General features: G+C 44.5%; 1 protein-coding gene and 4 long non-coding RNA genes across 9 annotated transcripts; 2 read left to right on the top strand and 3 right to left on the bottom strand.

Moving 5' to 3' along the window:
* Positions 1 to 16384: 16384 nt before the first annotated feature.
* On the bottom strand, positions 16385 to 31981 carry LOC309606268. Its single transcript, XR_014231748.1, has 2 exons — positions 17717 to 31981; positions 16385 to 17394 (listed from the first exon to the last, which is right to left on the bottom strand). It is a non-coding gene; the product is annotated as an uncharacterized lncRNA (long non-coding RNA).
* Positions 31982 to 72753: 40772 nt separating this feature from the next.
* Positions 72754 to 91422, bottom strand: LOC309606259. Of its 3 annotated transcripts, none has more exons than XR_014231737.1 (3): positions 91332 to 91395; positions 76867 to 78351; positions 72754 to 76375 (listed from the first exon to the last, which is right to left on the bottom strand). It is a non-coding gene; the product is annotated as an uncharacterized lncRNA (long non-coding RNA). The 3 variants fall into 3 exon arrangements; XR_014231738.1 differs by having other exon boundaries at positions 72754 to 76979; positions 77329 to 78351; XR_014231736.1 differs by lacking the exons at positions 72754 to 76375; positions 76867 to 78351 and adding an exon at positions 88704 to 89254 and having other exon boundaries at positions 91332 to 91422.
* On the top strand, positions 91382 to 193095 carry LOC309606253. Of its 3 annotated transcripts, none has more exons than XR_014231718.1 (5): positions 91382 to 91461; positions 92159 to 94937; positions 96958 to 97113; positions 189165 to 189256; positions 191656 to 193095. It is a non-coding gene; the product is annotated as an uncharacterized lncRNA (long non-coding RNA). The 3 variants fall into 3 exon arrangements; XR_014231719.1 differs by lacking the exon at positions 91382 to 91461 and adding an exon at positions 188124 to 188347 and having other exon boundaries at positions 94616 to 94937; XR_014231720.1 differs by lacking the exons at positions 91382 to 91461; positions 189165 to 189256 and having other exon boundaries at positions 94642 to 94937.
* On the top strand, positions 177362 to 184911 carry LOC309606267. The gene is made up of 2 exons (XR_014231747.1): positions 177362 to 183153; positions 183216 to 184911. It is a non-coding gene; the product is annotated as an uncharacterized lncRNA (long non-coding RNA).
* Positions 184676 to 256959, bottom strand: BARX2 (BARX homeobox 2). Its single transcript, XM_082343120.1, has 4 exons — positions 255153 to 256959; positions 199383 to 199680; positions 194344 to 194428; positions 184676 to 185619 (listed from the first exon to the last, which is right to left on the bottom strand). Exons 1-4 carry the CDS (start codon positions 255337 to 255339, stop codon positions 185353 to 185355), a joined length of 837 nt encoding a protein of 278 aa, XP_082199246.1. The 5' UTR covers positions 255340 to 256959; the 3' UTR covers positions 184676 to 185352.
* Positions 256960 to 278719: the final 21760 nt, after the last annotated feature.

Below are 278719 nucleotides of genomic sequence, written 5' to 3'. Positions count from 1 at the left end.
ACGCAGATCCCCTTGGGACTTCATTTTTCTATTTTTAAAATGGGAAGATTAATTTTGCCCCTTACAAGACAGTGAGGATGACATAAATATTTTGCGACTCTCAGTGAGGGGATCTGACAGCATTAATAAGTTCTTTCCCTCACACACAGTCGGAGGGCTCAGGACAGAGAATGGTGACATGGAATCTTCTTTCCTTAAGGTAACAGAATCTCACCGGCCTCCTTACCTCGGTCCAGGATTTTTTTTTTTTTTTTTTTTTTTTTTTGCTCAGCTTGGCATGCTGAACTTCCCAGACCAGGGATCGAACCTGCGCCCCCTGTAGTGGAAGCACGGAGTCTTAACAACTGGACTGCCAGGGAAGTCCCAGGAGTATTAAAAATACTCCCAGGGCGGAGTTTTTAGAACCCATGTGCACATATCGGACCACCCCCCGCCCCGCCCTGTTTGTCTCCTTTTTCAGTGACTTGCAGCTCTCAGTATCAGAAAGTTCTGCACATAAGAATGAAGCATTAACTGTATGATCTCACACAGATTCTCTGAAGGTAGTTATGGGCCCCACCCACCAGCCTTATTTCCCTGAATAATCATTCAGAGCTCTTTCCTTTCATCTTAAATAAATCGGGTGCTTCTCTGAACAACTCCTGGGGATCTGCGTGCCTCCGAATGTGATAGTTGTCCTTTACCAAGCCCTGCTCTTGGCCAGCTTGGGTCCACTGCAATCACAGAATCCATTTCAACTCTATATCAAAGTTGAATTTGTTTTCTTCTCTTTGAGCTGTGTTTCTGGGAACTGCAATCCCACTCCAAGATATATACCCAGCAGAACTGCATGCGTATGTTTACCAAAAACACATGTTCTGGAATGTTCACGATGCTTTATTACTCATGTCTCCAAACTGGAAACCACCCAAATGCCCAGCAGCAGGATGGAGAATGGACAGTGGTGTATTTATTCCTTGGAAGACTGCACCACAGTGAGAATGAATTAACCTCAACTACACGGGAGAAGGGTGAATTGCACAGACTTATAGTTGAGTGAAAAAAGCCAGGCACCAAAGTGTACACATTCTGTGATGTTACTATATAAATTTCAAAAAACAGGAAAACTGATCTACTATGTTAGAAGTCAGGACAGAGGTTGCCCTGGGGTTGGTGGTACAGTAGTGACTGGAAGTGGGGTTGGGAGCTTCTGGTGGGGGTGGGGTGGGGTGGGGTTTGTAGTATTCTGTTTCTTGATTTGGGTGCTATTTTTTTTTTAATTGAAGTAGTTGACTTACAATATTGTATTAGTTTCAGGTGTACAGCAAAGTGATTTGGTTATACATACACACATATATAAATATATATTTTCATATTCTTTTCCATTATAGGTTATTACTAGATATTGAATATAGTTCCCTGTGCTACCTAGTAAATCGCTGTTGTTTATCAGTTTTACATATATTGGTGTGTATCTGTTAATCCCATACTCCTAATTTATCCCTCCCCCCTTTCCCCATTGGTAACCGTAAGTTTGTTTCTATGTCTGTGAGTCTGTTTCGGTTTTATAAATAAGTTCATTTGTATTGTTTTTTAGATTCCACATATAAGTGTTATCATACGCTATTTGTCTTTCTCTATCTGACTTATTTCACTTAGTATGATAATCTCTAGGTCCATCCATGTTGCTGCAAATGGCATTATTTCATTCTTCTTTTATGGCTGAGTAATATTCCACTGTATGTATGTACCATATCTTCTTTATCCTTTCATCTGTTGATAGACACTCAGGTGGCTTCCATGTCTTAGCTATTATAAATAGTAGCTATTATAAATAGTGCTGCTCTGAATATAGGGGTGCATATATCTTTTCGAATTAGGGTTTTCATTTTTTTCTGGATATATGTCCAGGAGTGGGATTGCTGGATCATATGGTAGCTCTATTTTTATTTTTAAGGAACTTCCATGCCGTTTTCCATAGGGGCTTGGATGCTGGTTTTACAGATGTGCTCACCTGGTGACTTCATGACTTAAACGTATGTTTCTGTATGCATGTTTTACAAAACTCGCAAAAAATACACAAGAACTATATTGCCATGTATAATTGGATTCCATCCTGGGCTATTTTGGTGACTTTGGAAACTGAGTTTGAACAGTGCTTGTGCTTAGAATAGGCCCTGACTTGCTGTGATCCAGGCCCGTGATTCTGGTCATCCTGTGAGAACAGTACAGCATTTTAAGGGAAGCTATCCCCCTGTTTTTACAGTCCTTGTGTATTTAAGGGATGGGAGCTGTAGGGACATGTCTTTTCTCCATTGTCCCGAGTCTTGGCCACACAAGACCTTCCAGAATAACTGTGCAGTTGTCATCATTGTTCGGGAGGCCGTTTTGGAACATTGGCTTAGGCTGGTGATGTGAGGGGATCCAGGAAGGGCCCAGCTGTCGGGAGGCCCAGGGACAACAGGGAGCCGAGGGCAGATAGGAAGTCATGGGGCGCTGGGCTGCACGAGCTTCCGAGCGGCCCCGGGTAGCATGGTTTCTGGCAAGTGTTCGGTCTTGGCGAGGGGAATTGGGACAGAGGGAGGAGAAAGGATGGGGAGGATTGGGTGTAGGTTGGAGGGACGCTATTATCTGAGCTGGAGGAAGAGGCAGAAGAGGAAGGTGGTTCACAGAGGAAAGGGAGGGAAGAGACAATGGTGTCGAGGGCACATATTGTTTGGAGGGTGATTTCTGTGGCCTGGAGAAGTCGTCCACGGGATGACAGAAAAGTGAGTGGAGTGCAAGGGGGCATAATGACTACCAGCTTGATGTTGAGTCAGATGACACCTGCCAGCTTTAGCAGTGTGATTGGGGTCACACTACCCCAGAGCCTCCAGCTCAGCAGAGAGGGTGGGCCGAACAGATCTCAAAGGTGTTGTGATGGAGGAGAGGGGCAGGTGAGTTTTAAAGGGACAAAGGTGAAATTCTCCTTTCTATTTACATTTTCTCTCGACTTCACAGGCCTGTGGAAACAGCATATCATGAGTTAAAAACTTCCGTTTCACTGGTTCTTGTACCGCCAGGATCTCACAGAATCTCTAGCCCCTTCAAAGTCTGCTCCAAGTGTCTGAGATCCTGTGACGTGTGATTTATGATAAGAAATATTATATATATTTGGTCTTTGTCCCCCTGCCTGGCACAGAGCTCCTAAAACTCTTGGAATTTCTTGTGACCAGAGTGATAAAGGTGTCTTCTGTTACGTTAATGAAAAGCTTTTAGGAAAGCCCCTAGGTCATCTAGGGATGGGGGCTGGTTGCCAAGGGATCAAATCACGTGGTTAGAAGGTTGGCACTTTCAGTCCCACCCCTACGTCGGGGAGGGGGGAAGGGCTGGAGGTTGAGATCAGTCCCCAGTGGCCGATGAAGTCATCCACCATGCCTCTGTAATGAAGCCTTTTTGAAAACCCCAAAAGGACGGGGTTCCAGGTGTTGGAGAGGAACACCTCTCCGCCCCCTTCCCGCATACCTTGCCCTTGCATCCATCTGGCTGTTCCTGAGTTATATCCATTTATAATAAACGATGACCTAGTGAGCAAAATGTTTCCCTGAGTTCTGCGAGCAGCTCTGTGGTATAAATACGTTCACCATAGTGGATTCCAAGCCACCAATGTGATTGTCAGCTGGCTTGCAAACTTCCTGAAAAGTGAACCATCAGTACTGCTGGTGGTTCCAGCGGGCTGCAGCGCACCCCTGCCTGTATACACCTGTGTAACCATCACCCAGGTCAAGACTTAGAACATTTCCATCCCCCCACCAGTTACCTAGTGCCCCCTTGGAGTCAATTCTCACCCCGACCCTGAGCAAACTACTATTCTGATTTCTATCACCACAGATTAGATATTCTAGAACGTCATAAAAATGCAGTATACATATTTTTTGGTCTGTCTTTTTTTTTTTTGGCTGAGATTTGAGATTCACCCATATTGTTGTGTTTATCTGGTTGTTTGTCTTTTCTATTGTGCATTTGTACTTCGTTGTATGGATAGACTACAATCTAGCCCTCTATTAATGGACATTTGGGCTGTTTCCAGTGTTGGGCTTTTCTGAGTAATCTTGAAAGTACTTGAGAGAGTATGAAAGCAGGAGGTTCTAATATTCTTGGCAAAGACTTTTCTGGTGGAAAAAAGGGATGTGTCTTGATGCTCTAGATTTTACTGGTGAAAATGAAAGAGCGGCTCTGAAAGTGGCAGACGTTCGATAAATGTTAGTGGAATCTCAGTTTGATAGAGTTCTGTTTCTAGGCCCAGTGACCAGAAATAGACTGGTTTTTGGAGAAGGGTCAGACTTAATCTGTCTAGAGAAAAGAAAATCTAGACTATTAAAAAAAAAACACCTCAGAGATCGTCTTCTCATTTGATACATCCATTTCAGAAATATTTCACAGTTCTAACAGTTAGGGGAAATTTTCTATGTTAAAATTGTATGCTATACTTTTAACACCTAATTATTACACATATTATCTGATTTACTTTATACACATTTCCTTTTTAACTTATGTACATTATCTCATTTAAATTTTGCTGTCACACTGCAAGGTAAGCCCCTCCCCCCCTTTAAAGATAAGGAAAACTGAAGCTCAGAGACATTAAGTTACTTTCCCAAGTTCACAAAGCTAATGGAAATTTGATCTCAGTTGTATGACTCCAAAATTCATGCTTTTTCACTGTAAGGTGCTGCTTTATATTCACACCTCAGGTCGGATGGGCAGCACATACTATGGAAATAATTGCTGCCCCATTTCCCTTGATTCCCATTGTTCCAGTAAGCAAACTATGTTGTATTTTCACTTTCTTTTTAGATTTCACCAGTACACGCCCAACAGGCCCAATACTGCCTCATTTAAGCCAGCAAATTCATAGTACCTGCAGAAAACTTGAGTTGGCAAGTCAGCATGCTGCCAAGTGCTCAGCAGGTGGCGCTGTTTCCTTGCTATTGCGATGACGTGCACACCCATCCTGCCACCAGGGGGTGCTGTGCTACCCGGAGAAGTGTCACTGCTGAGAGCGCGGTCCATTCTTCCTCCCTGCAGCTGGGACCAGAGCCCTGGAGCGATCTCAGTGTATTCTCTTCTCCAGCGTGGGACCCCGCAGTCCCATCTCCCCGTGTCTCCATCCAGCCAGAGCTCTTATGTTAATAGGCTTCTGGAGCAAGTTTAACCCACGAGACAGGCTTATGTTCAACTCTCCTAGAGAAGTATGAAACCGTGCAGAACTCCCTGCACCAGCCACTGGGTCCATCTCCTCTTTTCTTATCCTGTTATCTTCCAAGATATGGTTTTCTTTAAATCAATTTTTAATTGAGGTATAGTTGATTTACAATGTTAATTTCTGCTGTACAGCAAAGTGACTCAGTTATACATATACACACCTTCTTTTTTAAATAATATTCTTTTCCATTATGGTTTATCATAGGATTTTGAATATAATTCTCCGTGCTATACAGTAGGACCTTGTTGTTTATCCATTCCGTATATAATAGTTTACATCTGCTGATCCCACACTCCCACTCCATCCCTCCCCCAACTCCCTCCCCCTTGGCAACCGCCAGTCTGTTCTCTATGTCTGTGATTCTGTTTCTGTTTCACAGATAGGTTCATTCATGTCATATTTTAGATTCCACATATACATGACCTCGTATGGCATTTGTCTTTCTCTATCTGACTTACTTCACTTAGTGTGGTAATCTCTAGTTGCCAAGATATAGTTTTGATCCTACACAACCCAGGTCCAAGACAGTTTCACAACAGTATTCTATCCTGGCTTCTTAGGCTTGTATCACTGTGAAAGGTGAGAGGCATGAATGGGTGTTCTGAACAAGCAGACACAGTGATGGATAGAGGTGTCCCAGCCCCGCCTTGGCGTTTGTCCGTCAGCAGAAGCCTGCCGTTGAGACACAAACCTGGATTCTGTTAACACACTGTCACTTAAGGCAAATAGAAATTTCTGTGGCAAGTCTTTGTTTTCCAGGGTGAAAGGAGCATATCTTTTTGTCCTGTTCTTGCCCTGTTAGCACCTGGAGTTTCATCAGAGCGAGTGGGAACATGAGACCGGGGAGGCTGCATGACCTCAGTCAGAGGTGAATGCTGCAAGCCTGCCTCATCCTTCCCAAAGCCTCTTCTCCACTGGCCCTGGGCAGAGGGCAGAAGACTGCAGGCTTTGAGGCGTCTAACCCCCTCAAGTTATCCCAGCTGTGCAGTCAGCAATTTCCTGGAGTCCAGAAGTCTTTCATTTACCTGCACATGTGTTGACTTCTAGGAGTTGACTCTCTCTCAGGCAGGAGCAGGAGGGAAGAGGGAAAATCCAACATGGGAAATGGAAGGGTGTGAACCTGGTAGGAATTGGGCCAATCAGAATGTTAGAGGAGGGACTTCCCTGGTGGTCCAGTGGTTAAGACTCGGCGCTTCCACTGCAGGGGGTGCGGGTTCGATCCCTGGTTGGGGAACTAAGATCCCGCATGCCGCACTGCAAAAAAAAAAAAAGAAGAAGAGTGGATGAAATTTTGGATCGAGAGGACCCAAAGACAGTGGTGTCTTTCCTAGACCTTTGCTCTGTTTCCAGGAGTGATGTAAGAAGGCCAAGAAGGGGAAGAATGCAGTGTTCACTGAACTCACGTCTGAGACCCTTGGCTGAAAGCTTGTGGGCCCTGTGTGAGCCCCACAGCCAGCCCAGGGTATAAGTAATGGAGCGGACAGAGCCCAGGCCAAGCACACCTGAGTTTGAATCCCTGACCTGCCTTTTACGGGGCTTTGACTACAGACTGAGCTGGCTTTCTTTATGTGCAGAATATGGGTGGAATATATTTATGTATTATATAATATATAAATTATATATCGATATGAATTATAATTTATGTATAATATAAATATTATATAGATATAAATATATATTATATATTATATATAATATATATTATATAAAATATAATTATATATATTATATAATATATAATATATCTCAATATATACTATATATTATATATATGTATATAAACGTACAGGGCCTGACAGGCGTCTGACAGTACATAGTGGTGACCAGTGTATTTCTCTGCCCTCAGTCAGTACCTTTGCTCAGCCATATAGAACTAATACAGAGAAAACGTGGCCTACTGTCCAAAAGCGATCACATAAAAAAAGAAACACAAAACTTTTGGGCCAGTTAATATTTATGGTGTGAAAAGTATTGGAAATCCTTGAACTTTAGGCAAAATCAAGTGTGTGAAGCAGCCAGGACCGCAAGGCGCGCCTACTTCCCCGGGGACGGTGAGGGCACCAGCTCCCTGGATCCTTCGTGCCACACCCTGGCCAGTCCCCTGGGGCCCGTCCACCGTGACCAGGCCTCCCTCTGTGAGAGTGGAAGGTTGTTCCCTCCCTTGAAGATGTCCAGGGACTTCCCGGGCGGTCCAGAGGTTAAGACTCTGCACTTTCACTGCAGGGGGCACGGGTTCGATCCCCAGTGGGGGAACTAGGATCCCACACACCCCGCAGCACAGCCAAAAAGAAAAAAAAAAAGTCCAGATGAATTTACAGAGAAGGACTTCGAATCAGGTCCTTGGCTACTTCAGATGGACGTGCTTACAGGAGCTGAATTACTGGAATAATTCTGTAAATCCGTGACCTGCCTCCCGCCCACCTCTCCAGTCCCCGTGCTCCCCCATCTTTACCCCTGCTGCCCGCCTTGCAGTCCCCTGACCTGTGCCGGGTGGGTGCCTGCATCTCCTCCGATTTCCAGCAGCGCCTTCTCCATAGCGCCCTTCCCAAGCCCCTTTGCAGCTCTTACTGTCCCCGCCTTGAGGCCTTCAGGATCAAGTCCCTTTGTAGACATCCACCCCAGAAACCCGAGCCTTCACTTCTCCATTCGCGTCTTCTGGGCTGTCAGCTCCTTGAGGGCGTAGCCCATCCCCAACTACAGCAGACAGCCCAGGAAGAGCCCAGCCTGCTAGACGCCAGTAGGGGTTTGCTGAGTGAATGAACGAAGGAATAAAAGCACGCTTCACTTTGTATTTAGAAAGAATTTACACACAGAGATTTCCATAAAAACCAAACCAAGCCAGTGTCTCTTTGAACTGTACTGATATTTTATGCCTTGGACAGTTGGTCTGATGCTTTATCCATTGTTGATAAATCTATTCAGGGATATGTTTAAATTGCTACCAGAGCCAGAATTCACTTTTACTTCATATATTCATATATTAAAACCTTCAAATAGTCACTGCCTTCAAAGGAAAGTCTTCCCCACCTCACTGGAAGTTTCTTCTCTGGCTCCACGCGGCAGGGTCGTTTCTCGTGAGGCGGTAGCTGCCACCTTGTCTCCTGGTGGCGAGTGGCCCTGGTGGGTTGGGACGTGGCCAGCTGAGGTGGGCGGTAGGGGTGGGATGCAGGGCCATCCCACTACTCAGCGTTAGAGGGTTTGAAAGAAAGTCTGTGGCAAGGGGCAGGAGGTGGGTGAGGGATTGTTTTAAATTGGGGCTGCTTTTCTAGGGCGCTGGGGGGTCTCCTGCTGCAGCCCGGTTGGGGATTGTCCCCACCAGGTGACTCCAAGGCGCCAGCTGGGGCTCTGACCTGGAGCCACTCTCCACTGACAGGTGCCACCCTCTCCCCCGACCACCCCCCATCCATGCAGAGGCAGGAGGACCTCTGGGAGGTGGGGAGTGGGAGGCTGCCGTCCATGGGCAGAGGGAAGAGCTGCCCTCTGGGTAGACTTGTCAGGAGCTGGAAGCAGAGCTGAGTCACTGGAAAAAGGCTCCTTGCCGTTTTGCTGCTGGTTGTTACAGATTGAGTTGGGGTCAAGGTGCTGGGGTCTGGTTTCTTTTTTCTGGGAAGCGTGTACATTCTCCATTTCTCTGGCCTCATCTATTATGCTTCTCACGAGTCCGTAGGAGTTCGCTCTCCTTCTGCAGTATTGGGGTGTGTATGAGAGCGTGGGCTCTGGAACTAGGCTTCCTGCCTTCAAATCCTGGCCTTTTTTCTTAGTAGCTGGGTGCCCTTGGGCCATTCACTTAACTTCTCCGTAATGATGATGATTTATCATCTCGTCTGTAATGTGGGGTTCACCTCAAAAGGGTGTTGTGAAAATTAAGTAGATTAATATGTGTTAAGTCCATACAGCAGTGCGGGCACATCAGTAAATGATGGGTACTCAGTAAACACTGGCTGTCACTGTTATTTCCCCTTTGCTGTGGTCTCTCTGTTCAGCAGGGACTCTGACGCTGTCTCAGGCAGAGGGAGGTGCTGAGGTCAGATGTGGTCTCTGCGCTCAGGGCTTACCATGTGGAGAGGTGGAGACAAAAGCAAAATACTGAACATGATGAATTAGTTTGTGCTAAAATGTGTGCTGCTGACACACACGTGCGAGGAGTTCAGGAGAGAGTGGTGTGAGCTGAAGGCTTCGTGGAAGAAGCAGAACTGGCTCTGGGTCTAAAGAAGGGCAGAATATGGAGAACTGGTTTTATGACTTTACACGCTGCCACTCACAGCTCTCTGAATGGTCCTTGCTTCCGAGTCAGCACTGCAAAACTGCTTCACTCAGGGAAATTCCCATGATGCCACTTTACCAGGTAGCTTAGTCATGGCCTTAGGCCACTGCTGTCTTTTTTTTTTTTTTTTGGCTGCTTTGGGTCTTCATTGCTGCGCGCGGGCTTTCTCCAGTTGCGGCAAGCGGGGGCTACTCTTTGTTGTGGTGCATGGGCTTCTCATTGCAGTGTCTTCTCTTGTTGTGGAGCACGGGCTCTAGGCGCGCGGGCTCAGTAGTTGTGGCTCACGGGCTTAGCTGCTCCGCGACATGTGGGATCTTCCCGGACCAGGGCTCGAACCCGTGTCCCCTGCATTGGCAGGCGGATTCTTAACCACTGCGCCACCAGGGAAGCCCACTGCTGTCTTTTTAACTGTGGGAAAAGTGCAAAGGTTCAGGGGCTCTGCCATCCCACCGAGTCACAGCTGCAGGTGACTGACCTCCTGGTGGGTAAATCCCAGGCCTCTGAGCTGCCCTGGTTCCCTGCAGAAGCCTGCAGGGCATTATACACTACATTTAAAGGAAAATGCTGCCACTGTGTGTCCAGACTGGAGAAAGAGGATTGTCACCTCAGAGGACACTCAGCTATTGTTCCCCTGGAGCCACAGACACCCAGGCCTGAGGTTTTCATCTCCTTCTGGCTCTATCTTTAGCTTTCGGGGGGGCTCAGGTGACGCTGAGCGCTTTTGGTGGGAGTGCTGGCGAGAGCCCTGCGGTAGATCCCAAACTCAAGGCCGCGTGAGCGGTGTGTGAGGAGCTGGTGGAAGCTGCACAGGATGGGAGGTCATGCCCGGTGGTTCTGAGTCAGTAGGCCTGGGGTGATGGCCAGGAACCTGCATCTTTAACAAGCAAGCCAGTAATTCTGGTGAGGGTAGGTCATGGACCATCCTCCAGCTGCAGCCAATGGGGACTCTGTCAAAGGAAACAAAGGAAGTAAAGTAGCCAAAGGTGGACCCTGTAGCAAAAGAGTGATTCTGAACAGAGTGAAGAGCATATTCATTAAGGAAAACTGTCAGCTCACAGGCTCAAGAATGCCAGGTACAGGGGTTTCCCTGGTGGCGCAGTGGTTGAGAATCTGCCTGCTAATGCAGGGGACACGGGTTCGAGCCCTGGTCTGGGAGGATCCCATATGCCGCAAAGCGACTAGGCCCGTGAGTCACAACTACTGAGCCTGTGCGTCTGGAGCCTGTGCTCCACAACAAAAGAGACCACGATAGTGAGAGGCCCGCACACCGCGATGAAGAGTGGCCCCCACTTGCCCCAACTAGAGAAAGCCCTCGCACAGAAACGAAGACCCAACACAGCCAAAAATAAATAAATAAATAAATAAATAATTAAAAAAAAAAAAGAATGCCAGGTACAGAGGTATCCAGCTATATTTGAAGGAGACCCCCAGTCCTCTGGACTCACCAATGTGGGGATGCTGAGGTTGGGGATGATGAGGGGATGGTGGTTTGGGATCAACCCTGCTTCACCCAGAGCATCTTCACGCTGATCTACGTTTATATATGTGGCTTCCATGTCAGACTTCGTTTAGTGGGCACTGCTAAAAGAAATGAAAAAAGTCTCTAACCTGGAGACAAAGTTTCAGTCCTTGGAAACAACACAATCTCCTCAGGTAACTTTTGGAGCAGGATGCCATCAGGTCTAGCTTGTTCTATCTGCAAAAGCAAGACAACTTTGGACAGGATGCTTCTGTCTTCCCTTGTTTCCTTTCTCCCTGTAAGCCACTTGTTCTGTAATTTTTGTGTCTTCCAGATCCATTTGGGAATCATATGAAAGCTTTGGATCTTTTCTTAGAAAAATATGCACATATGCACACACCTGTAAACTCTGGCATTCAATTTTAGTGGGGTTCTTGGGCTCCATGAAGGCATCCATGAGTTTGGCGATCACTTCCCCCTCTAAACTTATTTCATTTTATTTTATATTTTTTCCAGAAGTTCCAGTGTTGTTTTTTTTTCAAGTCTTCTCAACTAGACCATAAGTCTGTTGAATGTAGGAACTGTATATCCTCTACAATGGCGTTCTCTAAAGTGGAAGAACAAGAAGATCCATTGTAGTATAAGAAGAAAATATTAGAACTTCTACTTATTTTTAATCTTTACCCCTTTCAAGTTTCTATTTTTCTGTATGTTCCGTAATGCTCATTTTATTATGAGAATAGGTCGTGTTATTTAAATAAACACATCTATATTGGGGATGCCTGTTAAAAACTTACTGGTAAGGGTACCTGATTTCAAAAGTTTGGAATATCCTGCCTAATAGAGCTTTTCTGTTTTGTTGAGGCTCGCTCTGAGCTTTCTGCTAGGCGTTGGAGATACACCAAAAATCTGTGGGATTCCTACTCTCTGGGAGCTTATGGTTTACACTTGTACACAGTAGGTGGAGCTGAGATTGTGTCTGGTTTATTTGACTCCAAGTCAGTAACTTCGTTTTTTTAAAGAAGGGTCTCTCAGTGAGTATTTAGAAAGTACCTCTCCATACCCTGTGCTCACATTGCTGAGATGCCTGGTTTCTAGGGAAGGGATCCCGTAGGGAAGCCTGAGTTGGTATGCGATGTGAGGGAGGGTGTCTGAGTTTATAATCATCTTAGGTAGAGAGGCACTATTGGTAGTAATTCTAGAAATTTTTTTTAAAGATTTTTTGATGTGGACCATTTTTAAAGTCTTTTTATTGAATTTGTTACAATACTGCTTCTGTTTTATCTTTTGGTTTTTGGCCCTGAGGCATGTGGGATTTTAGCTCCCCAACCAGGGATCGAACCCGCACCCCCTGAATTGGAAGGTGAAGTCTTAACCACTGGACTGCCAGAGAAGTCTCTATAATTCTAGAATTTTTATAGACAAAGTGCTGAGGAGTAGCAATCTTTTTGGAAAGATGAAGCTTGGGGGCTCATACAGCGATTCCATTCCCGTTACTTAGATTTTGTTAGACTGGGTCTCAGGGAGATGATGGAGATTATGGGGTGGAGATGTGTACGGCTATCCCAAGCCACTCCTCAGTGCTGCCTCTGGATGTCCTGAGAAACCGAAATAAAGACCGGGCAGAGGGCTGGAGATGAGAACTCAGCTGAGGAGTCAGCATACCAGCAGCGCTGCACGGACCCTGCAGCAGCCTGGAGGATCAAACCCAAAAAGAGAAGGTTTCTCATAGCAACCGCCAGACTGGACCCATCTCTCAACAGCTGTCAACCATTTATTAGTGGGTCTCTACTGAAGCCAAGGGAAGGCGGAGGGAGAGAAGACAAATGGAGAAAATAAAATTGTGTTAATTACCAGTCCATTTCCATGATGGAAAGGTGACCCGGTCTGCCACCTCCCTCCCCAGGGCTGGGGTTTTGTTGGGTCTGACATTTGCGGCCAGCGCTCCCAGCCGGGCATCTGTTGCCCCCATTGCCATGGAGACAGCAGCTGCAGCAGCGTCTCCTTTGAGAATGTGCCGCCTGAGATTTCAGGGACCATTCTGGAAGCAGTTGTCCCAACAGTGCCAGCTAATCCTTCTTTTCGTTTGTAATTATTTTATCGCCTTGATTCTCTGCTTTGGCATCGTTCCCAAAGCGAACTCTGCTCCCCGACACTGGGGTCCGTGGGGAGGTGTCAGCGCCCCAACCCCGTCTGGGTGGAGATGAAAGGCCCGTGGAAGCAGAGGCTACGGGGACCACTGCCGTCTTCAAACAGGCCCTGTCTCCTGTCCGCAGCCCTGGGAGGGCCCCAGGCTGATTGAAGTGGCCCGAATTATGAAGCCCAAAGCCTTTGAGGCAAGCCGCCCCATCGAGGCCAAGAATAATTGAACAAATAGTTTATCTGGCTAACCAACAGCTGTAGAGCCCGGGCGATTTGGACAGGATTAGGGGCGAGCCGTGAGAGGATACTCCCACAGGGCCCTTCAAATCCTCATCCTGAACTCTGCCAGCGAAGAACACACGTCGAGACACTGGAATTGCTTTTAAGTCCGTTTCTCTCCCTTTCCAAGTGACGCTGTTCAGTGCCTCCAAGAATTTTAAGTGACTGAGGCAACCAACTTTGGGGTCCCTGCTATTGGGTTCCTTCAATCCCCCCAAACCTTGTTTGATCCCAGACAGCTCGGACTCATGTGGAAATTCTGATCCCTCTGGGAGGGGCCTGAGGGCTGCCGCCTTCCCCTGAAGTCTGCATTGCTGGCAGCTGCTGTAATGTCTAAAGGTGGTGCCAGGGCCAAGTTCAGGTTAGGATAGAAGAGGAGTCTAGGGGGGCTGCATGGAGAGAGAGGACGCAAGGAATCCTCTTCCCTGTGCGAGAAGAAGTTGAAAAAAAAAACTTCAAACAGACAAAAGATTTAAATGTTTTTTTAAAAAAAAAAATCCAAGTACAAACAAGAACCTGGGAAAATTTCTGGGTTAAAACCTTTATAACCTCGAGGTGAGTAATATGTTTCTAACTCTGATTCAAAATCCAGAAATCACAAGACTATAGAAATCATAGAAGATTGACAAATTTAACAATGTAAAAAATTCTGCCTGGCAAAACATCACTTGTAAGTATGATAAACTAGGAAAAAGATTTGCAACTCATATCACAGAAAAAGGCTAGTCTTCCTAATGGATAAAGAATTCATAGTTACCGATCAGCAAAAGATCAGAAACCCCAAAGGAAATTGGGTGAAGGATATGAACAGATAGTTCATAGGGTGGAAAACAGAAATGACCCCTAAGTATATGAAAATGATGTTCAACCTCACTCATAATATGAACAATGCAAATTAAAACTACACAAAGAGGACACAAGGAATCCTCTTCCTTGTACAAGAAGAAGTTGAAAAAAAAAAAAGAAAGCTCCAAATGGACCAAAGATTTAAATGTTAAAAAAAAAAGAAACTCGTATAAGTACAAATGAGAACTTGGGAGAAGTTCTGCGTTAAAACCTTTATAACCTAGCAGATTGGAAAAATTCCAAAAATTTGACAATGCGCTGTGTTGGTGTATCTGAGAGGAAATAGAACTTCCTTACATTAATGCTGGCAAGTAAAATGGAGAATACTTTGGCAATATCTATCAAAATTACAGATGCATGTAACCTTTGACCCAACAATAACACTCTTGGGGATTTACCTAATAGAATATTGCATGGTGATGTGCAAAATGTATTAATTGCCACTGGTTTTCAACAGCAAAAAATTGGAAGGGAATAGTTAAAAATAAATTCATCAAGAGGGGAGCATTTAAATAACTTATGGTACCTCCCTACAATGGAATACTATGCAGCTGTAAAAAAGAATGAGGGAGCTATCCAGGAGCTGATTTCTAAGGAATGTTAAGTGAAAGAAGTCCAAATGCAGTGGGGGTACATACAATAAGCTACCTTTCCTATAAATAAGAGTGAAAATCAGAAAAACATCTGTATTTGTATTACCTTAAAGAGACTCAGGGAAGGACACACAAGATACTAGTGAAATGGTTTAGCTGTGGACAGGGAGGAGGTGATAACTGGGGTGGGCGTGCACAGACTTCACTGTGCACCTTTTTGTGTGAATTGATTTGGGACCAGTGGAATACCTATGCTGAAACAAAATAAAAACCCTGCATATAAAAGACAGAAACAGAACATAACGAAAACAGGACCCCAAACCCAGCCATGTGGCTGTCGTTCTGCTTCCTGAGTTGGGCTGGGGGGCAGCAAGAACACTCCCCCCCGCCCTTCCTCTTCACAGGTGCCGGCCCTCCTGCTGGGTGCTGGGGTGACCGGTGCCCCAGCGCAGCATGGCCGCCACACCGCCTCCCGTCCCAGTGGCCCGGAAAGGGGGCCGGAACCGGTGAACTCAAGCTCCTCATGGACGTCGGCCTCTAAGTCTGCTTGTGCGGCTTCTTCAGAGCACCCCCAATCTCTTTTTCTTCACAGGGATCTCACAAGTCCTTAAAAACAAGGCTCGGCCCACAGAGAGTCCCGTACCCTAAGGCATTTGAGAATTTGGGTCCGGATTGGAAAGCTCTTGTTTGTTTCCATTGCGTGAGAATCTCTGAAAGAGGAGCAGTCACCTGGCTGAGCTGATCAGCCTCTGCCTAGCACCGGGCTCCCCAAGGAGGCCATCCTGTGAGTCTGAGAGCCGCAGACCTGGAGGCCAGGACCCCGGGTCTGAGCAGCCTGCGCGGAGTGGGCTATGGGGCTCAGGGATCTACTTAAAAAACCTTTACATGACTCTTAGCATGTGAAACATGGGTCTATAGGTGCTTTACAAATGTAAACTCACTTATTCTTTATAATAACTCTGTAAGGAAAGTGTTTTGGGTACCCCCAATTTAAGATGAGGAAACCGAGGCACAGAGAGCTTAAGCAACTTGCCTGAAGTCACACAGCTGGCATATGGCAGAGTCAGGATTCCAACCCAGGCCGTCAGTTCTTAACCAACACACTGTGCTGACTTTTATATTTTAAATTGAGGTAAAATTCACATAATATAAAACTAACCACTTAAAATGTACAGTTCAGTGGCATTAAACACATTCACAATGCTGTACAACCACACATCTATCTAGTTCCAAAATATTTCATCTCCCCAAAAGGAAACCTTGTACCCTAGCAGTCACTCCCCATTCTACCCTCTCCCCTGCCCCTGGCAACCTCTAATTACTTCCTGACTCTTGGGTTTGCCTATTCTAGATATTTTATATAAATGGAATCATAGAGTATGTGACTTCTGTGTCTGACTATTTTACTTAGCAAAAGGTTTTCGAGGTTCATCACATTTGGAGCCTGTATGAGTATTTCACTCCTGCTTATGGCTGAAGAATGCTCCATTGTGTGGATATGCCATATTTTGTTTACCGTTCATCAAGGATAACGTTTGGGTTGTTTGCACCTTTTGGTAAGATTGAAGAGTGTAGCAGAGATTTCTTGAGTGCCTGTTTTCAGTTCTTTTGGGTATTACGCTGCCTTTTTTTTTCTTTTTTTAAATTTTTATTTATTTATTTATTTATTTATTTATTTATGGCTGTGTTGGGTCTTCGTTTCTGTGCGAGGGTTTTCTCTAGTTGTGGCAAGCGGGGGCCACTCTTCATCGCGGTGCGCAGGCCTCTCACTGTCGCGACCTCTCTTGTTGCGGAGCACAGGTTCCAGACGCACAGGCTCGGTAGTTGTGGTGCACAGGCCTAGTTGCTCCGCGGCACGTGGGATCTTCCCAGACCAGGGCTCGAACCCGTGTCCCCTGCATTGGCAGGCAGATTCTCAACCACTGCGCCACCAGGGAAGCCCTACGCTGCCTTTTTGATGGAAGTAAGGAGCAAATGCTCCTACCTTCCCGAGCCTTTGCTCTTGGGGCCTCTCACCTCCGCAGGACTCCTCATCCTCTCTCCTGGAGAAAAACAAGACAAGGATGACTGAGTAGGGAAAAGCCTGCTCTGGGGGAGGAAGGTAGGAAGGAAAAGGTGATGGTGGCGACAACATTCACCCCAAAGCCAAGGCGTTTCTCAGCTGCCATTCACGCGCCTATTGCCAGGGGGCCGAGGGGCGGAGGGATGAAGAGCTTGCTGAGGCTGAATTCTGTCGCCAGGGGCCTCCTGGGGCCCCACTGGGCCCCCTCTTGCCCTGGAGACTCGGAGGTGAGGCTGTGTTGGAAGACTGACAGTGGAGAGCTAGCCTCCAGGCCCCTCCTGCCCGTGACCCCACGCACGGTCTTGGCAGTCAGGACGTCCATTCCTTCCGTGTTCTGCGAAGTTCCACGGCTGTTCTTTCTGCACTTCCAGCGTTGTGCAGTTCCTCATGAAATTATCTTTCAGTGTTTTTCTCCCCTGCCGCTCTGGGGCTGACCCAGTCCAGGCCCTGGCTGGTCCACGTGGGCCTCATCTTCTAACCTCAAGTCCTTTGCGTCCCTTTATCACCAGGCGACCCCGAGAAGACCTGGTTGGAGTTTTTTTTTTTTTTTTTTTTAATTAATTAATTGATTTATTTATTTTTGGCTGTGTTGGGTCTTTGTTTCTGTGTGAGGGCTTTCTCTAGTTGCGGCAAGCGGGGGCCACTCTTCATCGCGGTGCGCGGGCCTCTCACTATCGCGGCCTCTCTTGTTGCGGAGCACAGGCTCCAGACGCGCAGGCTCAGTAGTTGTGGCTCACGGGCCTAGTTGCTCCGCGGCATGTGGGATCTTCCCAGACCAGGGCTCGAACCCGTGCCCCCTGCATTAGCAGGCAGATTCTCAACCGCTGCGCCACCAGGGAAGCCCGACCTGGTTGGAGTTTGATCGGATGGAGATTAAGTCAGGGGCGCTCACAGCGTTTCAGAGCCCAGGACCTCTCTGCACGCCTGACATTTAGATTTTCTCCCTTTTTTTTTCTTTGCCCCCTCCCCCCACCACGGTTTTCGTCCTCTTTCTTTTTTCTTTGAACTTCTAGAACAAAAGTCACCAACTGGTGACTTTCAGGTTGAATCTGACCTACAGACCTGTTTTTAAACATGTTTTAAAAAGTGCTCTTGGGACTTCCCTGGTGGCGCAGTGGTTAAGAATCCGTCTGCCAATGCAGGGGATATGGGTTTGAGCCCTGGTCCGGGAAGATCCCACATGCCGCGGAGCAGCTAAGCCCGTGTGCCACAACTACTGCAGCCCGCGTGCTGCAACTACTGAAGCCCACGTGCCACAACTACTGAAGCCTACGTGCCTAGAGTCCGTGCTCTGCACCAGGAGGAGCCACCGCAACGAGAAGCCCACGCACCGCAACGAAGACTAGCCCCCGCTCGCGGCAACTAGAGAAAGCCCGCGCTCAGCAAACCCAACACAGACAAAAAAAAAAAAAGTGCTCTTAAAGAATATGAGCTGCCTGTAGCACAGGAAACTACATTCAATAAACTGTGATAAACCATAATGGAAAAGAATATGAAAAAGAATGTATATATAATATATGTATAACTGAGTCACTTTGCTGTACAGCAGTAATTAACACTACATTGTGATTCAACTATACTTCAATAAAAAATAAATTAAAAAAAAGAATATGAGCTGCCATTGAAAAATTGGTGAATTTTGCGTAAAAATCAGGTTATGTAGCTTCTCCTAAAAACGTGGCCGGTCTGGCCATGCAGGGCCTGTGTTCCACCGTGGAGCAATTCACCAGAGACCTTCTCCTCACAGTGTGAGCTCGAGGCCCTGTCCTGGTCCAGGGACCTTCATTTATGTCACCTTCCTGACCCCTCATCTACATTTATATGCAGAACAGAATCACATTATGTTAAAGGTTTTGGGTAAAGAATTGCAATTTATTTTGGACAAATGCCCTTGCGTTTTGGCGACTTCCTAAACCCGGCCACGGCTGCAATCAATGATCACTGGCCTCAGAGGTTTATAGTGAGGGCTTCTCCGATGCAAGGACAGTGAACCCCAAGGAAACCCTGTGATTTCAGTCACTTCTACTTTAGTTCTGTATCTTTTGTTAACTTTGCAAGATATTCAGGGCCAAGTTGCACTGGTATGTAAAATTCTTTATAAAATCAAGCCAATTATGATTGTTTTTGGAGGGAAGACATCTTTTTTGCAGACGCTGGAATGGTCACAGAAGAGAAGGGAGCATGAAATCGTGAGTTTATTCTGTCTTGAATTTGACACCTGAAGCACCCAAGGAATTTAAAAAGAAGGAGCAGAAAGGATGGGAATGACAACATTTCAGGAAAGGATGAGGGAAGAATTTTAAAAGGAAAAATGTTTACGAATATGGGTACACGTTTGTGTTTGTGTATGTGAGTGGATGTGAAATTGAGGGCATGTGAGCTTGTGTATGAGAAAGTGATTGTACGCTCATGTGTCATAGTGAAGTCATTTCTCTTGACTTCCCCTTTTAAGAAGTTTACAGGGGCTGAGCAATTTATGAGGCACTTCTGTAACGGAGCAGGACTGTATGGGGCCCCCATGTCCTCCGCCTGCCTTTATCTGTAGAAAAACTTTAGTCAAAGAATAAATTTAGGCACTTCCCTTGTGGTCCAGTGGCTAAGACTCCCCGCCCCCCCGAGCTCCCAATAATGCAGGGGGCCTGGGTTCGATCCCTGGTCGGGGAACTAGATCCCACATGCCGCAACTAAGAGTTCACATGCTGCAAATAAAGATCCCGCATGCTGCAAGGAAGATCCCGCATGTGATAATGAAGATCCCGCATGCCGCAACTAAGACCTGGCACAGGGATTTCCCTGGTGGTCCATGGTTAAGAATCCGAGCTCCCAATGCAGGGGGCCCGGGTTCAATCCCTGGTTGGGGAACTAAGATCCCACATACTGCAACTAAGCCCGCATGCCGCAACTAGAGAAGACCGCGTGCTGCAACGAAGAGCCCGCACGCCGCAACGAAGACCCAGCACAGCCAAAATAAATTAATAAAAAAAGAATAAATTTAATCAGAGTAGTGAGAAAATGCAGAAACAAAGGAAAATAGTCAAGCAAGACAAGATAATAATAGTTTAGTTATTAAGCAAAGTCAAGGACCTTTAGTTCCTCCTCAAGGGCTATAGATAAAATTCTGAGCCGCATCCTTTGAGCTGTTTTACAGATACTAAAACCTCCACCAAGTGGAAGAAGTTAACTGCATGACGACCAGACTGTAGCCATGACATAAGCTGCCACAATTCCAAGAATTGGCCTCCAAGAAATGGGAACAAAGCGACACTGGAACTGAAGATTAACTGTACTTGAAACAATCAAGATGACGCTGATCAGACCACTGCATGACCAATTTCAAGATGACTGTCAGAGCTGACTGTGCTGTTTCTGCTTGTAGCCCCCTCCCTCCACCAGTGCACCCCTGAAATTCCCCATTAAGGGGCTGTGCTCCTCATCAGCAGTGAGGAATTTGTTCTTTGGGGCATGAGTCCACCTTCTCCCCAGGACTGCCAGCTTCCTCAATAAAGCTATCTTTCCTTTTACTCAATACTCATCTCTCAGTATTGGATTTTTTTTTTTAATATTTATTTATTTGGTTGCATCAAGTCTTAATTGTGGCAGGAGGGCTCCTTAGCTGCAGCTTGTGGGCTCCTTAGTTGTGGCATGAGAACTCTTAGTTGCGGCATGCATGTGGGATCTAGTTCCTGGACCAAACCCAGGAGCCCTGCATTGGGAATGTGGAGTCTTAACCACTGTGCCACCAGGGAAGTCCCAGTATGGGATTCTTGAGCAATGAGCAGCCAGACCTGAGTTCGGTAACACCTCCATCACTGTTGTCAACTGACTTTTGATTCTTGGCTGATGTGTCCATCCAGAGACCTCTCACCCAGTCCTTCTTCATTCTTCCTCCCTTTCCATGGTCTCTGCGGCACAGGAAAGATTTATTAATTCAAAGCATTTATTTTGATCCTATGACGTGCCTGGAATTGTTCCACATACCGGAGCTATAGGGATAAAAAAGGCAGACAAGGCCACTGCCCTCATGGAGCATTTATTCTGGTGCAGGAAGACAGACAATAAACGCCAACACTAAAAACACAAATAAGTGAGATGATTTCAAGGAGTACAAGTGCCACGCATAGATGCTGCTTTGGATGGAGGTTAGTGGAGGGTCCTGAGATAGTGGTGGTGGCCTGCACGGTGACCAGGCCACCATGCAAGGGTCTGGATGAGTAAGTGCAAAGACCTGAAGTGAGAGCAGCTTGATGTGGTCTGGAATAGGGAGCCAGGGGCTGTGCTGGAGCTCAGGCTGGGAGCCCCAGATGATGGCAGAGGCTGGCCCTGAGTCTTGTTCAGTGCATTGTTGGCTGCAGAGAATGGTTTGGATTTTATTCTAATTGCAATGGAATTAATTAAAGGAATTTTAAGTAGGGGAGTGATATAGCTTGATTTATTTACAGCTACTCGGGAGATAAGCATGAGAGAGAGAGAGAATTTTTTTTGTTCATATATATCAAAAATGCAAACTGAGAAGTTTAAAAAAGTGTTAATTAAAAACAACATCGAAAAACCCATCAAATGTTAACATAAATGACACAATTTTTATTAAAAATATTTTCAAAGCAAGAAATTTTAATGAGAAGAGTGGCATTGTTTTACATGTTTATAACTCTAATGTCTGGTTTAAAAGAAGACAGTTGAACTCTCATGTTCACTTCTGAAGAAAATGTGTTGTGATGTGTTGTTTCCATTGAAATATATTGAGAAAATCTGGCTTCACACAGATGCATAGTTGAAAAGTATTTAATAGATAATCAGGGATATTTTTCTACTCCCAAAATTGACAAGTAATTGTTTCTGAAAGGTTAGTTGCAATGTGGAATCTGAAACCACATGGGAGAATTTCATACTCTGTTAGATTAAAATCCACTGGTCAGTCATGCACTTGAGTCGATCTTCTCCCCTGTGTGATTTAGTGACATCATGCACTGGCCATTTGGAAAACAGTGACTCACTGAGTTATGCAGATCTTCCAAATGTTGACAAATTTCATTCAACAGGATAAAAAACATCACATTTGTCAATGTCACCACAGACTTCACTGGAAAAGTCTTTCAGGGTTGGGAAGCGGTCTACTTTACAGTGGCAGATACAAGTTTTCCGAAATTGTATTTTTGCTTGAAAAGTCAAGTTTTATCATTGGCAACAAATGTTGTCAACTGCTTTCACTGAAGTGACAGGTTTATTTTATTTATTTTTCAGAAGATGTCTCTAAATACCCATGTCTGAATAAGCACAGTTTGTCAGTCACTCTTTCAAGTAGCAATAGTGTTCTGTGAAAAAGGTGACTAGTGCAGCTGGCAATTCAAATGAACCACGATTGCTTATTCTTGAGACAGGTTCATGCTTCAGTACAGAACAGAAGTGCTCAGTGTACCATGTTGAAAAAGCGTGTGCTCAAGGACTGAGACTTCATAAGATTCCTATTTTTTACTGTTTCATCAAGGACATTTTTCTTTTTAATTGAGGTATAGTTGATTTAGAATATTGTGTTAGTTTCAGGTATACAGTAAAGTGATTCAGTTATACACATATATATGTATATATATGTAATTTTTTTCAGATTAATTTCCATTATAGGTTATTACAAGATATTGAATATTGTTCCCTGTGTTATATGGTAGATCCTTGTTGCTTTTCTATTTTATATATAGTAGTGTAAATCTATTAATCCTGTACTCCTGTATTCCTCCCCCTCCTCCCTTTCCCCTATAAGCTTGTTTTCTCTGTCTGTGAGTCTATTTCGTTCTGTAAATAGGTTCATTTGTATTATTTTTTAGATTCCACATGAGTGATATCATATAATATTTGTCTTTCTTTGTCTGACTTACTTCTCTTAGTATGATCATCTCTAGGTCCATCCGTGTTGCTGCAAATGGCATTATTTCATTCTTTTTTATGGCTGAGTAATATTCCATTGTATATGTATATATCATGTCTTCTTCATCCATTCATCTGTCGATGGACGTTTAGGTTGTTTCCACATCTTAGCTTATTGTAAATCGTGCTGCTATGAACATTGGGGTGCATGTATCTTTTCGAATTAGAGTTTTTGTCTTTTCCAGATATTTGTCCAGGAGTGGGATGGCAGGATCATATGGTAACTCTATTTTTATTTTTTCAAGGAACTTCCATACTGTTCTCCACAGTGGCTGTATCAACTTACATTCCCACCAGCAGTGCAGGAGGGTTCCTTTTTCCCCACACTCTCTCCAGCATTTGTTATTTGTAGACTTTTTGATGATGACTGTTCTGACTGGTGTGAGGTGATACCTCATTATAGTTTTGATTTGCATTTCTCTAATAATTAGCAATGTTGAGCATCTTTTCATGTGCCTGTTGGCCATCTATATGTCTTCTTTGGAGAAATGTCTATTCAGATCTGCTCATTTTTTGATTTGGGTTTTTTTTTTTTTTGATATTGAGTTGTATGAGCTATTTGTGTGTTTTGGAAATTAACCCCTTGTCGGCTGCATTGTTTACATATATTTTCTCCCATTCCATAGGTTGATTTTTTATTTTGTTGATGGTTTCCTTTGCTGTGCAAAAGCTTTTAAGTTTGATTAGGTCCCATTTGTTTATTTTTGCTTTCAATTCTTTTACCTTGGGAGACTGATCTAAGAAAATGTTAATACAATTTATGGCACAGAATGTTTTGCCTAAGTTCTCTTCTAGGAGTTTTATGGTGTCATGTCCCATATTTATCTTTAAACCATTTAGAGTTTATTTTTGTATATGGTGTGAGGGAGTGTTCTAACTTCATTGATTTACATGAGGCTGTCGAGTTTTCCCAACAACACTTTCTGAAGAGACTGCCTTTTCTCCATTGTATAGTTTTGCCTTCTTTGTCATGGATTAATTGACCATAGGTGTGTGGGTTTATTTCTGGACTCTCTATTCTGTTCCATTGATCTCTATGTCTGTTTTTGTGCCAATACCATGCTGTTTTGATTACTGTAGCTTTGTAGTATTATCTGAGGTCTGGGAGGGTAATGCCTCAAGGTTTGTTCTTTTATCATCAAGGACATTCTCAAGTGAAACTGACTTTTTTTTTTTCTGTGAGTGCATGGCAAGGAATGCAATGTCTACTGGTGAAGTTTGGTATCACCACCTTGATTCATCCTAAGGCACCAGCAGTTTTACCCACCAGTGCAACTGTGAACACAGTGAAAAAGTCAAATAACATCTTAATATTATTTTGAAAATAGTCTTGACCTCACAGACCCCCAGAACTGTTTGGGAGACCTCTTAGGGGTCTGTAGATCACACTTTGAAAAACACTGATATAGGTTACCGAGTGTTCAAAATATATAAGCATTTAATGTCTTGACTCACAGTAGCATTGTGATAGAAAAAGCAATCTGATAAATTTGGCATGTGCCACATATGATAAAGGGAAAGTCTTTTCTTTGTGTGGAAGTCTCTTGCCCATGAATACCATGCCTACTCTTCTCCTTGTACAGTTAACTTTTTGCTACATATTTATATATATATATACATATTTTTATTATATATATATATACACACACACACACACACACACATATATATATAAAATTCACAGCTCCCCCATTACCTTTCCCAAACCCTAATATCCTCCCTGAGTACTGACATTGAAATAGGTTCCTCTCATCTCAGACTCAGCAGACATGGGGTAGAGCTGCACCTGACTTAAGAAAAAAAAAATCTGAAAATATCACTCATTTTATCATGTAGGTCCCATAAAAAGTCTATAAGTAAATATTTCTCATTTCATATGATTACTAAATTTGACCAGAGTGCTCCAGGTGTTTTATTACATACGTGATGGAGGTCTGTTAGGAATGAAGTTTTGCAATGTGATCCCATCTTGCATAATTCTGGGAAAGAGATTCAGGGATCGAGTTCCTGTATGTTTCCCCACAAAAAGGACCTCGGCTCTCGCTTGGTACTTTAGACTCTGTGTTCTTGGCTGTAAAACAACTGTCAGTAAGGACCATAACAGTTCTTCACCCCTGTTAGAGAGCGAAGGAAAGCAGACTTGTGTCCATCCCAGGTGTTCGTCTCGGCTGATTCTTTGAATTTATAGTGGGGGGGTTTAAAATGCCAGGGGGGCTGGGAGGGACAAGGAGGGACATCAGACCAATATTTACACCATCTTTCCTCTTCAAGATCTTATGGGCCAAGTTTTTCATCTGTAAATGTGGACAGCTGGGCTAGAGGACGCCTATCAGTCCTTCCAGATTTGCACTTTGCGATTCTGGAATTGCTGACGGGGGTCCAGAAGGAAGCCCAGGTGACTTTACAAAAGTTCTCACTGTCACCTCTAGGGGGCGCGCCAGCCCTCCCTACGGGCTTGAAAAGTTAAGTAGGCAGTTCTTCAGCATTTCTCAAAGTTTCTGGGAATTTCTGAGGTCTTTGGTGGGATGGGATTTCCTGACTAGGGGAGGAATATGAAGCTGGGCCAGTGACGGGGTAAGGAAAAGTGACGACAGCAGTTACATTGCAAGGAAGTAGAACAGGTAAACTGGTCTCGAGTGATTGAACAAAATTCTGAAGTGAACCTAGAACTAAAGGCTACCGTTGGGCAGAGTTTTGGGAGGTAGCAGAGAGGTGAAGATTCATAGCTGTTCTGAAATGAGCACACCTACTGATGCAAGACCGTGCTGGGCATTGCTAAAGCGGTAAGGAGCAAACAAGCCAGACCAGGGCTGGTCCTCAGTCACTTGAAGCCGGTCATTGCAAAGTGTTAATAAGGTTGACGGCTAAGTTCAGACAGATGGTAATACACAGCAGGGGAGGTAACTGGTCTGGGGATCGGAAGATCTCCCGCAGGCAGCAGACTAGAGGATGAGCAGAGTTAGTAGGTGAAGAGGTGGGTTGAAAGCAGTGGGGAGGGAGGGAGGCAGATGAGTGCCAGGGGGTGCTGCCATGAGGGACGTAGTGTTCTAGACAGCCTGGAAGGGACGATGTGGATATGGCTCTTTCGTTGAGTAAGAGATGGACGAGGGGGTAAGAAGAGAGGCTGGAGTAGTTGGGAGGGGTCAGGTCACGTTAAGGAGACTGAACTCAACCCTGAGGACAATGGAAACCATTGGAAGGCTTTAGGGAAGGGATTCAGGGGAGATCTTTCCAGCTGGAGAGGTGAACGGATGGGAAGGGGGCAAGATTTCAGGGACGCCAGCTTGGGCGGCTATGGTCACCCAGATGAGAGGCGACGTGGACGGGAGTGAGATGGAGGGAAATGGAGGGAAGTGAGACACATCAAGAGGTAGTCACACTGGGTTTTAGCCGAAGAACTTAGCGGGATTGTTTTCAAACTTACAGGTTCATTGACAAACAAGCACAATTCGTAATGTTCTGTTCCCCTGAAGCAATACAGATAGTGCGCGGACATACTTGCTTGCAGGGGACCTCCTCCCCGCAGAATCAAAGTGCTGCCTCTGTGTGGACAGGTAACTGTAGAGACCTGCCACTCTTCCTAAGGGGTCCTCTCTGCGTCACCACTAAAGTATTGCACTTTCAGCCTCATTCAAGAAAGAGATGAAACTGGATTAATGCGACAGTGTCTGTGACCAGGGAATGGTTGCACATGACTCTCAAGTCCGTTTAAGAAGCATTTTCTCCTTCTGTGATCTGTCAGTATTTTGCAGCCCAGCTCTCTCCATCAGAGAGTAGAGGCAGAGCACGTGTGCCCTGGAGCCCTGACGTGGGAGGAGAAGAGCTCGCTCCTCTCCCAATGGGAGATGCTGTCTTTGTTGCTTCTAGCCAGAAGGGCTGAGGGGCACTCGGAGGGCTGCGGGCCAGGAGCTGTGCTGTGTGCGAGGGGCGGTGGTTGGGATTCTAATAAAGGGGTTTCCATCAGGCGCGGAACACGCTGCTTGCTGCATTTCTGCGGTGCAAGATTAGCCGGTCGGTGTTAGGAACGGCCAAGGCCTGGGCCAGAGCAAAGTTGAGTTTGCTAGAGATGTGGTCCCAGGACCCCCAGGGGAGGTGTGAGTGCACGTCCTGTAAGTCCCAGCTCCTCACAGGCACTGGCAAGTTCGCAGGGTCCCCAAGCAACCGCACAGGCTAGGATTGTACAAAGGCTGCTGTGGTCTCCCCTGTCCTTTCCTTCTTCCCACAGATCTCACTGCAATAGGTAGACAGTGATGCCGAGGGGGAACAAGTACCGCTGTGATCAGGTGCTGTTTCACCCTTAGAATCCTACACAACTTGTACGATGTACTCCTGAAGAGTTCTTACCATAATTTTCTTCACTGTGTTATTCAACAAAATATTTATTGAGTGTCTACTATGTGCCAGGCACCGTTCTAGGTTCATGGACCACATCTGTCCATAAACCAAAGCTCTCCTGCGGCCCTTTCTCTGTAGTGGGAAATAACAGGTAACACACAGTAAATGCAATCTGTTCAGGAGGATGCGGGGTTCTCTCCTGACTCAGGAGTGGCGAGGGGACCAGTGTCACCATGTTCTCAGCGCTGGTTTTGAACCTGACCTCCTGGCAGACATGCTATGTGGTTGCAGAGTGAGGAAGGTCAGTTCTGATCATGACCTGGGGAGAGAGGAAGCAGGGCCAGTGGGCAGATGAGTGATTTATGCAGTATGTGAGCAAGTGAGCGAGCTGGGAAAAGAGAAAAACATAGAACTGATTAAACGCAAGTTAGATATAGTTCCCATTTCCAATCATCTATAAAATTTTTTCCAGAAGCCCTTCAAATTTAGTCCAGACGAAGGTGGGTGGATGGCAGAGAGTTGGGGTAGTGGTCCCAGAGCAAGGAAGTGCTGCTTGGAAGGTGGGGAAAGCATCAGCTGAAGCGTGGCCTGGTTATTACAGGATTGATGTCCCTTATTTCTGCTTTCCCCATCAAAGTGTAACGAGAAGCCTGTGGTTCTTCTACCGAAGGACAGATGTGCTTTAAAAATTCTCAAATGGATAAAATAATCAGGCAAAGGGCTGAGCCTGGGCTGCCACCTCGAATGTTTCAGCCACGTGGGCTCCACTGTTTCCTTCTGACCTTAAGATGCAGGGGTTTCAGGGTTCAGTTCATCGTCAGTGAAGCGGGGCTCAGGCGCACTTACTAAACCTCGTCTGTGTTTGCTAATAATTATCACCCAGTTCATTATGGGCCCTGCAGTGCTCCCACTTCCTTTAATTAATTTGTCCTGTATTAATTATGGGGGTGTTTTATTTTATAAGGGTGATGACTAACCCAGCCGGCAGGTTCAGAACTGCCCTGTTGGTGCTTGACTGACAAGGGCTTGGTCTCCCAGTTCAGCCCAATCTGTTTGGGAGGAGGGCATCATTCTCTCCTGACATCAGGCGTGGCGAGGGGGCCAGTGCCTGCCAGGGAACTGGGCCTCCTGGGGCAGAGATCTTGTTGGAGCTGCTGACTTGGGAAGCTCAGTTCTGTTCATGACCACGTAGAGCCTGCCAAGGCAGCCAGGGAAACACACCCCACGGGCTGGGGTCCTACGGAGGAGTGGCTTCAAGGCAACGTAGTAGATGACCTTCAGACTGGAGGCCCCTCCACCAGAGGCTCCTTGAAACTCAGATACTTGAGGAGCCTGGAGCGTTCTTTTGAAATTCAGCTCCGAGCTCTTCGTGGAATGCAAGGGTTGTTTCTGCCCAGCTTCTTGAGTTCTTTAAGTTCTTTCCCAAAGCTGCTCTGAGTCTATCTTGCAGTAACTGCATTTCTTTTCTGGAGTTTCTGCATTTTTATTGCAATCTTATTCTCAACTCCTACTTGACATCCACAAAGTTTAAGATCATTGGATTCACAGTTGTGATGGGCGAGGAGGACGTTGATCTCCAGTATGGAATAGATTCCAACACACAGCCCTCTCCACCCAGACTGTTGCAGGAGCCTCCTAATGCCTCTGCCTTCTCCGTACACACTGCTCTCCCCCTCTGCAGGCCAGCCTTCCCAGGCGGATTTTTTCCGGATCTCAAGCCGAGTGTGTCCCTCCTCTCCTTAAAGTTCCCCAGTGGATTCCTGTCGCCCCCATAACAAACCTGTACGTCTTCATCTTGGAGCGCAGGGCTCTCCGTGACCTTGACCCTGCCCCTCCCCATCCCTGACTCAGCTCCTGCCACTCTCCCATGGTTATTCAGTCTTAGAGGTGAATTTTTGGAACACGTGATGATGGTTCAGCCTCCACACTTCTGTGCATCGTGTTTGCTCCCAGGACTATCCGGTCCCAAACTCGTCCTCTGCTTGAGCTCCCTGTGAACTTGATCAAACGTTCCGGCATCCGTGAAGGCGTCCCGACTCAAGCCAGGTCCAGTGCATCCCCCAGCATCTTCCAACAGTGCCCTGCATCCCAGAACCCCTCCATCCTCTTCCCACAGCGCCGTACATCCCAGAACCCGCCCGAGCAGTAGTTAGTCGCTCTCGTGACTGCTCCACGTGTTTTATGATGCCCTCCTCAGGGCCAGGGTCTGGACCTTATTTGGCTTGATAATTCCAGGCCTAGCTGAGTGCTTTGCCCGCAGTAGGAAATGAGTTTCTATTTCTTGTAGGAACGAACGAATGAAGGAATGAATAAAGCAGGAATCTCAATCCATCCTTTGTTCCAATAAAGATGTTTCTCTTTTGAGAAACATAGCAGTCTTCTCGTGTCCATATTTATGAGGGAGAGATTGCAGGGAAGGAGGGAGAAGTGAGCTCTGAAAGCAAAGTTAATTAAGAGAGTTAAGGTAGTGTGATCTGGAATCAAAGTGGTTGCACAAGAACAGCTGGTGGAAGAAGGAGATGGGGGTGGAGGAGATGAGCGTGGAGTCCTGAGGAGGTAACAGGAGATGGTGGGAGTCAGCCAACCTCCTACAATGGGGGGTCTTGTCAGAGGCAGCTAAGGTTGCCGCGTCTGAAGCAGACTCTGGGCTCTGGGACTTTGGGAGAAGATGTAGCGATGAGTGGATATGGGCAAATGGGTGACGCCATCTGGCAGGAGTACCTCCTTGGACCCAGGAAGTTCTGCATCAGGCTGGGTTTAAAGGTGCAGTTCTCTCTCTTCCAGAATGGATCTCATATCCTGTGCCAGAGCATTTCTAGAAAACCCTTTGGCCTGGGTCAGACATTTTGAGTCTGGTCCTCTGTCCATCCCTCCATCCCTCACCTGATCCTCCCTCCATCCCTCACCTGCTGGCCTCTGAGGAGCCTTAGTCTCTAGACAATCCTGTACCCCTTTCTCCCCACTGTTCCCATCTGCCTGACTTTCTCCGGGTTGCTGCCCTCAGAGAATTGATCAGGGCTCAAAACAAAGTGGGAGCAGCCAGAACTCCTGGGTCTGGTCACTAGGTCTGCCTTACCAACCCGCTGAGTTCCGCTGAGCCTTGATTTTCCCCTTCTATAATGTGGGCAGCATGCCGTTTCACCTCCCTTGAACTGCCCAGTTAATGATCACCCTGAGTTCCCAGGGAGTGCAATGCCCTGCAGTTCTCCAGGATGCAAATTTGTAATTATTATTTTTTGCCAAGCCTCTCATATCATCCCCAGTTTCATAACCTCCGTCACCCTGCCCCATCCCCTCCCTTCCTGCACGTACAGAGCCCTCCCCTCTCGCCCAGATGCACACCTGCAGGAAAAACTGGCAAGGACTCCTTTCCATCTGTCACAGCTTCAAATAGCTTGAGTGTGCTGATGACAGATAAAGTAATTGCAGAGCATATGAATGACAATATTTGATGTGTTAAAATAATTTTTTAATGCCAAGCATTTGTATAATTTATAGCTGGAATCCAAAGTTTTCTTCTTGCTTCCCACTTCTCACCTGGTCACTCCACATCGGAGTGGCAGGCACGTTGGCCCCATGGCTCTTGTGTTTGTTCAGTGTGTTACAAGGAGAAGGCAGGACGGGCTGCAGCAATCCGTACGGTTCTTACTGACTTCTGAACCCCCAGGCCTCACTCAGATCTTAGCATGTTGAGGTGCTTACGGATATTTGATAAATGCATTATTTATTTTTTTAAAGAAATTTATTTATTTATTTATTTATTTATTTATTTATTTATGGCTGTGTTGGGTCTTCGTCGCTGTGCACGGGCTTCTCATTGTGGTGGCTTCTCTTGTTGCGGAGCATGGGCTCTAGGCACGCGGGCTCAGTAGTTGTGGTTCGCGGGCTCTAGAGCGCAGGGTCAGTAGTTGTGACGCACAGGCTTAGTTGCTCCGCGGCATGTGGGATCTTCCCAGACCAGGGCTTGAACCCGTGTCCCCTGCACTGGCAGGCGGATTCTCAACCACTGCACCACCATGGAAGTCCCGATAAACGCATTATCAAATAGAAGTTGGGGAGTCATCTGACGACTGTTCAGTCAGTGCTTATATGTGCCAAACACCAGTCTAAGAAGTAGAACACAAGAGCGACAAGACAGACGAGGTCCCTGCCTCCGAGGAGTTTAGAGTTTGGTGGGGGGTCATAGCAACAATGCATGCTGAGTCTACTGTGGAGGAAAGAGGGGATCCTGGTAACTTAGGCATCAAGGTGTCATCTAGAGGTCAGGGAAGTGAGTTAACTGGAAGACCTAGAGAGGGGTTTAGGGCAGTCAAGGAGGGAGGCAAAAGAGAGTCCCAGGTAGAAAAAAGAGCCTGCGGGAAAGTGGAGAGCTGAGACAGAGAATGGTTAGTTTGAGCAGGTGGAAGCCGTTCATTAGGACTAGAATTCAGGTCAAAAGAGAGAAGTGAGGCTGTAGTGGTGGGCGGGGGAGAGACCACGAGTGACCTTATCGACTGTGTGAAAGAAACAGGGTGGGATGGAAGCATTTTAAGGGAAGTGACATGGTTAGACTTTTCTACGAGAAAGATTCCTATGCTGAGACCATCAGAGAAGGGTGGTCTGGAAGTAAAGCTGCTCTAGGAGGTGGAGGTGTCCATCACTTCAACTCTGAGAGCTCCTTCTGGCTCAGATTTAGGCTTGGGAGGTTAGGAAATACAATAAAAGCCATCAACCACTCTCTTTAAAAAAGGCTTTCGAACAACAGAGGACATTCTCAGCGAGCACACTTTGGCCCTTCCACTCCTGACTTCTGTTATTTAAATGCCTCATCGCCTACGGGTGTGTGCGAGATCTTGCTCAGATAGTGAAGAAGGACAGATGAGAAGCATTATGTGTCGTACTAGGTGCTAATTCCTCCTCTCTGCGTTGTCCCTTTGGCTTCCCTGGTCCGAGGTCCTCCAAGGCTGGGCTGGAGCCAACTTGAGAGAGCTGGGAGTGGGGTATGTGCCTCTCTTCCCAGCTCCACCATCAGTGACATCACATTTGAGTTTGAAATTGGCCAGGGGGGTAGTATTTACAGCATGGAAGGCAAGCAGATGCTGCTCTAATTCAGGGTTTCTGTTTTTCCTGGAGAATTGGTTGTCAAACATTTACGAGCACACCACTGCCTGCCACTCACGTGTGACTCTACAGGGCAGCAGCCTAACTCCCGGCTGGTGAGGGGCTTCTGCTGTAGCACTGAGGTGGCTAATTCCTTTCTTACTGAGGTTTGTGATTTCTCACCATCTCAGCCTGGCTGGTTTTGAACTTGTCTCTGAGTTTGAACTGGTTGCCCTTTCCCTACCCACCTCAGCTTGCTGATTCTAAAGGCAACACAGGTGAGGGCGCTGGAACGGGGGGAAGATGTGTCTATTCAGACTGCCTCCCTTCTGACCACCATCCAATTGTGAGCTGGCCTTCTGCACTTGCACTGGTGTGAATCCTACTCTGTGGGCCATTCTTCAGCCTGTTCACTGATTTCCCAGTCTTTCCTCTGAATTCTTCTCCATTGCCCACTGGAGATGCTCACTTATTGGACCAGAGAAATGGGGAAAGGAAACCAAATTAGTTTTGCTATGCAAAGTGCCCACCAACAGATGAAAATATGTCAACCGCACTCATCATCAAAGAATGCAAAATAAAATGGGATAACAAGAGTTCCTGGAAATGAACCTATGGAAAAGCAGAAGTACAAAAAGATGCGTGCACAAAGATTCTATTGCAGTTTTGTGGGTAGAGGTGAATAATTGGAAACGACGTAACTGTACATCAATAGGGGAATGATTAAACATATTATGGAACACCTCTGTGATGAATGCTGTAGCAGCTACTAGAGCAACGAGTTAGCTTTAAATGTCCTGCCGAGGAAAATGTCCGTGCAACATTCAAATAAGCAAAGTGCGGAACAGTTTGTATAAAGTGTTCCTGTTTGTGTGAAAGAATTCTATGTGGGGTGTGTGTGTGTAAAAGAGTAAAAGGATACATACCAAACTGTTAAGAGTGGACACTTCTGGGGATTGAGATTAAGGAGGAGTAGTGTGGTGGGAGCTATTAATTTTTTAATTGACATACAATATTATATTAGTTTCAGGCGTACGATATAATGATTCAATATTTGTGTATATTGTGAAAGGATCACCACAGTAAGTCTAGGTAACATCCGCCACCATACATAGTTACAGAATTCTTTTTCTCGTGATGGGAACTTTTAAGATCTACTCTCTTAGTGACTTTCAAATATAGGATACAGTGTTATTAACTACAGTCACCTAGCTGTACACTATGTCCCCAAGACGGGCAGCCCTGGAAGCTTGTCAGGGTGTCACAAGCCTTCGACACCAGCGACAAGGCTGACACCTGAACGAACGGGAGGGCAGTCTGGAAGCAGCAAGACCTGAGAAATCAGGATCTGTAGAGGGGCCGGCAGGAGCCAAGGGGGCAGGTCCCTGGCGGGTGTCCGTGGTGCCTGGTACCAGGACAGCTGAGCACTTACTCCCAGAGTGTTGGGCTAATTCTGGGGACAGGGGCCCGGCCTGTGAGTGAGAGTCAGGTGGTCCGGCTGCGGGGATGCAGGGCTGCGAGCCTTGGAAGGAGGCCCCCCGTGGCTGGGGCCTGGGGTGGAAGCTGCCCGCCACCTCCCGCTTCGGAGCCCGGAGCTGTGGCCCAGAGGGGCCCCTTCCTTCTGAGCCGCGTGCATGGGGCCTGTTTGCAGACAGGCTGCTGCGCGGGGCTGGCCTCCGGGCCCCGCCACCACTCCAGGAGACCCCAGGGGTCGGAGAAGGCGCGGCCTCGGGGGCTGTCCAGCCTGCCTCTTTGCTGTCTTCTCTGTTCATTGTCTCCTAATCGCAGGCCTGGAGGAGTCGGCCAGGTGGAAAGTCTATAAAACAAGCTGGCGGTTCTCCCTGGCGCCCTGACAGCCTCGGCACCGTGGGAACCCTGGCCAGGAGGCTCTAGGAGCTGACCTCCCCGCAGGCGCTCAGGGCCAGGCTGCCTGCGTGTCCTGCTCCGCAAGTTCTGGGCTCACAGGGCAGGCAGGGAGGCGTCAAGGCTGCGGTGACAGCAGCTTCTCTGGGGTGAGTCCCCTGCGGGCTTCCCTCCCTCCCCTCTGTGCAGAGCGGCAGAAGAGGGGGAGACGGCCCTGGAGTAGGAGTCAGAAGGAGATCCGAGTCCGGGCTTGGCCTGTGCTGGCCGTGTGGCCTTGGACAGGCGCTCAGCCCCTCTGAGCCTCAGTGACACACCTGCAAGATGCTAGTTGTAAGCCTGTCCACCGGGCAGGGTCGCTGGGAGGCGGGGTAGTAACGGCTGGTGTTCTCCCCGTGCTTCGGCGGTGCCAGGCGCTGGGGTCCCACCTACCAGCTCAATTTAGTTCACAGCCTGCGTCACTTCCTAACATACAATACAGTCCGCTCAATGTCAGTTTTCTGTCCCTCCCACTAGAGAGAACGTTTCACGAAGAGAACGCTTTTGGCATAATTTGTTCCCTGTGCTTAGAGCAGAGCTTGGCATGTAGGACTTGCTCACAACTGTTTGATGAATGAATGCATGGGTGGATGGGCATCTCATTTAGTCCCCATTCCGACAGCCTGAAGAGAGTATGATTAGAATCTCCATCATACAAATGGGAAACCTGAGACGCAGGGAAGAGAACTGTCTTCGTAAAGTCACGGACAAGTACGTGGTGGGGCAGTTTAACTCCGGAGCCTGGGCGATTCGGGTCTCTAAAGGAAATGACGTACATGAAAGCGCTGGGTAAACTGTAAGGCGCTGTAGAAGCGTAAGGTGTTGTGACACGTCACCTTCCATTTACTTGATGATCTAAAACTAAACGGCACCTTTGTACCGTGTCTCCCGCCTCCCCCCTCAGCCCTCACACCCCCTTGTTTGAGGTCGCATGGTCGGTTCTGACTTTCTGCTGGTCTTTATTTTGTAAATTATCCGTAGCCAATCCTTAATCCGACGCCGATTTCCCAGACCACCCAGCACATTCTCTGCCACCTCCCGCCCTGTCAGCTGGTGGGGAGCGCCCCGGAGGTCACACTGCCTTCTGTCACCAGCCAGAACCAAACTTGGTTAAGCAGTCGGGTCCGATAAGAGACAAGCTTCGTTCCAGAGCCCAGTGGATCCTCGAGGTGTGTTTGGCTAAGACGTGTTCCCAGATCTCATCTCCCTTGTTCCCGAGGACGGCTTGTCGGTCTTTCCAGCGACTTTAGGGACATCAGGCACTTATGGGCACCGTCTCCTCTGTCATGCCCTCCACTGTGTCTTGCCCTCCGGGGTCTCGCAGCCTTGCTCAGACGCCTTCCCCCTGAGTTTGCCCTGCTGCTCCGCGCTCCCTGCCTCTCGCTTCCTTTCCGAGTCACCCACCAGCACCTGCTTTTCTGCAGCTGTCAGGATGTCCCGGGTGGGAGTCACCTCAGGGGGGCTGGAGGCCGAGGGAGAGGGGAAGCCGATGAGGGACGTGGAAGAACGAACGCAGGAAGGAGGCGGGTGAGAGAGTGAGCCTTCGCCTGCCCCGAGTTCTGTGTGCGGCTTCTTTCCGGATGCTCCTTGTAAAGGCCTTTGGGAGACTGTGGCTATTCCTTGGTGCTCCTGGAACCAGGCTTCCCCTGGGGAGGGCGTGGTGTGGAAGCAGGTTCTTCGCCCTCCTGGCGGGGTGAGGGGGTTTGCCCATGTCCTCCTGGGAGCAGGTGTTCATCTGGGCCAGCCCCGGGGGGGTTCCAAGCCTTGAGGACCAAGGAGCAGGTGGTGGAAGGAAAACACGGGCTTTGGAGTCAGCCTGGCTTTGAATTCAGGCGCCGCTCTCACCCAGGGGTGACAGGTGCTCACTCCACACCTCCCAGTCTCCGCTTCCCCGTCTGTAAAACCACACTTCTCAGGGCTGTCGCGAGGGTGGCATGAGATGGCCTGTTAAGGGCCCCATGAGAAGCACGCCGGTGTAAGTTACTCTAACTGTAACGAGATGCAGGGCGCTTTATTCACCAGCCTCTCCCTTAGAAGGACAAAGTTGGGTTGTTGGCGAAATACTTTGATCTGTGCTTTGTTACAGAAGCAGGAATTTAGGGGGACCTGGGACCGGTGGAGCGGGGGTTTGTGCATCCTACTAGGTAGGTTTGGGAGGGGTGAAGGCTGCAAGGTGCCTGAAGTGACCCCACTCCATGGCCACTTCCCCCGTATTCGCTTTCTCTCAGTTCACAAGTTGCTTGTACATAAGTGCATTTTTCGTGGCAGTCGGGCTGGGCTGACATCGGGGTTGATGTGGGGCAGAGTGCAGCTAACACGCACAAATGAGGTACCAGGGGCAGGGGAATCACGAGGAGGTGAGCCCAGGAATTCACGGAAACCGTGGGGAGGATTTCGGACTTCTACAGGCCAAGGAATTGGGGTTGTGGGCCAGGGAGTTGCAGTGGATGTCCTGTAACTTCCCAGCCCAACGTCATCATCCTTATTTAGGAGCGAGAGAGAAACGGGTTCAAATTAAGTACTTTCTCAGTCAAGGTCACATAGCACCAAAGGTGACAAAACTGGTTTTAAATTCCCTGCTGCCTGCTTCCAGCCTGTGGCTGTAGCCTCTGAGCCAGACCACCTGTCCAACATGAAAGGCTGCCGTCTCAGGTAACAGACGAGGAAATTAACCTCAAGGGCTTGCCCAATCTGCCCAAGGTCAGACCTGGGCTTAATGCAGGGCTCTTACAACCGCGGAGAAGCCAGCGGGGATCAGGCCCCTGGCAGGGCCTCCAGGGCCATGGGGAGCTGTTTTCCTTTTGGACAGATTACTTCACTTATCTGGGATGATCACCCCTCCTAATCCTGTCTGCTAATTGTACTGAAGTTTCCCCTCCACGCAAGTGGATGAGGATTCATGTGACCGGACTGGGCACAGAACCCAGCAGCCCTGCTGGCACACCCTTGCTTTGACTTCACGGCTGCACCTGTTTCATTCTTGTGGCTCCCGCTTCCATGTGGTCACACTTCAAAGCATAATCTCACATATAAAGCCTAAATTTAGCTTTAATCAAATAATTGCTGGACACTAAATCATCAGATGATCATCACCAACCCCGATTATCGGTGACTAAGAACGAAAGCTCCAGGAAGAGAGTAGTCGGTTACATAATTGCATCCTCACGGAGGTTGAAGACATAATCCTGGGTGCGTACGATTGTCTTCTTATGTCACAAAGCTTAACGTTCAGAGCAGGTGCCCTCTGAGAGGCCGTGGAAACCCCACTGGCTATGCAGAGAAAGAGGGTGACCCCAGGAAGGTACTGAGGTGCTGAGTGGGGTGGGGGTTCAAAGGAAGAGAAGAGAGAGAAAGTTTAGGGTGGCAGGGATTTGGTCTTGTGGGAATAAACCATTTTAGATGACTTGGGGGATAAGTTTCCAGAGATTGGAAACTCTGCTGTAGCACCAAGCATTGAAGAGAACGGCTTACTGATTGACGAATGCCCACTTGCCACCATTAGCATCTTGGTCATTAAGACAGACATTAGCCTAGTTAAGCTTGGGTTCTGTAGAGGCAGCTGCTTACATGGTTTCCCCACTCTGATCACCAGGACAGCAACTGTTAATGATCAAGCAGTGGCCGCCAGCCTAAGAAGATGACAGCGGGACTTGTCCAGAATGGCTAAGCGCACTCTCTGTGCTGAGTGTGTGTGTGTAGGCAGTGATGCTGAAGAAAGCACACCCCCGGCCCATCTCCTTCCAACTCTGCGTTCAGTGACGTCACTTTGGTTGCTTAAATTGGCCAGGCTGGGAGTATTTACACCGTGAAATTTGACAAGCAGTTTGGGGCTTTCCCTTACACTGGAGAGCTGGTTTTAAAAAATCTACCAGCAAAACACTTGTGAGAATGGCTAAAAATCAAAAACATGGAGGGAATCCCCTGGCGGTCCAGTGGTTAGGGCTCCACGCTTTCACTGCCAGGGTCCGGGTTCAATCCCTGTTCTGAGAACTAGGATCCTGCAAGCCATGTGGTGTGGCCAATAAAACAAAACAAAACAAAACAAAACACTGACAACACCAAATGCTTGTGAGGATGTGGAGCAACAGGAACTCTCATCACGGCTGGTGGGAACGCAAGACGGTGCAGCCACTTTGGAAGACAGTGTGGCGGTTTTTTACAAAGCTAGACACGGTCTTACCATGTGATCCAGAGACTGAGTTCCTGGCTATTTACCCAAATGAGCTGAAAACGTTTGTCCACACGAAAACTGCATGTAAATGTTTATAGCAGCTTTATTCATAACTGCCGAAACTTGGAAACAACCAGGATGTCTTTCAACGGGTGAATGGGTAACAAACTGTGGAATACAGTAAGCTTCTTTGCCATTCATATGGTTGCCACATTTCACAGTTTCACTGCATAAGTAATTGGCCATAAGCAATTTTGCCGTAAAAGATAAAATCACTGGTTGACAGTTTCTGGTTTGACAGTTTGGTTACAACTGGTTGAAACGCGTTATCGACCTTTGATGACTTCGTTGGGCTGACGGATGACGGTGATTTGCCCCAAGAGTTGGTTTCTTTGTTTGAAACACACTGCACCAGAGGAGAAAGAGGCTGAGGCTCGGAGGCACAGACTTGGACCCACATTTCCCACAGAACTTTGGAACGTCTACCAGTGGACACGTATGCCGAGAGAGCACAGCAGTACAAAGCTCAGATACAAACATGCATCCTGCTATCTGGAAACTGAGTCTACGGCCATACCACCCTGAACGCGGCCGATCTCGTCTGGAAACTGATACCTCTCTTCCTGAGGACGAAATTTTAGTGAAAAAAACAACCAGTGCAACGCCGACGGGGGAGACGAATTAACAGCAAAAAAAAAAAAAAAAAAAGGTATAAAATACAGTGAATGAAAGCCTTGGAAAGTTATTTGCGAAGTGTTGCCATGAATCTACACACATTTAAAATGTATTCAAATATTTTGTACTTAGCAATAAAGTTTTTAAAATTTTGTTCTTCACGTCTCATGTTTCATTACATCCTATTTAACATCCCTCTTTTATTTTTTGTTATTTTATCTTTTACGGGAAAATCACCTTAAGGCCAATTAACTATGTAGCGAAAATGTTTGTGGCAAAAATCCTGCAAACATGTTTATGGCAAAGATGTTTACAGCACAAGAACCTGGAACCGTGGAATACAAAATTTGGAAGACATACAATGGGATATTATTCAGGGATAAAAAAGAAATGAGCTATCAAGCCATGAAAGGACACGGAGGAACTGTAAATACACATTACTAAGTCAGAGGAGCCAGTCTGAAAAGGCTATGTACTGTATGAATGCCACATGGCATTCTGGCAAAGGCAAAACTATGGAGACAGTATAAACATCAGCTGCTGGGGGCTGGGGGGAGGTGGAGAGGGATGAATAGTTGGAGCACAGGGGACTTTTAGGGCAGTGAAACTGTTCTGTATGATACAGTAATGGTGTGAAAGCGTCACTATATACTCGTCCAAACCCACAGAGCTGAACAACACAAAGAATGAACCCTCATGTAAACTATGGATGTCGGTTAATGATAACGTATCAGTATTGGTTCATCAGTCTCACACTACTGCAAGCTCATCCCACGGGGCAACGGTGGGCGGTGGGAGGGGGAGAGGGTGGATGTGGGAACTCTTTGTGCTTTCTGCTCAATTTTTCTGTAAACCTAAAACTGCTTTTAAAAAGTATCTTAATTTGAAAAATTCACCAGCATACCCCTGTGTCTATGTGGTGACTTATTGAACAAACTGTGCTGGGTGCCAGCAGAAAGCAGCTTTATTGTGTCACATGACTGCTTTTGTCTGAACCTCTTTTTCTTCTCCCTGCTGATGTCATCGGTAGATCCCAACACTTTCCTGGTCCCTCTCAACTATTAAGAAATCTTGTTTTTGAGGTATTACAATGTCAGATCCACTGACTTATTCCAGCTTCAGTCTCTGGCTTGCTCCGAGCTTGTCCCCTCCCCAGGGTGGGTCTGATTCAGGCTGGGAGACCAGAGGTGAGGAAGGGGGCAGGCGGGGGTTTCCTCGATATTTATTTCCGTCCCTTCCTCTCTTCCTTCCCAACTCACAGGCTGCTTTTGCTCTTCTGCAGACAGAGGAGGGGAAGCAGGTCTTGGTGGCCTTGGACGGGCAGAGCTCCTGGGGTTTCCTGAGGCCTCTGTGCTGGGCTCCTGGGTCCAGGGTGGCCCACCTGCGTCTGGTCCCTTGGACGCCCCTCAGCATGCGTTTCCACGGCAGAGTGTCTGTCAGGCCCCGTTGCCCTGCAGCGGTTCTGCTCCAGGCCGGTCCCCTTCCTCGGGGTCACGCTGGCTCTTCCCAGTCTGCCTGCTCCCCTTCTCTGCGGCCAGGCGGCTGGGCCGCCTCTCCCTTTACGGGCGTCTGAGGTTCCCACCTTGGGACGCTGTCATGGTTTGTGGCTGCAGGTGAGGGAGAAGCACCTCCTCCTCCATGAGTGATGCTCTCTCTGAGCAAATTCTGACTCCGACCTGTGCCCATCCATCCTCAAGCTGCAGTGAGGGTTAAGGGTCGCTGGACTGGTGTTGGCATCATGCTTAGCAAGGTCTGTACCAAAGCTCTGCTGTTTGCATCATGCGTAGCAAGGTCTGTACCAAAGCTCTGCTGTTTGCATCATGCGTAGCAAGGTCTGTACCGAAGCTCTACTGTTTGCATCATGCGTAGCAAGGTCTGTACCGAAGCTCTGCTGTTTGCATCATGCGTAGCAAGGTCTGTACCAAAGCTCTACTGTTTGCATCATGCTTAGCAAGGTCTGTACCGAAGCTCTACTGTTTGCATCATGCTTAGCAAGGTCTGTACCGAAGCTCTACTGTTTGCATCATGCGTAGCAAGGTCTGTACCGAAGCTCTACTGTTTGCATCATGCGTAGCAAGGTCTGTACCGAAGCTCTACTGTTTGCATCATGCTTAGCAAGGTCTGTACCGAAGCTCTACTGTTTGCATCATGCTTAGCAAGGTCTGTACCGAAGCTCTACTGTTTGCATCATGCGTAGCAAGGTCTGTACCAAAGCTCTACTGTTTGCATCATGCTTAGCAAGGTCTGTACCGAAGCTCTACTGTTTGCATCATGCGTAGCAAGGTCTGTACCAATGCTCTACTGTTTGCATCATGCTTAGCAAGGTCTGTACCGAAGCTCTACTGTTTGCATCATGCTTAGCAAGGTCTGTACCGAAGCTCTACTGTTTGCATCATGCGTAGCAAGGTCTGTACCAAAGCTCTACTGTTTGCATCATGCTTAGCAAGGTCTGTACCGAAGCTCTACTGTTTGCATCATGCGTAGCAAGGTCTGTACCAAAGCTCTACTGTTTGCATCATGCGTAGCAAGGTCTGTACCAAAGCTCTGCTGTTTGCATCATGCGTAGCAAGGTCTGTACCGAAGCTCTACTGTTTGCATCATGCTTAGCAAGGTCTGTACCGAAGCTCTACTGTTTGCATCATGCGTAGCAAGGTCTGTACCAAAGCTCTACTGTTTGCATCATGCGTAGCAAGGTCTGTACCAAAGCTCTACTGTTTGCATCATGCGTAGCAAGGTCTGTACCAAAGCTCTGCTGTTTGCATCATGCGTAGCAAGGTCTGTACCGAAGCTCTACTGTTTGCATCATGCTTAGCAAGGTCTGTACCGAAGCTCTACTGTTTGCATCATGCGTAGCAAGGTCTGTACCAAAGCTCTACTGTTTGCATCATGCGTAGCAAGGTCTGTACCAAAGCTCTGCTGTTTGCATCATGCGTAGCAAGGTCTGTACGAAAGCTCTGCTGCCCCTCTCTAGAATGTGGGACCTCAGACACCCTTCTCTCACAGCTCTAGGTCTCAGACAGTGAGCTGAGAAAAAACAAAAGGAAGCATAGTCCTGACATTGAGAAGTGGCCTGGCACGCAGAGCTGGGTCGTGTTACGCCCCTACCAGCCGTAGACGCCAGCGGGAGTGTCCTCCGACACCACGAGGAGCCAGGCAAGGCCAGGCCCCTTCATAACCGCGTCTGAGCACAGACAGAGCAAGTCATGGCTTCACAGAGAACGCCAGACACCCCCTCTCTTGGCCGAGAGGAACGTCTGCTTCTTCTCTCTTCCTTCCAGTGCGCGCTCCCCAGAGAGACGACTTATTGGGACACCCAGTCATAGGCTTGCCTCCACTTTCTGATTGCACCTGGTCCCTCCCACAAGGCACGAACAAAAGCCTACATCCTACAACCAGTTCTTCCTAACACCGCCTCACTGAGACACCCTGAGATTCCCTCCTGGGGCATGGCTTCTCTCCCTGCACAAGTCATGAACCCAACTCATGTGTCTGGTGGCCTTTGGCTGAAGAACTTTGACAGAAAGACAGCAAAAGTTACGTTTTAACCTCCTATTATGTATAATTCACCCTCGATACCCCTTCCACGACTTTTTTTATTCCACCCAGATTATAAACGTTTCCTTTTTTTCCCCCCTCCCTCCCTCCCTCCCTCCCTCTCTTCCTCCCTCCCTCCCTTCCTTCCTTCCTTCCTTCCTTCTTTATTTCCTTCCTCTTTTTCCCTAATCACAGAATATTGTCCACAACACCTTGTCTGAAACCCTTGGGGGCAGATGCTTTGGTGATCAGACATTTTTGGGTATTAAAGTGATACATACACTGGCTATTATGTGACCCCTCCAAGAGTTCTGGGGCAGCATCATTTCTGCAGTGAAATATAAGCTTGTACACACTACATGAGATTAAATATAGACTCCGTAAAGACTAATAATTATAGACTATAGAAAGGCTTGTGGCTGTTTAGGTTAGGTTTTTGTTGCTAAACAAATTTGCACTAACTTTATGAAAAACTTTCATTTTGAAAGCTTTTTTTCATTTCTGAACTAAAGATAAGGCCTGATGGGCTTATACAGATACATATAGACATATATACATATAGACATATATATATATATGTATGTATGTATTTGGATAAAAGTTGGAAAATACAGAAAATCACCAAAAAAATATTCACAATCTTACCATTCAGAAGTAATAACCATCCATTGTGACTTTCTGTCAAAATGGATTAAGAGTGTGTATATGTGTGTGTGTTTGTGCATCCTCTCCACTGAGAGGTCCTGAGAACAACCATCAACATTTTGTTATTTACATATATAAAAAATACACACATATTAAAAACACACAGATATGCATGTGTTTATTTCCCCCGCCAGAGAAATGGGATTATATTCGTACTATTTTTTTTACTTAAAATATGTAATGAACACTTCTCCATGACATTAAATATTCTACAATAGTCTAATGTCTATTTTAAGTTTTGTTGTATTGTTATACCATAATTTAGATTAATTACAATTTTTCATATTATAAATAACATTGTAATGAACGTACTTATCCATATATCTTTGGGTGTGTCTGTGACTTCATTCCCAGGATAAATTATTAGATGTGGAATTATTGGATCAAAGAGTGTATAAGATTTTTTTTTTTAAAGTGGCGCTTTTTACCTTTTTTAAAAAATTATTTATTTATTTATTTATTTATTTTTGGCTGTGTTGGGTCTTCGTTTCTGTGCAAGGGCTTTCTCTAGTTGCGGCAAGCTGGGGCCACTCTTCATCGCGGTGCGCGGGCCTCTCACTATCGCGGCCTCTCTTGTTGCGGAGCACAGGCTCAGTAATCGTGGCTCACGGGCCTAGTCGCTCCGTGGCACGTGGGATCTTCCCAGACCAGGGCTCGAACCCATGTCCCCGGCATTGGCAGGCAGATTCTCAACCACTGCGCCGCCAGGGAAGCCCCTGTATAAGATATTTTAAAGAGTATATTTGAAGTATATTTTTTGGTCACAAAATTTACAAAAGAAATTACTAAATGTTTTTACTGCATGCAAATGACTTTGCATAAAGTTATTATTAATTTTACTTGTTATCATTGTTTTAGAGAATTCACTTAGAATTAAAATTTGGATTCTGAATACATTCCCATTTTTAAACATTATAAAAAACTCCCGGGACTTTCCTGGTGGCGCAGTGGTTAAGAATCCTCCTGCCATGCAGGGGACATGGGTTCGAGCCCTGGTGTGTGTGTTTGTGCATCTTCTTCACTGAGAGGTCCTGGGAACAGTGACACTCCAATAGTAGGAAGCAGACTTAGTGCTCAGATCTCAGTTTCTACATATCATTCGCCACTAAGCAGAGCCAGGGCTCCTTGGAGAAATGGCTGATTCCATGAAGGGTGGCAGGAAAAGGACATCACAATCCTGGAATATTTTGTTGTGCTGGGAAGTAAGGAAGTGCTCAGAGAATGGTGGAAGCAGGTCTCAAAGACATAGAAGCCAGCCTGCAGGAGCTCCTATGACCAAATCTGGTGTAATTTGAACATGAAAATGATGTTAGTAACCATTTATATCCCATTGAATAAAATAAACTCCATGAGTCTGTACTGATGTAAATATATAAGTGAATAAATAAATGAAGAGAAGAGACAGCTTTTCCTTGCAGTGGAATGTCAACTAATATACTGAGAAGGAATGATGAAATTAGAAGATCACCATTTGGCAACCATCATAACAGTTTAACAGTTAATCATAACAGTTAATTCAGCCAAGAAACACCAATGAGTTTTAGAACTAGTGGGTGAAAGTTTGGTAGGATTGGTGTGTTTTCTTAGTCTCAAATAGTCTCATACTTACAAAGAGAAAAGGAGCAAGTTTATAGGGGAGAAACCCAGAAGATACTACTTGAATGGATGACCAAAGTTAACATCTGCTGTAATCAGGCAAACCGTGATCACTCAATGGGATACAGCATCACTTCTGTGGCATTCCTGCCCAAAACACGTCACCTGAATCAAAATGAAGAAACTTTAGACAAATCCAAATGGAGGGGCATTCTGCAAAATAATTGTCAAAGGTGCCCCAGCCACAAAAGTCAAGGACAGACTGAGGAAATAGTCCAGATTAGAGAGAACTAAAAAAGACAAGACAGCTAAAGCCGTGGGGGATCTTGGACATAATTGGGACAATTAACAACACTGGAATGGGTGTGGGGTTTCGTGATAGGATCGCATATGAGTTAATTGCCTGATTCTTAGATTGCGTTGTTATTATGTAAGAACATGTCCTTGTTTGTAGAAAATACACACTAAAATGTCTGTGCTATTCTCGGAACTGAATTGAACATTGTTGGACTCAGTTGTCTCCTGGTTCTAGTGTTGCGGGATCTCCAGCCCCCTTGGGGAGGCCTGATCCTTCCCTTCTCTATGAAAGCTTCTCTGAGGGTCCCAGGGAGCAAGCCCGGTTCTCAAGGCCTAGATGCCAAGGACTATTTGAAGGATGGTATGAAAGTGGGAAGTAAAGCAATTGAACTTTGTTCTGTGCCTGGGACTTTCCCTACTCCTGCTGGAGAGTTGAAACCAGGAAATTTCTTCATGACATCTATATCATATCAACATAGCATTAATATTAATATCTTCTGCGAAGGCTGGATTGAGTTAATTCTGGGAATTCCCCATTGCCATAGACACTATCCCCAGAAGGACTTGGCCATGAGCTAGGAGGTTATTAAAGCTATAGTCTGCACAGGTAAATATTCAGCCATCAGATCCTTGCTTCTCAAAGCTGTACAAAATCTAGCTATATCTGTTTTATATTTATAAATTTCTTCATATTGTTTTATAAAAATTAACCCAGCATCAAACTCCAGAAGCTGGAATTTGTTGAAACGCAGCAATCTTCACGTGGGTAGGGCAGGGGACAGACGCATCTCCTCCCCTGCGCTGGTCCCGCACCTGGGCTACCCTCTGCGCACATGGTGCCCTCAGAAACCTTTCTACTCGTGACCCTTCCTGTCACAGGTGAGTCGCCAGTGACCTCATTCTTCACAATCCATGCTGTCCCTTGATTTTCTTATTGGTTAACTGCAGGCCATTTGAGCTGGTCCCTAACCTGGGTGGGCCATCCCTGGACCTTATCTCTCAAATCATCTGCAGAAAATGACTATCTCCTGTCCTCTGCACCAGCCCCTCCCCGGACTACACCCACCCCTGCTTCACACTACCCTTCAGTCACATTCCTTTCCCCTCTCTAGGGCCAGTCATGAAATTCCCGCTCCAAAAAACATTTTAGGTTCCGTCATGCTTATTTGTACTCTTTCCAGCCCAATCAGTGGCAAGACCCTGTCCTTTCAGTAGAACTATTTTTTTTTTAATATTTATTTGATTGCACCGGATCTTAGTTACAGCAGGCTGGCTCCCCAGTTGCAGCTCGTGGGCTCCTTAGTTGTGGCACGCGAACTCTCGGTTGTGGCATGCATGTGGAATCTAGTTCCCTGACCAGGGATGGAACCAGGTCCCCCTGCATCGGGAGCACGGAGTCCTATCCACTGCGCCACCAGGGAAGTCCCCAGAGGAATGTTTTAATTAGATGGAACTTGGGAGATAATTTTGGTGTGACATCCAGATGCTGGAAGTGAGTTGTTATTTCATGACAGCTGGAACCAGAGCTCCCAGACTAGTGTTCATTCCATGACATCACACCATCCTCTCCTGCTCGTTTACCCTTTCCTGGGGTGTCCAGCCTCTGGTTTATCCGATAGAGAGAGACGATCGTTTTTATGCCCAACGTTACAGGGCTTGCTCTATTCAAGACTTTGTGAAATATGACAAAAACAAATGCCAGCTTGGTAAATCTCATGTCCAAAGTCCCTCTAAATAAGTAAAAAAGGATGAAGGCAGAGGGACAGACAAGGGGAGAGCAGTGTCTCAGGGCTGGGGAATAACTCTGTATTAACGGAAGAGGATCCAGAGCCAGAAGGGATGAATGGGGAGATTGTGCATCTTCCCAGCTATAAAACACTCCCAAACCCACCTCCTCAGCCCGTCTCCCCATAAAAAGTGATTTGGGGTAAGTGCTGGAAAACAGCCTGTGTGTACTTGGGGAAAGAAACTATTCATGACATAATGATTTTGGATAAAATCCCATTAAGCTGTGCCCTGTGGCTGTTTTTTCCATTAAGCCATTTAAGCCATTTCACAATCCATGATCTCCTCTTTGGGAGAAAGAGGGAAACTTGGTCATGGGGGCCTGAGTGGGGAGATGGGCAAGAACTGACTTGGTTCTGTTTCAGCATGAAGGTACCTCGAGGTTCTCCAGTAATGTGGGCTTTCCTTGAGCAAACACTAGGTGGTCCTTGGCTTGGCCCTGTGGGATTAGCAGTCTTGGGCTCTGCACAAGTCAGTTCTGGATGGAATACAAGAAAAATGTCTTATGGAAAATAGAACCTTAACAGGCTGGATAAACAATATCACAATGGTAGCTGTGGCACCAGCCACTAACAAAAGAATGACAAAACCCCACTTCACCAAGAAGGACTGTATTCCTATCATAGTTCGGTTGGCTCTGTGGTTTTGGGCGAGAGGAAAATACTTTGGATATGATGACGGTGTTTCCCGAGTAATGTGTGGTGACCTAAGGGGTGTGGGATTCAAGTGTTTTGGGCTGGGGGCCCCCTGGTGTGAGTCACAGATGCCTCTTCACGGTTGGCTCAGATAGACGAGGCCGTGAGCAGACATCACAGCGCAAGGAGACCATCCCTGACTCACAGAGGGTCCTGTGGAGAGCAGGAGAGGTGGTCGGCCTGTAGAGGACAAGACACAGGAAGCAGAGGAGGGCCGTGTCTAACAGTAGCGCATTGTGTGTCTCTAGTGCTTGACAGCTGACAAAGCACCGTGTGCATTGCCTCATCTACAGAAACCTGTGAGGTCAACAGGACTGATACTCTATCTGCAATTACAGGTGAGGAAGGCCAGGTTCACAGAAGTGAAGGAGTCTGTCCACAAGCACACAGCAAACAAGAGGCGGAGCCAGGGCTGGAACTCAGAGCTCTTGACCTGAATGCAAGTAGAGTATGCTGGCACTTGAGGGGCGTTAATGAGCTTACCTTGTAATCTTTGCCTCTACTCCCCTGCTCTAGAGCCCAGTTTTCCCTCCCTGGACTTGTTCTTTTAGGTTAAGGCATGGTCTCCAGCAAAGTCCCAGTTAGAGGCAAAGTACAGGCATGAGAGGTTACACATTTCACAAGTCTTTGGCCCTGGTGATACTTTAAAGGATGTGTCTGCCGTGCCGAGCTGGCAGGATCTCCCAGAGGCACAAACGTGTCTGTGGCCCCAGCCCCTTGATTCCTCACTGTGCTCTCTCAGAGCTGCATGGGAAAGTCTCGTGCGCTGCCCTGTTCTTCGGCCACTTTGGACTCCTTCTTTGTTATTTCACGGGTACGTCTTCCCATGCTCAGCTTCGTGCCTTTGTTCAAGTACTTCTGTCTGCCTTCCTTGCAGAGCCCTCTTTATTTGGCTTAGGATGAGAGTACTCTGTAAGCCATGAAAGGCCACCTCAACATCCCATCTTTGAACATTCTGAGCTCTTAGTGCGGTTCCCGATCAATGGTGGGTGCCTGTGCATGGAAGTTTGGGGGGCACTTGTTGGAGGCCGTTTCATGCTCTGTGGTGCAACCAGTTAGACTTCAGTAGCCAGAGGTTGTTGGTGACTGTCTTAGGGATGGGCAGATGTTCTAGGCGACAGGTAGAGTTGAATTCTGCTACTGGCGTGGAATGATTGTATCAGGCCTGCAAAGGCCATGCAAGATTTTTGAATTGTTCACTCCACTTTTCCCACAGCTGAAAGAAATGATTCTGTACTCTGGCCTGGGGTCATCTTTCTGTTTGGGAGAACGCCCAACTCATAGTGAGATGGTTGATGGAAAAGGAATTTAGACAGAGAGAATAGCTATAAGAAGATAGTATATAGAGGCAGCAGAGTGTAGTAAATGAGGTGCAGACGTTGGAATTGCTTAGAATCTGGCTTTGACACTTTCACCTGGTGACCTTTAGTGCTTTAGTTATCTTGTCTCTACAGTGAGGATAATAATTATACCAACTCCACAGAGTTGCATGAGGATGGAATCAGAGAATTCATGTAAAGTGCTTAGCAGGGACCCTGGCACAAGGTGAGTACTCAGAAGAGATGCTCTTCCGGGGGAATCCCCTGTCGAGCAGCATGGAGTCGCAGCCATGGGGTCCGGACACGGCTGCACTGAGCAGGGGGCAAGCCCACTTCAGGTGCATCAGCCCTTTGGACCTCAGTTTTCCTGCCTGTGAAACGAGCTCGTTGACCTGAGGGGATCGTTCCAGCTCTGACATTATAGCATCCTATCACCAAACTACCTTAAGAAAGCGAGGGCGGGACGGTGTACCAGCATGTTTGATTTCAGGTTGCTTGTAAGGTGGGTGCAGGATGGTGTCTCTGAACACAGTTCTAGGACAGGATATCGGAGTGAGAGGACCACACATATGATAGTAAGAAGGAATCCTACTTACTTAGTGCTCCATGGTTTGCAAACCATGGTTTGTCCACGTTCGTCATCTCATGTAATCCCTACAACAGACTTACGAGGGAGGCATTTTTTCCGGTGAGTTCCTGGGGCTGGGAGAGGTGAAGTGACCTCACTTCTAAGTAGCAGAGGGAGCGGGACTGGGACTCTGAGTGAGCCCCTGACAGTGCCCTTGACCCTGGGACCCACATGCCAGCTGCATGGCTCTTCCAAGAGGGACAATTCCAAGTGCTGACTCATGGTCAGCTTTTACTGACCTTCTTCTCGGCCACTCCAGCTGACTCCAGCTGACACCCCAGCTCTTCTCTAAGACTCTTTGCAGCCACACAAGTGCTTGATATATCTGATACAGAGCAAACAGGACTATTGCCCTACCAGGGCTTAAATCCTAATGTGAGAAAACAAAAAAAAACAAACTAGCCATCAATAGACTTTGTCATTAAGATAATCACCAAAGGGCACTGAGGGGGAAGGGCGAGTCAGGCATTGGGTGGGGGTAGTCCGACTGGTTTAATCTAGGAGAACTTCCTAGAGGAGGTGGCACAGTTGATTTATGATTTAAAAGAGGGGAAAATGTAGTAGTTGGGACTGGGGGAACCAAGCCATCTAAGGAGTCTTCTCTTCCTTCCTCGCCCTCCCCATCCTGCCACCTATAGAGCTGACAGGGCTGCTCAGTGGCAAAAGCCGGAAAGAGATCCCAGGACATTTGATGTCCCTTGTCTGAGGCCTGGAGAGAGACTGTGCTGCTTCCCCACCCCATTGTTAATCTTGCTCAACCTCTTTTGCAAAACGGGACTCTCAGCACTTAGGGAGGAGATGTGAGAAAGAGTGCCTGCAAACTCCCCAAGCTTTCTGGAAGAAAGAGGCAGTGTTCGTGGAGGCTCAAGCACTCCCATTCATGCCCTGAACCTGGGGGCTGGGCACCACGCCGATGTCACCGCCACACACCAGTGAGGCTCAGGGGGAGCAAGTTTCAGCAGGTGGCGGACGGGGGCCAAATACCTTCAGGTTACAGTGCAATAGATGATGGGAGAGCAATTAATTTCTTTACAACGGAGACATAGCTGAAAGATTACCAAGCAGTAATTATTTATTGAACTGCTGCCTCTGCATAAATAGGGGGAAAATTGCTCTGTATGGGGAAATTAATCTCTTCAATAATCTCAGCTTTTGGTTGCTCTCTGCCTTTTCTTGGAGGTCATGTAACGATCTCCAGGTCATTCAGTAAGCACGGAGTCACTGTAACAGGCTCTTTCAGGGTCGTCAGAAAAACTGTTTAGAAATCTAGGGGTTTTCACCTTTCTATCTTTCCATCTTTCCAGCCCCTGCACAGAAAGAGCAAGCTCTAGAACCCGACCTCCATCCCAGGTAGGCAGTTCTGACCCCCAAAAGAGGCAAGTTGAGACAAACACCTGCACATCACAGGTGCAACTGGGTAAACAGCAAGCCCAGGGCATGTGGGCTCAGAGCAGGGGCAGGGAGGAAGTAAGGACAAACCTGTTAGTCAGAGGCTGTCTTAGGATAACCTGTGAAGAATTTGTTTATTCACTAGTTCATTCATTCATTCATTCATTCAGTATATTTGGAGAGCCTCTGTTGTGCTCTCTATAATATTGCTACCAACGAGATGAGACCCTCTATAGCTTACACTAGGATTTCTGCACTATCCCTCTTTGTCAGAGGAGATCGCACACTGTCACTATGCTGTCTTGCAGTACAGAAGCCCCAACATAGTCAAGCCAGAACGGGCCTCCCAAGGGAGCGACATTAAGGTGACTTGGTGTCCTTTAAGGTCATGGGTTCAATTCCCCTATGGGGAGGAACTTCCTTCAGTTCTTGAACCCACCCACCCTGCAAATAACCCTCTGACTGCCAGGGGGCCTGGTTGAGACGCCTGGCACAAGCGCAGCCCTCCCAGAAAAACCTTGCCCTTCTGTTGGCGCTTGCAGGTGCCAACATCTTCCTCCAGAGGTCAAGGCCACCTTGAGGGTACACGGTGCCTGGTCCCTCCACACAGGGAGGCTGGGCGGGGAGTTCTTCCAGCTGGGCCAGTCCTGATGTCCTAGAGCTCTTAGTGGGTGATCCTGCCTGCCCTGGGGCTTCTGCCTTTAACCCCATTGTCTCCCCCAGAGTCACCGAGGAGCCCCTTTCACACAGTTTTCCCAGCATTTAGGCTGGGTCTGAAGGTGCAGAGTGAGATAGAGAATCCACAGCTGGAATAACTGATGCTGTTTGGGGCTCCGCTTCCAGCTTGCAGTTCTGTGATAAAGTCCACCTTCCTCTCAGGCAGCTGCAGGCACCTCCTTCCCGCACCCGAGGAGGAAGACATCTGAGTCCACCTTAGGTCAGGAAGGGCCGCTTGTCTGAGGCTCCTGGCCGGCCATTCCCAGGACCCGTGGCAGGTGGGAAAGAACGGAACAGGTTCCTTCCAAACCCATCTTTACACCTTGGTGAGATGGGTGAGCATGTGATTTGGGAAACACCGAAGAGCTTCAACAGAACCAAAATCTCTTCCTCACCAAGATTCAATCACACCAAAAATTCCATAGCTGGGAATTAATTGATTCAGGCCAGGAGGTGCCTTCACTTTAAGGCATCCTTTAAAAATCACTAATAATTGAGATTTCCCTGGCGGTCCAGTGGTTAGGACTCTGCGCTTCCACTGCAGGGCGCACGGGTTCCATCCCTGATCGGGGCACTAAGATTCACACAGTGTGGCACAGCCCAAAAAACCCCCACTACTAATAGCGAACCTTTCTTTGCTGTTCCGTAGTCTATAAAGTGCCCCAGCGCCCCACCAGTCCCAGATGCCCCAGCTCTCTCTTCTGCCTATAGAGAGTAACAAGAGCTATTTTCTTCATTTTTTAAAAAAATTGAGGTATAACTGGCATATAGCATTATATTAGTACCAGGTGTACAACATAATGATTCTATATTTGTATGTATTGTGAAATGATCACCACAATAAGCCTTGTTAACATTTGTCACCACATGGAGCTGTAAAGAAATCTTTTTCTTGTGATGAGGACTTTTAAGATTTACTCTCTTAGCAACTTTCAACTATGCAATACAGTATTGTTGTCTATAGTCACCACGGTGTACATTACATCCCGATGAATAAATTATTTTATACCTGGAAGTTTGTATCTTTTGACTCCCTTCATGCATTTATCCTGCCCCACTCCACCCTCCACCTCTGGCAACCACCAATCTGTTCTCTGTGTCTATGAGCCTTAGGGTTTGGTTTTGTTTGTTTGTTTAGACTCTGCATATAAGAAAGATCATATACTATTTGTCTTTCTCTGTCTGACTTATTTCAATTAATATAATGCCCTCAAGGTCTATCCATGTTGCTGCAAATGGCAAGATTTCATTATTTTTTATGGCCGAGTAATATTCCATTGTGTATAGGTACCACATCTTCTGTTTCCATTTATCTGTCGATGGACATTTAGGTTGTTTTCATAACTTGGCTATTGTGAATAATGCTGCAGTGAACATGGGGGTGCATGTATCTTTTTGAATTAGTGTTTTAGTTTTCTTCAGATAAATACTCAGAAGTGGAATTGCTGGATCATATGGTAGCTCTATTTTTAATTTTTTGAGGAACCTCCATACTGTTTTCTACAGTGGCTGCATCAATTTACATTTCTACCAATAGTGTACAAGGGTTCCCTTTGTCCACATACTCATCAACACGTTATTTCTTGTCTTTTTTTGATGATGGTCATTCTGACATGTATGAGGTGATATGTTATTGTGGTTTTGACTTGCATTTCCCTGATGATTAGTGATGTTGAGTATCTTTTCATGTACCTTTTGGCCATTTGGATATCTTCTTTAGAAAAATATCTATTCAGATCCTCTGCCCATTTAAAAAACCAGATTTTTTTTTTTTTTGCTGTTAAGTTGTATGGGTTCTTTATACATATTGGATATTAACCTCTCACCAAATATATGATTTACAAATATTTTCTCCCATTTGGTAGTTTGCCTTTTCATTCTGTTGATGGTTTCCTTTTCTATGTAGAAACTTTTAAATTTGATGTAGTCCCACTTGTTTATTTTTGCTTTTGTTGCCTTTGCTTTTGGAGTCAGATCCAGAAAGTCTTTACCAAGACCAATGTCAAGGAGCTTACAGCCTATGTATAGTTCCCGGAGTTTTATGGTGTTAGGTCTTACATTCAAGCCTTTAATCCATTTTAAGTTAATTTCTGTGTATGGTGTAAGATAGTGGTTTAGTTTCATTCTTTTGCCTGTGGCTGTCCAGTTTTCCCAACACCATTTATTGAAGAGACTGTCCTTTCCCCATTGTATATTCTTGGCTCTTTTGCCATAAATTAATTGACCATATAAGTGTGGGTATATTTCTGGGCTCTCTATTTTTTTCCATTGATCTATGTGTCTGTTTTTATGCCACTGACAAACCGTTGTGATTACTATAGCTTTGTAATATAGTTTGAAATCAGGGGGCACGAGGCCTCCACCTTTGTTCTTCTTTCTCAAGATTGCTTTGGCTATTGGGGGTCTTTTTTAGTTTTGTACAATTTTAGGATTGTTTCTTCTATTTCTTTGAAAAAATGCTATTGGAATTTTGACAGGGATTTCATTGAATCTCTAGATCGCTTTGGGTGATGTGGACATTTTGACAATATTAATTCTTCCTATCCATAAGCATGGAATATCTTTCCATTTATTTGTGTCTCTTCAATTTCTTTCATCAGTGTCTTATAGTCTTCAGTGTAGAGGTCTCTCACCACCAGGTTTCTTTTCTCTTTGCACCCCTCTGAGTTGTGGCGCCAGCTCCTGGCAGGGACTGGTTCCCCACTGGGCTGTAAGGTGTTTCCACCACCTCCTAAGCAGGGAGTTGGGAATAGACACTGCCCTCAGCTCCCACCTGGACACTGGAGGGACCAGGCTCAGGGACAAGGACACAAGCCACCTGGCAGAGGCCATTTGGCACCAGTGCTCCAAGGTATGGGCAGCTGAGCTGGGTGCTGTAAAATTTTGTACATAGTGCTAGGCCCTACCCTGCAGGAGTTTATATGTCAAAATGTCTTAGATATATTACTGTCCCTCCCTGGGCTCGTCTCCCTCTGAGTGTGGCTGCTACTTATTGTTACAATGAGATGCGATTCTCTTTATCTAGGAAAGGTGAGAACACTGGACTTTGGGGATCATAAGACTTGAACAGAGTTCCAGATCTGCCACTAAATTGGCCCTGTGGTCTTGAGCAAGTTGTCTGGGCTGGCTGAGCCTCAGTTTTCTCATCTGTGAAATAAGAAAGATAATACCACCCCACAAGATTGTCCTGAGGCTGTAATGAGAAAACGCACTGAAAACATATGAGAGCCACAAAAGGCAGTGGGTGGGTGAGATGAGATGCAGCTATTCTTAGGGAAGAGGCAAGCAGAAGAGCCAAGTGGACAGATCGTCTACACCACACCTCCCCACTCTCCTTCCCCACGTGCTCCTGGTCGGCATCTCCTACCAGTTCCCTTGACATGTGCCCTCGACATGTCCCAAACAGTCCTGTTCTCGATGCTCTGGCCTTTCCTTTACCCCTCCTCTCTCTTCAGAGCTACCTAATCTCTGCTTCAGTCCTTTAGATTCTTGCGCCTTCAATTATTTATTCTTGTAATAAATGTTTATTGAGTGCCCTGTAGAAGAACCCCTGGTGTATTAGATTAGAAAGAACAAGACTTTGCATCTTTTGCCTTCTCCCCAACTAGCCGCGACTCTAGGCAAGTCCCTTGCCTTCTCTGAGCTTCAGTTTCCTAAAATAGAAGACGGAGATGACACCTACATTACAGGGTTGTTAGGAGGATGATGGGTGATAACGTGTGTGGAAACCAAGGCCAGCTGCTCAGTAAACGTTAACTCCCTCTGCAGCCTGCTTACCGTCAATCAGATAAACGTTCCAAGTATCAAGCAGCAGTGGAATGACGAGGACCTACTAGGCTGATCCTTTAGAAATCAAAGCGAAACAAAAGCCCGTGCATTTTAACGGGATCCCGGGACCCATCGCAAATTCTGGCCTGACAACAGCTGCTTGAATATATGACTGTGCCCCCAATGTCACCTCCAAAAGAAGTAAGTGTGGGAAGCATTCCAAGTCCCATGGCAGGGCCACGGGAGCTCAGTTGCATGGGCACCTTGTTGCCCAATGAGGTGTTTTGTCCCGTGCCCACCAACACCACAGCTGTACAGTGCCAGCCCTTTCTAACTCAAAAATACAGCACCTCTTCATCCAACGGAGGTCCCGGATGGGTGGGGAATGTCTGGGCTTCAGTCATAGACATCCCTTTCTGGGGACTAAATTTAAAAAGCAGGTGTATCATTTGGTAAGTTTGATATTAAGCCTCTGGGGGGGATTTAGAAAGACGAGTAAATATCTAGCACAGGGTACTTTAAAAGGCTCATTTAATCATTCATTCAGCAAATACTGGCTGAGTTAGGCACCTCTGTAGATGCTGGGGTTCAGACCGGCTGGGACCTGGGACTTTTGCTGCAGGGTTGCAGTACTTGCACCTGGACACACCTCTCCTCTAGCAACTAAATTTGAAGAAACTCTACGGGACTAAAAATAACTGCGTGCATGCGCAGTTGGAGGCAAATTCTGGACAAAAGCTACAAAGAGACCAAAAAACCCAACTGCCACTTTTGAAGAGCCTGGAGCTAAAACAGGGTGTTGGGAGCAAATGTGGGGAACTGCGCATGCCCCCTGCACACAACACCACCAGAGGGGTTGGGCAACACACCTAAGCCACCCCTCCAGCCCGAGCCCTGGACACACCCCTACCCTCACCCCATGTAAGGAACCAGCTCGCCAACCGCCCCCCTCCCCGCTCAGGGAGCGAACAAGCAAGGGAACCTGTTGTATGATCTCACTCCCACCCTGCTGCAGCAGGGGCCCCAATAAAGCCTCGCCTGAATTTCTCGTCTGCCCTCTGATCAATTTCTATCGATTGGGGAAGGCCAAGAACCCTGGTCCGTATCAGCGTCACAGCAGTGAACAAAACAGACGGCCCCCTGCCTTGTGGAGCCGGCACGCTGGCGCCAGAGGCAGACAAGAACAGGAAACATCATAAATAAGGACAGTGAAGGGTGTGTTAGGAGTGGGAAGTATCGAGAAAGAAGAAAAAGTAGAGCTGGGTGAGGGGGATCAGAGCGCCAGAGGGGCAGGGGGGATGGGCTGAACTGTGAAACGGGGTGTTGGGAGAAGGCTCACTGAGAAGGTGAGATTCAGCCAAGACTCGAAGGAGGGGGGTGCAAGTGCTGCTGATGTTGGGGGTGCAGTGTGGAGCTCGCCCGCCGTGCTCAGGACCGCTAGGGCGGAGGGCGGAGCGAGAGGATGGAGGCGGCGGAGGGGGCCGTGGAGACCACCATGAGGACTTCGGCTTCTACTCTGGGAGAGAAGGGAGCCGCCAGCGGTTTTGAGGTGAGACAGGCTCCACCAGGAGCATTCGTTCCAGTCCTGGCTCTGCCAGGCACCCGCCATGACACTTGGAGCAAATCGGGTCACCCCCCCCACCCCACCCCGCGGGCTGCACTTGCCTCAGGAGTAAGAGGCCACGGATGAGAGGTTGGCTTGGGTTATTTCCAAGCGCCATTCTAAACCCAGTGGTGTTAGATGCGGACCAAGTCACGCAAACCCTTCAACAGTGTCTCTGCTTACCACGGAAGGGCCGTGCTCCCTGGCATTCGCTCGTTTTCCTTCCTGTTCGTTCCCAGTTTGCCCCCGAGGCACCCTCGGGTCCCCAGGCACATCTGGAAGGGAGAGCCAGTGGTGCTGGGAGAGCCGGCTGGGTTTCCTGCCCTGCCCGCCTGGAGCTGAGTACAACTCTCCCGAGGCAATTACCTTTCCTGGCTGGGACCAGCGGGAGGGCAGTTTCCCATGGCGAGGTAAGCCCGTGGCCTGCTCCCAACAACCCCTGCTGGGCTGGCGGGATTAGGAGAGGAGAGGAAACAAGTGACAGGCCTGGACAGGCCTCCCCCCGGCAGGGGAACAGGCAGTGACCGTTCCTGGGCAGTGTGGCAGGATTTGGGCGCAGCGTCAGTGATGGGCCTGCCACCAGAAGTGCATCTGTTTCACTCCGAGGGTATCAGAGACACAGGCACCTCAGCCAGGAGGGACCGTGCTTCCTCGCCTGATTGAGGGGAACAGCTGCCAAAGACTCTTTTGACGGAGGATTGTCAGAAAGGAGGACCTTCCCCTGTTTTAGCGGAGGGGCTATGAAAGGAAGAATGCGGAGCTCAGGGCCCCTCCTCCTCCTCTGTCAGCCTGCCCTGCTCTGCCTTTGCGTCCATGGCCTCCAGCCTCCAACCAGCCATCACCTCCCGGTCTCCTCCATCACCAGCCAGCAGGTTCCCATTCACCAAGCTTCCAGAGCTGGAAACTTCCCCAGCCTAGAGACTTGTTGGGAATTAAAAAATGCCATCCAGCCAAGAGCTTTCAAACGCATAGCCGTCAGTGGGCATGGCTGCTGGGCTGCATGAGAAGAGAATCAAATTACAAGAATAGGTTAACTGCTGAGATTGGACTAGTGCATCCGGGGCTTTCCACCAGCATAGGCCGGCGTCCCTGCAAGGAGTATTTTAAAAATCAGGTTATTGAAGTGTCATTTACATAGAGCAAAACGAATTTTTTTTGGTGTACAGGTCAATGAGTTTTGACAAATGTAGATAGTCATGCAACCCCTACCGTAAAAAAAGTGTAGAACATTTTCATCACTCCCCCCAGAATTCCCTCCTGCCCCTTTGTATTCAGTCCCTCCCCACCTGCAGCCTTTCCCAGGAGTATTCTTCCTGACTCATACTGAATCATATTCTCTCTTTTCTCTAGATGTCTTGATACCTGTCTCCTTTCAGTTAACATTGTTTTTGAGATTCATTCAAGTTGTTTTGTGTATCAGTAATTCCTTCTTTTTTATTGCTGTGGAGGACGATCGCTTTGTTTTTTTATTTTAATTTTTATTGTGATAATATAACAAAATTTTCCTTTCAAACAATTTTTAAGGGTACAGTTCAGTTGCATTAACTATATTCACATGTGCAACCATCACCACTATCTGTTTCTAAATATTTCTAAAACTCTTTATCATCCCAAACAGAAAGTCTGTATCCATTAAGTAATAACTCGCCCTTCCCCCTTCATAGCCCCTGGTCACCTATAATGTACTTTCTGTCTTTGTCAATTTCCCTGTTCGTCATACTCATGTAAGTGAAATCATGTAATATTTGTCCTTTTGTGTCTAACTTATTTGGCTTAGCATAATGTCTTCAGGGTTCATCCAAGTTGCAACACGTATCAGAATTTCATGCCTTTTTGTGACTGAGTAATACTCTATTGTATGGGTATACCACATTTTGCTCATCAGTTCATTAGTTAATGCACATTTGGATCATCTTCACCTTTTAGCTATTGTGAATAATCCTGCTATGAACATTGGCATACAAGTATCTGAGTCCCTCTTTTCCTTCTTTTTTTTTTTTTTTTCAATATATACCTAGGAGTGGAATTGCCAGGTCATATGGTAATTCTATGTTTTAACTTTTTGAGTAACCACCAAATTTTTTCCACAGTGGCTGCACCATTTAACATTCCCACCAGCAATGCACCATAGTTCTAATTTCTCTACATCCTTGCCAGCCCTTTTTATTTTCTGTTTTTTAAAAAGTACGGCCATCCTAGTAGATGAAGAGTGGTATCTCATTGTGGTTTTGATTGCATCCTAATGACTATAATGTTGTGCATCTTTTCATGTGTTTATTTGAAATTTGCTTATCTTCTTTGGAGAAATGTTGAAGTCTTTTGTCCATTTTTTAATTGAGTGTGTTATTTTATTGTCCAGCTGTAGGAATTCTTTATATATTCTGGATAGGAAACTCTTATCAGATATATGATTTACAAATATTCTCTCCCTTTCCGTGAGTTGTCTTTTCATGCTCTTGATAGTATCCTTTGATGCACAAAATTTTTTAAATTTTAGTGAAGTCCAAATTGTCTGTGTTGTTCATGGTGAATTATCTTTTTAATATGCTGCTGAATTTGGTTTGATAGTATTTTGTGAAAAATTTTTGCATCTATGTTGTTAGGGAATATTGGTCTGCAGTGTTCTTTTCTTGTGATACCTTTATCTGCCTTGGTAATGCTGACCTCACAGAATGAGTTAGGAAGTGTCTCTTCAATTTTTTTGGGAAGAATTTGAGAAGGATTGGTGTTAGTTCTTCTTTAAATATTTGATAGATTTCACCAGTGAAGCCATCTGGTCTAGGGCTTTTCTTTGTTTGGAGGTTTTTGATTACTGATTCAATCTTTGTACTAGTTATAGGTCTATTTAAATTTTCTTTCTCTTCATGACTCAGTCCTTGTAGTGTTTCTAGAACTTTGTCCATTTAATCTAGGTTTTCCAATTTGTTGGTGTACCACTGTTCTTAGTACTCTCATCCTTTTTGAATAAAAATATGCATACATACATACAAACGGGAGAGTTTAAAACAGTGTGTGTGTGAGTATGTGTGTATGAGTGTGTGTTTGTAATAGCCTGACTGAAAGTTTAAGGAAAGAGAGAGGAGGGTTTCACATTTTAGCAATTTAAATAATTTCACATGGAACATTTGATATCCCTGTGTTCAAATCCTCATTTTACTGACTAGCCACCAGGAAATTTCATCCAAATAAATTCCCATCTTATAAGCACGGCACTGATGCTTTCATCTTCTTGTAGTGGAATGAATGATGACCCCCAAAAGATATGTCTCAACCTCTGCGGAACCTGTGAATTTGACCTTACTTGGAAAAAAATCATGTTTAAGATGTAATTACGTTGCAGATGTAATTAAGTTAAGGATCTTGGAATGAGGTCATCCTGGGCTTAAGGTGGGCCCCAATCCCATGACAAGTGTCCCTATAAGAGACACACAGAAGGGAGATCCATAGGAAGAAGGAAGAGAAGGTCACGTGAAGACAGAGGCAGGTATCAGAGTTGCGTGGTCACAAGATGAGGAATGCCTGGAGCCACCGGAAGTCGGAAGAGACCAGGAAGGAATCTTCCTTAGAGACCTCGGAGGGGAAGTGGCTCTGCCGACCCCTTGATTTTGGACTTCTGGCCTCCAGAACTGCAAGAAAACAAATTTCTGTTGTTCTAGCCAAGAAGTTTGTGGTAATTTGTTATGGCTGTCCTAGGAGACTAATACAACCATTCTTCTTCTTTTCCTTTGTGTCTTCTCTTCTCTTTCTTAGGAGGAGCAAAAATAGTTTCCTCTTACTGTCCCAAGCACGATGGTTTTCCATTTGCTGTGATCACAGAATCTCGTCCTCCTCTACCTGTGTTTCCCAAAGTGAGTGATGTAGGTGATATAAGGACATAGCATTCAATTAAATGGAATCACAAGATGAGACGTGACACTCTGTTTATTACGAAGGCTCAATAGTCAGAGAGAAAGTCTCAGTATGGTGGGAATAGGCACGTAACATTTAACACCAATCTCCCTTTTTATCAAAGAGAAAGCAGGCTTCAGGCTCAGCTCTTTGAAAGCTGGCAAGAGTATCTTGCTAGATATTAATAACATTGTTTTGGTTTCAGTGCATTTATTTTTATGCTTGGCTATCTTCTATTTATTGTAAGCGATGCCAATTTTTCTTTTAGGCTTATAATAGCAAGTTTCTTTTTTAAACAAATAAATCTAAATTAAAGCCCGAGTTATTTTAAAGAAACATATTAAGTAAAAAACAGGGATGTTATACAGATATGGAAAAGTCTGTGAAGGTGGGAAGTACTATACTACCCCCATAATCTTATCAAAGTATTTTTTTCTAGGGAAAATTCCCTCTATACGAAGAATTCTGATGCCAGAAATGGTCCATTTCCAAACTCTTTTGATTCATCTCTTGGTTGAGTGTGTTTCATTTTTATTTACAAGAAGGGTTTATGGATATTATGTTCCCTGAGTTTTTATATGTTTGACATTGTCTGTTGCCTCTGTGTTAACAATAACTTGTTTGGTGGAAAATTCTTGGGTCCCACTTTCTTTTCTTCAGAGCCTTATGGACATTGTTTTACCACCTTCTTGCATTAAATACTGCCTGATTCTCAGCCTCCCCGCCAACCCACCCCAGACACCTGCACTGTAAGTGAATCGCTTTTGTAAGACCTTTTTCTTTTATTCTGAAGTGCGGCAAATTCATTGAAATACATCTCAGGGTTAAGCACTTGGTATCACTTTTTCCCAGAGCCCAAGGTGCCCTTTCAATTTCCTGATACAGTCCTTTCTTCCTTTTCTTTCATATTAGTAAATATTTTTTTCTGTTTCATGTGTTGTAGTATCTCCTTTGGGAACACAAGGACCCATATGTCAGATCATTTTCTATCTTCCATATCTTTATCTTCCTCCTCATCATTTCAACTTTGTCTTTTCCTATGCGTTTTCTGTGAATTACCTCAAGTTTTCCTGAATATGATGAATTTAGTATTTAGGTATGTTAATTTTGTTTCTTGCTGTTTCAAAATTATTTAACTCTGGAATTGTTATTTTGCTCCTCAATTTTTTTCCTTAGCTCTTTAATGACCATTTTTCATCTCATTTTATTGTCTCATCTGATGACTTATATTCATTTCATTGAATTCGTGTTTTTCTTATTTTTTTCCCCTAAATCCAAAACACTTGGATTTTTTCCTGTTTCTTGGCGTTGTGTTATCTTCCAGAATGGATCCTTCACTGGTGAATTTACACTATGTTTCTTCCTTTCTATTTTTGCTTTAACATCTTTGCATAGTCACCATGAATTTTATTCTTGAAAAAATATAACATAAACAGCTTTTTTTTTTTTTAGCACATTCCATTTGCCTGCATATAGTATGAGTCAGTTTTACTTGGTCTTCATCTCAATATGTCTGAGTCCTGCTGTCTTCCCTTCAATATTGTTTGTTTCTAGTCGTACAATATTTCTTGCCCTTAGCAAGTTACTTCAACTTTCTGTCTCTCAGTTTCATCAGTCTGCAGTATGAATAATAATAGTACTTAATGTACAGGTTGAGCATTAAATGAGCTATAAAGTTCCAAGTGCTTGTAACGGTGCCTGACATACACTATGAGGCTAATATCCCAAGGGAGGAAGTCTCTCATCTCCCCAACTTCTATGTGTTGGGTGCCCAGGACTCAGTCCTTAGACCTCTTCTCTATCACCACTCACTCCCTTGGTGATCTCACCCGCTGCTGGGTGTTAATATCATGCATAAGCTGATGACTTTCAAATTTCTGTTTTCACCTTGGACTTCTTTCTATGGACTTGTCTTTCTACCTCCCTGCATAATATTTCCACGTAAGCCTCTGTTAGCCATCTCAAACTTAATATGCTCAGAATCAACATTCTGATCTCCAGTCCCCCTCCTCCCTGGAACCTGCTCCTCTTGTGGTCTTCATCATCGTAGTGAATGCTGACACCACCCTTTCATTTGCTCAGGACAAAAATGTGGGGATCATCTTTTTTTTTTTTTTTTAAACTAACCATTTTATATATTTATTTTACAAAATATTTATTTATTTACTTATTTGGCTGCACCGGGTCTTAGTTGAGGAACTCGGGGTCTTCGTTGCCACGTGCAGGATATTCGTTGCCTCATGTGGGATCTTTAGTTGCGGCATGCGAACACTTAGTTGCGGCACGCATTTGGGTTCTAGTTCCCTGACCAGGAATTGAACCCAGGCCCCCTGCATTGGGAGCGCGGAGTCTCGTACCCACTGGACCACCAGGGTCATCTCTGACTCATTCCTTTATCCCTCACGTTCAACTCAGTCCTTCCAAAAAGAATCCAGAATCCGAATGCTTCTCATCACTGTCTCTACCACTGTCCTTGTCCAGACCACTGCCATCTATCACATACCTCACTGCAAATGCCCCCCCCCCCCCCCCCCCCCCGCCCAATGGAGTCTCTGCTTCTGTCCGCAGCCCCTTCATGTGTATTCTCAGTACAGCAGTAAGTGTGATCTGGTTAACACTTAAATTGAAACAATGTTGCTTCTCTCCTCAAATCCCCCCAGTGGCATTTTATGTCACTGAGAGAAAGACAATGCCAGAGACTTTACAAGATCCTACGTGACCTTCCCCTGCCCCCTCTCTGATCTTATCTCTGCCTACCCTCTCCTGCATTCTTTCCATACCAGCCCCACTGACTTTGCTGTTCCGTTCCTTCAACACATCGGATAGACTCTCATGCATCAGAAATAGATGTTGGATTTCATCAAATTCTTCTCCTGCATATATTGAGATGATCATATGGTTGTTAAATATATCCATCAATATAGTAAATTACATTGATTGATTTTTTTTTGAATTTTTGAATTTTATTTTATTTATTTTTTATACAGCAGGTTCTTATTAGTTATCTATTTTATACATATCAGTGTATACATGTCAATCCCAATTTCCAATTCATCCCACCACCACCACCACCCCCCGCCACTTTCCTCCCTTGGTATCCATACGTTTGTTCTCTACATCTGTGTCTCTATTCTGAAGTAAGTCAGAAAGAGAAAAACAAATACCGTATATTAACGCATATATGTGGAACCTAGAAAAATGGTACAGATGAACCGGTTTGCAGGGCAGACACTGATTGATTTTTGAATGTTAACCCAACTTTGCATTCCTGGGTTAAACTCCACCTAATCATTATCTATTTTATATATTGTTGGATTCTATTTGCTAAATGTTGTTGAGAATTTTTGCTCTGTAGTCTTCTATTCCTTTAATATCTTAGGTTTTGTTATCTATCAGGGTTACTTTTGTCTCCAAGAAGGAGTGGAGAAGTACTCCCTCTTCTTCAGATTTCTGGAAGAGTTTGTCTAGAATTTGTATTATTTCTTTTTAAAGAGTTTGATAGAATTCAACCAGTGAAGCCATCTGAGCCTGTAGTTTTCTTTGAGGTAACGTTTTTAATTAAAAATTCAGTTTCTCCAATAGATATATATGATTATTTAGGTTATCTGTTTCTCCTTGAGTGAGTTTTGTTTCTTTCAAGGAATTTGCCCATTTCATTTAAATTGCAAATGTATTGGCAAAAAGTTATTCATAATATTCTCTTACTACCTTTTTGAAATCTAAAGAATCTGTGGTGAAGTAACTGCTTTTATTCTGGATATTGGTAATTTGTGACTTTTTGATTTTTTTCCAACCAGTCTAGCTAGTGGTTTATCAATTTTATTGATCTTCTCAAAGAACCAACTTTTGATCTCATTGATTTTTTCGATTGTTTTCTATTTTTATTTTATTAATTTCTGCTCTGATACTATTTTTTCTTCTGCTTACTTTGGATTTCATTTGCTTTTCTTTTTCTAGTTTTGTAAGGTAGCAGCTGAGATAATTGATTAGAAACTTTTCTCTTTTCTAATATAGACATTTAGTATTATATATTTCCTTCTAAGTATTGCTTTAGCTCTATACCACTCTTTAGATACTTCTTTTTTTTTTTTTACTTTTATTCCTTTTTGCTTTATTTTACCCCATAGGTTATGCAGGAGTCCATTAGTTAGTTTCCAAATATTGGGGGATTTTCCAGAGAACTTTCTGTTATTGATTTCTAATTTAATTCCATTGTGGTCATACAACATACTTTTCATGATTTGAGCACTTCTGAATTTATTGATGGCTCAGAATATGGTATAACATGGTCTATGTTGTTGAGAAGAGTGTGTGTCTTGCTGTTGTTGGATGGTGTGCTCTACAAATGTCACTTAGGTCTAGTTAGCTGAGAGTGTTGTTCAAATCTTCTGTATTCTTACTGATTTTCTGTCTACTTGTTCTATCAATTATTGAGAGAGGGGTATTGAAATCTCCAAGAATAATCGTAGATGTGTTTATTTCTCTTGCAATTTGATCGGTTTTTTTCTTTGTGTTTGAAGTTTTGTTATTAGGGGAGTAAACATTTAGGATTTTACGTCGTCTTTATGAATTAACCCCTTTACCATTGTGAAATGACCCTCATTATCCCTGGTAATATTCTTTCCTCTAAAACCTATTTTGTCTGATATTAATATAGCCACTTCAACTTTATTTTGATTAGTATTAGTATCTTTTGTTATTCATTTCCTTTTGACTTACTTGTGCTTTTATATTTAAAGTAAGTTTTTTTGGGCAGCATATAATCAATAGTTCCTTTTTCATCCAATGTGACAATCTCTAATTGTTATAATTGACAATCTTCCAGTTGGGTTGTTTAGACTACTTACACTTAATATATTTATTGATTTGGTTGGGTTTAAATCTGTCACATTGCTATTTGTCTTTTACTTACCCATCTGTTTCTTACTTCCTTCGCCCTTTATTTTCTGTCTTCTTATGGATCATTTTTTATGATCCCATGGTATTTTCTTTGTTGGTTTATCAGCTATACTTCTTTATTGTATAATTTAATTTCCAAATTCTCAGCAACTATATATGAAAAATTCTACCTCTTTTTCATTGTTTACTCTCTCCTTTTGGGGGTCCAGCAATCAACTGGTGGATGGCAAAGAGCCCACACCTGCTTTGTCTTGGAAGTTTGTGATGGAGGCGTGAACAGCATCTCATGGGGGCGTAGAGGAGGAGATGGAGCCAGCTAACTATGCACTGTTGTCATTCCCTGCTACCGGGAATCAGACATCGCCCCAAAGGGTTTATGTTCACCCGAGGCAGTGCTCCTGGACATAATGAAAGCCAGCCAACACTTCTCATTCTGAGAATTCTTTCTGGAAACAGAAGTCATTCTAGCCACAAACACTTCTTTATCAGAAAATTAGAAACTGCTTCCTACTCTCATCCCCTAGAGCCCTCCCCTTCACCTCCTAATTTTCCACACATTCAAGATTCAAAACACTTCAAGACGAATCTAGATTATAACTCCTTTCCTGCTATTTCTGAAGCAGCTGCTGTGAGAGAAACAAGTGTCTGGTTCACAGATTTGTAAGACACAGAAAGTGAAAGAGAAACAATACCAATGATTTCTAAAAATTCTATAAGAGAGAGGGGTGAAAAAAACTCGGTATAGTCACTGAAGTTACACAATGAGTAATGAGTGTCCAATTACAGATGTTCCCCTTTATAAATAGATTTATTATTATCACCAAAAGGTATTAAATTTGATACTCTAGAGAGCAATACTGTCTAACAGAAATAAAAAGTGAGCCATATTAATAATTTTAAATTTTCTAGTAGCCTCATTAAAAAAGTAAAAAGAAACAGGAGAAATTAATTTAAAAAAATTTTTTAAATTGAAGTATAGTTGATTTATAATGCTGTGTTAGTTTCAGGTGTACAGTAAAGTGATTCAGTTATACATATTTTCTTTTTCAGATTCTTTTCCATTATAGGTTATTACAAGATATTGAATATAGTTCCCTGTGCTATACAATAGGTCCTTGTTGTTTATCTATTTTATATATAGTAGTACGTATCTGTTAATCCCAAACTCCTAATTTATCTGTCCCCCCCTTCCCCTTTGGTAACCATAAGATTGTTTATCATGTCTGTGAGTCTGTTTCTGTTTTGTAGATATGTTCATTTGTATCATTGTTTTAGATTCCATAAATAACTGACATCATATGGTATTTGTCTTTCTCTGTCTGACTTATTTCACTTAGTATGACAATCTCTAGCTCTATCCATGTTGCTGCGAATTTCATTATTTCATTCTTTTTTATGGCTGAGTAATATTCCATTGTGTGTGTGTGTGCGCACGTGTGCGCGTGTGTGTATGTACTACATATTCTTTATCCATTCATCTGCCGATGGACACTTAGGTTGCTTCTATGTCTTGGCTGTTGAAAATAGTGCTGCTATAAACATTGGGGTGCATGTATCTTTTCTAATTAGAGTTTTAATCTTTTCTGAATACATGCCCAGGAGTGGGATTGCTGTATCATACAGTAGCTCTATTTTCAGTTTTTAAAGGAACTTCCATACTGTTTTCCATAGTGGCTGCACCAATTTATATGCCAACCAACAGTGAGGAGAAATTAATTTTAATGTTAAATTTTAACCCAATATATAAAAGTATTATCACTTCAAGGTACTATTAATATAAAAATTATTAACAAGGTATTTTATATATTTTTTCATGCTAAGTCTTATATGCTTAGTGTGTATTGCATGCTTGTAGTACACTTCATTTAGGACTAGCCAGAATTCAGAGGCTCAATAGACATATGACTAGTGGCTACCTTGTTAGAGAGGGCAGCTTGAAATCTACTTGAGTATTTTGACTTCTCCAAGGGGTCTTAACTCAGGGCCTAAGGAACCTGCACTTGCTTTCCTAGGGCTTTTTTTCCCAACGAATGCGTGCACAGTTCCAGTGGGGCACGGGCAGGGAGAGTGAGAAGAAAAAAGGAGGAAGGAGATACTCAGCCCAGTCCATCCAATATCCAGTGATGTACTGGTGTCAACCTCAAACTGCCTTGGTGAGGACCTGTTGTCACAGATGTTACTGAGCCAAAATCAGCAGGAAAAGGAAGCCTACGTTGCATTGGGGCAGATGAGACCCAGCTCATCCTCCCACTCTGGTGGCCCATAGCACTTTTTTACCTGGTTCTCAGAACATGTCTAGTTCATGTTCCCTGCTATTTACCTATAACGATCCTTCAGAAAAATCAATAGCCCCATAGAAGATTAGAGCTGGGAGGGACAGTAGAGGTCCTTTGGTGCAAACTCCCCATTTTACAGTCAAGGACAGTGAGCCCTGGAATGTCAGAAACCTGCAAAGGGTCCCATAGTTGGTTAGAAGCAGAGCCTCTCTTAGTTTTGGGAAACCCAGGCTGATGTCTCATCCTCTGCACCATATAGATTCAAGAATGTGCCCAGCTGGAACAACCCACAGCTGATGCCAGAGTACCCAGGAAAAAACAAATATTGTCATTAGTGCAGGTTGGATTAATGCACCTGGACATAATAGCTGTTGAGAAACTCTCAGGATAAAAAGCAAGTGCCAGAAACATTGACATACAGGCCAGGGAAGAGGAGCAAGTGCAAGGATAAAGAGCCACTAACACCTGCCCCTCCCCGTCCCCCCCACTGACCAAAAGTCTGCACAGTTCAAATAAGAGACAAGTTATACAAAGAAAATGTACTCAAATATAAAGAAAAAAGTTTACTGAAATCAAGATCTTGAAGGAACGTCTGCACCCCCATATTCATTGCATTTATTTACAATAGCCAAGACATGGAAGCAACCTAAAAGTCCATCAGTGAAGCAGTGGATAAAGAAAATGAGGTATATACATACAATGGGATATTGTTCAGCCTAGACTGGAAAAGAAGACAGAAGACAAAAGTTGCCAATATTGGGAAAGATAGAAAGTCACTCTAGAACTTAGAGACAAAAGGATAATAAGGATAATAAAAATATTATGAATAATTTTATCAAAATAAATTTGATAACCTAAATAAAATGTACAAATTCCTTGAGACATAAATTACCAAAATTGATACAAAAAGAAATAGAAAATCTGAATTGCCCTATTATACGGTACCTATTATACTACGGTGACTATCCTATAAGTTGAATTTATAATTTAAAGTCTTCCATTAAAGAAAACTACAGGCCCAAATAGTTTTACATTTGACTTCTAACAAATGAGGAAAAAATAATATGAATTCAACAAAATTTTTCAGAAAATAGAGAAAGAAGAAACACTTTCCAACTCAATTTATGGGACCAGAATCACCCTTATACTGAAACTAGACAAAAACATTACAAGAAAAGAACACTAGAGCAATACTCCTCATGAATATAGACTCAGAAATCCTTAACAAAATATTAGCAAATGAAATCCAGAAACATATGGAAAGGAGCCTTGGTTTTTTGTTTTTTAACCTGTTAACTAAAAAGGTTAAACTAGAACTAGATAATTTCTGAAGTCCCACTCAGGTCTTAAACTTTATGGTTTTTTCATCTTCGCCTCTAGTCCAGACTCATCTCTTTTAAAGGGTTTTAGAGTTGCTAAAATTCCAGCTTCTGTTAGACCTAACTTGAAAAAAAGGCAAGTTTAAATGGCATATAAGAAGGTTTTAATAAAAAATACAAGGTGATGCCTCCTCCCTCGCCCACTGGCTTAAGTAGCAGGAATTTTAGGCCAGAAGAAGGGGAGGAAACGACACTGGGCAGAAGAGATCTGTTGGGGATGGCCCCTCACGTCACACAGCATAAGTAATTCCCTGCGCCATCTGGGGTTGCCTTGGGCTGCTGCAGTGTACGTAGTAGTCAGAATGGCCAGTGACTCCTTCAGGGCACGCTACTCAACCTCGGGTGGGGCTCGACCTGAAAGTCAAGTTTATCCTGACAAAAACAAAGGACCCCCATAGAACCTCTTCTACCATCACTTAGAAAATCAGGGGAAGGAGAAGCCATTCCTGGGGTAACAACAGATGCTAAACTTCCTGTGTTCCAGCATTGCATGTAAGTGCACGGTTCCAAAATAGGATAGCAAGAACTGGAACTATAAAAATATAATGGTTATCTCTGTGTTTATTTAAATTGAGGACTTAAAAAGTTGCAGGTAGAAAAATGATAATTGTTTGCAATTTGTCAACAACCTAATATATGAAAGGGCCAAGTCCAGTGTAGACTTGTGGAATATCATCCTAGGACACAGAATAGGATTGGCAGGAAGAGCCAGGAGGAAGAAAGAACAGGATCTTGACAAAGCTGAGAAAAACCAGGCAGAGTTTCACTAACTCCTTAACTGAGGAGGAATTGGAATTAATCATAAACCCACCTTGTATGTTGCTTCAAGTTTACTGTAGAAATAACTTTAACCATTTAAAGCATAGTATGTATAATTCATTCAGTTGTGTGGATTCAGTCTTTTTTTATCTAACCCTTTCTGTCGTGTTTATATAGCCTCAACTAAAAGAACCCCTTCAGGTATTTTGAATCTTGGTCACGTGGAACCCAAATCATTTATTGCAGTCAAGATTTTAGTGCTCTGAAAGGGTGGCACAATAGAAACACTTACAGATGGCACTGAGCAGGGCTTTCTCCTGCCTGAGTGTGCCACATGCCACACTGGTGCACTTGACGAAAGGCAGAAGGCGAAGGAGCACTGATGACTTTGGAATCAAGGTCATGAGCCTTTTTAATTTCATAATATCAGACTTGCTCCTAGCCTCCAGGGAAAGCTATACTTTGGAGGGTCTGAACAAACCACATACCTCTCTATGCCTCTGTTCATGCCGTGACCTACGCACAAGATCCTTCCTCCCTCCTTCCACCTCCCCAAATCCTAGACATCTTTCCACGCTCAGCTCAAAATATATGCTCTCTGTTATGCTCTTTGTCATGGCAACTCTCTCCCTCAGTCATGGGGGTAATTGATCATTTAGTTCTTCGGGCTCTTACAACTATTACGTTACTTTGTGGTCCTACTTGTCTTTTGGGGGGAAGGGTGTGTTATCTTTTCTTTGAGGATTTTTCTCTTCGTCTTTGATGTCCTTTAGAATCACTCCTAAATGTCTAGGTTTGCACTGGTTTTTATTTATCCTGCTTGCAACTTGGTGTATTTCTTCAACCTGGGGTCTTATGTTTCTATTCAATTCTGGAAAATTCTCAGCCATAATCTCCTCGAATATTTCGTCTCTCCCTTTATTCTCTATTTTATGCTTCTGGAATGCCTAATAGATGTATGATGCACCTACATACATCATTCTAGTCTCCATACGTCAACTGCCTTTTTGGTATTTCCACCTTTTTATTTCGCTCTTTATCCCTATTTCGCCTCCTTACCTCTATGTGTAATTTCAATGATCCTTCTTTAGTTGACTACAGATTTTAGAAATCTCTGGTACACAGAATTAGATTGACGTTAGTCCTAGGTTCATTATATACTATCATCATTTGTTAATGCGTAGTCCTTTTTTGTTTGTTTAGATATGTATCTATTCATTAATAATATAAAAAATGAAGGGACTAGATTGTTAGCAATAACTTATAAGTACCCATGTGCTTCCTCCCATCTTGTCCCAGTCCTTCCTCTCATCCAGGGTAACCACTACCCTGACGCTTGTGCTTATTGTTCCTTTACTTTAAAAATTAACCTAATGAAACTTAAAAGCTTTTGCACAGCAAAGGAAACCATAAAAGAGACGGAAAGACAACCCTCAGAATGGGAGAAAATATTTGCAAACGAAGCAACTGACAAAGGATTAATCTCCAAAATATACAAGCAGCTCATGCAGCTCAATATCAAAAAAACAAACAACCCAATCCAAAAATAGGCAGAAGACCTAACATATCTCCAAAGAAGATATACAGATTGCCAACAGACACATGAAAAGATGCTCAACGTCACTAATCATTAGAGAAATGCAAATCAAAACTACAATGAGGTATCACCTCACACCGGTCAGAATGGCCATCATCAAAAAATCTTCAAACAATAAATGCTGGAGAGGGTGTGGAGAAAAGGGAACCCTCTTGCACTGTTGGTGGGAATGTAAATTGATACAGCCACTATGGAGAACAGTATGGAGGTTCCTTAAAAAACTAAAAATAGAACTACCTTATGACCCAGCAATCCCACTACTGGGCATATACCTTGAGAAAACCATAATTCAAAAAGAGTCATGTACCACAATGTTCATTGCAGCTCTGTTTACAATAGCCAGGACACGGAAGCAACCTAAGTGTCCATCGACAGATGAATGGATAAAGAAGATGTGGTACATATATATAATGGAATATTACTCAGCCATAAGAAGAAACAAAATTGAGTTATTTGTAGTGAGATGGATGGACCTAGAGACTGTCATACAGAGTGAAGTAAGGCAGAAAGAGAAAAACAAATACTGTATGCTAACACATATATATGAAACCTAAAAAAAAAAATGGCTCTGATGAACCTAGGGGCAGGACAGGAATAAAGACACAGACGTAGAGAATGGACTTGAGGACACGGAGAGGGGGAAGGGTAAACTGGGACGAAGTGAGAGAGTGGTGTTGACATATACCCATTACTAAATGTAAAATAGCTAGCTAATGGGAAGCAGCTGCATGGCCCAGGGATATCAGCTCGGTGCTTTGCGACCACCTAGAGGGGTGGGATAAGGAGGTTGGGAGGGAGACGCAAGGTGGAGGGGATATGGGGATATACATATGTATATAGCTGATTCACTTTGTTATACAGCAGAAACTAAGACAACACTGTAAAGCAATTATACTCCAATAAAGATTTTTTTAAAAAAATGATGTTTTAAGAATATATTTGTTCCTAAAAAGCACATTATTCAGTTTTTGGTTGTTAACTTAAAAAAAAAAACTTTGTGACTTTATAAAAATGATTCTGCACTGAAATCATCTTCTAGGACATTATTATTATTTTTTTAAATAAATTTCTTTATTTTATTTATTTATTTTTGGCTGCGTTGGGTCTTCGTGGCTGCGCATGGGCTTTCTCTAGTTGTGGTGAGCGGGCTTCTCATTGTGGTGGCATCTCTTGTGGCGGAGCATGGGCTCTAGGTGTGCGGGCTTCAGTAGTTATGGCACGCTGGCTCCGTAGTGTGGCACGAGGGCTCTAGAGCGCAGGCTCAGTAGTTGTGGCGCACGGGCTTAGTTGCTCCGCGGCATGTGGGATCTTCCCGGACCAGGGCTCAAACCTGAGTCCCCTGCATTGGCAGGTGGATTCTTAACCACTGCGCCACCAGGGAAGCCCTGGACTTATTTTTTCATTCCCAGTTATGTTGTTAAGATTCCTGCATACTGCAGCACGTAGCTGTAATTCATTTGTTTTGACTGGACTATAATGTTCCATTGTGTCTTCATGTGACTATATCACAGTTTATTTATCCACTCTTGGTGTCAACAAGCATTTGGGTTGTTTCCAGGTCTTTGCTACTATGAGCAGCATTACTATAAACTTTGTTATTTATGGCTCTTGGGTTTCTCTTGGTTGTGTTCCAGGAAATGGAATTGCTGAGATACAGAGTATGGGATTGCTCAACTTTCAGAATAATGGTGCACTCTTCTCCTAGGTGATTGTACCAAACAAATCTGCTATTTATTACCTCTCTATTGTGTTTTGAATTTTCGGTGACCATATTTTTCACTTGTAAAAGTGTTATGTAGTTCTTCATCGAATTTGCTTTTACGTTTCTAAACTGTCTTCCACTGTCATTGTGGTTTCCATTCCTTCATTTATCTGTCTAATCAGCTTAAATACCCATATATTATAATCTTTTTCAAGTTGTGTAATTGTCTCCAGTTACTGATGTGCTGAGTCTGCTTGTTGCATCTGCTTTACATCCATATACACTCCCCCACCCCATGGTCGTTTGTTTCTTCATATGGTTTATAAATTCTGGTTTTGAGCTTATCTTCAGCACAACATTTTCCCTCTGGGAAGATCCTGTCTATTCTGATGTAAGTGTCTCTACAAAGTTAGTTTCCAGTTGCTTCTACTAAAGCCACATGGATTTCAATGGTTTAAGATGTGTCTTTATGTTGTGTTGATGCTTTGCTTTGGAGTTCCTGTCTGTATGTACAGGATGTACATATGTCTGTATATACATCTAGAACCCACACCCTCACAGGGCACAGGTCTGGAGTTTTACCTTCTCATAAATGACTTTTTTTTTTAAACGCCATCAAAGCCTCAAATGGATGTCAAGATTCCTTGCCACTTCCACAGGTTGATGGATGAAATTTTCCTAATTCCCTTTCCAGGGACTGGGAAACCCTTCAAGTCACTGGGCTTTATGAAGGGGATTCATTTACAGTTTCCAAATGTATGCATGCCCAAGACCAGTTACACCATGCCAGTATAAATATGAAAATCAGTCTGCAGTCCCTGGGACCCATATGCAGGCCTAATAAACTGTTTGGCCATTATGATATTAGCTCCCACTTCCCATTCTCCCTAGGTTTGAGTTCTTTCCTTCGTTTTTTTGTTTAGCTGGCGTATCTATGTGTAGATGAAATAAGGGAGAAAGCCCAAGTCAGTGCAGGCAGGCTTGCTGCTAGAAATTCTACTGAGATATATACATATCATATATATACAGATAGATAGATAAATATATATCACATATATTTATATATATAAATTTAATTTTTATTTTATTTTGGAGTATAGTTGATTTACAATGTTGTGTTCTACTGATATATTTTTACTAGAGCATTTATGTCATTCTTCCTTGAGTTTTTGTTAGTTGATTAACTCAGGTCTCTCATGCTGAGGGCAGGCTCCTTGAGGGCAAGCCCGTTTTACTCATCTTCATCTCCTGCCCACATGTGACTTTCGCAGCAACACATTAACACTTAATACACATTCAAATATAACTGTGAAATGCCGACGTAATGAATGAACACATGAGTGAATGACGTCACAGGCCAAATTCACTTTCCAATAAAACACCGTTTCTACATTTCATTCAAAGAACTCCCAAGGTATAAAAAGCCAGAGACTTGTTCAAGTTCGTAGATGATCAGTCCAGGAGCACGGCAGAGAATTTGGGAGTCCTGAGCCCTGGATAGCTGACAACCGGCCATCTCTACTCTCCAGGGAGAGCGAGAGGCCGGGACGGCTGCCGCATGGAGGCCTGCGCTGTGCGTTTTCCTGGATTTGTACACTCCCGTTTCTGTTTCAGACGGAGTGAGCCAGGGCTCGTGAAATTTCAGGAGTGAGAGCACCTCTAAGAAAGAGGCAGAACACAGTCAGCGCCGCTCCACCTGAAACACGCCTGCCGGTCCTGTCGCGACCGGGGACCTGTGACGACCCAGAGCGTACGTTCTGAGTGAGGACGCGTGTGCGCGTGCTCGGGCCACGTGCGTGTTACCCCGGTTCCCGCTCCACGCAGTCTCGGCACTTCCCAAGCGCACGGGAGCTCTTTACGTGCCCGGCTCCCCTACTAAACTAAGAGTTTCTCGAAGGTGGGTACTATGTCGTCGTCATCTTTGCACGCTCAGTGCCAACAGAGTAGATCAGATTATGAAAGATGAAGCCTGGGACAGGACCCGCCCAGACGGCCCAGCGGCTTTTCCGGGCCAGGGTCTGTGTCTCCCGGGTTAGCCCAAGTCTCTGAAGAGGCAGTGTCCCCCTTGCTCCTTGCTCAACAAGAAGGGCAGAGGTCAGACCAACCGCCTCCCTTCTTGCTTAGCTTAACTCTCTATCAGCTTCGTACTGGATCTTAAGCAGACCTATTCCCACCTGCTTATTTGAACGCGAGAACCAGCTTGCGGCTTCTTCATGAGGTGTGTAGCAATGGTGTCCCCAGATAGCTTGGGGTGATGAAAGAAATCGGCTTGGGAGACACGCCTCCCTGTTTGTCTTCTCAGCCTTGGCAGTGGAGTGGGCCCCAGTGCAGCTCTGCCCCAACCCTGGCCTCCCTGTGCCCAGGGCTACAAGGGACTCAGAGGTGCTGCTTCGGAGTGTGTGAAAAAGAGCAAAGGGAATGTGAGTCAGAGAAATAATTCCCGGACCAACCTCACCCTAGAATTGTTTCATTAAAATGGGGAGCTGGAGGGGGAGAAAGTCTTTTGCCAAAGTCTCCACTCTGTTCCAACTTGCCTTTGACGTGAGGACTCAGCAGACCCAGGGCTGACGAACCGAGAAGGGCTTGATTTACAGAGCCTTCCTCTGTCCCGGGAGGACATCAGCGTTGTAAATGGAGGCTCTAAAGTGTTTGTGAACAGTGTAAGCCGGTCCTGCGCCTCCCTCTGCCCAGGACCCCAGAGTAAATTTCCAAAAGGAGGCAGGACAGAGAAAAAGCTCCTTCTGTTCGGGTGCCATTGGGTCTGTTGGACGAAGAGCCGGACCAGTCGCTGGGTTCTTCAAGGCAGGCATCTCGAGTTTCCTGCAGCTCCTGGGGTCTTCCATCAGTCCCAGGGGGTCTTCAGGGGTCTTCCATCAGTCCCAGGGGGGCGTGCTGTTTAATGATAGGAACCTCGAGAGGCAGCTCCAGCTGTCACAGCATGGCCCTAACGGCACAAACATCTGAGTTCCTACAGACTTTTTTCAGACGGTCTGCCCAGTGATACAACCCCAGCTCGCTTCCCTGGACCACTGCAGTGTTCCACATGCTTCCCTTACAGTGGTGCCTCCAGAATTTCTATAGAAGAGGGTCTTACAGGCCCCAATATTGCAAATGGAGGCCAGGGCATTTGTCTTAAAGCTGAGCTTTCATGAACCATCAGAAAGGAAACAAACCTACAAGCATGATTAATGAAAAAATATATACTTTGTTTATATCAATGAGATACTCCCTTGGGTTTTATGGACATGAAATTTGGGATTTATTTTTTCTTTCTTATAGTCAATCAGTTATTCCAGTTGTATTTTATAGCATTTGCTTTTGCTTAGTTTCTTCCTTCTAGATTATTCTGTGACCTCATTGGCCTGAGAGCTTAAAATACATACCTTGTGATTATTTAGCTGAAATTCACTTATTTATTTGCTGAATTAATTTGTTGGGACTTCAGGTAAAGGTAGGTAGTATTGGCCCTGCAAGTGTTCCTTGGCTCCTTGGGGTCCTGGAATGAATGCAGTTGTTTAGAATTAGCCTGACTTCATCTCTAGTAGAAGCACAAAGGATCAGATTGTATCCAAAAAAGGGAGGTTTTTCAATAGTATAAGGGAGCAAGTCACCATTCCTCTCCAGATTTCAATTTTCTATAAAATGAAGAGGTTGGCTTAGATGACTAAGGTCTCCTTCTGCTAGCTCTATCTAGCTATCCACCCTTCCATCCTCAGCAGATTAGGTGATGGGGCCTATTACTCAGGTTATTTTCACCTCTCCCATCTATTGACTATAATCCTAGTGTGAGTTCTTTTGTGTCTCCCCAACCTCATGTCCTCCAATTGCAAAGCAGGGACATTTACCTTGGTCTCTTTTCTACCCACAAGCATTGGCAGGGAACCTCAGCATCTCAGGCAGGAAAGGTGATTGGCCCATCCTTCCTGAAGAATCTCCAGAGCATAGCCAAACAGGGAGGAAGACCCACACCAGCACAGGTGGACACTTCCTTCCTGGGGAGAAGGAAAACAACAGAGAAGGAGAGTAGCTCAAACACGGGGCCACCCTCAACCACCCAGACCACAGCTCTGGCAGCAGGGCTCCACCCACCCGTCCCCATGGGATCTTGGTCACTCTCACGTTTACAGTATTGGAGCAGGAAGGTCTGCCAAGATCATCTCAATAACTATAATTGTGGAAGATGATATAAGCTGTGTTCAATCTTCATTAAGTTTGAGGCCATCTTTTTCCTTCAATGGTTAATCCAAAGATTATCTGTTAAACGCACAAACTCAGAGCCAAACCAGCTGAAATAAACAGATGTGGCACCTTCTCTCTAAGAGTTTATAATCTAAACTAAAGAGCATCAGCTCGCAATGGGGAGATAAATCCTGGACAGCCTTAAAGAGCATTGAGTCCAAATTTGATATTGATTATCTGGCTTCTGACGTACCCGGGATGGGGTGAGGACGGTGGGTTTCAATCCGGGGCAGTGCTCTCAGCACTTTTTGTGTGTCGGACCCAAGGATGTGACTCACTCATCCACTTAGCAGTCATAAAAAGTACACAAACAATTCAGCTTCAGTCATAACACTCATTGTACGGACCATGTTGAACGTGCATTGCCAGGTAGTTGTGATTTTACAGGAACTTGGGCACTGGTGCCCAGTGAACAAGGAGAATATCTATCAAGCTCAATATCATCAGTGTCATTAACATAAGTGTTTTCAGTGGTCATAGGATAGATGTGCTGAACTGTGGGTTTTCAACTGGACATCACTGACATCCCCTTCTGAGGTCTTCCTGCCTCGTAGAAGAGAAGCTGATAGCTGCATTTCCCGGAACCTCTTCTCTGCCTGGTTCCAGGAGGGATCATCCAATGCAAAGCACTTACAGGAGGAAGGGGGAGGAGAAGGAGGGATCATTATTCTCCCCCAGGCAGATGGAGGCAGGTACACAGAGAAATGCAGGGTTCAAACCGCTTTCAGATAGATTTTCAGAGAATCACCTGTGTTATGCTATAGGTGGAGATAGCTGGTAGAAGCATCTCAGAGATTCATAAGTTTTGTAGTTGCCCAGGTCAGCTCTTGGGGATCACATGCTTCATTGCTGCAGGCTGAGAGCATTTACAATGACTTTTTTGATCTTTGCTTCCCCAGTGGCTGCATAAACCTTACTTTCCCGTCTTAAAACTCTTAACACTTGCAACATACACAGTGGCTTCTATTTTTCTGATAAAACCCTGACTAATAGAATAAGTAATTATTTAAAAATTTAAGGTAAAATTAGGAAAAACAGAATGCAGAATGGATGAGAGAAGTATATTGTGTTATAGGAACACCCATAAAGGGAATCTAATCCAGAATTGGGGAATGGAGGAGAGAGACTTCCTGAGAAAGTGGCCTCCAAGCTGAGACTTGAAGGATAAAACTGGGTTAGGTAGTCAAAGTGCATGGGGTGGAGGAGATGGAGGTTGTCTTCAATTTGTGCAAAGACCCCTAGGCCCGAGGGGGCCCAGAGATAGGCGCCCCATTTGTTGGGGTGATGGTAGGTGGTGATCGCTAAGAGCAGAGGAGAGATATTACAGGGTTTTTAATTGTAGAGTTTATGTCTTCAAATGATCACTCTGGTTGTGGGGCCGAGAATGGATTTCAAGAGAGCAAGATTAAATGTGGGGAGAGCAACAGCCAGCTGTTGTAAGGGTCCATACACGAGATGTCCATAGCTTGGACTTGGGTACTGGCAGTGTGGATAGAGAGACGGTGACAGATGCAAGAAATGCTTAGTAGGTGCCTGGTGGATGGGTTAGAGAATGGGAGAAGTCAAGGAGGACTCATTTTGCATCTATGGAAACTGAAGTTTAGAGGGATTACACAGCTCACCTCAGGTCACATAGCTCGGAAGCAGTGGAGTCAGGATTCAAACCTTAATTTGTCTAACTCTGGAGCCTTTGCTTAACTAAAAGCTCTATAGCATACACAGTCACAGATAGTCAAGTTTTTAAAAAGTAGTTAGAATGAGGTCCTCACGGCACACGAGATTACCATTTTACATTAAGATAACACATGGGATAATGGTCTCTTCATCTCTTATTCTATTCTACATTACTTCCTAGTTGATTTAACTCATTTTCATAAGTTTTTCCTCTATATTTAAAAATGTTGTAATTAAAGGAAAAGGAAGAGGGAAATAAGATTTCTTCTCCTCACTAAAATTTTGGTTTCAACTAAAGAAAAAGCAAAAGGCATTTCTGTTTTATTTTTTTGAGGTACATAAATCTGTAACTTCAGAAGTTCTGAGAGGCTGAAAAACATAACCAGCTGTCGTATTTTGTTTGCCAAAATGACTAAGGTAGTGTGTAAGGTTGGGAAAGCAGTAAAATAATTATCCCATACTGCTCCCAAACACCCACCTCTTCTGCTTTATGGTAGATGTACTTAACAAGCCTGAAATAGTTGGAAGCAAATACTGACTTGCCCATGATTCTGACTCCTATCTATTTGTTACTGAGTCTTGAGCCTCCATCTCTAGAACAAACCTCTGCTGAGGACACTCTCAACCGTATGACTCAGGCTCCTTAAACTTTCTGTGTTCCAGCAATCTCACTGCCCCACACTGCTTTCCTTCCTGAAACCTTCATCATCCACGTCTGCAAAACCAGACACTTAAAAAGTTATTCTAGAGTCATTTCTCCCCTATTTCTCACATCAAATCAGCCACTAAATCTGATGATGTACCTCTTAAATACCTCTTTGTTTTTTCCTTTCCTCTCTACTTTCACTATGGCTGCATTAATACAGGCTACTGTTTCCAAATTCCTGACAGATAATAATTTTTGTGAGGCAGAAACAAGAAATTGGAATTCCCAGGAATTCCCCAAATCACAATTTATTCTGTATTTTTTCCATAACACTTCACTTATGTGTTTTTAAATAATAAAGATTGGCCACAGTAATAATAGACAATGAATAGTTTTTCTGTGATAGGGTTATACTAAAAGTTTGAAAGGTTTTCTATGAAAAAAAAAGTGTAATAATAAATGCTTGGCTATTACTATTGTGAACCAAAATATTGTGACAAAATTACATGTTTCCATAACATGTAAAAATGACCTCTACCTGATATAGGCATTTGATAGTAATTAGAAGGTAAAATTAGAAGGAAACATTAACACAGAATAAATGTCAAGTAAAAATCATTTTAAAAATCCAAAGATAATATCACAAATATTTAATATTTAAAACTTACTCTTAAAATAAAATTGTAAATCACACAAGCATGAATTTTACTATCCAGTAGTGAAATCTTAGTTTTAGGACAAGCATTCCAGATGTAGAAAAATGTCTTTCATCTCGTGTTAAGGTTCGTGGAATTGGTTGGTTGAGGATGTGTTCAAAAGCATCTTCAAATTGGGCGATTAGTGAACATGTTGCTTCAGATCAGGTCATTTCCTTTTTTAGTAACAAAAATATTTTGTCTGTTTGGCCTGGTTTTTGTTTTGCTTTTCAAATAGACGTTGCTTTTTTAAATTTGAATTTTAGATCAGTTTCTGGTCTCTTATTGGACCATTACATAACAACATTAATCTGTTTTTCTCATTGTATGTCTTTCGTCAAAATATTTGCAAACTGTAACTTAGGGTGAATATTTAAACACTAGAAACACCAATGAACATTTTGTAACATTCAAATAATATAACATTCGTATCTTCTAACAAGGTTAACAGGACTTCACAGAATTATTTGCCAAAATTGCCCACTTAGAGACTTATTTTGGCCTCCAAAACTTGTTATTTCTTAGCACACCACTCATAGAATTTGTATAAAGTAAATAATGCATATAAGCCTTCCCTGGTGGGCAGTGGTTGAGAATCTGCCTGCCAATGCAGGCGACACGGGTTCGAGCCCTGGTCTGGGAGGATCCCACATGCCGCGGAGCAACTGGGCCCGTGAGCCACAATTGCTGAGCCTGCGCGTCTGGAGCCTGTGCTCCGCAACAAGAGAGGCCGCGATAGTGAGAGGCCCGCGCACCGCGATGAAGAGTGGCCCCCGCTCGCCACAACTAGAGAAAGCCCTTGCACAGAAACGAAGACCCAACACAGCCATAAAAAAAAAAAAAAAAAAAAAAGACTTTAATAATGCATGTAAACGTATTAATATTTATTTTATTTCCAAGAACGACATCATTATTAGCAGACAGAGCCATGAAAACATACTTACACCAGTGCCAATAGCCAGAAGCAACGCTGATTGCCTCTCTCTTACCTGATGCTCCTGCCCTGGTTCCCAGAAATACCAAGTTTAATATTCAACTCTGCAGCTCACTGTTCCCTGCTCTCGCTTTTGCCTTGATGTTGAGTGGATTCCTTTGAGCCAGTAATGTTCCTATGTTAATAGTTAAGCTCTAATTCTCACGGGAGAATTATACTACTTTCTCTCACTTTTCTCTGATTTCTCAACTGATTATGATTATTGTTTTTTTTTAAATTATTAATTAATTTATTTATGGCTGTGTTGGGTCTTTGTTTCTGTGCGAGGGCTTTCTCTAGTTGGCGGCAAGCGGGGGGCCACTCTTCATCGCGGTGCGCGGGCCTCTCACTATCGCGGCCTCTCGTGTTGCGGAGCACAGGCTCCAGACGCGCAGGCTCAGTAGTTGTGGCTCACGGGCCTAGTTGCTCCGCGGCACGCGGGATCTTCCCAGACCAGGGCCCGAACCCATGTCCCCTGCATTGGCAGGCAGATTCTCAACCACTGCGCCACCAGGGAAGCCCATGATTATTGTTTTTTTTAGGTTCAGGATTTAGCCCTCAACTGGAAACAGCCCAAATGCTCATCCACGGGGGAATGGATAAAAAATTGTGGTATATTCATACAATAGAATGTTAGCCGTAAAAAGGAACATGGATGAATCTCAGAATCATTGTGCTAAATGAAAGAAGCCAGGCAAAAAAGTATCTAGTGTGTGATTCCATTTATGTATAATTTCAGGAAATGCAAACAAGTTTATAGGGACAGAAAGCAGATCAGTGGTTGTCTTGGATTGAAAAATGAGGAAACTTTTGGAGGTGATGAAAGTGTTCCTATTTTTACTGTGGTGATGGTTTCATAGGGTTATACACAGGTTAAAAGTCATCAAATCATACACTCTAAATATGTGTAATTTGTGCTATGGAAAGTTATATCTTAATAAAGTTGAAAGGAGAGAAGACAGAGTGAGAGGTTGAGAGAAAGATGGGGATGGGGGAAGAAAAATGTTTTCTTTACAGAAGGATGCCAGCTGATATATAAATATATTTTATATATATATACACATATATATATAGGATGCCAGCTGATATATATATATATATATATAATACATATATATATATGTATAAAATGATGGAATTACAACATCACTATTTTGTAACTCCTCAGTGTAACCACTTACGCAAGGGAGGATTATCAATGAATGCTAAAACAATCAAGTGAAAGATATTTACTTGGTCTTAAGGAATCCCTCCATAGATAACTTTTTAGTTAGAAAGGAGAAAATGTGCCTTTACAATGGAGAAATCTGGCAATTACTAACTTAACCAAGGAGATGAGCTTGGCATTACCCACAATATACACCCATCTCCTACATGGTGTTCCTACCAGGAATGTTTAAGATGAATCTAATGATGGAAAAACAGTCAGACAAATCCAGAATGTGGAGCTTATTGCAGACAACAGGCCTGGGCTCTACAAAGGATTCAGTCAAATGGAGAACAGAAGGCATGGGGAGGGAATATCTAGGTTGATAGAAATTATGGAGATATAATGACCAGATGCCATCCATATATATATATATATAGTTTTTATTGAAATATAGTTGATTTACAATGTTGTGTTAGTTTCAGGTGTACAGCAAAGTGATTCAGTTATACGTATATATACATAATCTTTTTTAGATTCTTTTCCATTATAGGTTATTACAAGATATTGAGCATAGTTCCCTGTGTCATACAGTAGGTCCTTGTTGGTTATCTGTTTTGTATATAGTACTGTGTATATTTTAATCCCAAACTCTTAATTTATCCCCCCTTCCCCTTTGGTAACCATAAGTTTGTTTTCTATGCCTGCTAGTCTATTTCTGTTTTGTAAATAAGTTCATTTGTATCATTTTTTTAGATTCCACATATAAGCGATATCGTATGATATGTCTTTCTCTATCTGACTTCACTTAGTATGATAACCTCTAGGTCCATCCATGCTGCTGCAAATGGCATTATTTCATTCTTTTTATGGCTGAGTAATATTCCACTGTATATATGTACCACATCTTCTTTATCCATTCATCAGTCGATGGACACTTAGGTTGCTTCCATGTCCTGGCTATTGTAAATAGTGCTGCAGTGAACATTGGGGTGCGTGTATCTTTTCAAATTAGAGTTTTCTCCAGATATATGCCCAAGAGTGTGATTGCTGGATCATACAGTAACTCTATTTTTTGTTTTTAAAGGAACCTCCATACTGTTCTCCATAATGACTACACCAATTTACATTCCTACCAACAATGTAAGAGGGTTCCTTTTTCTCCACACCCTCTCCAGCATTTATTATTTGTAGACATTTTGATGATGGCCATTCTGACTGGTGTGAGGTGATACCTCATTGTAGTTTGACTTGCATTTCTCTAATAATTAGGGATGCTGAGCAGCTTTTCATGTGCCTGTTGGCCATCTGTATGTCTTCTTTGGAGAAATGCCTATTTAGATCTTCCGCTCATTTTTGGATGGGGTTGTTTGTTTCTTTGATATTGAGCTGTATGAGCTGTTGCAATATATATATTTTGAATAGTTCCTAAATCACAGGTGAAAACAGCTAGAAAACATATACTTGGCACAATCCGGAAAATTTGAATATTACAACATATTATTGAATTAATGTTGATTTTCTTAGGTGTGATAATGGTGATGTAGTTGTATAAAAAATGTTATTGTTCTTTGGGAATGTGTTGAAATATTTGGGAGTGAAGTGTCCTGATATGTGTAGCCAATTTTCAGATGATTTGTAAAAAAAATTATATATATATATATGTATATGTGGGCGGGGGAGAGAGGTGGGAGGAACAAACTTGGCAAGAATTTAACAGTTGGTGAATCTTAGTATAGGTTTAAACATTTTCAAAAGAAAAAGAAACAGGACTTCCCTGGCAGTCCAGTGGTTAAGACTGCGCTTCCAATACAGGGGGTGTGGGTTTGATCCCTGGTTGGGGAACCCACATGCTGCGTGGTGTAGCCAAAAAAGAAACAAGCAAACAAAAAAAATTAAAAAGTTCTAAAAAAAATAAGTAAATTTACTCAACAATCCCTACCGCCACCACCAAAATTTCAGCTGCATGCTATTTGAAAAGGACACAACTAAAATGCAATGACACAGGTTAGAAGTAAAGGGCTGAATAAAGATAAACCAGCCATAAACTAATTTTTAAAAGTTGCTGTGTAGCTCCTTTAATGTCACACAAAATAGATTTTCAAAATCAAAAAGTAGTATTAGTCATAAAGTTAATACAGGATAAAAGGAAAAACTATTTGCCAGGAAGATGAAACAATTGAAAACTTGTCATGTGTAACTTGCAACGCTGAAGGGAGCGCCTTTTTGCTCCTGGCTTCCGTGAGGAGAGCTGTTTCTGAAGCGTGTTCTGAACCTCTCTGTGTCCCCTGACTCGCTCGCCCGTGGGAGCAGCGTGTCTGGCTGGTACACAGACGCCGATAAACCCATGTGGAGTCCAGCTTGGCCTGCACCTTCTCCCTCATGGATGCAGCTGCCCTCAGGGAGCGTGGGTTCCACTTTTCCTCAGGGGCTCTGCTCCTCTGGGGGGAGCATTGCCCTGATCTAGAGCTGCCTGCAGCTGGGGCTGGGGCTGCCTGCCTTTTTGGGGTTCATCCACAAGCCCATCTGGTTCTCATACTAAGACGTGTTCCACCTTAGCCTCTATCAGCAACAAAGGTGATATTTCGACCTACATCTTCACTTTTTATTTCTCAGTGTATCCAGACCCAGGTAGGAAAGAGCATTTTATTTATTGGAGGCCTCTTCAGAAACCCCAATAGCATGCAATCACATAGTGTTAAAAATATGTAGAGAGAGCAAAAACGTACAGAACTATGAGGAAAAATTCAGAAATCCATAATTATGTTGGAAAATTTAGAACAGTACAGGTGATAAGTTTCATCTAAATGATAGAATAGAGAACTTTGCTCCCAACAATTAGAGAATGCACATTTTTTCAAACATTCTGGAATATTTATAAAATTTTATCATGTCCTAGGTCACAAAGCAAGTTTCAATGAAAAAAAAAACCGAATTATATAATTAGACCAGATTGTCCAAGCACAATGTAATTAAATATGAAATTAATAACTAAAAAATAGACAAACCTCACCATTCTCTTACATTTGGATAATTTAAGCACACTTCTAAATAATCCATAGTTCAAACAAGAAGTCCTAATGGGTGTTAGAAAGTATTTATAACAGCAAAAATGAAAACAATAACAGTCAAACCTGTCAGCCACAGATAAGGCAATAGCTAAAGGAAAATGTGTAATAAGAAGGAAGATTTAAAAATTAAAGAGTTAACTGGCCAGTTCAAGAAGTTAGAAAAGTAAAATAGAAGAAACCCCTCCTCCCTTCAAATCAGGAATTTTGATGGAATTTCTAAGGTGAACCTATTTATATGGAAGGGAAAAGGGCCAAGGATAGCTTTGACAATTTTAAAGAAGAGCAAGGAGGGGAAATTGACTCTTCCAAACAGAGAGGTAAAAGATAAAGCTACACATAATTGTACAGTGCCATATTGGTGCAAAAATAGATAAATAGACTAGGGGTTACCACTGGCCTGTGTGCCAAATCCAGCCCATGGCCTGTTTTGTAAATAAAGTTTTGTTGAGCACAGCCATACTCATTAGTAGCTTTTGAGCTGAGTAATTGTCACAGAGACTCTATGGCCCACAAACTATAAAATATTTGCTGAGTAATTGTGACAGAGACTCTATGGCCCACAAACTATAAAATATTTACTATCTGTCCCTTTACAGAAAATTTTGCTGATCCTTGAAAAAGACCAGTGGACCAATAGCATTTCAGATCAATTGGGAAAGAATGAAATATTCAATTAGTGGGTTTGGACTAATTGTTTATGCATATGGGAATAGATAAAAGTAGATCTCTTCTTTACACCTTACCAAAAAAAAATTCTGGAAGGATTAAAGACCTAAATGTGAAAAATTTTAGACAAAAATTCATGCAATATCATATGAACTTGGGATGGGGAAGAATCTCATGATGTATAAAAAGCTTAAACTATAAAGTAAAAGACTGATACATTTGATTACATTAAAAATTGAAACTTCTGTACAATAGAAGACTCCATAGATGGACTTAAAAGACCAGTTACTCACAGGGAGGTAAGATTTGCAATGCACATAGCAGAAAAAAAGGTGAGTATCCAGAATATATAAAGAATTTCAAATCAGTAAGAAAAAGACAAACAACCCAACAGAAAAACACACAAAGGGTATTTCTGAACAGGCAATTCACAGAAGAGGAAACCTGGGTGGGTTATAGAAAGATTTTTACTTCATTAGTAATGAGGAAAATGAAAATAACAATGAGATATAATTTCACAGGCATCAATTAAAAAAATTTAGTCTGATTACGTTAAGTGTTGATAAGAATGTGGGGAAATCAGGTTTTATTTGTTGCTGGCCGTGGCATATATTGGTTGAACCAGTTTGCAGAACAACTTAGTAATACTTGGTAAAGGTGAAGATGCACAAACCCTGTGACCCAGTAATGCCCCTTCCAGGGATCTCCTCTTGAGAGCTGCTTGCCCAGGTGCCCAAGGAGACACGTACAGCATGTAAAGTGGCTTTGTTAGGAAGAGAAAAAAATTAGAAACAATCCATTTGCCTAACATTAGGGAACTGTCCACGATTTTACCCAGGGTAAGGTCTGGAGGTTAAATTGGAGAACCAGCACTGAGGTGTTATGGGAGCCCCGGGAGAAGTCCTTATGGGACACAAATCAGGGAGTGATCAAGTGTTCCTGCTGGAGCTGGGGGTTGGTCTCATTAAAGGAGACGATAAGAGTGTGTTTTGAAGCATGAATAGGTGTTTGAAAGTTAGAAGAAAGACAAGACAAAGCAGAATAAGAAAAGGGTGGTCCAGGGGTTCCCTGGTGGCACAGTGGTTAAGAATCCACCTTCCAATGCAGGGGACACGGGTTCGAGCCCTGGTCCAGGAAGATCCCAAATGCCACGGAGCAACTAAGCCAGTGCGCCACAACTACTGAACCTGTGCTCTAGAGCCCGCAAGCCACAACTGTTGAAGCCCGTGCACCTAGAGCCTGTGCTCCACGACAAGAGAAGCCACCACAATGAGAAGCCCACGCACCACAACGAAGAGTAGCCCCTGCTCGCTGCAACTCGAGAAAGCCTGCATGCAGCAACAAAGACCCAATGCAGCCAAAAAATAACAAAACAAAACAAAACAAAACAACCCACAAAACTTCATGACACTGATTTAGCAATGATTTCATGAATGTGACACCAAAGCATGGGCAACAAAGGGAAAAAAATTGCTTAATTGAACTATATCAAAATCAAAACATTTTTTTATAAGTAAGGCAAATCATTTATTTTTAGGATGAACATTTCTCAGTTTTGGAGATTTAACTTTTCTGGTTGTAATCATTTCCCAAACTATTACTTATCAGCCATCAATATTTTAACCTTGAACATTAGGAGTCAAAGTAGTCTGTAGAATTAAAATAATCCTGAAAAATAAAATACCTAGAAAAAAATTGGGATCTCATCAGAAAAGTCATTAAGTATTGGGAAGCTGTCACGCTCGTAGTGGCAGATGTATGCTTTCCAAAATTCTGATTTTTGCTTGAAAGATCCATTTTTTTTTCACTTTGCAACAAACATTGTCAGATATTTTCCTTAAAGTGACAAGCTCACTTCATCAATTTTAAAGAACATGCCTGCCAAATACCCAAGTCTGAATAACCACAGTTTGTTTGTCAGTCATGCTTTCAAATAAAAATGGTGTTAGTGTGTGTGGGGGAAAGGCTAGTTTAGCTTGCAACTCAAGTTATCACACCAATGCTTTTCTCTGAGACAACCATCATACTTTGGTACATAGCAGAATTGCTTTATGTGTACTTTGCATGTTGACACAGAATATTAAAAAGATGCTCATTCCAGGGCTGAGATTAATAAAATTAATATTTTTACTGCTTCATCAGGGACATTAAATGAAACTGGCTTTTCTCCTTTCTGGGAGTGCATAGTGTTAAGAATACAACTACTAGTACATAGTACCATTTGGTGCCGTGGCCTTAATCTGTGCTAAGGCACCTTCTGTTTTACCCACCATCGCTTTTGCCCCATCAGTGCAAATGTCAACACAGTGAAAAGGGTAAATAATGTCTTACTATTATGATGAAAATAGTTCTGACCTTGTGGACTTCCTGAAAGTGTCTTGGGGGTCTCATACTGAGAACTGCTGGTAGAGGGGATGGAGAATATTGGGGAGGAACATGGTCAGATTTGCAACTTGGGGAGATCACTCTGCCGGCAGTGTGGAAGATGAGCTGGATGAGATAAGTGTGGAGGCAAGGAGACTATGGCAGTTTCCAGGAGAGATGATGAGGGTCCTGACTGAGGACAGAGGCTGTTGGCATATAGGGAGCATAGGAATAAGAAGAGTCACAGGTCCAGGGTGACTCTCAGCATCCATGATTGCACAGCAGGATTCGCTGAGCTGGAAAACACAGGAGAAGGAGAGAGTGGGGACACAGCAACTAGAGTCCAGCTTTGGTTAAGTGGACACTGAGGTGGTGTCCACAGAGAGTTGTCTGGAGGGAGCTGATTATACAGATACTGAGATACATGTCTGGCAACTAAAATCAGAGGAAAGGATAAAATCTTGGAGGATTAGTCCAGTGCCTACAACACAACCTACCTAAAGTCAGGCTTTAATGCATAGGTAGAGAAGGAATAATACAAAAGATAGAAGAATCACAGGAGACTGGTGTATGGAAAGCAAAAGAGTGTTTCCAGAAGGCAAAGCTCAATGACCGCAAATGCTACAGAGACCTAAGAACCAAAAGGAGTCCACCGAAACGTAAACTCTGAGAAAGCCTTTAGGCCACTGTATCTGTGGGCCGGAACAGTGCCTGGTTGGTTCAGAGTAGATACAAAACAAAGATTTGTTGACTGAATAAATGAATGACTCCATTGGATATGGCCGCTGAAGGCCAGTGATCACCTTTATCATAGTGGTTCTGCGGGTGTAGAGACACAAGCCTGGCAACTGTGGATGGAAAGTGAGTGGAAGGAGAGGGTAGTGTGCATTTTTTTTGAGGAGCTTGGTTATCAAAGGAAGTGAAGAGTTCAAGGGAGAGCTTGCACCTATCACAGGGTGAGGGAAGGCTTGTATTGAGTTAGGTCAATTTTTTTTTTTTTAAGGATGAACGAGACTTCTGAGTATGTTTTATCAGCTCTGGGGAAGGAGCCTTTAGGAAGGTATAAAGTTGGCAAGCATGATGAATTCTGATCCTTTATTCACAACTCCCTGTCTTCTGCAACCTCCTTAGTCCCCAAAGCCACAAGTGGCTTGAAGAAATAGATGTTCTCCTTGAATCAAAGCAGATTTTGGGCAAACTTTGGGCTGTGCCCATCACCCACAAGGAAGGCACTGCTGAGAAATTATGCCCTCTCCTACTATCTTCTTTTGTCCTAGCACCAGACTGTAACTGACCTCCATCCTTCGCAGTCTGGGCCTCTCGTGCGTCCCACCGAAGACGCAGACCAACATCTAGTCTGAATCCAGCCCTGAGAACTACTTTCAGCCCTTCCGGAGTGCCTTCCTCTCTCCTACCCCCAGGCTCCTCCTCCCTCTCAGCTGGCTAAGTGCTGTTCACGCTCCAGCTCTCCGTGTGGTAGCCTTCCCTCCCTGCGCCTCTATCATAACACCCATCACAGCAGATCGTGAATTCCTACTCACAACCCTCGCTTCCCCCACTAGGCTAGGAGCTTTGTGAAGGTAAGTACCACATCTTGCTCCCTGGGGGTCCTCCACACCTAACACGGAGTAAGGCTCACTAAAGGTGTGCTGTACAAGTGAATGAACACATGGGTCTGTTCCTTATCCTTTTTCATCCTGACGCTCTTCACAGAGGAGGAAGCAGACCCAGGCGAAGCAGCAGACTTAGAAACGGAACCCAAAGAGTCACTTTAGGTTATATGCAGTTCCCCTCAAGAGTCTAACGTTCTCTTGCTGCAGATTTAGGCTGTGAGCAGCCTGCAGATTTGGAGGCAGTAAAGACAACCTCATAATAACCATCTATTAAACTTCAAAGGGAGAAAAAGTTAAAACTCGAATGGATCTAATTGCTGGCTGCCATAAATTGGTTCCTGGGCATTATAACTGGTTTAATAGTTGGTCTAGATACCCTTGTGATAGGTGCCATATATAAATACAAACACACAAGAGATGCAGAGATAACCGACAGAGTCTGTGACCTAGTGAAGTCACAGCTCTGTAGCCTGAAGGGAAGAATTTTATCTGTTCGGTGTGTTTGGCATAATTATCTGTCACAAAGTAGCCAGAAATGACTCTCTTGTTTAACAATTACATTACCTAAAGCCCAGAGTCGAGAGAATTAGTATCCTGGGCTGGGTGTCAGGATGTCTGGGGGTCATACCAGGCTCTGGAGCAGCCAGCTGTGTGCCCCCAGGCCAGTCACCTGTCTCTATTACTCAATACACTTGTTATAATACTTGGGCTTATGCATTCACTTATTCCTTAATTCAATATATATTTATTAAGCACTTACCGTATTCCTGGCACAGTGCTAGGTACTGGGAGTACCGAGAGGGAATAAGACGAAGTTGCCGACCTTATTACAGTCCACCATGAGGGTGATGCAGAGAAACTGAAGCCCCGGGCATGACAATGCCTTTGAGGTATGTCCTGGTGCTGTAGGGGGACAGGGAAAGGAGTAAGTGGGACTGCTGGAGAAGATGGTGAAATCTTGAGAGGGGGAGGTCTTTGAACTGGGCTTTAAATGATTAGCAGGAGTTTGCCAGGCAGAGAAGAAAAGAAATGCCGTTCAAAATAATAGGAACATGGTATCAAAAATAAAAATGTTTCAGGAATGGTGAGTGTTAGGTGGGTGTAGTTAGACTATAAGGAACTGATCGGTGTCAGTCTTGGGCAGGCGTCTGGGTATTTTCTCGTAGGCTATAAGGCAGTAGTTCTCAAATGTGAGCGTGCACCAGCATTACCTGGAGGGCTTGTTAACACAGATTGCTGGCCCCTCCGCCAGACTGAGCAGGTCTGGGGCGGGGCCTGAGGACTGGCATCTCTAATAAGCTCTCAGGTGTGGTAGATGACCTGGGAGGGAAGATGGGTTCAAATCAGGCTGTATCTTACCCTGATGGCATGGTATTCCCCAAGTCAGTTTACCTCCCTGAGTCTCAGTCTCAGTTGCCTCCTTGGTGAAACGACACCTGCCAAGCAGCCTTTCTTCTGCCGACTGCATTAAATGAGAGAATGTGTGTGTCAGCTCTTCGGATACACCAAGTGCTATGAGAAGTGCTAAAAAAATACGTATATGTACACACACACAGATACAGACATATCTTTTAGTACCTCTTTTAGCACATTGAAAACTCCATGAGACTTAATGAATCCAAGAGGTTTGTCAAGACTGTTGGATGGGGACTTCCCTGGTGGCACAGTGGTTAAGAGTCTGCCTGCCAATGCAGGGAGACACGGGTTCAAGCCCTGGTCCAGGAAGATCCCACAGGCCGCGGAGCAACTAAGCCTGTGCACTACAACTACTGAGCCTGTGCTCTAGAGCCCAAGAGCCACAACTACTGAGCCCGCATGCCACAACTACTGAAGCCGCGCACCTAGAGCCCATGCTCCACCACAAGAGAAGCCACTGCAATGAGAAGCCTGCGCACCGCAACGAAGAGTAGCCCCCGCTCACCACAACTGGAGAAAGCCTGCGTGCAGCAACGAAGACCCAACCCAGCCAAAAATAAATAAATAAAATTAATTAATTAAAAAAAGACTGTTGGATGGTTGCTCTGTGTGTGTGTGTGAGAGAGAGAGAGAGAGAAGGGGGGAATCAGATAGAATATGTCAGAGTGGAAAAAGGAGGCTGATGTTAATTCCATTTTTACCTTCGAGTTCTGGTCTCGTTTCCGATAACATCTTAGAAGATTTCTTAATTAAAACAGATCAGCATTTAGAAATCTTCAGCTGGGAATTTCTCCTTGCTGTCAAATAAAAATCCTTTCTGGGTCCCTTAGGGACTTCCCGGGTTCTCTGGAATATTTGCACTGTTCACAAGCCTAGAAACAGGCAGTACTGATCGGGCTCAGACTGAATGCACCCGAGCCCTTTAAACAAATGAACATCTAGCCAGTCCTAGAAAACCTTTGCTTAACCTTGGTGTAATTCTCCACCTCCACGGTATTGACAGGCCAGGTTTAAAGAGCTCCTTTAACTAAATATGACTGGTTTCCCTTTCATCAGGAAGGGCCACTCGGAGGCTGTAACATGTTATTCCGGAGTGCGTTGGCAGGCACACCCTGGAACGGCAGGCTATCAGTTTACCCACAAGTGAACAATTACCAGGGTGGTGTGGTTAATCGCAGCAGCTTCACCATGGAAAAAGAAAAATAATACCCTTCCCATCTCATCCCAAGGAAAAGAAAGGAGACATCTACCGATTTGTAAGAGGATAATTTCCTAATTAACCCATGAAAGTTGTTATTTCTGGTGGGTCCTTAAATCAGGTTGAGAAGGGTGAAATCTGACCCTTTAGTGATGAAAAATGCTATTGTAGGATTAGGTTTTCACACAGTGTCTCCTACGGCTTAAGGAAGAAGTTGCTAATTTCCCCCATTAGCTGTGGAGGCAGCCGGTGTGGGCAGAGGAAGGTCCACAAGTGGAGAGGCCTGAGCTGGGGCACTTCAGGTTGGCCCCAAGGTGATTGTTTAATTACTTGGGAAAGCTTCCTCCTGAGCGTGAGGAAGCCCCAGCACATTATATGACTCATAGCATATTAACTTCTGAATGTTTTAGAAATGAAGCTTGCCTCAGTTTTCAGCTACCATTAAATTCCCCTCGAGGCATCTTGTGCAAAAAGGAGGGGTGTTCTGGCAGTGATTACCAAACCATAACCAATTCCGAGCCACACACGGGGCACTTCCAGAATGTTGCCTACTCCTCAGGAAAGAAACTAACATTTCTGGAGGACCCACCAGGTGTTCTGGAATTTTTTCTTCCACCATCTATGTCCTTGACTCTTCTCAGCAACCCTGTGAGAGTGCAACGGCTGCTATTTTAAAGCGGGGAAAGTGAAGCTCAGAGGCTAAATACCCCAGTGGAGGAGCTGTGCGCAGCCTCGCCCCATCGTACCATTTGCTTCCAGAAGGGGGAGGCCCCCCGGGGCAGCGTTCTACTGGCAGAGCTCGGCTCCTTTGCTTTCCTGTCTGCCCCTCTCTGACTGCGGGGGGCTAACAGGCCGGAGACGGGGAAACAGAGAGGTCAAGGGGAGAAGGTGGCCGAGTGGGAGCAGGGAAGGAAACCTGGCACCCCCTGGATGTGGAGAAGGGCTGGGCTGGAGGGAGAGCCAGGGCTGGTACCGGGAAGAATAGCCAAGCAGGTGAAATGCGGCTTTGTTCTCACTCTCTGCAGTTCCAGAAGGCCCTCCCGCCACCCCCGGGATCCAGCCATTAACTCAACAACTATTTATTAAGCGCCTCCTAAGTACCGGGTACCGTAATGGGCACTGGGGATACAGTAGTGAACAAACGCGAATCGCCCCTCAAGGAGCCTACATTCTAGGGGTTTCTCTCCAGGGGCTTCAAGCCGTCTTGGGCCGCTTTGAATTCCCTAGTAGGGTGCCCTTCCCGGTCCGCTTTACACGTACGCGCGCACACGCCCTGCCCCTGCCTCGCAACCCTCGCTCGTGCTCACGTGCACGCACGGCTACGCACATGCACCGACACGCACGGGCTCACACGTGCGCGCTCGCGCAGACACGCACACGCGGACGCACACGGCCTGTCGTGCCGCCCCCCCCCCCCACGCCGAGGGCGCAGCGCGGAGTTGCGGGCAGTGGACGCGCGCGTGCGCAGGAGCCGCGCATCCCGCGGCCGCCGCGGAGGGTCCCTTGCGCGGTGCGGACGCCGCCGCCGCCGCCGCCGCCGCCGCCGCCGCCGCCGCCGCCGCCGCCGCCGCCGCCGCGCGCTCCCCGGCGCGGGAGGAAGGAGGCCGGCGCGGAGCCCCGGGAACCCGAGTCCCGGCGGTGCCCTCCGGCCGCATAGCCGGGCTCCGCGCTGCGGGCAGCGTCCTCGGACACCGCGGCCACGCTCCCTTCTCAGCGATTCCGTCTGGGCGGCCGGATGGGAGGAGAGGGCAGGTGCGCTGAGCCGCGGATCTGCGCGAGGCGCGGTGGGGAAACAACTATCGAGCGCTTTGGGAACAGCCTCGGCCCTGGGTCTGTGGTGGAAACTTGGACTCGGGGCCCTGAAGGCTGGCCGAGGGCACTTTCAGGGGGTGCGGGGCGGGTGCGTTAGCTGCTGCTTCCTTCCAGCGCGTCTCAGTCCGTGGTTTGTTTCCCACCCGAGCAGCCCCCGCGGCCCCTGCTCACAAACACACTCGTTTCTTCCTCGGGCGCCTCTCTGAGCTGCGCTCCGATGCCGCCGGGCGACTCCTGACCCCGCCACCTTTGTTTCCTCGGGCCAGTCAGCACTTGTGAGAAGTTTTCCTTAGGCCATTCCCACCTCCCTGTCCTCTCGAGGAGGAGAGAGGAGAGAGTGGCAAGGCAGTAGGAGGATTCCCTTCCCTGGCCGGGACCCCTGGCTCGGTTCAGAAAGCCCCGGCTCCGAAGGGCGCCGTCAAGTTGGAGGGTATCCGTTCTGTCCCCACGCGGTCAGGGGCGATCGTGCTTCCTGGGGGGTGGGCCTGAGGCAGGCTCCTCCTGCACCCCCTTGTGGATCAAGGTCAACAGCAGGAAACTGACACAGAGCCGGGTTCTCCGTCCTTGCGTGAGCGGGGGGGACACCGCCTGAGAGTTGGGGGGAGAACTGCCCTCATTACCTGTCTCTTAGCACTTACCCCTGGGAATCACCACCTTTTACTTCTCACCCTTACTGATAGACATGTATTACCATCCCCATTTTACAGGGGAGGAGAGCGACTCTGCCAGGGGTCAAGTGACTTGCTAAATTTCGCCTGTAGCTAATGTGGGGGGGGCAAAAATAGGACAAACCAGACCACCTTCAACTAGTTTTATTACCAGTAGGAGTTCATTTTCCTGGTTCTTGCAAAGCAGTGACAGGTTTGGCAGTTAGGCTGCACTCCTGCTGCAGACATGCCTGGTTCACCTCTGTCCTATAAACAGCCCTTCTGCCTCCTAGATTTCTCTCAGTTTTCCCAACTTGGAATGCCACTCTCCCTTACACCAATGCGACTCCTACACATCCAGCAGGGCCCAGCTGACAAACCTCTTCCTGCACGAGGCTTTCCCCTCCCTCGCTAGCCTTCACCCATCTCCCTTTACTCCGTGGTCCAGTGTTTATATTCTGGGCCATAAAGTCTAACCCTTCATTATGTCACTGCTTTTTATGATTCTCTCATTGTTTCATTTTCTTCCGTCTTATTCCATCAGTCAGGTGATCTTCATAAGGGCAGGGCCCATGGCATAGGCACTTCCTTTACGTACCCCGTGGTTTCTATCACGGTGCTGGGCACAAAGTCGCACTCAGTGACTCTTGTTTGGCTAATTGAACAGACACACTCTAAACCTGGCCAAATGTGGGCCCAGGAGCTTTTGCTACGAGCCCTTGAGGAGTGGTATTAGTGGGCTTTCAGCCATTAATCCGCTAGCAGCAACTCCCCCTCACTGGGTGGCTTGCCTGCCTGGATTACCTGAGAGGGAGAGACAGAGCTTAACTGTATAGAGAATACACACTAAGACATCCAAGGACTGCTTAGACCAGGTGCTGCTTCTTTAACGTTGCCCATGGTATGCGGTGATGGAGGATACCTAAATGAAATGCAAACAGTTAGATACATAATGTGAAAGATCTGGTCTAAATTGAAATAGAACAAACAAACAAAACCAGAAGGTGAATGACTGCTTTTTTGGAGGAGTGGTTCCATGTTTCATGAGGAGGGTTTTGAAACTGTTCAAATACATGTCTGAGGCCAGGTCTTTTCCCCTCTCACCCTCTCAGTGTGTACGCGTGCTCATCCTTGCAGGTTATAACATGTTTTCACATACGTCATCTCATGTATTCCTCACAAAACTTTGAGAGAGACTAACAGTAACAACAACGTTTATAAAATACCTGTAATTATTTAATAACTACTATGTACTAGGCACCATTCTAAGGACTTAATGTATATTCAGTCATCTGTTCCTTGCCATTTTACAGATGCAGAAACTGAGGCACTGAGAGTGCCAGCAGTGGTTGGTGATGGGAATGTCCCCAAGGCAGAGGTGACTCAAGATTCTTTCATGATGAGAGCTCCATTGAAAGAAAGAAGATGCACTGAGTAAGGAAACCAACATTGAACACCTGCTCTGCCAGGTAAGACTGCTAGGAGCTTTGTGGGCACGTTCTCCCCGAATCTTCACGGTTACCTGTAAGGTTATTGTGTTTGCGTTGTGACCTTCCCCCACATTTGAAGAACCTTGGCTTCCCAAGGTCAGCTGGCTAGCGTGTGAGCCAGGTCTGGACTCACGCGCCTATGCTTTCCAGCACCGTGCTGAGTGCCCGGGGTGGCTCAGCCTTCTCTGTCTCTTTGTTTCTCCTTGAGGGGGGGGGGGGCAATGTTTATTTCGCTGGCTGGGCTGGTGAGATCCTTATCACCCTTAAAAAGCGTGTATTAAATCTCTAATTGTACATGGCACTGAGCAAGGCACTGAACTATTTTGTATACAAAAATAATTGAGTAAAGTACATAGACAGGGGCTCTGCCCTCTGGGAACAAAGGATCCCCAGCGCGTGAAGGTGGCAGGATGGCCCAAAGAGCCACGGTCCTAGAGTGCACCCTCCTTGGCAAAGGTGTGTCCTGGCTGACAGGGGGAAGTGGCACCAGGGGTGTGGGAGAGTTTTCCAAATCCATCCCCACTTCTGGGAAGGGCCTCTGAGCGGTTAGGACTTTGGGGGCAGATAGAGGTGGGTTTGAAGCCTTCTTAGTAACTGTGTAAGCTTGGACCAGTTCCGAACCCTCTCCAAGCTTCATTTCTAACCTATGGAATTGGACTGAACAGGTATCGTTCTGTTAAATGAGATGATATACTTAATGCACTTAGCACAATGCCCGATATACAGTATGCACTTAATCATCGGTAGCTATTGTCATGGCTGTTGGGTAGGTAGCTTGTTCTCAGATTGGATTTTAAGGATGAAGGAAAGGTTCGTGGTCAGGAAAGGGGGACTTCTGACTGCACAGCAGGGTGCCCCTTCGCTGCCCCAGGGCTCGGTGGCTGTCACAGGCATCACGGCCCTGTGTTTCCTACCCCCTCCTTCTCCTGAGACGGCCAGGGGGCTTGGCCTTTCTGGAGCGGCCCCTCAAATGTCTGTCTCATATTAAATGGTTGGTCTTGAGTTCTTTATTCTGGAGAGACACGAGGCTTTCCAGGGGCAAAAGACACGAAGGAGAAGGGAGATGCATTTTTTGAATAGGAATTCAACAAATGCTGACCGCCTCTGATATCTGGGGCCCCAGTCTCCCCAGACCCACAGGGGGGGCTGCTGCCCTGGCAGTACTTGCTGAGGAGTTTAGGGACAGAGCCGTAAACCACATCTGGGTGCCGAGGGGCTGCCATGGCAGATGGGCCACTCCGTGATGTTCTTTGCAGCCTTCGAGAGTCCCCAGAATGCACACCCTTTGCTCACCCGGAGCTGGGCAGGGAGTGACCAGGGGCACACGCCGCAGAAAATCCCTTTTGTTTCTTCTTAGCAGAGCCCCTGTACAGCACTGGCTTCCTGCTTAATGGCCTGTTCTGGGTGGGGAGGCGGGGGAAATGTGCAGAACTAAGGGAGAAAAAGATTAAACTCACAATAAAACCAAACCCAAGCATCACCGCCGTCCTGTCTCCTCCTCCGCAGCCCTGACCCTACTCTGGGAGCTGTCTCCCCGCCAGTTCCCCTCCCAGGCAAATAACATTTATTCCAGGAGGCCCTGACACACCGGGCCTGAGCAAGACAATGCTTGATTGTTCTTCCTTCCCCCTGCGGCAAAAGATGGGCTGGAGGAGAGCGCCGCGGAGAGGGAAAGGAGCAGCCCCGCTGCTCTCCCGCGGGACCGGCTCCGGGAGCTGTCAAAACAGGCCTAAATCAGGGCGGGGGAGGGGCGGCGGGCCGGGGATCACTGCCGCTGCTCCCGACCTGCTCGCAAAGTTTCACTCTTTTCCCCCAGTTCCTGGCAGCTGTGGCCACTTAAACGGCTTTTGCTGCCATTAAACAGGAGAGTCATTAAGTCACGGAGCTTAATGAGGCTTTCAAGGGTCCAGTAGTCATCCCTCGGTGAAAAGTGCCAATTCATCGCTTGGGAGTTAACAAACCTGGAGGTTGTGACTAAGTCAGAGGTGAGCAGCTCCAGCGCCCAGATTGACGGCTCACCCCAGCGTGACCCGGCGCTGAAAACCAGGCTTGTGTGCAGTCAGAAGGTGGGAGGTGGGCGACCACTCGCAGAGAGTTGGATTGCTGGTTTCCCCAGCTTCTCAGCTGGTGTTTGGGCCTGAAAGATCCAGAAAGCTCTCCCGTCATTACTGGTATTTATCAATCAGGGGCTTGTTGAAGCCTGAGACGGTGTGTTGTCCCAAAGTGTATCTCTCCTGAATCAGGCCGTTGGCATCAGGGACGTTAGTTCTGCTGCCCGCCCCCTTGACGTTAGGGATTTTGTCTGTTGCGCCTTTGAACAGTGCCTGGTACTACGCTTGTAGAGTATGTGTAGGAAGGAAGGAGGGCAAATGGGAACCCCAGGGCCCACCTCGTCTACCCTCCATCGGGTGGGAGCCCACTTGTCACTCAGCAGTGTCTGGAAGCGACTGCCCACAGGAACAAGGTGAGGACGGATCTGGCGTGGGGGTGGAGCCCTCCGCAGCGTGTTCAAGCTTTCCTTTATTCAGACTCACTAAATGCTCATAGTCAGGTGAGGTGGGGAGGGGAGGTGTTCCTGTCCCCATTTTGCAGATGAGGAAACTGAGGTTCAGAAAGGTAAGTGACATCTAAGCAAGTGACCCCACGACATCTGATTCCTGGTCTAGTGCTCCACGGGCTCTCTCTCTCATAGGTGGCACAGGTGACCGTTGGGCTCAAGGACTTAGCTCCTAACCTGGCCTTTGTCCCACTGCCGGTGCCCCTTCTTCACCTGTCAGGACCCGGCCAGACTGCCCCTCTCACTCAGAGGCCTGGCACTGGACGGGAATCAGAAAAAAGAGGAAAATGGCCCAAGAGCCTGCCTCCTGGCCTGTTTTCCTGAGGCTAGAAGGCTGTCAGGAGAAGGGTGGAGAGGTCTGGGGCCGAGGCCGTTCTCAGCAAGGGGGCGTTTTCCTTCCTTCAGCCCTCTTGTCCGCGTGTCACTCTCTGCTGTCGCGGGGCTGAACCGGAGGATGGGCAGCAGCTGCGCAGAAGCACGAGCGCGCAGGCTGGGGGAGCTGCAGGGGACGTTTGCCGCCGCGGGCGGGTGGCGGGGGTCTAAAGGACGAGTGGCGGCTCCCGGGACTACCTGGTTCCCTGTGACTGCATGGGGGGGACGTGCGGCCTCGCCGCCGCCCCCAGCATGGCCAGCCTTCTAGAAACACTGCTCCTTACGGGAATTGGGCTTGGCTCTGTGATCCGGGACTAGGGAGGTTAGACCCTGTCTGGGAAAGCTGGATAACTGACAGTCTGGCTTATCCCGTGTGGGATTACTCAGCCTGTAAAAGGCCTGTTTATTTGTTAAGGGAGGGGCAGATCCATAACCCATCTGTGGACACCTGGATGGCAGAGGAGAGAGAGCTGCACCTCTTTGCCCGCCCAGCACCCCGTGGTGGCTCTCCCTGCCAAGCTGCTGTGGTTGCTGGGAAGAACACCTGGTGGGGGAGTGATGGGAGAGCCTCCCGCTGGCAGCTGCCGCCTCTGCCCAGAGCCATGATCGTGGAAGGCCCAGGCAGGAAGCCTGAGAACACTGTCCCAGACACGTCTCCCTTAGCGCCCTGCCCCGGAGTGGGCCTGGCCACATTGGTGAGAGCAGGTTCACCACCTCCCAGAAGCTGGCTGTCCAAGAACCGCTCTGAGATTTCCCAGCCTTTCTTCCCATGACTGTGCTAATTTTGGCTCCAAGACCAAATGAGTGGAAGATTCAGGGGGTTTTGAGTCCTAGGTTACAGGTCCGAGCAGGGCATATGACCCCTTCGCTCCTGGTTTCTCCACACCATGTCTGTTCCGATGGCAGGAAAGCAGAGGGGAGAAGCTGGCTGACGTTTACCTTGTTTCAAGGTGCCATCAGAGAACAGGTAATTATTGTAAGAATGTCTGGCATTGGAAAGAGCACGAGGTCGATGCTGAAGATGCACAGGCCCCCGTCCTCGCTCTGGCCTGAGTCAGCTGTGTGACCTTGGGCAGCGAGTTAGTCTTTCTGAATCTATTTCCTCACCAGAAAACAAAAGAAATCCGATTGACGTCTCCCAGGGCCCCTTCCAACTCCAGCATTTTATGATTAGACAGCTACTAACCTACTTGCCCTACTAGCTACCACTAAATGTCGTTCATTTACAAAGAAATGCCACTGACGCCCCCTGGGGGGGACATGTGCTCTGAGTTGTTCTTCCTGCTCTGCTGATGGATCTGCAGCGCCCCACACCTGCCTGCCTGTCTCCTTTGTCTGCCTCAGTTCCCACGCAGGAAGGCTGGCACCATGGCCTCTGCTGTCCTCTGCGTCTCTGGGAGTGCGCCATCCAATAGCCACGCTAGCCTGGGAGGTCTGGGTCTCAGTTCCTCAGGAACTGACTTGGCTTCTCTGAGCCTCATCCACCTAATGGGACAGAGAACCCTCCCTGGGAAAGCACTTCGGGGTGCTTCAGTGGGAGAAGCAAGAGAAGTGTGAAGCGGCCTCATTGTGGAGGCTGAGGATCTAAATCCCAGAGCCTGTGGGAGCCAGTGGACCGCTACTGATGGGCCGCACGTGCAGTGGGACTTAGCTTCCCAGTTTGCGTGGAACTAAGGCCTCCTGGCAGGCGCTGTGTGGCCTGCCCACATGCACTGTGAACTGGGATCAAGACGCCCTCTTTTTGTATTAGTTCTGGGCCTGGTTTTGAAGCATCTTGCTAGGACCGTGGATGGTTCTGCAGTGCATGTCAGTGAGCGCTTTACAGCCTCTCTCATCAGGCCTTGTGGAGCTCTGCTTCCTTCGACCGACTCGGTGTGGGTGCCAGGCTGAGGCTGCTGAGTCGCACGGGCAACAGACAGGGCTCTCCTGGACCCACCTTTCCAGGGTAATGAACTCACGGGATCAATCTGAGAGCTCCTCTCTCCTCTTCGACCTCCGCCTCCTACCTTACCCGCCACCCCCAGCTTCTGGTCCTCAGGTGGGACCTGTTAAGCCGGGCAGCAATTAGCCAACTCAGACTTCAAGACTCTCCCTAGAACAAGTCGAGCAACGGCTTGATAACCCCGGGATGAAGAGGTCCCGCTTTGCAAGAGATCCTTGAAAGGACATGAATATTAATGGGGAGGGTCCTTCAGAGTCATTTAGAACTACTTGTAAGTTACTGAATCTGCCGAGTTCTCTCAGGCCTCGAGTGGTGTCCAGTTGCCACTTCCTCTGCCCAGAATCCTCTTCCATTCTCACCTGCCTGGTTAATTCTTACCTGCTCTTCAAGATTCACTCCCTCCACGGACTTCCCTGGTGGTGCAGTGGTTAAGAGTCTGCCTGCCAATGCAGGGGACAGGGATTCGAGCCCTGGTCCGGGAAGATCCCACATGCCACAGAGCAACTAAGCCCGTGCGCCGCAACTACTGAGCCTGCGCTCTAGAGCCCGCGAGCCACAACTACTGAGCCTGTGTGCCACAACTACTGAAGCCCACGCACCTAGAGCCCATGCTCTGCAACAAGAGAAGCCACCACAATGAGGAGCCTGTGCACTGCAATGAAGAGTAGCCCCCGCTCGCCGCAACTAGAGAAAGCCCACGCGCAGCAACGAAGACCTAACGCAGCCAAAATTAAAAAAAAAAAAAAAATTTAAAATAAAAGATAGTCATGGCTTCAACTGGGGCAGCAGCTATGAGATGCAGGGGGATGCTTAGAATCAGGAAATATGTTTATGGTAGAGCCAATGGGATTTCCTAAGACATGTGGGAGAAATGGAATTGTCAAGGATGGCACTAAGGTATTTGGCTAGAACAATCAAGAGAATGGAGTTGCATCAGCTGAGTTAAGATGATTATCAATGAAGTAGATTTGGCGGGAAGGGAGAATCAGAAGTTCAGTTTGGGACAAGTAAGGTTTGAAATGCCTATTTGATATCCAAATGGAGATGTAGAGTGGGCAGAAGGTGAGTCAGTCCGGCATTCAGGGAGTGGTCAGACTTGTAGATGTGAATGTGGGGCTGTTGATACTTAGACTGTATTTGAACAGGAAGGACTGGGTAAGATCGCCTAGAGAACAAAAGCATTCCAAGGACTGAAACTTGGGGGTCTCCAGCTTCTAGGGGTTGAAGGAATTAGGAAGATGCTGAGGAGACTGAAAAAAGGAAGTGAGACTGATATTCTGGAAGTGAAGTGTTTTCTTGGAGGAGAGGGTGATTGACTATCAGGTATAACTGGGAGGTCAAGGACAGGGTTGACCATTGCATCTGACAGCTCAGAGGTCACTGGTGACACGTTCAGAGCAGTTTCAGTCGTTTGAGAGAGAACTGGAGAAGAGAAAGTTCATATGAACAACTCTTGAAGAATTTTGCTGGAAAGGTGATCTGAGAGATAGGTCACTAGATGGAGGAAAATGTGGGTCAAGGTGGTTTTTTAAAAATTGCATTAACTTATTAATTAGTTAAGGAACTATGGGTCCATTGACATGGATTTTTGAGAGCTTAGCCTAGAGCCAGGAGAGGAGATTGAGAAAAGGTTGTTTTCATCTTTTCCGCATTAGCCCCTGTCATCCCAGTTCTGCCTTCTCTCTTTCACTAAATGGTGAGGGTTGTATTCATTTTTGTATCAACATCTTGTGCAGATTTCTAGTCTCTCTGATATTTAGCAGACCAAGGAGACCACCTGCCGTTTTATATTGGATGCCTATCTACCATGCCATGTCATCTCTTTTCTAGAAGACTGACATTTGGCTCTGTAAATCATTGGATGCATTGATAATGCCTGATTCATGTATTATAATGTAATTTGGTAATTATATGGTGAAATGATATATCATTTCCAGGGGTGGCATAATATGGTTCATAATCTTTCACAATAATCAATTAATAAGTATGTTGCATTAAGGAACTATTTAAATAGTCTCTAAGTGTCAGATTCTTCACCTTTCTACACAGTGACTAACATTCTTCTAAGTATGATAGAGCATGCACCAGAAGACATGACTCCTCTATGCCTGACACTGTATATAAATTAGTGAGAACCCATACAAATGTCTGATCATGTATTACAAACTTGAGATGAATTCTAGAAGAATATAATAGTAACCCACAGCACCAATACCATAAATAATAACATTAACATGGAAATGATTGACTCATGTTGGAGTTGACTGGGGATGATTCTTTTTTTTCTCATGGCAAGGCACATGGTTTCCCTTTTTTTCTCTTTTTTAACATCTTTATTGGAGTATAATTGCTTTACAATGGTGTGTTAGTTTCTGCTGTATAACAAAGTGAATCAGCTATACATATACATATATCCCCATATCTCCTCCCTCTTGTGTCCTATCTCCTCCCTCTTGCATCTATCCCTTTTTAATAACAACACACAAATAGGCCTCACTTTCCCCCTTACTTCTTGGTAGTGTAGTAAAAAAAATAATGAGCTTTGGGGTCAGTCAGATCTACATTAAAATCCTTACTTTGCTGTTTATTAACCGTGAGACTGTGAACAGGTTACTTCTGTGAGCTTTAGTTTCCTTATCTATAAAATGGGAATGGTGATACCTACCTCACATGGTTATTGTGAAGTTCAGCTTAAATGTGAGTGTCAATGTAAATTGCCTAGTGTGATATCTGGTGTAGAACAGACAATGATAGCAATTAGTGTACTTAGCAGTACTCGCAGTGGCTGTAGGGGTGGCTTGGTGCTGGTAGTGATGGGTGCAGACGCCTCCCTGGCGTGGAAGGCTTCTCTCCATGCTCTAAATCCTATCAGCAGATGGAAACGGGTTTATCCATCATCCACGGCATTAGTCCCTATCGGCTTTCATGCATTCATGTAATAATCTTTTATTGAGAACCTTGTAAGTTCCACACAACAAAATCCGTGCCCTCTTGGGGCTTATGTATCAATACTAGTGAGTTTTGGAAAAAAAGCTCTGGGTCACCCCAGATTTAATATAATTCTTTCATAGTCTCCATCTTTATTGCTTTAAATTACCACCCAGCCTCTGGCCAAACCTGCTCCAGGTGAGAATAAACTGAGGCAACTTGAGCCCTTCATATACACACACCAGCCACTAGTGACTTTTCTCTTATTGTCGGGAACTAGCTAGCTTAGAGTTTGATTCCTTCCAAGACTATTTTATTTTTTCTCTGAGCGGGAGGAATGTTCCTCTGATTAAGTCAGGTATGAAGTCAGGTCTCTCTTCCCTGTAGTTGGGATTTGGGGCAGACTGAGAATCACCGTGCCATGTTGGGCTGAAATTGTCACATGACTCAGTGCCTTACTGTCCACTTGTACAGGGAAAAAGAAAAAGGAATCCTGGGTGCTCAGCAAAGAGGAAAAAGCTAGAAGCCTCTGTGGTAGATAGTAGGAAGGAGGCCAGGCCCGAGGACAGACACAGAAAGGTGGACCCTTAGAGCCTGGGCTCCTTTTGAAGTCCCCGCGCTCCTAGAAACAGATCATGAAACTATTTAATAAAAAGTTAACTGTATAGTTGCAGGTAATCACAGCCAGGTGTTTCTTTCTTCAGGTCTCAGACCTGAGTGCGTGTCCCCTGGCTGTCAGTGTGCACGGTGACAAGATGGTGGGAACTGGTTTGACACCAACATGAACCCTTCACCGAAAACTCAACTCAACCCCAGGGATTTCTGAGCTGTCCAAGAAAGTTTGATGACTTTCCTTGCTTAATCAGGCCCTGTTAAGCTCCCTTGAGGCTAAGTAAGGAAGAAGGGGCCTTGAATTCTTTTTTTTTTAACATCTTTATTGGAGGATAATTGCTTTACAATGTTGTGTTAGTTTCTGCTGTATAACAAAGTGAATCAGCTGTACGAATACATATATCCCCATATCCCCTCCCTCTTGCGTCTCCCTCCCACCCTCCCTATCCCACCCCTCTAGGGGGTCACAAAGCACTGAGCTGATCTCCCTGTGCTATGCAGCTGCTGCCCACTAGCTATCGGTGTTACATTTGGTAGTGTATATATGTCCATGCCACTCTCTCACTTTGTCCCAGCTTACCCTTGCCCCTCCCTGTGTCCTCAGGTCCATTCTCTACGTCTGTGTCTTTATTCCTGTCCTGCCCCTAGGTTCATCAGAACCAATTTTTTTTTTAAACGAGGAAACTTTTTTTTTAATTAATTTAATTAATTTAATTTATTTGATTTTTGGCTGCATTGAGTCTTTGTTGCTGCGCGCAGGCTTTTCTCTAGTGGTGAGCAGAGGTGATTCTTCATTGCGGTGCGCGGGCTTCTCATTGCGGTGGCTTCTCTTGTTGCGGAGCACGAGCGCTAGGCACGCGGGCTTCAGTAGTTGTGTCACATGGGCTCAGTAGTTGTGGCGCATGGGCTTAGTTGCTCCGCGGCATGTGGGATCTTTCCGGACCAGGGCTCGAACCCGTGTCCCCTGCATTGGCAGGCAGATTCTTAGCCACTGAGCCACCAAGGAAGCCCCCATTTTTTTTTTTCGATTCCATATATATGTGTTAGCATATGGTATTTGTTTTTCTCTTTCTGACTTCACTCTGTATGAAAGACTCTAGGTCCATCCACCTCACTACAGATAACTCAATTTCATTTCTTTTTATGGCTGAATAATATTCCATTGTATATATGTGCCACATCTTCTTTATCCATTCATATGTTGATGGACACTTAGGTTGCTTCCATGTCTTGGCTATTGTAAATAGTGCTGCAATGAACATTGTGGTACATGACTCTTTTTGAATTATGGTTTTCTCAGGGTATATGCCAGCTTTTGCACAGCAAGGGAAACCATAAACAAGATGAAAAGACAACCCTCAGAATGGGAGAAAATATTTGCAAACAAAGCAACTGACAAAGGATTAGTCTCCAAAATATATAAGCAGCTCATGCAACTCAATATCAAAAAAAGAAACAACCCAATCCAAAAATGGGCAGAAGACCTAAATAGACGTTTCTCCAAAGAAGATATACAGATTGCCAACAAACACATGAAAGGATGCTCAACATCATTAATCATTAGAGAAATGCAAAGCAAAACTACAATGATGCATCACCTCACACCAGTCAGAATGGGCATCATCAAAAAATCTACAAACAAATACTGGAGAGGGTGTGGAGAAAAGGGAACCCTCTTTCACTGTTGGTGGGAATGTAAATTGATACAGCCACTATGTAGAACAGTATGGAGGTTCCTTAAAAAACTAAAAAAAGGGGCCATGAATTTTATGTCTTTCTGTGGGAAGGTAAATTTCCAAAAGCAACAGCCCTTCCTCCAAATAAATATGTAATCAAAGTAAGTACAGTGTTATCTGCTTTGTAAAACTAGTGTCAAAATGCCCTCCTGACTGCCTTCTTCCAACTAAAACACTGACCCTCCTTTGTAGAAATTCTGGAATCTCCATGGCCTAGCAGAGTAACAATATTCACAGTAGTTTAAATATATGTGTTAAGTCAAATTAGGTTTCACTGGTCCCCCCTCCTCATTTCCTTGTTATCTGTCATTTACTTCCAATATGCAGTGGTTGCTGCTGGACACTAGAGAAAATCTGTCCCAATGCCCATAAAATACCAGCTCCTGTTTCTCTGACTTGGTACCCACAGGGACGTCAGAACAGGAAGGTTCATCCTTAACACCAGTAATTAAGGACTTAGCGAGCTCTCTGTTTTACCACCCCTTAAGTCAGCAGTCTCCTACTCATTCATTGGCACGTGTTCTCCTGAGTGATAATTTTCACTCTTCCCACAGGTAAGTTTTTCTAGGAAAAAGTTCGACATTGGATATCACTTTAGTCAGATAAAGAATACCTCAAGCCCTTAACCCTACTCCATCCCAGTGGAAACTGCAAGTTAGCTTCTCCAGAACAGAAAAAGTCATGTATTATAATGATGCTGATTACACTCCCTTCCACCCCCGAAGAATAGCATTTCATCGTATATAGAGGCATCGTCAGGTAGTGGTTCAGATCCTGGACTCCAGAGACAGACATGGGTACGGATCCCTGCTTTGAACCAGTAACTACCCATGTGACCAAGTAGCTTGGCTTCTGTACACCTCCCTCACAGGGTGTTGTTACACTTGTGTGAATAAGACAACATATTGCAGTGTTTTGATGCTAGATAGTGCTCAGTTGTTTAAAAGAAAACTATGTTGATGGTCCTGATTACAACTGATATTAATATGAGCAGCCAACAGGGATTCACACAGCTCCACTGTAAGAATTTCTGGAAAAGAGGAAAAAAATTGGTTCCCATCACAAAAGACCACACATTATATGATTGCCTTTACCTGTTATATGAAATGTCCAGAACAGACAAATCCATAGAGACAGAAAGTAGATTAGTGGTTGCCTAGGGCTGGGTAGCGGGGTATGGGGGGACATGGGGGGATCACTGCTAATGGGTACAGGGTTTCTTTTTGGAGTGGTGAAAAGGTTCTTAGATTGATTGTGGTGATGGTTACACAACTCTGAATACACTAAAAACCACTGAATTGTAGACTTCAAATGGGTGAATTGTATGGGATGTGAGTTATGTCTCAATAAAGCTATTATAAAAAGTATATTAGCTCCCATTTATTACTCAGTTAATCTTTATAATAGCTCATGGTTTTATACAACAGTCAAGAAGGCTGAGATTAAGATGTATTAAAGCAACTTAATCTGGCCCATACAAGTAGCGTGTAATGTACCCAGGATTTCCTATTGATTGATTGACTGGATCTTAGTTTCACAGAATTGGATTAATCATAATCTTTGGTTCATGACACATTAGCCCCTTTGGTCCACTGAAGGCCATCTTTTATTTTGCTTTATTTTATGCATGTATGCCTGCTGAATAATATAATAAATACATCTGACCGCCCCCTGCCCAAAGCAAGGCTAGAATATCACCAATAATGTATAGTTGCCTTTGTGTTTTCTTCTTTCCCATCCCTGTCTCCTCCCAGAGATAAGCACTACCATGAATGCTGTGTTTACCTTTCCCCTGCCTCTTTTTTTTTTTAATTTTAAAAAAAATTTATTTTATTTTTAATTTATTTTATTTTTGGCTGCATTGGGTCTTTGTTGCTGCGTGTGGGCTTTTCTTTAGTTGCGGCGAGCGGGGACTGCTCTTCGTTGCAGTGCGCCGGCTTTTCATTGCGGTGGCTTCTCTTGTTGCAGAGGACGGGCTCTAGGCGTGCGGGCTTCAGTAGTTGTGTCACGCGGGCTCGGTAGTTGTGGCTTGTGGGCTCTAGAGCGCAAGCTCAGTAGTTGTGGCACATGGGCTTAGTTGCTCCGCAGCATGTGGGATCTTCCTGGACCAGGGCTCGAACCCGTTTCCACTGCATTGGCAGGCGGATTCTTAACCACTGCGCCACCAAGGAAGCCCTCCCCTGCCTCTTTTAGAAAGTGTTTTGTTTTTTTTTAAATGGCAATAAGTGCCTAAATGGCATATTATTTAGCTTAGCTTAGGTTTAGTTTTAATTTTGCATGGTTTTTGAACTTTATAAAAAGTCTATCAGGTTGTTCAACATAGATTCATCCATGTGGAAGAATGCCTCAGTGGCTCTTTTGTTTTCATGCCATAGAATATCACATTTTATGAATATACTATGATTTACTTATGCATTCTTCTTTCAGTGGGTATTGAGATTGTTTCCAGTGTTTTGCTATCTTGATAAGTTCAGCCGTGATTATTTTTTGTATATGTGTCTCCTTATACACGTGCTAAGTTTTCTCTTGGGTATATCCTTACAGAAATTAGGTGAATACCTAGTAGATTTGCTGGGTGTGCAGGCATTCAACCTTACAAGATAATGTTACATGGTTTTTCAGTTTCCACCAGCAATGTGTATGAGACCCTGTCAATATCCAACACTTGGTATTGTCAGACTTCTTAGATTTGTCAACCAAATGGATGTAAACCAGCATTTCATGGGGACAAAATGTTATCTGCCTCTTCCTGATTATTGGTGATGTGAACATCTCTTTATAGGTTTATTGATCATGTGTGTTTATTTAAAAAATAAATATGAAATGCAACTTTTATTTAAAACTTGAAGCCAACCCAAAATGTTGCTTCATTTTATTTCACTAACTCCTCCATGTCCACAGGCTAAATTGACTGGTTCCCTGTGTGTTTCTTGTTCTATGAAATGCTTCTTTATGATTTTATGCTGAGTTGAGGTTTTTCTTATTTGTAGGAGTACTTTATATACTTTTGAAACTAATCTTTTTTGGCTGTATATATTTCCAATATTTTCTTCAAGTTTGTATCTTGTATTTTTGCTTTCATTGGAGACTCTTTTGACAAATGAATTTTTTGTTACAATATTTATGTATCTTTTCTTGTATAATTAGCAATGTTTGTGTCTTGACTAAGAAATCTTATCCTATCCTATTCCAAGGTCATTAAGGTATTCGCTGTGTAGTTCTTCTGAAAGTTTTGAAATTTTGCCTTGACATTTGTTTTCTTAATCTATTTGGTATTGATTTTTGATGGTGTGAGGTAGAGTTCGTTTTCAATTATTTCCATGTAAAAAGCCACCTTTTTTCAATGAAGGGGATTACACCTATCCAACTTGAAAGCCCATGCTCTTAATCATTCTGCTGTTCCAAGGAGATAATGGTGTGGCATTAGACTGTTTGATAAACAAGGGCTAGGCACTTGGGAGAAAAGTGAAATAAGGCACAGTTTCTACCCTCAGTCTGTTGCTCAATATCAGGGGCTGAGGGCTAGATTTGGTCCTTCTTTTCAAATGATTTCTTCCCACTCTAAGTTTCATGATAACATATTCCAGGTCATCTTTTGGCACTGGCAGTTCCACAGAGGGGTTCCTATGGGAAGCTCTGGGTTCCACTTTTTAAAAACTAAATTTAGTGTTTTTTTAATTGAAGTATAGTTGGTATACGCTATCATATGAGTTACAGGTGTACAACATAGTGATTCACATTTTTTAAAGGTTATACTCCATTTATAGTTATTACAAAACATCAGTTATATTCTCCATGTTGTACAATATATCCTTGTAGCTTATTTTATACCTAATAGTTTGTACCTCTTAATTCCCTACCCCCAGGTTGCCTCCCCTTTCCTCTCTCCACTGGTAACCACTAGTTTGTTCTCTATATTTGTGAGTTTGCTTCTTTTTTGTTATATTCACTAGCTTGTTGTATTTTTTAGATTCCACATATAAGTGGTATCATACAGTATTTGTCTTTCTCTGACTTACTTCACTTAGCATAATGCCCTCAAGTCCATCCATGTTGCTGCAAATGCCAAAATTTCATTCTTTTTTTTATGGCTGAGTAGTATTCCCATTGTGTGTGTGTGTGTGTGTGTGTGTGTGTGTGGACTCAAGGGAATACCTATCAAAATACCAATGGCATTTTTCACAGAACTAGAACAAATAATTTTAAAATTTGTATGGAAACACAAAAGACCCTGAATAGCCGTAGGAGTCATGCTCCCTGACTTCAGACTATACTACAAAGCTATAGGAATCAAAACAGTATGGTACTGGCACAAAACAGACAGATAGATCAATGGAACAGAATAGAGAGTCCAGAAATAAACCCATGCACTATGGTCAGTTAATCTATAACAAAGGAGGCAAAAATTTACAATGGAGAAAAGATAGTCTCTTCAATAAGTGGTGTTGGGAAACTGGACAGCTGCATGTAAATTAGAATATTCTCTAACACCATCTACCAAAATAAACTCAAAATAGATAAGACCTAAATGTAAGACCAGATATCATAAAACTCCTAGAGGAAAACATAGGCAAAACCACTCTTTGACGTAAATCGTAGCAATATTTTGGGGGATCCTTGTCCTAAAGCAAAGGAAATTAAAGCAAAAATAAACAAATGGGACCTAATTAAACTTAAAAGCTTTTGATAGCAAAGGAAACCATCTACAAAAAAAAAGATGAGGGCTTCCCTGGTGGCGCAGTGGTTGAGAGTCTGCCTGCCAATGCAGGGCACACGGGTTCGAGCCCTGGTCTGGGAAGATCCCACATGCCGCGGAGCAGCTGGGCCCGTGAGCCACAATTACTGAGCCTGCGCGTCTGGAGCCTGTGCTCCGCAACAAGAGAGGCCGCGATAGTGAGAGGCCCGCGCACCGCGATGAAGAGTGGCCCCCGCTTGCCACAACTGGAGAAAGCCCTCGCACAGAAACGAAGACCCAACACAGCCAAAAATAAATAAATAAATAAACAAAGTAAACAATGCTTTAAAAAAAAAAAAAAAGATGAAATGACAACCTACTGAATGGGAGAAAATATTTATTTGCAAATGATATGACTGATAAGGGGTTAACATATATAAACAGCTCATACAACGCAACGTCAAAAAAACAAGCGACTTGATTAGAAAATGGGCAGAAGAACCGAATAGACATTTTTCCAAAGAGGAAATGCAGATGGCCAACAGGTATATGAGAAGATGCTCAACATCACTAATCATCAGAGAAATGCAAATCAAAACCACAATGAGATATCACCTCACACTGGTCAGAATGGCCATCATCAAAAAATCTACAAACAGTAAATGCTGGAGAGGGTGTGGAGAAAAGGAAACCCTTGTACACTGTTGGTGGGAATGTAAATTGGTGCAGCCACTGTGAAGAACAGTATGGAGGTTTCTCAAAAAACTAAAAATAGGTCTGCCATATAACCCAGCAATTCCACTCCTGGGTATATATCCAAAAAAAAACACTGATTCGAAAAGATACATGCACCACAATGTTCAGAGCAGCACTATTTACAATTGCCAAGATATGGGAGTAACCTAACTGTCCGTCAGCAGATGAATGGATAGAGAAGATGGATTCTACTTCTTCATCCTTGTTTCCTTCATTTCCTGGAGGTTAAAGTGACACCATGGGGAAGAGCATATGCTTAGGGCCAGACAGACCTGGTTTCAAGGTTCAGTTTTCCCACACGGTAACCCGGGGGAAGTTAAACCCTCTTGAGCCTCGGTGTCTTTGCTGTGTGTCCCCACGCGTAATGCACATCCTCTGCCGAAAGGCTTGGCTTCCTCATTCAGTCCTCAGCTAGGGGTGGGGACACAGGAACTTGTGACAGCCAGCCCCTCGGGGACCATCTGCACTGCGGAAGAGTGACAGCCCACAGAGCTGACACAAATGACAGATGTCCCCTACAACCCCCCAGGATGTTACCCCGTCTTATCTTTCTTCCCTCTACTTGGTTGGACGATCTTGTCGCTTCAGCTGGCCTGTGAGCTCCTGGTGGGCAGCCCTCAGACCTCAGCTTCTTCCAGGGTCTCACACGCAGTGACATGTACACAACAAAGCCTTCATCAGTGATCTTTGAGTGACTGAGTTAGGAGGGACAGAGACCCCGCTCTCAGGGTCTGGGACTGTAGGGCAAGCCTTTTGGTTTCCCAGTAGAAACAAAAACAAAAAACAAAAGCCAGCCATCAAAACAGAGAGGAGAGAAACCCTTTCTCCATGAGCCTCCCCAGGTGGTAAGAGCTGGCTTTGAGAAGCTTGGGTGTGACAGGTGGCCTGCCACTCTGTCCGTGGTTGGTCTCCACCACCTGGCTGGAGTGTTTATTGCTGGCACCTCTCACCCCTTGGCCGGGAGGGTTCTCTGGTTCAGCACAAGCAGCAGGAGAGAGGGAGCGACCCCATGGCACACACAGCTCCACCCCAGACTCCACAGTGCATGTTGCTCTGTGTGTAGCCTGGTAATTAATCAACAAGCAATGAGATACAGGAACATCGCTGCCTCCTGTCGCTGCCCAGGGCACTTTGCATTGTTACTGAGTACATTTTTCATCCGAGCTAAATAGAGTGCTGGGTAGGGTGCTGTTTCTTGCACTATTCACAGGCCCCTGGGATTTTTCCTTCTCCCTATGGTACTGTGAAGGGAACAGGCTGACTTCAGCGATTTCTGTGGTGAGGTCGTATGGCCCTAGGAGGGTTACCTGAGCCCGGGAGACTCAGGTAACCAAGGCCACTGGTAGGGATGGGTTTAGAGAGAAAGAGAGGCAGAAGGGGAAATTTGATTCAACTAAATCTAAGACTCATTTGAAGTGTTTTTGATAAGGTTCTAATTATGCTTCTTAATAGAGCAAATTTTTACAATGTTCCAAATGTAAATGTTGGAAAGAGGCTGCAAATGAAAACAACCAGGTGACATCTAAAGCCAAAAATAAGCCAAAAGTGATCTTAATTACTGAACTGCCTCAGGCTAAGTGGAGTTTGAATGATTGGCCTGCTAGAATCGACATCAGCCTTCCTCTCACTCACACAGAAAACTCTAGAACTTGACATTAGGGAAACTGGGCTTGCGACCCAGATGCGTCACCTGCTAGTTCCTTGGTCCTAGGCTGGCAGCGTAGCCTGTTAGTGCCTGACTGTGGGCATCTGTGAAGTGGGGCCAGTCCAGCCCGGCTCCCTGAAAGGTTTGTGTAGAGATTCGAAATGAGCTAATGTGAACGGGAGCTCCCGGAGTGTCCGTGCCTCACGGTGGATCCCAGCGGCTCCAGTGTACACCGGTGTCCATATCTTTCTCTCTAAGGCCTTTATCTTTACTCCTTCCTCAGAAGCCCTGCTCTTCATCCCTCTCTCCCGGTACTTCTTTTGGAGGTTCCTCTTCTCCCATTCAGCCCTTGATTAGGATTTCCGAAAAATATTTCATGGATCGTTAGTCCCCAGATGGCCCACCACCAGAGGGGGTTCCGAGGACAAATCAGTCTGGAAACAGTGAGCCCTGTAACCCCTTCAGAAAGTCCCGGGGCCTGAGAAGTCCTGTAGGAGGGGACCTCCTCTACCTTTGCTCCTTCCTCACTTAGCACCTCCCTCATGAATCTGACCCCAGAACCCATTTTTCACACATTGCCTATTAACCCCTCTCCCCCAAATACAGCCTGGGACCCGTCCTAGATGGTGACTGAATAGTGACGGCACCCACTGAATACTTAGGACGCGTCAGGCACGGTGGTGGTTCCCTATCAACATTTACCTCCCAAACAGCCCAGTGAGACGGGTGCATTCCAAGTAGGTGTGACTAAAACACGGGTCTGGCTGTCTCTGTGTTACAAATAAGGAAAGTGAGACTCAAGGAAGGCTAGGATTTTGCCCAGAGTCACAGAACGAGTACATGGTGGAGTGGGGCGTGACCCAGGCCTTGCCCCCAGGTCTGTCCAGCTATAAAGGCCCTGCCAGGCACTGCGCATGTGGGCCGGTGGCTGGTGGGCTTGATTTAGCACGGGGCCTTCGGACTGGAGCTTGCTGCCCTCTGAGCCCACGTGGTAGAAGGTGGAGCTGGTTGGGTGGTCAGCCAGCCCGGTAAGTGCAGCCAGCACGCCTGGGGCCCGTGAAATGGGACGGCTGCACCCTCGCAGTGCGCAGACCGGAAACCGAGGCTCAGGAGATGGAACGGTGTGGCCAGCTGGCCGCCATGCTGGAGCCCGGAGTGCTCTACCATCTGTCCTTTCCCCGGATCAACCCCCACCTCCGCGCTCCGAGCTGCCCTCCGGCATCTGCATCCGCGGTGCTCAGAGCTGCTTAGGTTGCTGGGCCGTTCTCACTAATTGGAGCCTCAGGGCGCTGTTGTGGTGCCTGCTGCTATAAACACTTTGCCAATCTGCATGCGTATGTGACATTATAAAAGTTCCCGAAAGATCTTATCCACCTTGCTGGCACCCAGCTGAAGGAAAAGCCAGGTAGAAAGACAATGTGTGTGTTATTAAAAAAAAGAGGTGTGGGGGAAGTTTCTTGTTTTTGTTCTCCGCGCAGGTGAACAGGGTGAGAAGTGGAAAACATCCAGTGCTGAGGCAGCGCCCGGAGCTTGCTTTGTTTTGTTTTGAAATTGCTTAAGAGAGATTTTCCTTGTACCTCCTAAGCTGCCTGTCACATTTGAAAAGCCGGAATGGGACTGTGAAGATTCTGTAAATGAATTCGTTTCGGAACATAGGGTTCTTTGCCCGGTGGGAACGAACTTCAGTGATCGCTGGGTCTGGCGTGTCATTTACAGGTGTGCAGACTGAGGCCCGTGACCTGGACCAGGCAGCCGTGGGCCAGCTTGACCTCCGCCCCAGGGCTCCCTCACACTCTCCAAAACACCCCAGGCCCAGCTGAACAGCGCACACTTGTTTTCAGCAGAATGAAACTCGATTCGATGCATCAAGACATGACTGAATGCTTCCCAAGCTGCAGAGCAGAGTCCTGGCGAGTCCTCCCCAGACCTCCCTGGCCTCTCCACTCAGCCCTAGCCAGTCCCGAGCGCCAGCCCCGGGCCAGGAGGGTACCTGCTCCACAGTCTTTACCCCCGGAGCTGCTTTTCAGTGTGGAAATCAAGGCCGAGAGAGATTCGTGTGTCTCGGGTCCGCAGCTGGGAAGTGAGACTGACCGCAGCCCAGGACTGGCTGCCTGAGTGCTTCAGTGTCGTTGGCTTCCTAGGTTGTGGGAAGAGTAAGAAAACATAAACACAGAACATTAGCACGGTGCCTTGCACACAGTGGGTGCTTCCAGGATGCTCGGTCCCATCCCCTGACGTCTTCTCTGAGTTCTTCACCGTCATGTAAATCCAATAGAAACAGAGTCTACAGCACACTGATTTATTAACTCCTGGTTCACCTTAATGACCTTTTCTTCAGAGAGACTTGCTAACCCAGTGAATGCACTTCCACAGCCCCCCAAACACTGATTTCCGGATGTGCTCAAACTTGCCAACACTTGAGGGGATAGAAGATGGTGGTTTACAACCAAGAAGCCGAGAAGCTGTTAAACACTTAAAATTTACAGGGAGAAATGTTCATCCTATCCCATCTCTCAGCCAGGAAAGAAGATATGCATCTTCTCTCTCCATCACAGGAAGCCTAGTTTGAGCAAACGTCTTGATATAATTGCTTGACGCTTTCCAACCAGTCTCCCTAGACATATTTTTAGAGGCCTCCTATGGAACAATTAAGCAGCACAACTCAGCATGTAAGACGGTTTGAGGGAAGAGGGTGGGGAGGGAATAAGGAACTCAAGAAACCCAGGAAGCCAAGGCCTTGGGCCGGGGAGAGGTGAGTCCATGGAGGGTTGGGGAAGTTTAGCTTGTGTCTTTCCACTGGTCCACTGTGGGCCTTTCTGCACCTCACCCCAAGCCCGGGAGCAGATTTGTCCTGCCACCCATGCTGCTAACATCACCAGAGCCAAGTGAGGATGGTGTCCGTCTATCAGGAAAGCCCGACTCCTCCCCCACTGCCACCACGCCTACCCTCCAGTTACTTCCAGGGCCGGACATCACAGCCTGGAGGAACAGTGTCCAGAGGTGGAGGGAGGACACGGGAGGCGAGGGGAGGAGTTGCAGCCATGCGACCCTAGAAAGTGGTGTCAAGGCTCCTGGAAGGAAGGAGGTGGGAGGGAACCAGTGTTTACTGAGTACATACTATGTGCCAAGAACTTGACACATAATCTTATTTAATCCCTGCAGAAATCTTGTGAGAGGTATTATTATCCTCTTTCTACCAATGAGGATACAAGAGGATCAGCAAGGTTAGGTAACTCGCCTGAGGTCACATGACAACTGAGGTGGAGCCAGAATTTGAATGCATGGCCTATGATTCCAAACCCTGTGTTCTTTGCACCAGCACTAGCGCCCTGTGAGATCAGTTCCAAAGTGCTGACTGTGTCATTTGTCCTTTGTTACCTTGTGAACTTGAGCAAGCTGCTTAACTTTTCAGCTTCCTGGTCCGCAAAATGGGCCTCCATGTAGTACCTACCTCAGGGGTATTGTAAGGATCAAGTGAGATGTGCATCTAAAGTGCTTAGAGCGATGCTCCGCATGTAAGAGTTCTCTAAACATCAGCCGCTGCCTTTACTTTTACTACAGATGCCACTGTCCCAATACCGGGGGAAAGGCACTCACCCTCTCTGTGCCTCGGTTTTCTCATCTGTGAAATGAGTGGGTTGGACTGCAGGATGCCTCATCTTTCCAGTAAAAGTGAAATAAAACTTTATTTCCAGCCACGAAATCTGATTACTCTGCTTGGCATTTAGGTTCCCCTACTGGCTAGTCCGAGTTTTCCTGCCCGACCTGAACACCCACCTGGGATCCCTTAGTTCTTACCGCCTGCCCTAAGCCTGGCACCCAGCTGGTTCTGGCCACCACCTAATTCCTTCAAGCCTCCACTCCTACTCTTTACCCTTCCTTGATTCTCCTTGCTTTCCTCTGCCAACCTGAATTCTATACTTCTTTCAAGGCCCAGGTTAAAACTCAACTCTTCCATGAAACCGTCGCTGGCAAACCCCACCCTGAGATGACTTCCCCTTCGTTTGAAATTCCCTCAGCTATTATGCCCACAGTCTGACTCACACTGATTCCAAATGGTTTATATTGTCTCATCTAAGTCTGTTTGATTTACCCGGTTCCCTAAAGGTAAACTCCCCAAGGGCAAGGCCCTTGTTTTCTACTTTGGTGTAGCCTCAGTAACACCGGCACTGTTTGGGTACCTGTTTGGTGAATTCGCGGCCCGTGTGTCGGTCATTCCCTCCTCTACCCGTGGCTGAGCGGGGGCGGGGGTTTGGGGGGACTTTCTGCAGGATGCTTAGGACGGTGAGCTTCGTGGGCGGGTTACCTCTGCCCTCAAGGAGTTTGCAGGGGAAGAGGCAGATGTCTCAGTGTTACTGGGTACAGTGCATTATGATGAATTGTATCGCAGAGGTGCAGCGGAGGGACGGCCCTCTGCCTGCAGAGGGAGGGGAGGCTTCTGAAGAAGCGGAGCTCAAGAATGAGCAAGAGCCCGCCGAGAGAGGGAGGGGAGGGCATTTCCGAGGGGATAGAGAACAGGAGGGTGTGCACCCTGGGTGGTTAAGATGGATTAAAGGGTATATTTTAGGGGGGGGGGAGCAGATCAGGGACAGCTGTAGGGACTGAAGTTGGAAATGTAGTTTTCAGTTATCCAAAGGCATATCTAGAGACTCCCGGGGGGGTCTGTATCCCCTGGGTCCAAATGAGGACCGTGTCAAAATGAGAAAATTCAGAGCTATGTAAAGAGCTTTATTTATTTATTTGGCATGAAAGTGCCCTTTTCTAAAAAAAAAGAAATCATGGTGATGCGAGTTGTTTGCTTTTCATTTCATTTCGTTTTGTTTTAGCATCTTGACAAAATAAAAGATCTGGCAGTTCTGTGCCAGAAGGGAAGTTTCCAGGTCCAGATTCGTGGAGCTGCTGCTAGAGAGTCATTGAGCTATCTGGAAATAAGGAGCAAGGACAAGGTCGATTAAACTCTTAGGAGGACGGGCCGAAGGTTTAGGACTTCTCCGTAATTGCTGCTGATGAGGATCGCAGATGCGGCGATGCCCCCAGTGGAGGCTGCAGGGAGCCGAGGGCAGAGGCGGTTTGATCTGTTTTGACGGCTTTAATCCCTGCTCTCCCTTGTGAGAGGTGTGAGCTATACGAGATGCCTCTCCGTCCTCCTCTGCTTGGTGCTCCTGCCCCCTCCCTGGGAGGGAGTAGAATGTGTCCGAGCTCTGCGTGCCGCTCAGACTTTATCGCCCATCTTCCTGCCTTTCAAAGCGAGGGCTGACAACTGTGATTTCTCATCTCCAGGTGCAAAGGAAATTGCCCCTTGTAAGTGTCTGCGCGTCTCAGCTCCCCCCCTCCCCCCAGGGCTGTTTCAGTGTCTGTCAGTTGAATTTGCACTAATGAGATTATAAAGTCGGTGTGTTGAAACGTTCACAAATTTTTGCCCAGATCAGTTTGAAATTCCGAAGGTAAGAACTTGCCTGAATCAATATAGTAGTAATTTCAAATCTTGAGCTGTCCTGTTAGGGCACTTCAGTCATTTCTTGGAAACAAGAGAGCCGTTGGGGGCCCCCCTGAAACAAAGGTATGTGAAGAGGGCTGTGGGGCGGGTGGGCTGCTCAGGTGGGAAGGGGGTTTCAAGCCCTCTGTGGCGACGTTCAGTTTGCTCAATAATTTCCTACTCTAGTTGGGATTTTACTCTACAGATGGTTTGCCCAAGGCATTGCAGCAGTTTTGGTCGAAAAAGTAAGCAATCATGACAAAAGGAACTGGGGGCGGGGGGCGCATCTCAGAGGGCAACAGGGAAGATGCAACCTGGGGAGGGTGCATCTACTAGCGGGAGATGACAGAGGGCTGTTTCTGAAATGGGTTTTCGAATCTTTGGCCCCTGGAGATATGGGCAGAGGTACTGAGTCAGTTGGGAGGCCTGGAGGCTGGCAAGGAGGGGGCAAATGAGAATTCGTTGTTGCTGAGGCTTATGGAAACAGCGGAGACCTGAATTCTTGTCTTAGGTCCACTGTGTGACTTTGGGCAAGTGGCACCACCCTCCTGGGCCTCAGTTTCCCCAGAATAAAATGAGGACAGGACACCGCTGAGGTCCCTTCCAGCTCTATCCCATTCTGAGACTCTAAGCAAAAGAGTCCTGCTTCCCCCTTTTGTTCCCTCCTGAGATGCAAGCTCCCTGAATCTGGGGCTGAAACTCTGTCCCGGGCTGAGCTTTGGGTTCCTAGGGAGCAGGGCCCTGGGGGGAGGGGAGGGGGAGGGCTTGAGCCAAGTGGAGGCAGCGGGGGACCCAGCTGCACACGCACCAATAACAGCTCAGCAGAAGACCAAGAGCAGCCCGGTGAGGGACGGCATTCTGCGCTCCAGTGCTCTGGAACAAATGGTGCCCAGAGGCAGCCCTGGGTGCTCCATACACGAGCAGGTGAAATTTGGGAAGCTAAGCTAGTTGTAGGAGAATCTTCCCTCTCGTGTACACACACACACACACACACACACACCAGCTTCGGGCACACCTCTGGGTCTTTGGTCCTGTTCTCCTGTTTATGGGCTCCTCCCATTTGCCCCTCAACCTTTTCCAGTTTTACTCACAGACAGAGGCCCTAACCCCTCATCCAGAATCCTTTTCTTGTGTTGATGGCTCTTGTGGACAAAGCAGAGACAAGTTCTAGGCCTCCCTCTGTCCTCTCCCCACTATACAGAATGACCTTGTCTAGATAAAGAGCTATTCATTGTCTCCCAGAGTAGCAAGATGCTGGGTAAAAATCAGAAGGAAATCCTGACACACGTTACAACATAGATGAACCTTGAAGACGTTATGCTAAGTGAAATAAGCCAGTTATACAAGGAAAAATATTGCTGATTCTACTTACGTGAGGTCCCCAGAGTAGTCAAATTCATAAAGACAAGAAAGTATAGGCACTTCCCTGGTGGCGCAGTGGTTAAGAATCCACCTGCCAATGCCGGGGACACGGGTTCGAGCCCTGGTCTGGGAAGATCCCACATCCCGCGGAGCAACTAAGCCCATGCGTCACAACTACTGAGCCTGTGCTCTAGAGCCCGCGAGCCACAACTGCTGAGCCCGCATGCCACAACTACTGAAGCCTGCCCGCCTAGAGCCCGTGCTCCGCAACAAGAGAAGCCACCGCAATGAGAAGCCCGCGCACCACAACGAAGAGTAGCTCCCACTCACCACAACTAGAGAAAAGCCTGCGCACAGCAACGAAGACGCAACACAGCCAAAAATTAAAAAAAAAAAAAAAAAAATAAATAATTTTAAAGAAGAGGTGGATTTGGAGGCTGAAGTAAGAGGACAGAAATAATTGGGGTTGATAGAAATGTGCAGCTGTGCTCTGATAGCTAAGGAAGGAACAGAGAACTGTGGGGAAAGAGACAGTAAATGGGAGTTAAGGATGCCTGTGTCAGTGGTGAGCACACCTCGTTGGAAGAAGCCGGTTCAAAATGTGAATGGCTCTTGTTTGCCATCCACAGCACTGGAAGTCCATGGGAACCAAGGTTCGTTGAGACCTTGGGAAGATGAAACTCTCTTATCTCTTTTACTCTCTGTCTCTGATTCCTGTTGATCTATGTCACTTCCCATCATCCTTTTCCATTGGCCCCAGAAGCTTGCCAGGGACACCCTGCTAATTAATTGCCCCTGGCCTGTAAGCACAAGTGTGCTTTTGTACAGATTTCTAGGTCTGGGGAAAAACCAGTTTTTGGCTCTCGTGGCATCCCTGCTGGTGCTGGTTCCAGAAGCCTTTCTGCCTAGGACTTTCCTGGGACATCAGATTACTGTGCCGTTATTTCATTTAGCATTTATTGGACACCTACCTCAGGGCGGAAAGTGACCTTGGAAGTCATCTAATCCAGCGCTCCTGAAATGTCCATGTGCATGTGAACCACCAGGGGATCTTGTTAAAACACAGCTTCTGATGCAGTAGGTCTTGGGTGAGGCGGGGCCTGAGGTTTTGTGACTCTGACACTTGCAGGTGAGGTCGATGCCGCTGATCCCTGAACCACACTCTAAGCAGCAAGAATCTTGTCCAGCGATGCTCAGCCCCGACTACACACTAGTATCATCTGCTGAGCTTTTGAAAAATATGGCAGCCTGGGCTTCACTCCCAGATATTATCATTTAGTTGGTCTGATACAGCCAGTCTTTGTTTAAATTGCTCCCCAGTTGATGCTGGTAACAAGTATTGAAAACTATAGCTCTGGTCGAATACCTTGATTTTACATCTCTCTTATTGAAACTATCAGAAAAAACCCCACCTTCTGTGCCCCACCTGTCCCTCCAGTTGACCTGGAATTTAATTTCCTGTTGTAAGAAAATTAGCTGTTGTAATATCATATAATAATAAAACATAACATTTATTGAGTATTACTATATGGTAGGCATCATTCTAAGTACCTTATATTTAAATCTCATAATACTCCATGAGGTACATATTATTATAATCATCCTCATCTTTTAAGTTTTATTTTACATGGGAGTATAGTTGATTTACAATGTTGTGTTAGTTTCAGGTGTACAGCTAAGTGATTCAGTTACACATATACATATATCCATTGTTTCTCAGATTCTTTTCCCCTGTAGGTTATTACAGAATATTAATTAACATTCCCTGTGCTATACAGTTGGTCTTTGTTGATTATCTATTTTATGTATAGTAGTGTATATATGTTAATCCCATACTCCTAATTTATCCCTCCCTTCCACATTTCCCCTTTGGTAACCGTAAGTTTGTTTTCAAAGTCTGTAAGTCTGTTTCTGTTGTGTAAATAAGTTCATTTGTATCATTTTTTTAGATTCCACGTATCATATGATATTTGTCATTGTCTGAATTACTTCACTTAATGTGGTAATCTCATCCATGTTGCTGCAGATGGCATGATTTCCTTCTTTTTGATGGCTGAGTAGTAGTCCACTGTGTGTATGTACCACATCTGCTTTACCTCATCTTTTTTATATTGATAGATGTGAAAACAGGTAGTCTGTTTCTTGTAATATCTTACACAGTGTGGTATCCAGTGGAGGGAGAAGAATCTTCAAACTAAAGTCTAAATAAAGCATCATGAGATGCCCCCGAACCAAGCATACTATAAGATGAAATCCACTGGTTTGGCAATTGCTATTAGTTTGGATGTTATGTATTATTATGGTTCTCCTTTGTGCCTGGACTATTCTCAAGTTAAAGAAGTCTTACTGGCCAGAGTGGGGAATAGTGGCAATTTCATATGGTTCAGCCAAAATCGATTCAGAGAATTTCAGAGTCGGAAGTTTTTTGAGACTATCAGGCCCTCTTTCAAATATCTGAATGCCCTTTATGTCACCCTGTCAATGATTGCTCAACTTCTGTTCAAGCACCTCTAGTGTCAGGGAACCCATTACCTTACAGGGCAGTCAATTCTGGTTTCAGATCATTCATATTGTTAAGGTTCTTACTTAGAGTGAGTTCAAACCATGACAGTGTGATTTCTTTTTTTTTTTTTTTTAATTAATTAGTTTATTTATTTTTGGCTGTGTTGGGTCTTCGTTTCTGTGCGAGGGCTTTCTCTAGTTGCGGCGAGCGGGGGCCACTCTTCATCACGGTGCGTGGGCCTCTCACTATCGCGGCCTCTCTTGTTGCGGAGCACAGGCTCCAGAGGCGCAGGCTCAGTAGTTGTGGCTCACGGGCCCAGTTGCTCCGCGGCACGTGGGACCTTCCCGGACCGGGGCTCGAACCCGTGTCCCCTGCATTAGCAGGCAGATTCTCAACCACTGCGCCACCAGGGAAGCCCGACAGTGTGATTTCTACCAGAGGCTCTGCTCCCTGGAGTCACACGCACTGGTTCCTCTTCCTTTTAACAGCTTTGCTTTAAGCGATTTCAAACAGTTATTACATCTTCCTATGTCTTCTTTTTCTCCAAATGAGGTATCATTTTTAAGATCCCGTGACATAACAAGCCGTTCGCCCTCCTGGTCTCTCTCCTCTGAGTGCCCATCATGTTACTGAGGACCAGTTAAAAGCCCAGTTCCCTCCGCGTGGAGTTCGATGGGCTGCCGCCTCACTTTCCTTGGACACCCACTTTCTCTTAATGATACATACCGAGGAGCATGCCAACCAAGAACACAGAGCTCGTGGTTGACCTTGGCAACCCCAGTCCAGCTTCCCTCTGGGCCTCACGACACCCTAAGGCAGAGGCGGGAACAACCAGATTTTCATTTTGTACCTCCTCCCACAGCTGGTTTTGGCTGGGATGCAGCACTGACCGAGGATATCTGAGGGGCTTCAAGACTGGCACTTTCTCTGAGTTGCCACATCGTGGGGCTCTGAGAAAGGAGCTGCACCTCTTTATTAGCAGAGCCCCCAGGAGGCCCACCAAACACCCAGGTGTTCAGATGCCTCCCTGCTGTGCCCCCTGACACTCAGGAGGCACTGTCAGCCCTCTGGACCCCCCTCCTCTTTTTCCGACAAAGCCCGTATCAGACAGATTGATCTCTCCTGCCAGCATCTCCCAGGATGCCGCCTTTCTGTCACTTGTTTGTCTTCATCAGGTTTCAAGGATCTGGGTGTTTCTGTGTGTTATCTATTTTAGACTGAAGGAAATAGGCCGATTCCCTTGGAAGCAGTTCAGCAAATAGCTGGGCTCAGAATGAGCTCCTTCCTATTTCAGAACCTTTCTACCCACTACGCTGGGACTACTGGCTGCTCTGGGGCTGCAACGAGCTGTTCTGGGCAAACCATACCACACCATACCACGCCACGCCACGCCACACATCACACCATACCATACCATACGATACCATACCATACCTCCCATACCTGACCAGAGGGGTGATGGACACTGCTCATCGTGCTTGGATGGCCATCGCTCAAGCCAGATGTGACCAATCAGCCACCCTGAGTCGCCCACAGCTCTTCATTGCTTGAAGCAAGGGAAGGGGATAACCAATAAACACGTGAAAAGATGTTCAGCATCATTAGCCAATAGGAAAATGCAAATCAAAACCACAATGAGATACCAGTTCACACCCACCAGGATGGCTAAAATAGATGATAACAAATGTTAGTTAAGATGGGGTGAAATCGGAATTTATACATTGTTGAGAATGGAAATGGTGAGTGTAAAATAGTGCAGACACTTTAGAAAACAATCAGGCAGTTCCTCAACATGTCAAACAGAGAGTTACTATATGACCCAGCATTTTCATCCTGTGTGTATACCCAGAAGAAATGAAAACATAATGCCCACAAAAACATGTACACGAACATTCATAGCAATATTATTCGTAATAGCAAAAGGTAGAAAATAACCCACATGTCCAAATGGATAAATAAAAATGTGCTGTGTTCAAGCAATAGAATATTATTCAGAAATAAAAAGGAATGAAGTATGGAAAGATATCCCATCTTCATAGATTGGAAGACTTAATACTGTTAAAATGGCAAGAATCCCCTAAGTAATATGTAAATCCAACACAATCTCTATCAAAATCCCAGCTGGAATTTTTGAAGAAATTGACAATCTGGTTCTAAAATTCGTATAGAAATGCAAGAAACCCAGGATGGTAAAAACAATATTAAACAAGAATAAAGTTGGAGGACTCTCACATCCTGATTTCAAACTTACTACAAAACTATAGTAATCAAGACAGTGTGGTCCAGGAATAAGATGTATAGGATAAAGGAATAGAACTGAGAGTCCAGAATAAACCTTTACATTTATGGTCAGTTGGATTTTAAAAAGGGTGTCAAGACAAATAGGAGAAAAAAAAATTTTTTCCACAAATTGTGTTAGATATTCACATGCAAAAAAATGAAGTCGGACCTTTACCTCTTTGTGAGCTTGGATTATTCAGTGGTTTCTTAGATATGACACCAAAAAGCACAAAAAACAAAAAATAGATAAATTGGACTTCACCAAAATTTAAAACTTTTGTGCTTCAAAGGACACCATCAAGAGAGTGAAAAGACAACACAGAATGGGAGGAAATATTTATAAATTGTATGTTTGATAAGGGACTTATATATAGAATACATAAGGAATTCACACACATCAATAACAAAAAGACAACCAAGTTTAAACAATGAACAAAGGATCTGAATAGACATTTCTCCAAGACACATATACAAGTAAGCACATGAAAATATGTTCAACATCATTAGTCACTAAGGAAATTGCAAATCAAAGCTACAGTGAGATACGACTTCACACCAACTAGGCTGGCTAAAGTTAAAAAGACAAACAATAGCCAGTATTTGAGAGGATGTGGAGAAACTGAACCCTTATACACCGCTGGTGGGAACGTAAAGGAGTGTGGCCACTTCAGAAAGCAGGCTGGCAGCCCCGCAAAATGATAAGCATAGAGCTACCACATGACCCAGCAGTTCCACTCCTGGGTATATGCCCAAGGAAACGAAAACATCTGTCTGCACCAAAACGTGGACATGAATGGTTACAGCAACATTATTCACAATAGCCAAAAGGTGGAGACAACCCAAATGTCCATCAACTTGTGAATGGATAAATGAAGTGTAGTATAACGATACAATGGAATATTATCTGGGCATAAAAAGGAATGGAGTACTGATTCATGCCTCAACATGTATGAACCTTGAAATCATTATGCTAAGTGAAAGAATCTAGTCACAAGACAACAGATTATATAATTGCATTAATGTGATGTGTCCAGAGTAGGGAGATTTATAGACTCAGAAAGTAGATTTGCATATAATAGTATTATATATAGTACATTTATATAGACAGAAAGTGGTTGCCTAGGGCTAGAGGGTATGGGAAATGATAGCTAAAGGATATGGCATTTCTTTTTGAGGTGATTGATGTGCAAATCTGTGAATATACTAAAAGCCATTGAATGTCATCCTTCAAAGGGGTGAATTGTATGGTTTGTTACTTAACTCTCAATAAAGCTGCTAAAAACAAAAAGTGTAGAAAATCATTCTGACTAAAAATGAGTAAATCATCATTAATGTAACAATTTGTTGGCTCTGCTTGCTGCTGGCTATGTGACATTGGGCTGGGTGACTTCTGTTCTCTACCTTGGTCTCCTTTTTTATGAAATGGGAGAAGCCATGTCTAATTCACGGTCCCCTTTTGCCTCTTGCCTGTCCTCATCTCTCTGCCTCTAGTTTCTCCTCCCAGTCATTCTAACTTGCACACGTCTTCACTGAAGTTTTCTTACCGCACAGGTCAGATCACACCTCTCCATGCTTCAGACCTTCAGTGGCTCCCTGCTACTGAATAAAGGACAAACACCTTCCCCTACCGTTGATCACACATGCCTTCCCTCCGCCGGGCTTCGCCATCGTCCTAGCTCCTTGGGCACTTTGCACAGAGGCCAAAGCAGGCTATTCTCCTTTCTCCAAACTGAAGGACTGCTTCCTGCCTCCACAAATTGACTCACATTGATCCTTGTGGCTGTCACAATCTACCCAACCTGCACAGTCCTGCTCAGTGCAAGCCCGGCTCTGACTCCTGTCTTGCTGGGATCTCGGGCCCAGCACTCACCTTCTCTGGTTCTGCTTTCCTTTCCTATAAAACGATGCAATTGGACTACCTGGATATTCTGAGGAATAAGAATTCCAGGTTCATAAAAAGGTGCTCAGCATCACTAATCATCAGGGAAATGCAAATCAAACCACAATGTGATATCACCGCACACCTGTCAGAACGGCTGTCATCAAAAAGACAAGAACTAACGTGTTGGCGAGGATGTGGAGAAAAGGGAGCCCTTGTGCGCTGCTGGTGGGGATGTAAATTGGTGCAGCCACTATGGAAACTAGTATGGAGAGTCCTCAAATAGTTAAAAATGGGACTACCATATGATCTAGCAACTCCACTCCCGAGTGTTTATCCAAAGAAAACAAAAACACTCAAAAACATATATGTACCGCCATGTTCATTGAAACGTTATTTACAGTAACCAAATTATGGAAACAACCTATGTGTCCGTCAGTGGATGAATAGATAAAATGTGGTGTATTCACCTAATGGAATATTATTCAGCCATAACAAAGAAGGAAATCTTGCCATTTGTGACAAAATGGTTGGGCCTTGAGGACATTATGCTGAGTGAAATAAGTCAGAGGAAGACAAATATCGTATGATCTCACTTATGTGGAATCTAAAAAACAAACAAATCCCAAAATGAGCTCACAGATACAAAGAACTGATGGCTGGTTGCCAGAGGCTGGGGTCGGATGGGTGAGCGAAATGAGTGAAGGGCGTCCAAAGGTACAATCTTCCAGTTACAAATAAATAAATCCTGTGGATATGATGTACAGCATGGTGACTATAGTTAACAACACTGTATCGTGTATTTAAAAGTTGCTAAGAGAGTAGATCTTAAAAGTTCTCATCACAAGAAAACAAATTCTAACTATGTGTGGTGACAGACGTTACCTAGACTTACTGTGGTGATTCACATTTGCAAATACCAGATCAGTATGTTGTACACCTGAAACTCGTATAATGTTATATGTCAATTATATCTCAATTTTAAAAATTAGGGGGAATTCCCTGGCTGTCCAGTGGTTAAGACTTCGCCTTCCAATGAAGGGGGTGCAGGTTCGATCCCTGGTTGGGGAGCTAAGATCCCACCTGCCTTGCGGCCAAAAAACCAAAACATAAAACACAGAAGCAGTATTGTAACAAATTCAATAAAGACTTTAAAAAATGGTTCACATTAAAAATTAGGAAAAGAAGAGAATTCCTTGGGATGTTCATAGGTTTTTTTCAAAAGAGGGTGGCATGGTCAAGTAAGTTTGGGAAACCCTAACTGCGGACCTTCTCAGAGCCTTTAATTTGCTCATGGGCATTGTGAGCTACCCAGAAGGGGATATGAGTTGCAAACTTGCCCAGGATTTAAAGCTACACACGTGCTTGAACACACACACACACACACACACACACACACACACACTCTTTAAAGGAATATCTTGCCCTACAGAATACACACAGGAAATGCTAGACTAGTTAACAGTAAGGATCCTTCTGAATCTAAAAGATAAAAACAAAAATTAATATCTAAAAATTGCTGCCTTTCTGAGACCTTTCCCACCCTTGAAGCTATCTGACCCCTCTGACTCTTTTTTTTTTTTTTTAATAAATTTTTATTTATTTATTTATTTATTTATTTATTTATTTATTTATGGCTGTGTTGGGTCTTCGTTTCTGTGCGAGGGCTTTCCCCAGTTGTGGCAAGTGGGGGCCTCTCATCATCGCGGTGCGCGGGCCTCTCACCATCGCGGCCTCTCTTGTTGTGGAGCACAGGCTCCAGACGCGCAGGCTCAGCAATTGTGGCTCACAGGCCTAGTTGCTCCGCGGCATGTGGGGTCCTCCCAGACCAGGGCTCGAACCCGTGTCCCCTGCATTGGCAGGCAGATTCTCAACCACTGCGCCACCAGGGAAGCCCCCCTCTGACTCTTAGAATAACTTATGTGTCTCTTGTGGAGCACATATCATTCTACTTTATAAAGTGAAAAAAATTCATTTTGATTTGTGTCCAGCATAGTTTAGTGAAAAAACAAACAAGCAAACAAAAAAACAGAACTTGGAGTTAAATAGAGTAGCTGGGTTCAGATCCTGGCTCTGTAACTAGCCTGCTCTAACTTTGGGAAAATCAAAATCTCAGAGCCTCAGTTTCCTCATCCTGAAAACGGGAACACTCGAACCTCATCTAGAGGATGTGAGGGGGAAACTAATAGACACCAGGCCCTGGGCATCGTCCACTCACTGGAAACTGTCATTATTATCATTATCTCTGAATGGATTCCCTCCCTGACTCACTGTAAGCTCCTTGAGGGCCTCACCATATCCCAGCCTCCTGTGTACCATCCCAGGGCCTATGTGCTTCCGAGCACAAAGTATAATTGTCATAAACATTGAATGAAGTTAATTCTGTTAAAGTTAATTAATTGTGGGCTTTTCAGGAAGAAAGTCAGCATTTCCACTTTCTGCTCAGGCCGTTGGGTTCGGGGTCCTGGCACTTTTCTGTTGAGTGACCTTCACGCAGGTTTGTGCAAGATCCACGTTTTCTTTTTACTGGGGGTTAGGATTCCTTCTAGGCCAATTCCAGGGCAGCTCAGAGAGAGGAAACTAAGAAAGAAGCAAGGCCAAGGAATTGGGGCAGCAAATTCTATGCAATTTGTATATATTTTCTTCCTTGTGAAGCCCCAGGAGTCTCCTAAGTCCCCCTGGGTGCCGTGGGTGGAACATGGGACGGCATGTGACCCTGCAGGCACCACTCACATTAGCTGCATTCGAACTCGCCGGTGTTTTCTGATGATTTCTCACGAAGGACATTAGGGCTAAATCACGTCTGGCTCTTGATCTTGAAGCATATGCAGTTTATAGGGAAGACTAGACTTCCAGGCACAAAGAGTAAGAAAATTCAGAAGCTGGCAGGCTTCCCTTGAATCCTTTGATTCAGCTAAGTTCCTTTGTTCTCTGCACCAAGCAGCCCTTACCTCCGCTGTTTTAACACTCGACTTGCCATTCTTTGTTTAATCTGTCTCCCGTGCTCGGGTGTGAACTCCACGAGGCAGGGGCTGTGTCTTCCTTCCCGCCCTGTCACCGACACCTGCCGTAGCTCTGCTCAGGTGCTCGCGCAATCCTGCACGCATTCAACAGTTGGATTGAAACTAGAGCGTGAAGTTCAACCTCTGTTAGACTCTGTGCCAGAGGTAAATTGTTAGAGAATTCAGAGAAGGGAGAGTTCCACAGAGGGGCTGAGACTCCAGAGGGTCCTGTACAATTTGGGGTGGTGTTGGGGAAGGGAGAAGGCAGGTTTGCGGAAGCAAGCGTAGATATACTGTCTGTGCTGGAACAGTCACTGCCCAGCACAGGGCCTTGTAACGCGTGCTTTCTGAGCTCAGCTTGCAGGCATTTCCTCGATGTTATTAGGAAGAGAAGGAGGGAGGAGCAGAGAAACAGCAGATGCGGGGGGGGCCCTCCGTTCAGCCTCCGCTCTTGCTGTCACACGCCGTGCCCCCAGCCCGAGGCTCCACGCTGGGATTCCAGCTCGGCGTGTGGCTCTTGCTAACAGGACCGTAACCTGTGACTGGTCTGGAACAGCAGGGGAAACCGCAGGAGACCGTCTGGCAGGCTGGGCATCTTCATCTGCTGGCAAAGGGAGGATTGATAGAGTAATTTGTCTTGTTACAGGAGAGCCCCATGGCAAGAAAATGGGAAAGCCATCAGCTTAGCTAGTGGGGGATCAGGTCCCACAGAGAAGGCTCCCATTTCTGTCGACTTCCTCCATCTGTGACTTGGCACCCCTGCCTACAGCTAAGAAGCCTGCTCACCTGTGCTTTGTGCAGAATAGCCATGGCTGCCTTGCTCCACCTAAAGCAGCCAACTGATGCAGCATCACCCTGGCAAAAGCACCCATTCTCCTTGGCTCCATCCACCGCTGGCCAGGTGTGTGAACTTGGGCAAATCACAGCCTTTAGTCCTGTGCCTGCAAGAGAGTCAGCACTCAATAAATGTGGCTATTATACTTAATAATAATAATATCATTGCAGACAACTCTAGAAAGATAGCCGAGGTTTAGGGCAGATAACTTTTGTTAAGTTTTTGTCTCTGTGTTTATCTCTCTACCCTGACACAAGCTCTCCGGGTCAGAGAAGGGACCTAGATAAAGGATGCCTCCCAGGGCTGCTCTCTTGAAACAGTTTCTCAAACTTAAGAAAAGCTTCACATACAATATGAAGAGCTTTTTTCCCTAAACCATATGAGAACACAGACCTTAGGCCCCATCACCCCCAGTTCTTTAGAATTTTCTGTAAGCAAGGGCTTTCCTCTACACAACCACCAGAGTCAGGAAATCAGCATTGCTGCATTACAGCAGAGGCCATCTGACCCTTGGGCACCATCCCAGTTTCAACAGTTGGCCCAGTAATGACCTTTATAGAGAAATGATTCAGTCTAGGATCTCACGTCGCGTTTAGTTGTCAAATCTTTTCATTCTTCTTTAATCTGGAACAGTTCCGTGGTTTTTCCTTGACTTTTATGACCTTGACATTTTTGAAGATTACAGGCCAGTTCTTTTTAGAAAACCCCTCAATTTGGGTTTGTCTGATATTTCCCCTCTTGATTGGGTTCATGCATCTTTGACAGGAATATCACAGCAGGATTTCTGGGTTTTCTTATTATATCCTAGCCAGTGATGCACAGTTTAAATATGACCCATTACGGATGGTGTGCCTTTTGATCATTTGAGTAAGGTGCTATCTGCCAGGCTTCTCCACTGTAAAATCATTCTTTTGCTCATTGTAGACAATAAGTAATTTGGGAGAAGGGGACGATTTTGAGACTACAAATATCCCATTCCTCGTCAAACTTTACATTTATTTATCTATTTATATCAGTTTGGATACAGGGTTTTCTGTTTTTTCCCACTGAATATATTTACTTATTTGGTCAGTCCCTCTGTATGTAAGCAATCTCCAGTTGCTGCCTCTTCTTCACCTTCTTATGCAGAGTTCTTTTTTAAAAAATTTTTATTGGAGTATAGTTGATTTACAGTGTTGTGTTAGTTTCAGGTGTACAGCAAAGTAAATCAGTTATACATATACATATACCCAGTCTTTTTAAGATCCTTTTCCCATATAGGTCATTACAGAGTATTGGGTAGAGTTCCCTGTGCTGTACGGTAGGTCCTTATTAGTTATCTATTTTATATACAGTAGTGTGTATGTGTCAATCCCAATACAGAGTTCTTCCCATACAGACTCTGGCATCCTGTGCTGGGTCACCCCTTCGCCACGTGGACTCCTCCTCATCCTGCTCAGGCTCTGACTCTGCTCTGGGCTCCCTCATCCCGCCCCACACCACTGCATGGACGCCTACCCTGGTCAGCCCTCCTTGATGGCTTTCGTACTGAATTGTTAAAAAAAAAGAAAAATGAAAGGAAGAGCCCTAATTCAAGAGTGAGACACACACACACCCTGCCCCAGATTTTCCACGGATCTGGTACAGAAAGCAAGCTGGTGAGGGGAATAAAAAACAGCTACTTACCAACAGGCAAAGCTGGTTAATGGTGGTAAAAGTCCAGATACGTTTACAGAAAGAAGAAGATTCTGAAATGACCCAAGGTGGGATTCTGGGGTGCTAGTAATGTCCTATAATGTAATTGCCATTGGCAGGTAAAGTTATTGAGGACATTGGATTGCCAGTGTTCTCTCTTTGAGAGAATGATGTTACAAATAATGAGGAATGATGAGTGAGTGTAGATTGTGGCAGGAAAGACTCAGGCTTTCCCACTTAGTGCGCACATGAACTTAGTGATAAAATCATGGATCAGATCTGGGGCCTGCATAGCCATTTTACAAATGAGGAAACTGAGGCCAGAGAAAGGTGATGATTATTCAACATCACACAGATGAGAGCTCAGATTTCCTGACTGCTAAATAGGACTCCTTCCGCTGCAATTTCAAAACCAGTACATTTTTTTCTTATACTTTTCTTAAATTTCTTCTCATCATACTGTTGTCCCAAGTCTTCCTTTCACAGCCCAGCCTCATTTGTAAATGAACTTTTTATTTATGCACTGTAAACATAGAGAAAAATAAACAGATCATAAGTTTCAGCTCAATGCGTTTTCACAAGGTGGACACATCAGTGTAACCAATTAAGAAATAGATCAAGAAATAGACCATTACTAGAACCCAGAAGCCCTCCCCCCAAGTCCCTCGTATCACTATCCACCTCTTCCCTAAAGAAAAATTTTCAGACATTTGCAGATTTTCCACTTATTTTTCTGTTATAGCTTTTTAACTTAATACTACTCTGGGCAGACTATTCACTGAACGTTTCAGTCCTTTGACATTTACTGACAATTCTTTATGGCTCAGAATAGGGTCTGTTTGGTAAATGTTCCATTTCCTTTGAAAAGAATGTATGTCTTGAAGTTAATGGGTTTAGAGTTCTATATATGTCAATTATATCGAGTTTATTAATCATGTTGTTCAAATATTCTCAAACCTTATTGATTATTGTGTCTGCTTGTTCTATTGATTATAGAACGAGGTGTGTTAAAGTCTCCCACTTTAAACTTTCTGTGTCCTTGTATTTAAGGTGTGTCTCTTGTAAACAGCATATGACCGTTCTGTTTTGTTTGGAATACAGCCGAACGATCTTTACCTTCTATTGATATTTGAGTGTTTAGATCATCACATTTATTATAAACAATGACTATTGCAGCTTATATGTATTATCTTACTATTTATTTTTCCATTTCTACCACCTGTTCTATGTTCCTTTTTTTCTCTCCTTTTTTTGCCTTATTTTAAGTTATTCAACTTTTGTTATGTTTTAACTGTCTAATAACTTGTTAGCTATATATTCTTTTACTATTCTTTTAGTGTTTCGCCTTGAGATTACAAGATGCATTTTGGATTTATTAGAACCTAACATAAAATAGGATTTTCACCTTCCCAAACAATGCTATAATCTTAAAATCCCTTGATTCAATTTACCCTCCTCTTACCTTTTTAAAATTATCGTCATGCATTTAAATTCTATATCTATTTTACACTTAATGAGAAATTATTGTTATTGCTTTATCATCTATATTAATTTAAATGTGCTCACATATTTATGGTTTACATTGTTCTTAATTCCTTCCTTCATTTTTCCGTTTCTGCCTGGGAGCATTTTTCCTTCTGCCTTAAGGACTGTTTTTAGAATTTCTTTCAGTGAAACTCTTCCAGCTACAAATTTTCTGAGTTTTTGCTTGTAAATGTTATTTTGCCTTCATTTTTGAAGATTATTTTAACTGTGTAAATAATTTCTGGTTGACAGGATTTTTTGTTTTTTGTTTTCTTTTGGTACTTTAAAGGTGTCCTCTGGATTTTTTTCTTTCAGTAACTCTGTTTTGTTTTTTTTCCTTTCATTGCTTTAAAGATGTCTTCAGCAGTTTCATTTTCTTCTGGCTGCTATTGTATGAGCTGAGTCAGCTGTCAGTCTTAGTTTTGCTCTTTTCTTGAAGGGGATGTGTTTTTATTTTCCTCTGGGTGTTTTTAATATTTTCTCTTTATCTTTGGTTTTTAATAATTTTACTTTGATGTGCCTAAATGTGGTTTTCTTTGTATTTATCCCTCTACTGGTTTCTTTTTCTTATTTAGTCTATCTTATATGTTTTGATGTTTTTAAAAAATTCTTGGTCATTATCTCAAAATATTTTTCTGTGCATTTTGTCTTTCCTCCCCCTCAGAGACTCCAGTTATTTATATTTAAAATTTTCATCATGTTTTGTACGTCTGTTATGTTATTTTCTGTACTTTTCCCTCTTTTAAAATATCTGTGCATAAGTCTGTTGTCTGTCTCTAGCTGGGTCTGTCTTCAAGCACACGAATCCTCTCTTCAGCTGTGTCCAATCTGCTCTTTGAACCATCTACGGATTTCTTAATTTCCATTATGGCATTTTTCACTTTTAGAATTCTATTTGATATTTTTCAAGATTCTGTTTCTATGGTAGATTTCCTGTCTTGTCATCTGTTTTCTTGAATATAGTGATAGTTATTTTAAAGTCTGTCAGATAATTCCTATCTGGATCACCTATGTATATGTTTCCATTTTCTGTTTTTTCCCTTGGTTCTATTTCTGATAAGTATTTATTGGATGTTGGATATTGGATATGTAATATTGTAGAGGCTCTGAATGACCATCTCGCTCTCTAGAGAAGAGTTACTCTGTCCCGTCCCAGGCAACCGAGGACCAGATCTCCTCAATCCAACATGAATTAGGTTGACTTGAGGCACCTTTGCGGTCTTTGTAAGACTCTATTTACAGCTGGTTCACTGTCACTCCTAGGATGTAGCTCTTCAGACCTTCCACGTCTCCCTGTTTCTTCCCATTTCCAGAGTCGTGCCATCAATATTGCTGAGTGGTAGCATCTCATCACGGGGATAATCACGGCCCGTCTGCCTACCCAGTGTTCCACCTTGAACGCCAGCTCTTACCTCAAACTCCAGGCACAGACACTGCTACCTTCCCTCCTCTCTGCTTACACATTTGTAGACAAGAAGACAGCTTCCACTGCCCTATTACTGTCACTCTGAGCTTTAAGACTCTTTTCTTGGAATTCCTGAGTCACTCAAACCCCACTCCTGTTCTCCTTCCTAGTCTCCCCCCAGGTGACCCACCTATCGCTGCTAATCCTTCATTTGACTTTCCACTTTATTCTCACCTTCTCCTTTGTAACACGCTGTCCTAGAAAAGTATGGTTTGGGGAGTCACACATACTAGACTTTGAATCCTAGCTCTATCCTTTACTTGGGAAACTCACCCGGTGTTTCTGAGTTCACCATCCTAGACGATAAAATGAAGAAGGCAGCTTTTGCCTCACATTCTTGTTACAGGGAATAAATGATATAATCTGTCTGAAGCACCTAGCCAGAACCAGATGATTCCCCTCCCCTACATGTGCTGAAACCCTGTTCACTTTGCCAGTGCCCCCCTCCCTCCCCCACTTCCTCCTGCCCTTCTTCCTTCCTTCCTTCCTTCCCGCTGCCCCATTCAAATGTATCGGGAAGAACTCTGAGGTTCTAGCCTCGTTTTGCTGCGCACCTGGTAGCAGGACCTTGAGCAAATACCCTGCTGTCTCTGAGCTGCCGTTTCTTCATCTATAAAAGAAGGCGTTGCGGTACATGACCTCTAAGGTCCTGATCCTCTGAAACCTGCTGTGATGGAAAGTCGTTCTGAAATCCCATTTCCTTCACAGAGACTTTTCGACTGTTGAAAATAGTGGCAATTCTTTCTCCTTCACCCACATTCCACCGCCTTGTTTGAACATGTCCCTTCTGTTTTATTTTTGCTCTTTACACTAAAAATGTTTATCCATAAGGATTTATGTCAGAATGGCTGGGGGCACGGTGGTGAAATTATTTCTGCATGTTGATAGGGAGAGTCTTAGCACTGCAAGAACAAAAATGTTGCCCTCAGGGGAAAACTGTCCTTCATGGAGGTTGTGTCCTCTGTTCCCACCCTCACAAGAGCCTGAAGACAGTGCTTAGCTGAGTTCATGACACAGTGAACCATGATCACTCTTCCTCCCTCCCCCCCTCCTCAGTGGAGGCTCACAAGAAATACAAGTATTTCTACCAAAATTCATTACGATCTATAGATTCAATTCAAACTATTTGTATGTTCATGCATTCTTTCTTTGATATAAGACGTTGTTATTGAACACGTATTCTGTGTGAGATACTGTGCTAAGCTTTAAGATTGTAAACATGAATAAGACATAGTTCTTGGGACTTCCCTGGTGGCGCAGTGGTTAAGAATCCGCCTGCCAATGCAGGGGACACGGGTTCGAGCCCTGCTCTGGGATGATCCCATGTGCTGCAGAGCAACTAAGCCTGTGCGTCACAACTAGTGAGCCTGCGCTCTAGAGCCCGTGAGCCACAACTACTGAGCCCATGTGCCACAACTACTGAAGCCCACGCACCTAGAGCCCATGCTCCGCAACAAGAGAAGCCACCACAATGAGAAGCCCGCGCACCGCAACGAAGAGTAGACCCCACTTGACACAACTAGAGAAAGCCTGCGCACAGCAGCAAAGACCCAATGCAGCCAAAAAAATAATAATAATAAATTAATTTAAAAAAAAAAAGACATAGTTCTTGCCTCCCAGGAACTCACTGTCTACTTAATTTACTCACTTAACAAATATCTTATTATAGCATGTCATGCTGGGTTCTCTGGAAGCAGTCAGGGAGCCTGAGTTTGGAGTGTGAGGTGTTTATTAGGGACCAAAATCTGTTGGAGGAGGAAGGAAGAAAGCAGATTAAGCAGAAGAAAAAGTCAAACACGATTTAGGCCTGACGGAACCCCAGGGACCCAGCGGTGAACTCTGGAGCAGGAACTAGTCACAGTCAGGCCGCAGTGGCCCAGATGCAGCCCTTTATGCCCCCTGTGTGTTGATTTCCTAGGGAAGCTGCACCCAATGGCAACAACAGAAATTCCTTCCCTCGCAGTTCTGGAGGCCAGCAGTCCAGCATCAGGGTGTCAGCAGGGCCGTGCTCCCTCCTAAGTTTGTGGGAGCACCCTTCGTGGCCTCCTCCAGCTTCTGGTGGCTCCAGGTGTCCCATTGACTTGTGGCAGCACCCCTCCGGTCTCTGCCTCTGTCTTCACGTGGCTTCTCCTCTGTGTGTCTCAGTCTCAAATCTACTTTTGCCTTTTTCTTATAAGGACATCTGTCGCTGGATTTAGGGCCCATTCTAAACCCCAAATGACCTCATTTCGAGATCCTTAACTTAGTTACATCTGCAGAGACCCTTTCTCCAAATAAGGTCTCATTCACAAGTTCTGGGGGTTAGGACATCTTTTGGGGACCACCAGTCAATCCACTACCCCCTGCTTCACTCAGTCACCAAACGTGGACTGCCCACTCCGCAAAGGTATGGCCTTCAGAGGTACCGCTCTCTGCAGCTGAGCCAGACCCTGAAGTTGTTGACAGCGGGAGGGCTGTCTGCTGGCTCTGTTCCCCACAGATGGGCAGCAAGTTCTTCCTTTCAGGGGGTCTGGGTGGCACATCTTATCTACTACAGAGAGCCAAATTCCATACCAGGAAGCAAAGACAAAGTGGTGATACAATCAGAGGACATTCCTGCCCTGACCAGGCTTGCAATCTAGCAAGGGAAGCAGGTGTCAATCATGTAGCCCCACGGCTCCAGGTAAAGTCACCTCGATGGTCAGGGCTGCCAAGAAGAGGTGCGTGTTGCCGTGAGAATATGTAGACGGGAGACCCGAGGGTGCTTGATTCGAGAGGGGAGGGAAATTACCAGAAGGCATTGGTTCATGATGTCTTTTATTTTCTTCTTCCTTTATATGGATTCTCACTTCTGGAAAAATAAAAAAGCTCCAATGGTAGCAGCACATTATCTTACTGAGAGCCGACAATTTCTCTCCCACTCTTATAAGCCAGTTTGATTTGGGCCCTCTTATATTTTTTGAAATGCGTTGGGGGGAGGGTGTTGATGGAAAACAGAGATGGGCATTTGATCGTAGTGAACTAGCCCCTGTGATCTGTATCGTAATACCTTTTCTTCTGGTCTTTCTCTTCCCCAATGTGCTGCATTCTCCGGCTTGCTTGTAGGCTCTTCTTGGACCAGCACGGAACTAAGTGTAAAAAGACTCAAGTTCTAGTTCAAGTTCTGTCACTGACAAGCTATGTGATCTTAAGTAGTTCACTTAACATTCTTGTTTTTAGTTCCTAATACAAAAAAAAAGAGAAATTTGGTTTCCACTGAAAAACCTTCCCTAATAGAAACAGCTTATGACTTTACTATAAAATGCCTTGCCTGTCAGACCACCTTCACCCTCCATCACCCGCGCAGCGGCATGCTTTCTTTCTCCAGTTTGTTTTCCTACCTCTGGCCTTCGTCGTTGTTGGTTACCTCTCTCCGTCCCATCCCCACCTTCACCAGTGGCTTAGCCCCAATTGCAACAGGTAAACTACTCGAGGGTGGAGTAATATTTGTATAGAATCTGCAGACTAATAAATTATTATCATTATTATAGTAATAATTACACCTTTGTTTTCACCCTGATCTTTGAGCTCAAATTAATCCTGCCCTACCCTCCTAAGTTGACAAGTAAATAATCGCTTGGACTCTCCTAATCAAGGGATTTCTATTTTCCAAGTGCCTCACGCTCCCTGTGACCCCTCATCAACGTCCTCCCTAGTTTGTCAAGGAGGTGACGGGCACAGACGAGGGAAGGGGCCTTTTCAGAGCCTTGTAGGGATTCAGTAACTCCCCCTCCACTTTCTCTCTGATTGTGATAGGAGGCCATGAATGGCCTGGAAGGAGTATTTGACTGGGTTTTGGTGGTTCTAGGATTCGTTTTGCTGGAATATCTTGGTGTCCTTGGTCAAGTCACTTCATTTCTCAAAGCCTCATTGTCTTCATCTGCTAGAAGAAGGGATTAGACCAGATGATTGGTAAGCATGGACCTTAGAGCCACAGAGATTGCAGTTCAAATCTGGGCTCTGCCACTTTAGCAGCTGTGTAACTTTGGGGTCATTAACCTCTCTCTGGCACATTTTTTCCATTTCTTAACTTTCCAGCCTAAGTTAGATCTCAGGCTACATATTTCTATCTAAATCCACTCTACGTCATTTCTGTCCCAACTAACTCAGTTCTCTCCCATCCTCACCATTCTTCCTTTTCACCTCCCCCACCCCCGACATTTACTGCCCCCCACCCATTCTCCTACCCCTTGGAATCACATAGATTCAGGCTTGAAGCTCACCAGGGCAGCCGTCTTTCCTCATATGCCCAACATCAGCACCAAGGAAGCGTGTATCCAGTTAGTAGTACCTCATCCTCCCCAACCCAGCTTCTGCCTACAACCCTCCAGTGATAAGGTGCACATACCTGCTGACCCAGCCTTTGCCATTTTCAGTCACTTCTCTCTCCATCTTGTCTGTTCCTTTCAGTGGACTAGCTTTGGTCATGTGCTGAAAAATAGGGCCCTTTAGTTTTTCATCTTACAGCTTCACCTGCAAGAAAGGACGTGGCTGTAATTATCTGGACCTCAAACTTAATAATCTTGGAGAAGAAGATATTTATTGTCCTATCTTGGGTCAGGTGAGACCGTGACAGCTCCTGTAACAGCCATATAAATGGGGTGAGGATGTAGTTGCCAAGAGAAAGGGGGGCAAGCTTGGCTAGTAGAGCAGAGTTGTATTTTACAGGGGTGTTCATTCTAAAAATCACACAAAAAGCAAAAATCAAATATAACATCGATCATCTTGAAAATCCCTTAGGGATGCACTGTGTTAGAGAATGAAACCCAGTGTCTCAATAAGTCCAAAGTCACCAGCGCCTCCTCCAGTGTTGGACCATATTGCTGCTTCCTCACTAGATGATGCCTGTGGATTACATTTAGTGGCCGTGCGGTGTGAAACAAAACAAAAGCAAACAGAACCTTCAAGCCGAGATTCGCGTTCATCTCACTAAGACACCATGTGGGGACACCTGTAGGCTGATTGATGGCCAGTGCAAATCACTCAGGATTGCTCGTACCGTTGAAATAGCAACCTCTCACTGTCTCTCTCCCTCACTCTTTTTTAATATGGACACACAGTTGAATTCATGCAAATTAAAGACATGGAGAAGGCCTTTCCACCCTACTTGTACAAGCCCCTTCAAAGAGCTTGCAGCCTAGCCTAGAAGACAGACATGGCAATGGAGAGAGTTGCCACAACAGGTTGAAGGTCACGGGAATCCACTGAAGAGAAGAGGTACCTAATCCAGTGTAGCAGGGGTTCGGGGAAGCGGCCCAGAAGAAGGGACAACCAACCTGAGGCCTGAAGGACAGACGAGAGTTAGCCAGAGTGGGGAAAGGGATGATCCAGGAAGAATGTACCAAGTTCAGGAGGCAAGTTGGAGCACATCATACTAGTTCAGGGTAGCCTTTGAATACTGGGGGGTACATGGCAGGAGAAGCATCAGCCTGATGATCATGGGGAGTCTTGAATGCTACACTTAGTAGTTTGGAAATTATTCTGACAGAAAGGGGGACCCATTAAAGCAGAGAAGAAACATGATCCAGTTGTGTAGTAGAAAGAAAATTCTGGTTGTTAGATTGAAGGACAGTGATACGTTAGACAGGAGATCAGTCAAGACCATTCCAGTAACCCAGGCAAGAGGTCACAAGGGCTTGGATCCCTCACTGTGGATGTAGAGGGGATGAGGGAAGGGACCAGTGATGCTCGCCCAAGGTTCTGGCTTGAACAACCGAGTGAATGGTGGTCCATTTATTTAGGTAAAGAATGGGAGTAGCTTCCCAATTTCCAATTGTTTCCAAATTACTTTTTGTATTTCCTGTCCAGTCATCCCTTTTCTTCCACCTTCTCCCCACTTCCAAATGATGGAGACCGGGATAGCAAAGGCTTTCGTATCTTGATAGTGTAGAAGCCTAGACAAAAAGACCTCAGAAAGAACCTTCTAATTCCAAGGCCTCTGATTTCTTAGTCCCTAACATGGTATCTGGATAGAGGCAGAGAGAAAGTGGAGCGTAATTGGATATAGAGAAAACTCTATTGATGGAATAAAGACTTATTTGGAAAGCACTTGAGAAACAATTACGGTCCCTCCTTTTCCCTTAGTAACTCAAGTCCTGACGTGCCAATTTCCCTGCGGTTCCCAATCTCTCCGCATCAAAGCTTTCCTGGTGATGGCCATCCTTGGCCATGATTGTCTCATCTTAGTCAGAGCCTAGAGGCCTGTTTCACTTCACAGGAGGTCGCCACACAGAGAGCCCCTGAGAAAAGTAAACCTAACAGGTGAGACCTTGAACATGACGGATTCCTCCTGACCTTCCCTTTTTGTTATAGACCAAGGGGCACGCATGAATCCCAGTTCTTAGGATTAAGAGATTACCTTCAGAAAGAGAAAGAAAAATAGATAGTGTTAATTAATTTTTGTTTGAGGCCTCGGCCCTTTTCCTGGTCTCCGTTCCTCTTTTGCCTGGTCCCAGGGAAAACCTGTGGGAGAGGCCCAGCCTGTCAGCGGAGTTGGCTCCTCTGCACACGCGGACTGACTGCAGCCACTGTGAGCCGCCCTGCCCCGGCCACGCCCCTTCCCCCTCCAGCTCCTACACAGACACCCAGCAGGCAGATGGAGAGTCCAGCCCGTGCTTTTCTTCCTGGGCTCCCAGGCTTCTCAGAGAATCCCTTTGTTGGCTAACATCAACCTCTCCCCAAAGGCCTGAAGTGGGAGCCAAGGAGGCCGAGCCCAGACGAAGTGGAGGCTTCCGTGAGGGGTGCCGGGTGGATGGGGACTTGCTGGTGGCCTCTGGGGTAACCTTGGTGTCTCCAGGGTGAGCGTGGTCTAGCATGTTCAAAGTCCTTAGTAAGACTCACCTCCTAAAGGAAGCCCTCCCGATTACTCCCAGTCCTGCTCCGATTGTGTCTGCACTGGGCCTTCTCTCAGGCTGGCATGCACGTAAAACCCTCCTTTCTTTATTTGTTTTAATTTTATTTATTTATTTATTTGTTTTGGCTGCATCGGGTCTTCTTTGCTGCATGCGGGCTTTCTCTACTTGCAGCGAGCAGGTCTACTCTTCTTTGCAATGTGCAGGCTTCTCATTGCTGTGGCTTCTCTTGTTGTGGAGTGCAGGCTCTAGGCAAGCGGGCTTCGGTAGTTGTGGCGAGGGCTCAGTAGTTGTGGCACGCGGGCTCAGTAGTTGTGGCTCGTGGGCTCTAGAGCACAGCCTCAGTAGTTGTGGCACACCGGTTTAGTTGCTGCGGCATGTGGGATCTTCCTGGACCAGGGCTCGAACCTGTGTCCCCTGCATTGGCAGGTGGATTCTTAACCACTGTGCTCCCCGGGAAGTCCCGTAAAACCATTCTTGACGCACTTGAAACCATTGAAAGGGAAACTTGAGACCACTGAAAGGGGAAAAAAGCCACATGCTTGGGACAGAGACAAATTCAAAGCCAAGATTCAACCAAATCCTGTGCTCTTTCTGCTACACACCAAGCTCTCTGGTCCACCCAATACTCTGGAATCAATTACCTTAGTTTCAGATGCCCCAGGGAGAGGTCAAGTCCATGTGCAGGCCTTGCAGTGCTCAGGGCTCCCTCATGGCCTGAAGTCACTCAGACACCATGGATTCTGTCTTTCTGGAAGCTTGGGATATTTTGGAGTATTTGAATGGAGACCCTCACTGCTCTAGGCCATAGCACACTCTGCTTTTCCAAGCAGGCTCTGTCAAGGACCTCTGACATGGTGACATTCAGGTTAGGGTACAAGACAGCCAGCCCCAGGAAAGGCAACAGGAAAGGGTGCTTACACCCCTGTGTCGTGTTCACCGTCACTCATGAGCTCTCACCGTCAGGGGTAACAGAGAGGGGCAGCGGGGGTAGAAGAGCCTGCACGGAGGAGCGTGTCAGAGCATGAGCTCTGAAATCAGGTGGCATACACGAGGTTGCCTTTTCTCCGCATCCTCACCAACACTTCTCTCTCGTCTTTGTGATGGCAGCCATTCCAGCAGGTGTGCGGTGATATCTCATTGTGGTTTGATTTGCACTTCCCTGACGATTAGTGATGCTGAGCACCTTTTCATGTGCCTGTTGACCATTTGTATGCGTTCTTTGGGAAAATGTCTGTTCAGATTCTCTACCCACATTTTAACAGATTGTATGTTTTTTGCTATTGAGTTGTTTGAATTCTTTGTGTATTTTGGATATTAACCACTTTTCAGATATATAATTTGCAAATATTTTCATTCTGTAGGTTGTCTTTTCATTTTGTTCATGGTTTCCTTTGCTCAGCGGAAGATTTTTAGTTTGATACAGCCCCACTTGTTTATGTTTGCTTTTTGTTGTTGTTGTCTTTGCTTTTGATGTCAAATTAAAAAACAATCTTTGCCAAGACTGAAGTATAGGAACTTACCGCCTATGTTTTCTTCTAGGCGTCTTATGGTTTCAGGTCTTACATTAAAGTTTTTAATCCATTTTGAGTTTATTTTTGTGTATAGTGTAAGACAGGGGTCCAGTTTTATTTTTTTGTATGTGGTTGTCCAGTTTTCCCAACACCATTTATTGAAGGGACTATCCTTTCCCCATTATATATTCTAGGCTACTTTTTCATAAATTAATTGACCATATATCCATATATGCACAGGTTTATTTCTGAGCTCTCTATTCTGTTCCATTGATCTATGCGTCTGCAATCAGGAATTGTGAAGCCTCCAGCTTTGTTCTTCTTTCTCAAGATTGCTTTGGCTATTTGGGGGATCTTTTGTGGTTCCATATGAATTTTAAGATTGTCTGTTTTATTTCTGTGAAAAGATGCCATTGTTTTCATAGGGATTGCATTGAATCTGTAGATTGCTTTGGGTAGTACGGACTTTTTTTTTTTTTTAAAGATTCTTTTTTTTTTAAATTTTATTTTTGGCTGCGTTGGGTCTTCTTTGCTGCGCACGGGCTTTCTCTAGTTGCGGCAAGTGGGGGCTACTCTTTGTTGCAGTGTGCGGGCTTCTCATTGCTGTGGCTTCTCTTGTTGCAGAGCGTGGACTCTAGGCACCTGGGCTTCAGTAGTTGTGGCCTGCAGGCTCAGTAGTTGTGGCTTATGGGCTTAGTTGCTCTGCGGTAAAGATTCTTTTTTTTTAATTTTTAAAATTTTTATTTATTTATTTATTTATTTAGTTTTGGCTGCCTTGGGTCTTCGTTGTCGCACACAGGCTTCCTCTAGTTGCAGTGAGCGGGGGCTACTCTTCATCGCAGTGTGCGGGCTTCTCTTTGTGGTGGCTTCTCTTGTTGCAGAGCATGGGCTCTAGGCACACAGGCTTCAGTAATTGTGGCTCATGGGCTGTAGAGCACAAGCTCAGTAGTTGTGGCACATGGGCTTAGTCGCTCCGCGGCATGTGGGATCTTCCCAGACCAGGGATTGAACCCATGTCCCCTGCATTGGCAGGTAGCTTCTTAACCCCTGTGCCACCAGGGAAGTCCCAGTATGGACATTTTAACAATACTAATTCTTCCTATCCATAAACATGGGATATCTTTCCATTGATTTGTGTCTTCATTTTCTTTCTTCAGTGTGTTATAGTTTTCCTTGTACAGGTCTTTCATTTCCTTGGTTAAAGTTATTCCTAGTTATTTTAATCTTTCTGATGCAATTGTGAGTGAGATTGTTTCCTTACCTTCTCTTTCTGATAGTTCATTGTTAGCATATAGAAATGCAACTGGTTTTTGTATATTGGCATTTATTCTGCAACTTTACTGAATTTATCAGTTTTAACAGTTGTTTTGGTAGAGTCCTCAGGGTTTTTGTCATATGATATCATTTTATCTGCAAATAGAGACAACTCTGCCTCTCTTGAATTCATGCCCTTTCAACATGTGTTTGTATCCTCAATGCCTGGCATGTAGCAAGTCCTTAATAGATGTTTGCTAAATCATATTCACCATCACTGGTATCATCTTTATAAATGCAAGGCAAAGTATATCACTTTTATCAAGTGAATATATATTGAATGTGATGCGTATTAAAAAGTCTTTGTAAACCTCAGTTACTAAGGGATTAGATCAAACAACATATAGTAATCAAATTGCTGAAATGCATAAATAAATTTGCAACTTGATTATATGGATTTCTGCTGAAGATTAAACCCAAACAAATGTTTCAAAAGTTACTGTTGATATTGCTTCTGAAATACATAAAACTACCTTGTTCGAGAAGAAGATGCAGCTTAGGATGGGGATGTGTTGAGAGAGAGACCTAGGAAAAGAATCCAGAGTGTCAGAGAAAGCAACAAGAGCAGGAAACATTGTTCTGACCTACCTAAACGTGGTCCGTATTCTAGGATAATTCAAATACCTGCCCGGTTGCTTTGGGAAAGAGGTTTTTTAAAAAAATTAATTTGAGGGAGGAAAAATCAATTAAGCACATAAAAAATCTTGGGATTGAAAGTTTTGCTGTTAGAACTTTTACCTTTTTCATCTATTATACCTATCTATGTGAATCAGGCATTTCCTTATACCATGTGACAACAACAAAGTACAAAAGCAAGTGTAGGCTTCTGCTCTGAGAAGATGAAGTAGGTGTACTTTTCCCTATTACTCCTGCTAAGTCCAACTTAAAACCCCTGGACAGTATGTTAAGACGATCACAAGAAGACTCTAATTAAAAGGTAGAGAAGAGAAGACAAACCGGTGGAAACCTTGGGAACGGAGGAATGGGCTCCCGATTGTTTTGTTTTGCCTCATATGTTCCAGACTTGGAGCTAAGGAAGCCAGCAACCTGGAGATGCCAAAAGATACAGATTTAAAAAAAAAAAAAAAAAAAGCCTCAGCAGAAGCCTATTCTCTCAGGCCAAAGGACCAGGAAAGGGGTAGCCTATCAAGACAGAAACTTTTAGCCCATAACCACTATACTCCGGTCAAAACCCACACACACAAAAATCCATTGGTAGCACCTCACACTGACTCCAGCAAAGAGTAACACTTAGAAGAATGGAAATGTGTTTACACCAAAACCCACACATGAATGTTTATTGCAGCTCTACTTATAATTGCCAACAAAATGGAGACAATCCAAATGTTCTTCAGTGAGTGAATGGATAAACTGCAGTAGAGCCATAAGATACAATAATACCCAACAAACAAAAGGAATGATATTGATGCGTGCAACAGTTTGGTTGAATCTCAAAGGTATTTTACTGAGTGAAAGAAGCCAGTCTCAAAAGTTTACATACTGTATGATTCCATTTATATGACATTTTTGAAAAGACAAAGCTATAATGACAAAGAACAGATAGTGGAGGAGGAGGGAGTGGGTGCAGCTGTTCTGTATTCTGAGTGTGGTGATGGTTACATAAATTTATATGTGTGTTAAAATGAATAGAACTGTACCTTTCAAAGAAGTTGCTTTGACTACATGTTAACTTGAAAAATCGAAATTTAAAAAGAGGAACAAAGTTGAAAGACAAACTATCTGACTTAAGGCTTATTATAGAGCTATAATAATCCGGACTGTGGGCTACAGTCATAATGATAAACAAATAGATCAATAAAACAATATAGAGAGGGCTTCCCTGGTGGCGCAGTGGTTGAGAATCTGCCTGCCAATGCAGGGGACACAGGTTCGAGCCCTGGTCTGGGAAGATCCCACATGCCGCGGAGCAACTGGGCCCGTGAGCCACAGCTACTGAGCCTGCGCGTCTGGAGCCTGTGCTCCACAACAAGAGAGGCCGCGATAGTGAGAGGCCCGCGCACCGTGATGAAGGGTGGCCCCCACTTGCCACAACTAGAGAAAGCCCTCGCATAGAAACGAAGACCCCACATAGCCAAAAAAATTAAATAAATAAATAAATAAATAAGTCAGGAGCTCTTTAAAAAAAAAAAAAAAAAAAAAAACAATATAGAGAGCCCTGATATAGACCCACATTTATATGGTAACTTGATTTTCAAAAAGATGCTGAAACCGACCCAACAGGAAAGAAAAATCTTTTCAATAAATAATGCTGGAACAACTGTATATCTACATGGAAAATAATTAAACCCTACTACATGTCATGCATAATGATTAATTCAAAATGGATCATAGACTTAAATATAAAAAGTTAAAACTATAACACTTGTAGAAGAAAACTTAAGAGAATATCTTTTTGACCAAAAGACAGGTAAAGATTTCTTCAAGAAGACTTAGAAAGCAATAACCATAAAGGAAATATTTGATAAGCTAGACTTCATCAAAATTAAAAACTTCTACTCCACAAGAGATACATTTAGAAAATGAATAAGCAAGGCACAGGCTAGGAGAAAATGTTTTGCAAGACATGTATATCTGACAAAAGAATTATATCCAGAATCTCACTCTGATGGTGGATGACCTTGCAGAGCCTCAGTGAATGTCTGTTGTCACTGGAAGCCCAATTTATGGAGATGGCCTGAAAATCTGTGTGAAGTGTCTACTGAATCCAGAACATACTGGAGGAATGTGATTCTTTTCCAGGCAATGAAAAGTTCCGTATTGCCAACCCCTACAGTGCGTTTGTTTTCTGAGGATCTTCCCTTCCTTCCTTCCTTCCTTCCTTCCTTCCTTCCTTCCTTCCTTCCTTCCTTCCTTCCTTCCTTCCCTCCCTCCCTCCCTCCTTCCCTCACTCCCTGCCTCCCTCCTTCTCTCCCTCCCTCCCTCCCTCCTTCCCTCCCTCCCTCTTCCCTTCCTTCCTTCCTTCCTTCCTTTCCTTTCCTTTCTTTCTTTCCCTCTCTCTCTTTCTCCCTCCCCCCACTTCTTTCTTTCTTTTCCTTTTTTTTCTTCCTTACTGTGGAAGCCATAAAGCTGGTTCCACTGAGAGGCCTGTTTAAAATGTATACCCGAGGGTTCGTTGTATCAGTCAGGGTTTGTGTTTGCAAACAACAGGATCCACCCTGGCCAGCTGATAGAGAAAAGGAATGTGTGGAGTTGTTAAAGAGTATTAGGGAGCTCACCAAATGTCCAGGAGAGCCAGAAAGACAGAATCTGGGCTGGGCAGCAACCGCACTCAACGGCTTCTCTAGCAAAACCATCTCGACCAGATGCTGCTTGGCACCCGTAATGCCTGGAACCAAATGCCACAAAGGCTGCCACTGTGACCTGTGAAGAATCAGCTCCCTTCCCCAAGCATGCATTTCAGACAAGCCTTCCCTCACACTGTAGCCACCTCCTCATGCGACTCACTTCTGAATTCAAGTCCCAGCAGAGTGGATCGGTTGATAGAATCTAGATCACATTCCTCCAGGCATCTCAGTTGGCTTCTGCCTTAGATAGAATAGCAGGTCTTAAAATAAAGGAAATTAGCAAAATAGTGGAAGAATGTTTTAAAGTGCTGGCTGCTAAAACAATCTCTCCTCTAAACAAAGCAAACAGTTGAGTTAAGTGGGGACATAATAGGAATCACTACACCTACATTTTTAAAGTCTTTAAAGTGACACAAATCTCTGTGATGCCCTTGGGGATGTAGAATTGCTTGTGTTTCAAGCTGTAAGAACTGGGAATTTAGTAAGGTCCCCTGACACTCTATTGTAATTTCTAAAGACACACCTCTTTTCATCAGACCTAGGACTTGTTTTCTCTTCAGATCAAATAGAACATGAATGGACTGACCGCTTATTTCAGCCCTTGAGAACCTATGATCAATTAGTCACTGCTAACCATCATTCTAGTTACTCCTTTAGCCCTGATAAATCATGCTACTTATTATGGTGGCTATACATTTCACCTCCTTCTTGTACAACAGAGGCTGAAAAACTAAAAAAAAAAAACAAACTGAAGCACAACCTTTCTCAGACACCTTTGCAGATATGGAATGTGCTCTGGGCCCCTTCAAGGATATAGGTTAGGGTTTGTGAGTGGGTCAAATATGATAAATCCACTCCAATGTTCCTTTCCTTCCTGAAGTCTTGGGATTTCTTTCTCTCTACATTTCCCTTAACAATGTCTAGCATCTCAACTTCCATTTGATGTAGATCCCTGCTGAGACAAAATTTTAACCAACCAAATGAACCATTAAAATTACTCCCAACTATTTCAGCTAGCAAATTCAACCCAAAATGTCCACTCAGTGAACCCATATTAGCGAATTTGGCCCAATCTAAAATTCATTTCTACCCCCATCTTCATCCAGCCCCTTATCATCCATTTTTATGTGTATTTCCCAGTTTTTAACCATATAAATTAGCAAAATCTTATCATTTTTGTCATGTAAGATTTCGCTTCTCCAGATTGACTCTGTAATTGCCCCCCTGGCATATCCTGGGACTTTAGTTACAAGTCTAAAGGCAGTAAGGGGTGGTTAGCATAGTACATGAGGACAAAATGTTACCTCTAAGGCAATATCCTTGACAAAGGTCATTACAGGTATTTAATCAAGGCAGGAACAGCCTCAGTGAAGAAGGGAGAAAGGGCCTCTCCTACTGAGATTTTGGGAATTGAGATATTCTCAAATGTCCCATACCAATTCTCCATGTCTCACTCTTTCCCAATCGATGTCCTAATTTCCACATAAGAATCCTCTAAAAACTGTTAATTCAACCTATTTCATAATTCAGCATCCCAGTGTGAGTTTGATTTTCAGCTACACCAGCCTCGTGGCTTCAAGAGATAGCATAAAAGCCGTGTAATTGTAGGATAGTTTCAGGAGCTAAAAATTCTAACTTTTGACTTAACATTTTCTTTCTTTAAAATGTCCAACAGAGTCAGAAGCAGCAAGCTCAGCCCATGGTACTTGCATTCCCCAAGCCCTCCATCATGTAGGCCACCAAAGCCTTGAGTAGGCAGGTCAGGTGATAATTTAAGTAATTGTTTCATTACTGTCCATCATGGACTGCCAGAATCCCATCCTCTAAAGCTAACTCAGTCATCATTGCCTTGCCTTCAGATCCAACCACTTCACATAACCAACCATCATGCCCCCATTTCCTTGACAGTCTCTTGTTGGTAACCATTCCAAGTACCAATCAGTGCATCTGTCAGGGTCTTTTAGATGTCAACAGCAGAAGCTGTTCTGGCACTTTAAGCTAAAAATATGGTTTAAGAATTTTAGGTAACTCATCTAATCTTCTGGAGGCCAAGAGAACCAGACACAGAACAATGTCCAACCAGTTGTTCTCGTAACAGTTTACAGCCAGAAACCAGCACTGCCACTGCAAAAGATCTGGTATCTTCCGCTACTACACCTTCTTGAAGAATGGTTGCTCATGTGTGGCTATCTCCTCGTATTTGTTATTTCTGAATACAAATCTCATGAAGATGTGTCTGATTGCCAGAACATCGATCATATGACTACACTGTAGTTGGGTGAGGTATGCAGTTGTGAATTTTCTGGCTTCTACCTTGGGAAGAGAGGATTCATAAAATGGTAAGTTACCAGAATCTAAGGAGGAATTGAAAGGTGTAGGATGACCACTATACTATGTCATAATTAATATTATATATCCATTTGTAACCACTGTTACCATAGCACACTCTTATGAGTTAATGGACACAGGCACACAATTTCAGTTGCCTGGAGATCTCTGAGCTTTGGGGATCAGTAAAGACCTCTATTTAAGATTTTGTATCCAGGGCTTCCCTGGTGGCGCAGTGGTTAAGAATGCCTGCCAGTGCAGGGGATACGGGTTCGAGCCCTGGTCCGGGAAGATCCCACATGCCGCGGAGCAACTAAGCCCGTGCGCCACAACTACTGAGCCTGTGCTCTTGAGCCCGCGAGCCACAACTACTGAGCCCATGTGCCACAACTGCTGAAGCCCATGTGCCTAGAGCCCGTGCTCTGCAACAAGAGAAACCACTGCAATGAGAAGCCCACGCACTGCAATGAAGAGTAGCCCCCGCTTGCCACAACTAGAGAAAGCCTGCGCGCAGCAATGAAGACTGAATGCAGCCAAAAATAAATAAATAAAATAAATAAATTTAAATAAAAAATTAAAAAAAAAGATTTTGTATCCAAATACTACTTTCCTCCAGTAAAATGGAAATGCAGGTGATATAAAGAAGCCAAATTAGCCCACAATGCAATCTTCCCTGAGACAGGAAGGCTAGATGTGTTGTCAAGAATGTCCCTCCTCCTGGAAATTCCATCGCTCTGTCACCATGCAGCATGCCTCAGTGACCCTTTGTCACCGCAGTCTTGCATACTGGTTTCTCTATTTATAAAGCAGAATTTCTGGGTAGAGGAGCCTTGGCGCATATCGGGCTGCCTCTATGCCAAACTAGGATTAGGGTTCTCTGCATCTTGATCACACCAATTGCTCCCAGAATAGATAGAGGCAGGCTGTGGCTTAAATTACAGTGTCCAGCCCCACCTGACCCCCAGTAGCCAGTCTGTCGTGCCCACTTCTGGAACAGCTAATGTTCCCTGCCCCTTCTGGGGATTAGGTAGCTGGGGACTGCAGCCAGGGCTCTTCTGTATGGTGATGGGGACTCCAGGGTTTGCAGCGGAAGAAATATCACCTGGGATTAAGGGATTGCCGCTTCTTTAAATCTGATCTCTCTGAGTCATTAGTAGGCTGTTCTTTGGCCCATTTTCTCCTACCATCGTTCATTCAGGACTATAATTTGATCCAGAGAAATAGATTTCTGGGTTCAGGAGGATCTTTTCAAGCCAGAAGGGTTATGTGGGAAGATCATCATTAGCAAGATAAATCAAATACCTTATTACCAGGTGGTCTGCCAGGACTCTGCACAAAGAGAAGCATGAAGCACACCCCCTGCCTCGGGGGCATATGGCTCGGTGCAGACATGGGGACTTGGACAGGTCTGTAAAGGACAGATGTGTGATGGAGAAGAGCAGGGAGCAGCTGACTCATAGCCAGACCACAAAATATGGTGCTGACATCGAACCCGCTGCTGTTCACCTCCTGCGGGTCCTCATTACCTCATCCTGGAGCTATTTGAGTGGCCTCCTCACTGGCGTCTCCACCTTCAACAGTTTCCTTCCTTAGTTCACCCTGAGCATTGATCACTCTTCTGCTCAGAACCCCCCAGGACCTGCCTTTTCATATTGTTAATTTTTTCTGCTATGCAGTAGCTTTTACGTTTGATGTCCCATTTGTTGTTTTTTGCTTTTCTTGTTTGTGCTTTTGGTGTCATATTCAAAACATCATTGCCAAGACCAATGTCAAGGAGCTTCTTCCCTGTGTTTTCTTCCAGGAGTTTTATGGTATCAGGTCTTATGTTTAAGTCTTTGATCTATTCTGAGTTACTTTTGTGAGTGGTGTAAGATAGGGGTCCAATTTCAACGTTCTGCATGTGGTTATCCAGTTTTCCCAACACCATTCATTGAAGAGACTATCCTTTCCCCACTGGGTGTTCTTGGTTCCCTTGTTGAATATTAGCTGACCGTATATGCCTAAGTTTAACTCTGGGCTCTGTACTCTGTCCCATTGGTCTCTGTGTCTATTTTTATGCCAGTACCTTAGTGTTTTCATTACTGTAGCTTTGTAGTATAGTTTGAAATCAAGAAGTATGATGCCTCTGGTTTTGTTCTTTTTCCTTAAGGTTGCTTTGGCTATTCAGAGACATGTCTGCACCCCATGTTCATAGCAGCATTATTTATAGTTGCTAAGATATGGAAACAACCTAAGTGCTCATCAACAGATGTTAGAGACAATATGGAAGTGTGTGTGTGTGTGTGTGTGTGTGTGTGTGTGTATATATATATATATATATGTATATATAACAGAATACTACTCAGCCTGAGAAAGAAGGACATCCTGCAATTTGCAACAACATAGATGGACCTTGAGCACATTATGCTAAGTGAGATAAGTTAGACAGAGAAAGACAAGTACTGTATGATATCACTCATATGTGGAATCTAAAAAAGCCAGAGTTGTAAAACAGAGAGTCAAATGGTTGTTACCAGGAGATGGGGGGTGAGAGGATAGGACAGATGCTGTTTAAGGGTACAAATTTGCAACATGTACTGAATAAGTCCTAGACATCTAATGCACAGTATAGTTAACATAGACAACAATATTGTATTATAATTATCAAACTTGCTAAGAGACTAGAACTTAACTATTTCAACCATCAAAAGAAAGGATAATGATGTAACACAATAGGTGCTAATTATTGCTACAATGGCAATCATATTACAATATAAAAATGTATCAAATTAACATGTTGCACACATATTTATATGTAAAATATATTTCAACAAAACAATTCATAAAAGAATGATACCACCCAAATAGATGAACAAACCTCCAGGGGCTCCCCCTGAGTCCACAGGCCCTTCTTAATCTTTTGGTTAAAAGAATTCATAGCCTCCCACATTATGGAAATTGTACTGTATGATCTGCTAAAAATAACCAAATGCTACTTATAATTCAGGAAATCTTTCATATATATTAAGTTATGTTTTGTTAATCCAAACAGTATCCATTTGAAGTAGTACACGGAACGTTACTTTATTCTGCCCAAAGGCAGTGATTGTGGCGTATAAGGATTTCAGTAATTTTCCTTTTCTTGCCCTGTTCTCCCTTGGAGGTTCTACCATTCTCGGTAAAGGCTCAATTTGTCACAGTTTGACCACCACCTACCTTTCGGCCAGCATGCCCTCCGCTCCCTTTTATGGGCCATCTAATCTGTGTGCTCCACCAGCCACTCAAAAAGCTTGCTCTGCATTTCTCCACCTTTGCTCACACGTTTGCTCTGAAGGCCTCTTCCTGCCAATACCTCCCTCCAACATCATCTGTCCAAACTCTCCCAATTGTTTGAGGCATAATTTAAATGCCACCCACACTCAGAATAATCTGCATCTTTTTTTTTCACACACACACACACACACACACACACACTGTATTTTATTTTTACAAGAGATAAATAGACTGACACCAAGCATTGTAAATGGATGACCACAACAAAAACAACAATGATTGCAATTACCAAACACGAAACACACTCATACTATGTCATAATATTGACATTCAGTCCAGTAATCCTCCACTGTAACAGCTCCTTTACTTTGCAGTGAAAATTGATTTGTATATTCTTTGCCTCTGAGTCCTTGTGGGATTTTTTTTTTTTAATTCACAAAAATTATAATCATCCTCATCAGTTCACTCAGTCCCATGTAATTAATTTTTTTTTCATCTTGTTCTTTTCTTAGCACTTTTTGAGTTCATCAGTTTTTCATTAGAGTTCTGAAAATGCTTATTCATTCAGTTCAGCAGTACAGTTACCAGAAACCTGTACTTGTCAGAGTCTTTTCCATGAATTTCTTGAAGATGAAACCCTTTTATAGGAACATATTTGCAAAAGCATCAGAGTACACCCAGAACTGTCTTTAAATGACAAAAGACTTAAAAATGACCACAGTTAAAGATTTGATGAAAGTTCATAATAGTGCAATTGACAAGGAAATTTAGTTATTTCTGAGATATACATTTTAAAGTAGTAACTAGAATTATGACTTATAACATTATACCAGAACATATAAGATTTTTAGAAATTTCATGTAATGTCTGAAACGTTTATATTAACATATTTCCATACAAATAACCCAATGAAAGTTTAGTATTAGTTGTTTTGTTTGTTTGTTTGTTTATACTGCAGGTTCTTATTAGTCATCAATTTTATACACATCAGTGTATACATGTCAATCCCAATCGCCCAATTCAGCACACCACCATCCCCACCCCACCGCAGTTTTCCCCCCTTGGTGTCCATATGTCTGTTCTCTACATCTGTGTCTCAACTTCTTTTTTTTCTTTTTAAAAAAAAACAAAAACACACAGCTTCCCTGGGCTTTCATTTTCTAGTTCCTTAGTTCTAGGACAAGGTCCAGGAATCTATTTTTTATTGTCCTAAATTATTCTTAAGTCCCGCAGACTCAGGACCCACCCACTAGGGCTACAGATCCAAGACTTTTGGATTTCACAGAAAACCAACAAGGTTTACATATGCATGTACGTACACACACACACACACACACACACACACACACACACACACACACACACACACACAATCAAGGGACTCAATGCAGGTGCCATATATTTTGCTCAGTAAGGATATTATAAAACATCAGGAGAAAAGCACATTGCCATTTTTGTCTCCTGGATAAAACTATGACCCCATCAGCACTACTTGGTAGAGCCCTGAGTGTAGGCTTAGCCCTGGCCCAGGTCCTGGTGGGAGTGGGGGACACTGCAAGACGATCCCTGCCTGAGGGGCCTACAGCCTGGGAAAGGTGGGGCACGGGGTAAGGGTCACTGACTGAAGAACAGTTCATGTCTGTTCCAGTGACAGGGAAGGTCAGAGCAGAAGGGGGCTCTAGCAGGCCAGGACCCCAGGGCAGGACTTCACAGCTGAGTGGGAACCTAGGAGGGGAGAGGAAGGGGTGACGTGAGGGTGAGGAGGCGGCCTGGGTGAGCATCACCAGCCCAGAGAGCCTTGTCTCCTCAAGAGAGAACTTAACTAGCCTCGTCCCCCGAAAGAACTTAAATAACCCAATGAGGAGGGAGCTAAAGGCAGATATCAGCTGAGCACTAAAACTGGGCTCTGTAACTCTGCTGTGCATCTATAATTTAGCACCTGTGTATGCTTTGTATAAGTATAGTAGAGCATAAAGCGCTGGGGGCCTGGATTCAACGCCCAGCTCTGCTTGGACAGGTCACATGACTTCACTGAGTCTGTTCCCTTATCCAAACGATGGAAGTAATATCCGCCTCCCAGGGATGTTGTCAGAATTAGATGAGTGACTCAGTTCAACCATGACCCTTTCTATGAAACTTCTCTGTTCTCAACCTCCTCATCCCCTAGTTGGAAATAATCATTCACACTTTGTGCTCTATTGTACTTTGTAGAGATTTCTAACACATTTTGTAACATGTTTGTATCTCTCTACTAGACTAAGAGCTCCTTGAGGAGAGAATTATATCTTACTCATGTTAATCCCCAGTGCCTAATGCACTGTCTGTTACAACTAAAAACTCAATAAATATCTGTTGAAAGACAGAAAGAATGAATATGCTTCGTAATACATACATATTTATAATGTATGTGGATATTATTATATAATATATTATAATATGTATAGTATAAAACATTATAAAAATGGTAGAAACTACTTCCATTCCATGTATGAACTTGCCCCTTTTGCAGTATTTCTGTGCTCCTAATGACCAAGTGGTACAATGACTAAGTTTTCACATGACAAAGGAAGTTTGCTAAAAGAGAATTCGGGGTAAGGACTTTAAAGCTCCCCCCACCCCACAGGGAAGAGCAGCCCCTTGAATCTTTGGGGTGGTGAGAGATAATCTTTTCGTGAGACCCCCCCCTGACGTTTTGTAATTAAGGGTTAGTATAAAGACTGCTGTATTAAAGCAGCTATGAGTCAGAGTGTGTTGTTAATGCCATGGCTAAGGATTCAACAAACACTAGTAATTAGTAAGTGTGTTCATTGTACTTTAGTTTATATTTTCATCACCAGAGGCAATTATTCACTTAAGTAAATATTTTGGCCTGATTATAGGTAATAATACACAAAAGTGTACTCACATTTCCTCAAGTATGCCTGAAATTCACAAATCTATCCAGGTTCACCAAACATTTGTCATCACCTCTAATCACAGTGCAAGCCTTACATAAACAGCTAATTTGCCTTAAGAATAGAAGGGCAAATGGAACCGCTATTTGCGAACACGTTAATTATCTTTTCTGGCTATGGCTATTAGTTGACCTTTAGTTTTCTCTGAGGCTACCAATATGTAACCACCTCTGCTCCATCAGATGGACCCCAAGAACTTCCAGTGACAGTGTGCTCTCCTTTTCAGATAGGTGTAGTCATCGTGAAAATCATCCTTGTTTTGGCAAAGACTGGCTAAATGTCAGCAAACCTATTTCCTCTTCTCCCTGGGAACACAGCTAGACTGTATTTCCTGGGTCCCCTTCAATTAGAAACAGCATGTGACTAAGTTCTAGCCGCTCCAGGCACAGGAACGTATCCCATTTGTAGGCTGGAACTTCCACTGTGTTCTCTGCCCCTCATTTGCCAGCTGGATGCAGAGGAGTCAGAGAGACATTAAGAGATGACAGAGCCCCTGGAATGAGGTCCCTGAGGCTCAGCTTGGAGGCTACATCAGTAGATGTAATCTACTTAGGCTAGGTGGGGAATTCACGAATATTTATCATGTTTTATAATTTATGTAAATGTTACATTTTATTTTTTGCACATACCTTGGTTAATAATAATAGTTAAGAACACACTTTCATCATTGGTTCATACAATTCATTTCTCAAAAAAGAAAAAGAAGTCAGGTGCCAGGGTACATGCTGGCTTGAAAAAGGAGAGATATTGGAAGCAAGATAACCACTAGAAAGGTGATTAAAACAGTCCAAGTGGGGCTTCCCTGGTGGTGCAGTGGTTGAGAATCTGCCTGCCAATGCAGGGGACACGGGTTCGAGCCCTGGTCTGGGAGGATCCTACATGCCGTGGAGCGGCTGGGCCCGTGAGCCACAGTTACTGAGCCTGCGCGTCTGGGGCCTGTGCTCCGCAGCAAGAGGGGCCGCGATGGTGAGAGGCCTGTGCACCGCGATGAGGAGTGGCCCCCACTTGCCGCAACTAGAGAAAGCCCTGGCACAGAATTGAAGACCCAACACAGCCATAGATAAATAAAAAAACAAATAAATAATTTAAAAACAATTATATTTGTAAAAGTTCAATTAATGGTGGATCACAATCTGAACACCACCAAATATAAAAAAACCAGAAAATCTATGTAAATTATTTAGGAAGGTTTTTAAAAAAAAAAAAACAAAAAAAAAAACAGTCCAAGTGAGAGAGGATAGGGGCCAGAACCAGAGCAATGCCCTGGGAATGAGAAAATTGTTGGGTCTAAGGGTCATTGAAGTCAGGACCCAGAAAACATGGAGAAAATGTCCACACTTGGTAATCAGACTCACAGTAGCAAATTCTGAGGCCTATGTTGTAGTTAATGAATAGCTAAAGAAATGTAATCAAAGCTAATTCTATACTTCTACTACTTAGAAAACTGTTCTTAAACATTAATGGTCCAACTTATTGAGTTAGTTGATATTAATGACAGACCAGAACACCACATCTACTTCCTAACTACCCTCCAAAACACTTCTATAGTACATGGAACAACAATTTCTATTTCACATGCAATAACGTTAAGCCTATTTAAAAAATAAATATCAAAATGAATAATATCTAAAATATAATTATAGAAACTCTCATATTTAAATATTTATGCTCAAAATTTAAAACCGACTTAGGGCACAATCACAGACCACATCTTTAGAATTACAAGCCCACAAAAATAACCAGCTTTGTTCTATCGTATGAAAAATTCAACATATTCTCACATTACTCTAATTGTGTTTTGTTGAATAATTTCAACCTGAAGTTCTAGCATCAAATAAGAAATAAAGCATATTCTTCCCTGGGAAACTTCTTGAATTAGTTTGAGGACCTAAGAAATACTGATGTTAAAGAAAAATCACTGAATAATGTTTTTAAAAATTATTTATATATATGAATATATATTCTTTATAAGAATACACCAGAATCATAAGGACACAAAAAATGAAATTAACATTTACTGGAAAATCTATATTAGACAAATACTTTCGTATTAATTACACATACAATATTTCTAAAAACTGACTACTCCTATACTGCAGAGCAAATCTTAACAAATAGCGAAAGAATTGACACCACAAACGATATTCTCTGACCATAGTAAAAGTATTTTTTAATATTTAAAACATACTCCTGAGTGCTTCGCATGTCAAAGAAAAAACAAAGATTGAAATTATAAAATAATTAAAACTAAATCATAAGAAAAACAAGATAGGAACTTATAGGATGCTGTTAAAGCAGTAATGACAGGAAAATTCATAGCCTAACATGTATGTATTATAGTGAAAGATATTCTAAACATTAGTAAGATAAATAGACAAAGAGTTAGAAATAATGCAAAGGACTAAACACAAACACATAGGCATACAGAGGGGGAAAAGAAGAAAGTATTATAAAGGAAAGAGCAAAACTTGAAAAAAAGTTTAAATACAATAAGTAATAACAGGAATTTTAAAAGAGAAAATAAATACAAATAAAATAAAATTTCTTTTTAAATTTAGGAGAATGCTGTGAAAACAATAGGCCAGGGACTTCCCTGGTGGCACAGTGGTTAAGAATCCGCCTACCAATGCAGGGGACACGGGTTCGAGCCCTGCTCTGGGATGATCCCACGTGCTGCAGAGCAACTAAGCCCGTGCGTCACAACTACTGAGCCTGCGCTCTAGAGCCCGCAAGCCACAACTACTGAGCTCACATGCCACAACTACTGAAGCCCGTGCACCTAGAGCCTGTGCTCCGCAACAAGAGAAGCCACCACAATGAGAAACCCACGCACCACAACAAAGAGTAGCCCCTGCTCGCCACAACTAGAGAAAGCCCGCACGCAGCAACGAAGACCCAATGCAACCAAAAATAAATAAATAAAAATTAAAAATGAAAAAAACCCAAAAAACAATAGGCCAATCAGTTTTTAAAAAGGCTTAGCCATTCTTGACATTGGTCTTGGTGATGACTTTTTAGATCTGATACCAATAGTAAAGGCAACAAAAAGAAGCATAAAGAAATGAAACTACATCAAACTAAAAAGCTGCTGCACAGCAAAGGAAACCACCAACAAAATGAAAAGGCAACCTACTGAATGGGAGAAAATATTTGCAAGTCATCTATCTGGTAAGGGATTAATATACAAAGTATATAAAGAACTCATACAGTAGGAAGAAAGAAGGGAGATTGGAAAGGCTAAAACAAAACTGCCATTGTTTCCAGAGGATATAATTGTCTACTGAGAATACTTGAGAATGTCTGCAATCCTAATATTAGTACTAATGAAAGAATTTTAGCAAAGTTGTATACAAAATCAATATATAAAAATCATCAATGTTCTTACAGGCCAACAATTATCGAATGGAAAATATAACTTTGAAAAGAAATAACATTTGTAACGTCAACAAAAACTATAACGTACCTAGGAATAATTCTAACAATGATGCATAAGACATTTGTAGAGACAATTAATTTAAAAATTATTAAAAGAAACTTAAAGAACTTCAAAGAACTTAAAAACAACTTTAAATAGACTATATGTCTTCCAAATTAATGTACAAATTCAATGCAAAAAAATAAAATTACCAGTAGGGTTTTTTTTCACATGATTTGGTCATCTAAATCTAAATTTAATATTTAAAAATATCCAAAACAATTGTGTAGATGAAGAGACTGTGGAGAAGAATTAATCTTATCTTACCAAATAAATTCACTAGAAAGTAAAGTAATTAAATGAGCATGGTATGGTAACATGGATAGACAAAAGACAAATGGGGAGAACAGAGAAACACAGATCTAAGCATATACACATATAAGCTTGGTGTCATAATAAGCCAGTGGAAAATGGCTAGTTAAGGAATGACGCCTATCCTTATGGGAGGAAAACTGTGTCCCTACCCTACATGATGCACAAAAAAGGCATAATCCAGAGGTATTAATGGTTTAAAAATAAACATTCAAACCTTATAGGAGAAACTATAGAAAACATTAAAAACACAGTGGAAAGAAAAGCTACAAAATGGGAAACTATTTTTACAACACATTATAATTTTAAAAGGATTAATATCTATAATATAAACAACTACTCAAATTAGAAAGAAAAATGAACAAAGGATATTTACAAACAATTCACAGAGAAATATATCTGAACAATAAATATGTGAAAATATGCCCCGCCTCACTAATAAATAGAAAAATGCAAATTAAAATAATTAAATACCATTTCATACCAATTAGATTGCAAAACATTAAGTCTGATAACACTCCCATTCACTGCTGTCAGTTGGTACACCTAGGAGAGTGATTTGGTTGGTGATGTGCAGCCTAGCAGACACTAGAAGGTCTAGGTGTCTGTTCTTGAGATACTGGCAAACATGCTCCAGGAGACATACACAAGCATCTTTTCCCAATTCTTGGTGTTCCAAACTTTCATGACAGTTGCCTTGATGTGGGTCTTTTTTCATTCATGTGCTAAGCACACGGTAGACTTTTTTTCTTTCTTTCTTTCTTTATTTTTGGCTGCTTTGGGTCTTCAGTTGCTGTGCGCGGGCTTTTTCTAGTTGCGATGAGTCGGGGCTACTCTTTGTTGCAGAGCATGGGCTCTAGGTGCACGGGCTTCAGTAGTTGTGGCACATGGGCTCAGTAGTTGTGGCACATGGGCTTAGTTGATCTGCGGCATGTGGGATCTTCCTGGACCAGGCATCGAACCCGTGTCCCCTGCATTGGCAGGGGGATTCTTAACCACTACACCACCAAGGAAGTCCCAGTAGACTTTCTTCATCTAGAAATTAACGTACTTAAATTCTTGGAAATGTTAGCACATTTACTTCTTTGATAAATTCCTTCATTCCAAACAGCTTACAAACATAGTTTCCCCCCAAAAGAGGCCAGGTCCATGCCTGCAAACCCTACAATAAATAAAGCCCACCAGTTGATAACTCTACCTGCACTTTCCCTCAACTACCTCGTGAATCATGTATATAGTTAGGCAAGGATTATGGGTGAGGAAAGTCTCCAACATGAATGACAGAGACAAAGCAAACAAAGAAAAGAGACAATGCAGGGCAGGGAAGCAAGTTCTTCCCTTGCAGCCTATGAATTAGGAGCTGTACACGGGACTTGGGGTCAGTGTTACTCAAGAATCTCCAGAGAAACAGAACCAATGGGAGATATAGATAATCTATAGATAGAGATGATAGAAATAAAGATAGAGATATGATCTGGCTCATGCAGTTGTGGATTGGCAACTCCTAAATCTTCGAGGCAGACTCTTGGGCTGGAAATTCCAGCAGGAGTTGATTTCAGTCGAGTCTGAAGGAAGCCCCGAGGCAGAATTTCTTCCTTTTGGGGGGGGCTCAGTGTTTTTACTTACAGCCTCCAACTGATTGGATGAAGCCCACCCATATTATGGAGGATAATCTGCTTTTCTCAAAGTCTGCTGCTGATGATAAATTTTTTTTAGTTTGCCTATTTTTAAATTTTTTAATTCAGATAGAATTGACATATAACATTGTAGTGGCTTCAGGTGTACAGCATAATGATTTGATATTTGTGTATATTGCAAAATGATCACTCAAGTAAGTCTTATTAACATCCATCACCATATATAGTCACAAAATTTTTTTGTTGTTGTGGTGAGAACTTTATAGATCTATTCTTTTAGAAACTTTGAAATATGCAATACAGTATTATTAACTGTAGTCACCATGCTGTACCTTACATCCCCAGGACTTATTTATTTTATAACTGGGCATTTGTACCTTTTGGCCACATTCACCCATTTTGCCCACTCCCACCCTCCCACCTCTGGCAACCATCAATCTGTTCTTTGTATCCTTGAGTTCAGTTTTTTGGTTTTTTGGGGGGTGTGTGTATGTGTGGGTTTTGTTTTTTTTTTAGATTCCAGATATAAGTGAGGGCATATGATATTTCTTTTTCTGTCTGACTTATTTCACTTAACACAATGCCCTCAAGATCCATCCATGTTGTCACAGATGGCAAGATTTCATTCTTTTTTATGGCTGAATAATATTTCATTGTGTATATATAATATGTATACCACATTTTCTTTATTCATCCATCCATCAATGGACACTTAGGTTGCTTCCATATCTTGGTTAGCATAAATAACACTGCAATGAATATGGGGGTGCAGATATCTTTTTCTGAATTAGTGTTTTGGTTTCTTCAGATAAATACCCAGAAGTGGAATTGCTCGGTCCTATGGTAGTTCTATTTTTATTTTTTTGAGGAGACTTCATACAGTTTTCCAATGATTGTAAATGTTAATCATATCTAACTATCTTCGCAGCAACATCTAAACTGGTTTTTGACCAAACAGCTGGGCACTGTAGCTTAGCTAAGTTGACACATAAAATTAATCATTACAGAGTCTCACTGTTGTTCATGTCCCACATATCAGACATTTATGTAGCACTTACTTTGGGTTTTTTTGTTTTGTTTTTTAATTTTTAAAAGAATTTTATTGAAGTATAGTTGATTTACAATGTTGTATTAATTTCTGCTGTACAGCAAAGTGACTCAGTTATACATATATATTCTTTTTCACAGTTTTTTCCATTATGGTTTATCACAGAACTTTTTGTCATATTTTTGGACATTGCATATTTCAAGAAAAATTTATTGCTCCTTTTATTGAGTTTTTAAAAAAATTTTATTTTATATTGGAGTAGAGTTGATTAACAATGTTGTGTTAGTTTCAGGTGTACAGCAAAGTGATTCAGTTATACGTATACATGTATCTGTTCTTTTTCAAATTCTTTTCCCAATTAGGTTGTTACAGAGTACTGAGCAGAGTTCCCTGTGCTATACAGTAGGTCCTTGTTGGTTATCCATTTTAAATATAGCAGTGTGTACATGTCAGTCCCAAACTCCCAGCACTTACTTTGCATTAGGCACTTTTCTAAGCACTTTACAAATCTTCATAGCAATCACTGAAGTATTTACTGTCACTATCCCACTTTTCAGGTGAAGAAAGAATGCCCAGAGTGTTAAGGTTATACAGCTAGGTATGCCAAAGATCCCCCACTCCTCCTCCTCCTCCTCTTCCTCTTTCTTCTTCTCAACCCCTTGAAAAAATAAAGCCATTCTTAGCTTGCGGTCTGTAAACAGATGTCCAGGCCTCCCCCTCCAAAGATTTGAATCCATAGGTGTGGGTACCCGACTGTGACATGTGCTTTAACTTGCCCTTGGTGACTCAGGAGCATCCCCAAAGTTGCAGGGCAGCAAGAAGTCATTCCTTCCTTCCTTCAGTCGTTCAACATGTATCCATTGAGCTTCTGTTTGGGACACACAGAGTGAGCAAGGCAGACATGATTTCTGATAGGCAAAGCTTACAGCCTAGCTAGAGAGACAGATGAACCAGTGCCTTAAGTTCAGAGAAACCTGGAGGGCCTTATTTAGTGAATAGACCTGGAGCTTCTCAAGAATAGTCATGGGAGAAGAAGGCTTTGTCCAAGCAGGTTGCATTTCTAAGGTGTGCAGATCATCTCCAGGCCAAAGGGATTTCCTGTCTTCCTGTTCTCTGCATATGGACCCTTCCGGCTTTCTGCTGGTCTCCCATTGGCTTCATAGTGATTTGAATCTACTATTTTAATACATTTTTTCCTTTCAACTTTTCTCCTCGACTTTGGTTGGTGATGTGCAGCCTAGCAGACACTAGAAGGTCTAGGTGTCTGTTCTTGAGATACTGGCAAACATGCTCCAAGAGACATACACAAGCATCTTTTCCCAATTCTTGGTGTTCCAAACTTTCATGACAGTTGCCTTGATGTGGGTCTTTTTTCGTTCATGTGCTAAGCACACAGTAGACTTTTTTTCTTAATTAATTTATTTATTTTTGGCTGCGTTGGGTCTTCAGTTACCGTGCGTGGGCTTTCTCTAGTTGCGATGAGTCGGGGCTACTCTTTGTTGAAGAGCATGGGCTCAATTTCAATTCCTGCCGTAAGCTTGAAAGTATCATAGTATAGTTTGAAAATAATTCACTAGAAAGGAAAAATAGTGAAATGGCTATCCCAGTAAAATCATAGAAAATGTAGAATTTAGAATTGGAAATGACTCATTTCTCGTCCTGCAACTGTGTTCACTTCTGTGCCTTTGAAAGTCCTTATATTCTCATCCCTTTTCTTTTGGTTTTGAACAAACCGGGTAAAAAGGTACACCCCAAAGCTTTGGGAGGGCCTCGTAACCTGGTATCTAGACAGAGTATAGCAGTTCTGCCTTCCGGGTACCTGGTTATGAGTTTCTAAAGCTCTTGCTTCACCCAGTCTACTCTCATGCTCAGGTCTCTAGAGGCAAGCTTTGAAAATGACCTGCGCCTCTTTTATAGTACATGGCCCGTTTTTAATCAGGTTGCTTGTTTTCTTATTACTGAGTTTTAAGAGTTTGTTGTATATGTTGGATAACAGTTCCTTATCAGGTGAGTGTTTTGCAAATATTTTCTCACAGCCTGTGACTTGTATTCTCATTTTCTTGTCCATGTCTTTTGTAGAGCAGAAGTTTTAAATCTTAATGAAGTCCAGCTTATCAATTATTTCTTTCATGGATCATGTCATTGGTGGTGTATCTAAAAAGTCATCATCAAACCCAAGGTTATTTAGATTTTCTCCTATGTTTGGAATACTTTTCAGCAATAAAAAAGAATAAAATATTTATGCTCAACATGGATGAACCTCAAAACAATTACCCACGTGGAAGACAGGCAAAAGCAGAGTACATCTTTTTTTTTTTTTTTAACATCTTTATTGGAGTATAATTGCTTTACAGTGGTGTGTTAGTTTCTGCTTATAACAAAGTGAATCAGCTATACAGTACATCTTGTATGATACCAGCTATATAAATCTTTAGAAAACACAAACTAATCTACAGTGATCGAAGACAGATTGTGGTTACCTGGGGAAGAGAGTGGTGGGGGGAAGGGACTGGAGGAGAGGATTAGAAAGGGGGTGAGGAGACCTTTTGCGGGGTTGGATGTGTTCACTATCTTGATTGTGGTGATGGTTTTACATGTATATACATATGTCAACACTTGTCAAATTATATAGTTTAAATAGGTGATGTTTATTACATATCAATTATACCTCATAAAGTTATTAAAATAATACTTATGTGATAGATGCAGAGATTAAAGAAGAGGGAATGAGAAGGTCTGATCTATATGGTAAATTTTTCTAAAAGTTGGAGATGGGGCATCTAAAACACAGGTCAAAGCAGTTTTATACACAGGTAGGGACACCCCTTCGGTCACAGGAGGGAGAAAAGAGAAGCTGGGGAGAGATATATAGGTGTGTAGGTTTGGTCGTAGGGAGTTGAGGGGGGGGGTCCCATCTAATGGCTTCTTTTTTTAAAATTCTAATTGAAGTAGAGTTGATTTTACAGTGTTGCATTAGTTTCAGGGTACAGCAAAGTGAATCAGTTATACATACACTTATATCCTTTTTTTTTTTTAATGAAAAGCTGGATGCAAAATCATCTCTGAGAGTGAGATGGAGAGGGTTTGAAATGGTCATTGCAGACAGAATGCGGTGTGTCTCAAAGAAGGAAGACTGGATTTTGGAAAGCACTGAGGCACCAGGGGGTCGCTAGCATGGACGGACAGTGGTCCCCTGCCCTTCTGCGGGGTTTCCTCCAGCAGGGCCATCTGATGCCCTCGTGCAAATGGACGCTGAGCAAGTAGATAGTTCAGTTCACATGGGGTTGGAGGTCTTGCTAGACAGCGATTACAAAAAGATAAATAGGAAGCGAGTTCAGAGTATTAATGGGGCATGAAATCTAAGGTGAAACAGGAGTGAAATTATGTAAGGAGAAAGCTAACATTCTGTGAGAAAACAAACCTAGGAATGGGGGTTCTGATGGCATCTGAAAATAGTTGTAGGGGAAATACAGTAAGTCCCCTACATACAAACGAGTTCCGTTCCAAGAGCATGTTTGTAAGTCCAGTTTGTTCGTAAGTCCAACAAAGTTAGCCTAGGTACCCAACCAACACAGTTGTCTATATATAAATACTTTTCACACAAATAATCCATAACAAACAAACCAACTCAAAAAATAAAGAAAACATTTTTAATCTTACAGTACAGTATCTTGAAAAGTACAGTAGTACAGTACAATGGCTGGCATCCAGGGGCTGGCATCGAGTGAACAGGCAAGAAGAGCTACTGACTGGAGGAGGGAGAGAAGGTGGGAGATGGTAGAGCTGAAGGATCGTCAGCAATAGGAGACAGAGGGCAAGCTGCAGTTTCACTCACGCCTGACGGTGATGGCACAGGTTCTGGTTCCTTGCTGGATTCAATTCTATCTACACTCTTGAAAAAATGATCCAGTGACATCTGGTAGTAGTTCTTTTTTCTCGTCATAGATGACATAGTAGCACTGGATTGCATTCTGAATGGCTGCTGCAACATTCGTGTACCATTCTATGTTCAGGTCCTGTGCCTCAAAAATTAACAGTGCCTCCTCAAATAAAGAAAATCCCCTTGCCATTTCCTGCATCGTGAATCTCTTCAGTTCTTCAGTTACTTCTTCTTCCTCTGTCTCTCTTCATCCTTTCTCTGGGCCTCCAATTCCATTAGGTCTTCATTAGTAAGCTCCTCATGTTACACAGCAAGGAGTTCAATGAAGTCATCCTCTTGCAGATCTAGCTTGAAATAAAGATACTGTACTACTGTACTCTACACAGTACTGTACAGTAAAGTACACAAAAGCACAACCACTTGTAGATGATGCACGCATGTGACAAGGTACGAAAGACACATGAACTAACTTATGTGATTGGACATGCGAACACATGTTCGCATCTTTGAAAGTTCGCAACTTGAAGGTTCATATATAGGGGGCTTACTGTAGTTGAATTAAGAATGGGAGGAATTGAAAGCAGTGATCAGAGAACAGAGAGTAAATGCTTGAACTAGTCATGTTCAAGGTAGATAAGCTTTGGATGGTGACAAAGTTCATGGTGTGATTGTTGAGTTGGGCACTGGGGGCCTTTGCATGGGAACTTAAGAAAGTCTATGTGGATGTACTATTGGGAAGATTGTCTGGATTTTGCTGATTGCCATCACTGGAGCATCGTTTAACATGTTCTCTCTTCCTTTATTTTCTGTAAATTGATATTTTGATGTAGAAAGTTAATCAGGTTCAGGTTTGTTTGTTTGTTTTTGCTTTTGTTTCATTTTTTTCTTTTTTTTGCAAGACTCCTTCACAGATAGTGGTGTGTACTTTTATCAGGACATATGTGGTGTCTGGTTGTGTCTCTTTCTGTGATACTTGCATACGTTGGTGATCTTCACCCAGATTTGCTTATTCTGAATGGTGACGTTCTAAATCAATCATTCCTTGTTCACTTACTATCTTCCATAAAGAGAAAACTCCCCTCATCAATTATTTAGTTACCTGAAGGTACAGTTCATAAAGGGTAAATGTTTTCCCTTTATTTACTAATTTTCAAAATCATGAGTTGCCTTCCTAGCATCCCTCCAAAGGTGATGAATTAGTTTTATTTTTAAAATTCTGAAGACGTGGATTTATACATATTTGATGTGCTTCAACCCATTGTAATTTTTATTCTTACCAACACTTGCTTGTCCCACTTTCGGTCAGTGGAAGCCTCTTCAAGTTAGCTCCTGTGTCCCTTACATCCTTGTCACATGACCTAGTCGTGTTTAATAGTTTCACTGTCTTCTGGAACAAGCAGACATTCCAAGACAGACTTATGTAGTTCCTGCCTCAGACCTGGAATGAGCCGTTTCCAAGGAGTCCTGATTCCTTTCAGTGGGAAATAAAATATAGAGACCATCATCGAGGTGCCTGGAGTTTCCATTGCCACTGGGTTAACCACTGTTTCTTGGTCTTTTCCGAAGGCAGAGCTAGGAACCACTTTTTTTTTTTTTTAAGATAAAATACATCATGAATTCATACTGATGTCAGTCGCTTTAACATTCATGGAAACAAAACATCCAATTTACAAATAAATTGCAAGTTTGAAAAAGAGATGGAAGGGAAATCTATAGATATAAAAAGACTTAAAGGATATGCCAGCTATGAGAATGTCACCCCAAATAACTTTATATTAGTGCTTTTTGTTTCAGCATATGTAAAATAATATGTAGAAATGTAAAAGATCCACTGAGCATTTTTTGTAAATCTTGAAAGAAGTAAAAAGTGAGGTAAATTGAACTTTGGAAACTCATCTGAATTGAGCACATATAAATTCTCTTATGCTATTTTTTTTCCCATATTTTGCTTATTTATTTATTTATTTGTTTATTTATATTTTTGGCTGTGTTGGGTCTTCGTTTCTGTGCGAGGGCTTTCTCCAGTTGCGGCAAGTGGGGGCCACTCTTCATCGCGGTGCGCGGGCCTCTCACTATCGCAGCCTCTCCTGTTGTGGACCACAGGCTCCAGATGCGCAGGCTCAGTAATTGTGGCTCACGGGCTTAGTTGCTCCGCGGCATGTGGGATCCTCCCAGACCAGGGCTTGAACCCGTGTCCCCTGCATTGGCAGGCAGATTCTCAACCACTGCGCCACCAGGGAAGCCCATCTTATGCTATTTTTGTGAATACTTTTTTTCACCTTTATGAATAAAGCTAGCTTTGAAGCAAACTCTGTGTCAACCAGTGTTTTAAACAGTTAGAACCTGACACTGGGTCTAAAACCGGCTTGATTCTGGAAAGTAAGTCTTGTACAGCTGCCTCTGTGTGAAGAAGCTTTTTTAAGAAATATGCACTCATTGAATTCTTTGATTGCCATGACGATACACTGGTGTTCCAAGGTCCAGACAGGCACATAGCCTTGATAACGAAAGCAAATATTTGCCATCCTTAGAAAGCAGTACAAAACAACCAGCTCCAGCGCATCTCAAGCTTTTGTGTGTGTGCATGAATACTCCTTCTTGCATGTTGAACATCTGCTTTCATTGTCCTTGTATCTCTGTAACTATGCTTTGATTCACAGTGGCTTTCTCAAATTATGGAATTTATTTGCATTGAACACATACTGCATATAAAAAGAAATAAATGGCTGAAGGAGAAGCCAAGAGGAGGAGGTTAGGGAGGAGCAGGAAAAGGAAGACTAGCTCTGGGACCTCTGAGGGCCGAAGCATGATGATCTAGGTCCAGAACCGGAGCTCCAAGGCTGGCCCAGACCTCACAGTTCACCCAAGGCTGCCAAGAAAGAGCGGCGCCCACGTCCGGAGCTCGCACTCCAGGCAGCTCCTCCCGAGGGTCTCCCAGCTTCTCTGTACCACTCCCACTTTGGGCTGGAAGTCCCCTAGCACTGCTTGCCACTCCATAGCGAGGACCTGTGCTGTCACTGTGCTTCAGATGTGACCCCTCCCACCGAGCTTCCTCCAAATGCTAGAACCCCTTTCCAAGGTCACTGCTAATGACAACAGACACCAAAATCCCGACTATTCCCAAGCTTCAGGAAACACAATAGAAGAGGTGGGAGGAGGACTGGCTTTTTTCCAGAACAGGTGGGTAGATGGAGGGCTTGATCATTCACACTCGAGGGGCAGACTGAGCTCTGTTCTCTGCACCCCATGCTGCGAGGGCATGCTGAGACAGGTACCCCAGTGACAGCTGTGGGAGGCGGGGCAAGGGCACCAGCAGGGGAGGCTGAGGACACGGGGATCTGCCCACCTCAGATCAGGCTCAGCCCTCTTAGCAGCAAGCACAGGCCCAGTTTCGGGGGGAGAAGGACCCCCAGCTGTGTTAGGGAGACCTCACCACGTTGGCCCAGCTTCCCTATCTCTGAGCAGAGATGCTAATAGTGCCAGCTTCACGGGCTGCTGAGGTGTTAGATGTGATGATGTAAGTGGTCCTCACTGCGGGGCCTGGCGTCTGGTCAGAGTGCGTAGAGAGACTCGGACCAGGGTCTGCTACTCTCGGCAGACCTACCTGTGTGTTCACGGAGCTGGGTGCTTGGGAAGGGATGCCACCCGGAGGAGGGGAGCCCCGGCAATACAGGCACGTCGACCAAGGATCCCCGAGGGGCAAGGACTCGCCCGACAGGCTTTGGGGTTCCTGGAACCACTTGGCGCAGGTGCACTCAGCCGAGACAAAGGAGTGAACGCCAGACCCCGCAGTCCTGCCGGCCAGATGACACCCGTCTTGACGGACAGCGTGAGCGCGAGGCAGCTCCCGGGCCCTGGCTGCATTCTTGAGCTGCAGGAGAGGCCGCCCTTGGGTTTCGGGTCGTTCACTGACCCGAGGCCCTACTTCCTCGTCCTCTCCTCCCCTAGGCCCTCCCCACCTTCTTGTTAAAACCGTTTAAAGTGAATGATCCTATTCATAAAGCAGGGGTGATGACAGTTTGCAGAGCTAAATGGGCACTTAACTGTGTGTCTAATAAATCTGCAACCAAAGTAAACAGAGGGAAGAGGGTTTGGGAAGGAAAGGAGATCAGGTATGAAAAGAGCCTGTCACAGTGATTTACCAGCCCTCGCAGCAGGCAGTGTCCACCCTGCACCCTCCTGGCCACCACTGGCCCGGAGCAGCAAGGGACGGATGGTGCACATGGCTGGACGGGCCCAGACGGCTGGGCGGGCCCACATGGCTGGACGGGCCCACACGGCTGGACGGGGGAGGAGGTGGGGAGGGCCGCGCATGCACCGCCCACTGGAGAGGCAAGTGCAGAAGGAGGCCAGGAGGCCGAAACATGCTGGTGCCGAACCCCATTCTTTTCAGGATCCGCACCCGGATTACAGCTGTTGTTACCAGGACCTTTCTGCCGCCCCAAACCACCCTCCACCCAGGATTTGGGTGACAGTCTGGGATTAGAGGCATAATTCAGGTGACTTACCAAACACCTGTTGTTCCAGTGCTAATCACCCTCCCAGGTGCACAAGGGGCCAGCTTAACCCTCTCTTAGCGGCCCAGCCTGGTGAGGACATCGTGGGGATGCATCTTCCATGAATCACCTTCCTTGCCCAGAAAGAACACCAGCTCACAGGGTAGGGGCAGGGGCAAACACCACAGAAATCTACCTGGAACCCCTGCCTTCGCTCTGAAACTCACTGAAGTATAAGTGTCTCCAGCAAGATGTTAGCTTATTTGAGGGCAGAGACACATTCCTTGGCCCCCTCCTGCCTCCCCTGCCCTTGGCAGGTACAGGGGAGACACTGAGGAAGCACCTGATGACGCTGGTGGTGGTCCTAGAAGCCCGGGCACCGGCTTTCTGAGGGCAGAGGATGTCACTGGCTTCCCACCTGGCTGCTGGAGCCTCTCTCAAGGGGCTGCCATCTCCCCCAGCCTCCCCCTGACCCCACCCCCCAAACTAGTAGAAAGAGTGTGTCAGGCTGCTGCCCACCCCAAGGCTTTTTTTTTTTAATTCTAACAGAAATACATTTATAATTTTTTTCTTATACCTACTTTATCTATTTATTTATTTATTTTTTATTTTTGGCTGTGTTGGGTCTTTGTTTCGTGCGAGGGCTTTCTCTAGTTGTGGCAAGCGGGGGCCACTCTTCATCGCGGTGCGAGGGCCTCTCACTATCGCGGCCTCTCTTGTTGCGGAGCACAGGCTCCAGATGCGCAGGCTCAGTAGTTGTGGCTCATGGGCCCAGTTGCTCCGCGGCATGTGGGATCTTCCCAGACCAGGGCTCTAACCCGTGTGCCCTGCATTAGCAGGCAGATTCTCAACCACTGCGCCACCAAGGAAGCCCCACCCTGAGGCTTTAGACTTGGCTCCATGCTCGGAGCTGAGCCCCAGGTGCAGCTGTCACCTCCTGCCCTTGCCCCCCACCCCCTGCCATGCCCCATCCTCCAGGACCAACTCACCCCCCTTCAGCCATCTCTGCACAGCACCTTGTGAGCCAGGTCAAGCCGCCTCACCCACCCACCACCAGCTACAAATAGGATTTTGGTCTAAATAGGATTTAATTTAATTAAGTTGTTTATTTCACATTTAACATTATTTTTTACTATGTATAAAATATTTATGTTACAACTAACTGCTGAACAGTTATCGACAAGAAGACACTAGAACTCACCAAAAAAAGATACCCCACATCCAAAGACAAAGGAGAAGCCACAGTGAGATGGTAGGAGGGGCGCAATCACAATAAAATCAAATCCCATAACCACTGGGTAGGTGAGTCAGAAACTGGAGAACAATTATACCACAGAAGTCCATCCACTGGAGTGAAGGTTCTGAGCCCCGCGTCAGGCTTCCCAACCTGGGGGTCTGGCAATGGGAGGAGGAATTCCCAGAGAATCAGACTTTGAAGCCTAGCGGGATTTGATTGCAGGACTTTGACAGGTCTGGGGGAAACAGAGACTCCCCTCTTGGAGGGCACACATGAAGTGGTGTGTGCATCAGGACCCAGGGGTAAGGAGCAGTGACCCCATAGGAGACTGAACCAGACCTACCTGTTAGTGTTGGAGGGTCTCCTGCAGAGGTGGAGGGTGGCTGTGGCTCACCGCGGGGACAAGGACACTGTCAGCATAAGTTCTGGGAAGTACTCCTTGGCGTGAGCCCTGCTGGAGTCAGCCATTAGCCCCACCAAAGAGCTTGCAGGCTCCAGTGCTGGGTCGCCTCAGGCCAAACAACCAACAGGGAGGGAACTCAGCCCCACCCATCAGCAGACAAGTGGATTAAAGTTTTACTGAGCTCTGCCCACCAGAGCAACACCCAGCTCTACCCACCCCCAGTCCCTCCCATCAGGAAGCTTGCACAAGCCTCTTAGATAGCCTCATCCACCAGAGGGCAGACAGCAGAAGCAAGAAGAACTACAGTCCTGCAGGCTGTAGGACGAAAACCACATTCACAGAAAGATAAACAAAATGAAAAGGCAGAGGACTATGTACCAGATGAAGGAAAAGATAAAACCCCAGAAAAACAACTAAATGAAGTGGAGATCAGCAACCTTCCAGAAAAAGAATTCAGAATAATGGAAGTGAAGATGATCCAGGACCTCGAAAAAGAATGGAGACAAAGGGGCTTCCCTGGTGGCGCAGTGGTTGAGAATCTGCCTGCCAATGCAGGGGACACGGGTTCAAGCCCTGGTCTGGGAAGATCCCACATGCTGCAGACCAGCTGGGCCTGTGAGCCACAACTACTGAGCCTGTGTGTCTGGAGCCTGTGCTCCACAAAAAGAGAGGCCGCGATAGTGAGAGGCCTGTGCACCGCGATGAAGAGTGGCCCCCGCTTGCCACAACTAGAGAAAGCCCTCGCACAGAAAGGAAGACCCATCACAGCCATAAATAAATAAATAAATAAATAAATAATTTAAATAAATAAATAAATAAATAAACATTTAGGGGAAAAAAAAAGAATGGAGGCAAAGATCGAGAAGATGCAAGAAATGTTTAACAAAGACCTAGAAGAATTAAAGAACAAACACCTAGTAGTAGAATTACAGAACAAACAAACAGAGATGAACAATACAATAAGTACAATGAAAAATACTCTAGAAGGAACCAATAGAATAACTGAGGCAGAAGAATGGATAAGTGACCTGATAAGACAGAATGGTGGAATTCACTGCCACAGAACAGATAAAAAAGAATGAAAAGAAATGAAGACAGCCTAAGAGACCTCTGGGACAACGTTAAACGCACCAACATTTGCATTATCGGGTTCCCAGAAGGACAAGAGAGAGAGAAAGGACCTGATAAAATATTTGAAGAGATTATAGTCAAAAACTTCCCTAACATGGGAAAGGAATTAGCCACCCATGTCCAGGAAGTGAATAGAGTCCCAGGCAGGATAAACCCAAGGAGAAACATGCCAAGACACATAGTAATCAAATTGACAAAAATTAAAGGCAAAGAAAGATTATTAAAAGCAACAAGAGAAGAATGACAAATAACATACAAGGGAACTCCCATAAAGTTAACAGCTGATTTCTCAGCAGAAACTCTACAGGCCAGAAGGGGGTGGCATGACATATTTAAAGTGATGAAAGGGAAGAACGTACAACCAAGATTCTCTACCAGGCAAGGATCTCATTCAGATTTGATGGAGAAATCAAAAGCTTTATAGACAAGCAAAAGCTAAGAGAATTCAGCACCACCAAACCAGCTCTACAACAAATGCAAAGGAACATCTCTAAGTGGGAAACACAAGAGAAGAAAAGGACCTACAAAAACAAACCCAAAACAATTAAGAAAGTGGTAATAGGAACATACATATCGATAATTACCTTAATGTGAATGGATTAAATGCTCCAACCAAAAGACATAGGCTCGCTGAAAGGATACAAAAACAAGACCCATATATATGCTGTCTACAAGAGACCCACTTCAGACCTAGGGACACATACAGACTGAAAGTGAGGGGATGGAAAAAGATATTCCATGCAAATGGAAATCAAAAGAAAGCTGGAGTAGCAATACTCATATCAGATAAAATAGACTTTAAAATAAGGAATGTTACAAGAGGCAAGGAAGGACACTACATAATGATCAAGGGATCAATCCAAGAAGAAGATATAACAATTAAAAATATATATGCACCCAACATAGGAGCACCGCAATACATAGCTATAAAAGAGGAAATCGACAGTAACACAATAATAATGGGGGACTTTTACACCTCACACCAATGGACAGATCATCCAGACAAAATTAATAAGAAAACACAAGCTTTAAATGACACAATAGACCAGATAGATTTAATTGATATTTATGAGATTCCATTCAAAAACAGCAGATTACAATTTCTTCTCAAGTGCACACGGCACATTCTCCAGGATAGATCACATCTTGGGTCGCAAATCAAGCTCAGTAAATTTAAGAAAATCGAAATCATATCAAGCATCTTTTCTGACCACAGCACTATGAGATTAGAAATAAATTACAGGGAAAAAAATGTAAAAACACAAACAGATGGAGGCTAAACAATACGTTACTAAATAACCAAGAGATCACTGAAGAAATCAAAGAGGAAATCAAAAAATACCTAAAGACAAATGACAAAAGAACATGACGATCCAAAACCTATGGGATGCAGCAAAAGCAGTTCTAAGAGGGAAGTTTATAGCAATACAATCCTACCTCAAGAAACAAGAAAAATCTCAAATAAACAATCTAACCTTACACCTAAAGGAACTAGAGAAAGAAGAACAAACAAAACCCAAAGTTAGCAGAAGGAAAGAAATCATAAAGATCAGAGCAGAAATAAATGAAATAGAAACAAAGAAAACAATAGCAAAGATCAATAAAACTAAAGCTGGTTCTTTGAGAAGATAAGCAAGATTGATAAACCTTTAGCCAGACTCATCAAGAAAAAGAGAGAACTCAAATCAATAAAATTAGAAATGAAAAAGGAGAAGTTACAATGGACACTGCAGAAATACAAAGCATCATAAGAGACTACTACAAGCAATTCTATGCCAATAAAGTGGACAACCTGGAAGAAATGGACAAATTCTTAGAAAGGTATAACCTCCCAAGACTGAACCAGGAAGAAATAGAAAATATGAACAGACCAATCACAAGTAATGAAATTGAAACTGTGATTTAAAATATTCCAACAAACAAAAGTCCAGGACCAGATGGCTTCACAGGTGAATTCTATCAAACATTTAGAGAAAAGCTAACACCCATCCTTCTCAAACTCTTCCCAAAAATTGCAGAAGGAGGAACACTCCCAAACTCATTCTACGAGGCCACTGTCACCCTGATACCAAAACCAGAAAAAGATACTAGAAAAAAAGAAAATTACAGACCAATACCACTGATGAATATAGATGCAAAAATCCTCAACAAAATACTAGCAAACGGAATCCAACAACACATTAAAAGGATCATACACCATGATCAAGTGGGATTTATCCCAGGGATGCAAGCATTCTTCAATATATGCAAATCAATCAATGTGATACACCATATTAACAAATTGAAGAATAAAACCATATGATCATCTCAATAGATGCAGAAAAAACTTCTGACAAAATTCAACACCCATTTTTTGGTAAAAACTCTTCCAGAAAGTGGGCATGGAGGGAACCTACCTCAACATAATAAAGACCATATATGACAAACCCACAGCAAACATCATTCTCAATGGTGAAAAACTGAAAGCTTTTCCTCTAAGATCAGGAACAAGACAAGGATGTCTACTCTTGCCACTATTATTCAACATAGTTTTGGAAGTCCTAGCCATGGAAATCAGAGAAGAAAAAGAAATAAAAGGAATATAAATTGGAAAAGAAGAAGTAAAACTGTCACTGTTTGTGGATGACATGATACTATACATAGAGAATCCTAAAGATGCCACCAGAAAACTACTAGAGCTAATCAATGAATTTGGTAAAGTTGCAGGATACAAAATTAATGCACAGAAATCTCTTGCATTCCTATACACTAACAACGAAAGATCAGAAAGAGAAATCCAGGAAACAATCCCATTCACCATTGCAACAAAAAGAATAAAATACCTAGGAATAAACCTACCTAAGGAGGTAAAAGACCTGTACTCAGAAAACTATAAGACACTGATGAAAGAAATCAAAAATGACACAAACAGATAGAGAGATATACCATGTTCTTGGATTGGAAGAATTAATTTTTTGAAAATGACTCTACTACCCAAAGCAATCTACAGGTTCAGTGCAATCCCTATCAAATTACCAATGGCATTTTTTACAGAACTAGAAGAAATCTTCTTAAAATTTGTATGGAGACACAAAAGACCCCGAATAGCCAAAGCAATCTTGAGGGGAAAAAAACAGAGCTGGAGGAATCAGACTCCCTGACTTAGACTATACTACAAATCTACAGTAATCAAGACAATATGGTACTGGCACAGAAACAGAAATATAGATCAATGGAACAGGATAGAAAGCCCAGAGATAAACCCACACACCTATGGTCATCTAATCTATGACAGAGGAGGCAAGGGTATACAATGGAGCAAAGACAGTCTCTTCAGTAAGTGGTGCTGGGAAAACTGGACAGCTACACGTAAAAGAATGAAATTAGAACACTCCCTAACACCATACACAAAAATAAACTCAAAATGAATTAAAGACCTAAAGGTAAGACCAGACACTATAAAACTCTTAGAGGAAAACATAGGAAGAACACTCTTTGACATAAATCACAGCAAGATGTTTTTTGACCTACCTCCTAGATTAATGGAAATAAAAACAAAAATAAACAAATGGGACCTAATGAAACTTAAAAGCTTTTGCACAGCAAAGGAAACTATAAACAAGATGAAAAGACAACCCTCAGAATGGGAGAAAATATTTGCAAACGAATCAACGGACAAAGGATTAATCTCCAAAATATATAAACAGCTCATGCAGCTCAATATTAAAAAAAACCCAATCCAAAAATGGGCAGAAGACCTAAATAGACATTTCTCCAAAGAAGACATACAGATGGCTAATAAGCACATGAAAAGATGCTCAACATCACTAATTATTAGAGAAATGCAAATCAAAACTACAATGGGTTATCACCTCACACCGGTTAGAATGGTCATTATCAGAAAATCTATAAACAAATGCTGGAGAGGGTGTGGAGAAAAGGGAACCCCCTTGCACTGTTGGTGGGAATGTAAATTGATACAGCCACTATGGAGAACAGTATGGAGGTTCCTTAAAAAATTAAAAATAGAACTGCCCTATGATCCAGCAATCCCACTACTGGGCATATACCCGGAGAAAACCATAATTCAGAAAGACACATGCACCCCAATGTTCATTGCAGCACTATTTACAATAGCCAGGTCATGGAAGCAACCTAAATGCCCATCAACAGACGAATGGATAAAGAAGATGTGGTACATATATACAATGGAATATTACTCAGCCATAAAAAGGAACGAAATGCGGTCATTTGTAGAGATGTGGATGGACCTAGAGACTGTCATACAGAGTGAAATAAGTCAGAAAGAGAAAAACAAATATCATATATTGATGCATATATGTGGAATCTAGAAAAATGGTACAGATGAACCAGTTTGCAAGGCAGAAATAGAGACACAGATATAGAGAACAAAAGTATGGACACAAGGGGGAAAGCGGGGGTGGTGGTGGGATGAATTGGGAGATTGGAATTGACATGTATACACTAATATGTATAAATTAGATAACTAAAAAGAACCTGCTGTATAAAAAATAATTTAATTTTTAAAAAGTAAAAAAAATATGTTGCATAAAACATTTATTTATTTTTGGCCACGTGGCTTTATTTTTATTTGCATGGCTTGTGAGATCGTCGTTCCCCGACCAGGGATTGAACCTGCACCCTCAGCAGTGAAAGTGCAGAGTCCTAACTGCTGAACCACCACGGAATTCCCTAAATAGGATGTTAATTCTCTTTTAGACAAACACCTCTGTATGCGTCTTTTTCCCAGGCTGCTGGCTGCAACCCTGTCTGCGATCTCCTTGAAGGGGAATCTTCCAAGGGCATCTTCTTCAGAGCCCCATCAACACCTTCTCCCCCAAAGAGTTACCAAGATGGGGGTGAACTGACCCTTGGCCTTGCGGGCCACCAAGTTGGGGCTCCCCGTCACCCCCTTCACCCTCTGTCCCTGGGGAAGCGGCCTGACACTGCTTCCCTTGGCAGATGGGACCGTTTCTGCAGACGACAGAGGTGTTTTGCTCTGCCTTCTCTCTTGTCTCTGAAAAACGCTGGCAACCGCCAGCTCTGCAGCCAGCGAGCGAGGCCCTAACGGGTCAGTGACCGGGAGAGCTGCTTCATGGCCAAGAGCTGGACTTGCCCTCCTGCTGAGAACTCAGAAGCTCTGGGCCAGGAACGGTGTCAGCAGGACACCAGGAGCACCTAGATCCTCCAAGTGCCTTGGGAGTCTCCGTGCAGAAAAAGAAACTCTGAAAAACAGCCTCGAGGAATTTACATTCTAACAGGGAAACAAAATAAATCCGTGTGCTCTTTGGAAGTATGGCAGGACCACAGTGATGATGACAAACGATGCATTTAGAGGAAGCAGCGAGAAGGAATGAACAGGTTAGACTGGGGTAGAGGTGAGGTTATTGAAGGGACAGGAAGACGTGGCTTCAGACTCATGCTGAGGAGGGTAAGGGAGCGGGAGCAGGGCAGGCAGGGAGAGGACATTGTCTCCTGGGCACAGAGCAGCTGGGATGCAGCCTCACAGAGTAGGGCTGGAGGATGAGGGGAGGAGGGAGAAGCCTCTGGAGAAGCCTGGAAGATGCAACACTCGGTGAGGGTGGTGGAGAGGAGAGAATCGCAGGGGAGGTTTGTGTAGACACAGAGCAGCAGCCCCCGGTGCTCTAGGCAAACAGGTAATTCAGTGCATAGAAATCCTGAGAAGCAGGTGTGCTGTGTGTGTGTGTGTGTGTGTGTGCAAAGCACATTTCAGCTTTCTAACCCCAGTGCTTCCTGCTCTTCAAATATGATGGGGGTAAGGTTTAGGCAGCACCTACAGAAAATTGCCAGTAGATCAGGCAAAGGCCTGGAGGCTGACCAGGGCTGCTGGGGAAGCCACTGGGACAGTCTTTAACCCGGTCCTGCGAAGTCCCAGCTCATTTTCTGCTGAGTCAACAACACGCCACCAGGCTGACAGAGCACAGCTTCTTGAGGAAAGAGCTTCGTGCCCTGCGGTCCAGCTCCAGCCCAGGCGTGGCCCAGGGAATGGGGCAAGGCTGGGTGGAACGAAGTTGAAGGGTGGTGAGAAGGGCAGCGGAATCTATAAACAACTCTGAGGGGAGGTCACTGAGGTCTCCAGGCCCCCTCTCTAAGACGGTTCTAGAACCGACCAGTCTCTGAGACAAACCTGAAACCAGCCCAGTTAAGGTTGGTTGCTGATAGATCTGTCCGGTCTGGTTTGAGGGCCAGAAGCTCACAGCATGAGACCCACTGGCGGGGGATCGTCTGAGTCAAGCTGGGTGAGTGTTGTCTCAGCAGACCTTTGTAGACCGTGGAGAAGGGGCGTGTAGGCCAATCAGGGGGGGGCGCCGTGACCCAGAACAGGAAGGCAGTGCTCGGCAAGCACCCCTGGGCACCCTGGGAGGCTGGCACCTGCCCCAGGAATGCCGGCGGCGGAGCAGAGGCAGGGAGGCCTCCTCCAAACCCCTGCTTTAGGACGAAGCCCCGTGCAGGGGGCAGGCTGCTGTGGAAGCTTTTCCACCCCCTGAAGAGGCGCAGGCGGTTTCCAGCGGGGGAGAGAGGGCACGCTAACCACGAAAGCCCTCTGCGGGGACTCAGGCCCCTGGCGTGGTTTTCAGCATGGCCCCCGACCAGCTACACCACCCAGGGCTGACGCTGAACCTCGCTCTGATGAATGGGGCTTCCTGTAAAACTGGAAGAAGCAGCCCATTTTGCAGCCTTAGGTGCAGCATGAGCTAAAAGCGCTTGTAAGAGCCTGTCGCATCCTCGCGGGGAGGCCGGGAGGCCGCGTGGTCAGCTTCCCTCGGTGGTCAGTTTGCCGCGGCCCTCTCCCTTCCTCTGGAAAACAAAAGGCAGCAGGTGACCGGACTCTAAAATAAGACCCTGAACCCTCAGGGGTCACCATCCTGGATTCCGGAGAAGGGAGAGAATGCTTTTGTTCAGCGGGGTCCTCAAAGGTAGATGACGGTAGGGGAACAGACGTCCAGAGGCCTCCGAGAAAGAAGGTGAAAAAGAGAGGAAACGGTCCCCCGTAGGAACCTGTGGAGCTGGTTTCTGGGTGCCGGTCACAGGGCTCGGGAACTGGAGGGAAAAGGGAAGGATGGGTGTGGAGAAGCAGCAGGGCGTGGCCCCAAAGCAGTGCCCGCCTGCGCTGGAAAGGCCTCGCTCAGACCCATCTTTGATCCGCGGGGCTGCGCTCTGCAGAGCTGCGGCTGGAGGACAAGCCCAGGGCTCGTCAGCGGAGGTGACCTTGGGCTCAGGGCTTCCAAAAGAGGAGGAAAGATAATCCAGGCTCTTCAACTCCCCACTCATCCCTTGAACCCTTAGGGCCAAGAAACAGTACCAAAGATGACAGGCCAGGAACTCAGGGCTGGAAGTCAGAAACAGGGCCCAGAACCAGGCTGGGGAAAACCGAGTGTGTGTGTGCACCTCTCTACCTGTGCAATGGCAGTCGCCGTCAGACACCTGAGAAGGACAGTGTGAGAGTCCAGACCCAGAGAGCAAAAACCAGCCTAAGAAAACGGTGTCCAAGTGATGGCCTTTCTGGGGTGGGAGAGCAGGACAGAACAGTTCCTCAGGAGGGAGAATAAGCTGGCACAGACTCACCTGCTTACTTTGGCCGCGGTGACACCACCTGGCGGGCAGGTCATAAAGCCGTGTGTGGGGTGGGCCGCAGGTGAGGAAGCTTTCTGCAGGCACGGAGCAAGAAACCCTGCCGACAGCTGGGGCGGGCCGCACAGACTGGTTCTCGGAGGCCAGATCCTTACCTCCTTGGCGTGTTCACAGAGTTAGAAAGAGACTGCTTTCTCTTTGTTGATCTCAACAGCCAGGGGAAGGAAGGTGCTGCCTTAGCAAAGTCGAAATTGGAGTCACTAGGCTTGAATCCATTCCTGTCCAAAGGAGTTGTATGTCATAAGCTCTCAGGCTTATGAGTTTTTGATATTTAAATTTTAAACCAAAGCCACCCTGAATAGTCACCACAGTACCTGAAATTTTTAACACTAATAAAAGATATAAAAACGTCAAAAAGAAAAGAAATTGAAGTGACTGTCCATGTAAATGGAGGGAAGCAGGAAGCCAGACTACTAAAAACAAGCAGATCATTCCCGTTTAACTTCGAAAAGAAGTATATGATTTGTTTTACAGAACTAGTGACAGGCTTTACTTCCTAGTTGAGGCAATTATTAAAGTCAGTTTATATTTCCCCAGCCCACAATCGGGAGTTACTGAGTAATTAATAATTGGGGGTCCATAAAAGGGGCACTCTGCCCTGTAGGACATCACACGTGAACATGTCAGGGGAACGGTGACACGGACAGCCCCCGTGAGATCAGGCCTCAGGCCCGCCTGCAGGATAGTCGGGCAAGAAGCAGAGTCAGAATTCTCTCTTTCGGAAGCCTGGAACCCACCTCTTTCCTGGTCTTATTGAAAGTGGGACATGATTTTAAGTTTAAAACCACAGAGCACATCTAGCCAAGTAGTTCTCAATTTTTCTTTTGTTAAAAGTTGTAGAGCCCATCATTCAAATGGCTACTTACTATAGAAAAGTACACAAGAACCAGTGAAAACGGTTCCCTGTAGGGGATGGGGCCATTGGGTGGAGAGGGCGGGAGGGAAGCAAGACTTCTTTGCATATAGCTTGACTTCTGAAACCTATGAATTTATTGTCTCTTTGAAAAAGTAAAGCACTTTTTTAAAGCTGGAAGCTCACCATGTAAAGTGGCTACAGCAGAGCCCCCTGGGTGGGCAGGAGACGGTGGCGGGTGAGGGGGGCAGAGGCCCTGCTCCCATTTCTCTCGTGCTGTTTCCATTTGCTCTGCACTTGGACACCGGTGGGCCTGCCCTAATCTTACACGTTCCTTCTGGGGAAATTAAAGCCCAGGGAACCAGGCCATCTCTGGGTCTCTCTTTCCATAGGACATATTCAAGAAGGGCTAAGTAGTACTCCATTGTATATATGTACCATATCTTCTTTATCCATTCATCTGATTCAATATCCTGTGATAAACCATAACGGAAAAGAATATGAAAAAGAATGTATATATATATATGTATAACTGAGTTACTTTGCTATACAGCAGAAATTAACACAACACTGTAAATCAACTATACTTCAATTAAAAAATAGATTTAAAAAAAAAGAAGGGCTAAATATACTCCCCAGAAGAAAGAATACACCCAATCCTTTTTTGAAAGGTTTATTTTTAATTAAAAAATAAAAGTTAACATATCTGCATTACAGCTTCAGGGATGGAAACTTAATGAAGCAAGAAAAACAAGGTTTATCAGTTCTTGGGTCACCTGACCACCTTACAATGGATACAAAGGCACACGTGTCTTCAAACAAACTTTATTCTATTAACTCAGAACTCCCTTCCCCCAACTCTTATTTGCCCACCCTCACCAACCCCCCCCCCCCGCCAAAAAAAAACCAACCAAAAACATTAAATTCTCTTTTAAAACTACAGAAATAAGTGCTGGGGCAGCAAGGAACGCGGGCATGCCGCCCACTCCTCCGTCTCGCTCTGCTTTGACGGCTGGCTGGCCGGAGCATCCTCCGCAACACCGGGGGGCTGGGACCCGGACAGCCCCACGGCGGCACCCCAGCTGGGGTCGGCAGTTCCAAGGCACTGTGTCCCTTAGTCAAGGGCATCCGTGGCTAAAGCAGCCTTTCAGGAAGAGCAGGCCAAAGCCAGCAAGCCTTCCTCAAAGTCTCGAGGTGAGACCTGTGGGCAGGAGGGAGGGAGCCGGTGGCGGTCTTCTCCCCCCAAGTTACCGGCTGTCGGAAGCTTTCCTCTCCCGGGTCTCCCTGCATTCTCCCCCAGTCTCCCCCTTCCCGCTCCCCCCAAGAGTTTTATTTTAGCTTGATGGCGGGGGTTCCGAAGAAGCTGCTGGCAACTCCTGGGGCTGGCCTAGGGGCTCGGCCACCTCTACAGGGACACCGTGCCCTTTTGGTTCCTGCGTGTCACAGAGCCCCTCCCGGCCCTGGGAGGGCTCCCAGCGCTCCTTGCTCTGGGCCTGGCTGTTCAACTTCTCTTCAGCTTCGATCTCTTCTGACGTGGGGATGGAGTTCTTCTTGGGACGACCTTTGGGTTTTGTGGGCGCTTCCTGTCCGCCTTTAAGAACCTACGTGGGAGAAAAACAGTCATCAAACCTAAGAAATAGGGCTTCCCCGGTGGCGCAGTGGTTGAGAATCCGTCTGCCAATGCAGGGGACACGGGTTCGAGCCCTGGTCCGGGAAGGTCCCACATGCCGCGGAGCAACTAAGCTCGTGTGCCACAACTACTGAGCCTGCGCTCTAGAGCCCGTGAGCCACAACTACTGAGCCCGCGTGCCGCAACTACTGAAGCCCACGCACCTAGAGCCCATGCTCCACAATGAGAGAAGCCACCGCAATGAGAAGCCCGCGCACCGCAACGAAGAGTAGCCCCCGCTCGCTGCAACTAGAGAAACCCTGTGTGCAGCAACGAAGACCCAACGCAGCCAAAAATTAAAAAATTAAAAAAAAACAAAACCTAAGAAATAACTCCTTCCCTCCACTTTCCCACTCCCAAGGCCTCTAAACCATTCCTTCCCAGCAGTGAAGTCGCAAGTTTTGGCCAAAAGTATTCTCCACGGGTCACCTGCAGTCTACAAAGACAGCTTCATTCATGAAAGACTCAATGCACTTTTAGTCAATATCACTTCTATTGGTATTAAATACAATGATCATAAGCATATGAAAAAATCCAACTTCAACAACAGGGAAGGAAATGAAAATTAAAATATGAATGTGATAACAAGTTGACAAGTTATAAGGAAAAGACAATATTTGTAGCAAACAAGAAAATAAACACTCATATGCCAGTGTAAAAGTGTAATTGGTACAGCTTTTTCAAAAGACAATCTGAGACTGCAAATCAAAAGTCTGAAAATGTGCATACCCTTTGACACAGAGATTCCATTTCTAACAATTTAGCCTAAGAAAGTCATCAAAGATTGGGACAATGATTGATGTGCAAAAATGTTCGTCACAAAATTGGTTATAATAGCAAAAATCGGTTATAACAGCAAAAAAACCATACTCTAAGGCTTCCACCATATGATTGAATACATAATTATAGTATATGGCAAAGAGAGAACACTTGAAAACCATTACAGTCATTATATAGGAGAATGTGTAACAACATGGGAAATATTATTAATATATTTTTGTGAAAAACGGGTTCTAAACCAGCATAATTTAATTTGGTGGCTAGACAACTGCACACCACCCTGTTTGTAGTCTCAGGATCATGGATAATTTAAAATTTTTTCATTCTGTTTTTTTCTATACTTTCTAATTTTTCAACGATGATCATGTATAAGCATTTCTGAAATCAGAAAAAAAAGACGTCATGAAACATGGTTTTGTAGTGTTCAAAGAGGCAGTAGCGCACAGAAGAGAGTGTTCTAGCTTTGAAAGTGGAATAACTAGATTAAATTCTAACTGTGCGCCTTATCCACTTTCTCTCTGGGAGAGTCCTTTAAAGACTCTGAGCCTCAGTCTCCTAATCTGTAAAATGGGGATAAGCATACTTTCCTGCATAGGGCAATGGTGAGGGGAACCAACAGATAATGTAGGGTAAGGGCCAGAAGTGTTCCTGAGTGTTCCAGAATCTGCCTCCCACCCTCCTTGCCTGGGTGACTCTGCTGAGACAGTGCCTCTCCTGGGAGCGTGACCGGACCTCCCAAGTCTAAGTTAAATGCCCTATGAGCATCCTATCAGAGCACTTTTCAGATACGCCTGTCACTGCATGTTTACTTGCCTGTCCCTCCCACCCAGTCCCTGCACACAGCAGGCGTTCAACGACTGTCATTGAATGAACTAACCTTTCTCCACAGGCCTTTCCATAGGATTGAAGAAAGATATAAAGTAAGCAAAATAATGATAATCCAATGGCCTTTACTGATTGCAGATGACTTGCACATTTATTATCCCAATTCGTGACTTACATAAGAGTCCCATGAGGTAGGCAGGGATAATTTTTAAAATATTTTTATTACTTTGGGATATAACAGACACTCCTTCTTCCACTGGCTCTGAACTCTGGCTGGTGTAGCTATTGACCTGGGCAGCTCGTGAGAAGGGCTTCAGGAGGACCTGGATTAGCACAGATAATCAGGAGTGGGATATATTTTCGCTACTTACACACCTTTTGTAATCTTAGCTTCCTCATTTGAACAGAAGCTCTTTGAAGGTAAATCCTGCATCTGTTCCTTGCTTTGTGCTCCAAGCATCTAACTTCCAACTAACTTTCTATGCAGTTGTTAAATATTTACTGACTATATCTCTTTCCTCTAAGAGCAGCAGAAGACCTCCGGGTGCTGAATTGTAAGAATGAATGTAGTAACTTGATAAACCATAAATTCTTTTTTTTAAAAAAGCTTTATTGAGATCTAATTCACATACCACACATTTCATTCATTTATAGTGCACAACTTAGTGATTTTTTGTATAGTCACAGAATTGTGCAGCTCTCATCAGAATCCAATTTTAGAACATTTTCATCACCCCCAGAAAGAAAGCCCATACCCGTTAGCGGCCACTCCCCATTTCTCCCCTGCCCCCCAACCCTAGGCAACCATTAATCTGCTTTCTGTTTTTACAGATTTGCCTGTCCTGGACATTTCATATGAAGGGAAACATACAATGTGTCGTCCTGTGTGACTGGCTTCTTTGACTTATGTTTCCAAGGTTCATCCATGCTGTGGCATGTATCAGTATTTCATTCCTTTTTTTGGCCAAATAATATCCATTGTATGGATATACCACAATCTGCTTATCCATTCATCAGTTGATGGCCACTTGGATTGCTTCTACCTTTTGAATATTGTGAGTAATGTCTGCTGTGAACGCGGGTGTACAGATACCTGTTTCCGTCCCTGCTTTCACTTCTTTTGAGTATATGACCAGAAGTGGAATTTCTGGGTCAAATGGTAACTCCATGTTTAACCTTTGGAGGAATTTCCAGACTCTTCCAAAGCAGCTGCCCCATGTTCCATTCCAATCAGCAGTATATGAGGGCTCCAGTTCTCCTCATCCTCGCCAACACTTGTTATTATGTCTTTTTGATTCTAGCCATCCTAGTGGGTGTGAAGTTGTACTGCATTTTTAATTTGTACAGCACCGACAACTAATGAAGCTGAGCATTTTTTTCATGTGCTTATGGGCCAGTTGTATATCCTCCTTGGAGATATATCTATTCAAATCCTTTGCCCATTTAAGAATGTGGTTGTCTTTTTTAATTACTGAGTTATGTGTTCTCTATATACTTTGGATGAAAGTCCCTTATCAGAGAGAAGATTTGCAAAGATGTTCTCCCGTTCTGTGTTCCTTTTTCACTTTCCTGATAATGTCCTTTACAGCACAAAAGTTTTTAATTTTGATGAAGTATAATTTTGTTTTTGTTATTGTTGCTTGTGCTTTCGGTGTCATGTCTAAGAAGGTTTTGCCTAACCCAAGGTCATAAACATTTACTCAAAGAGTAAACATTTTCTTCTAACAGTTTTATAGTTTATTGTTTACATTGAGGTTTATGATTCATTTTGAGTTAACTTTTGTATATGGTATGAGGAAAATCGTAAGTTCTCAGTAAAAGCCTCCTTTTAGCTGGGCATCTGCTCAACCACTGTACTTTCCACCCAAACAGCTAACACAGAGATGTGAAGGGGACCTCTAACAAGATATAGATGCTGACAGAATCAATCTCTGGGCAGAAGACGTCCCTACATTCCTTTTCATGTAAGTCAGTATCTGATTTTGATTTCAGTCTGAGCACAGGCTGTTGAAAGCACCCAAATGTGCCAAGATGAAATTGACATGTTGAAAGCAGCTCCACTGGGTATGAAGGAGGTTATACACAATTGAGTTGCTCCATGTAGTAATCAAGTTATAAAAGGGCAGGTCTAAGGAAGCCACCTAATTGGCAAAAGAAAGTCCAGCCCAGCAATTAGAGAACACCACCTATACAGCTTGGCTAGACCCCACCTGGCTGTTTTCCTACAGCAGGAAAAAAAATCAAAACAATCAGACCATTTTCTAAATGGAAAAAACATTCCAGCACAAGCAATAATTAGGAGATAACTACCCTCTTGGCTGCTTTCCACACTTGACCTCTGGCCCCTGCCTCCGAGCACACCTGAGACATGCAATGATCTCACACCACCCCACACCAGCAGCTACATACTCACACGCACCCTGCGGCCCTTCTCCCAGGACCCCTCCTCCCCAGGCATCCCCAGAGCCCATTTAGTCCCCTTGGCCCAGAGAGGCCAGACAACCCCTTGCTGGTGAGGTCACACACCTCTGGGAAAAACACCTAGCACACCATCTACTTTTATTAGCCAGGCCCGCTGGCAGCCCTCCTTCGAACTCTAAAACCAGATTCTTCCATGTCCTCCTGCTGAGGATGTCAGGACCAGGCCTCTCCGTCCTTCCGGATGGGCACAGGTGGCTGGGGGACAGGCACTTTGACTGGAGAGCCTGGATGACAGAGAGGAACCTTCTACCTCTCCCATTTTTCAGGCAGGAAACTGAGCAGACAGAGTGGTTTGTCATGGTGGAAAAGCAACCTAAGGCAGAGCTGGGATATGAACACAAAACCCTGATCATTTGAACCTAACACTCTTTTTTTTAAAAAAAATTTTTTGGCCGTGCCACACGACATGTGGGATCTTAGTTCCCCGACCAGGGATTGAACCCATGCCCCCTGCAGTGGAAGCACAGAGTCTTAACCACTGGACCGCCAGGGAAGTCCCCTGAACCTAACACGCTTATCAGTATTTCATTGCATGTATGTAATGTGCAAGGAATACGTACAATGTGAAGCTGGTATTTCTTTTTATTATTATTATTTATTTACTTTTTGGCTGCATTGGGTCTTAGTTGCGGCACGCGGCATCTTTGTTGAGGCATGCGGGATATTTCATTGTGGTGCGTGGGCTTCTCTAGTCGTGGCGTACAGGTTTTCTCTTCTCTAGTCGTGGCGCACAGGCTCCAGGGCACGTGGGCTCTGTAGTTTGCAGCAAGCAGACTCTAGCTGAGGCGCACGAGCTCAGTAGTTGTGGCGCGAGGGCTTAGTTGCCCTGCAGCATGTGGGATCTTAGTTCCCTGACCAGGGATCAAACCCACGTCCCCTGCATTGGAAGGCAGATTCTTTACCACTGGACCGCCAGGGAAGTCCCTGCAGCTGATATTTCTGACTCCAATATTTATCTGCACTTACCCGATCTCCCAGCAGATCCTAGGCCATGGACTCATTAACCCAGTGCTTTTTTTGCCCCTTTTTCTCTATCTTTATCTGCAGCTCTGTGGAACGGTAAGAGCCATGTAACTGACAATATTTCCCCAACGCCCAGGACTGTCTTAACCAGAGTCCCGGCAGCCTACAGAATTCATTTTCGTGTTCTCTCTCCTGGCCTCCAAAACTTTACATTTTCTGGAGACATGAATTTTGTGGATATGTAAATACTTCTAAAAAAATAAGAAGAACAAGAATAACAGCTAACATTTCTTGGCTGTATCCTATGGGGTAGGCACTGTTCCGAGTCCTACAGGGATTGGCTCAGTTACCTCATCCGCATCCCTATAAGGTGGACGTTAGGCATTTAATGATGAAGAAACAGGCACGCAGAGGTTAAGTCACCTGCCCATGATGACATGGGTAGCAACTGGTAGCAGTTTCCCGGAGCTGTTGACTAGCTGGAGACTTTCGGTGAGAAAGGTCACGATGCACGTGGTATGTGGCCCACCCCGTTCCATGACTAGGAGAGGAAGGTGCCGCCCATCTGGACCCTCTCACGGAACAGAACTGTACTTTGGAGCTGAAAAGTACCACTGAATGATGAGGTACTTCCGGTCCGCGGCAAAGCCCAGTGGACCCTACTGGAACCAAAGCCAAGCAGAAGCGGGATGGACGGTGAGCATCCCACCGAATGTGCAAGATCACATTTTCCTAACCCGCTACAGGTCACACATGTTGACTGGTAAAAACTAGTCAGAGATGCTATCTTGGTTCTGGCAGCGCTGTCCTTGGCAGAGTGCAAATAACTCTGAGAAGCAAGTGCTAATCTTTTTCCAGTTCCGATGAGGTTACTTGCCTTGAGACATCTTTCTTACTCAATTATCCTTTTCTTCCCCAGTCCCTGCAGAGACAGCCTTGAAAGAGTTTTACCAGGAGAAACTACGAAGCAATCAGGATCCCAACAATGCCTTGCTGTCCTGGAGGAGTAAGAATGTGACCCGCACCCGAGCCACTTCGCTCTCATCTTCACTCCAGCCGTTCTGAGGTCCTTCCTGCGCCCCACGTACTCCTGTGACACCCTTCCCACTTTCACCTGGCACGTGTCTATTCATCCGCTAAACCCAATTTAGATGGCACCTCTTCCGGGAAGCCCTCCCTTCTCTACTGATTCTGAACCCTGTAAATCCTTCCACTGTTGCCCTGATCACTCTGAATAATGAGCGGCTTACAGGTCTGTCTCCCCCACGTGACTGAGTACCTTCTTTGAATTTTATTTTTTAATGGATGGGTTGATGTCTTATGGTCGCATCTCCACTGCCTGGTGAAAGTAAGTGCTCACGAGATGAAATGAAATGGAGTCTTGTTTCCCAAAGGGGCCTGAATCCGGTTGGCCTGTGGAATGCTCTCTGAGGTTAAATCTGCGAAGTTACTTCCATTTTGTTTCATACGACATTGATAACCATCGACACCCGGCCCACGGCTGCGCCAGCAGCGCAGTGGCTGGTGGAAAACAGGTGACGTCAGAGGCAGAGGCACACGTGTCCCCCACAGGCACCGGGCGGTGCTGGCACAGATGGCAGGCTGTCAGTTCGTTCACCGTCTGACGCATGAAAAAGATCGCTGATAACCAACCTAAACAATGCCTCTGCCGCTCAGGAGACATTGATTTCGATGATAATGACGGACAGGGGAGGAGGTGGGTGGTGGAACTTGCACAGAAAGCAGTGAAGAGACTTGCCCGAAACCAGCCAGGGAGGGGCACGTCTGGGAACACGGCCCAGTGTTTCCAGCTCCCAAATCTGGTTCCCTTAGAGATCAATCCCCCAAAAGGTGTCATGGGTGTCTTAGCATTCTAGAAGTTGGGGAACAACAGTATATTTAACTGAATCTTATTTATCCTTCAATTTCACCTTCTCCCTGCAACCTGTCCCAGTACCTCTCCTCTGGACTCTTATGGGGTTCGAAATCTATAAATAAACAACCAGCACTTAATTACAGTGTGCTCCTTTGCTGCTTCCTGGACCTTGCTTCTTCAACTGGATCATAAAGTCCACGAAGACAGGGCTCTATTTTGTTCCATGACTTCCTGTAGTGCCTAGGACGAGGCGTGGTTCACAAGAGAGAGACACTGAATATGTATCTGTTGATGCATGCCATATATGTGTGTACATGTGTCTGGCATTGCCGCCTCACTGGGAGAGCATTCATGGGCCAGGCCACCTCCATCTGAAAATCCTTCCACCTTGGAGGCAGGTCCCCCCAGAGGAAATGATGAAATTTGCCCAGGAATTTTTTTTCTAGGGATATAATAAATGCTGCCTTGGTGGCTTTCTTCCCATTTCCATTAATATTCATTTGCAATTTATTTATTTAGTCTCTGTGTTAGCAGGCAATAGCAAGAACTAAAGTTTTCAGAAAAAAAATATTGGACAGAAACAAAATTGAGAAAACTCAAAATCTATTACCTACTATCAAGGAATACTGATTAACTTTTTTTTTTTCTGAAAACTAGGTGGCAGGGGGACCTTAATTATTTGGTAATTGTGAGAAAAATTCATATTCCAGCCCTTGAGACACCAGGAAACATGGCTGTGACCAGATGGCTTAGCAAATTAGAACGTCATGCAGGCAGGCCTGAGCTCCTGAGAGGAGAGGGGGCCAGTGGGATCCAGCAAGGATGTGCAAAGGCCTGGGTCAGAGGCCACGGTGCATATGGTCTCTAAAGAATCGGAGCAAGGCTTCTTCCCACCCTCATGCCAACCCTCCTCTTTTCTCTGGGCTTTGACCTTGACCCTTGGGGTTAACAAGACTGGACGTGAAACCCAACTACTTTGGATTTAACTGTGCTTTTTCCAAAAAACAGGGGTGGTAAACCATTATGAAATGGAGTTCCTCAGAATGTAGAGATGTTTATTCTTTTTTGAAAGAGAGAGATGTTGATACTAATAAGTTCATTTAAAAACCAAATATGGAACAGCTCATGAGCTGGGCACAAGGGCAGCATTAGGGAAGCCAGAGTCACTATGCCATGTGTGTCAGAGGCGCCTGGGTGCTGGTTAACACCCCCCGTCCTGGGAACAGGACAGGGAAGCAGAATCCTGGGAGGGGCCTCGAGTTCTGCATTTGTACCTGCCACCCAGGTTACTCTGACCCCGCCCACTAGAGCTGAGAATCACTGCATTAGGGGGACACACAGCTACAAGAGCAGATGTGCCCTGTATATCCTCTAGACAAAGAGGACTGGCTTCTATTCTGAGCTATTGGTGGGAGGGGGAAGGAAGTTCTTTGAAAAGTCTAGCAGGTGGGGTTAAAACCCGCAACTGAGAAGCTTGGGGGCTTTCTTTTTATTTTATTTCTAATGAAACTGTGAAAAAGAATATCCTTCTGGTCAGGAAATCCAGGTCAGAAAGAATGGCTTATCCTATTAATTCAAACAGCCTCCCTCCTAGCCAGCATCTTAAAAGGCCTTCCAATCATCTCTGGAGCTCAAACCTCCAAATGGTCCTTCCTGCCTTCGTACCAGCCCTGTAAGAAGAATTTTTCGTGTCATGATGGGCCCATGGTTAAGACCTACTCTCTTTCTTACCATTTTCTTCCATTTCATCCTGCGGTTCTGGTACCAAGTCTTCACCTGCAGTTGAGTGAGTCCCAGAGACTGGGCCAAGTCCAACCTACAAGGCATGAGAGACAGAGGAAGGATGAGGAAGGGGGAAAGGGCAGCAAAGGTGGGGTCCTGCTGGCTACCTCTGGGCACTGCTGCCAACGCGTGGACCTCCCCATGAAACCGACTCCTCCCCAGAGAGCTTTGCTTTCCTTCCAAGAATCCTATGGAGGAAACTCTGCGAAGCTAAGAAACAGATGCGCAAGCCCAAGGACTGTCTACATTGGAATTGAAAAGAATTTCTGAGCCTTCACTGCAAAGTCCTCTTCCTGACCCGATAGGCTCTTGACTCTGATCCTGTACAAAAGGAAGGCTCTGCTCCAAAATCCAAACGGGGGAGAAAAGGTGAAGCCGTATTTTCCTTATCATCAGAATCCCGCTCATCACTCAGACCCGGCTCAAGCCCCGCCTCCGCTGCTGCCCCTCCCACCAAGCAGGTTGCCTCCTCCACCCAGGTTACCCGTCACCCAGGTGGCTCTGAGTTCTCGCTGGGCTCTGATTGCTTCACAGGAGCTATTTCTGCCTCCCTAACTGAACTGCAAGAGTTGACTTCCTAACTCAACTGCTGCTTTTACAGTCGCGAAAGTGCCGACCGCGCTCTGAATCCAGAACAAGGGCTCACAAATACCTTTCGATGGATTGACTCATCCACCATCGCTGCCCTCAACTGTTATGATGCCAGCTTCCAAAATAAACATTACGCCCGTAGCGCCTCCTGCTTCCCATTTCACGGCTGAGCGTGGTCCTGCATTTCTCTGTAGCCTCCTGCAAAGCCCTGAATGTCAAAGCCGTTCCCGGGGAAGTATGCAGTTGGAGCTAATTCTAACAACACGGCACCTGTTTCCAGAGCACCACCACGTCCCAGGCTGTGTGCAGAGCCCCTGACATGTACCATCTCGTTTATTATTTTTTTAACATCTTTATTGGAGTATAATTGCTTTACGATGGTGTGTTAGTTTCTGCTGTATAACAAAGTGAATCAGCTATACGAATACATATATCCCCATATCCCCTCCCTCTTGCATCTCCCTCCTGCCCTCCCTATCCCACCCCTCTAGGTGGTCACAAAGCACCGAGCTGATCTCCGTTTGCTATGCAGCTGTTTCCCACTAGCTAGCTATTTTACATTTGGTAGTGTATATATGTCCATGCCACTCTCTCACTTTGTCACAGCTTACCCTTCCCCCTCCCCGTGTCCTCAAGTCCATTCTCTACGTCTGCGTCTTTATTCCTTTCGTTTATTCTTTTCACGTCTATTCCTTCCTGCTGTGAAGTAGGTACGATTATTCCCATCTTACAGATGAGAGATCTGAGGCTCAGAGAGACTAGAATCTCTCAGCGACCACGGCGCTGAGTGTCCACCACCTGTTTTTTGTAAATAAAGTTTTATTGGAACACAGACACAGTCATTCATTTACATATTGTCTGTGGCTGCTTTCGTGCTACAACCTCAGAGCTGAGTAGTTGTGACACAGACCGCATGGCCCACAAAGCCTCAAATACCTACTCTCTGGCCCTGCACGGAAAAACTGTGCTGACCCCTGCTAGGTGGTCCTAGAGAAAGAAGTGGAGGTAGGATTCAAGTCTGCTGACGTCTGTGTGTCTCCCCCTGTACGGAGGCTCCCTCCACGCATCGTCCTTTTGTACAAGACAGGTCTGTCGGAGGGACGCTCTCGCTCAGGCCTTCGGGGACGCTGCATCCCAAGGAGCCGCAGACGACCCGAGCGGAGCATATGAAACGGGGAAGGGAACCAGGCTGAGGCTGTCCAGCTCAGTCCCTGAGGCTGTGGGAAGTGCTGACCTGTGTTTACTGATGACAACCCCAGGTCCACCTGAGCACCCACTGGAAGGACCACCTCTGGCTGGAAGGCGCCCACACGAGCTGCCCCCCCGCCGAGGTCCCAACCCTGGTCCCTGGAGCAGCGTGGGCTCGTCACGCAGCACCCCCGGCACAGCTTGAGCAGGGCCCACCACTTTGGGAGGCGCCGGGGTATCTGAGGCTCGAGCTGTGGGTGTCACGGCCACCGTGTCACAGCAGCCTGCACAGCCGCCAGCCTGGGCCGTGGGGACTCTCGGGTGCGAGTCCTCAGCTGCAACCTTCTCTAGCTGAGGAGTAACGAGCGACATCTCACCATCAGGAAGACCAGCGGGTACAGGAGTGCAGGTTCCAGGTGCAGCTCCTGGCACTCCAGGTGCAGCGGCCCAGCCCCCCTGCTGTGACCAGAGAGCCCAGTTTCAATCTCCGATAATAAAAACCGTGTTCCTTCCAGGAACTTCAGCTCCTGGCTTCAGTCAGCATTCACACATATCTGCTTGTCCCAGTAAAAGGGCTACTGGAAGGTGACAGATTTATTGAAAGTGATTAACAGACTGAAGCTAGTAAATTCCCAGTGCCAGCAGCCCTCACTCTCCCCACTAACGAAGCCTTGCTTCCCAAGCAGCTGTTCATTAAAGCATCAAGAGCCCAGGGGGCCATCCCACAGGTCTCCCAGGTCTCCCCTGGCTCCCCCTGTGCCTTCCCGGCCGGTTCACCTGAGGCCATCAGGTGCATCAGTGAACGGAAGGTTCAAGTTCACAACTCTGCCACCGCATTAGCAAACGCGGTGAGCTCACTTGGGAAAAATGTGCCCCTGACTCACTCTGGCTCCAGAAACACGCTTCACTGTCATCAGCCTTCTCTCATTACCTGCCACCCTTACAAATTCTCACTAGCCTGCATATTCACTTAGATGGGGTCACCCAGGAAACTGGAGAAACAAACAAAGGAGAAGAGGGAGTGCACCGTGGGAGGAGGGCGTGCTCATGGCCCCGGTCACGTATGAGGTGAGGAACAGCTGGCAGGGCGGCTCGGGCTGCAGCCTCCACGCCCACCAGAGGGTTCTCCTCCCCCAGCAAGTGGATGAAGCCCGCGCAGCTCACCTGAGAGGTGCCTGGGCAGGTATCAGGAAGCCCCAGGAGGTTTACTTAGAACAAAACGTTTCTGCGAAAAAAATCTGCTGACTTCCAAAATAGGCCTAAAACGTCACCCAGGCACGCTGATTCATAAATCGGGGCGCCCACCCTTCCTGGGTGCCAAGTACATGAGGCTCTCCGTTACACGCTGGGGGCACCAGAGTAGCCATTCGATACCTAGAGATCCCATTTATTAATCCCCAATTCACAGACCTGTCTCCACTGTCTGCCTGAAGGTGCCCCAAACTGCTCACGTCCGAAACAGAATACACTCCCCTCCAAACCCACTCTGTCCTCCGTCTTCCAGCTTCAGAAAATGCTTGTCCCTCCTTACCTGGTGGCCCCTCCAGGAACCACAGAACTCTCAGCTCTCTCCCTCACGCCAGCATCTGTCTGTTCCAGCTTCAGAACTGTTCTCCGATCTAGTCTCTCCTCTCTGTTCCCACTGTCACCACCTTAATTCAGGTCTTCAGTGACCCTCCCTGGACTCTGCCCACCTGCTTTCCCTGCTCCATCTCTTCCCTAACAGTCACCTGTGGTGCCACCGACGTGAGGATTTGAAAAGTAAATCTGGCCATGTTGCTTCCGGCTCTTCATGGCTGCTGACGCACGGCCTACACGACAAAGTCCCTGATCTTTGGCCAGACGTACAGGGCCCTTCCCGCCTCTGCAGCCTCATCTCCCACTGCGCCCCCCTCCACACCTGAGGCTGGAGACGCCCGACCACCTGCAGGGCCCTCAGCACGCCCCGGCGAGCCCGTCTGTGCCTTTCGTGCGTCACTCCCTCTGTGGAGGGCTCTCTCCCTCCCGGGATGAAAGCTCTTCTGAAGAGTTGCCTCCTCCGAGAAGGCTTCCCAGCCCCCGCCAACATACTCAGCAACACCTCTGCGCTCCTGCAGCCCGCGGGAACGTGCCGGCACCCGCACCCGGCGTCGTGATGTCATTACCGCAGCCTCGTCCTTCCCCGTGACCTCCTCTAGAGCAGGTCTCTTGTCTGCTACTTTCTGGACCCATAATCCCTGCCACAGTGCCTGGCACACAGCCGGTGGGCGCTCAGCTAACTGAATCGGTAAGCAAGTTCCCTTCCAGTCAGTGAGCTGCAGCCTCCTCTCTCGCTTAAGTTTTGATCGAACAGCTAATAAATAGCTTAAGAGATGCATTTGAGTTTCCTTCCCTTCTCTTTAATAGGAGTAGGGTCAAACCTGATATGGACAAGGCAGGGAGCAAAAGAAGAGAAAAAGTACCTGCAAAATCCTCCCAATAAATAGGATTACACATTAGCCATTCCAGAGTGAGTTTGAAGGAACAAGGTAAGACACACACTCTTGCAACGTATTTTTTTGTTAAGATGCTAAATTAAAGAAAGCGGGGAGGTATTGAAGCCTATGAGTAAAGCAGGGGTCACAGCTGCCCTCATTGGGATCTCAAAAGGGTTTAAAGAAGGGACCCTCATCCAGGTCCTCTTAGTTCTCAGCCAAATGCTTCTGACTTGCTATCTGTCAAATCCAGCAAGACATCTGACAGCTCCACAGTCCCATCAATCCAGCGCGTCCAGGCAGGAGCCGGGCCGACCCACTGGGCCAGTTGGGGGTTAGGAGAGGGGAGCCAGAGGAGATCATGGACCCCAATGTGGGTCTAGTCCCACTGCATCTGATCCTAAGTGTAAGTGGCTTTAAACACCAAACCTGTTTCCCAACTGAGAGCCTGGGTAAGCATTGGCTAAGCTTTACTTTGCTGGTTGTACTGGAGAAGTTAAGTTAATATACAGAGATATAGTGAGCAGTATAAATTCATCAGCAGGCAGGGTCCCGGGCTGAGATGAAGTCACGTGGGCTGGCTTCTGTAAAACCCAGGCTGAGACTGCATGAGCCGAGGGATGGACAGATTCCTGCCATACTGTCCCGCACAAACTCTAGAACAGTCCTCGTGGCTCTCCGTCCCACACCGAGAACCAAAGGAGTCCCCCTTCTCAAGGGCCTTCCCGGCAGACGGTCCCCTCCCCGTGTCCTCACCTGTCTGGGGTGGACAAGTACTTCTGCTTCTGGAACTTCTTCTCCAGGCCCATGAGCTGCAGCTCGGTGAAGATGGTGCGGCTCCGGCGGGGCTTCTTCTGCCGGGGCGTGGGCTGTTCCGTCTCCGACTCACTGCTGCCGTGGTTCTCGCCCGCAGCCTCGGCGGAGGTGGCCTCGGCGCCCGGGTGGCGGGACAGAGCCTGGGCGATTCCCGGGGTGGCGGGGACCAGGTGGGGGATGACTGTGGGCTGTCGGGTGATCACCGAGAGGAGAGGATATGCCCGAAGGGAAGCGGGGCCTGGAAGACAAGCAGGGAGGCAGGTCACACAGGAGCAGTGGGGGAAGGGGGCCAGAGGCCCTCAGAGGACCCCGGGCCGAGACCCATCTGTCCGGCAGGGCCTCCTGTTCACAAGGAGGTATAAATGGGGGAAGGCTGGGTGGGCAGGGCACATGCAGATTTGCTCAGCCTGGTCTGGTTTGAAGTGAATCTTTCTCCAACTCTCCCGTTTGAACCCCTAAATTCTGGTTTCAGAGATATGGGTCAATGGCACTGAGCAGATGGAAAGAAGTACTCAGATAAAGCTAGAAACACTTACTTAAGGAAGCCGAAACAGATCTGTAATATACAGTGTACTTGAGAACCACCTCCGGTCTTTATAAAAATACATGGTTGTGGGCTTTCCTGGTGGCGCAGTGGTTGGGAGTCTGCCTGCCAATGCAGGGAACACGGGTTCGAGCCCTGGTCTGGGAAGATCCCACATGCCGCAGAGCAACTAGGCCCGTGAGCCACAACTACTGAGCCTGCGCGTCTGGAGCCTGTGCTCCGCAACAAGAGAGGCCGCGATAAGGAGAGGCCCGCGCACCGTGATGAAGAGTGGCCCCCCACTTGCCGCAACTAGAGAAAGCCCTCGCACAGAAACGAAGACCCAACACAGCCATAAATAAAAAAAAAAAAAAAAAAAAAAAAATACATGGTTGTAACTATAAATTCTTCCTGAGAAGTCTACATACCTTGAATCGTAACATTTTTCAGAGCCGGAAGGATGCTTAAGGGTTATTTAATTCAACTCCCTCATTTCAGAGACAAGAAAACAGCCCCAGAAAGCCTAAGGGTCTTGATGGTGTCACAGAGCTAGGAACAAGCAGACTCAGGAGTCAAACCAGGTTCTGGCTTGAAGTCCAGGGCTGTTACCACATCATGAATCACACGGATGCATCATTTAGAAGAGGGGGCCAAAAAGATTTTAATTCATGTGAAAATTCAGATCCATTACACTGGCTGCCTCTGGCACTGTGTTAAGGAGGATTCTCAGGCTGGGTCAGAGCCTGGCTGAGGAAATCGAGCTGAGGTTGAGCAGCAATGTCTGTCACGGGTGTGCAGGGGTAGGGGGTGTGGTGGCCTCCACCCTAGTTCTGTGCCTCTTCTGCTTTAGGAATTTCAAGGCAAGAGGACTTTTCTGTCCAAGAATCTGTTCTGTCTTTTGTTGACTGAAAAAAATTGCACAACCTAAAAGTTGAGAATTATGTTTTATATTTTTGGACTTTCTGAGGACTTCAAGCCCAGGAGGCAGCCTCTCAGATAGCTCTGGGGGACTGCTCTGAAGAGGTGAGGGGGGAGCTAGGATATACAGGAGTTTTTGCAACAAAGACAAGGTGGTCAGAACATCAAAAGATTACTGTTAATTAAACAGAACCATGGCTAGACCTAGAGACTGTCATACAGCGTGAAGTAAGTCAGAAAGAGAAAAACAAATATTGTATAATATCACTTATATATGTGGAATCTAGAAAAATGGTACAGATGAACTTATTTGCAAAGCAGAAATAGAGACACAGAGGTAGAGAACAAATGTATGGATACCGAGGGGGGGAGGGGGGCGGTGGGATGAATTGGGAGATTGGGATTGACATATATATACACCACTGTGTATAAAATAGATAACTAATGAGAACCTACTGTACAGCACAGGGAACTCTACTCAGTGCTCTGTGGTGACCTAAATGGGAAGGAAATCCAAAAAAGAGTGGATATATGTATACGTATAACTGATTCACTTTGCTGTACAGCAGAAACTAACACAACATTGTAAAGCAACTATACTCCAATAAAAATGAAAAAAGAAAAAGAAAACCAGACATCTCAAGTCAATGAATTTAGCACTTTTCTATGTATGGGAAGAAAGAGTCTGGGCTCACCGAAATCATTCCTTTGATATGCACCTCAGCTATCTGGGGCCAGTGTCCTGTTCCTTCCCATCCTGAGTCCCTTCAGGGGGTACCGTTGGGGGCGGCTACAGTGGCCAAGGGCTTGGCAGCGGGCAGCCCGGCAGCCCGTTTGTCTCCACCCTGAGTTCCCTCAAGGCTCACCATCGGGGTGGAGATAGATAGTGGCTGATGGCTTGATGGCCGCAACATCCTTTGTTTGCTGATACTTTAAAGTTCAAGTGAAAAAGCTCTTCCTTTTCATTGTTCCATAGTATTGGGTTTAAAATGTCACCATCATTACCTATGGAAATCATTTTATCCCTCTGGGCCTCAGTTTTGTCATTTGTACAAGTGAGTAAAAGTAGGTAACTTCGAAGAATTTTTCAAACTCTAATATACCGATGTCACAAAAGCACATCATCCCAAGCCCATCTTGATATCTGATGAAAACAGACAAGATTCTGTGGCTGCCCTTTGGGACTCAGCCCAGACCTGACAACTCACTACAAGGGCAAGGTGAGCGTCGGAGCCAAACATCACTCACACTCGTCCTGGGTTAAAACCGACCAAGGTCACAGAAGCACCCAGGTGCTACATGCAAGCTCTCTCTCCTCTGGGTTGGCATTTCTCTTCTTACTCATTTCCATGCTTCCGTTTTGGACCCCAGTCATAGTTATTAAAAGAGATAACTTCTCTTGTTCTTTGACTACATGTCTAGTAAGGCCCAGTAGAAACCACAAAGCTGTTAAACAATAAATCACGACTTCCATTGACTCTCCAGCCAAGGCTAACACTTGAGGGTTTTTGTTGTGGATTCTTTTAATGAAAAAAAAAAAAAAAAAGACAGAATCTGGGAATGATATTTTATAATGAGAAAATCACGATACCTGGGACAGTAGTTTTGGATCTGTATACATTATGAAATGCTACTTCTTCAAAAAAGTATCTAGGTCTTCCCTGGTGGCGCAGTGGTTGGGAATCCGCCTGCCGACGCAGGGGACAAGGGTTCAAGCCCTGGTCCAGGCAGATCCCACATGCCATGGAGCAGCTAAGCCCATGCGCCACAACTACTGAGCCTGCGCTCTAGAGCGTGCGAACCACAACTACTGAGCCTGCGTGCACAACTACTGAAGCCCACGCGCCTAGAGCCCATGCTCCATAACAAGAGAAGCCACTGCAATGAGAAACCTGTGCACCGCAACAAAGAGTAGCCCCCGCTCGCCACAACTAGAGAAAGTCCACGCACAGCAACGAAGACCCGATGCAGCCAAAAATAATAAATAAATTAATTAATTAATTTTTAAAAGAATAAAGTTATAATATATTTTAAAAAGTATCTAAAAGCTTCTTATACTGCTATTTTGTTTTTATTACCAAAGTAGCACAATTTCTTATAAAAGAATTTTAAAACAATTCAGAAATATATAAAATAGAAGTCTCCCCTCCCAGTTTTCAACCCCAAATCTTAGAGGTAAACTTCCATAATTGTTCCTGTGTATATACAGACATACATATGTTCCAAATCTAGTAATAATGTATTCTAATCTACTGAAACACATAGTTACAAAGTGTTTATTTTGTAAAATATAAACATGTCACTTTATTTTTTCTAAATGGATAGCCAACAACCCCCAAACCCTTTATTGACTAGCCCATGACTTAAAATGCCAGCCTTAAGATACATTAAGTTCCCAAAGAAATGAAGTTGGGAATTTTTGTTTATCAGAATTCTGAGAGTCTACTGGGGAATTTTAGTCACCAGAAGTCTGAGAATCTCCTGCTTTCTAGAAAAGCAGCCAAACTGGGACAAGAACCACCCTTCCCAAGGGCTGCCCTCTGTCGGGATGGTTATAAATAGGTGTGGTGCCTCTATGTGAGGGCAGTGGGTGTGGGGGATGAGGAGGGGTCGGGGAGGGAAGAGTTAGGAAATCAGGTGGATCAGAGAGGGGGGAAGATTTTTTTGAGGCCTCCATGAGTCTGCAACTCTGGGGAGAGTGAAGGCTACTTTGAGAGGATTTCTGAAAAACATTTTAGGGGTGTACTGGGTAAAATCCTTGAATATATTCCTTTAAGTAACACTAAAGATCTTTCTGTTCAAGGCTTCTGTAATCAGATTTCTGTTGTCTTTGAGTATAATTCTATAGATACTGGGCCATGTGGGGCCCTAGAAATAGCTGGGTTACATCATGAATGCATATGTCTGTTTCTGGACTCTATTCTACTGAACTAATGTATGTCCTAGGATAGGACCATTCCACTTTTATTATTGTAGGGTTTAGGGAGTTTTATTATCTGGCAGAACAAATTCCCTCTTTTTATTTTTTCTACAAAGTTTTCTTGGCTATTGTCATTAATTATTTTTTCCAGTTGAATTTTAGAATCAACTTGTTAGTCTCTTAAAAGCAAATCCCACTGAAAATTTATTAGACTTCCATTGACCTTATAGATTACTATAAGGAAAGATGATTCTTTTGATGATCCTATTCTCTGGTAGGTTGAAAGAAATTGCTGGTGTTTAAAAATGGCTTTTGGAGATTTATGCCATTTGGTTCCATAAAGCTTAAGCCCAATGAAAACCCTCATTAAAAAACAAAAACAAAACAAAAAACTTCAGAAGAATTGGTAGTGATTTAAGGCAACATTCTAATCACCAAAGTCTGTAGTTTCAGGAATCTTGACCCAATGTTCTGATGCAGATTCAGTGACAAAATTGCACCTCTCCCCAGTGGCAGAGAGCACCTTCTGATGCTGGAGACGCACCCACAAGGCCATTGTGATGCTGATAAATACTTGGAGGATTCAGGAGGACCATCACTGTAGTAAATAACTACAATTGCAGTGAAGCACTGTGTTGAGGTTTTAGTATTTGACGTGTGTCCCTAAGGAAGGAACAAGCGTGGCTGGACCAGGACACAAGGTGGGTAATGTGTGTGCAGCAAAGCACTGCGTCTCCTGAGAGGGAAACCAACGGGAGCAGAAAAGTGAGACCAAACATACTCTCGCCAGCTGCTCTATGTCTTTCCTTGTTTTAAAATATGACCCGATTTCCAACAAAATAGGATCGGCCCAGAGCTTTCATTTCACAAAGCACTTACACACCCCCATCTGATATTCTCACAAAAGCACTGTGAGATAATCCAGCCATCTATTTATGTTTTGGCTAAAAATCAAATTTAGGTTTTAAAAATAGGGGGGAAATGATAAATTAGCTCATACACTGTGGGGTGGGGGACTTGGGTTACTGAGAAGGCAAATAATGTATAACACTATGTATTAAGTATGTCTTTCTCTTTTCCTGAGAATTATCACTATGTGAAAACGTTGACTGAAGACAGCTGTCCCGCCACCCTGGATCATTTACATACACTTGTGAAACTCAAGCACATTATCTGCTACCGAGAGGGAGTCATGACTGTCATAAACCAAAGACTTTGTTTAAACATTTTTAGTTGACAAAAGGAGTGTAAACATGACCACAGTGAATGCATTTTCTAATAGTTGCTTTCCTTCAACCCATCCCCCTAACCAATGTTTGGCTGTGGGATGGATATCACATAACTGCGTGTATCGTATACCTCGAAATAGCCGCCTGCCAAATGTTTGGCCGTTTTGAGAATCTGTTTTTGGATTAGAAAACCTGAGCACATTCGTGGTAGGCTGATGCCCAGGGACACCCCCGGGAGCCTGGGGAGATGCGGACCATTTGGGAGGCTAAACAGAATTTTCCGTCGCGTGGATTCTGCAAACTGAGTGTAGATCACGCATACGAACGCACTTGGGCCAAGCACGGGCACAGTGCAGGGTGGCAGGTTCCAGGCACGTCTCCCCAGCATAAGTCCTCCTTCCCCGCGGAGGCCAGTCCCCCCAGTTACAGCTGGACGTGAACCCCAGAGCAGAGTCCCCAAAGCACAGTGTTGGCTTCCACACACCTCCTGGGGGCTCCGCTTCCATTGCTCCAACATACCAGTCCCCAAAATGGCTCTCCACGCCCACTATTCCGGTTGACACAAGCGAGGTCCAAATGTCTGAGTGGATAAGGATCTCTAAGCTGCCTGCTTGACTGATTTATGTCCCGGGAATGTGTGACCTGTATACCCGCAGAAAGCTTCCAAGGGACAAGCAACACACACAAAGCCACAGGTGGAGATGGCATTCCGGATGGTTAACCTGAAAGAAAGACTCAGTGGAACAACTGGGTAGCTCTGGCTGAGTTTCCTGGGAAAAATCATAAAACCACCCACACCGAATTATTCCCATCGGCTCACATGCCTGCAGATTGGCTGGTAATTTGGGGCAGTGGAAAGAACAGGACCTCACTGACTTGTGGAGTGAACTCGAGCAGGTTATCAAAACTTTCTTAGTTTCAATTTCCTCTTCTGTAAAGTAGGGCTAATAATAGTTCCCCCTTGTATCTTACTGGGAAGATGAAATGCATTAAGGTATGTGAAGTGCCTGGTGGGCATTTCATTACTGTTAGTTCCCTTTCCTTTCCTCTTTTCACTTTAGTGGTTTGATGCTCTGTGTCAATGAGCCAAAAGAAAACAGACGGATTTTCTTATCAAGAAAGCAGACCTACCTGTGAACTATGCATGTGCATCTTCTTATCCTCTGTGCATTCGTATGCAAAGCAAGATGAAGCAGCACTAGAATCTGCTAGCTTCTCTTCGCCAAATGAGGGTCTTCAAATGCCCTGACAGCAGCAAGAGAGCTAAAGGATATCAGTGGGAGGGCTAACCAGGCCAGACAACCGCCTAAAATCATCAAGACTCCAGAAATAACTACTGTGGTTTTGCAGACCTGTATAAACAATGCGCAGCCCTTCCCAAGATTAGCCGTAGGCAAAGAAGGATGAAGTTAGTGGGACACAGGACTGTACCCAAAGTCAATTTGTAAACACTGCAGAGAAAACAGAGATGGGGCGGTGGACACTGACTTGCCTGGGGGTGCGCTGAGGGTGGACTAAGGAAAGGCTGAGCGGGGGGGTAAGTAGCCACAGACGTGAAAGGTCAGTGCTTGTTTGTCTCTATGCATAACCTGTAAGAATGTCAAGGAGGGGAGGAAATATAACGAGGCTGAGTGGCCTTTTAACTTTGTGATACACTAAGTTTCTAGCCCAGTAAGAGTGAATGGAATACGTGCCCCCTTTACAGGTTATGGCTTTGTATGACTCAAGAAAAGAGAAAATGTTTTAAGAGGCCAACTCAAAGGCTGACAAAACATCTTAGCCATTAATTACCTCATTAAAAAAGAGCGGGTGGGGGCTTCCCTGGTGGTGCGGTGGTTGAGAATCTGCCTGCCAATGCAGGGGACACGGGTTCGAGCCCTGGTCTGGGAAGACCCCACATGCCGCGGAGCAACTAGGCCCGTGAGCCACAACTACTGAGCCTGCGCGTCTGGAGCCTGTGCTCCGCAACAAGAGAGGCCGCGATAGCGAGAGGCCCGTGCACCGCGATGAAGAGTGGCCCCCGCTTGCCGCAACTAGAGAAAGCCCTCGCACAGAAATGAAGACCCAACATAGCCAAAATAAATAAATAAATAAATAAATTTAAAAAGGAAAAAAAAAAAAGAGCGGGTGGGCATGTTGATGAGTTAAGTGTAAATGAATTAGAAACATGTGAAATAAATTTATTCCAAAATCCACATGCGACCACCATAATGTAGACTCTGGAATAAGCATCTAGTTAAATCAAACACTGAAGAAGGTTCACAAAGGTTGATGAATAAAGGGATGAAAACATTTCTGGGGATTTGGAAAAATGAAGATTTGGGAAATAAAGAGGAGACCAGAGCAATGCTAGTAGGCTTGACTGCAACACGCCATCCTTTCAGAGTCTTGATTTTGCAAAGAGACAAGCTCGGTCTTACCACATTCAACCTGCAATGTCATCAAAATTATAGACACCCACAGAAACACTGGGCTGCCCTGGGAGCTGCGTGAAATCAATCAAGCTAGCCTGGCAGATAGGTTTATGGTCCTTCCCGCACTGCCTCAAATGCCCTACTGCCCAAACGTGGCCATCATGCACCCTCTAGCCATCACCACTCCACACCTCCCTCCGCCAAAGAACACACTGGAAATGGCATTGCCTTTCTCCTCCTGGCCATTCTGCTGTCTCCATACACCCACACCTGCTTTCAGCCATACCTCATAACCACTCGCGGACAGAAAGCTTCCAGAGCAGCTGTTGTTTAGTACAGAGACCGAATTAATCACTCCCACCTTCATGCACCCCCAGCTTTTTGTTTGTGTCCTTACTCACCCTTACTTAATTCAAACCTTGGAGCAAGAGTTAATGTGTTTACCCACTTATTTCTCACTAGACTGCAAACTTCTCTAGGACAGAATTAAAAAGTGCATCTTCCTAGCGAAAACTCCATGCCTGACTTGAACTGATTTTACCTGGAATCAGAAGACTGGGGCTGGAGATGTGGTTCTGACACCTCTGACAACTTTGGGCTCCGCGGCCTTGGTTAAACCATACTTCCAACCTTCTGCTTTCTCTTCTAAAAAATGACACTAATAATGCTTCTCTCAAGCTTGTTGAAGGATCACATTGGATAATGAGTATAAAAAAATTTTTAAACAATGAAGAACTATACCCAAAAAGGCAGTAATTTTTTCCAGCAGTCAAAAAGCATTGACTTTCCAAATTTTAGAGATGTCTCTATTCACTAAGAAATCATACTCCTGCTTCCTGTGCTAACCTAAACCATCCGGGTGTCTCATCCCTTATCCTTCATAATTTCTAGTTAAGGTCCTATTGTCACAGGGACAGAGGCTACACAAAGCTGACCAGGAGAAGTCTTCTAGTTCACTGTCACCATCATCTGTGAACTCTACCAAGTAGCTACTCAGCTCTGTGCTAACTGCTAGAGACGGGAAGAGAAGCGATTCCTCACCTCTGTCCTCAGAAGCTAGTTATCGCACTGGAGGCATGAGACATTACAATAAAAGGTAAATAAGAAAACAAAGAAGTTTTTGTGTGGCAAATGCTGAGTGGCAGAAGACCTACAGGAATTCAGGATGGATTGCTGCACTACAGAGCGTACAGTGCCTGGTTGTGAAAAGAGGAGCCGGGGTTCTTAGGGGAAAGGAAGAACCCACAGGACCTGGAGAAACACCAGATTGCGGTGGGAGAGGAGGGCAGACACATAGAAGGTGCGGGAGGACTCAAGACTCCAGCACTGTAAGCTGGGACAAAGTGAGAGAGTGTCATGGACATATATACACTACCAAATGTAAAATAGATAGCTAGTGGGAAGCAGCTGCATAGCACAGGGAGATCAGCTCGGTGCTTTGTGACCACCTAGAGGGTTGGGATAGGGAGGGTGGGAGGGAGGGAGACGCAAAAGGGAGGGGATATGGGGATATATGTATATGTATAGCTGATTCACTTTGTTATAAAGCAGAAACTAACATACCATTGTAAAGCAATTATACTCCAAAAAAGATGTTTAAAAAAAAAGAAAAAATGACTCCAGCAGTAACTGCTGGGATCGGAGCACCTCTGCCTCTGCCCAGTGACAATGTTTGGGTAGAAAAGATAAGGCTCGCAGAGGCTTATTTGGTTTGCAGTAAAATCAGACACTGAAGTGATGATTCCTGGCAGGCCTGGACAGTCACAAACTAGGGTTCCCCGAAGGACTCTGAGATGGGTCTGTGGATTTTACACAGAACAAGAGTTGAAGGGTTGAAAGTAGAATTTGTCTTCCAAGAAGAAAGACTTAAGACCAACAGAGGATGAAAGACTGGGTCTTGGGGTACATCTTCATCAATGGAGCTGGAAAAGGAAATAAGACCAATAAACCAGGCAGACATTGTAGTGTAAGAAGCAAGTAGCAGAAGTAAGAGCAAGGGTCAATGAAAATGGCCAGAGAATTTCAAGAAGGATACACTTTCAACAAGGTTACTCACTAGGAAATCTCTTGACGTAAGTTTTGAAAATTTCCCCCCTTCTCTGATACTTCCAGACCTATCTTCATGGTATAGGAATCTCCACAAGGCAGGCTGGGAAAATGTGCATTGTGCCAGGGCCCTGGGTGGTTTCGAGGAAAAGCCACAGGAGATAACTTTCTGCAAGTGGCCCTGTGGGTCCCAGGCAAGCTCTTGATTATCCAGGAGGAGAAGCATCCACCAAACTCAGAACATCTCATGCCAAAATGTAATTTTCTGGGCTTCCCTGGTGGCGCAGTGGTTAAGAATCCGCCTGCCAATGCAGGGGACACGGGTTCGAGCCCTGGTCCCGGAAGATCCCACATGCCGCGGAGCAGCTGGGCCCGTGAGCCACAATTACTGAGCCTGCGCGTCTGGAGCCTGTGCTCCGCAACAGGAGAGGCCGCGATAGTGAGAGGCCAGCGCACAGCGATGAAGAGTGGCCCCCGCTTGCCGCAACTAGAGAAAGCCCTCGCAGAGAAACGAAGACCCAACACAGCCAAAATAAATAAATAAATAAAATTTAAGAGATAAGCAAAACATTCTCTCTATAAATTTGAAAAAAAAAAATATGTTAAACCCAAAACTCGTAATTTATCCCTCACCCTCACCTTTCCCCTTTAGAAAAAAAAAAAAAAATGTAATTTTCTAAATTCAATTTAATTTCCCTTATCTCCCTATGCATCCTAATCCTGGCTTAAATGTATTCTCTATAGCTTGCCTTTGGTTGCAAAGAATTGGAAACAAAGTGGGATAAAAGAGAGTAAAATTCAATTAAGTTTAACAAATTATGGAACACCTAGTGTAGATACTATGCCAGGAACTGGGGATAAAACAGTACACAAGACAGACCAGGTCCTTGCCCAGCCCAGCGGACGGACAGCAGACAGTTAAGGGAGAAGTAATTCAGCAAGAGGATTTATCCAAGTATAGGTGGTGAGGATCCACCAGAAAGAGTGTCATTTAAACTGAAGGATGACGTTAGCTGAGATTCTAATCAGAGAATAAAAAGAAACAGGTAAAAGTCTACAAATTTGCCAAATACTAACTGTGAAAAGAAATTTATTTGTTTTTTATAAATTTATTTATTTATCTATCTATCTATCTTGGTTGCATTGGGTCTTCGTTGCTGCGCGCGGGCTTTCTCTAGTTGCGGCGAGCGGGGGCTACTCCTTGTTGCAGTGCATGGGCTTCTCATTGTGGTGGCTTCTCTTGTTGCGGAGCACGGGCTCTAGGTGTGCGGGCTTCAGTAGTTGTGGCACATGGGCTCAGTAGTTGTGGTTCGTGGGCTCTAGAGCGTAGGCTCAGTAGTTGTGGTGCATGGGCTTAGCTGCTCCGCAGCATGTGGGATCCTCCCGGACCAGGGCTCGAACCTGTGTCTCTTGCATTGGCAGGCGGATTCTGAACCACTGCGCCACCAGGGAACTCCCGAAAAGAAATTTTTTTAAGCAAAACAAAAAACACAGGATGAAAAGGCATTTGGGCCTTACTGAAGAATATCTACAGAACTTCTGATGTTGAAATTGGCTCTGCTGAGTGTGGACAAGTGGGAAAATTCTCTGCTGGAACGTGAAGGCAGAACAGTAAACTGGAGGCCTCTCAAACAAACCAGTGTCTGGTAAGGCCCCCAAGTACTGTCAATGACCAGAATATCTCCCTCTGCTGTGATAACCAGCATAATGCAGGCAGTTTCCATCAGGATGCCTCCATGTCATGCAGACAGTCATGTGATTTCGATGGTTAAATCTCTTCTTCCTGGTACCCCACTATTTTCTTTTTTTAAAAAATTATTTATTTATTTAGTTTTGGCTGCGTTGGGTCTTCGTTGCTGCACGTGGGCTTTCTCTAGTTGCGGCGAGTCGGGGGCTACTCTTCGTTGTGGTGCGCAGGCTTCTCATTGCAGTGGCTTCTCTTGTTGCGGAGCACGGGCTCTAGGCACGCAGGCTCAGTAGTTGTGGCACACGAGCTTCAGTAGTTGTGGCTCACGGGCTCTAGAGCGCAGGCTCAGTAGTTGTGGCGCATGGGCTTAGTTGCTCCGCGGCATGTGGGATCTTCCTGGACCAGGGATCGAACCTGTGTCCCCTGCATTGGCAGGTGGATTCTTAACCACTGCGCCACCAGGGAAGTCCCCCCATTATTTTCTGATAAAAGTGTGCCCTTAAAACTTATGCAGATAACTCAGCCCAGGGACACAGAACTAGGTTGCAAAATGGACTCAAACTCTGGCGGAATCTACTTATTGAAGGTAGGAGGATGGAGCACTGTATTTGGGGGAAGGCTCTCGTTGGAGAGAATGAAAGAATTCCTCTCCTTTCTCTTTTACTCAAGGTGTTAAGATTGAATGGCAACCAGTGCACCCCCAAACAGTAGTGGGAAAATTATACAACAGACATCAATATTTATTTGTTTGAGTCTTGCTCTTGTAGGTAATCAGGGAAAACAGTAATAAGGAGTAGGAGTAGGAATAACAGTAATAAGATTCTGCAACACAGTGAACGTGAAGCATGTGGACCATGGTACCCAACTGGCCAACCAGGGCCAAAGACAGTTGCTCCCTACAGCAAGATGCCCCTGCACTGAGCCGCATCCTGTCTGTTTAAGATCCAGCTCCGCCCTCAACAACGCCATTCAGCTGGCTTTAGCTTCAGTCCACAAGGAGGTCTCTCTTTCTCTGAATTCTCCTCATCAGTAGATGGCGGGAGTTGGCTGGGCTTTAAGGTCCGTTCTGGTACCAAGATGCAATGACTTTATCAGCAATATCACACTCAGACACAGTGAGTCTCTCTTACATTTCTCAACTCGATTGTTAAGTCTTTGTCTTATACTTCAGTTTCCCACAGTGTACTTCCCATACTTTGCAAATGGTATCAGCTAAACAAATATTAGCTGAATTTAACGAGTGAGCTAAGAGAAAGAGTATTAATGCCTGCCTGCATGTAAACCTCCTCAGCACTACTAAATCTTGTCAGTTCACAGGGGAGTAGAGTGATGAACTAATTACTCATCTGATATCCTCTTAGGTGATCCAGATCGTAATTACAAAGGCAAAAGACTAACTCTGCATAAGTCTCACTGTGCACAATTAAGACTTTGAGGCTAGGTGATTTACAGCGAATGACGCATTGAATAACAAAACAGAGAGATTATTTTTTTCTAACCCACGCTTTGCTGGGATAAGGTGTTAAAGTCACACAGAAGGTCGATGTCTGAACTAGGAGCAGAGCTCAGACCTCCAGAGGAAAGGACAAATGTGCTGTTCACGTCACTGTACTGCTTTTCTAGGCAAGAGCCACCAAAATGCTGAGTACTGTTTGGCCTCAGATACTTATTTTTCCTCATTCTTGTGGTCTATTTATTTTGATGGTTAACTCTTTCAGTCTGCAACCCAGTGTGAAAAGCACTATGATTTAAATAACCTGAGAAGACATGGTAAATATTAACCTTGGAAGCTTCTGGGCGTTTGCAATTTCTCTCCTTTTCTTTCCAGCTTTACTGAGGCCTGATTGATAAATAAAAACTGTATATGATGAAGGTATACAACGTGCGATTTGATGCATATATATACATACATTATGCAATGATGGCTGCAATTCAGCTAATTAACACATCCATCATCTCACATCGTTACCTTTTGTGTGTGTGAGAAGAACCCTTAAAATCTACTCTCGCAACAAATATCAAGTATGCAATACAGTATTGTTGACTGGAGCCAGCATGCTGCACATTAGGTCTCCAGAACCTATATGTATATTCAACTAATAACTGAAAGTTTGTACCCTTGGACCAACATCTCCCCATTCACCCCCACTATCAGCTCCCCACAACCACTCTTCTGCTTCCATGAGTCCTACGATTTTAGACTGCACCTATAACAGGAGGTCATGCAGTCTTTGTCTTGGCCTAACTCATTTCACTTGGCATGATGTCCTCCAGGTTCATCCATGCTGTCACAATGGCAGGATTTCCTTCCTTTTCTTTTCTTTTTTTCTTTTCTTTTCTTTTATTTTTTTATTGGGGTATAGTTGTTTTACAATGTTTTGTGTTAGTTTCTCCTGTACAGCATAGTGGAGTTCCCTGTGCTACACAGCAGGTTCTCATTAGTTGTCTATTTCATACATATTAGTGTGTATATGTCAATCCCAATCTCCCAATTCATTCCACTCCCCCTTTCCCCCCTTGGTGTCCATACATTTGTTCTCTACGTCTGTGTCTCTATCTCTGCCTTGCAAACAGGTTCAACTGTACCATTTTTCTAGATTCCACATATAGGCGTTAATATGATATTTTTCTCTTTCTGACTTACTTCACTCTGTATGACAGTCTCTAGGTCCATCCACGTCTCTACAAGTGACCCCATTTCATTCCTTTACATGGCTGAGTAATATCCCATTGTATATATGTGCCACATCTTTATCCATTCATCTGTCGATGGACACTTAGGTTGCTTCCATGTCCTGGCTATTGTAAATACAGCTGCAATGAACACTGTGGTCCATGACTCTTTTTGAGTTATGGTTTTCTCAGGGTATCTGCCCAGTAGTGGGATTGCTGGGTTGTATATTAGTTCTATTGTTAGTTTTTTAAGGAACCTCCATACTGTTCTCCATAGTGGCTGTATCAATTTACATTCCCACCAACAGTGCAGGAGGGTTCCCTTTTCTCCACACCCTCTCCAGCATTTATTGTTTGTAGATTTTTTGATGGTGGCCATTCTGATCGGTGTGAGGTGATACCTCATTGTAGTTTTGATTTGCATTTCTCTGATAATTAGTGATGTTGAGCATCTTTTCATGTGCCTCTTGGCCATCTGTATGTCTTCTTTGGAGAAATGTCTATTTAGGTCTTTTGCCCATTTTTTTATTGGGTTGTTTGTTTTTTTGATATTGAGCTGCATGAGCTGTTTGTATACTTTGGAGATTAATCCTTTGTCCATTGATTCATTTGCAAATAGTTTCTCCCATTCTGAGGGTTGTTTTTTTGTCTTGTTTATAGGATTTCCTTCTTTTTCAAGGCTGAATAATATTCCACTGCATACAGAATAGTTATTTATTTATTTCACATTTCTTTTTCTATTTATCTGTCAACAAACACTTAGGTTGTTTCCGTGTCTTGGCTGTCATGAATAATGTTGCATTGAACATAAGGGTGCATTTTTCTCTTCCAGATAGTGATTTTATTTCCTTTGGATATATACCCAGGAGAGGGACTGTCAGATCATATGATAATTCTATTTTTAATTTTTTTAGGAACTTCCATACTTGTTTTCCATGATGGCTGTAATCATGTGGTCCATTTTTTTAGGAAGCTTGAGCATGTTAGAGATTAACAGCTAATAATCTGATATCTTACCATCCAGTCTGAAAGACTTCTGCTTGGAAATTTTTCCTAAATTGGACGAGTAGATGTTTAGCAGGGAAGGAGGAAGTGAGGGTGGACCTCTGACTATATTACAGCTCAATGGCCCACAACACTGGCATTGATTTGTTCATAAAAAAATAATAACTCACCCTACAGTAAGGGCCTGAGAAAGGGTCAATCTCTCCAAAAGAAGAGAGGCTCAACAAGCTGCTAAGTCAATCTCATGTCCCTTAAATTCCACCCATAATCTCAAGGCGATGGACAGAAGGAAGGGACAAAGGAAGGAAAGCTTATTGCGCACCACCATGGGCTAGACTTTGCACACACCATATTTCTTTTACTCCTCACAAAAATTATCCAGTGACGAGGGCACATATCTGGAATCTGAACAGAAGTCTGTTTGATTCATGGCCATGCTCATAATTATATAATGCTACCTTTCAAAACCCTAAAATACACCTTCCCAGGGACTTTCCTTTCTGACATTCTAGTGTTCCAGACAGTTGATGTACATTCGTGCACCATTCAAACCCTCTGCCTCTTCCAGGGTGTGCTTGTGACTTAGGTACTCGTGTTGGCTCACATGGCATAAAAATAGTAAGACCTCATAATTTTCATGACTCAGCACCCTATTCTCCCTCCCCAGAAAAGACAGGCAAAGGATATAGTGTTTTTGTTTCTTCTTAAATCACAGTAATTTTTTCCCAATAGAAAGCAACATGTTTCAACGTAGAAAATTTAAATCTACAGAAATATAGACACCAAAAAAAGTTGTGTACACTCCCACATACAGAAAAACCAGTGAAGCTCACAGATTCCTGAAAGATGTAGGAGGTCCTATTTGGAGAGGCTCTGCTTTGCCTGGAAGAAAGATGGCACCATGGCTTTAGTCCAGCAGGAAAAAGAGGACAAACAGTTGTGTTTCCTGGGGAACAGCTTGGGTTGAAACAAAGTATGAGTATGACATTCTGAAATCCATCTAACAAACACAGAAATAATGGGCCTATTACCAAGACCAAAGAACTGAGCCAAGCCACACACATGGGCAAAGAACTCGAATTTGTAGCCAGATGCCCAGGTATTTTCTCATTTTCCATGAGCCATTTCCCCACTGACCATGTGAGAAGTAGAGAGGCATTTTTATAGAACTTGCAACTATTCCTAGAGATATATATCAATACTGCTTCTCCCAATTAGTCAAATTTATTTCCCCAGCTGGTAGCAAGTTAACAAATGCTGTGGAAAAGTTGTACAAACACACATAAATACTCCCTCTGCTCACTAGATTCTGAGCTCAGGATTATCGGTTCAAAAACTGTCATTCTATTAACAGAAAAAAAAATAAGGTCAGTAAATAGCAGTGCAGAATTTTACCAAGATTACTTCAAAGCACAGATATTCTTTAAACTGAAATAAATTTACAAAAGCACAGATTTTTAAAATAAGCGTATGTAATTCAATATCCTGAGACAAACCGTAATGGAAAAGAATATAAGAAAGAATATGTATATATGTATAACTGAATCACTTTGCTGTACAGCAGAAATTAACACAATGTTGTAAATCCACTATACTTCAATACAATAAGTAAATAAATAAGGATATATATTTTTTAAAATTAGGATCTTTTCTGCCTATTTAATAAGATGAACATTAGAACAAGATTTTGAAATTTAATCAGAAAATGGAAAATTATACAAACGTCAATGTAATAATTGATATATTTCACTTTAAATACATACTATTATAAACTGAAAAGGGCAATACACCTGTAGGCTGATAGTATCATCCGGCGGGGACCCCTGGGAAGGCACAGTCCTTCCCAGAACATCTCCCTTCCTGCTGTCAACACTACAGAACCCACATAAGGCATAACTAACTACCAGCGCAGACTCAGTGTGACTCTGCAGTAGGTCCACATCCCTCCAACAATCGGAAAGTATTCATCTCTGCTGTTCGGATTCAGCACAGAAAAGAGGATTTTTGACAAAAGCAACTTCTAGGCCCCAATGAGAAGAGCTTAACACACAGTCTGTCCTGCAGGCATGAGCTCTCTTCCAGGGGCCCAACCCCGAAGGCCCTGTACCCAGCACCCCTAGGTCCTTTTTTGAGGCCAGATCCTGCCTTCCCTCTCTCATCGCGCATCTGACAGCTGAGGTGAGGACTGCCCCAGGGAAGCATCTTCCGCGTCCAGGAAGCGAGCTGAGAGTGAGTCAGAGCACAGCGGGGTCCGTCTCTGGTCCGCTGCGTCCACGTCACTATCCCCCTGCTCAGCAGAGAGGGCAGGAGTGTGGGAATGTCGCTCAAAGTACCAATAAAGACATTGGATGGGTGTACTCCTAGGACACTGCAAAAGCCTCCAAAGGTAGCCTCCCACAGCAGCCAGTCTACACCCCACCAATATCTCAGTGGCAAGCATCCGTTCACAGAGGAGAGGAAGAACCGCAGTTGGTCATTTATATTTTGAGGTCTATAGCGAAATTCTTAGCGTCAGGTTCGAGCTGTCACTTTTCTAAGGTAGCAATTAAATACAAACAAGTGGTGACACTTGTTAACCCGCTCACTTACTGATTAGGGGACCTGGCTGGTCAGAGTTCAAAGGGGAAATAATCAGCCCCAACACGCCAGCTCCAAGTACAGCTGATGGGCGCTACATTTCTTCTTATTCTTAACTAGCAAGGATCTATAGGATCCTTAGTTTCAAAAATCTCTGGGCATTATAGCCAAAGAGAATCCTTCAGAAACACTGAGCCAGCTCGTTTCTCCTGAGGAATTTCTGAGAACCGTCGTGTAGGAAGGGCCTGTCTTGACAAACTTCTCCATCCCCGGCGCTGTTCTTTCTACTGTGAACACACTAACATTTGCTGTTCTTTCTTAAACAGCTTTCCTACCTCCGCCCCTAGCCACACCCTACTGTCCCCACACCAGCGTCACCTCCTGTCAAGGCTGGTAAACAATGTAGGACCCAGACACGGCATGACGCCCAAGCACTGAGAGACACGGGGCCCAGCCCAGAGTCACACGTGAGGATTTAAAAAGCACCTCCAGCCTTACCCTCTGTGCCAGCCCTGGCTCTGAACCCACCTGCAGACCAAATGGAGTATCCACATGGAGGTCAGCCAGCCCAACTACTCCAATCCTTCCCACAGACAAAGATGAAACAAGAGACAGGAGATGTGCAAAAACCCCACATCTCTGAAACTGGAAACTGGGTGTGGACTCAGCCTAAGAAGGGAGAGAAGAGCCCAGGGGAGGGTGGACCCCGGAGGAAAGAGTCTCCAGAAACAGCATCCTCGGACGATTCAGGGAAATTAGTGGGTCTGCAGCCACACTTTTACTTCAGAACCATCTAGGGTCAGCTAAGGCTTCAGAGAAGACCTAAAATGGCCTGTTGGCCTCTTTCCTGCAGGAGGAGGAGAACACAGAAAAGTTGGGGTGAGGGGAGAAGAGTTTATTAAAACAAGTCTTGATAAATGCCTTGTCCAAACATATCTTGTGCAATGAAGGACATGGTCCTCCTTAGTTTACAACTCTTTGAACAATTTAGTTACGAAAAGGAGCCAAAAGATTCCAGGACTCAGTGCTGTGTGATCTGGGAAACGGTTTGCAAGCATCTGGTCTTTCTTGAGGAGAAGGGAGAGAGGCCGAAGGTGATGGGAGATGCACTTAATATTACAAGTTATGAGAAATGGGCTCAGCAGAGCAACAAACATTGCTCATCTGAAATCTCTGGACAGCTGGAGAAAGGGAAGCTTGCTGCCTGGAATAGTTCTGTGGGGCACTTCCCATGACATCCTGGAGGCTTGGCTAAAAAAGTAAGGTGAAGGGCGTTTCCTGATGCTTCTGGATCTCAAAGGGGAAAAGGGCTCCGAGGAGAACAATTGGCCGGCCGGCCCGACAACATGAAGTCACAGAAACATCAAAGGGTCTGTCTTATTGGGCGATGCTAGCACGCTGATAACGTACCATCGTCTTCAACACCATCAAAACGCCTATTAGGACCCTAATTATGGGGCCTATCACAGGAAAGGAACTGAGAAAGTCACAAAGCACCAAAATCATTCTTGCTCGTAATGTTTATAATGGGGTGAGTGTGGGGGATGGAATCATCTAACTTTTTAATTAAAACAAAAGACTTGATATTAAGTTAAAAGTAAAAGAAATGAAAAGTAAAACAACTATTAAATAAAGGTAAAAATAACTATTAAATACAAAGGTATAAATGAGCAATATTGTACTAGTCATCATGACTTAAAATGAAAGGCTTAATGCCCTAGAGCCAAAAAGAACAGGGAGTCCATTCATTAATTGCTATCTCATTATTCCGGAGATTTGTTGACAGCTCTATTGCTCACTCTAATTATTTTTGGCCCAACACTTTAGCCCTTAGGAAAATCATTAGTAATAATACATTTGAATTTCTCACACCTAGCTCAGGTGGTATTTTCACACACCCAGGATCCTTGTAATCAGGCACAGGGTCTTTCTTAAGCTAGCACAGGACAGCAATTGCAGAGAGCTCCAAGCAGGCTCTCATCTGTCCCCTGCTTCCCCCTGCTGTCATCCCATGCAATGCAAACACAGGACTTGAAGATACGCGTATCAACAGAGCATTATGGAAGTCTAAGAAAGGAACTGGAGACGTTTCCCATCCGAGACATGGAGAAGAGCTCATTCGGTAAAGTCTTGGGTTATTAAAGAAAGATCTGTACCCAACCTAGGAGCTGTAATTAATACTACAGAAAAGAAAACAGGGGAAATGAGAACTAAGTCTTACTCACTCCCTGAGAAACATTACCGGTCCTACAACAGAATGAAAGATTGAATTTACGTAATTCCTTTATCTCAGAAGCTTTAAGATAAGCCATATAAAGTAGCTTAGTCACAGGGCCTAACTTAAATAATATCCAGAACTGAACTGAATCAAAGGTCATACAACCCTTACAAGCCTAGAGCTAATTTAGATAAAAGTCAAACAATTTCAGAAAAATTGCCATTTGCCTTTTTCTTAAAAGAAGGATACACATTCTCAACTCCAAAACCTCCCTACCTTAGTGAAATATAAGGAAATTCAAACTCAAATCAAACCAAAATAACCCCCGAGGTATTTATTGTCTAATCCCACATGCCCTGCTATCTTTGGATATGAAGAATGGTCATTCTTTTCCAAAGTGCCCTACACCTTTCCCATCCTTCCCCATCCCTCTGTCACTGACCTTGTTCAGGCCCTTAGGCCTTCATGCCTTGAGCACTGAGACATCTTTTTTTTTCTTTTTTAATTTATTTTATTAAAGTATAGTTGATTTACAATGTTGTATTAATTTCTGCTATATAGCAAAGTGATTCAGTTACATATATATATATACACCTATATATATATATTCTTTTTCATACTCTTTTCCATTATGGTTTATCGCAGGATATTGAATATAGTTCCCTGTGCTATACAGTAGGACCTTGTTGTTTATCCATTCTATATATAACAGTTTGCATCTGCTAATCCCAAATTCCCAATCCAACTCTCCCCTGCCCAACCCTCCCCTGCCCCCTCCTCCTGGGCAACCACAGCCTGTTCTCTATGTTTGTGAGTCTGTCTCTGTTTTGTAAATAAGTTCATTTGTATCATATTTTAGATTCTACATATAAGTGATATCATATGGTATTTGAATTTCTCTTTCTGACTTACTTCATTTAGTATGATAATCTTTAGGTCCAACCGTGTTGCTACAAATGGCATTATTTCATTCTTTTTCATGGCTGAGTAGTATTCCATTGTGTATATGTACTGCATCTTTTTGATCCATTCATCTGCTGAGAGATCTTTTTAACTGGTCTCCATATCTTCAGGCTTTAAGGTCTTCCTAAAAAGTGCTTTTTATCATGGCACTCCCTGCCTCAAAAACCTTCATGGACTCTCCAGTATCCAGATATAAAGTTAAATTCCATGTAATGGCAATCAAAACCCCTGATAAATTGAACTGGGCCCCAACTCACCTTTCCAATCAAAGGTCTACTCAACCTCACCTGCTGCTTACTCGATGTGCAAGAAATATACTTTGCCTACCCTGGCCTCCCTTCTCTGCTCACACTGGTCCTATAGATGGTGGTTATAAGCTCAGCCCAAGGGCCATACAGCCCTGGTTTTGAGTCTAACTCCACCACTTAGTACCTTGTGTGGCCTCTGACAAATGTCTTTAACCTTGATAAGCCTTGGTTTTGCCACCTGCACAAGAGAGATAATAATAACACATAGCTCAGAACTATACTGTGAGATTGAATGTGAGAGTTCCCGTAAAGTGCTTAACATGGTTCCTGGGAAGAAGTATGTCCTCATTGTTTGCCCTTTAAATTGTAAAATTAAATTAATTATTTGCAGTTCTCTAAGGCGAAATTCAAATTCCACCTGCAACTAGAAACTTTTTCCAAACATATCTAATGATATCTCTTCAATATCTTTTTTTTTGGGGGGGGGGGCATGCCGCACACCTTGCAGGATCGTAGTTCCCCAATCAGGGATTGAACCCGGGTCCACGGCAGTGAAAGCGCCGAATCCTAACCACTGGACCGCCAGGGAATTCCTCTTCAATATCTTAAATTCCCAACCATAATTTAGCAGCAGCAAATAGCCTTCTGGTTATTTTTGTTTTCCTCTATTTGAAACAGAAGTCTCTTGTGTGTTATTCTCATCTGTATCTCCTTCAGAACTTATCCCATGGCTGGGTACATACTTGGCATTCAATTAATTGTCCCTAACTATCCCAAGTACAAAAATATGTCGCTATTCCAACCTCGTCCACATGTGTTACAAACTACTTATGTGGCATACCTTGTATTATTAAGTTTTTCCTGTTAAATTTCAAGATCCAATCAAGCACGTTAAGGACAGGGGTCCTACTGTATATCTGATTACCTTCCAAAGAGACTCCATGCCTGTGAGTCTCAATCCCAGTTGCAAATTAAAATGATCTTGGGAGCTTTTAAGAATATTAATTCCCGGGCCCCACTCCCAGAGGTTCTGATTTAATTGACCTGAAGTGAGGCCTGGGGAGTCTGTTGTTACAGCCAGGGTTGAGAAGTAACTTATCACCAAGTACAAACCGTAAGTCAACAAATTCTTATTGATTTACTGATTGGCATGCTTATAAACTATAATGAAGCCTCCCAGGCTTCCTGTCTCTAAGTTAATAAACCTCTTTCCTCTGAACTTTGCCTTACAGGAGCCTCATGACAATTCCACTCCTCCCCTGATTTCACATAGCCCATCACCCCAAGATTCCATTACGAAATCCCCATATAAGCACAGCTCCCCAATGATTTAAAGGGCTACTTAGAGTAACTCCATCATGTCCATATTATTCTCATTTATATCTACTCTCTGCCTTTCTTTATAAACTCAGCTCTACAGGGAGGGTCACCATAGCACAACCAGAGAGACTGTGACATCTTCTGAATCACAGACCTATTTCAAGCCTGTCCAAGAATGTACTTGGAAAGAATCTTGCTATAATTCAGCCTTATCTATAATATGGCCATCACTCTGGATTCTGGATAATAATTAGACTCCTCCTTGCTTAGCCTGAGGTCAACAAAGGTCATTGTCCATATCTTAGGGCTCATGTTCAATCATATTTAATGGGTGTTCATGTAGAAACCTCCACATTTAATAGCACCTAAATAGGGAATTACCTGATGGTACAGTGGTTAAGACTCCACGCTCCCACTGCAGGGGGCACGTGTTCAATCCCTGATCAGGGAACTAAGATCCCACATGCCACGCAGCGCGGCCAAAAAATAAATTAAAAAAAAATAGCACCTAAATATTTCCTGAGCACTTGTGGTAGACAGAAGAGACATGGTCTCTCCTCTCAGAAAGCTTACAGTCTAGAGAGAGAGCACACGGATGAACAAATAATACAATAAACGAATATATAATCATACTTACAATAAGTACTATGAAAGAAGTATTCAGGTTGAGTGGTGGAGAATATCTAGGTGAGGTTTGGGGGTAAGAAGGCTGAGATACAGTCTCTGAAGAGGACACCTTTGAGAAGAAATCTGAAGGTTGAGAAGAACCAGCCATAGAAAGAACGAGTGTTTCAGGATGTGGAATGACAGAGGCGAAGGACCAGAGCAGGGAAAAGCTTATCAGCACATTCCAGGAACAGCAAAGAGGATGTACATGGAGCAGAGCGGGGGTCTGGGGAGACGGGAAAAGCCAGGTCGGGCGGCTGCAGCAGGCTCTGCAAGACCTGCACGCTGCTCGCTGACCGCCCGTGTTCGGCGCTGTTCAACGGCTACCTTCACGTTAGGGGCCTCCGTCCTTGTTTTATTATTCCTTTTCCAATATTTTAATCCACAATTTGTCTGGAAACAGAAAAGGTATTCTTATCAAACCCTCTCATGTCACGACAAAGTAATAACTGCATGACGTCATCAGAATTTGTAAAGCTGGGCATGGGCTAAAATCAACAGATATAAATATACAGTTCAATGGCTTTTCAGGACAAAATCCAATCTCTCTAGCACAGCACGCAAAGCCCTGCCCACCTCTGCAGCTTCCTCATTCATCATGGAACCTGTTCTGGTCAGTCCTCCAAACACCCCCGGCCTTCTCACACCCCAGCTCTTACAAAGGTTGTTCTGTCTGCCTGGCTCTCCTTCTTCGCCCGGTTAACATTTTTAATGCTCCAAGCTTTCACAGAGGTACCAAATCCTCCAGGAATCCTTCTCCAAGCTTTCTCAGAGGTACCAAATCCTCCAGGAATCCTTCTCTGCCCTCCCCCCCACCCTCTTCCATTCCAAGAGAGTTGGTTAAATGCCCCTCCTTTGTGTAACATCTTGCAAACATTTCTATCACAGCACTGTCGCACTCTATTGGTAATTTCTGTTTATCTATGTCTTTCCTACTAGACTGAGCTCAATTTCAAAACTGCATCTTAGTCCAGAACTGTATCTTAGAGACAGCATCTGGTAGAGTAGTGAATATTTAGTAGATACTCAAAGTTTACTGAATGAATAAATGAATTAAATACATATAACACGGAAAACATCTGATTTATCAGCTGTTTGTGGAGTGCGGATGGGTGAAAGGGGGGATGTGAGTTGATCACATTTCAAAGAGAGCCAACCCCAAGCCAAGGCTTCCTTAATAGAAGTGCTAAACACAGACCACTGCAGAGTGTTGGGCCCAACTGTTGAAAGCATCCTTTAAAGGAGACGTCACTCTCCAGGAGAGGGTGATGGGAACAGGGTAATTAGAAACAATGTTGTAGCAAGACTTGCTAATTGAATCAGGCTGAGCTCTTGGAGGGGGAAAAGCCACGTCTCAATAAAGTTGGAAAAAGAAATGATGGGCAGGCACAAGGGCACAAAATGATGGGCACGAAAATAATATTATTTTTTTAATTGTATTTTTAATTAATTTTTATTGGAGTATAGTTGATTTACAATGTTGTGTTAGTTTCAGGTGTACAGCAAAGTGAACCAGTTATACATACACATGTATCCACTCTTTTTTAGATTCTTTTCCCATATAGGCCATTACAGAGTATTGAGTAGAGTTCCCTGTGCTATACAGTAGATCCTTATTAGTTATTCGTTTTATATATAGTAGTGTGTATATGTCAATCCCAATCTTCCAATGTATCCCTACCTGCCCCCCACGCCAGGGATATTAGATGAAGGTGTGGTCATCATGGTTGGTACCGTCCATCTGCTCTTTAAAGTATTTATTTAGGAGTTACCTTATGCAGGGCACCATGCTACGCTCTGTAGGTAACAAATACGTTTAAGGGAAAAAAGCTTCCATCAACAGACGACTAGTTTAAGAAGATGTGGTACATAGATACAATGGGATATTACTCAGCCAAAAAAAGAATGAAATAATGCCATTTATAGCAACAAGGATGGACCTAGAAATTATCATATTAAGTGAAGTAAGTCAGGCAAAGACAAATATTGTATGGTATCACTTATATGTGTAATCTAAAAAATAATACCAATGAACCTATATACAAAACAGAAACGGACTCACAGACATAGAAAACAAACTTATAGTTACCAAAGGGGAGAGGGAGGGAGAGGAGGGGTACATTAGGAGTCTGGGATTAGCAGATACACACTACTATACATAAAACAGATGAGCAACAAGGACTTACTGTGTAGCACGGGGAACTATATTCAATACCTTATAGTAACCTATAATGGAAAATAATTTGAAAAATATACACATATAACCGAATCACTTTGCTGTACACCTGAAACTAACACAATATTGCAAATCAACTATACTTCAATTAAAAGAAACACAATACATAAAATAAAAACCCCTCTTGTCCAGGAATCCATAACTTAGTAAGGAGACAGGTAAGAAATATACACAGGAACCTATAAAGCAAGGTATTCAATTAAATGTGGAATAAAGAATATACAAGTTCTAGAAATTCAGTAAAGGGAGTGAAGACTTCTGCCTGGAATGTTCTGGAAGGACATGGCCGTGAGCCACTCTGATTAACAGAGAGGATTTTGATGGGCAGAAGGAAGGAATGAATGCAAGCATTCTAGGCAGAGGGAGCATTGTGACACAGGTATAAAGACAAAAACTTGCAGGACAGGTCAGGGAGGAAAAGCCACAGAAAATAACCAGAGACCAATGTTAGACTGTGAAACAGTTTCTAAATGTTTAACCTCTGCAATCTTTTGAAAGTCATTGTTTCTTCTCTATTCTCTCAAGCATCTAAAGGGTATGTGTGAGCTTTCCATCCTATCATATTATTATCCAAACAGTTTTATGTATCATCTTTAAATGTTAAGTTATATTATCAGTTAGGAAACTGTTTCATTAGTCCCAGTCAGGTCCATGGCCTGAACTCATAGTGTCAAGGAAGAGACAGACTAAAGAGAAAATTTTCGGAGACTGCTCTGAGGTTGGGAACAAAGGAGACAAATCTAGGGCACTCCAGAGCTCTGTGCCTGTGAGCAGGCAAATGGTGATCCCATTAAATAAGTGATAGGTGTCAAAAGAAAGACCTCCTTGGGAGGGAGGGGCACAGAAAAGAAGGTGAATTTGGCTTCAGACTTGCAGACTCTATCATCTAAGTGGAAACTTACCACCTCTACTGGACAGTCATCAAGTTACCTACCCTCTAGAGTGTGAGTAGACTGCTTTTGGCATATTAAGGAGGGCTGTCTTATTATACTTGAAATTACTGCAGTTGGAATGTCTCAGAACTTCTGCGTGTCCAGGGGAGAGAAATGCTTCTGCCCAAATGCTCTGAGGCCTTAAACCCCTCGAAGCATTAAGGGACTGGATTTTACTGTATCCGATGGAAATCTCTCTCAGATCAAGCAGTGGTCACAAGGATGCAAGACCAGATCAAGAGGATATATGTACGAATGTATATATAACCCACATATTTTTTGCATACTTCCAAATTGCATTGTTTATACAGCTGTTCACAAACTCAGCTTCTCTGTTTATTTTTGTCCTTAGAGGAAACAGAGAAGAGGGTTCTGCCTATTAGGCAAAGGGAGATCAAAGAGTCCCCTTCCCAGCCTGAGAGGGGATCCCACTAAAGCCTCCCATCTGAGCGAAGATCAAAACAAGCCTGGTGCCCTCCGAATGGCTCCTCCACTGAAAGCTCCTGAGGGCACCTGTTGGCCTCCTCCTTCCACCGCTCACACCAAATGGACAGGCTCTGCGTGCTCCTGGGAAGGAAACGTGCAATAACAGCTAGGCTCTCCAAAGAGAAAAGCATTTCCCACCGGGTTTATTAAGACAACGTGACTCTCACTGAGCAGGTAGCATCTCGGTTGTTTTACGAACCAAGGGGCAGAGGAGCCCGGAAAGGTCAGCCGACAAGCTGAAGGTATCCAGCAGTTCACAAGGGCACTTGGGAAGCAGGCAGATGGCAAATGCTTGCTTTCTGTCTTGGGCCAAGGGAAACAAATCGACACCCTCTGTGTTTTCCTTCCCCATCTCTGCTATGTGTCACCCTCTTAATTGGTTCTAATCACCTGAAGCAAGACTAGAAGAGTGACATCTATTCCCGGCACCCTTTTGGTTGGCTCATGAGACAGGCCTGCCCTTGTAACCTGTGAATAGGGCATTGTTCCCCACGTGAGCCTGCAGCCTCCTGCGATGACCCCTCCGATCTGGGTTTCCTTCAGGATGTGGCAAGAGCAGTCAGAGCTGCAACAAAAACGGCTGTGTCAGCGGGTGTGGCTGCGAGTCTCAATAGTTCTCCTTCAGAAAAATTGCAGGGTGAAATGGACACTAGATAATCTTTCATGGAAGCTTTGATCAAATCGTTATTTAGGACAGGTTCCTGCAGACGTGTGGTTGCCGAGGGGGAGGGAGGTGGGGGAGGGATGGGGTGGGAGTGTGGGCTCAGCAGATACAAACTAGCATGTATTGGATGCATGAACAACAAGGTCCTACTGCAGAGCACAGGGAGCTACATTCAATAGCCTGGGATAAACCGTCATGGAGAAGCACATGAAAAAGGATGTACACATGTGTATAACTGAGTCACTTTGCTGTATGGCGGAAATTAATACAACACTGTAAATCACCTATACTTCAATTTAAAAAAAAAAGAATGGGTTCCTGGTTCAGCGTCCCATCCCTTGTTCTGATGCTGTCCTTACCCCTACTGACCTTTTGTTGCCTACAGAAAAGTACAAATTTCCATTTGATCCAAAATCCACTTGCAGTGGAAGCAATCAAGAACGATCTCAGCAAGAAACAGGGGTGGAGGCTAAGTTCCCGCTTTCACATCTGGGCACCCACAATTCCACATCAGCTCTACAAAAGGAAATGCCAGTCAGTTACATGGGAAACATAAGATGAACTCACAGATGGTGGCAGAGCTGTGCCATCCACGGTCACCGCCAGCTCGGGAAATGCTCGTGCTGAGTGAGCACTGCGACCAAAGGTGGGGGGACAGGTTGGGAAACGGTGGTCCAAGAATGGAGGCTGCCACTTGCAAGGCTGAAGCTTGAGAAACCAGCAGCAGCCTCGTGGATGAACTGGGAATAACAGTTGCGAGGCAGATCCAAATTCCACACAGCCTTCAAGGATGTCCAAGAAGACGAGGCAGCAATCACCCGATTACCATGATAAACATGAAGTTTGCAACACTGTCCTGTTATGTCCACTTCTATTTCTCCCACCACCTATTCTGTAGGTAAGAAGTAGTGGAAAGGAAGAAATTTCAAAGTAATCGACCAACAGTGACCACCATTCCAAACCAGCTCATTGCTGACTAAGAAACATAAAGAGGCTGAGGAAACCACTGGGCTCAGAGCTCCGCGAAGCCCTGGAGCTGCCAGGGAGGCCGTCGCAGCTCAAGGAACGCAATTATTCCAAGGACACCACTGGTCTTAGCAGCTGCCAATTTCTCCAAACATTGTGCAATTGCAAAAAGAAGTGATTTGCAAACGCCATCCTCCTCCTCTGAACAAGTTCTTTACTGTGAACCGGTTGAGCTCCTGACGTGGCCAGAATCACTTCCTTCCCGCAATGTCCTGTCTTTTGTTAGACTTTTAAGCTCCCCGTGGGTTTTCATTGTTGTTTGTTTTGGATCGCCCTCAGTGTCTAGAATGTTCTCTTACATACGTTAGACATTCGATGAGCAACTGCTGACTGATTGATTAATTGATTTCTCTTTTAAAGGCTCTACGAGGAAACTGTTACAGAAGGAGGTAACCAACCAGTTAATCCTCAGTATTGCGAAATGTTTCCTTTCACTTCTGAAACATTAAATGTCATAAAAGTGTTTCATAAATAGCTCCGTTTTCTCTTTATAAAATCCTGTAAATGAAAGGGCACTACTATTCGCCCTTTTCCACAGATGGGGAAATCACAACATTCCAATATTAAACAGCCTGCCTGGTCATGTGCTGATTTTTACATCAACTCCCTTAGACATTCCTTCAAAAGGTTGTTGAGTGCTTATCCCATCTATGCTAGTATGGGACACCCAAGAGTTTTCATACACACTCTATTATTTAATCGCCATGTTAACTCGCCATAGTGTGTATTACTATGCCTTTTCTAGACACGAAGAAACAAGCGTTAAGAGTGTCTAAATAATTTGCCCACATTTACACACTTAATGGTGAGGGACTCAGAATTCAAACCAGGTCTGTGCCTTAAAAAGCTGTGGGCTAGGGGCTTCCCTGGTGGCGCAGTGGTTGAGAATCTGCCTGCCAATGCAGGGGACATGGGTTCGAGCCCTGGTCTGGGAGGATCCCACATGCCGCGGAGCAACTAGGCCCGTGAGCCACAACTACTGAGCCTGCGCGTCTGGAGCCTGTGCTCCGCAATAAGAGAGACCAGGACAGTGAGAGGCCCGCACACCGCGATGAGGAGTGGCCCCCGCTTGCCGCAACTAGAGAAAGCCCTCGCACAGAAACGAAGACCCAACACAGCCAAAAATAAATAAATAAATAAATAAAAAATTTAAAAAAAAAGAAAAAAAAAAAGCTGTGAGCTAGACGTAGCGAATGGACTTGAGGACAAGGGGAGGGGGAAGGATAAGCTGGGACGAAGTGAGAGAGTGGCATGGACTTATATACACTACCAAATGTAAAATAGATAGCTAGTGGGAAGCAGCCGCATAGCACAGGGAGATCAGCTCTGTGCTTTGTGACCACCTAGAGGGGTGGGACAGGGAGGGTGGGAGGGAGACGCGAGAGGGAGGGGATATGGGGATATATGTATACATATAGCTGATTCACTTTGTTATACAGCAGAAACTAACACACCATTGTAAAGCAATTATACTCCAATAAAGACGTTAAAAAAAAAAAGCTGTGGGCTATTATTAATACACAATGTATTATGAATACACAAGGTTTCTCAAAGAAACCTTGAAAAACAGAGCCAGAACTAAACTCCAAGCCTCACGACCCCAGGGCAGCAACCATTTCACTCCATCCCACACTACAATAATTTACATTTATTCATATACTTCTATGGAAGGATACTTATGTCTTCTACATACTTGTTTATTCTTTATCCACCTCCTTATCATAAACCTCAATCTTCCTACTTTCCTTTAAACCGAAAAACAGGTGCTCAAGTCTTGGCCAATGCTAAGAAATGTGTCTTCTTGACTTACATCCATCTCTAACAATTTTGCTTTCCTATCTTGTCCAAGTTTCTTGCAAGGCGATATTATCTCCACATTCTCATTTTATATCAACTCCCAAATTGTCTGCAGTGTTGATTCTGTCCCAGCCATTCCAATGAAAATGATCTGTCCAGGTCATCGACAACCATCTCCACATCTAGACTGTGTCTCTGAAGTGTGGGTCATGAGTTTGCTTTCGTAACCAGCTCCCAGATACTGCTGGCACTGCCAGGTCACAGACCACCGCTCTGGACACTCCTCAGCCTTTAATCAACTGGATCCCTCAGCTACATTTAACACTGCTGATGACTCATTCCTTCTGAAATTCTCTTCTTGATACTCTTTGCTGATTTTTTCTTTTATCTCTCTGACCAGGGTTTTACTTAGGCTCCTAATTTTCTCCTGCCCGTTAAATACTGGGATTCCCCAAGGCTCCATCTTTGACCCAATCCCACCACTGTCCTAGCTCATCATCTTTTCCCTGGAGGATGGCAAGAGCCTCCTAACTGGTTCTCCTGCCTTCAGTCTTGTCCCTGTCGAAGTCATCCCCATAGTGATTCTCCCCAAACCCATATCCAATTGTTCTTTCCTTGCTTGGACCCAGGCAGGGACTCTCCAGCGCCTAAAGAACGAAACCCCCATGGCATGCGCCCCTTCCTTTCTGACCCCGCCTCTCAGAACTTGCTCTCTGCACTTCACACCCTGTTACTATTGAGCTGCCTGCCGTTCCCAGATGCACACTATGCTGTATCAAGCCACCTCATCTTTGATCATATGTCCCCTCTTCCCAGGATGCCCCCAGCCTCACCCCGGGACTCTTATTCCCCTGGCTAATTCTTTTTTTTTTTTTTTTTAATTCCAAGATTTATTACCATAGGAGTACCTGATAGTTCAAGTTTGATGGAAGAATTCTCCATTCCATGATATACTATGCACGGCAATTAAAATAAAATAGCACAGCAATTATTCCCAGGAATCTGAAATGTCATATTACAATGAAACGTTTAAACCTTATAAGGTCAGAACTATTTTATTTTAGGAGACCAGTGTCAGCATCATAAGGACTAGTTAAGTCTTTTGATAATAAGGTTAAATATCAGCTAAGGTTCCTATGAAGTTTTTAAGTTAATCATGTGGAAAATGAAGTCACATTGTCAGAGTGAATCATTCAGAGAGGCTACAGTGAAAATTAGGGGCTCTGAGGACACACTGTGTGGAGATTAAGCCTAGATTCCCCACTTACTAGTTGTGCGACCTTCGGGAGAGCTATTTAACCTCAACCACAAATGGCTGTAGAGACCCCTGGCTAATTCTTATTCATCCTTTAAGGTTCAGCTCAGGTTTTCTCATCCATAAAGCCTCCCCCAGCCTTTCCTGCTGCTTCCTACATAGACGGGGCTGAATCCCTTCCTCTGTGCTCCCGCAGTGCCTCCGTGCTGACCTTTCACAGTGCTCTCCACAGAGTATTTAAATGCACTTATAATATGCTTATAGCCCTTTACTACTCAGTAAGCTCTTTGAGGGGATAATTCATATTGTAGCTGCTCCCTCATCCTGGCAAAGAGTAGGCGCTCCATGAATGTTTCCTGAGCTGACACACACCTGTTTCTCCTCCACCAAATAAAGGCGCTTGAGATGAGCAGCATTAGTACATGTCAGGGCTAAAGGTCTATGGTTCTAATCAAAGAGCCACAGACTCTCCAGATTCAGGAGAAGCAGCAGCTGGCTTACAGTCTAATCTGTTCTCTTGGCTCTCCAGAACTACTGGTCCTCCCACTCTGCCCCTCCAGTCAATCTGGAAGTCCTCCCATGAGAACAGTAATTCAAACAATACGCTGTCTAATTAACTACACTCCAGGAGAGCCTAGTGTGCTGAGGCATGTGTGTTACAAATGCAATACTGATGGGCTACTCTACCAGGTGGACGTAAGCTGGTCCATGGACCATCAAGTGGTCCATATGATGTTCCTTGAAGAGCTATTGAAAAAAGTGCTTATGCTTTTTCTCTTTCTGAAAATATCCCTAGAGTTGAACTGTAATCCCCAAAATGGTAAGTTAGGGAGGTAAAGTCGTCAGAAAGGATTTTCTCCAAACCACTGTATTACCAAGGAACAAAACTCAGTTATCCCAAGCCTTCTGAGGACAAGAAAACTCACAGCTGCACAGCCCTCTTCTCTCACAAACGCCATCATGGCCACTTGGCTCTCTTGAGGTTCCATAAGCCAAGTATTAGAACTCAAACCAAACTCATCTTTTGCAAATGGTGCTGAGCTGTGTTCTGTACAAAGTGAGCTAATACATTTCCTGACTTCCCATGCAGAATCTGATGAACTGAGCTGACCAAATGATGAATGCACCAGAATCAAAAATACTCACACACCTGAAACTCCAGTGGGAACAGCAATGAGATATTGTTTTCACCTGCTGCAACTAGGATTCCAATGCTGTACAATGAACTGCGAATTGTTAAATTCTCAATCAAATTTACGTCAGGACACATTTATTGAACATCTGCTTGGAAGAGGAAAACAACTGTATGTGTAGAATCATATTTTGCATTCTCCTAAGTTTCCTGTTTGATATTTAAGGACCTCCAAGCACTTGACTAACGAGCATACTGTCTCTGTTCAAAAGGAATAGAGTTCAAAAGAAGTGAAACAACTTACCCCTGTCACTCTAGGGGCTCATTACAAAATTAAAAGTAAACTCAGTACAGCAAATGAACCTCCATTCCTGGTAAAACACAAAGCCCTAACTTCATCAAGAGATATGAATAATATCCCGACCTTCCAAGGCAAAAATGATGAAAAGGGAAAAACAAAAAAAATGGATTTATGAAGCAACAATAAGTCATGATTCAAAAACACACAATTCACCCTAATCGTTTGCATTGTCCTTCTACTACACAAATATTATGTTGAGTGTATGCCTGTTTATTTATTTATTTTTTTGGCTGTGTTGGGTCTTCATTTCTGTGCAAGGGCTTTCTCTAGTTGTGGCAAGTGGGGGCCACTCTTCATCACGGTGCGCGGGCCTCTCACTGTCGCGGCCTCTCTTGTTGCGGAGCACAGGCTCCAGACGCGCAGGCTCAGTAGTTGTGGCTCACGGGCCCAGTTGCTCCGCGGCATGTGGGATCTTCCCAGACAAGGGCTCGAACCCGTGTCCCCTGCATTAGCAGGCAGATTCTCAACCACTGCGCCACCAGGGAAGCCCGCCGGTTTATTTTTAAAACACAGCTTCTAAAGATGCATTTCAGACAGTGTTGTCATTAATATTCTATTACATTTGATACAACTTTATCTACAACATTATATAAAGACTGGTGATAAAAATAATTATCCTTGGGGTTAGCAGATGCAAACTAGTATATACAGGATGGATAAACAACAAGGTCCTACTGCATAGCACAGGAAACTATATTCAATATCCTGGGATAAACCATAATGGTAAAGAATATAAAAAAGAACGTATATATAAGTATAACTGAATCACTTTGCTGTATAGCAGAAATTAACACAACATTGTAAATCAACTATACTTCAATTTAAAAAATACTGAAAGGGGCTTCCCTGGTGGTGCAGTGGTTGAGAATCTGCCTGCTAATGCAGGGCACACGGGTTCGCGCCCTGGTCTGGGAAGATCCCACATGCCGCGGAGCAACTAGACCCGTGAGCCACAACTACTGAGCCTGCGCGTCTGGAGCCTGTGCTCCGCAACAAGAGAGGCCACGATAGTGAGAGGCCCGCGCACCGCGATGAAGGGTGGCCTCTGCTTGCCGCAACTAGAGAAAGCCCTAGCACAGAAACGAAGACCCAACATAGCAATCAAGCAATCAATCAATCAATAAATAAAAAACTTTAAAAAAAAAAATACTGAAAGGGCTTCCCTGGTGGCGCAGTGGTTAAGAATCCGCCTGCCAATGCAGGGGACATGGGTTCTATCTCTGGTCCGGGAAGATTCCACATGCCACGGAGCAACTAGGCCCACGTGCCACAACTACTGAAGCCCGCGCGCCTAGAGCCCACGCTCCGCAACAAGAGAAGCCACCGCAATGAGAAGCCTATGCACCACAACGAAGAGTAGCCCCCACTCACCGCAACTAGAGAAAGCCCGCATGCAGCAACAAAGACCCAACACAGCCAAAAATAATAAATAAATTAATTTTAAAAATAATAATAATAATTTTAATTTCCAAATGGGTCTGCACTCTTAAATGATGCTTTCAACATTTTTAGGGCATTTTCCCATATCCACTAGCTTAGGCCAGATTCTTTCATGAAAAGATGTTTAATGCCAGTTATGTGCATTAGGTGACTTAACTTCTTCCAATTTCTTATCACTTTTCATCTCTGAAAGCTTTAAAAGGTTTTGCAGTTATCCTGATCATCAACTTTATGGTTCATGAAGGGGGCAAGTCTGTATGTCTCTATCATAGGGAACTTCAAGGAAGAAAGGAACAGGTGGTGTGAGATGACACAGCGTAAAGGTCCATGAGCTGTACTGGAACCTTGCTGGTAATTCCAGCAGCCCTTCTTCTGGGGCACCGTGGGGCTGAGCTCTGTCTTTGGAAGAGCAGTCATTGTCTGCAACTGTACGTTCACATCCCATGTCCTGTAGCACTCAGTGTCCTCACCAAATTCCAGCATATTCTACTACTCAGATTCCTTTTTCATGTTTAAGCCGTTGTGAGGAGGTGCTATGCACTGTTTAACAGCTGCTGTTTAACTCCGCTCCCCCACCAAATAGGTTATACTTTAGTCTCACAGATTAACTTGAAATGAACCGTTATCTGTCATGGTAAAGTACAATCAGGATGAACTGAGAGAATTAAAAAAAAAAACAAAAACAAAAACAGCGGACACTTTAAAATAGGTAAATCAGGCCTTCAACTTAAGGATTCTCACGCTGGAGCAGGCCATTCCAGATAATAAAGTCTATTACCTAGGTGTGGCAAGCTGCATATTATAAATACTTAGACCAAAAAAAAAAAAAAAGTGGGTACGGGGAGGAGCAGCTACATGTGCAAACTGCAGGTGTAGGATCGGGGTGGTCCCCAGAAGGGGAGAAAGGTCAATGGTGTGGAGGAAGCAGGGAAGATTGAGTGAGAGAGAAACCTATTAACTACAGTAAAAAAAAGTCCTGTAAAGAAACACCAGGCACAGACAATTCTCAACAGTTTAGTGACTTGCAAAACTACACTGCTTTTAGCACCTCCCATATGACACTAATATGCTAGATGCTTGAGGCACAAAGGAGAATAAGGCACAATCTGTGCCTGATGGAAGCTCAGAGCCCCACAGGAGGGGCAGTCGGACGCAAAGTCTCAATATATGTCCCGACTGAGCCCGTGCTGCTGGGGCACAGGGAGGGGGCGGCTGGTGCGTGACGGGGCTGGACAGACTGGGACTCCAGACACCGCTCCCACTCTGGCCTCTGGCAGATGGGCTCCTGTCTTTGATGCAGAAACATAAGGAAACACGTAGGATTTTTTTTTTTCTTTTTCTTAGATGTAATTCAGAGGTGAAATCCTTTGTCCATATAAGATTCAGGAGATTCAGATCATTCAATCTCTACAGCAAACCCAGGAGTATCGGTGTTATTATACCTGCTTCACAATGGAAAAGGAGAGGCCCAGGAAAGGACCACGGCTTTCCAGAGTCACCGAGAGGAGCAGAGGTGGAAAAGCTGTCTCCATGGTGGGACTCCAGGTTCCTATCAGGTTCTTAAAACAGATGTTAAGCTTTCAGGGATTCTCCTGAAAGGAGAAGAAAGTAAAAACCCATCCCCTTGGCAAATGCAGGGCTCACCAGCTCCTTAGGATTAGAGGAGCACATTTCTTCCGTGCTGATCCGCGGCTATTTCAGGATGGGGCAGCGGGCGAGGGCTGGAGGCGGCGCTGGCGGAAAGGATGGGAGGGCTGGGGCGATTCCAGGAGCACAGAAAGCCTCACACCCAGCCCCAAATGCACGGTACTCACCGCCCACAATCGAGGCCTGATATATACACCACCAAATGTAAAATAGATAGCTAGTGGGAAGCAGCCGCATAGCACAGGGAGATCAGCTCGGTGCTTTGTGTCCACCTAGAGGGGTGGGATAGGGAGGGTGGGAGGGAGACGCAAGAGGGAGGAGATACGGGGATATATGTATATGTGTAGCTGATTCACTTTGTTATAAAGCAAAAACTAACACACCATTGTAAAGCAATTATACTCCAATAAAGATGTTACAAAAATAAAAAATAAATAAAAAATAAAACGATTGCTCCTGCAAAGCTGCTGCTTCCTTCCTTAAGAGGGAAAGCCACAGGACCAGCTGCTGAGCCAGGCCTGGGCCATTACCTGTTGACATGACCCAGGATCCTTCGAGCTCCGTGTTTGTCTTCCAACAGCTTCAGCGGCCGGGGTGCAAGAGAGTGGGAATATTGTTCACTGCCAGAAACTGGGCTCTGGGAACCAAGTGAAAACCTCTCCAGGGTCAGCAGTGGACACGGTGCAGAAAAGCAATTTAAAAAATCAAACCTCAAATTGTCATGATAGATTGTATTAATGGTTTTCTTTTTGGAAGGATACTAAATAATTCAAGATACATTGAAGCAAAAATATATATATTTTTTTTATGAAAAGAAGCTTGTGGCTTCTAATTTCAAGATGAAACTACAGATCACATCGCTGTTTTAGAGAAGTTGTATTTAAAAGGCTGACGGGCCTCGCTGTGATCGTGGCTAAGTCATTTAATTACTCTGAGCTTCGGTCTTCTTTCCAGTCAAAAAAAGCAGAGTGGACTCTAGTTCCTTACCTGCTTTAAATCTCTGTGCCTTTGCACAACTCTGTAAGTGATTTCAAAAGCTTTTTCAGGCCTATCTTTTTAAGTTGGAAAATGTTAAGAATTTCTTTTCTAGTCTCCAAATAAACAGGAGTGGGCAAAGACCCTCTGAGCTACATAATGCAATATTGTTTGTTTGTTGCTCTGGATGACAAATGCTTATCTAGTGTTTAATTTAGAGAAGAAAGTACTTCACATTCTAATTTACACTAAGTATTTTCAAATTTGTTTATCAAAATATTTACAAAGCCTTTCCTGTAAAATTGGGCAGAGTCCTTTGCCAGTGATTTTTACAATAAATGCTTCGATTTGTTTACAAAATAAAATACACAGATCATTGCCAATTCTGGAAAAAAATTAACCCAAACGGCAATTAAAAATAAACCCATTGGGGACGTCCCTGGCGGTCCAGTGGTTAAGTCTTAGCCTTCCAATGCAGGGGGTGCGGGTTCGATCCCTGGTCAGGGAGCCAAGACCCCACATTCCTTGCGGCCAAAAAACCAAAACAAAAAACAGAAGCAATATTGTAACAAATTCAATAAAGACTTTAAAAATGGTCCACATCAAAAAAAAAAAATCCTAAAATAAATAAATAAACCCATTTAATATGTAGTATGTGCCCCCAAATGAAAACTACATTTATCTGTGCAAGGAATAGACATTATAATTTTCATTAAGCTCTAAGACTATGCTTTTTCATTGAAAAACTAATTAAATAAGTCCTCCTGGCCACTGGTTTTTCGAAAAGAATTTAACAAGAATGTTCAAGCAGCAATATCTATACCAAGAACTGGAAACAACCCAAAAGTCCATCAATGGAGTGATAAATACATAGTGTAATATTTATACACTGGATTCTATACAGCAATGAATATGAATGAACTGCAGCTACACACAGCATAGGGGATTCTTGGAATCTATGTGATTCCAAATCTTGGATGCTACATGAAAAAGCAAGTCACAAAAATACATGCAGTATGATAGATAACATTTATGTCAAGTTCAAAAACGAGCAGAGCTAAACAACATGTGATTAAGAGATACAAACATATGGTAAAACGCCAAACAAAAGCAGGGTATGCACAGAGAACTGAGACGCGGGTTCCCTCTAATGGGCAAAGGGCTGGGGTCAGTGCCAGGCAGGGGCACAGGCAGACTCAGACTAAATGCCCTTTTTCTTAAACCAAGTGGTGGGTACACAGGTGTTCGCTGTATTGTTATTCTTTGTGTTTTATTGGAGTATAATTGATTTACAATGTTGTGTTAATTTCTGTTAATTTCTGATTCAGTTATACGTGTGTGTATATATACTTTTCATATTCTTTTCCATTATGGTTTATCACAGGATATTGAATATAGTTCCCTGTGCTGTACAGCAGGACCTTGTCGTTTATCCATCCTATACATAATAGTTTGCATCTGTTAACCCCAAACTCCCAGTCCATCCCTCCCCCAACCCCTCTGTATTGTTATTCTTTTTACCCTACATATATTTTATAAGTACTTTTATCTACCCAACATTTAGTTTTTTTAAATATTAACAATCAGGTGAAATTTATTTAAATCATATGCAGCCTGGAACAATACTTAAGGCAGTGAAGCATAGTGGATAACATAGTGAACCTCATCCATCACTAACTCACTTGGCAAATTTAGGCACCAAGACATTCCCTAGGGCTCCAGCTGTGTAAGAACTTTACTGCTCCTTGGGAAAAAAACAAACAAACAAACATGTCCTCATCACTCTAGGGGTGTATAGCCTAGAAATAAAGAACTAGGTAAGGAAAGTCCAATGAGTTGTAATATAAGAAAAAGTATTTTTAATATTGCTGAAGATCTACTCTGTACCCAATCCCATGCTTCTGAAAATAAGAAATTCTTCAGGCGTCTAAGCTCCAAATGAGGCAACACAGTTCCCTACGTGTGACAAGGTTTGACTTCTCTGCTTTTCCTCCTGTATCTTTTGCGTAGGGTTTTTGTCTTTCTATGTTAGCATCATGGAGATCAGAGATTCTCCCTTCATGTAGTCAGTCTCTATATGACTTAGAGTGTTACTGCCTGTCCTCTTCTCTTCTGTACTCTCCACCCAAGAAGAGGTCTATCTACCTCCCTACTTCTTTCTGCTTCCTTCTCTATTAAATGAGAAGAATAATAGTACCTCATATGATTGGGGTAGGAATTAAATAAGTTAATTCATGTAAGGCATTCAGAGCTGTGCCTGGTACATAGGAAGTATTATGTAAGTGTCTGCTGTTACGTTTATTTGTTTTTATATTTATTTTGTTTATTATTGTTATTATTGTCGTTTTGTGACTTCACCTCTGATCCGGCGTAAGAAAGTCAGATGTAGCGTGTCCCACACGTACTTCTCTTTGAGGTAGAATTTTACCTGCAACATCAATCAATTCTTCCTCTGAAGGTACTCTACCTTCCTCTTGTCCTTACCCCTCTCCACTCCATCCCAGTGGGAAGGGCTAAACCTAAAGGATTCTCAGCCTAGTGGCTGGAGAAACCCAACAACGAAAAGGAAGTTATCGCCAAGTCAGATTAATTTCAATCTCCCACTTCACTAGCGCTTCATGACTCAGGGGCTGCCATAGAAAATATTGAAGCCTTACCCATTCCCAAGTGCCTAAACAAAAGTGAGAATGGGACGGAGGCACCAAGAGAATCATGCTTGGTCCTTCCCGAGAGGCCTGGCAGCCCTGACCCTCGCGAGTTGACAGTTCTGACAGGCACATATAGATGTGCAGTTCCACCGCAGAAAGCACCCCAGCAATTAAGTGCTTTATCCAGCGGTGCACACCCTTCCGGACGGGCCTGTGTGATTACACAATGTTCATGATTATTACTATTATTTCAAGGGCCGGGCAACAAATTAAATTCAAAGAAGAAGCATATAAAAGTCACCTAAACCTCAAACGGAATAAGGTCAGTAATTCTGATGCTCCCAATCTCTCATCAGTTGTCATCCTCAGATATCCTCTGGCAAGACCAGGGAGGGTTAGAACTTCAAAGAAAAGTCCCCCAAATTCAGTGGAATCCCAGTCACCTTCCTGTAAATATTTTTGACCCCTCTCTCTGTGCAGAAAAATCTAGTGTTATTTCTAGAAAGGTTTGGGAATGTTTCCGTAGAGCTAAGAGCCTGATCTCAATTTCAGAGAGTCCTTGTAAAATTCCCCACCAAACTGACTTTCAGGCCTCCACACATCACGGGATGACAAGAGACCCCGATCTGTGACACAACAAAGGAGGTCTTTGGGGGCCGAGAATGACACCACATGTTGTGGATCAGTAACAACCTCATTTCACAGCCGAGGAACCCTGTTTCCAACAGTCTCGTTCAAGGGTCTGTAAACTTTTCCCGAGAAGGGACAGACAGTAAATATTTCAGGTCCAGTGGGCCACACTCTCCATCAAAATGACTCCATATGTACACAAAGGGGAGTGGCTGTCACCAGTAAAACTTCGTGGACACCAATATCTGGACTTCATATACTTTTCACATGTCACAGAAGATTGTTCTTCTAATTTCTTCTCTTCTGTGCACAGATGTAAATGGCATCCTTAGCTCGTGGCAGCAGGAAGACAGCTGGCCGTCCAGGTTTGGCCTCCCTGGGGTCTAGTCGTCTAGGAATATACAGAATGACCCTGACACCGAACAGCTTCCCTCACGTGGAGACTGCGCTTGTTCACCGCACCCTGATCTCCTCCAGGCATTACATTAATACCCCTTAATCAACCACTCTTCCCCCACAAAGGGGAGGAGGGTCTGTTTTATCAATGGCAGAAACCGAGGCACTGAGCCGGCCCAGAATGAGCCCGTGTGGAGCCCTGGGGGTGGCTTTCTGACAGCTCTTCTACCTTGAACTCTGCGCCCCCATTGCCTGCTCACCTCAAGTGCACACACCTCCTGTACTGTGCTGCACGAAAACTATTACTGCATCTTAATAGGATAATAGTGATCTTCTGTGAGCCGGGATGGTGCAACTCTTTATTGCATCATTAATATATATTATAATAATATATATGATGATGAGGCAACCTGTGTGGCTAGGCGGGCCCTGGCCCAACCCCAAGTCATCGCCTGGCTGTCAGTTCTGAGTTACACCTCTGAGAAGAAGCACGTATTCACGGGGCAATTTCCCAAATGAAATGTTCCATTCTCATTTTCAGATTTGGACAACAAATGCTGAACAAGCACGTAAGGATCCCTGTGTCAGAAGGATAATCGTTTCGTTCCCCCCGACTCTCCTCTCCCCATCCCCATCATTGCTTCTCACCCCTCACCCACTCCTGCCTACTCCCCTCCTACCAGAGTAGAAACACTTGGCTTCTCTGAATTCACAGACTGAACAGAATAGCCTCAACAAGTTGCCAAAGGTCCGTATCTCCAGCTCAGTCCTATTTCCACAATGGTTCTGAGGCACTTAGGGGACCACGCCGGTGTTCTCTCCACGAATCAATACCACCCCACGGCACCAGGATGACACATCCACGTGTCTTAGCCCACCTGCTTCCAGCTGGCCCCCACCCACGCCTGAACCTGGATGATTTCACTAGAGGTTGCTTAAAGGAATCATCAGTATAAACGGTTGGACGGGGGTGCTGCCCTGGTCACTGGGGCTTCCTTCAACCCATGGAAGAATTCCATTCACCCTCATCAAAAGGATCTTTCTCACCCTGTGGAGGGCATCCACCAATGAAAGTATTTCATCAGCAGCTACTTGGCTTCCTAAGACGCTAGTGACTAGTTAAGAAACACAGTTCCAGGAAAAATCCATGCAGAACCTTGTGCACTCAGTCCCTTCCACACAGAATGCAACTGTAAACAATCCCCATGAGCAACTGAAAGTTGTAATATAGAGGCTTCATTTGGAACTCCCTCTGAATCACAGACCCAGTACTATACGAGGACAAGGATTATCTCCCAACCTGCTACCTCTTTCCACACCACCAATTAGAAAAGAAGGTCTCAATTGAATTTCTTTTCTTCTCTCAGTACTCTGAGACAAGAGAATAAAAATACTCATAGCCTCTTCCAAAAGAAAAGACTATCCCTAACTCTACTCTTCAAAGGAAAAAAAAAATTAAACGTGCTGAGAAATTCTGCCCCTTTTCTAAAAACGGTTCTTGAGAGGCACAGCCGCATGATGAAACACTTCCCAGGGGTAATTAATCCTGAGCAACTCTTGTAAAAAAAAAAAATAGAGTAACAAAGCACATTCTGTGATGCTGTAGTGTTTGACCAGTTTTTGCCACTCATGTATGAATTTACAAAATTCTGAATTCACACTATAAAACAGAAAGATGGGGGGAATGAAACATACCTATTCGTGAAGCCTTGAACTTCAACAGCTCACGGACCACCCAGGTTGCAAGAGGCCCTAGGAGGCAGCCAGTGTAATGACATAACCCACAAGAATGCCCTAGAGTGAAGTGGTTTTTAAAGGATATTTAATTTTTCTTGAGCTTCATTCACCACGAATAGTAGTCTTTCTCTAAAGGGCTGTGCTTCAGCCAACCAAGTTGAGGTTATTATTATAAGATAATTATTTGTAATAGAAGCTATCAATTACTGAGTACTTACATGCCAGAAACTATGCTAAGTGCTTTATACGCACTATTTCATTTAACCTACATGACTAACCCTATTAGGTAGTTATTACTATCTTCTGTTTATAGATGGGGAAATTGAGGGTCAGAAAGGCTAAATGACTTGCCTAAGGTCACACAGACAATAAAACACAAACCAACTCAGGACCATCTGACTCAAAACCTATCCAGTAAGATCACTCCACTAAACTGCTTCATAGATTTGAGTCATGGCTGTAAATTACCTCAAGCTCATCTTTAAGCCATCATCTACACTACAGTGATTCCCAAACTTGACTTTTCGTTATAATCTCTTTTTAAAAATACAGATTCCCCAGAACCCACCCCAGCCCGACTGGATAGAATGTGGGGGAAAAAAAATTAATCTCTTATTCCAGAGGCAGTGGGACGAGTTCAGGGTCACCCAGCCGGACGGCAGCAGGCCCCAAAATCTCCCAACCACCCACTTCCTCCAAAGACACCACTGCTGCTTAGAATTCGTCTGGAATCATTCAGAAACCCAAATAATCACAGGAAATGAAAGACAGACTGGCACATCTCAAATGATTATAAATATGTGTAAAGGAGTTAACAGGTTCAAAATATATCCCTCGGGAGCCGGCACACTCCCTGGACCTTTCTTTACGTAAAGCATGGGGCCTCCGTGGAAGGAGACAGACTTGACTTCTAATTGACATATGATTGTATATATTGTTAGGATGGCACCTGATATTGAAAGAGACAGACCTGAGTTCCAACCTCAACTCTGCCACTTCCTCATGTGGCCGTGTTGCCATTTACTCAACCTCCCCGAGTGTCACTTTCCTCCCCCAAAAACCAGTGATAATAATAACTACTTCCTATAGGGTCTCCATGCAGTTTAAATTCCTTAATGCAGACAAGCACCCAGCGTCTGGCTCACAGTTACCATTTATAATTGTTGTTATTTTTACTTTCCAGTTCCCTGAAAAGTGAAACACATTCTGTTTACGCAGCTAATTGTTCTAACTGCCAAGGCTCAATGTCCCAGTTTAAAAAAATCAGCCCTCCAATAGGACATTCCTTTATGCCATCCTCCAAACCGAGGATTGAAAGCATGCTTCCAAGACACACAGCTGTCTAACGTGCTAAGAGCAATAATGAATTGCCATAATATCCAGGGATAACAAAATTAACAACATCTTCCCAAAAAAACCTCCTCTGGGATGATTTCAATCAAATGTTTCAACCAATTATTTCAGTCAAATGTTCAGTCATGAAAAAGAAAGGACCTGGATTGGAACCTTATTCAAATATATCCCTCTCCCTCAATGAAACTTGTTCAAAGCTAACCATAAATATCCCAAATCCTCGCCCGTACTTTCCCAAGTCGTTCCAAAGAGAAGATCCACGGTGGAGCTGTCAGATTTGCTGCCAGTGATCGGACTGTCCGGGCAGCAGGACCAACACATGCGTGTTATCTTCCTCAGACAGCCACACACAGCCCTTTGGAACATCTCTCTCGATAACATTCACTCCTTTCACAGCCTCGAGCCTGGAGAGTCCATTTTACGAGGAATGAGGTTTCACTGGAGAGACGCAGGAAGGGGACAGAGTAAGGCACAAATGAAGTTTCAATCTGTTCCTTTCACTGTGGCCGTCCTGTGCATCCATCCAGGTAAGACAACATGCAGAAGGCCTCGCTCCTGCAGCCCTGAACGTCTGTCCACTGGCAGCAAATCTGATAGATCCACCGGCCTTTCAGTCATGTCCAATTTGGCCACCCTCCTCTAGATGCGTTCATTAGTTCCTGCCGACCACGGCTGCACTGTAAGTGAGCACCAAAGACAGCACAGCGACCCTGGCTGTTGATGGCTGGCGTGGGACGTGGGCTCCGAGGGCTTTGATCTGTTTTCTTCTCTGTTTACATATGGATTTAGGACAGACAGGGGTGGTCTCAGAAGGAGAAATGCTTGGGCAAACTCTTGACTGTACAAACTGTTTCATTCACACCAAGGACTACTTTCCCTCTGAAGGGACACAGAAAGAGCTCCCAAAGGGCCAGGTTTTTGTCACAATATCTTAAAGCAACATTTCTACATTGGAACTATTTTGCAGAGAAAAGATGAATGCCTTGGCTGTTAAGATAGGCTGAACAAAACACCTGTCACCAGAGTTGTCGCTGGAGAGTAATGTGGTCCAGGTTACCCTCTCCAAACCACAGGACGACCATTCATCATCCCTAACAGACAGCTCTCTGTGTGATTACCATGGTAACAGCTCTCATCCCTTCCTAACAATCCCTGATACCACACACCAAAGTTTTAAAATCAAATCATGGTTACAGAATATAAAGAGAACTCAGCCAGCTTACATGCTAATACCAACATGATTCTTCCCTGCCAAGAAGCTACATTTTAATATTTTTTTTGATTCTTTGGTATTCACAGATGTCCCTAGACAATTTTTTAAGTTAAATTGTCAATAGCAATGACCATTGGTCAAAAGCCAAGGGTGGTATATCATTTGAGCAGTTACATATCAAAGCAAGATGCAATCAAAGGCAATTTACTGGGATTTGAAACATCATTAAGAAGAAGGGGAAAGAACCTACTGACTCTTCCTTGCATGATCAGTGATGGATATTTGCAGAAAACAAACATACACTCCATCAGCAGTTCCTTCCAGCCCTAGTGCCCAGCTCAGAGCCCATTTATTCACATGCCAAAGCATTACTTGGGGGAAAGCAGTTATCTTGGTGAAAAATGACATCCCCACCCAGCCAGAGGAGGTGAGATCCAAAAGCCAATTTCAGAAGCCGCAGTGGTTGTTACAGGGTGAGTTGTACACATGTGTCTAATTATAAAGTTCTTTCCCCACTGTGAGACTGTATACAAGAAGCTTGTATTTAACAGCTTGTCTCAGGATAGAAAGCTATTAAGAAAACCATCAAAAGTCCCCCAAGATCAAGAGTTTTATGGATATGTGAGGTCTCCCATACTATCATTTTTCAATGTTTATATTATAGAAAATTTCAAACATACAGAAAAGTACAAAGAATAATGTTAAGGAACATCTTGTGCCCATGACCAAGCTTTGCCCAATCTTAACGCTTGGCTGTACTTACATTAGGCCTTTTCTTTTCCTTAATAAATAAATTACTACACAGGAAAGTAAAAATCTGTGTATAGCCCTCCCAATCCCATGCCCTTGCAACCCTAAACAATATACAGTATTGGCCTGCATGTTTTCCAGCATTACATAAATGGTATCAGACTGTAAGTATCAATCTACAACTTGTGTTTTTTTCCCTCAGCCTTGTATTCCTAAATCTTATCTGTATTAATACAAGTAGATCTGGGTCATTCATTTTCATCACTGCATAGAATTTCACTGCTTGAATATAATACACACAATTCTGTCCTTTTTCCTCTGAAGGGCAGTTAGACTGTTTGAGATTTTTCACTATCATAAACAACATAGAAATGAGCATTCCTCTATCAGTGTCCTGTTGCACACATGCAGTGATTTCTCAGGGCATAAACAGAGGTGGAACTGCTGGGTTGAGGGCATGTGTGTATCTGCTTCGAGGTGTTGCCATGCTGCTTCCAAAGCAACTGTGCCAAATAACCCTCCCACCATCGGGGAATGAGAACAACTATTGTTCCACATCCTTGTCATTGAGCGATACCATCAGAGTCTTTCATGTTTACCTGTCTGACGGGTATGAAATGGTACCTTGTTTTCATTTGTGTTTTCCTGATTACCAGGGACATCCTTTCATGCTCACTGGACACCTAGATCTTCACTTCTATGAGCTGTCAATTTTTCTACTTGCCTTTTTTCTTATTGCTTTGGAAGAGATCTTTATACATTCAGTGACTTTAGAAAGTTACTTAACTTCTCAGCTTCCATTAGTAAAGCAGAGATCCAATCGCTTAGGAACGATTGGAAGCTGAATGAAAAGCACTGGGTCCAGTGCCTGTAACACGCTAAGCCTCAAAACAAGTCACTATTTCTATTACAGTAAGTCCCCTACATATGAATGAGTTCCATTCCGAGAGCATGTTTTTAAGTCCAATTTGTCCGTAAGTCCAACAAAGTTAGCCTAGGTACCCAACTAACACAATCGGCTATAGAGTACTGTACGGTAATAGGTTTATAATGCTTTTCACACAAATAATACATTAAAAAGAACAAAAAAATAAAGAAAATATTTTTAATCTTACAGTACAGTACTTTGAAAAGTACAGCAGTACCAGCTACATCACCGCTGCTTTTACGCTTGCTTCCGGACATCCTGGGCTTGAAATAAAGATACTGTACTACTGTACCCTACACACTAAAGTACACAAAAGCACAACCATTTGGAGAGGATGTGCGCACGTGACAGTGTATGCCAGACACGTGAACTAACCTACGTGACTGGACCTGCGAACGCATTTTCGCATCTTTGAAAGTTCGCAACTTGAAGGTTCGTATGTAGGGGACTTACTGTGTCGTTATGAAGATGAATAATGAGGTTCAGGGTTTAGAGTATACATTTCTAGCCTTTCTCCCCAGTTTGTAGCCCCCTTTGGGATAAACACTGCAGAACTCGGGAAGAGGACACTGAGTACCTCTGGCTCCGATTTCCCCAGGATACAAAGACATAATATCAGGACTGTTGTTTATAAGTTACAATGAGGAAAGTGTGCAACGTTGACTCTCTCAGATGGTGCTTAAAAGAAACATCAGAGTTACACATCCTCCAATCTACAAGTGGCTGTGATCTTGTCTGTGAGACCATGATCCTGAATTTCAGCAATGGTTAAGTACCTGCATGAAAAGACCTCTGGGAAGAGGGAAGTGGGTGGTGGAGAATGGCGGGTAAATCAGTATTAGGGACCTGTCCGGTATTCCCAGGGTGGAAACACAGCCATGACTACATGCGATGCCACCAGGCCCAAGACCTCTCCATGTCCCCACACGTCATAAGTGACCCTCATATAAGAAAAGTGAAAGGACAATCATCCTATCGCTTATCACATACAGAAGTGTGTTTTTCAATAATGACCAAAAGTACATTGACATCACTTTGGTGGCAGGCACATTGTGAAAATACTTCTCTAATATTTATCCAATATCCAGAAGCACGTGTTCCTAAGGACATGGTGGTGAGCTAGAGAGATGCAATAAAAAGGAATCACATAAGCTTCTCTGCTTGGACCCTTAAGATATTTAGTTTCGTGCTGAGATCCTCCAGATTGGCTTCTACTCAGTTGCATCCTGGCCTCTCCTTGGAGAAAGGCCATGTTCATTGTTATGAACTCTGCCAGTGGAGTCAGGGAGCGTACACAGCTGACCTCCAGGCCGATCAAGCAGTCCTGACACCAGCTTCAACCGGTGACTAGTGGAGTCCCTTTTTACACGTACTTGCACCTCATCTAACATTCAGAACGATCTTCCTCCATATTCAATTTCCACCGGCACTAAAGAAACCAGAGACTTTCCTTAGTGACCCTCTGCCTGTTTTTCGCGGAGTAATCATGGGCAAGAGTCAACTCCAGACCAAATATAATTAAGCCATCTTCTGATATCTATCTGGGTGTACTGCTTTCTTCCTTAAACGTGTGCCAAGTTTCCACTTCCAAGAAGTTAAACTGCCATATAAAAATGCCCTGGTGATGATAAGTAATTAGACACTGTAATGGAAAATTAACTGTGTTTTTATTTACAGCATTCATTTTAACAAGACATTTCTTTTTCTAACTGTTATTAAGCTGCAATAAAAATAAATTAAATCCTGAGGATCTGCAAAGGTTTTCTGGTTAAATAAAAACAAAAACAAAAAAGAAGAAGAAGAAGAAAAATCGCCTCTTCTCCTAGAGTCAGAGTATTTCTTATTTTGTTAACATCACTAAGTTGGTACACGGTCCTGGTCTGAACCCCATTCCTGGTAAATTCTAAGGCCAATTCTAATCCTGTCACCCGTGCTGTGGACAGAGGAACAACCCTTCCACCGTCATGGCAGCTGACCCGGAGGCAGTCATGCCAGGCGGGACGGAGGGCCTTCGCCACATATGGGAAGTCTTTACCCAAATGTTCTCTCTCCTTCTCTCTCTTTTTTCCTCCCTGTTTTGCTGCTCCCAAGAGACTTGCAGCCAAGTGATTCACAACAGTCTGGCAAGCACCTGTGGGCTTTGGCAAGTCCTGGGTTAGAAGGCGGCTAATCCAGCTCAGTGGGGTCCACTCTGACGCCCCAGTAAAAACACCACCTCCTCGAGATAGGAATGGAAAACGGCATTCCCCAAGGCAGAATGCAAAATGAGGCCTCCACCTGTCCGTCTCATCCAAAGCCTTGCAGCCCTCTAACCATGTTCCAGCTAAGGGTTCATCAGCAGGTGTAGCCAAGGGACGCGAACTGACCTCACTCGGGGCGGACGAGTGGCCGGCGTGGTCCGCAGGCTCCGCCACCCCCATGGAAGTTCCCAGGCTTCGTACTAAGGCGGGAGCCTCAGATCTGTGCCCTACCTAACTTCCGTCTCTGTTCCTCTTCCTCCCGACCTCAAAACAAAGTGCAAATAGCACCTAAAAATGCTTCTGGGTTAACACTGATTCAGTCGTGCTAAATGCTGGGCAGGGCACTCCCCCCGCCCAGGCTCTTCCCTGAAGGCGCCCCAGCAGGTGTCTACGTCAAATCAACGGTGGGCATTTACTCTCCAAGCAGGGACAGAAGAATTTCAGAAGCCACCTTTGTGTTGCCCCCAGGGTCATTCGGAAGGACACTGAGCTACATACCAGGAGGAATCAAGTGGCTTCAAGAATTTCAACCAAATGTAAAATAGATAGCTAGTGGGAAGCAGCCGCATAGCACAGGGAGATCAGCTCGGTGCTTTGTGACCACCTAGAGGGGTGGGATAGGGAGGGTGGGAGGGAGGGAGATGCAAGAGGGAAGAGAAATGGGAACATATTGTATATGTATAACTGATTCACTTTGTTATAAAGCAGAAGCTAACACACTATTGTAAGGCAATTATACTTCAATAAAGATGTTTAAAAAAAAAAAAAAAAAAAAAAAAAGAATTTCAAAGAAACCCACTCTTTTTCTTTTCCCCTATTCCTTCCCTTTTTTGTTTTCATCTCTCTTTACAATCTAAACAACAATTTACCGTCCTTACTGCTTTTCACATAGATTCCTGGGATGTAAAAACCTAACAATCTTCTCATTTAGATTCCTGAGGTATGTTAAAACCAGCAGCTATATACCAGCCACGCTGGGATCACAAATTTTATTTTCAAGCCAGAGGTACAACCAACACTGCAGGAAATTGGTTTCATAAAAGATTTACTGCATATACAATTTCAGTTGAGTTGTATTTAAGGAGGTTAATATGACAATTTTGGTGTTGATAATACCCTTTAAGTGGAGTTCAAAGAGAAAATTCCAGACGGTAAGCAAACGGATTAAATTATCATAATGTTTCACAATTCCAAAGTGCCCACATAGACTCTAGAGGACCACAAAAAAGAGCTTGGCAGTGGCTCTACAGGTGCTTCAGAGAAAGATTTAAAATATCCCAACTGTTAGCCAAGACTTAGAATAAACTTAAAAATAATGGCAGTGGACTTCCCTGGTGGCGCAGTGGTTAAGAATCCGCCTGCCAATGCAGGGGACACGGGTTTAAGCCCTGGTCCGGAAAGATCCCACATGCCGCGGAGCAACTAAGCCCGTGTGCCACAATTACTGAGCCTGCGCTGTAGAGCCCACGAGCCACAACTACTGAGCCCACATGCCACAACTACTGAAGCCCACGTGCCTAGAGCCTGTGCTCTGCAACAAGAGAAGCCACCGCAATGAGAAGCCCGTGCACCGCAACGAAGAGTAGCCCCCGCTCACCACAACTAGAGAAAGCCCACGCAGCAACGAAGACCCAACGCAGCCAAAAATAAAAAATAATTTAAATAAATTAAATAAATTAAAAAAAATAATAATGGCAGTGCCGTCATCAAGCAAGTGTAAATATTTGTTGAATTAAATTATTGAATTAAATGATACTGAAGATTATAGACCTTTGGAAAGGCATTTTAACTTGCTAAATTTCTAATCATTTTCCCATTTGCTATTAGAAAAATGAGAACCAGCAAATAAATTGCTAATAAACTATTCACTCGTTAAAACTGACCCCTAAGGAATCCCTCAGTCTCTCTATTTAACAAAGGTGTCATAAAATTTAAGGAGTAAGGAGACAACAGCTGAGGATCCCAAAAGAGCTCAGCTGACCTTGGATGAGTCCTCTATCCTGTGCTTCCCTCAATTTATCTTCCCTTAGAGTGGGAACAGGAGAGGCAGTGATGAGTGATTGCTAATAAAAGCATATTTGCCTCTGGCAGAAATACAAACGCTTGCTAATAAAGATCATTTTCCAGACCCCCAGTTTACATTTCTCTACCGACGTTCCAGTGCCCAGGATCCAGGTTCCCAAGATACTACAGGTTTTGGTCTCCAACTGAAAGACTGAGCTAGGATTGGGGGAATCACTGGAGCCAACTCATGAAGTGGCAGCCTGACTCCCTGACCCCCATCACACAGGTCCACACCTCATTTCATTTTTCACCAGGACGACACCCAATCTTTGTGCTAAAAATGAGCCCAAGGACACCACCCCAAAGAACTTGTTTCTCTTGGACCCACCAAAGAATAAAATGTTCTCAAAGCCCCCTCCTAAGATAAACACCCTTCCCCACATGCCCCTTTTAATTGGCTGGTTAACTGTCCCTTGGGTATGACTGCACAGCTTTATCCCGGGTGTGTAATGGAGTTGCAAAAATCTTCCTGATTTCTGAGTATCCTAATATGAAAGACAGCGGTGTACAGTGCGGGCTGAAACTACGTTTAAGCCCTGATGTGACCCTAGCACTTTGCAAAAAAAAAAAAAGTATGTTATGCTTGGGAAGGTTGGTCTGTGGTCACTGGGATTCCTCCCAATCAGCTCTGTAGACTGGCCGCTGGAGGTCACGGAGAGAGCCTACAGAACCCTTCTGCCAGAGAAGAGAAAAAGAATTAAACTATAGGTTTTAGTGAAATCACTAAAAGTCATGCAGGGGCCATGGGTTGTAAAATGTACAAATACCCATATTCACCTCCCCCCAAATGTGCGTGTACAAGTCCTAGGGTAATTCTAGGTTATAAGTATCAATAATTATAATAAGTTATAAGTAATTATGCACAGTACTTAGGTTTCTCAGTATCCTCTTATGAAAACTCTTAGGGTAAATTGTTACATCCCTGTTTTTGTGAAGCAAGTTACTCATTTTTTCCAAACAGCCCTCAAATTTAGAAACTCTGCCTATTTCTAAAGATCAAACTGAAAGAGAGATCCCTCGAAAGGAACCGTGCCGCTACCTCTGCAATCTATTCCGTCCTGAGAAGCCAGTTCAAGGGACTCTTCCACCAAGAAACATTAATCACAACCAGAAAAATAAAACAATGCACCTGAGAGTTAAACAATATTTATGATATCATAAACTGCAAGTCATTTTTGGCCTTCAATCACTGTCAACGTTCTAATGTTTATGAGAGATAATCACTGGCTTCTAAATGGCAATACAGTTCCATTCTGAGTGAGGATTACTGTTACCAGATTTTAAAATAAGAACAACATGTCATAAACTAAATTCATTCTAAACATGTTCCATACCTTCTCAACGGTCTGAATAACAAACTTTTTTTTTCAAATGGAGGCTCTCTTTGGGCTTGGTTTTTTAATTTTATTTTAAATTTAATGACAAATGTTCCTTTAGTTTGGCTTTAAGAGAAGGATTCCTTTACTCAATATCTATTATGTGATGCAGGAGATCTATTAGGAAACTTAAGTCAATCTGGAGATTGCTTCCTAAAACTAAAATTACTATATTTTAATAAGAAAGGGCCTGTTCAAACAAACAATTGCTTTTGAAGGTGAGTAGTCCATCAAGGTTAGGGTGTCTAATAATAAGTTACTGTCAAGTGATTATCTACCAGATGAGAAATGTTTCCATTTCTCAGCTTACTTGAATATACATGCTCTTCTGCCCAAGGAGATCAGGATCATAAACTGACATTAGGATTTTGCTAAATCTGAACGACTTGGTTTGCTTAATTATGTAGAGGCTTTTTAAACGCTGTAGCTTTTTTTCCACCACAATTTCATGTACTTACTGTGCAAAGTGGTCACTTTATTATCTTAGTTTTCATTATTTTAGCTGACAAAGGTCACTTCTGTTAGTTATATAAATCTTAAAAGAGCAAACCAAAGGATGAGATAGTTCAGTAACTTTAATTCCAATTTATGCCTTTCACTTGATTTGAACATTTTATGCACTGGTTCCACCAAAAGTGCTAAATATTTATCCCTATCCAGAAAAAAAAAATACATATATATATACATAGTTTCATTATGAATGCCAGCAACTTATTGCTGTTTTTTTAATTAATAAAAAAAGATTAAGTTCATCCAATTTAAGATTTGTGATCCTGAACATAACTGTTAAAACCAACAAAAATGCTTTGAAAGCATGGTGTTTGCAAAACCTTTGAGAAGTCGCTTATGGTATTCCCATGATCTAATACATGTAAGGCTTTAACTGTAATTGTAAACCCACTGAAAGCTTATGATCTGAAAGGATGGACTATTGTAGCCAGTTTTTATGGGTTTAATTCCACTGGCAAATCCCAGTTTCTATATTTTAAATCTCAACTAGAGCAAAATCACAACACATTTTCAAAAGAACAACCTAAAGAAATCAAGCACGGGAACAATAGGGCAAGAACGCCAGTGCCAACAACCACCCTCTCCCACAAACCATCAAAGAACTTCAAAAGCACAAGACTGAGCAAAACTTTTAGTTCATGAAATATGTGCGATTCACTTTTAACACTCACAAAAGTACATGTGAATCACTGTATTTTCCTCTGATTTATGTCCCACACAAGGTTCAATAAAACACAAAACTTACTCAACCTCAACTGATGACTGGATCATTGTTTTTGGAGGCTATTTATTACTCTTTTTCTCGCATGATTTCTTCTATGATCCAATTCTGTGACTGCTAAAAGCCAGGAAAAGCTGCCTTCAAGTCAACGCATGGCACGAAGTCACTAAAAAGTTTGCAGGCATCAGGCTATGCTTAGGTGCTTAGGAGAAGCTGTTCTGCTTTGTCCTAGGGACCTCCAGCTATGCAATGTCTTTTCAGGGTGCAAGAGATTTACGATTAAGACGGATCCTCTCTTTTTCCTTTAAGGGATTTGAGTTCTCATGGCAAATGATTATTTACACTCAAAACAAGAATCAGCCTACTTCCCCGCTCCAAGATCTATGTAGACAACTCATCCCAGGTTTAACGCATGGCAGACATACAAATGTAAAAACATCAACCATATCTATCTTGTTTTTAAAATTTTTTCTTCGTATCTTGTTTCGTATATTTCTTGGCTTTTAAAATGCAGTATTACAAGTCTTGTTCTGGGCTACCAGGCCTAATTCCACCTTACAGACAAAATTTATTTTACAAAGGAGTAATTGAATATAATACTCATTTTATTACCAAATACATGTAGGAACAACTTGGTTGTAAAAGAACTTTACTGTATGTATTTACACACATATTTACTGATTGTCCTAGAGAGCCTATCAATGGAAACAACAGAAAATGCAGTATTCCAAGCACAGTGTACTAGCAGCTCTTGGCCTGAACGTTCCAAAAATATCTTTCAAAATCACTGCTATCTCTTCACTTTACTTTTTCAATGTAAGTACAATTAAATTCATTTATTTCATGCCACCAATGCAACAAATATACCCTCAAAGGGTCTTTCGGTTTGGAAATACTAAATTTTTACCTTCAGTTGAAAGCAGAGTCAATAACTTTTTTGATAAAAATTGCTTCAATTTTTTTTTTTTTTTTTTTTTTTGCTATACCCACGTCTGGAGAGCCTAAATCCTTATAATGCCAGGGCACTATGAAACTTGGAGCTTCTCTTAATGCAAGTTTTTTAGAAGTAACTTTGGATTTATTTTCTACATAAACCTATGACTTTTAAAGTATATTTATTAAGTGTTCTTTATTTTTACTACGGGTCTTGTTCTTGTGGAGAAAGCAAACCAGATTTGAGGAATGTTTTTATTGTGATCATTGTTTTTTAGTCACTTAAAACTCACAGGGTTGACCTCCTCAGCTGGCTCCACAACGCGACACATTCCAGAACTACTTCCCCAGAGGGAGATACTTTTAAGTAAAGTTCAGCGGATTCAGGATTTTGCGGGGAACCTCAGGATACTGACTTACTTGTAAAATTCCCAGTGGAGACAGGAGGTTGGACGAGTTAACTCAAGGTGAGAAGCAACGCCACTTCCTGAGACAATGATTTAAGTGCTGAACCAGGTCAAGGGTTTGAACTTTCTTCCTGAAAAACCACAGCAGCACTGGGAAGGAGGAAGGTTCTCCTGCCAGCAGATCCCAGGCGCTGCGGGGCGGCCGGCTCTCGGGGGCGCGCTGCCTTGACTGCCTTTCTAACCTTGCCATTGACACCTTGCCGGGCCCCTTCCAGGTTGCAGCGGCCTCTGCAATGCTCGCCTCGGACAAGTCTAGTCCTCTTGCAGGGGCCCACAATTCCCGGGCCCCTCCCTCTCGCCCTTGGGTGGGAGGACAGAGGTGGTCAAGCGCCCGACCCCGGCACGAAAGCGGCCGCACCCCACTGCACTCCCGCGGGCCGTCTTACCGGTACAGGAATGCAGGGGCTTGGGTCGCACGACCAGCGACGGGCACATGGAGTAGAGGGAAAGTTTCTCAAAGTAGTCGCAGGTCTCCTTGGAGAGGATCTCGTCGATCATGAAAGTCTTGTAGCGCCTCCTGGCTGCTTTGAGCTGGCCGGGCGAGCTCAGCCTCAGCTCTGCGTGGCAGTGCATGGTGAGCCCGGGCGAGCGCCCGCCGCCCGGGGCCGCGGGGCTGGCGCGCCGGCGGGGGCTTCCGGCCGGCTCCTCGGCGGCCGGGAGGCGGCGGGGCTCGGGAGGTGCGCGGAGGGGAGCCGGCACCGGGCGCGCGGGCTGCGCGTCTAGACCCACCCGCGGATCAGCATCTTCGCCGAGCCTTTTGGGGACAGTGCAGCTGTCAATCAGCGCGCGCTTCCCGCAGGGCCTGGTGCGGAGCCGCGCGGAGGGCCGGCCGCTCGGCGCCCACCCCGCCCAGCCCGCCTGTGACACCCGGCGCGGACCTGCGCGCCTCGTGCCCGCCGCTCTTGATCGCCTTCTCCAGCCTCTCAGCGTCTCGCGCTCGTCTGCGTGCCTATTTTAAGACACTCGCTCCGGCTCTCCTCCCCGCCCCCCTCCTGGGACGAGCTCCAGGTGTGTGTGTGCAGTGTGCGCGCCCGTGTGTGCGCGCGGTGTGGGGAGCGCGCGCCGCCCCCGCCAACGGGCTAGGCCTCCGAGGGCCGCTGCCCACGCCGAGCCCCGCGCGCCACCCTCGCGCCGGGCATGCCGCGCTCCCAGCCGCGCTCCCATCGCTGGCACCCGGCGGGCGGGCACGTCCTGGTCGGTTAGTAGAAAGAAGTCGAGACTTCGCCGAGGCTCCCGAGACTGCGGGCCCCAGAACCGGCGCCCCCGAGGAGCCGGGTGCCTTCCTGCCTCCCCACGTGGACTTCCGCGCGCCGTTTCCCGAGGACGGCGCCCGCCCTTAGCGTCCCCTACGCTCGCAGCCGGCTCCCAGCCCGCGCGTTCCGGCACCCGGACTGTACGCCGCGATCGCGAACTTGACCGTTCCACGTAGATCCCAAACCATCAATGACCTTTGCCCTGTCCGTTATCCCAATAGTAAACTGTTAAAAATAAACAGTAACAGTAAACTGTTAAAAAAAAAAAAAGTAATCAAAAGCACGTGTTCCTTTTTTATTCTTGAGCTCTGTTTATAAACCTTTTTCCGTCTCCAGAAGGGCCAGCGCAGCGGGACTGCCGGGTGCGGCGAGTCAGCCCGGTCGTGGCTCCTGGTGCCGGATACTCTGGCACCACGGCTTTCGTCCCCCGGGTCCCTGGCGACGCGTAGGGTTGGGGGAGCCGCGAAGACACGCGTTGATTAGGTGGTTTGTCTTCTGCCTCCTGGGCGCCTAACTTCCGAGTCCGTTCCAATCAGTATCTGAACGAACTTTTGTTTTCAGTTGGAATTGTTGGGCGAGGGGCGAGGGGACCCCACCCAGCCTCGGCACCCGGACCGTCCCGCTGCCCGCGTCCTGCCCCCTCGCCCGCGCTCGGCAGAAACTGCCGGTGCTGCGGGTTTCGCGCAATTATGCCTGGGAGTTAGTTTGCACGGGGCCGGAAGGGAAACGCACGGTAAGGAGACTGAGAATTACAGACGCGGATGGCCTTCTCCGAGACCGAGTTTGGGGCTGGTGACATCTCGCGGCCCCGGGTGACGGCGGGCTCGCTGCAGAGCTGCTCGCCCTGCAGCCCGAGTCGCCGCGGAAGCAAGCGGACGCGCGCGCCTGGGCCCGTGGTTCAATTCAGAGGGAAGGGGAAAGCCTGGAGAACCAATAATTAGGCACTGAGAGAAAGTAGTAATAAACCGAATCAGAGCCTTGCATTAGACATGGCCCGCAACGCGCCTTTGAGGACCTTCATTCCCGAGGTGTTCGCGTGCGCCCCGGCTCCCCTCCCCTCCTCCTCTCCATTTAGAACGCTTTTCATTTATTCTCATGACATCTCCTTAAGCTCGTTCTTCTCCCGGAACGGCGGCTCGAGGGCCCGCGAGAGCTGCGGCCGGGTGTCCCGGTGGCGGCGCGCGTCCCGCCGCAGAGTCCGGAGGTCGCCGCGCTGGGCCCGGCGCATCCGCGGCTGTGGTGGCCGGTCCCAAGGCCTGTCCGCTGCCCCGCGCGGGGCCGAGAACGCTCCCAGCTCAGCCCGGGCGGCGCCGCTCGGCGCTGCTACCGAGGGGTCCTCCTGGACGCCGGCGGAGCAAGGACCCGCTGCGCCACGAGCGGGGGACCGTCCCAGGGGCGCGGCGTTCGCACCGAGGACATTGTTGGGTGGGGAGTTATATGTCCCGCTGGAAAGTGCAGAGCTGTCGGCAGCGCCGAGAAACTGCGTGTTTGGTGGGATTGGAGGGCGCGGCGTGGGCCAGACCCCCGGGCCTCTGCATCGCACCCGGTGACCCTGGGGAGGGACCGAGCGTTAGCCCTTCGGGCCGTCTGTCGGGCCCTCACGGCACGCGCGCGCCCCGTTACTCTTCGGGCCCAGTCTTTTCCTCCACCTCTTGTCCCGTCCTCTAGCCTCGCCGGCTCTTCCCGGCCCTTCCGCCGCCACTGGCCCCTTTCTTCCGCTTCCGTCCATTTCCCCTTCCCCACTGTTCCCAGCACTTTGGGCCTCCTCTGCTGGATCGAATTCCCCCATCTCTCCTCCGCATCTTCCATCCTGGTCTCTCTTTTCTTTTCTTTCCTCTCTTCCTTTCCTTGCTCCTCTCTTCCTTCCCTCTCTTCAGACCCGGATCTGGAGCCGCGCTCCTGTGCCCCTGCGCCCCTGCGTCGCGGCGCTGCCACCCGGACGGCTGCGGGTGGCTCGCGGGCGGAGACCGCGCCGAAGCCCCAGCCGCCCGGCCCGGCGGCAACCGGCCTTGCCTCCGCCCGCCGCGCCCTCCAGCCCGCTCTCCTCCCCGCGTCCGCTTGACCACCGGCACAACATTCGCTCACACTCTCCCGCAACTGGTCCTTTGATTGGAAATCTGCAGCTCTTTAAATAGCTAAAGAATAAATTAAATAATAGCTTATTGGATTTTCCATCTTTTCGATTTTCTACCACAGAGGCAAGAAATCTCATAGGGGGTCTGAGAGCACAAGTCCCCAGGTATTGGAAAGAGAGATTCCAGATCTCGGGAGTCTGGAGCCTTCAGCTTTCTGTCGCTTATAATCAAAGCTGAGCCTCAGTTTTTTCATTTGTAAATGATAATCATAATACCTACTTCACAAGGTTAGCCTTTCATGATCCATGACTACACAACTCTTCCCTTCAGTGGGAATGCCCACGGCACCCCATCCCCTCCCTCCTTCGCTGCCTGGAAAACTAATTCAAGGCCCATCTCAAATGTCACCTCCTTTGGGAAAGATCCCACACTCCCCAAGGCTGTCCTTGCTGTTCCTACCTCTATCTTAGAGGTTCCTTTACTATATTATTGCCTTCTGCATATTTCTTTCACCCACTGGACAATTCGTCTTGTATCACCAATACCAGCATAGCACTGGCACATAGTAGGTTCTCAGTACATGTCATGAATAAATTAATGCATGAAAGCTGGGATAATTATATAATGTGTGTAAGACCCAAGCACATGGTAGGACTTCAGATCTTCACTAGTTGTACTACATTTGTCTTTCTCCTTAAATGAGCCTCTCTTTCCTTTATATTTTTGGTTTTTCAGCAACGGCATCTAGCCCAATTCCCATTTTGCACTCATCTCTCTCTTTTCACTCCCTCTCTCCTGATCTCAGACTGTAAAGGGCTTTCGTGGGAGGAAGCACACCCCAGCTGTCAATCATGAAGTGGGGCTTTGGTCAGGAATAGTCAGGGGTTTAGTTTCCAACATTAATGAAGTGGCTGGAACAGCAAACATCTGCCAAAGAGCCTCAAACCTTTTCCAGCTGCTGGAGACCCACAGACACTTCCCAGCCTCCTGTGACTGTACCCTGGCAGTGTCTGCCCCTCTACCGGGAGGAACACACATGGAGAGGAACAGACCTGTCTGTACCCAGCCATGCTTGCTCAGGCAGGCATGGAAGGGGATAAAAATGCACATCCCCAGGAGGCTTCAGGAGATCAGCTCCCCTCCCCCATCCGGCGCCTGATTCCTGGGGATAGAGCCCAGCCAGAAGGAAGGGGGTAAAGACACCTGTGCAAAGTTAAAAGGGTCTGACAACTAGAAACCAAAGAATCGCTCTTTCCCATTTCAGCTGACAGCCAGTGTCTCCATTCAACTAGAACACATGAAATTTAATAAAGCAAAATGGTATTTAAAAATCCTAGGATGGCATTTAAATTGCATCTAGGATCTAACCCTAGGTAAATGAACTCAGCTTCATTTTTTGTGTAACTATCCTTTTATAATCCTGGGCTTTGTGTCGAGGTAGATGTCAGAAGCGGCCGGGGCACAGGTCTTCCAAATACATGAACTCATTCGCAATCATCTTTTCTCCAAGTGGGGGGAGTGGAGCGGAAGCCCTCCTTACACTCCAGTAAAGTGTGTTTAATAACTTGTATTTCAGTTGCTAAGGTTTGAAATGGTTTCAGACATGTAAAAGCAAAATAGGGAAAGCCTTGTAAGTTAATATTCCCCTGGGCCCCAGGGCCATGCCAAAACTGCTGCGTGCGGAGCCCAGCACCGCAGACTTGCACAATGAGAAGTTGAAGGAGGAGAAGAAAGCCAGCTTATTTTTAATGATGATATTAATTTACAAAAACTGCTCTCATACACTGTAAAGCATCTTTTTAAGAGAGGGTACAAATGTAATCCACTTGACAAATGGGCTTGGAAATGTCTGAATAGGTCTTTCTTTCTCAAAACATCTTTGTGGAGCAAAAGTTTACTAAAAAAAAAAAAAAAAAAAAAGACGATGGCTGTATCGACAAAGCACCTAACAGTTATGTGAAGAGTGAAAATGCAGTAAATCATCCAAAAGTTTCCAACTTTTTAGAAGCTTGGTATACAGATTAAAACCATTCGTTAAAAAAATTTTTTTTAAAAGCCATTTGTTTTGCTGATTATTTCCCTTTTTAAATTGTGCTATCCTGACATGAAACAGCCTTATTTCTGCCTATGTGTCTCAATTATCCCATTGGATATAGCCAGGAAAATAAAATTGAATCGCTCCTATCTTTTTCATAATATTGTAGAAATGGATATTGATGTTTGGAGCGTCACTGGTTTTGACTTTTTCTTTTTTTTTTGTACATGATACCCCTCACTAATGAGAAAGCTGCCACAAGAGAGGAGAATCACTTTTAATATGTCATGGAGCACTGCCCTGGACTGCCTGGGGCAAGTGGAAAGAACTTTTGAGTCAGGCAAACGTGTGTTCCATTCCCAGCTCAATCACTTAGTAATTTCCCTGACCTCTGATCTTCAGCCACAACATGGGGTGATGATAGCCAACTCAGGTTTACTGGAGGATTCCACGGAGGACTGTGTGCACCGCACTAACTCATGAAATGCCAGTCTTCCCACTGCCTTCACTTTGAGTTCAATAAAATAATCAATTAGCTTTCAAAAGCCATCACAATATAAAACTGCATTTTTTAAAAAGCATCAGAGCCACTGCTGTTTCATATGCGTTTGGGGTTGGTTTTTGTTCAATGTTTAGAACCCAGACTCAACCAAGAAATAAAGAGTGAGAGGAGCTGGCGTTAGAGTGAGGGACTATCGTTAACCGAAGGAAATGGCCCTGGCCACCAAGCGTCCCTAAGTGCTACTCAACATCTGGCACCTGCAGCCACAGACTCAGCACATCTGCAGGCGTCAATCATTCTAACCAGCACTTCACAAGAGAATGGCTCATATATCGTTGTTATGGTTTCTGTCTGCAGAAAAAAAACGCCATGATCCTGCACCCACTGGGTGACATCTCATCCAAATCATCTCGTAAAGTATTTTTATTCTCTTCTCTGCCTCACGCAGGCCTCGGTTAAGTGTCATGTGAATTCTCTGTAATCTGCTCTAACACAGAGCCGGCCAGCAGCAATGAACCCAGCTAGGCAGGGTTGCAAAGTGAATGAGCCGTCGGTCTGTCGTTGGCATGGGCTGTTATGGAGGACAAGAAGGTTCCTGTGTCAGCCAGCGCAGGAAAAGACTTGTGGAGCCAGTCTGCCTCTGACCATACGAAGGAAAAACAACACTCGAATGATTAACTTGCTGGCGTGATTGTTATTATGCTAATACAGAACAATATTTACCAAGAACACTGGGTGCAGAGTGACAATCAGAATGGAATGGTCTCTGCTCTCCAAGCTCTAAGGAAAAGGAAGTTTCTATGGACTCTTGGACACAGGTGCTAATCACCCACTTAGGTCTAAGTGTAGGGGGCGGCGTGTGCACGCCTGCCTGTGCCTAGGTTCTGTAAACTTGTTTTTCTTTAATATAGGAATGAAGAGAGGGGTAGGAAAGGACAATGGAAAAAAAAGGGAAATAAGAGACATTCGGAAACCTTGTTTACTAAACAAATTCAAGAGGAATCTTTAATCTTAGAGGAGGAGGGAAAAGAAAACCGAGGCTAAGTGAGTCGTCCAGCCCAAAGTTTGACATTTGTTGTATCTTTCTGTCCCATGCTCAGCCTAGGTTAGCAGGCTTTTAGGCATGGAAAAATGTGCAGACTGTTTCCTTTTCTAAGGAATAAACCACAATTTGAAATCTTTCTTCTGGTGATAGGCTTTTAAGAGAAAGTTGACCTCGGTGAGTTATTTAAAATGAATATTTTTATCTTCAATAGAGATTACAACACAGCAAGTGGGCTCAGAGCAAAATGGAGAATCAAAAAATAACATGGAGAATTCTGGCATTAAACATTCTCACAAAAAACACTCAAAAACTTAAGGAAAATGCAATTGTATCATTTTCTAGATAATCTGAGTCAAATGAAATTCTGCTGCAATCTTTTCATCTGGGGATTTTTCTGCAGAGAAGTATTTCATTTCACTTTGAGCAGACAGCCTCACAGACAAGTTTTATAGGTCTCTAATACTGAAGCTTTTCCTTGCTTTCTTTCAAAAGTTACAGAGATGCTCAGATCTAAATAGGCTATAAATTACTAAAGTAAATGACTGAGATGGTGCCAATCTCTGCGCATTTCAATTACACAAGCAGCCTGCCTTCTAAAAAGGGATTTGAAGTCATCACAGAACAGAGAACCCTCAAATTCTATCGCCAGTCCACATCCTGATACGTTTACTTAAGTCAATTATTGAGTCTCTTAGATTATGTCTACATAAGCTGCCGAAACATCTGGTCATTTCAATCAGTTCAATAAAAGATTCTGCCAAGCCAGGGGAAAAAATTAGTCAAATTAGTCATTTGTACAGCAGAACAATGGGTTGTTTTCTCAGGGTAGACAGTAAGTGGATATAGCTCAAAAGGTTCTAATTTTCTCTTCTGAAATCAGTTCCTGAGGGAGGTTGTGATTTTTATCAGTTAATGTTTGGGAGGCGTTCTGACAGATCTTCAGTCCAAAATGTCATGGGTAAGAAGATGGCGTAGCCATGTCTCTGAGACAGTTCTGTGCTCATTTGAATTCTACATTCTCAAGGTTGAGACCATGCCAGAACTAAGCCAGACTGGCGTTTGTTAAATGTTGAAAAATAAAAGCAGCAGTACTAGAAATCACCGAATAGTGTTTATTCTCCTGGAATTTACTAGCATTCCTGTTCGCCTGTGTCCTCATTTTCAGGAAATCTGATACATTATTTGAATGACCAAATATAGGCGAATACAGCTTTTTCTTTAAATCGCTGTTGCACAGAATGCTTCTCTATAAAATCAAAACCATACAATCCTTTTATTTTTTTCAGTCCCATGTGAAATTGTCAAAGAATATGTGGAAATTCAGCTCACTATCTTTCTGGATCACATAGAGACAGCCCCAGGGAGAAACAAATGCTCAGAGAAGGGAAGAGAAAGTTTCAGGTCCCCAGCCCAACATTTTCTTGTATTAACCCATTTTTCCTTTCGCATTCACGTTCTCATTCATGGATTTAAAATCCTCTGATCCAAAAGAGTTTATAAAATGATTTGCTTCAGAAAGCTGTATTAGAATGCAAGCTCCCACTTGCAAAAATGTATTAGGAGAAAAAGACATTTTTATATTTTTTTACGCAACATGAAACACAGATAACCTACCTATGTCTAATTTTACACAGCTTTATTCTCTGTGCATAGATTTAAAGGTTTTTTTTAAGACACAGACAATTAGAAATAATAATTGTCATAAACTGACTAATGTAAACTTTATATTAAGTCTGAGATGACTCACCCTCCTACTAAATATTCCAGGGTACATGACCTCTTAGGCTGCTGTCTGTGTATACCTTGTAAGATGTCTGTATCTTAATTGTCAAAGGTTAGTTGTTAATGAATTAGTAAAAAAAAAAAAAAAAAAAAGTCTTTCTGTCTCCTTTAGGAGAGGAAATAGCTCTTTACTTTGAGGACGAAGAAATTCAAAGAAATCTAGTTTCCTAGGTAGGAGGAAGATAGTTTTTGAAAAGGAGAAAAAGAGTTTTATTTAGAACTTTAGTACGAGGAGAACCTTGCTTTATAAAATCTGGGGTTCAGTAAAGGAACGATGATCACGTAGCGAAGGGGAAGGATTTTAGTTCTGACATGGGGAGACTGGAAGTTGGTAGGATTAAGACTTTGGAGAATTCAGCAGAAGGACTCTAGATTAAGAATAGGATAAACTAGGGGGATCAAACAGGGGGGCAGAGGGTAGACTGTAGTTGACTTCTTGTGCAAAGAACGAGAATTTGTTTTCCATCTGGAGGTACTAATTGTGCAGAGTTTATACCTTCATTTATCCAGTATAATTTTAGAAAAGTAGGTTTTACAGCCCCGAAGACAACGGCTTAGAGACCAGACAGAGAGCAGCACATGAGACAAGGTGTTGAAGAGATGAGAGAGAAAGAGAGGGTATCATTAAACAGAATATGCAGAAAGCCTCCTGAACCTCAAAATAATTAACATATTTGAAGAAAAGTGCTCAACCTCAAATTGAAACTTTAGTGGGTGCACACACACGTGCGCTAAAGAGCCTACAAGTAGGTTACTGTCCTGATGACAAACTAGGAAGCAATGTACAAGGTAATGTTGTGGAATACAGAGAGATCCAAACAAAAGAGCCTAAATTAGTCACACACGGTTTGTGGGAATGGAAACTGGTTGACATTTCTGGAGGGCCATTTGGCATTATGTCTAGAGTTCAAAATCGATCCAGCAATCCCAATCTAGGAATTTAAACCAAGGTTGTGGTTCTCAAACATGATTGTACATATAACAACCTCCAAGGACAGCTTGTTTAAAAATTCTCAACCCATAAGTCTCTTCCCCTAGAGATTTGTAAGCGTGAGAATTGACATTTTTGAACAAGCAGCCCTCTTGATTTGTCTACTAACAAACAGAATGCTGAAGACATAATAACAACAGTGGGAAAAGCTGTAAGCAGAAGCAAATATGTTTGTTGTAAGATCCCTTAAAATGGCAGGAAATCGGAAAATCTGTTATTTCACTTCTATGAACCTGTTTCCTGTCTTTACAATAAAAGTACACACTCAGACAAAAAAGTACACACTCAATGCCACTGCTCTGAGATTAAATAAGGATTCACTTAAAAGGCTTAGACAAAGCCTGACGCATTATTAAAGATCAATAAATATTAGCTATTATGCAATGTTGAGTGTGTGGGGGGAGGCATTTAAATAACAGAATGTATAATACAATTCAATTTTTGAAACATTGTTTACATACATATGTATATATGTACATGCAGAGTTGTCTGAAGACATGTTCAAATGTTAACAGTGATAATTCCTTGAGAGTGAAATTTTGAGGGACTTAATTTCCTTTCTGTAGTTTTGAGTATTGTTTAAATTGTTCTACAATTAACATCTATCATTCTTCCTCAAAAACATTTAAGTTCAAAAATATAAAGTGTAATTCAATAATACCTTACATGTGCAGAACACTTCCATGTACAGAAAATTTCCAAATACCTTGCTTCACGGGAGCCTCACAAAGTCCTGTGAATGAAAAAAGGACATATCTCATCATTTCTGTTTCACAGATGAGGAATCAGAGTAAGCGGTTTACTTGAGGACGCCATGCACAGCTAATGACTTTGCAGACCCAAGTCCAGGCCCAGGTCTTCTGAGTCCAAGTTCACCACACCTCCCACTGGACAATGATTCCTCAGTGATCTCAGTTATAGTTTTCAACAACAACAACAACAACAAAAGCGGGGGGAGGGATTACAGTTATACAAATGTCTATTTTTCATTTATCCTCCACATTTAAAAAAATGCTCAGCACTAGATAAAACTGAGATATACTGAATACTAAGAAGGCTGATATGAAAACATATTAAAGTCAGGAGATACCAAAGTTAGGTCTCAGATAGTAACCCTAAGCGTCTCATGTGTCCTGCAGCTTTGGTTACTCTAAGTAAAGACAGTCTCAATCACGTGTTAAAAGTTAACAGAAATCTCATGAGCAAGGAAAATGATTTGATAATCATGTAGAGTGTAGACTGTCAGCGGGCTTTCTCTGAGTTCTCACAAGTTCTTCACCTCTTAGCAGTTCAGCCCGGCGCCCGACGGAGGTTTAAGGCCGAACCGCCTTGGCTTTGTCTGGAGCGACCCTGCCCGGAGTCAGGAGCGGATTGTCAGGGAGCCGCGGTGTCTCGGCCGGCGGTGTGGCCTGCACTGCCCCCTCCCGGACGAAAGCCAGAACTGCGTCTGTGCTGTGGAGCTACGTCTCCCCCCCCCCCCCCCCCATCAGCAGAAAAAACTCCATCACCGAAGACCGGCTTCAGCGAGGCCCCCGTAGGCTGAGAGCGTCACCTGGGCCCAGCCCAGCCCCCGAGGGCCTCAGGAGGTACCATTCGATTGGTTTTCAATGCAGACGTTTAAGGAATTCCCCCATTGGCTAACAAGTTCCCCTCTTCTCCACTCCGGGGCCTCCTGGACCTCAATTCTGTGTCAGAAGTGCCACGAGTTGCTATTCTGTCCTGAAATAGTGGAGCAGATCAAGGGACACATTTTCTTTGCTGGTCCTACACCCTAGTTTCCTTTCTCCCATGAATCTGAGTCGGCTTCTGATTCATTGTGACAAGTCCTTACAGCAGAAGTGACAGTTCTAGGCCTAGCGCTTCAGAGAACTGGCAGTTCCACTCTTTCTCTCTTGGAAGCCACACACCAAGTAAGAAGTCCAGCTACCCTGACAGACCACAAAGCCGTGAGGAGACCCAAATCAGCCACGAGGCAAGGGAGTGGCCGTGTGAAGGAGCCCCGAGGAGCCCAGCATGTGAAGGAAACCCTTTCGGATGATCCAACCCGAGCATGTTCGTGACCTCACAGCGTGGAGACACAGCAAGGAGGAGATGAACTGCCCAGCCAAGTCCTGCCTGAATTCCAGCCCACGGAATCGTGAGAAATAACAAGCCCTTGTTTTTTGTTTTTAATTGGAGTATAATTGCTTTACAATGTGTTAGTTTCTGCTGTACAATGAAGTGAATCTGCTCTATGTATACCTATATCCCCTCCTTCTTGGACCTCCCTCCCACTCCACCCCCCATCCCACCCATCTAGGTCACCACAGAGCACCGAGCTGAGCTCCCTGTGCTTTACAGCAGGGTCCCACTAGCTCTCTATTTCACACATGGTAGTGTATATACAGATGAACCTATTTCCAGGGCAGGAATAGAGGCACAGATGTAGAGAACAGACATGTGGACACAGGATGGGAAGGGGAGGGTGGGACAAACTGGGAGATTAGAATTGACATATAAATAAGTGCTTGTCTTGAACCACTAAGTTCTGGGTAGTTTCTTGCACAGCCATAGATAACTTGAAACACTCGTGCCTTCTGGGCGTGTTCAGGCTTGACCTCATAGATACTGTTTCCATCCTACACTGACATGCTGCTCTGTAGTTGACTTTAGTTGTATTATGAGTGTTGTAGTTTAGTCAAGCAGTTAAGACTCAGTTCGAGGTCAGTAGTTCAGGTTGCATACTCACTTGGTGTCCTATAGTCAGACATCTCGTCTCTACCAGGGCCCAGCTGCAAGTTGGCTGTATTTTCAAATAGAGAATCGTTGTTCACGGAACAGGCATGGCCTTGCCCTGGGGTCTCGTATGGGAGCTGGCTGGAGTTTGCATCTCTGTCTGCCAGAGACACAATAATTTTAGGTCTGCTGGATTTTACAGTGAAATTCGTGGGACAGTTTGAAATGAAGCCTGGACCTCTGCCAATGCTTCTTGTATTGGGCTCCACTCAAAACTGGCGACCTAACGGGTTAGCCAGTGCTTGAGTCAGAGCAGCGCGGCCAAACGTCAGATATGAAGCTCCAAAATCCAAAGAGGCCCACAAACGGCATGCCCTTCCTTTGCAGAGAGCAGTGCGAGGTGCAGCATGTGCCTCGCTTAACAGTGGCTGTTCCATAAAAAGGAACGAAATTGGGTCATTTGTAGAGATGTGGATGGACCTAGAGTCTGTCATACAGAGTGAAGTCAGAAAGAGAAAAACAAATACCGTATATTAATGCATATATGTGGAATCTAGAAAAATGATACAGGTGAACCAGGGCAGGAATAGAGACACAGATGTAGGAAACGGATGTGTGGATATGGGGGCGGGGAAGGAGGGGTGGGATGAATTGGGAGATTAGGATCAGCATATATACACTACCATGTGTAAAATAAATAGCTAGTGGGACCCTGCTGTATAGCGCAGGGAGCTCAGCTCGGTGCTCTGTGGTGACCTAGATGGGGGGGATGGGGGAGGGGGTAGGAGGGAGGCCCAAGAGGGAGGGGATATATAATTATACATATAGCAGATTCACTTCATTGTACAGCAGAAACTAACACAACATTGTAAAGCAACTATACCGCAATAAAAACAAAAAACAAAAAAAACAGTGGCTGTTCCAATATGCCCCAGACCACAGGACCCTAGAAGTTTCATTGATAGAGCAAGCACTTTTGAGCTCCCACCCTCTAGCACACATGCATCTTACCAGAGTGCTTTGTAATTCCATCTTCCAGATGCAACTACAAAAATGTCATCAATGTCAAGGGCCAGCATGATGTTCTGTGGGAGATCAGGATGGTCAAGTCCTTCTAGACTATATGTGCCAGAGAGCAAGAGACTTGGCGAGGCTCTGAGACAGAACGGTAAAGGTAATCCTTTATTCCTCCCAGGTGAGGGCAAAATGCTTCTGCTTCTCTTTTCTGATAGGAGTGGAGGTGGGGCACGTGGGATGGGGTGGGGTGTTGGTCAGTAGTTGCCAACCAGGAGCCAAAAGCCATGTGCTGATTTGCTCCAGTAAAGATGATACATCCAGAAACACAGCTCTGATTAGCATCACGACTTGACTAAGTTTGTCTAATCTATAATCATTCTCAACTGTTCATCTGGCTCTTAACACAAGCTAAACAGGAGAGTTTGAAAAAGATACAGAAACGGGAAAGATCATGTAATGATAGCATAGCGTTTTACTCTTTCTGAGTCCCGCCATAAAAACAGAAAGAATAACTAATAGAAAAACCAAACCAATGGATCACACTTACAGGGAAACTAAATGACAAGGTGTCCCCATGAACTACAAAATACAAGCAGTGAGGACAACCCACCAACAGCACAGACCGGTAGGGCATCGGCTCTGTGCAGATGGAAGCAATGGGGTATCTGACAAGACGACAAAAAGTGAACCCCAAAATAGCAACTGGTATTCCCTGAAACGTGTGATGGTCTAACTTAAGAACAGCGCCTGAAACTGAGCAGTTTTAAGCCCCTGGTAGTACTATTTGCATGGGTAATAATTTAGCCCAATGGTAGGTGAGTGCAGGGAGTCCAAGGTGAAAATGGAAAGGTCTAGAGAGCCTAGCCTCCGTAACTCTCAAAACTATCCTCCAAGACTCCCTTCCAGAACAGGGCCCAAACTAAGGAGAAAGTCCCAAAAGTGAAATCAAAATTTCACAGGACACAGAAAATAAAGACAAAGGAAGAAAAGGCCCAGATAAAGTTGGGGGGAAGGAAGAGAGAGAGGAAATCTCAGAAAGCAAGACACTATATTTGTTAACACCCCTGTGAAGTTAGAAGAGCCACTCTCAACTATGCCTCCTTCTAAAAATTCAGGAAAACTAACTTCACGTAAAAAATAGCAACAGAGCGCTTCCCTGGTGGCGCAATGGTTAAGAATCCGCCTGCCAATGCAAGGGACACGGGTTCGAGCCCTGGTCCAGGAAGATACCACATGCCGCAGAGCAACTAAGCCCTTGCGCCACAACTACTGAGCCTGCACTCTAGAGACTGCGAGCCACAACTGCTGAAGCCCGCGCGCCTAGAACCCGTGTGCTGCAACAAGAGAAGCCACTGCAATGAGAAGCCTGCGCACTGCAAGGAAGAGTAGCCCCTGCTCGTCGCAACTAGAGAAAGCCCGCACACAGCAATGAAGACCCAACACAGCCAAAAATAAATAAATAAAATAAGTAAATTAAAAAAAAAAAAGCAACAGAAAAGCATCAAAGTCAAATCCCATGGAAATTCTTACAAGGAAAAAAAAAAAATAAGGAGCAAAATAACATTCCTACAGATAAGAAAACATGCATAATCTTACCCACAAAAGAGAACAGTGGATTTCTATTTCAGAATAAATTTAAGTACATTTTAAAAATAATACAAGCTTATTTCCTTCTTAAATATCAATAATTCAATAGAAGAGCCATTCGGCAGGCCCAAGCGAAGAGGGACATGGGGCAGAGGGGTGGCTTAGCAGGTGGTTGAGGACAGAGTGAGGAAGGTGGCCAAGAGAGACCCAGGGGGGTGAAAAGACTGCTTGCAGAGGGTGATTGAGCAAATAAGTAATATGGAGGACAGCAGAAGTCATAGTTTTCATTGTCAGAGAAGAAAATCTTAAATTTGAAAAGAGGGAAAGGCAGAAGGAATACTCTGTTGTTGGACTGGAATTGGCACTCTTGTGAACTTACAGGTTTCCATAGAAAGAGAATACATAAATATACATGTGTGTGCATGCACGTGTGCACATGCATTTGTCTGCTTGTGCTGCTATAACAAAATACTGTAGACTCACCATAGGCTTAAACAATAGACATTTATTTCTCACTGTTCTGGAGACTGGAAGTCCAAGATCAAGGTAATGGCCAAATCAGTTCCTGGTGAGATCCCTCTTCCTGGCTCGCAGATGGCCAACTTCTCACTGTGTCCTCACTAAAAGCCACTTCCTAAAGCCACTAATCTCATCCTAAAGCCACTAATCCCATCACAAAGTTCCCACCAGCATGACCTCATCTAACCCTAACTACCTTCTAAAATCCCCACCTCCAAATACCATCACACTCGGGGTTAGTTCAACACATGAATTCAGCTCAACATATGAATTTAGGGTGGACTCAATTCAGCCCATAGCAGTGTGGATATACATATAATTTCTAGCTCTGTCCACTAAGACCACTTTAAGCAGCAACACCCCAATAGCCATGACCCTACTTAGTACACCCAGACCTTGGTTTCCAAATACCATTTCCACTTAAAGGAGACACGGCTAATTCTAGGGGTGGGGCATAGAAAATACAAGATGGGCCTGGAACAGCCTATTGTGACCAAAATAAGGGAGTTAAAATACTGATGGGGGCATATCAAAAGGGCACAGATGGGACTTCCCTGGTGGTCAAGTGGCTAAGACTCTGTGCTCCCAATGCAGCGGGCCTGGGTTCAATCCCTGGTCAGGGAACTAGATCCCACATGCAGGAACTAAGAGTTCACATGCCGCAACTAAGACCTGGTGCAGCCAAATAAATAAATAAGTAAATATTAAAAAAAAAAAAGTGCACAGAAGTCAGCAGGAAGGGGCTTCTGCTAGACAAATCTGGGGCAAATTGAAAACCAAACTAAATGGTAAAAAAATGATATCCCATTGAATAAAATAGGAACCCATGAGCCAGCACTGATGTAAATATATAAATGAATATATAAATGAGAAGATAAATAGTAAGTGCTAAGTGGTAAAAACAAAAGGAATGGTGAAAAGAGAAAATCACCCTTTGGGAACCATCATAGTTATAATTCAAATGAGAAATCTCAATGTATCCTAAACTAGTGGATTAAAGTTGGATAAATAATGGAATATCTCAATATTTTTAAAAGATCTCATCACAAAATGATAAATACAAAGGGGAAAAGTCTAACTTTACAGTGGAGAAACTTGGTACATAGCACTTTAACAAAGTGATCAAAGTAACTTCACCAGAGATGGACGAAATTAACACCACCTGCTACTGGAAGTGATCCAAGGGGAAGAGCCCAGCATCCCTTTTGTGATATTCCTGTCATCAAGTCAAGAACACAGGGAGTGGGGCTTACCTGCTGGTGCAGTTGTTGAGAATCTGCCTGCCAATACAGGGGACACGGGTTCGAGCCCTGGTCTGGGAAGATCCCACATGCCGTGGAGCAACTGGGCCTGTGAGCCACAATTACTGAGCCTGCGCGTCTGGAGCCTGTGCTCCGCAACGAGAGAGGCCACGATAGTGAGAGGCCCGCGCACCGCGATGAAGAGTGGCCCCCGCTTGCCACAACAAGAGAAAGCCCTCGCACAGAAACGAAGACCCAACACAGCCAAAAATAAATGAATTAAAAAAAAAAAGAACACAGGGAGTATGGTTCTCATGAGCCCTCCTTGAGGACTCTTTAAGAGAATCTGTTTCAGGCACCTAAATTGATTAGAGAGAGAATGATACAAGGACTGTTGAAAGAAAGTCTTAAGTGTTCTCAGAACATACACAAAAGATGACCATGTGAAGTGATTCATGTGTTGATTAGCTTGACTGTGGTAATCATTTCACAGTATATAGATATAAATATTGTATATATATTAAATTAACATATTATACACTTTAAATAAATACAAGTTTTGGGGACTTCCCTGGTGATCCAGTGGTTAAGACTCTGCACTTCCACTGCAGGGGGCACAGGTTCAATCCCTGGTCGGGGAACTAAGATCCCGCATGCCGTGTGGCACAGCCAAAAAAAAAAAATTCAATTACAAATAAATAAATAAATAAATACAAGTTTTACTTGTCAATTATACATCAGTAAGGCTGGAGGAAAACTAAAGATCCTGGGCACCAGGTGCATAGAAAAATAAAAGATTGATGATGAACATTAAGCCTATGCTTACTTGTAAAAGTTAAGTCTAAATGAAGATTAAAAGGGAGAGAACATTGTGTAATGGCAATATGCTCCATAAAAAGACAGTACAGCTATCTGGGGAAAGTATAGGGAAAAGCTTTCAACCTTTTAGTGATTATAACTAAATCACTTTTTAGTGAATTAGTGTTCAGTGACAAAAATATTCTATTATATAATCTAGTCAGTAGTTTCAGTGTTTTTATCCTGGGACTGTAAACTGTATAATGTGGAATAAAGTTTACTTGGCCTTGTCCATTAAAGAAGCTAGAAGTAATCACCAATCCAGGAACAATGAGCACCCCTAGTGTATTAGTCTGCTCAGGCTGCCATTAAAAAAAAAACAAAAAAACCACTGACTGGGTGTCTTAAACAACAGACAATTATTTCTCACAGTTCTGGAAGCTAGAAGTCCCAGATGCAGGTGCTGGCTGATTCACTTCCCTTCCTGGCTTGTACATGGCCACCTTCCTGCTTTGTCCTCACATAGTAGAACTCTCTGGTCATCAGACTAGGGCCCCACTCTTATGAACTCTTTTAACCTTGGTTACCTCCTAAAGGTCCTATTGCCAAATACAGTCACATTGGGGGCTAGGGCTTTGACATATGAATTTGGGGAAGTGGGTGGACACAATTCAGACCATAGTACCTAGTATCAGATTTCAAATTGAAACACTGTTTCCCACTCAAAGAAGCTAGTACTTCTTGACAAAAACAGCTGACTTTCAGATCTAGGGAAGGAAATGTGTAAGATAAGCCTAGAACATCTTGTCTTTCTAGATAGCAAGGAGGCTATCAAATACTATTAGGATCTTGCCAAAAAGAATCAGGAACCAAAGTAAAGAGGCTTTCACTGGCCAAAGAAAGTACAATTTGAGCTCCAAAAATGAAAATAATTGCAAGTGTTTGGAACCCCTCAAACAGGTTTAAGTATATGAGTTCAAAATTATATTTTTTAAAATTAATGAGTTATCTTTGGAGAACAGTTAGCTCTCCATATTTGCAGGTTTTGCATCTGCAGATACAGAGGGCCAACTATCCGATGCCACTTTAGAAATGAAAGAGGAATCATTACAACTGATACCACACAAATAGAAATGATCATAAGAGACTACTATGAACAAATTGAACAATGCAGAAGAAGTGGATAAAATCCTAGAAATATACAACCTACCGAGACTGAATCATGAAAAAATGGAAAATCTAGACAGACTAATTAGTAGTAAGGAGATTGAATCAGTAATCAAAAACTTCCCAGCAAGAACCAGGGCCAGATGGCTTCACTGTTGAATTCTACCAAACATTTGAAAAGAATTAGTAGCAATCTTCTCAAACTCTTCCATAAAATAAGAGGAGAGAACACTTCCAACTCATTTTACAAAGGCAGTATTACCCCAATACCAAAACTAGACAAGGACACTATAAGAAAACTACAGCCAACATCCCTGATGAATATGAATGCAAAAATTCTCAACAGGGACTTCCCTGGTGGCAAAGTGGTTAAGAATCCGCCTGCCAATGCAGGGGACACGGGTTCGAGCCCTGGTCCGGGAAGATCCCACATGCTGTGGAGCAACTAAGCCCGTGCACCACAACTACTGAGCCCATGTGCCACAACTACTGAAGCCTGCGCACCTAGAGCCCGTGCTCTGCAACAAGAGAAGCCACCGCAATGAGAAGCCCGTGCACCTCAACAAAGAATAGCCCCCGCTCGCCGCAACTAGAGAAAGCCCGCGTACAGCAACAAAGACCCAAGGCAGCCAAAAATAAATAAATAAATTTATTAAAAAAAATAAATTCTCAACAAAATACTAGCAAACTGAATTCAACAATACATTAAAAGGATCATACATCATAATCAAGTGATATTTATTCCACCTAAAAGTTCATTTTTTTTGTTCTGATTTTAAAAGAGTTAAAACATTTTCACAGGTCCCTAAAAATATTGTGGGCTCCAGGTGCCGGGCCTTCTGTACCCAGTGGATTAAGTTGGCCCTGGTCTTTCCACCTCTGTACCCCTAGATGCCAGTATTGAGCACGATCAATAGTCAATAAATTTCTGTTGAATGAGGGTAATATTCTAGACCAGCCTACTCCAAAAAACTGTTTGAGGATCAAATGAGAGAGCAGTTTCAGAAGAAATTTCTAAACTGTGAGTTCTATGCAAATAAAGGGGATTTGGGGGAGGGAGAGAGATGTTAATTTGGTGAATGGAATTCAAGTTTTCATCCAAAAACAGGGAACACCAGGCTGCTAGCATCATTGAAAGGCAAAGCAGGAGAAAATCAAAGACAATTGTTGCCTCCTGCAGTATTTTGCAAAGACCTAGACCTGCATGGATCTCGCCCTTGGATTTGGACAGCTGTCAGGAAAATCAGCAGGAAACAAGAACAAACATATGTCAAGACACAGGCACATCAGACTGTGAAAGGCGGTCCACGGGCCCTGCTCCACCAGATGGCAGTGTGTCAACAGGGAGTCGGAGAGAGAGTTTCCAAGAGGCCCCAATTAAACGACCTTGTGCTGATGCCAAAGCAGGGGCACTGTTTGTCTGAATTATGGCTGATAATTTCTCTTTTTATTATGTAATGAAGACTTTTTTATTGACAGCAAAGAATACATAAAGGAGTACATTATTATAGTCCTTGCCAACGACAAGACTACCATCAAGATAAAGACATGCAAATAAACCAGTAATATTTATCGACTGTACACAAATTAAATCACCATCGTTATTATCAATGAATAAATACCATTGGTGTCGCTTTTCATTGAGTTGACTTGGTGAAACTCCTTCGGAGTCTTGTGGGTACAAATTGATTCATGGGGTGTGGTTGTACATTGTGTAGGCACTCATTCCAAGAGTCGTCCAGGGCTGGAGAAGGGCCGAGTGTCAGAGGCCTCTCCCTGTGCCAAGGGCAGGCCCCCATCTTCCCTCAGCGTCTGAGGACTTGCAGAGAAATCCTGCCTGGCAGCGGAAATTTATTTTCTCATCATTCTGGAGGCTAGAAGTCCAAGATCAAGGTGTCAGCAGGTGGATTTCTTCTGAGACTTCTCTGTTTGGCTTGTAGATGGCCATCTTCTCCCTGTATCTTCACACGGCCTTCCCTCTGCAGGTGTCTGTGTCCAGTATCTCCTTCTAATAAGGACACCACTCACATTGGATTAGGGCCCACCCTAGTGACTTCATTTTAAATTGATCACCTCTTTAAAGATCCTATCTCCAAACACAGACACATTCTATGCTCCTGGGGGAATAGGACTTCAACGTATGAGTTTGGGGGTACACAACCCAACCAATAACAATACCCCAGTTCTCATCCTGGCTCTCCCACTAACCAGGTGATGTAGTAACGCTGAGCAAGTTACTCTCTGGGCCTCAGGCTTTTGGCTATAAAATGAGGTTACTGGATTATGTCATCTCTGTGGTCTAAAAGTCTGTGATCACGACAATCAATACAAGTCTGAACTTTGCAAGACCAGGAACAGGATGATTTCCAAACCAGCCACAAAGGACAATTGTCTCCATGCATAGAAATTGGCATGCGTGTGGACATAGATGTTCCTATATACTCTTGTAGGTATAAAGACAGCTTTCATCAACTTATGGGGGTTGCCTTCACATATACACATGCAATCAGTGCTTTCAGGACAATAGCAGAACAAAACACAGTAAGAATATATTTTCTCCAAGTAAGTTGGTAATTTTCCCTTTATTGCATCTTTGAAAGAAAAGAAATGTATTTAAGGACCTACAAGTAATCAGTCAACTGTTAGTATTCCAGTCACCCCATCCTCTTTCATGAGTCCTTGTTCATACATGTGATGTTCTGTCTGCATGGATTAACCTCTCCTGTACCTATTCCTGCCCTATCTCTGCCAGCAGACAACTATATTAAGGCTCAACTCAAGTGTCATCTCCTCTATAATCTTCCAGAATTATCTGTTCTTTCCTCTGTGCCCATATGGTATACTCGTCTGTAATAATAACTATTGTTGCCGACACGTACATAGCACTTACTTTGTGCCAAGCAGAAGTCTATATGCTTTATGCACAACTCATTCAATTCTCATGCTTACCGGATGAGGAAAAAAGATACTGTGATTATCCCCATTTAATAGACGAGGAAACTGAGTCACAAAGAAGTTAATTAACATGTTTACTCAGAAAGTTTCCACTCATTCCCAGTCATCCAGGGGAATCAAATTAAAAACACAATGGTCTCATCAGCTTCTCCCTGCTCTCCCCTATCCCCATGTCTACCTCAGGCAGATGCACCTAGAGAACAGCTAGATATAAAGCATAACCAGTTGCAACCTGCCTACTCTATACTCAACTTGTATTTTTCTCTCGGGCATCCTCCACGCCAATATTCCCCACCTGATTTGGATGATGTGTTAGAAATAGTCCCTAAATCTCTCTGCGTGGTCTTCACATTTCTTGTAGAAAAGGCAGAGCCTCTGTTCATTCCAAGTGTGTACACTTGTTGTAATTAAGGGGAGGCAACACTGGAGCTCGGGAGGAGAGATGGAGGACTGGGAGTTCTGGCACAGAAGACAAATTACCCAAACAAACGCCAGAAGTCCACGAAAAGGCATTACAACACTCTCTTAAGTGACTAACAGTCGGCTAGCAGCTAGCTGTGTAACTGCAAGCAAGTCAGCAATCTCTCTGGTTCTTTCATCTGCAACGAAATAATGGTGGAACTCTATGATTGCCAAGACACTCATCTAGCTGTGGAAGCCTCGTTCTGCTAAGCCATCCCAAGGAGGTTTTTCTGAAGAAAGAAATTTTCGAGACAAAGGAGAAGAAAGAGTGATAGATAGGGAATTAGAGCCTCACTGCTTTCTCTTGATGAAAAGAGACCAAATTCACAGCAAATTATCCTCCCAACTGACCAGGAAAAAAACTATAGATATAAGCCAGTTATTTATATTTCAGCTTTTTACTAGTGAAAATATTTGCCTATTTGAATTGAATTGAAGACTGTATTTGCTTAACTACTGAATTTGCTTAATAGGCTGGCATTAGGAGATCTAATATGTATCTCTGTAATTTATCATTTTTTATTCTGAATTCAATCATACATTTTGTATAAGTGCAAATGTAAAACATTTTGATGCAAAATTCATAGAGCAGAAGCCTATGAAAATGAAATTAAAATGGAATCCTTTTTCTTTGACATTTAAACTCAATAACTGTAGCGTCAGATGTAGTTCAGAAGCTGCCATTTCGAAGACTTTTTAAGCACTGGACTATGGGCGAGGGGAAGGTTATCTCGGCACCCCTCTCTTCCCCGCCACACCCCAGGCCTTTCCTCTCGGCCTCCTGGCTGGAATGACCTCCCCAGGCACCCCTGCTCCTATTTCGTCTTTGACTTTTCGGGATCCCTTCCCTTTCCCCATTTCTCCACCCATGATAAGTCCCAACTTGGCTTTGCCTCTCCCACAAAACTCCAGCTCCCCAGATAGCTCTGCATCCTATTCTCATCAAAACTCAGCCGCCTTGTCCTGCATTTCCCCAGGGCTGCATTCCTGAGAATCTGCACACTATTGTGGTGGCCTCTTAAAAAATCTAAGTGCTCTGCAGGTGCCTCCGTCAGTCCTTAGAAAAAGAAAGCAGAAGGCAAAGGAGGAGATTACACCGAGCTACTCTGTCTAGGTGAGCCTGCCCCAAAGCCTGGAGGGCAATTCCTGGCACTCACCTTAAAAGGGTTATTAATAAGCAGGAGTAGTTTCAGGGGAGAATACTCAGACATATGCTCATAAATATGAACAAATATTCAAAGAGAGTCACCCAGGCAATGAGCGCTAAGATAGCTTGTCATGTAAGAGAAAATTCAAGGAATTAGAAATGTTTAACATGGAAAAGAAGAGACTTAGAATACCAAATATCACACAGGAAGAGGTATTTGATTTGCAGTTTTGACCCCAGAGGGCGAAGTAGGAAGAATATTTGAAAGTAATAGAAAGGCAGATTTCAATTCCACGTAAGAAAAATCTCCTAAAAAGTTAATAAGTGCCTGTTAGTGGAACTGAAACAGGAGGGAAGGGGGCAGGGCGCAACCTTTAAAAGAATGACATAGCCATAGCACGTGACAAAAACTGGTTAGAACCAACTAGGTCCAAGATGGTGGAAGATTCAACTTCCAGTGGACCTTGAGCCTCGTTATATGTTCACTGTAATGCATTAGCTACTGACACACCTACCAACACCGTGACAGTTCCGAGGCCAGCCCTAAAAGGCCAAAAAGTGGGCGGTGGCCCAATTCCTGGAAATCCCGCCCCTTCGCCAACATAGTTGGAATAATCCTCCCACTCATTAGCCTATGAAATTACCCAGCCCATAAAAGCTAA

Source organism: Balaenoptera borealis (genome assembly GCF_965194805.1).
Source record: "Balaenoptera borealis genome assembly, chromosome: 11".
NCBI lineage: Eukaryota > Metazoa > Chordata > Mammalia > Artiodactyla > Balaenopteridae > Balaenoptera > Balaenoptera borealis.
Note: the sequence above shows the minus strand (reverse complement) of the source record. Positions and strands in the feature narration are given on the sequence as shown.

What these genes read in the sequence shown, in the direction of transcription:
- BARX2 (XM_082343120.1), bottom strand. Translation starts at nt 255,339, where the DNA reads ATGCACTGCCACGCAGAGCTGAGGCTGAGCTCGCCCGGCCAGCTCAAA. An exon ending in TACTTGTCCACCCCAGACAG is followed by an intron (nt 194,429 to 199,382) that starts GTGAGGACACGG and finishes CATGCCTTGTAG; the next exon opens with GTTGGACTTGGCCCAGTCTC. An exon ending in GGATGAAATGGAAGAAAATG is followed by an intron (nt 185,620 to 194,343) that starts GTAAGAAAGAGA and finishes TCTCCCACGTAG; the next exon opens with GTTCTTAAAGGCGGACAGGA.